We start from the raw sequence: 288,358 nt of genomic DNA on the forward strand, positions 1-288,358 counted from the left end.
CTAATGAGCATGAGTCTGATCTTCGTTTTGAAAAGAGTCACATCTTCATTCCTCAAGCCTTTCCGAGTTAATCCAGCCTCCAGTAGTAGAAACAAAGGGATTTGGATCCAGCGTGGGTTTGTTGGATAAAATGGAACAAGGTTCCAAGTTTAATGAAAAAATTTTTTTGTTCGGTTAAAAATGAAGAGAGACACCAGGAAACACAAAGGGAATTGTGAAAAAATGTGCAATCCTGGTAGTGTAGGAGAAGATATCCGTATTGGAGTGAAGCCTACGCGTTTCAAACGCTACACGCGTCCTTAGTCATGGCTGATTCACAATTCCCTTTGTGTTTCCTGGTGTCTCTCTTCATTTTTAACCGAACAAAAAAATTTTGTTTACTTATCGTGTGCCGACACGAGGATCCGTGCCGGATGACTTACATCTGCTATATAAGGTGAGCTGGAGGTCTCTATTTTCTATTTTTGCTTAATCCAGCCTCGTTACTTTTGATTGACCGATCCTCCCCTCCCCCTAGCACACACGAAATCCCGCACTTGCGCATCAATGTCCTGGTGGTGCGCACAACGGGACATCATAGCGGCGTATGCGCGGAACTAGATTTGAGGCTTGGACGAAGCAGGGAAGTGTGTTGGACCATACATGACAGGCGCATGCACGCTAGCTCAGACGAGATTTGGGCATTCTGGGCGGACCAGTTTTCGGCGGTGGCCGGGCATGAGAAGCAGAATGAACGAGACTGTCGGATTATTACCATAAAAGGCGCAAAATGTTGCAGACCGTTATTTACGGTTGGAGGAGGAGTTTAGGAGAGGGGATAACGGCAATGAACTTTTGACAGCAGCGACCAGCGAGGGGGTTAGTAGAATTCAATAGTTGAAATGCTGGTGACCAGTTCCCTTTAACCCGTTAGTGACCAGCCCATAGTGTTTCTACGTCGGTCACTAACGGGCCTTATTCCGATGCCATAGACTTTTTACATCGGAATAAGTAAACAGAGAGCTGGGGGCGTCCCTGCTCTAATGTGTGAGATCGATATTAGTATCGATCTCACCCGTTTAACCCCTCAGATGCGGTGCTCAATAGCGTGCACCGCATCTGAGTGGTTTTGGAGAGAGGGAGGGAGCTCACTCTCATCCCACTGACACCTGGGGATAAAATCTAATAAAGGCCCCCAGGTCTGCCTGTAGCGAATGCCTGCTTGGTCATGCCGGAGGCATGTCCTAGCAGATGCCTGTACGTTTTAAACAGACAGGCAGTAATACACTGCAATACAAAAGTATTGCAGTGTATTATAATAGCGATCGGAGAATCGCATATTAAAGTCCCCTAGTGGGACTAGTAAAAAAGTAAAAAAAAAGTTTAATACAGTTAATGAAAAAAAAAGTGAAAAAAAAATGAAAAACCCACATTTCCCCTTGCAAACTGCTTTACTATTAAAAAACCAAAATAAAGTAAAAAAGTTACGCATGTTTGGTATCGCCGTGTCCGTAACGACCCCGACTATAAATCTATTACATTATTTAACCCGCACGGTGACTTAAAAAAAATTTGTTATTTATACCACACGGTAAACGGCGTAGATTTAGGACGCGAAAAAGAGTGGCAAAGTTTCAGTGTTTTTTCTATCCCCCCCAAATAAAAGTTACTAAAAGTTAATCAATAAATAATATGTACCTCAAAATGGTGCTATTAAAAAATACAACTTGTAACGCAAAAAACAAGACCTTACACAGCTATGTCGACGCAAAAATAAAAAAGTTATAGCTCTTGGAATGCGACGATGGAAAAACGTAAAAAATGGCTTGGTCATTAAGGTTTAAAATAGGCCGGTCATTAAGGGGTTAAAAAAATAATTTGAAGAATTTTGATTATACATTTGTATAAAACTTATATATATACTAGTCTTTCTCAATGAATTAGAATATCCTCAAAAAGTTAATTTATTTCAGTAATTCAATTCATAAAGTGAAACTCATATTATATAGATTCATTACACACAGAGTGATCTATGTCCAGCATTTTTTCTTCTAATGTTGGAGATTATGGTAACAGTTAATGAAAACCCAATTGTCCAGTGTCTGCCCACAATGTGGTGCGGTTTTACGGATGGAATGTGCCGCGGGTTCCATGTAGCATACTGTACCGTGTATCCGACCTGTGGGAACCCTGCCTTAGAAATATTGGGTTTTGTTTCTCTATTAGCACCCGCTGTGTTACAAAAGAATAAAATAAAATAAAACAAACATTTTTTTACCTTCTCTTTGCTTTAAGGGTATGTTCACACACCCTATTTACGGACGTAATTCGGGTGTTTTAACCTAGAATTACGTCCGAAAATACGACACAAAAGCGTCGGCACACATCTGCCCATTCATTTGAATGGGCTTTACGATGTTCTGTGCAGACGGTAATTTTTTTACGCGCCGCTGTCAAAAGACGGCACGTAAAAAAGACGCCCGCGTCAAAGAAGTGCCTGTCACTTCTTGAGACGTAAATGGAGCCGTTTTCCATTGACACCATGGAAAAACAGCTCCAATTACGTCCGTAATGGACGCAGCGAAAGACGCCTGCACATGCCATTACGTCTGAAATTGCGGAGCTGTTTTCTCCTGAAAATAGCTCCGTGATTTCAGTCGTAACGGAGGCTGCCGTGTGAACATACCCTAAATCCTGTGAAACACCTAAATGATTAACAAATTTACTGAATTCTGTTTTGAGGGGTGTGGTTTTTAAAATGGGTTAATTTATGTGGTGTTTCTAATTTATAGGCACTTCCAAACCACTTCAGAGCTGAATTTGTGCTAAAAATTATGTTTTGGAAATTTGAAAAATTGCTACTAAACTAAGATAAGCGTTAGGATATGTTCACACAGGTTGGATAGGCTGCATAAAAGTACACAGGGTAATCGACCTAGAATCTGCTGAGAATTTTGGCCGAAAAACCGCACCAAATTGCGGTGCAGATGTTTGGCCGGAATTGCCGCTGCGGAGATAAGAGCAGGAAGCAAAAGCCAATACTTACCTACACTGGCTTTGCTATAGCGACGTGTCCCTTTGGTCTCCGTGCAGCCCGGCCTCCTGTGATGGAGCAGGTTTAAAAACGCACTGCAGGTCAATTTATAAGTGTTTGCTCAGCTGATTTTTTTTCCGCAGCATGTGGATGAAATTTCATCCAGTTTGCTACTACTGTAACACGCTGCGAATTTTCCGCAATTAAATCTGTTGTGGAAAATCCGCTGTTAATCCGCTCAGTGTGAACAAACCCTTAGAGCTTCCTAAAAAAAATGTCTACATAATGAAATCATGGTAAATGTTATTTATTTTGTCCTTTTGGTATTATTATTTTTATAAACAGAGAAATTCAAATTTTAAAGCCGTCAAATTTTACCAAATATTTGGAATGTTAAATACTTTTGTGTCAAAAAAGACAAAAGTATAGCAGGTATGTTACCTTTATTGGCTAACCATAACAATTATAAATGCAAGCTTTCAGAGCACAAAGGCCCCTTCTTCAGGAAAGTTTACAAATGAATGACTTAGAAAAAATTTGGTACATTTTTGAGTTTTCTTCATAGTTAAACACAAAGTCTCAACTAAAATTTCTCACCAAAGTACAATGTGTCACAAAATAATAATTTCAGAATCACTTGGATGATTAAAAGCATTGCAAATCTATTCCCACGTAAAATGACACCTGCCAGATTTAAAAATTGGGGCTACGTCCTCAATGCCAAAACTGGCTGCGTTCTTAATGGGTTAAACCGTGCCAGAGCCTCACTGTATAATTAAGAATAGAACCGACTCCATTATGCAAATGTATCTGATTCCATATTTTCTCATTTCACTTCCTTGGTTGCACCACATATGTCAAGTTCTGTTATATAGTGTTATTTGAGTATTTACTTCGCCATCAGCAGACACAAAATTGACTCAGTAACACTATATTATACTCGCTCCAATAAAAAACGCAATTTCCTTGTTCCCAGACAGACCTGCTGTGAACGCTTACAACGCTAAATATTGCTCATATTATGGAAGAACAGGTGAGCTGATCTACTTGTATATAGACAGGCTATTATATTAAAACATTATAGAGAGGAGTCTTGTACAGGACTGGTGAGGTCAGCATATTTATAAGAATATACAGATCTCACCATTTTTAGACAATGTGGTTGTGAAAGAGGATGGATGTTTCGAGCTTTGCACACAGCTTGTTTTGACATTGTGTAAAACTGGGTGTGCAGAGGAAGTTCTGCAAATCACAAGAGATGAAACTGATAGCGTTTATTTGGCGGGCCTTAACGGGACCTTAGAGCTAGCTTGGCGTGGTTATTTCTTTGAGACGATTTATGTGTATGGGACTGCAGACTAGAATATAAAGGGCATGTATATATATTCTAGGCAATAACGGTCCTGTGTGTAGATTATATTTGAGTGACTCGGTTCTAGTCATCTGTCAGGTGAGTAGTGAAATTTTGTTATTCTTGCTGTATTTAATATTAATTTATAGTGGTGATATGATCATAACTGAGTAAGGCTGAGATTCATCAGGGGATTTTTATTGTGTTTTTACTGTAGTTTTAAAGCGATTTTCATCTGCTTGTTGTTTGTTGTAAAAACCGCATGCATTTTACCGCAAATTGCCACAGTTTTGCGATGCAATTTTTGACTCCGCGGTCATTATGTGAAGCACATGGTTTCAATGTGCTTCACCTGAAATAAACGCACAGGCAAAAACTGCCGCGATTTGCGGTAAAACGCAGGGTTTTATGAGGGTTTTACAGCAATTAAGAAGCACATGAAATCGCTTCAAATCTGCGGTAAAAACAAAACACGATCAAAATGTCCTGCGGGATCTCAGCCTAAGGTCATTGCGCACATTATGTACATATCAACACTGCATTGATCAATTCATCTATTTCTGGAATACTGAGCCTAAATTATATCATCCATCTATTTGCCGTGCATTTAAATACAATCTATTGCCTGTTTCAGATGTAAATAGATTATTTATTTTCCGAACTTATTGTATTTTTACTGTTTTGTTATTTTTAATAAAATTGTTTATTTCTAAATGTATTATATATTTAGAGAGGAACATATTATGTAATTAAAGGTGTTTGTTATGTTTGAACATTATGTGCTATCATCTCTAAAAAAGGGGGAAAAAGCTCAAAAACATGTTGGATTGTCTTATTTTACTTGATTTTATACGATTAATTATCATTGTATATAACAATGGACCAACAGTGACGTTGATGTGCTTTTTTGAAGGGCATGGGTGAACAAAATGTGTTTACCGTTTGTGAGTTGTATTCGAAGAACCACGTCATTACTTTTTATTATTATTATCATTATCCTTATTCTTCTTCACTAGGGGCACTCTCCTTTGTTTGTTTTCTTTCGTGTTCGTAATATTGTATCTATCTTATATCTCAAGTTCTGATAACCTGGACTAGGACAATCAACAACTGCACGGACATAAACGAGCAATGCAAAACCGCATCCTTTTGTGTTCTTTGGCCACGGAGCGGGCGCACCTTGGTCAAACCACATACACTTAAATTTAAAATGAGGTGCCCGAGATCAGGTGCAAATTATAAGAACATTATTAGGCTGGGATTCCACAGGGCGCTTTTTTGATGTGTTTTATGTTGCTCTATGTGGTTTTCTGAGGGTATGTTTACACGCAAACGTAAAATACGTTTGAAATTATGGAGCTGTTTTCAGGCGAAAACCGCTCCTGCATTTCAGACGTTTTTGCAAGTGCAGGTGTTTTTCGCGGCGTCCATTACGGACGTAATTGGAGCTGTTTTTCAATGGAGTCAATGAAAAACGGATCCAATTACGTCCCAAGAAGTGACATGCACTTCTTTGAGGCGGCCGTCTTTTTATGTTCTGTGTTTTGACAGCGGCGCTCAAAAAAAAGCCTGTCTGCAAAGAACACCGTAAGACCCATTGAATTCAATGGGCAGATGTTTGCCGACGGTTTGGAGCTGTTTTTTTGGCCGTAATTCCTGGAGAAAAACGGCTGAATTACGTCCGTACCATTAGGCTGGGTTCACACATATTTCGTCTGCGATGTGTTAACGTAGTCCAAATGTTTTCATTTTTGCACAGTCTATAAGACAACCAGTACCATAATTGGTTGAGTGCCGTGCAGAGTTCATGTTGTTGTTCCCCCCTGGCTATTTTGCCTTTGCTGGGCATATAGTTTCTAATGTTGTGTGCAGGTGTTTAATGCTGAAACACCTCTAAAAAACACAATGTTTACGAACACAATTGAAAAACCGCATGCATTTTTTAAAAACCACACACGCCTTGTAGAGATTCTTGGAAGCCCCGGTCTTCTAAACGCTGTGTTTACATGCTGTGGCAGAGTTCTGTCAACAAAACTGCACAAGTTTTACTGAGAAGTGCCGAGGTTTTGCAATGCGGTTATTGGCTGCACAGTTTTTAGAAGTGAAACGATGTGTCAAACTGTTATGCAGTGTTCCCACAGGTCAGATACACTGCGTAACCGTCCTAGAACCCGCACAGAATTCCGCCACAAAAACGATTTTTGGGCGGAAACACGGTTATAAAAATATAGCTAATAACTAACTACCCCCGGGCATTGTCATAGTGGCACGTCTATCTGATCTGAGTGCACCCCGGCCTCCTGGGATGATGCTGCAGCCCATGTAACTGATGCAGCCTGTGATTAGCTGCCACTTCAGATGAAACGTCATACCAGGAATTCAAGATCAAAAAGGGGCAACAGCACCAGAATAGGTGAAAAATATAGGAGGGCATGCCCAACATGACTGGATCCAACTGTCCCCAACAAATTCAAGAAAGGAGAATCACGCAGCACTTGAGCATGCTCAAGAAAGAAAGGCTCTGAGGATCTGAAATGTCGCATGGGTGAATAAAAAGTTCCATATTTTTGGATGTGCTGCCTGATTCTCCTTTCTTGCATCCAAGGAGGCCAGAGGAACGTATTGCTGTGACAACGCCCGGGGGAAACGGTGTTTTTTTTTTTTTCAGATTTGCGTTTTTTTTGTGGCGGAAGCGCGGTGTTTTCTGCTGCAAAAGTCTCAACATATGCTGCCATTGAATTCAATCAAGAAAACCCGCAATAAAAGAGCGATGTTTCAACATCAAAATCCGCACTGCAGGTCAATTTATGAACATCTTCAAATCTCATCCACTTTGCTGCTACTGTAAATGCTGCGGAATTTCCCCACAAAATTCTGCTGCGGAAATTCTGCAGCGTTTATGCTACGTGGAAACTCGGCCTTAGACCGTTCTAAGGTACGTCTGCTGGAGATGCATTTATTTTCCCCAGGAGGTTTTTGTTTGCTCGCAGAAAAAAAAGCGTGCCCTAATTTTGTGCAGTTTTTATGCAGTTTTTACATTTGCTAAATGAAAACCCCTCAAAAAACGCGAGTTTTTAAAACCTTGATGGACTAGGACATCCAAAGGCCCTTTTACACTGGCCGACACTCGGCCGATGCAGCGAGCGCCGATCAACGAGACATCGTTGATCGGCTCTTGATTGCTCCTGTCACACGGAGCTATCGATGGGGATGAGTGGTCGTTACTCCGATCGCTCGTCCCCATACATTATCATCATGTCGGCAGCGCGTCTCCCTGTTTACACAGTGGGATGTGCTGCCGACAACGATAATCTTTTAAATTTTTTTAAAACTATACGACCAGCAGATGACCGAGCTCGTTCATCTGCTGATCGTTCCCCTGTTTACACAGGGCAATTATCGTCAACGAGCGTTATATGAATTCTAGTCTGCCCAATAATCTTCCTGTGTAAAACCCCCTTTAGACTTCATTCACATCTGCGTCAGGGCTCGATTGACTGTATGTGGGCTACACAAAGCAAACTAATATTAAAATATCACAGTAATACATACATTGCGCACATATCTGTGAATTTTTACTGTAATATTGTGTTAGTTATACATACATCTGCGTATAGGATACCCTTTATAGGACGTATAAGTTAATCAAAAACACAGGGTACAAAAGTTTAGGTTATACAGCCAACAGAGTATTCAAAAATGTGGAAAGAGGTTTACATATCCACAGAAGAGAAGGGCACAGAAAGTGTCACTGCAAGTGCAGTTTCTAACAGGGCAAATGTCAGCATGTATGCCAAACCGCAAAATGCTGAATCCACTACCACTGTCCAAAGCCCTAAAAGCCGCATATCTAAAGACAGGTCCAGTATAGGTACCCTAGACATAGTGTCTTACCCATTGGTGAAGCATGGTCTGTGTGTCCAAATTAGCGCCTGGATGTGTGTTTTGCGTAGATAGCTTTTTAAAGGGGTACTAGCAATATGTTCGTGTCCTAGTTTAAATAGCACGATGTATGGTGCTATATCTGCCCCAATATAGGTTTATACAAATAAATGAACAAAAATTTCTGCACTAGTTTAGCTGACAACTAATATGGTGGCCGGTATCTATTTCTGGTTATCCGGTTGTTTACAGGCAGGGGATGTTTCACTTTATCACTTTATATTTAGAGCTAGGTGATATGTGCTCACCACTGCTGGTGGCGTATAAACCAGCGTAGATAGTGCCCTTTTAGATGGTGCTCCACACTGCTCCCTGTTGATAGCGCCACACACAACCCCTCCCTGTAGATAGCGCCATTGGGGGTCCCTCCGGGATTGAAATCCACAGCCAGAGCGTCGGCAACACTCTGGCCGGGGATCCCGCTCCAGGAGCAGACTCTGACGTCTCTGTCCATGTATCGACAGGGACGTCAGGGGCTCCCTCTATGTGCGGAATCCCTGGCCCAAGTGTCGACAACGCTCTGGCTGTGGATTCCGCTCAAGGATGAGTGAGTGGCACAGCAGGGAGCGTATAGTTTCCTGCTCTGCCAAAGTATTAAATTGTATCTGTGTCCTGAGGATGCAGATACAATAGAATATGGCAGTTGCCGGGACATGTCCGGGACTAATTTTCCAGGACTGTCTGGCAACTATGATCTCAGATGTAGCATGATCGAGTCTATGGGATGTAGCAGGCCTGAGTCGGTGTTCTGGATAGGATTAGATACAGTTCTTAGGTACAGCGGCTCAGCAGACAGTATCACACATGATAGGCTTAGATACAGTTCGTTCCCTGCACCCCGTGTGACCCGAGCCCCATGCTTGCCGCCGCTGCCATCACTATATACTTACCCTTCCCGCTCCCCTATGATGGATACATTTTTTATTTTATTTATTTTTTTCAATTCAATTCTCCTCGTTTGGCTGTTATGTAAACTAAGGGACTCATTTGGGTTCTTTATTAAAACTGTGCAATAGAAAAACTAGCCTTGTTGCTCATAGCAACGATTCAAAACACAGGTTTCATTTTTGGCCTGGAAACATGTAAAGCTGTGATTGGTTGCTATGGACAACAAGACCAGTTTTTCTGTCAAAGTTTTGATAAATAAGGCCCAAAGATTAAAAACAACTTGAAATCCTAAACACATTTCTAACACTTTTCACACTGCACTTTTTATTGATGATAAATATAAATATGTTTGCATCTGTGCACACACAGGAAGTCTTTGCTGGGATTCACAAGGGATGGAAATGCTGTGGATTTTCCGCAGCATTCTCGCAGTGTTTTTGACGCAAAATCTGCTCGTGTTAGGTGCGAAATTTGATGCAGAATTCACCCATTCTTCATTGAAAAGAGTGAAATCTGCTGTGAACATCCAGGACAGAAGGATCTTGCTGCGAATTTGAAAATCCACAGCATTCTGTTTTTTACTTGCCTACTGGGACAGTAATTGCAGCACTTCCATCCTATGTGAATCCAGACTTAGGCTTCCTTCACGCACTTTGTGTGGCTTTTTAATTTAATTTTTTTAACAAAAACACTATCTTAAAAAACAAGGGGGTTTTTTTTTAATATATTTTTTTTATTTGGCATTTTTTTATGGCATTTATTTCTAATAATGTGTTTTACTACCTGTGTTTTTTTTAGGTGGTGTTTTTCACGTTGAAAATCATGTGATTAAAAGATCATGTGTTGCAAAGATTCCTCTTTGCAGCACATAATTTTTTTTCCAAAAACAAAACACCGCACATATTGACATGTGTGTTTTTTCTTTTTTCGAAGAGACAAAAAAAAAAAAAAGACTATAGAGGTCTAGGGAAGAAAAACGTCTCTAAATGCTGGAAACAAAACGCCCAACCCAGGATTCCTGTGATTTTTTTAAAAATCTGCTGAGCCAAAATACGCAAGACTACTTAAAGACCCCTAAAAAACCAAATGATTGCAGTGGGCTTAATAATGCCCTATTGACTTCAAGCTAACATCTGGACTCAGCGTTTTTTTTTCCCTGCAAAAAAAAACACCAAACCATCCTTACAGTATAGAAAGTCTTATAGTAGCGCGTTTCTATCTGACTTTTATTAATGACTGTCAACGTATTTGTTTCCTGAAGAATCTGAAGGTCATTCTATCCCTATGTTGAATTCATAACAAAGTAAAAATTTCACTATTAGTTTCGGCATGCTTACCAACATTTAAATCCAAAATCGCTGGACATCTATTGTCACTTTTTGTAAAATGGTCACCGCATCAAAACCGCAAAATACCAATATTTTTGTATGTAGATAAAATGTAATTACCCAATTTTGTCTACTGATCTAACTTCTGATGTACTAATATATTGTCAATTGGGTCACCCAACCCCTGTTTAGCCTGGTGAGCGCGTGGCTCTCTCCTTTATGTTCTGTGAGACTCGCATGCTCAGCTGTTTTAGTAACTCCCTTAGAACATAATGGAGAGAGCATAGTCCGCAGCAAGCAGCGACCGCCTCACCAGGCGAACCGGGGGTCGAGTGACCCCTGTTCTCAATATAGGTGCCGATCCCAGAGCTGGGATCCGCATCTATCAGACATTTATGGGACGGCCTGTGAATATGTCAAAGATGTTTGAATTGGGAATAACTCTTTAAAGTTTAAGGAGCAGTAATAATTTATTTAAACCAAAGAGGTAATCCCTGTTATTACAATCCAGAGTGTACTACGTTTTCCATGGTCATTGCATGTGATTCATTGTGCTGTTCAGGAACACTCAGCAAGTATCATGTTCGCAAGGTTTTCCAGGTACTGACAACAAACACCACCACCATTGTCTGTCTATAAGCAAATCTCAAAATCTAAACCTACTTTTGGGATAGTCCGGTAACATTTGCATATTGTAAAGTTATATTGCTGTATGTAAACATTCCTTATATGCATATAGCTTCTGTTTTGGTTATAATGAATACTGTAAATAAGACTGACCATGTTAGTCAGGACTCCGTTCAGGCGTTCCATCAGAGCTTTCCGTCAGGGGAACCCATGAAACAAACAGAAACCATAGGTTTCCGTTTGCATCACCATTGATATCAATTGTGACGGATCCGGTGCAAATGGTTTCCGTTTGTCTCCATTGTGCAAGGATTCTGTCGTTTTGACGGAATCAATAGCGTAGTCGACTGACAGAAAGCTCAGATGGAATGCCTGAACGGAGCACTGACGCAGGTATAAACGAAGCCTTATATATACTGCAGAAAACAACAGTCTGATTGTTGTCATCGTTACTCTCACAGTATATGACAATCTCTCAAGTACATTTTGGTAAAATGGACTGTTAACTAATTTCCATTAGTTAAAAATTAGAATTCTGTTCTTTCATAAACATATATATTTTTCTGCTTGAATTCTTCTTTGCAAATGTGTTGGCCAAGTTATGTATCCATCTATGGTCGTACTTAGTCATCCATCATGCTGACATATTTATTATATTGATTTTAATGCACTATGTTAAAAAATTACTGTTATGTTGTCAAATCCATGCCATTACCACCTTCCTCATCATATGTGTGATCTCCCCTCAGAACTACATTTCACTGCAGAGGCACGATTTTGCTGTGACATCACTATGTTTAATATTGCTGTTTTGTGACATCACTTTCTGTATTATGCCTGTACAGCGTCCTCAGTATGCAGTTTTTATGTACTGTGTAGTCACTGTATGCATGATCTTTGTCCTATGACTTCCCTGTGTGAATTATCCCCGTGCTTATTTTTTCATTAATAATGTGCAGTGACACTGTGTGCGTTATTATTCTTTAGCTTTGAGCATTATCCCTATATTATGACATCAAAATGTGCAGTATCTCTTAGCTGTGATATCATTTTATGCATTATCCCTAGAACTGCATTGGAAGAAATTCACTCTGCAGCTTTCTTAGAGGCCTATTATGTGTGGAATGTATTATTAGCGGATATCCGTTATCTGCAACCTGTGTTTCGCCAACTTGGATTTATAGCATCAGAACAGCTGGAGAGCCACAGGTTGCAGACAACTTGCGTATGTGACGGTTACAATATTAATGTGCCAGTATCTATGGCAGAGGTGGCAAAGCCGTCAACTTAATGCCTACTGGTCAAGTGTACATCGGATTTTAATTTGTTACATTAAATTCAAAAAACAAATGTTTGTTGGAGAATCAGGACAAGAATCAAAAGTAGAATATTGTCTGATGTGTACAAGTAGTAAAGATTGCAAGTATTATATGTTGCATCTACTATCATGTGTCACGATCTGTGGGTGTGTGGACGCACTGGGCCATACCACCGTAGCAGGATGGCAGCTGTCCAAACGAAAGTGTACCGAGATAATATATATAGTCCAAGCACAAGGGTACCTGTGATAGTCCAGACAGTAGCAACGGCCAGGCACAGATAGGATCTTGACGGTAGGTGATGCAGACAAGACAGATGACACCAGACGTGGTGTAACACAGCAGACACAGGAACTCTACTGGAACACAACACTATAGCGGGCACAGGAACAACTACAACACGGGATACAGGTAGCAGGGAACGGGAACAGGATAACACTAAGTGACCATTTGCAAGACTAACAGAGGAATACGAACAACGCTCATGCAATGAGCAAAAGGGCAGGGCCCTACTTAAGTCCAGGGTTATCATGGGCTAATTAGTGATGTTAAACATGTGCGTGCACCCTACGGGACACAGCAGAGTGGAGCGGAAGTGAGCGGTGGCAGCTCCTGGGGAGGAGATGCAGACCAGCGCTCACTTGTACTATCAATATCAATAGCTACAGGCTGAGAAATACTTCTCTCCTTTATGCTGATTATAGTCAACTTACTTTGTGTATTAAGATAGGTACACTGTTACATTCAATGTACTTTTTCAAACAAAATTAAAAAACTTGCTGGAATCCCCCACTTTTTCACTATTTTAGGACACGGAAAGTATTGCATAATCTCTAGCTTCCTACGCATAAAAAAATATGTATGTGAGTACATGAATCTCATATTTGCAGGTTGTATGCAGATGTTCTTACTTCCTGCATTATTCAATATTCTACGGACCTTCATAGTCCTACAGTGTGTAACGGTGGTTGCTACCTCTGGTTGGTTAGATTTTGCTCAGAAACCACTTCCTCTGGGCTGTGACTAAAAATTATTTATCCTACAGCAGCTCTTTTTTACATCTAGAAGTAACTAAATAAAGTTAGTGCTCTTTTAGTAAAGACAGTCAGAATGTAATAAAGTATTAGCCACAGCATCCAAGTGGTTTAGTTGCATTAAAAATCTTTATAATGTGCAATGTGTTGGTTTTTCCAGATGCTACGTCTCCTTCTTTGTTTAATACATTTGTGTAGAGTCTGTCCACCTCTTTGTTATTTTTTCCTTAATATGAGGCATTTAACTGATTGACCTCCTGAGTGCACTGTCAGAAGATGTCAGAGGAGCACTGACCAGTTCAGACAGTAATTTACTTCTGAACCGCATCATTTCCATGAGTAGGGAAGAGGGTCTATGGGCCCCCATAGCTAGCAGGCACTTTGCCGTTGCCAGATTGTAATGCTGGCAGCGGGTGCCGCTCATGCCTATGCCGCCAGCAGACTGGTTCTTCTGCTGTGTGTGGCCACCGTCGTCTTTGTCCTAATTTGGTGCAGAGGGGTGATTAGTTGAGCAAATTCTTCTCATTCCTTTTCTAGAAGAATAATATAAAAATAAAAGAACTCCATATATAAGTGTTCTCTCTGAATAATATGGTAAGGTGATAACATCGACAAAATCTTGTTGTCACGAAGAGTCTGTGGACCCACTGGGCCGTACCGCCTTGGCGGTAAGGCAGCTAGCCAACAGGGTGCAGGACAATGTCTATAGTTCGTATAGGGTACCTGTGGCAGCTCAGACAGTAGCAAGGCAGACTCGGCTAGGACTAGGCAGCAGGTAGACGTCAGGCGAGGTGAAGCAGGTCAGACGTGGAACAGCACGACACAACTTTGGCACAACACAGTGCTAGACAGGGTGATATGGAAATGCAAGGAACAGGAACTGGAACACACTAGGAGGCCATCACATAGACAAACTATAGGGCTGGACCCCTCTTATAGTCCAGAGTACTCACGGGTCAAGGGTCATCAGAATGTCCGGTGCGCGCGCACGCTCGTGCCCTACAGGATCCGACTCAGGTGATTGGACGCGAGCGCTGGCGTCTCCTGAGGAGGAGCCTGGGGCCAGCGCTTGCCGACTCGTGGCTGCGGCTGTCAGGGGGAGGTTGAAGCTGATAGCCCGCAGCCACGAACATTACACTTGTTATCCCTTCCACTGGGGTCATCTTAAGCTTTATTGGGACAGGACCTCCTCTCCCTGCACACTGCCAGCAGATTCCCAGCTGGCTGTCCCACTGCTCTTAATATGGGCTGAAGTGAGAGCTACAAGTAAATGCAGCTCCCACTTCAACCTTCTCTAGGTTTTTTGTTTTTTTTAGTCCTACATGTCAACCTGAAGCTATGATCAGTTGATAGCATATATAAGGCTATATACGTAATACTTCCAAATAGTGGAACTGGAACAGTGGAACTTGTGAAATAAGCTGTGTTACCCACCGCCCCTGACATCCATTTTATTTGGACTGTACAAATCTTTGGTTCAGGCGGGCTGGTTATTATAGGCAGTACTATACAGCCCCTCCACAAAATGCACAGTCCAAATAAAACAGATTAGTCTTATATACATACATGATTTTTTTTTCTTTATCTCCATTAGAAATTTATGTGCAGCAGTGTCAGGTGGGTTTTGCACAGATCCCATTCCAGTCAATCTGGGTTCACACATTGCAGTAAAAATTCAATTTTTTTCCTTGAACCATGGCAACTTTTAAAAAATTGCGGCAAAATTATGAATTTTTGCCCGGTTCGTGGCAAAAAAAAAATCACATTTTCACCGTGACCAGTAAACCCAGATAAGAACACATCAGCAAATGACCCTGAAGGATCAAACTCTTGTACCATACACATGGGCACATAAACATATGGGCAGGGGGGAAGGGGATAAATGAGGAAGAGGCAATGGAACAGGGGCGTAACTAGGAAAGACTGGGCCCCATAGCAAACTTTTGACTGGGCCCCCCCTCCCCTGGGTGTCACACAACCCCCCCCCCCTTGTAGATAGTGCCTTTTTTACAGCCCCCCCCTGGAGATAACGCCATCCATACACAGCCCCCCCTCTGTAGACAGCGCCATACATCCCCCTGTAGAGTACGCCATACAGCCCCCCTGTAGATAACGCCATACAGCCCCCCTGTAGATAACGCCATACAGCCCCCCTGCAGAGAACGCCATACAGCCCCCCCCTGTAGAGAACGCCATACAGCCCCCCCTGTAGAGAACGCCATACAGCTCCCCCCCCCCTGTAGGGAACACCATACAGCCACCCCCCCTGTAGGGAACGCCATACAGCGTCCCCCCTCCCAAAAAAATGCGACCTACAGTGTGTCCTACAAAATACTTGTATCCCCTCTCCACATGATCTCCACAGGATATGGGATACATGTGTAATCGCTGGCAGCGATAGGGAGAACGGGGGACTGAAAGTCCCCTGAACTTCTCCATGACAAACCTCTGACTTCCGGCGTCTGCGCAGCTCAATAAAAATGAAAGGAGCGCTTGTCACGCACGCGCACAAGCACGACCGGCGCTCCATTCATTTCTACGGAGCTGCCGACACAGACCCCGGAAGTCCGAGGTTTGTGATGGAGAACTTCAGGGGACTTTCAGTCCCCCGTTCTCCCTATCAATGCCAGCGATCACACATGTATCCCCTGTCCTGTGGATAGGGGATACGTGTCTTTTGCTCTATTTTGCGCCTTTAGGACCAGACACCGTTTAGCCATTTTTAGCACGTGTTAGTTAAATGGCTATAACTTTTTTATTTGTTGGGCTAACGACGTGATTTTACACAATGCAGGTTTCATTTTGTATCGTTTTTATACACACCTTTTTTGCTATTTTAGAATTTGTATTCATAAAGTTTGAAAATAATAGTAAAAAAATAAGCTTTTTTACATTTCAGCTATTTTTTTTTTGGTAATAACATAGTTTTACCCTAAAATAGACCTTTTATTTGTGATCGTCATTGTCTACCGTAAATTTTTATATATTACATGTCTATATTAGGGTAATTGGGTCAGCGCTAGCGTTACAACAATGATTGGCGGGGGGGAACGTTTTTTTTGGGGTGGGTATTTTATGTGTATTTATTATTTACATTTTTTTTGCACTTTACTTTATTATTTTTTTATTACTATTGTCTGTCCCCCAAAGGTCAAAGAAGACCTTTGGGGAACTTTATATATTTTTTTTCTTTCTTTTACACCATGTTTTTCCACTGTAACTGGAGCTGCACAGCAGCCCCAGTTACAGGGGAAATCAGCCCTCTCATAGTGACGATTGTCACTAATAGGGCTGTGCTGGGTCTAGTAAGACCCAGCAACAGTCTGCCACTAACGGCACCCGGCGATCATGTGACCAGTCACATGATCACCAGGAGGAAAAGAGACAGCGACGCTGCTGCTGTCTCTATTCCTGTACACAACGCGCATACAAGTGATCAGAGAAGACAGAAGCAGCGAAAGCTGCTTCTATCCTCTCCTCAGGGTCCCCGGCAGTCACTGACAGCGGGAGACCCGACATTCAGCTGCCCGATAGCGCGGGCAGCAAGTTAAAACCCGAGCCGTAGAAAGTCTATGGCTCGGGTTTTAAGGACCCTGACCGCTGGCCGTAAAAATACAGCCAGCGGTCGGGAACCAGTTAATGGCAGAGCGGGGAGATACCTCCCTGCTCTGCCGTAGTGTTCAGTGGCGTCCCGCTGTAGCAGCCATAGTGGCTGCTAGCGGAGCCTCCGGCCATGGTGGGGGCCCGTGCCGGCGGGCGACACGGGCCCCCTCATGCCGCGGGCCCCGTAGCAGCCACTACTGCTGCTACGGCGGTAGTTACGCCACTGCAATGGAAGACTCTCCGCCACCAACCACACATGCCCTGCCGCTACTTACGACAACTAACACAATGCTTAGTTATGAATCCTTAAAGAGGCTCTGTCACCAGATTTTGCAACCCCTATCTGCTATTGCAGCAGATCGGCGCTGCAATGTAGATTACAGTAACGTTTTTATTTTTAAAAAACGAGCATTTTTGGCCAAGTTATGACCATTTTTGTATTTATGCAAATGAGGCTTGCAAAAGTACAACTGGGCGTGTTGAAAAGTAAAAGTACAACTGGGCGTGTATTATGTGCGTACATCGGGCGTTTTTACTTCTTTTACTAGCTGGGCGTTCTGACGAGAAGTATCATCCACTTCTCTTCAGAACGCCCAGCTTCTGGCAGATCACGCTGTGACGTCACTTCCCTAGGTCTTGCATCGTGTCGGCCACATTGGCACCAGAGGCTACAGTTGATTCTGCAGCAGCATCAGCGTTTGCAGGTAAGTAGCTACATCGACTTACCTGCAAACGCCGATGCTGCTGCAGAATCATCTGTAGCCTCTGGTGCCGATGTGTCCTCGCTCGTCCGACACGATGCAGGGGACCTGTGGCAGGAAGTGAGTGACGTCACAGTGTGATCTCTCGAGAACACGCTGTGTGTCTGTGCACTGCCAGAAGCTGGGCGTTCTGAAGAGAAGTGGATGATACTTCTCATCAGAACGCCCAGCTAGTAAAAGTAGTAAACACGCCCCGATGTACGCACATAATACACGCCCAGTTGTACTTTTACTTTTCAACACGCCCAGTTGTACTTTTGCAAGCCTCATTTGCATAAATACAAAAATGGTCATAACTTGGCCAAAAATGCTCGTTTTTAAAAAATAAAAACGTTACTGTAATCTACATTGCAGCGCCGATCTGCTGCAATAGCAGATAGGGGTTGCAAAATCTGGTGACAGAGCCTCTTTAAATTATAAATAGCTGAAATAGCAATTTGTAAGTAAAATGTTGGTACAGGAAATAACAATAACGTCCTATGAGTGAATTACTATTTCAGCAATTCTGAAAGTGCCTTACAAAAAGAGGAACTACTTTTTGTAGTGTACCTCAATTTTTATTTTTATTTTTTTATGGTCATGCTGTTTTATGTAGCACAAGTCTCGGTTAATGGTCTTGATTTCTAAAGAGCTCATCACAATTAAAATATATGAATTGTGTGTATCTCGAAATATTCACATAGGTGCAAACAGGACATACTGTATGGGTATGGTTGACATGTTTGAGTATTTATCCTTGTTCATTATAGCCATGTCAAGTGTTAAGAAATAATATTTGTAGACTTAGATTCCTAGTATGGAGGATTTTGGCCTCTTGTGTTGCCGTACAGGCTTCGTTGGGTGTCGTATGTACGGAGCTATTCTCCCCTAGAAGTATTGCTCCTCTGTACATAGAACATTTGATTGAGCATTTCACCATTTTTTTTTTCTTTTGTATTTATTCGGAACCCAACAGAACCCAACAGAAAAAAAACCTGTGTGTGAAACTAGAATCCTACACAGGTACAGAAGAGGCCACATGCATATTTTTTGGAGACCTTGTATGGCTGCATACGGGGGTGTAAGGGATTGAAAAGGCAATGAGGTGCTTAAAGGGGTTATCCGAAGATTTAAAAATTCTAAGAAATTATTTATATTATTTGAAAGGAAGTCAATTTCAAATATATTATAATTTTTAAATGTATGCGCTGCAGTTTTCTCTAACATGATGCACCGGCACTGCCCTACATGACTGAGGGCTGCCTCCCTCTCCCGTTCGTGTCGGGGCATCATCAAGCACGTGACTGCAAAGGGCTTGCGCTGTGACTGCTCTGTTCTTGTAACTGCAGTTACTGAGGCAGGGGGTGGGCAGGGAATCATTTGCTGAGAGAAGAAAAGGGGATGCTGGGACTTATAGTTTTTCAGCATGCAATAAAAACTACAAGTCCCTCCCAAAAAGTGAAAATTGAAGACTTGTGGGTTAGGTAAATGACCCTAAAAGAAGGTTTTCTGATTGGAAATTAAGTTTTATGATGAGGAAACCTTTTTTTAAGTGTTTTGAAGGATTTTCTTTTTGTTTCGTTTTTTTGAGATGCCAGACCATCCCTGGCATTGTGACTGGAGTGGGAGCTGCCACTCCAAAGGCTCTGGCTCCTTCATAAAAACAGCTAGAGCCACAATTTTGGTCTTGCTTTAAAGCAAGAATCTTGCCCGAGCTATGGCAGCTTCAAGTGGGGGCTGCATATACTGTATTTGCATCTCTCACTTCAGCCTGTGTGAACAGCAGAGGGTCAATCCATGAACAGACAGGCTGGCAGTGTTCAGGGGGAGTAGGAGGATCTATGATCCTTCTCCTGTCACTATATAGCTCCAGATGACTCCAGGAGGAGTGGTAACATGGACTTTTGTTAATATCATCACCCTTTCTGTTTCAATCAGATAGGATACTCTCAATGTCTGGGGTCTTTTTTTTTTTTACTCAACAACCCAGCTGTTTAACGCCTCAGATACCTCGGTTAATGCTGCATCTAAGTGGTTTTACAGAGAAAAGGATTATTAAATACTAATTTCCCCTTACACAATTTCCCCTAACACCGATTTCATAATGAGCGTCAAACAAGGAATGCTGAATTTACTGACTGGGATGGGTCCGTCAGTCCTCTTGCTGTTACTTGCAGAATCAGAATGCTGACTCCTAATGTTTCCTCTATGCCTTTGTAGCTAGTAAGAGGGGCAGCTAGGGACCTGGTCACTATTTGCTCTAAGCAGGGTTATCCAAAACCGCATCAAATAAATGTTGCTGTATAGTGTCAAATGTTTAGCCATACTGGCCAGATAGGCAGTACAACATAGTGTCCAGGTAAATAGTTATATACGGTATCCAGATAAATAGTTTTATAGTGTCTGGGTGATATTCGTTTTTCTGGTGGTCTAGGAGCTTGGAAATGTTAATGCTTATTTTCCCCAATGGATAAGTGTAGTGAAGGGGTTTAATGCCAACTTATCTGGTGGTCTCAAGTGGTAGATGAATTCATGCCAATATCCCTGGTGGTCTAGGCTAGTTTAGGGGTTTATTCTTTATTACTTGGTGGTCTCTAGTATTGTAGGGTTTAATTAAAAAATCCATGGTGGTCTAGTGTATTAAAGGGGGTCAATACCAACATCTCTGGGGGTCTAGGTTACTGAAAGGTTTAATACCCAAATACTTAGTGGTCTGGGTTAGTTAAAAGGTTTTCCCCAAAATCCTGGGGATAGATGATGATGATTTATGATTGTGGGAAAACCCTTTTAAGGGGTTAATGCCCACTCCCTTGGTGATCTTTGGTACTGTAGAGGATAATCCCAAAATCCCTGGTGGTAGTATAGGGTGTTGAAGGGGTTTAGGTAACATCCCTGATGGTCTATGGCAGTTAATGGGTTATTGTCTGTTGCATTCCTTGTGGTAAAGTGTAGTAGAGGGGTCGTCTAATTTTAGAAAAGGCAGTCTGCTTTTTTTATTTTGCCTCCCAAACTGTGCCACTCTTGGTTATGGGCTGTGATTGATACTGCAATTTAACTCTTTTACAGTGAACAGGGCTGTGCTGCAATACCAGGCACAGTCCATGGACAAGATTGGCACGTTTCAGGGGGGAAAAAAATCATTATTTTTTCCCCCTTAATCCTGGAAAACTCCTATCCTGTATCTCTAGTGATCTAGTACAGTGAATGGGGTTAATAGCTGCATCCCCTGTGGTCTAGGACAGTAAAGGGGTTGAAGTTTGCATACCTGGAGATCTGGAGTAGTGAAAGGGTTAATGTCTGTATTCCTGGTGGTGTAGAGTAGTGATGGTGCTAAAGGGGTTTTCCAGGGACCAAAAATTGCATTTCAATAATAGATTTATGTGAAACGAAGTAAATTACTAAAACACTTGAATTTAAAATTCTGTACTAAATGGTGCAGTTCAAATCTTGTCAATTGTTCCTGGAAGTGCTGGAGCTTTTCTAATAATGATGACGCTCCAAAAGGGCCCCACGGGACTGAGGGCTTGCTTCATGTGCTGTTCGTTTACATGACCGCAAGGGGGTGTCACATTGCCTATTGCTTGAGTCCCAAGCTGAGCATCAGCTACCGCTTTGCTCAGGACTCCAGCACTGCTCCCGACGTCCATATGTGGTCAATTTAGGGGTTTCCTATCGCTAGAGTTCCCGAACAGAGCATCAGCTGTTGCTCTGCCTGGGGACTACAGAACTTCTGCTCATGTCGCTGTCACTGTCCATATAAGGATAGTGACATCGGCAGCAGTACTGCAGTCCCCGAGCAGAGCATCAGCTACGAGGTTTGAACTGCACCATTTAGTACAGAATTTTAAATTCAAGTATATTAGTAAGTTACTTATTTTCACATAAATATATTATTGCAATGCAATTTTTGGTACCCGGATAACCCCTTTAATCCCCATTGGCCCAGGGCATAGTAGGGTTTTCCAAGAAACAACATCTATCACCTATCAGCAGAATAGGTAATATATGTTAGATAGCTGAAAGCCCCAACGTTAGGACCTTCACTGATCACTTAGCATGGGGTCCACGGTGAGAATGTCAAGCATGCATACTGCCACTTTATACAAGTCTATGGGAGTTACGGAAACAGTCAAGCACACTCAATTGGCTGTATATATATCTCCAATAGAGAGCACATGCTTAACCACCATTAGCTGTCCCCCACCCCCCAAAAAAAACCACAAAAACTTAATCAATGAGTTTGAGGCTGGGTTCACACGACCACATTAACGTCCGTAATGGACGGACGTATTTCGGCCGGAAGTCCCGGACCGAACTCAGTGCAGGGAGCCGGGCTCCTAGCATCATAGTTATGTACGACGCTAGGAGTCCCTGCCTCTCCGTGGAGCTACTGTCCTGTACTGAAAACATGATTACAGTACGGGACAGTTGTCCTGCAGCGAGGCAGGGACTCCTAGCATCATACATATGGACGTCGGGAGCAGTGCTGGAGTGCTGCGCAAAATTCACGCATTGTCTGCACTGCCACATAGAGTAATATAGGTGCGTACGACACGCGTGAAAAGCACGCGCGTCGCACGCGCGTATATTACGCTCGTGTAAATGAGGCCTTAAGGGTAGGTATACGTAGCAGAACATCTGCAACCAAATTGACATGCTAGACTTGAAGATTTGAAAAAAAAACATTGTGCATTTTCGGTGTGGATTCCGCACTGGTAATCTCCATTTGAATTTACCCATGAAATGCTACAAAAAGGGTAATTTTTCGCCGTCTTGCATTCAGAATATTCTAGTGCATCTCCACATTTGAGATCACTTAGGGTATGTTCACACGAGGTTATTACGTCCGTAAAGGACGGACGTATTTCGGCCGCAAGTACCGGACCGAACACACTGCAGGGAGCCTGGCTCCTAGCATCATAGTTATGTACGACGCTAGGAGTCCCTGCCTCGCTGCCGGACAACTGTCCCGTACTGTAATCATGTTTTCAGTACGGGACAGTTGTCTGGCAGCGAGGCAGAGACTCCTAGCGTCTTACATAAGTATGATGCTAGGAGCCCGGCTCCCTGCACTGAGTTCGGTCCGGGACTTGCGGCCGAAATACGTCCGTCCATTACGGACGTTAATGTGGTCGTGTGAACCCAGCCTTATATGTAGCCCAAAATGATGCAATTAAAAAATACAACTCATCCACCAAAAAAACAAACCCATACGGCTACAGCGACAGAAAAATTTAATAGTTACGGCTCTCGGGATGTGGTACTGGAAAATGGAAAATAATTGCTGCATCCTGAATTCCAAAATAAGCCTCTAAGGGCAGTATATTCGGGTGACCGATCCGTTTTAATGTGCTGCAGATACAGATTGACATAAAACTCATTAGCAACTAAGTTTTTAGAAAATACTGGCTGCCATAAACAATGATGGGTATTGCAAGGATGCAGACCTACAGTTTCTTATTCGGTCACTGCCACTTGACTACAATAATATTTCAGAGATTTTATCTTTATGCAGTCACCTAATTAAATATTTAAATTGAAACCAAGCCAAGACTGGTGTCCTGCTGCTGGAAGGGCCCGAGATCATCTGATATTATCTGAGAAACCGAGGTGTTGCAGCAGCTCCATTGCAGGGAAAAAAATAAGGATTGCATGGACGTCTATTATATTCTTTGAAGGCATCAGGGTTGTCTAAAGCAGATAACTAATATTCATGGGCAAAACATAAAATACAATTATTTGTATTCTAATTGGTAAAATAATTACACTTGGTATATTTTCTTAACATCTTTGTTTTAGTTCTGTTGTCAAATGTACACAAATCAATTCACGCCAAGGCAAAACTGAACAAGATCCGGCTGTTTCAAGATTAAACTAGCATCTGTATCATCCCCAACAACAATGTAACCTGGTGATGTAGACATAAGATGACTGTATACACAAACCAATGCAGGTCATTCGTGGTCATATGGTCTAATTGTATTTACCAGTGAGTCTTTCAATGAATGGATTGGCTTCTATTGGCATATTGTTAAACATTATTGTTTCAGGACCAAACACTGTGATAAAGGTGTTCTGTAAATGTTATATTCTGTAATTTTTCAATTCAAATCCATAGTATAAAATCACCTCTGCCATTTGTAAATATGAAGGAAGAGCTTGGGGTCCAGAATACATAGAATACATATCATGTTGAGAAGATTGTAGGGGATTTAATTGCGATGGTGTTTTATTTGGGATGATCTCCATAGTTGTTCCTAAGGCTACAGTCACAAGAACGTAGCCAACCTCGGACGTGAGATGCTGCAGTTTTTTTCACGTCCGAGGTACACCCGTTGGGGATGCGTTATCACGCATCCCCCATAGACTAGAGTCTATGGAGGGATGCGTGAAGCGCAAAAAAATGGGACATGTACAATTTTTTCACGGACCCTTAACACGCTCCGTTAAAACAACGGTCGTGTCAACAGCCCCATTGAAATACTTGAGTCCGTGTGACGGCCGTTGTTTTAACAGCCGTCACATGGACGTAATACACGTTCGTCTGAATGAACCCTAAGTGACCTAAAACAGATCTAAAACTGCATTGTCCAGTACAAATGTCAAAGGGCCACTGCAGGTTAATACCACACCAAAATATTCTACAGACCGTAAACGAAATAAAAGGCGTGTGCTTACCAATCATAAGCTAGTAACACAAGTTTGAACATTTTCACCTAATTATCAGAAATGACGACCACCTTTTTTTTTTTTTTTTTTCAGAACTTCGAATAGTTTAGAAAATGTGCCATGTTTGGTGTACACATCCAAAGATTTAGTATTCGGGTAGTATGGCTTTATAGATTTATTAATTCAACATACCAACCTAAGGAAATAAAGTTTAAAAATGCACTCTCGTTGAGATCCTTTCCATGTTTGGGACCTGCTTGTGACCACTGTCTATAATCTAGAGCAATGCACCATGTAATACCACGTTTTCCTGTATCGACACTAGTAACAACTGTTGATAGCTGAGGTTTCAGAAGCTACAGAGGTGGTCTTTAACCCTTCCCTTCGCACCCATTTTTCATTTTCCGCCGTTTTCTTCCCACCTTTCAAAAGCCATAACTTCTTTATTTTCTGTCAATATAGCCGTATTTGGGCTTGTTTTTTTCCGAGACGAGTTGTCGTCTTTCACGGCACCATTTATTGTACCATATATGGTAAAAAACTGTTTTGTGTCATCATAATTTGAGAGCCATAACTTTTTGAATTTTCTGGTTTGAATTTTATGTAATTTTTTTTTAACTACCCTCAAGCACGGTGGCTCAGTGGTTAGCACTGTTGCCTTGCAGCGCTCGGGTCCTGGGTTCAAATCCAACCAAGGACGACATCTGCATGGGTTTCCTCTGGGTACTACAGTTTCCTCCCACACCCCGAAAACATACCAATAGGGAATTTAGATTGTGAGCCCCAACAGGGACAGTAAAAGAGGACCTCTGTACAGCGCTGCGTAATATGTTGGCGCTATATAAGTGACTGAAATAAATAAGCTGCCTCGCGCTGATTGGTCAGCAGGAAAGCTAGCTCCACCCCATTTGCTACAGCAAATTAGCATATAGGGAGTCAACACAACAGTGGGCCATATCTCGGGAACCTGGAAAAATAGAAAAACAGCGGTGGAATCAGGGAGGCAGCACTGTTCAGATCAGCTAACCAGTTCAACTTATCTAGTGACAGGTTCTCTTTAATGACCAGCTAAATGTTTTTAGTTTGCGCCTCTACCTTTTCATTGATGTGATGTGCTATATGAGACATTGTTTAATGTGGGAGAACTAGTTTTTTTTTTTCTTTTGGAGTTTGGGAGTAGAGATGTAGTTTATTTTCGGCATGGTTTCTCTTTCTTTATTTTTGATCCCATTCATGTTTCACGTTACATAATCTGTTAAATAAATTCTTTGGGTTATTATGGTCGTGTAGATACCTAATATGTGGTTTTTTTCTTTGTTTAATGTATGAGCAATAAAATATATGCTAAATAGAGTTTTTTTTTTCATTGGACATTTATTTTTGTTTTCTTGCTTTTTGTTACGGGTTTTTTTTTTATCCCATGTAGGGATAACTTTTTAACAACATTATTTTTTACTTATGTATTAGCATACTCCTCTATTCTAATACTATATACTGTGTCACTATGAAACAGGTTGCTGTTAGGGCAACACATAGTGTGCCCTAACAGCAGGCTTATAGAACAGACACCCCTGGGGTTTTTTCTTTGTCCCCAGGTCTGACAGGCAGAGTGTTCCCCCAGTCTCTGATCGAAGAGGGGAGTCCCCTTTGATCATGCCACGCTTATGCTCCTGCTTAGACAATAAACGCTCACTGGAGTACTCATAAGCCTTTTCTACAGTGACGCCAAAGGTCGTTGCTGTAGGTTCTGAACCTGCACCGTCCGCCGTCAAAAGGCAGTGGCCTGTGGGGAAGGGGTATATACAGTGAAGGAAATAAGTATTTGATCCCTTGCTGATTTTGTAAGTTTGCCCACTGTCAAAGACATGAACAGTCTAGAATTTTTAGGCTAGGTTAATTTTATCAGTGAGAGATAGATTATATTTAAAAAAAACCTGAAAATCACATTGTCAAAATTATATATATTTATTTGCATTGTGCACAGAGAAATAAGTATTTGATCCCTTTGGCAAACAAGACTTAATACTTGGTGGCAAAACCCTTGTTAGCAAGCACAGCAGTCAGACATTTTTTGTAGTTGATGATGAGGTTTGCACACATGTTAGATGGAATTTTGGCCCACTCCTCTTTGCAGATCATCTGTAAATCATTAAGATTTCGAGGCTGTCGCTTGGCAACTCGGATCTTCCGCTCCCTCCATAAGTTTTCGATGGGATTAAGGTCTGGAGACTGGCTAGGCCACTCCATTACCTTAATGTGCTTCTTTTTTAGCCACTCCTTTGTTGCCTTGGCTGTATGTTTCGGGTCATTGTCGTGCTGGAAGACCCAGCCACGAGCATTTTTAATGTCCTGGTGGAGGGAAGGAGGTTGTCACTCAGGATTTGACGGTACATGGCTCCATCCATTCTCCCATTGATGCGGTGAAGTAGTCCTGTGCCCTTAGTAGAGAAACACCCCCAAAACATAATGTTTCCACCTCCATGCTTGACAGTGGGGACGGTGTTCTATGGGTCATAGGCAGCATTTCTCTTCCTCCAAACACGGCGAGTTGAGTTAATGCCAAAGAGCTCAATTTTAGTCTCATCTGACCACAGCACCTTCTCACAATCACTCTCAGAATCATCCAGATGTTCATTTGCAAACTTCAGACCGGCCTGTACATGTGCCTTCTTGAGCAGGGGGACCTTGCGGGCACTGCAGGATTTTAATCCATTACGGCGTAATGTGTTACCAATGGTTTTCTTGGTGACTGTGGTCCCAGCTGCCTTGAGATCATTAACAAGTTCCCCCGTGTAGTTTTCGGCTGAGCTCTCACCTTCCTGAGGATCAAGGATACCCCACGAGGTGAGATTTTGCATGGAGCCCCAGATCGATGTCGATTGACAGTCATTATGTATGTCTTCCATTTTCTTACTATTGCACCAACAGTTGTCTCCTTCTCACCCAGCGTCTTACTTATGGTTTTGTAGCCCATTCCAGCCTTGTGCAGGTCTATGATCTTGTCCCTGACATCCTTAGAAAGCTCTTTGGTCTTGCCCATGTTGTAGAGGTTAGAGTCAGACTGATTAATTGAGTCTGTGGACAGGAGTCTTTTATACAGGTGACCATTTAAGACAGCTGTCTTTAATGCAGGCACCAAGTTGATTTGGAGCGTGTAACTGGTCTGGAGGAGGCTGAACTCGGTTGGTAGGGGATCACATACTTATTTCTCTGTGCACAATGCAAATAAATATATATAATTTTGACTATGTGATTTTCTTTTTTTTTTTTATATAATCTATCTCTCACTGGTAAAATTAACCTAGCCTAAAAATTCTAGACTGTTCATGTCTTTGACAGTGGGTAAACTTACAAAATCAGCAAGGGATCAAATACTTATTTCCTTCACTGTAGATCCCTTATACATGATAAAACTGGTGTACTTACTTTGAAAATCTGTGTAGGAATGGCTGTATAATACTTTCTTCTTTCCTGCCTGATATTAAAATAAGCAGTCTAAGTATATGCATGATGTGATCTCAAACTCCTCCCACCTAGACTTGACCGCTCCTATCAGTGTTCCTCCTCCCCCCACATGATGCTAAAATCTCACACATATTCAGTACAAACTGCAGTCTCCCTGACTTTGCAGCAATAGAAAGCAGCAGATGGAGTTAGAAGCTGTAATTCTACACTAAGGCCTCATGCACACGACCGTAGTGTTTTACTGGTCCGCAAATTCCAGGACCGTGTTCCGTAAAATGTCCTCCGCAGTTCATCCATATGTAATCCGCAGTTCATCCGTATGTAATCCGCAAAATGCGGATAAAAAAAAGAAGCCTAGGTAAAACAGGATGACGACAGAACTCATTCCCGGTCGTCGCCTAGCAACACTTCCGCAAATTGCGGTTGACACACGGAGGTGTACCCGCATTTTCCACGAGCCAATTGACTTCTATGGGCATGTCCGCATCGAATTTGCGGGCCGTAATAAGACATGTCCTGAGTTTGTGCGGCACGGATTTGCGGACATGCGGGGACCCGTGAAAACACGGATAGTGTGTATGGGCCCATAGAAATGAATGGGTCCGCAATTCTACCGTGGATTTTCGGGGGAATTGCAGACGCAAAAACACGTTCGTGTGCATGGGGCCTAAAACTGCTGCTGTGAGACAGGCGCACTCACTACTGAACAAGGAGGACTGCAGCTTGTACTAAGCATGTGTGAGATTTCCGCATGGTGTGGGGGAGAAGGAACACTGATGGGAGCTTTTCAGCTTTAAGTGGGAGGAGATTAAGACTACATCATGCATGTACTTGGACTCATAAAATGCTCATGTTAATATCTGAATTATACAGCCTATTTGGCATGTGTTTTCAAGGTAAGTACATCAGTTTCATCAGGTCTAAGAGCTCTTTTTAATAATGTATGCAGTTTGTATTGTGAAGTCTGATGACAGATCCTCTTTAATGCAGGCCTGTGACAGATGACATACAGTGGCATCCGTCACCCATAAGCTCCCATGTTAAAACATGAGATACTTTTTCTTTTACTGGATTCCATTGTATGGACTATCCTAGTCTACTATGCTATTCTATACCTTGTTTTTAGCTACTGTATACCGGTCTAACGGACACTAATTTTGCCACCGTCAGGTAAATGGAGCCCTATAGATACGCTTAGCACGTACGTTGATCACTATCCTGGTGTACGCAAATGTGATGTAAACAGGTCCTAAGAGGCATGTTGTGTGGAGTCTTGTACCTCACGCAAGCAGGCGATAAACACCAGGAGCATTTACAGAGACATTTCAGCTACAGACAGTACAATAGTAAGGGTATGTTCACACGTAGTCAACAAAAACGTCTGAAAATCCAGAGCTGTTTTCAAGGGAAAACAGACCCTGCTTTTCAGACGTTTTTTTACCAACTCGCATTTTTCGCTGCGTTTTCACGCCGTTTTCGCGGCGTTTTTTACGTCCGTTTTTGGAGCTGTTTTCATTGGAGTCTATGAGAAAACAGCTCCAAAAACGTCCAAAGAAGTGTCCTGCACTTCTTTTTACGAGGCGTAATTTTACGCGTCGTAATTGCCGTACGACGCGTAAAATTACGCGTCGTGTGGACAATACAGCGTTCTACCCATAGAAAGTAATGGGCAGATGTTTGACGACGTATTTGAGACGTATTTCCAGACCTAAAACGAGGCACCTCGTATACGTCTGAAATTTGGCCGTGTGAACATACCCTAAGTGGCTATTTTTACTGCAGTTAAACCATTTGGACACAATTTTTAAGTTTGAAGTGCTCATTGGCAAACACTTTCGTAAATTTTGATGTGTGCAGCAGAGGAAAAAAGTATCTGTCTTTTAGTAGATGGCAATATCCAAAAACCTAGTTTGTTTTACTAATTTAGGTAACACATTTTACCACTTAATTATCAAAGAAATCTTCGCAATACGTACTCTTATTGGACAGTGATAATAAAGAATACCTTCCGAAATGTCATTTGGCACTGGAACATCTGTCTTGCTATTTATCTCCACTTGTTCCACTTACTGTCTTATCTGCTGTGGTCATCTTGTACCAACACAGACGCACACAAAAATGTTCAGTTATTCTCTCCTGTATTAATCCTGCAAAATCTTTGTTTGGTTCTCGCAGGGCTTTAAAACGAGACAAAAGTTCATGTTCCAAGAATTACTAGCGAGGTTCACAGATCTGTGCGTATTGTAACGCTCTCTACATTCTAATGTGGTAAATAGAAATACATCACATCTACAGTTGCTGTGGGTTTACTTACTGTGCCATTATGTATGCATAAGGGGGGATTCACACGAGCGTGTATTCGGTCCGTGCGGGCCGCGTGGTTTTCACGTGGCACGCATGGACCAATACAAGTCTATGGGGCAGTACAGACAGTCCGTGCTTTTTGCGCAGCGTTTGTCTGCTGCGCAAAAAGCGCGACAGGTTCAATAACTCTGCGTATTTCGCCCATCACGCACCCATTGAAGTCAATGGGTGCGTGAAAATCACGCGCACCACACGGAAGCACTTTTGTGGGACGAGCGTGATTCGCGTAACAGCAGTGAAAAGGATGAATGAAAACAGAAAAGCACCACGTGCTTTTCTGTTTCCGAACATCCAAACGGAGTGTCTTTGCGATGAGCGAAGCCGGACAAGCGTACCGAACTTCACCCGGTTCGGCCAAACTCGTTTTGGCCGATCCCGGCAAAAAAATTATCGGTACGCGACGTCAGGAGATAGTCACTGTCCATGGTGCTGAAAGAGTTAAACTGTTTCAGCACCATGGACCGTGACTTCCGATCCCAAAATACATGAACCTGTAGAAAAAAAAACGAAGTTCTGACTTACCGCTAACTCCCGGCTTCTTCCTCCAGTCTGACCTCCCGGGATGACAATTAAGTCCAAGTGACAGCTCCAGCCAATCACAGGCCAAGCACAGGCTGCAGCGGTCACATGGACTGGCGCGTCATCCAGGGAGGTGGGGCCCGATGTCAAGAGAGGCGCGTCACCAAGGACGCGTCACCAAGGCAACGGCCGGGAATTTCTCGGTAAGTACGAACTTTTTCTTTTTTTTCTACAGGTTTTGCAATATTGTGTTCGGCATTCACTGTCGAGGGTGCTGAAAAGTTAGCTCTTTCAGCACCTTGGACAGTGACGGCCGTCGACTAGCCTCATCTCTATGATGGCGGCTGCGCGAAAATCACGCAGCCGCGCATCAGACACGGATGACACACGCTGCTGTCAAATGGTTTTTGCGCGCGCAAAACGCCGCATTGTTTGCGCGCGCAAAAACGCAACGCTCGTGTGAATCTGCCCTTACATTGCTCTGGGATCAAGCATTTGTTTCATGGTTATCTCATTCACAGACCACAGGAAGCAGTTGAAGGTGTTGCTTAAAAGGCATTTTCCTAGTATAAGGCTAGCATGTAGAATTTGGAATGTAGGCTAAGTTCACAAGCGGCAGATTTGTTTCTGTGACTGTTCCATATATCTGAATCGGACTTGCAAAAAAAAATATATATATTTTTTTTTATAATAAAGTTTTTAGCATTGCTTTCTTGCATTCTGTCAGGCATACCTGTGTTGTTTTTTTTAATATAAGGCTATGTAGCTATTTTAGGCCTTTGTTTTTTGCAGGATAAGTATGCAGTGTACGTGACCCTTCTACACATTACGGGGAATTTATTAACTTTTCTACATCAGTTTTCTGACATAAAAAAGGCGCAAATGACACAAAAGTCGCCATTTGTAGTAAAAATTTTGAATTGTGTGCCCATTCTACCGCTTACGGCACTTTTCTTAAAAGTGAGCAGAGCTTACCGTATGGGGCAGGGCCACTTGCTACCTATTAAATTTAACATAATTTGTGAGAAAAACTGGTGTAAATTAAGACCTCAAACTACGCCAGCTCGTGATTGGCGCAGATTTCACATTCACTGATGTACAGATGGCCAGTAATGCGCCTAAGTTATTAGGAGGCATGCGCCTCTTAATAAATTAGGGGCATTTTACGCAAACTATTTAAAGAGGCTCTGTCACCACATTATAAGTGGCCTATCTTGTACATAATGTGATTGGCGCTGTAATCTAGATTACAGCAGTGTTTTTTATTTAGAAAAACTATAATTTTTGAGTTATGACCTATATTAGCTTTATGCTAATGAGTTTCTTAATGGACAACTGGGCATGTTTTACTTTTTGGCCAAGTGGGTGTTGTGGAGAGAAGTATATGACGCTGACCAATCAGTGACCAATCAGCGTCATACACTTCTCCCCATTCATTTACACAGCACATAGCGATATAGCTATATCGCTATGCTCAGCCACATAAACACACTATAACGTTACTGCAGTGTCCTGACAATGAATATACATTACCTCCAGCCAGGACGTAATGTCTATTAAGAATCCTGACACTTCTGTGTGAGTTACAGCACAGCAGGCGTAATCTTGTTTTAAATTACAGTTTACAGCGTAATCTCGCGAGATTACGCTTGCCTTGCTGTAAATATCACAGAAACGTTAGCGAAGTGTCAGGATTCTGAATATACATGGAGGTAATGTATATTCATTGTCAGGACACTGCAGTAACGTTAGTGTTTGTGTAAGTGGCTGCACATAGCGATATAGCTATATCGCTATGTGCTGTGTAAATGAATGGAGAGAAGTGTATGACTCTGATTGGTCACTGATTGGTCAGCGTCATACACTCCTCTCCACAACGCCCACTTGCCAAAAAGTAAAACACGCCCAGTTGTCCATTAAGAAACTCATTAGCATAAAGCTAATATAGGTCATAATTCTGTCAACAATTATCATTTTTCTAAATAAAAAACACTGCTGTAATCTACGTTACAGCGCCGATCACATCATGTACAAGATAGGGCACTTATAATGTGGAGATAGAGCCTCTTTAAATTAGGACTGGCATATGAAACGCACCAGCATGAGCAGGTCTCCGGGAATGTTGGATATATTTTGGGAAGGACGTTCGGGCATCTATACCACCTAGATAATATTTTAAAAAAAATAATTATCTTGCGCCTGATACACCACATTCATCTTATGGGTCAGGAGGAATATATTTTGCCTGTCTTTATCTGTCAATCGGCTGCCAATCTTTTTATTCAATTTGTTAATGTGGGCAAAAGGTGGACCTGCTGAGTCCTCCAAGGAAATCGAGTATAATAGGGAAAGAATATGAGAGGGTGGTGTACTCTGCAGAAGCATTTAAGGTCTGCTTTTAAGATTGTTTGGGGTAGGAATGCACGATGCATCGAAACTTCGATACTGTTTCGATACTGTGCACCCCAAAACAGTTCGATACCGTTATTTCATGTATTTCAATACTTAGCTGTGCGGCCGCACAGCTCAGTATTGTAACACATGAATGTATAAGAGCGGGACAGCGGCTGTGTAATACAGCCATTGCCCCGCGCCTGAGTCCTGACAAGTGTGCGGGGTCAGGATGATGCGATGCGGCCGGCGCTGCACTAATGAGAGCGCGGCACTGAAGTCAGAACAGGGCGGGCGCACTGCAAAACACTCCCATGTTCTGTCTTCAGTGCCTCAACCGCCGCTCATTAGTGCAGTGCCGGCCGCATCACCTCATGCTGACCGTGCGCGCATTTAATGTCAGGAGCGGGGCAATGGCCCTATAATCAGGGAAACCTCATCTCCGCCAATATTCTCCTGAATGCTGCGATTAAAGGTGACCGCAGCATTCAGAGGTAAATGAGAAAGGGGGATGCCCCTTTAGATCGCGTCACAGGTAATTCCTGTGACACGATCGAGGGTCATACCATATATGGGCAGACAGCCCAGGGTCCATTGAAGGACCCATGGGCTGTCTGACCATATTTCCTGTTGTTAGGGCATACTTAGGTATGTCCTAACAACTGCCTGTGTACTATCCGTACACAGGCTAATGTACTGGCATATAGATATATACCAGTACATTAAAGTTTAAAAATAAAGTAAACACTTAAAGTAATATTACATTTCACAAAAATACATACACCTTTTTTACAATAAACATTAAAATAAGTCTCAATACATAAAATATACACATTCGGTATTGGCACGGCCGTAATAACCTGCACAACAATTTTTTTTGTGTAAGCCGTAAAAAAACAAACAAAAAAAACTGCTTTCTTTCACTTATTGAGGTATTATGAATTTAACCTCCATGTGCCTCACATTAATAGTAATTAACCCCATCATGTACCTTACACATTAACCCGTTATGACTGAGAAACATGATGGGGTTAATTACTATTAATGTGAGGCACATGGAGGTTAAAGAGGCTCTGTCACCAGATTTTGCAACCCCTATCTGCTATTGCAGCAGATAGGCGCTGCAATGTAGATTACAGTAACGTTTTTATTTTTAAAAAACGAGCATTTTTGGCCAAGTTATGACCATTTTTGTAGTTATGCAAATGAGGCTTGCAAAAGTCCAAGTGGGTGTGTTTAAAAGTAAAAGTCCAAGTGGGCGTGTATTATGTGCGTACATCGGGGCGTTTTTAATACTTTCACTAGCTGGGCGCTCTGATGAGAAGTAACATCCTCTTCTCTTCAGAACGCCCAGCTTGTGACAGTGCAGATCTGTGACGTCACTCACAGGTCCTGCATCGTGACGGCCACATCGGCACCAGAGGCTACAGTTGATTCTGCAGCAGCAACAGCGTTTGCAGGTAAGTCGATCTTACCTGCAAACGCTGATGCTGCTGCAGAATCAACTGTAGCCTCTGGTGCCGATGTGGCCGACACGATGCAGGACCTGTGAGTGACGTCACAGATCTGCACTGTCAGAAGCTGGGCGTTCTGAAGAGAAGAGGATGTTACTTCTCTTCACAGCGCCCAGCTAGTAAAAGTATTAAAAACGCCTCGATGTACGCACATAATACACGCCCACTTGGACTTTTACTTTTAAACACACCCACTTGGACTTTTGCAAGCCTCATTTGCATAATTACAAAAATGGTCATAACTTGGCCAAAAATGCTCGTTTTTTAAAAATAAAAACGTTACTGTAATCTACATTGCAGCGCCTATCTGCTGCAATAGCAGATAGGGGTTGCAAAATCTGGTGACAGAGCCTCTTTAAATTCATCACACCATGTGCCTCACATCAGAAAATAGAAGTTTTTTTTATTACTGTTGGCAAAGTATCGTTTTGGTATCGAAATTACAATACTACACAAAGTATAGGTATCGAAGTCCAAATTCTGGTATTGTGACATCCCTAGTTTGGGGCTCAAAAGAGCTCAGAAGAGATCTCAGTTGAGTATAATTTTGCCATGATAGGGAAATCCTCGGGAATGCTTCGAACATAGTATCATAAGGCTTAAGTTTTAGTGTGTCAGTAAACAGTAAAGACCTAGCCAACCCTTATTGCCTCCAAGGCTGGCCAAATCAAAAAAGTATCTTGCCGGACTGCAGAGGGAAAGGCCTGGTTGTCTAATAGGGGAGAAATTAAAGAGGCTCTGTCACCAGATTTTGCAACCCCTATCTGCTATTGCAGCAGATAGGCGCTGCAATGTAGATTACAGTAACGTTTTTATTTTTAAAAAATGAGCATTTTTGGCCAAGTTATGACCATTTTTGTAGTTATGCAAATGAGGCTTGCAAAAGTCCAAGTGAGTGTGTTTAAAAGTAAAAGTCCAAGTGGGCGTGTATTATGTGCGTACATCGGGGCGTTTTTACTACTTTTACTAGCTGGGCGTTCTGATGAGAAGTATCATCCACTTCTCTTCAGAACGCCCAGCTTCTGGCAGTGCAGACACAGCGTGTTCTCGAGAGATCACGCTGTGTCGTCACTCACAGGTCCTGCATCGTGTCAGACGAGCGAGGACACATCGGCACCAGAGGCTACAGTTGATTCTGCAGCAGCATCGGCATTTGCAGGTAAGTCGATGTAGCTACTTACCTGCAAACGCTGATGCTGCTGCAGAATCAACTGTAGCCTCTGGTGCCGATGTGGCCGACACGATGCAGGACCTGTGAGTGACGTCACAGATCTGCACTGCCAGAAGCTGGGCGTTCTGAAGAGAAGTGGATGATACTTCTATACACAACGCCCAGCTAGTAAAAGAAGGGCTGAATAATCTCAACATCCTAAACAGATGCAGCAGAAACTGTACCATACAGGTGTGGAAACACACAGCTTCCAGGGATGTCGTATGAAAAATCCTCAGTGCAACAACTGTAGAAATATGGGACTTTTGATAAAATGTTTGAGTAATAAATCTGATACATGATGAGCCTGAAATTATGATTAAAGAGGCTTTGTCACCATATTTTGCAACCCCTATCTCCTATTGCAGCAGATCGGCGCTGCAATGTAGATAACAGTAACGTTTTGTTTTTAAAAACGAGCATTTTTGGCCAAGTTATAACCATTTTTATATTTATGTAAATGAGGCTTTCTAAAGTACAACTGGGCGTGTTTAATACTTTTACTAGCTGGGCGTTCTGACGAGAAGTATCATCCACTTCTCTACACAACGCCCAGCTTCTGGCAGTGCAGACACACAGCGTGTTCTCGAGAGATCACGCTGTGACGTCACTCACTTCCTGCCCCAGGTCCTGCATCGTGTCGGACACATCGGCACCAGAGGCTACAGTTGATTCTGCAGCAGCATCAGCGTTTGCAGGTAAGTAGCTACATCGACTTACCTGCAAACGCCGATGCTGTTGCAGAATCAACTGAAGCCTCTGGTGCCGATGTGTCCTCGCTCGTCCGACACGATGCAGGACCTGGGGCAGGAAGTGACGTCACAGCGTGATCTCTCGAGAACACGCTGTGTGTCTGTGCACTGCCAGAAGCTGGGCGTTGTGGAGAGAAGTGGATGATACTTCTATACACAACGCCCAGCTAGTAAAAGAAGTAAAAACGCCCTGATGTACGCACATAATACACGCCCAGTTGTACTTTTACTTTAAACACGCCCAGTTGTACTTTAGAAAGCTTCATTTACATAAATATAAAAACGGTCATAACTTGGCCAAAAATGCTCGTTTTTAAAAAAACAAAACGTTACTCTTATCTCCATTGCAGCACCGATCTGCTGCAATAGGAGATAGGGGTTGCAAAATCTGGTGACAGAGCCTCTTTAAGTGTGGAAAATGAACATACAAACATTGCTGATAAAATAATCACAGCTTCCATCCTGCCTGAATCGGTTTACTTGCTGAATTTTGCTACTTAGAGGGGTTTTCCGGGACTTTTATACTGATAGCCTATCCTTAGGATAGGTCATTAATATCAGAAAAGTGAGGGTCCTACTCCCGACACCTCAACCGATCAGATGACTGAAGGGCACGCGGCAATGAACGCCGCGGACTCTATATAGTTTACCAGGCACCGAGCTGTACACATCTGTAGTGACTGTGCATGGGATTGCAGTGCCATTCAATGGATAAGCCATAAATATAAGGCCCTTTTCACACGGCGGATTTTGTGTGGCGGGTCCAGCCACAAAATCTGCCGCAGAATTATTCCTGCCATCGGTAGGAAGATTTCTCCTCCCATTGACTACAAAGGGAGGCTCGGGTGGAATCCACCCAAAGATCGAGCAAGACTCTTCTTTTTCTGGCTAGCTTAAAAAATCTGCTGTGTGAGCAGGGCCTAAGAAAAACCCCTTTGAGAAATAAAATTCCTTTACATGGTTGCTTACAAGCAAAGGTCACAAATAACTTGTATTCTGTACCTGCTGAATTTTATATTACACATAACGTTACAGCTATCTTAAGCAGAGACTTACTTGCTGCATTACACATACAAGTAATATTACTACAGATGCCAATGGCAGTGAGAGAAAATGTCTCACAGGAGTTACAGAAACTTTGACAAGACATTGAACATATTGATTCTTCTAAACGGGTTTCATCCATTGCTGTTACAACTAAGAAAAATGGTGGAATCTGTCTTGGTGTGGACCCCGAGGAGCCTAACAAATCTGTTGTGATTAACAGTCACCCACTACCACACACAGAAGAGGTGTTTGGTGGATTGAGGGAGGCAACACAAGGTATTATAACCTAAAGATACTAGGGACCTTAATACATTTATTACACAACAGGGACTGTTTCGTTTCAAACAAGTGCCATATAGACTCTCCTTAGCACCCAGCTTTTTCCAACATGTGATGTGTTTTATAAAACAAAAATCAGTCATATGCTATCTATATGATGTGATCAGTTTTGAAAATACTCCAGAGGCACATGTTGCACATCTCAAAGTTGTACTACACCGGATTGGCAAAAACTAAACTTATCTCAATGAGCTGTCATTTCTAAGACCTGAGGGACTAAAGGCTCATTCACACAAATGTAAATCTCATCCGTGTGACGGCTGTTAAAACAACGGCCGTCACACTGACCCATGTATTTCAATGGGGCCGTTCACACGACTGTTATTTCAACGGAGCGTGTGAATGGTCCGTTGAAAAATAGGACATGTCCTATTTTCCTGTGTGTCACGCATCCCTCCATAGACTCTAGTCGGGGGGGGGAGGGGTCCGTGACCACGTGTCCTGCACGGGTCTACCTTGGACGTGGAAAACGTCAGTTATTCACGTCCAAGGTGGGCTACGTTCGTGTGAATGTAGCCTTAAAGTGACTAAAACCGGATTGCTTTAACAAGGTGTTCTCTTGATGGCACCAGCTGTGCATGGAATTGCAGCCATGCACAGTATGTGGGCGGGAATGCAGCTGTGCAAGGAAAAAACTTAAAGGGGACGCAGCGCTAAACCAGCCCTATGGCCCCTTAATTTTCTGGATGATTGGCACTCCACCGATCAGAACATGATTTCATATCTTCGCAAAATGCCATCACATTATGAGGAGGTAATATCCTTTTAAAGGGAACCTGCCAGCAGTTTTAAGACCTCAAAACTGCTGACCTGGTGATATAGGGAAGGGGGAGGTTATGCAAGTTGTATTATCGAAAAACGGATGTTTGAATCCCCCGGCGCGGTGGTCGCTAGTGACACTCTCTGCTCTGAGTGACGGCTCTAGCAACCAATCACTCAAAACAGAGGAGTGGAGCTTGCAGAAGAACTGTAGATGGCGATGTACCAGGAAGTAATGTGCTTTAAGTTTTTAAAAGGGTTATCCAAGATGTAAAAATGTATGGCCTTTCCATAGGATAGGAGAGGACTCTGCACCCCCGCCGATCAATTGTTTGATGGGGCTGCAGCGCTCAGAGTTGCATGATACCCATGGAGCGGTTTCTTTTGGCCGAAGCAACATATCACAAAGTCGTGCAAAGTTTTTTAAGCCCTTATTTGTGGGGTTCATATTTGGTAACTTAAAGAGGCTCTGTCACCAGATTTTGCAGCCCCTATCTGCTATTGCAGCAGATCGGCGCTGCAATGTAGATTACAGTAACGTTTTTATTTTTAAAAAACAAGCATTTTTGGCCAAGTTATGACCATTTTCGTATTTATGCAAATGAGGCTTGCAAAAGTACAACTGGGCGTGTTGAAAAGTAAAAGTACAACTGGGCGTGTATTATGTGCGTACATCGGGGCGTGTTTACTACTTTTACTAGCTGGGCGTTGTGTATAGAAGTATCATCCACTTCTCTTCACAACGCCCAGCTTCTGGCAGTGCAGACACAGCCGTGTTCTCCAGAGATCACGCTGTGTCGTCACTCACAGGTCCTGCATCGTGTCAGACGAGCGAGGACACATCGGCACCAGAGGCTACAGATGATTCTGCAGCAGCATCGGCGTTTGCAGGTAAGTCGATGTAGCTACTTACCTACAAATGCTGATGCTGCTGCAGAATCAACTGTAGCCTCTGGTGCCGATGTGGCCGACACGATGCAGGACCTGTGAGTGACGTCACAGATCTGCACTGCCAGAAGCTGGGCGTTCTGAAGAGAAGTGGATGATACTTCTCATCAGAATGCCCAGCTAGTAAAAGAAGTAAACACGCCCAGATGTAAGACACATAATACACGCCCAGTTGTACTTTTGCAAGCCTCATTTGCATAAATACGAAAATGGTCATAACTTGGCCAAAAATGCTCGTTTTTTAAAAATAAAAACGTTACTGTAATCTACATTGCAGCGCCGATCTGCTGCAATAGCAGATAGGGGTTGCAAAATCTGGTGACAGAGTCTCTTTAAGTATATATTATTTTTTTTTGTCTCAAACTGTATTTATTGGTTTATAAACAAACCGATAGCAAGCATAGACAATAACTTGAGCCCCAGGCAGGGGGATGTACATCAAATATACATCAACAATAATATAATAATGAAAAAAAAGAAACAAAGGGAAAAGAAAAGGGACAGAATAAGGACAGTAGAATTCTCCACAATTGAAATCATAAAATCGGCAGTACGAGTTCACGTTAATATCACATTATTATAAGCAGGGCAACGTACCCGCACGAGTGTGAGACCAAAGTACCAAAAAAAGCAGACTGCCATTTGAACTTTAATCGTACCGCCCTCCTCACTAGTAGAGAATAATAGGACAGAATTGATTAAGACTTCACACTTTCAAGATCGGCTCCATAGACCATAATAAGGCCGACCAGGAATTCGGTGCAAAGAGCTAGGACTTCATCTGAAACTGTAGGCATTGCAGTAGAATTAGGAACCTGGTCTCCCTAGAATATATTTAATAAAATTGGGAACAGATGAATAAAAACATTTACATAATGGTAGAATGCATACGTTTGTTTTTTATTTCCACCGTTGCTGTATGTTGTATTAAAGAAATGTACTGATAAATATTTAAAACTCTTAAAATTAGTGATGTTTCCATTGTAGTGTTTCACTTCCATGTTCTCCCTTCCATATTTTTTTCTGGATGAACAGGTCTATGAGTACATTTTTTACTTGTTTTACGGTATCATATTTCCTTGTATAAATTTATCAGTTAACATATTGTTAAACTAAATGTGAATTATTATTTTTTTTTATACCCAGATCCTGGATACAAGTTGTTAATCCCATATAGTATGTGCCTGCTCTTCCTGATGCTGTTAATCATTACTGGACAACTAAAATAACACTTTTCTCTACTGGAAAGAAAAGAAATGGCGCTAGTAAATATAATTGCGTGTAAAGAACAGATAATAGGTTTTTATTTTCTATCCCAATTATTTTTGTTTTACAGATTAATCAAGCATTTCTCTTTTTCATGTGGCTTTCACAGGAGTATAATATCTGACTTTATAAACATTATACAAAAATGTCAGATTGGTTTAACGTGGATATTGAGTGCACTTATTTACATAGGTTAACCCCTTAATGACTGCCCATACGCCTTTTCATGGCGGTCATTGAGGGTACTTATGTTAAAACACCGCCTTTTAATGGCGCTTTGTCATAAGCCTGACATAGACCAGGCGTCTGGCAGTTTATAGACAGCCAGGCACCTGCTATAACAGTCAGGATCAAAGTTGCCTCCGATCCTGCCCGTTTAACCCCTTAGATGCCATGGTCAATATCGCCAGCATCATCTAAGTAGTTTCAGAGGGAGGGGGCTCCCTCTGTCACCCCATGAGTACCTCTGCGACACAATCGCTGGGTGCCCCGATGGTTTGGATTTCAGCTTGGGGCCTAAAAAGGGCCCCCAGGCCTGCCATCAGTGTATGCCTATTAGGCCCTCCTAGAGGCATGGCTTAATAGAATACCTATCAGTTTTACACTGACAGCATAATACACTGCAATAAAGAAGTCTGCATCACAGAATCTGCATCACAAAGCTGGAACATAATTGCATGTGTGATCCTGGCTAAATGTAAACAATACCTCTTCTGTGTTTTGGACCCACTCCTGGTTTTGGCAAGACCCCTAACTCTAAGTATATCACCAAAAAATGGGACATACTAATATACAAAAAAAACACAAAGTCTACAGAACCTATTTTAATATTTGAATGCTGAGAGACGAGAAGATAATGAAAAATACAAAAATACTTTATTAACATGAAATAAGTCATACAATGATAAAAAATCCATAGACCAACAGTAAAAACACGGAAGCTCAACTGGGAATTACCCAAATATACACAAATAATAAATAGGAAATGTGTGGATCCCCTAGTAGAAATGGTATATGTAATATATACAATAATATAAAATATAGTCAGCTTGAATAAGCAAATCCAACATATGCGAGTGTAGCCCAACAGCACAAAATGAACATAATATGTGCACGAATAATAGCCCAAAAATTCAACCAGTAATAATATTTGAATCGGGGTACAAACAAAAATGCTGGACATCACACATATACTGTGCATGCAGGAGAACTAGACATGCATAGAAGAAGATAAAAGAGGTATGTTACACAAGTAAATGGAACATAATGTGGAAGTCTAACATACCCATGGTGGAAAACGGGAAGAGCCAACAGCTGAGATCCACCCCAACGTGCGTTTCGGCGCAAATGCCTTCGTCTGGGGGTGATTTGTACAAGGTAAAAGGGATTTTGAATAAGGAAGGCTATCACTCCATTTTGCAACGCCATGCCATACCCTGTGGAGAGCGCTTGATTGGAGCCAATTTCATCCTACAACAGGACAATGACCCAAAGCACACCTCCAAATTATGCAAGAACTATTTAGGGAAGAAGCAGGCAGCTGGTATTCTATCTGTAATGGAGTGGCCAGCGCAGTCACCAGATCTCAACCCCATAGAGCTGTTGTGGGAGCAGCTTGACCATATGGTACACAAGAAGTGCCCATCAAGCCAATCCAACTTGTGGGATGGGCTTCTGGAAGCATGGGGTGAAATTTCTCCCGATTACCTCAGCAAATTAACAGCTAGAATGCCAAAGGTCTGCAATGCTGTAATTGCTGAAAATGGAGCATTCTTTGACGAAAGCAAAGTTTGAAGTAGAAAATTATTATTTCAAATAAAAATCATTATTTCTAACCTTGTCAATGTCTTGACTATATTTGGTGACCCCAAACTTTGGAACGGTAGTGTATATGTACCCATATGTTGTGATGTTGATGCTCCGCTGGAGAAAGGAGCGCATGAAACACATCTGGCAGATCGGGCAAAAATGTTGCCGAGGCTTTTGGAGTTGTACAGTTTCCTTAGCAACTGGACAGCTAGCTCTCCCATATGCGTCTTCGGCTTTCACTTTTAAAGTTCTGGTGGAAAAGAAGGCATATACTATAACTGGAGGTTTTACTTTAAGTGATGTTTACATCCAACAGGGCTTTCTGTAGTAATGGATGGGTGTCTCTATTCTAATTAAACCCAATTATCAATAACATTGACATTAACATTCTGATTCATAGAGGGGGTCTATACCGTCCATATGCCGGAGTGTGCCCTCATGTGGACCTGCATAAATATAGCTTTCGGTATGAACAGCAGTCCTAAACTGGTGTTATTCCAGTAAGAATATCTACCACTACTTGAGTACCAGACCAGTCAGATAATATAAAGAAAAATGATTGTAGGGGATAAGAATAAATAGGTCTCAAGTCTGACAAAATGCGGCCGCCAATACAAGAGGGTCTTTTTGATAACCGTGGATCTCAATAGCGGAACCTATACGGCTAAAGGAGTTTCCCTCAAAAATGGAATACTGACTTCAGCTGGAGATGATGTAGTCCGATCTAGATATGGAGACGAACAAAAACACAGCGCCACATAGTGCAGATAACCAGATGGATAAAAAATGAGAACATATATAGTAGTACTCTCACTTGGGTAGAATCAAACCAGGCTTGAAAGAACTGCTTTCAATGTGTGCTGCTGCCAAGACCCTAAACCGGTAAACCGTCCGGTCACCGTAAAAATGATAAAGGAAGCAGGAAAAGACGGATCTTTTTAGAAGGCGCTGCTACACTTCAAAGGGGATAAAGGACGTGAAAATGATAATCACGTAACAAATAAAATTGTAAAAAGATTTAATGAAGACAGTGGCAAGAGTTAAAAGTCACGTGTACAACCAAAAGTCTATTCGTGATGAAGTTACGAGCTGCTATTAAGTAACAATTTTATTAGTTACGTGATTATCATTTTCACGTCCTTTATCCCCTTTGAAGTGTAGCAGTGCCTTCTAAAAAGATCCGTCTCTTCCTCCTTCCTTTATCATAGATGATTGTAGACTGTTTCCTCATCTTTTGAATCCATTTTTATGTAAATGTTTTAGTGCCCCTTCTAAAAAAAAACATGTTCTGTTCATCTCTTTAGTTTGAACAAACATAAATAAAACATATTTCTGCAAATTGTAATGCATCATTAGTGTTTATTTACTGAATATAACAGGGAAAAGTAAAACAGCCCAGCGAAAGCCACGTCTGGGCAGACGCTACAACTGCAGCAACTGCTGCAGGTAAAATGTAGCACTACATGGCAACCATTCAAAGAGTTGCTCTCCGTTTTGACTCGTAGAGGGTGATCCCAAGCGGGGGATCCCCTCCATAATAGGGCATACAGACAAGGGTTGTCCTTCATGAGTGACCATTTTGACACTTCTGTTTCCTGACTTTGCCTTGGAATCGTTGCTTGCCATGACCTGTATCTGTCTTATCGTGTTGCATGCACTCTGTCAGCCCTGACCTCGGATTTGTACTTCTGTGTATCGACTTTGTTTTTTTGCTTCAGAAATGCTGCAGGCATCAGCAGTTGTTATTGGATAATATCCTAGTACTATGACCCAGGGATTCCCTGCGCATAGGCCTTTCCCCAATGAGGGATAATTAAAGGTGAAGATTACAAAATCTCTCGGGCTCCTCCCCTTGTTAAGCCATCCCAAATCGAATAGTGACAGTCTGTCCAGGCTCCTGTCCCAAGGCCCGGCCATGACCCTCTTAGGCTCATCACGTTTGTCCTAAGTTTAATGTTTACACCTGTAAAAGCTGTCGACATATACGGCAAAAGTAGGCTGTGAAAAATGCCTTAACAATGGTATCTGTCACCATAGAGCGTATTGATATGCGTTAAATGTATATGTTAAAAACTCATGACCCTGTTCATGATGTATATGTTAAACAAATACCAATTTATTCTTTGTGAGGGATGCCTCTATTTAACGTGTACGTCCCCCCTAATCGTATCTATTTAACGTATATATGTCATGAAAGTGTATTTAACAGCCCATTACGTGTATGTTAAATGTATACCTGTAATGTATGCCATATAGTAGCATAAGTTACCCTTAGACTTCTAAGTTAAAAAAACGAAACTGTGCAGTATTGGTTTGTTTTACGGGATCCCTTGAATTAGAAAAGTGTAGTCTACTACGCTATTCCATCTGCAAAAAAAAAAGGTATACACACGTATACCAGACCAACAGAGGCCAAACTTACTTTATTTAAATTTTTTTACCTTCCTCTGGATAATGGAGCCCTAAGGACGTAGGGCAAAAACAGAGCCTAAATCCATGTGAGGTGTAGACAGCTCCTGAACTAATACATTGTGACCCTCAAGGTTAAGTTCAGAACTGGAAGTTTGATTGTGTTTTTTGCAATTTTTTATACAAATATTTTGCGTAAAGAAAATAAATACCATGCACCATTAACCCTTTCCCCCTGCTTGCATTCTGGGCCCTAATGACCAAGCCATTTTTTACGTTTTTCCATCGTCACATTCGAAGAGCTATAAATATTTTATTGTTCCGCCGATGCAGTTGTATGAGGGCTTGTTTTTTGCGGGACGACTTGTAGTTTTTATTGGTACCATTTGAGAGTAGATGCGACTTTTTGATCACTTTTTATCACATTTTTTTAAAGTCAGGATTAACAGAAAACAGCAATTTTTCCATTGTTTTTTATTTTATTTTTTACAGCGTTCACCGTGCGGGTTAAATAATGTAACAGCTTTATAGTCGGGGTCGTTACGGACGCGGCGATACCAAATATGCGTAACCTTTTTGCTTTATTGTGTTTTTTTAATAATAAAGGTGTTTGTAAGGGGAAAAAGTGGGTTTTTCATTTTTTTTCACTTTTTTTAAATTAACTTTATTCAACTTTTTTTTTTTACTTGTCCTACTAGGGGACTTTCATATGCGATCATCCAATCACATTTATAATACACTGCAATACTTTTGTATTGCAGTGTATTACTGCCTGTCCGTTTGAAACGGACAGGCATCTGCTAGGTCATGCCTCCGGCATGACCTAGCAGGCATTCATTACAGACAGACCTGGGGGCCTTTATTAGGCCCCCGGCTGCCATCGCAGACACAGACACTCGGCGATCTTATCGCCGGGTGTCGGTGGGAGAGAGCGGGAGCTCCCTCCCTCTCTCCAAAACCACTCAGATGCGGTGCACGCTATTGTGCACCGCATCTGAGGGGTTAAACGGGTGAGATCGATACGAATATCGATCTCACACGGCAGAGCAGGGACGCCCCCAGCCCTCAGCTGCCTCTAGCAGCTGAGAGCAGGGAGATTTCACGGCTCCCTGCTCTGTTTACTTTATTCTAATGCAGCGCCATGGAATAGCGGCGCTGTAGAATAAAGCCCATTAATGACCGCCGTGAAAAGGCTAATCGGCGGTCATTAAGGGGTTAAACCTCTCCAAAATCATATTGCAAATGTGCCACGCAATATTGGCAGAGGCATTTTGGAATCAAGAACTGTGATCCAGTGAAACAAATATTTCACAAAATATTTAAATATTAAAGCGTTTAAGACTATGTACACATTCGAAAGTGATATATATATATATATATATATATATATGTATATATATGTGTGTATATATAAATGCGTATCGGCGTGTTTGGTGCAACCTTCTAATTACATTTTATTAAAAATAATTGTAACTTTGAGATACAGCTGCTTCGTATCCTGTAACTAGAGCAGCTGTATCTAGTGCTGAATACTGTATCTGTGAAAAGAGGCCAGATATTACAACAAGACCACAGTCCAAAACAAACTGAAAAGCAATGTCAAACTACTATAAAAATAAATAAAAGCGAGCGTGTGTATGTGTATATATATATATATATATATATATATATATAAGATGTGTGTGTGTATAGGGTTTTGGAATTGCATTGACAGCCCTCAGACTTGATTATAATTGAAGCTCATTTTGCCAAAACTACTCTTTCCATAGCCGTGTGCAGTCCATGCAGATGTGAATATCCGCTTCCGTCAGTAGCTGATGCTCTCTATAGTACAGTATATTTCAGCTAACACTGAATGACCACAAGTAGAATTTGCATGCACTGCCTTTTTTTCTGGCTCATGTTATGGAATTGTATAGAAATGTTTATAAAAATTCCTGTTTCCCAGAAAGTGACAGTAAGCCAATCTGGTCAAGGCATGAGTACATTTATTTAAGAAGATAACAGACATCTTATTATACAAGATATTTGTATTACAGCTGCTACAGATTGAGCTATTAATTAAACTACATTCTAGTTGTTGACAAAGTTTGCGGTATTAATCAAAATGGAAACATTCTCGTTTGGACATATTCTTGATAAGACATCACTTAGAAAGTGGCAGCTCCTATCTCTCCTTTCCTCGTCCTGTGCATACAACATGTTTGACCACTGGCTCCGTCTTCTGAGCTGTGATCCAAGTTCTTGAGTTGTTTCATTTGTTTAATGATGTGTCAAGTGATCATTGCAAACTGGGTGCAATGCGACTTTGATCCATAACCAGGCTCGTTTTTTGTTCAAGGATGTAACACTTTATGGACCTGACCTCATCTTCTCACAGCTATAGTTTGTCTCTTCAAATCTAAACATCCTGATTTGGAACATTATACCAAAGAATAGAAAATGTTTAAATATGAATTAGGTATTATATTCAGAGGCATAACTTGAAGCTCCCAGGCCCCAATGCAAAATCTGTATCAGGACCCCCACCCAACTATCATGTGCCATTTATAATAATGGTGTCTTCTCATGTACCAGGGCTGGAAGTGACTGTTATCTCTGCACTTATTTAGAATTACGCCCCTGATTATATTATTTGGTGTAATACAAGACTAAACGATCTATTATTTCATGTCTACTGGGTTTACAATGCTAATTGATAGACCGTAACTGAGGGGTTATTTGCAGCCACTAGAGTTTTGCATTTTCTTTAGGATACTTTGGTAGAGAATGAGTTAATTGCCATGTCCTCAGCAGTGCTTTGTGATCTGAATAGCCTGGTTACCATGGAGGGAGGGAAAGCAGCTTAGGAAAAGGGGCAGCCAGTTCCTTTGTTCAAAACCCTTCTACTCCCCTTCTGTGTACACTCTTCCCCTCCACATGTTGTCATTCTGTTCACACTCCAAATTTCTCTTCAAAACTTCCGTAATGTTGACTTTTCAGGTTTAATGTCATCCATCATTAGTTGAAATTACACGATGACCCACTTAACTTTCTTTACAAGTTTTCTAGCTGCATTGAATTGGTTTGGAGAATGCTTATAAGAAAAAGGTAGATCTCCTGTGACTTATTTATCAAGCACTTGCAACTCGCTAACGGAAATGCACATACATTAAGGTAGCCCCATATTTAAGGTACATAACGTGCACTGAGGAAAACCAACATCTAACACTTTGTGTGGCGGTTGCCAGATAATCTTTTTTCTCAATGGCTATTTAATTACTTGTGTTTATAATTATTCTATCTTCGCTGGACATATTCTCATACTCCATAGCAGAGGCGTAGCTATAGGGGATGCAGAGGTAGCAGTCACTCCCAGGCCCTGGTGCTTGAGGCCCTAAGGCCCCTCTGCCATTTAACAAGACATTGCTATTATAAATGAGACGTTGTAGGTGGGGGGCCCCGTTACAGATTTTTGCATTGGGTCCAAGGGGCTTCAAGTTACGCCTCCGCTCAGCAGCCAGTCTGGGGCCAAAACAAACTAAAAATAAACATTTTTCACACTGAGTTTTTTGGAGCCGATTTTGACGTGGAAATGTCTGATAGCGCTGGTACCTGCATATATATCGAAAACCTGGTGTCTGATTCCAGGTGGGGACTAGTGGAGAGAGAGTTGCGTGCTGTCTCCATTCTGTTCAATGGGAGTTACAGAAACAGCCGAGCAAGTGCTGCTGGGACCCACATCTATGGGCATATCCTGTGGATATGCCATAAGTGTCTAATTGGGAATACCCATTTACATGCCATAGAAGAATTAATTGTATTTTGGTGGATAGAGAATGTATGTACTACATTCTAGCTTTAAAATGTTCTTCCTTACATCAACTTTTTTTTTTTTTTCTAGAAGTTGAGATTTCAACCGTAATAACTTTTTAAATATTGTCAGCTTTGGTTTAGTTGGCATGATCTATACTAAACTTACTACAGTTACTACTGTGCATAGACTGAGAGAATGCATACAGAATTATCATGAACATGCTATTGAGAATCCTAAAGCAGAAGATTTTCCAAACTGGAGGAACATACTTATCTATGCAATTTTATGTTTTTACTACGATACCCCAAGAGCTTGGAGGATTCTAAGGATATGATGCAATTCGTATAAATTATAGAAATGTTACATAAGTGCAGACAAAAAAGGTGTGAGGTGTCTGACTCATGGCTTTTACGTCTCTAATGACGTAATGTCCTAGTTTCTGCAACTCCACCTTTCCCTGTCCACTCATCATCCTCTCAGATCTCAATTCCCTTTCAAGAGCCACCTGCGGACTCACTTGTTCAATGAGCTGTCATGAACACTATGATGCCCTTTTGTGTACACAGGACATGCAATCCAGCTTTTTAATGTACTAACACCTAACAATTACACGATTAGCTTCTAGAGGTTTCTGCTTTGTTCTTTTCTTTTGTAAATTTCAATTATTTAAAGTTATTTGTTAACTTTTTTCTTTTGTTTTACATACATGCATTCATTTGAGAAGGTTCGATGACTAAAGTGGTAAAGAATTTAACTCTAAAAATGCATTTCTCCATTTTTTTCACAGAATACAAAGAGGGTCACTAAGGATCGAAGCATGAGATGGTGTGTGGCAAGTCACTGCAGTAGCCCGACAGGATATCATCTAGGCACAGCAATGCCTGCTTACAACCCACGATAAGCTGCACATGTTTTTGGGAGGAGGGAGCTGGTTTTCTTACCTTGCCCCAGCTGTAGACTTCTCACGGCGGATGCAGGCTCACAATGTGAATCAGACAGACGCGCCACAGAAGCCTGGGGAGACGAAAAGCTTTGGTCTGACTTTTGTGCTGTGAAATCTTGGAATTAAAGGGAAAGCAAGGAGACTGTATTAAAATGCCATCCAAAGGGAAGTATCTAATAAAGGACAACGAGGACTGGATGATTACACATTCACTTTACGAAAAGTACCAGTGCATAAGCCAGCACTATCCGCTGCTACTTATTTTACTGTTTGTGGTGGGGACCGCTTGTGTGACTTTGATTGTCATCTTCTTCACGACTAATGATGTGAGTAAACTTTCTTTCTGTTCCCTTAGTTGTATGAAAATGAACCTGAAACACTTAAAGGAGCACTAAACCTAAAGTACAAAGTTTATAAAAGTTTAGCTTATAAAAAGAGCTGCTAATATCGTTCACTTGTATGTATGTAATGGGGTTCTAAGCATTCTTGTATAATTTTACTATATATGTTAATGTTTAGCTTGGACCAACCTTGTAGCATTATTATGGGGACAGAGGAATTGGTGTGTGTAAACCTAGCCCCTAGACTTACTTATTTGGTGCAGACGCTTTTTGCTAGTTTTTCCTCAGCAGATCCACTATAGATAAGATAAGTGTAGTTCTATCTCAAGAGCATATGGCTTGTGAGATAGGCGTTTGTTATAGGTCAAAATAAAACTTTGATGCAGCTTGTGTGTCGCTCCTGGATGGATAATGTTACTAAAAAACACTGGTGTGTAAGAATTGGGCTCTTTGGTGGAACTTTTACATTGCCAAGTGATATACACATTCAAAGATGTTGTATTTTAACCCGGTCAGGATGCAGCCTGTTTTGACCTTATGGACCAGGCCAATTTCTTCAAAACTGACGCGTCAGTTTATGTGGTAATAATTTTGGAATGCTTTTATTTATCCAAGTAATTCTGAGACTGCTTTTTCATGCTACTTTGTACTTTATGTGAGTGGTAAAATTTGTTTGATATATTCAGTATATATTTGTGAAAAACACATACGTTTAGAGAAAATGTGGAAAAATTTCCATTTTTCTAAGTTTAAATGTATCTGTTTGTAAGTCCGATAATAATGAAACACAAAATTGCTACTAGTTCACATTTCCCATATGTCTACTTTATGTTGCCAACGTTTTTTTGAACATTCTTTTATTTTCTAGGACGTTACAAGGCTTCGAACTTCTCACATTTTTAAGAAGATTTCAAAAGCCTTTTTTTTAGGTACCAGTTAAGTTCGGAAGTGGCTTTGAGGGGCCCACATATTAGAAGCCCCCATAAATCATCCCATTTTAAAAACTGCACCTCTCAACGTATTCAAAACAGCATTTAGAAAGTTTCTTAACCCTTTAGGCATTTCACAGGAATTAAAGCAAAGTTGAGCTGAAATTTACAAATTAATTTATTTTTAAGAAACTCAATATTAATCCATTTTTTTTCTGTAACACAGAAGATTTTACAAGAGAAATACAACCTAATATTTATTTCCCAGATTCTGCAGTTTTTAGAAATATGCCACATGTGGCCCTAGTATGCTACTGGACTGAAACACAGGCCTCAGAAGCAAAGGCGCACCTAGTGGATTTTGGGGCCTCCTTTTTATTAGAATATATTTTAGGCACCATGTCAGGTTAGAAGAGGTCTTGTGGGGTCCAAACTGTGGAATCACCCCCGAAAAGACACCATTTGCTAAATTACAACCCACAAGGAATTAATCTAAAGGTGCAGTGAGCATTTTAACCCCACAGTTTTTTTGCAGAATTTCTTGGAATTAGGCCGTAAACATTAAAGTCTAAATTTTTTCACACAAAAAGTAGGTTTAGCTCAGATTTTTTTCATTTTCACAAACAATAAAGGAGAAAAAGCACCCCAATATTTGTAATGCAATTTCTCCGGAGTACGATAATACCCCATATGTGGTCATAAACTGCTGTTTTGATACACCACAGGGCTCAGAAGGGAAGGAGCTTCGTTTGGCTTTTGGAGCTCAAATTTTGCTAGAATGGTTTTTGGGTGCTGTTGCATTTGCAAAGCCCTGATGGACCAAAACAGTGGAAAACCCCCCAAAAGTGACTCCATTAGGCAAACTACACCCCTTAAGGACTCTTAACTAGGAGTATAGTGAGCATTTAAACCCCACAGGTGTTTTGCAAAATGTATTGAAATTTGGTCGTGAAACTAAAAATACAGATTTTTCCCACTTAATGTAGAATTGTTTCATCTTCAAAAGTGTTAAAAGGGAAAAAGAACCCCAACATTTGTAAAGCAACTTCTCCCGAGTACGGCAATACCCCATATGTGGTCAGAAACTGCTGTTTGGACACACAGCAGGGCTCAGAATGGCACGAGCGCTGTTAGGCATGCAGATTTTGCTGGATTGGTTTTTGGGTGCCATGTCGCTTTTGCAGAGCCCCTGAGGTACCAGTACAGGGGAAACCCCTGAGAAGTGGCCCCATTTTTTTGAAACTACACCCCTGAGGGTATTTATTTAGTGGGCTTGTAAACAGGACCCCACAGGTGTTTTATAGATTTTATTAGGAATAGGTAGTGAAAATGAAAAAAGTAATTTATTCCAAAATGATGTTGTATTCGCTCCAAATTTTTCACTTTTACAAGGGGTAACAGGAGAAAAAATACCAAACAATTTGTTACTCCATTTCTCCCGAGTACGGCAATACCTCATGTGTGGTCCTAAACTGCTGTTTGGGCACAAGGCAGGGAGCAGAAGGGAAGGAGTGCCATTTGGCTTTTGGAGCGCAGATTTTGCTGGATTGGTGTTCGGGCGCCATGTTGTATTTGCAAAGACCCTGAAGTACTAGAGTACAGTGGTAAAGCCTGAGAAGTGACCCCCTTTTGTAAACTACATTCCTCAAGGCATATATCATTCGCCTGAACATATGGCAAGGCTCAGGAGGGAAAGAGCGCCATGCACATTTGAGGTCTAATTGGTGATTTTCACAGCATTAGCCTACGATTGCAGGGCTCTGAGGTCAAATCGTAAAACAAACCTCCAAGAAGTTACCCCCATTTTGGAAACGATACTCCTTAGGGCATTTATTAGAGGGTGCAGTAAGTATTTTTACTAAATACTATTTTACTAGAAAATAATGTGCAGTGGATTTTCCACTGATATGCCATTTTAGTGCACAATATGTTGTGCCCAGTTTGTGCCACTGAAGACAAATGTCAAATAACCTGTTAAGCGGGTTCTCCCGGGTATGGCGATGCCATATACGTGGACGTAAACTGCTGTTTGGGCACACTGCAGGGCTCAGAAGGGAGGGAGTGCCATTTGGCTTTTGGAGTGGAGATTTAGCTTGGTGGTAGATATGTTTGGGTTTTTACTGGTATTTCAGTTTATAATGTGGGGGCATAGGTAAGCTGTGCGGAGTACATCAGGGTATAATAAGAGGGTATAATGGGGTAAATAAATAATAATCCACAGATAAAGTGGCCGGTGTCGCACTGATAAATGGTGCCCAATCTTATAAATCTTATCCCCCTTTTGGAACCATCTGCACATTTTGTGTCGCAATATTCTTAGAGCCAGAACTTTCTTTTTTTTTGGCGATGAAGCTGTGTGAGTGCTTATTTTTTGCGGGACAATCTGTAATTTTTATTGGTGCCATTTTGGGGTACATGCATGTTTTTGATCACTTTTTACTCTGTTTTATTTAGAGGCATGGTGAGCAAAAAAACAGCAATTCTACTATTGTTTTTTATTGTTTGTTTTTTTACAGCATTCACCGTGCTCTATGAATTACTTAGTTAATTTATTCTGTGGGTCAATGCGATTTTTTTAGGTTTTATAGTGTTTGCACAATTCTAATCACTTTAAAAAAAAAAAAAAATATTTCCATTTTGTGTCGCCATATTCTAAAAGCCATAACTTTTTTTTATTTTCATCAAGAAAGCTGTGTGAGGGCGTGTTTTTTGCGTAACGAACTATAGTACTTTCTTGTACCATTTTTGGGTACATGCAACTTTTGATCCCTATTTATTCTATTTTGGTATTCTTTTTTTATTTTATTTTTTCACGGCGTTCACCGCGCGGGATAAATAACATTATATTTTTTATAGCTCAGGCCGTTATGGACGAAGTGATACCAAGTATGCATAGTTTATTTAAATTTTTTCTTTTTTTTAAATAATAAAGGACTTGATAAGGGAATATGGGCGATTTTTTTTCTATTTTATTACTTGAAAATGCTACACTTTCTTATTTTTGTACAGCATTTTTTTAAAACTTTTTTTGTTATTTAGTCCCACTAGGGACTTGAAGGTCCAATTGTCCGATCGTTGGTATAATACACTGCAATATTTATGTATTGCAGGGTATTATACCTGCCAGTTTCACACTAAAAGGACCTAATCGTCTTCTGTAGATGGCAGACCCGGAGGCCTTTGTTAGGCCTCCGGTTGCCATAGCAACCATCGGCACCCCTCAATCGCATTGCCGGGGTGCCGATGGTGTTGTAAACCCTTAGATGCGGCGGTCATCTTCAGCTTTCTAGAGAAGGCCTGCAGGTTTTGTGCCAATATTGCCTGATATTTGGAACTGTTCATAATTCCCTCCACCTTGACTAAAGCCCTAGTACCAGCTGGAGAAAAACAGCCCCAAAGCATAATGCTGCCTCCACCATGCTTCACAGTGGGTATGGTGTTCTTTTGGTGATGTGCAGTATTGGCTTTACGCCAAACATACCTTTTGGAATTATGCCCAAAAAGTTCAACCTTGGTCTCATCAGACCATAACACGTTTTCCCACATGCTTTTGGCAGACTTGATGTAGGTCTTTGCAAAACATAGCCGGGCTTCCGTCTTGCCGCCCTACCCCACAGCCCAGACATATGAAGAATACGGGAGGTTGTTGTCACATGCACTACACAACCAGTACCTGCCAGAAAGTCCTGCAGCTTCTTTAATGTTGCTGTAGGCCTCTTGGTAGCCTCCCTGACCAATTTTTGTCTTGTCTTTTCATCAAGTTTTGAGGGATGTCCAGTTCTTTGTAATGTCAGTGTTGTGCCAAATGTAATCCACTCCTTGATTACCATCTTCACTGTGTTCCATGGTATATCTAATGCCTTGGAAATTCTTTGGTACCCTTCTCCTGACTGATGCCTTTCAACAATCAGATCCCTTTGACGTGTTGTAAGCTCTTTACGGACCATGACTTTTGCTGTAACATGTAACAAAGAAAATATCAGTAAAATCCTAATAGAACATCTTAACTTTATATGGGGTTACTCAGAATCACTTTAATAATGGCAGCTGTGTACAGACTACTATTTAACATGAGTTTAAATGTGATTGGCTAATTCTGAATACAACCACTTCCCCAATTATAAGAGGGTGTTCACACTTATGCAACCACATTATTTTTGGTTTTTATTTTTTCCCTTTAAATGATTTCAGTTTGTTTTTCAATGGAATTGTACAGATTATGGGTCGCATTAAAGGTGGAAAAAGTTCTGAAATTATTAATCTTGGACTGAGTTTGTAACATGAAAAAACCCCCTGTCATTTTAACAGGGGTATGTAGACTTTTAATATCCACTGCGTGTGTGTGTGTGTGTGTGTGTGTGTGTGTGTGTGTGTGTGTGTGTGTGTATATATATTAGTCCGTCTCAATTAATTAGATATATCATCAAAAAGTTTATTAATTTCAGTACACTTCAAAAAGTGAAACGCATATATTATATTGATTCATTACACACAGAGTGATCTATTTCCATATTTTTTTCCTTTTAATGTTGAAGATTATGGCTTAGGGTATGTGCACATGCTATCTGTCATTTACTGCTGAAATGACAGACTGTTTTCAGAAGAAAACAGCTGCGTCGTTTCAGCCGTAAATGCTCCTCTTCGTAATATACGAGGCGTCCGTGACGCTCGTATATCTTGAGCTGCTCTTCATTGAGTTCAATGAAGAACAGCTCAAATTACGTTGCAAAGAAGTGCCCTGCACTTCTTTGCCGAGGCAGTCAATTTACGCGTTGTCGTTTGACAGCTGTCAAACGACGACGCGTAAATTACAGGTCGTCGGCACAGTACGTCGGCAAACCCATTCAAATGAATGGGCAGATGTTTGCCGACGTATTGTAGCCCTATTTTCAGACGTAAAACGAGGCATAATACGCCTTGTTTACTTCTGAAAATAGGTCGTGTGAACCCAGCCTAACAGTTCATGAAAATCCACAATTTAGTGTCTCCGAAAATTAGAAATAAAAATTATTTTTAATACTGTAATGTTGGCCGACTGAAAAGTATGTACAGTATATGCACTCAATACTTGGTCGGGGCTCCTTTTGCATGAATTACTGCATCAATGCGGCGTGGCATGGAGGCGATCAGCCTGTGGCACTGCTGAGGTGTTATGGAAGCCCAGCTTGCTTTGATAGCAGTCTTCAGCTCGTCTGCATTGTTGGGTCTGGTGTCCCTCATCTTCCTCTTGACAATGCCCCATAGATTCTCTATGGGGTTTAGGTCAGGCGAGTTTGCAGGCCAATCAAGCACAGTGTTACTGTGGTTATTAAACCAGGTAATGGTACTTTTGGCAGTGTGGGCAGGTGCCAAGTCCTGCTGGAAAATGAAATCAACATCTCCATAAAGCTTGTCAGCAGAGGGAAGCATGAAGTCCCCTAAAATTTCCTGGTAGATGCTGCGCTGACTCTGGACTTGATATTACCGCTGTGGACCAACACCAGCAGATGACATGGCCCCCAAACCATCACTGACTGTAGAAACTTCACACTGGACTGCAAGCAACTTGGATTGATGCCTCTCCACTCCTCCTCCAGACTCTGGGACCTGGATTTCCAAATGAAATGCAAAATTTACTTTCATCTTAAAACAGCAACAGTGTTGGTCCACTGTGTTATATCAAGTCCAGAGTCAATGCAGCCGTCTAGCAGGAAATTTTAGAGCACTTCATGCTTCCCTCTGCTGACAAGCTTTATGGAGATGCTGATTTCATTCTCCAGCAGTGTAAACATGCAGCGATTGCACTATGAGTGAGAGAGTCTTGTTTGTCGTTCATCAAATCTTTACTGATGGCCTCAAAATTATTGGTTCTCAAATCTGCTGACAGATTCCCTTTAAAGTGTACCTCAACTTGTGATCTCTTGTCCAACCTGACATTGATGTGGAGAGACATGACCTGCCTAAGTAGAGTCGTGTGTTAACCTTAGACCATACTATCCCACCACCCCCACTTTAGTAAAGACACATGACACCGAGGTTGGATGTGAAATGGCCACAGCAGCCGTTTATTAATTTCACAGTTTTATAAAAACAATTTAAATCCGAAACATTCGGATAACTAGTTAGGAATCCACCAGAGAATTCCTCCTAATAATTCACATGACCCAACATGGGTCAGAATCGTAAATAACAATTTAACGTTAACATTAACCCGAGCAGAGGAAGTCCTTGAAGCCCCTTCAGATATTCCTTTTTAAAGAACACACCGAATTAGCCATCTGCAAACCACCAATTACCTCCAGCCGTAAACCAGCTCGGAAGCACCGTTCACCTCTGCAGATGGCTCCAACCACTAGAAGTCCACTTCAAGGGGATAACACCCGATGAAGCCCTCAAGTGATATACCGACCACTAGAAGTCCACTTCAAAGGGATAACACCCGATGAAGCCTTCAAGTGATATACCTTCTACCAGAAGACCACTTCAAAGGGATAACACCCGATGAAGTCTTCAACCATGTACCTTTTTTGGGGGACGCATACCCCCGATGCGACCCCCCCACCATTTTGTACTGACTGGCCTCAAGGACTCCCCCCCGCACAGCGAAACAGGCCTTGACCACCTTAAGCCTGTGAGTTCCTCCACACCACCACCGCCCTTTCTATGCCTTCTGCTATCGCCAAGCTCCAAAGATCAATGCCAACCTCGGTCAGATGAACCCCGTCACTCCTCCAGAAATTCCCCACTCCTGACTCCAAATCCCTATGCCTCACGCAAATGCCCCCGTTTCTTGCCACAAAACGGGACACCGCCCGGTTAACTTTAATGCGAGCCTTATTGACTCTCTCCACAGATCTAGCTAACCGCCAATGCTTTCTTGGGACTATGTCCGACCACACTATCACCAACTTGGGATAAGATACCCACAAACACAACATATCATGTTTGATATCCCGCACCAACTCACGAAAGGGGCGGACTCCTAAGTCATTCCCACCCACGTGCAACACTAAGACCTCCGGAACCCTATCAAGCCGCGCATATGTCTGGAATTCCGCCAACACCCTGCTCCATGACATACCTCTAAAACCCAGCCAATGCACAACCGCGTCCTGTCGCGGAATGCGCAACTGGCGACCATCCGGGCGGACGTCCGCCCTCAAAGCCCCCCAGTGCACGTACGAATGACCCATCAACCACACCAAACACGGAGGCGAATCTGAAACGGAAAACACAGTTAGGCACCACCATATAACATTTGTAAAGCGTAAACAACAAAATTATAACATATGGGGGCGGACATAGGACTTAAACCTTTTAGACTCCCAACGACCAATACGCCTCACCCCCTCATCATCCAACCCCCAGCGCCCCGCTTCCGTTGCTGCGCCAATCCTGAAGGAATGAGATGAATATGAGCCTGCCGCAACACCAACCGCCGTCAAACATTTTTTAAATACAGCTCCAAACTGAAACCTGGACAAAAACGACCCGTCCACATGACGTAACAAAGGCAAATCTGGAGACCCCCTGTTTTTCGTAAAATCCCGCATGCACTCGACTGGGCACATGACCGACCCCGGGAGAGCGAACAAAACTATCAGTTTACCCTTCCCTACTTGGTCAGTTTTAGATCGACGCAACCATACCTCCAGCCGATCTGCAAAAAGGCACACCTCCCCAGATCTCAGCCCCCCTGCCTGTTTAGTACTTGGCGACACCAACTCCCCTATTCTAAATGCTCCAAAGAACGCTAACGAAAAAGCCAACCGAAACAAATCCATTTCATCTGAAGAACGACACACCGATGCTAATGAACCGCCCAACGAGCTAAGCAAAGCAAACGACACCGGCCTTCTACTATCCGCCTCAACCCTACCTCGGCGCAACCCCTTCAAAGCCTGCGATACCAGAAATTCCTTCGATACATCCCGAAAGCCCCGCAACTTAAACCCAAACGCCACCGCAGATATGAACCGGTTCACCTTCGCTACTGAAAACCCCGCCTCCCAGGCGTCCCCTAACCAGTACAAAAGTGCCACCAACCTGTCTCTATCCGTATTGACGTCACCCAACTCTCTTACCCACTCCTCCCACTGCCTCCAACAAGCAGCATAAGCACTCCACGTCGTGCGCGCCAAAGACCTTTGTAACAGCTGCTCTACGGGACCGATACCAGATCCCAAAGATGCTCCGGACAAGCCAAACCGAGACGTTCCGCTCCCGGTGCCAATTGCCGAAACCGATCCCACTGCGAGCGAGAAAGAGCATCAGCGATACAATTCCGTACACCCGGGACATGCACCGCCACCACCCACGCGTTCAACGACAAACACACCAACACTAAATGTCGCAACAATTGAACTACCGGAGGAGAGGACGCCGTGATGTTATTAATGGCAAGCACCACCCCCATGTTGTCGCAGTAAAAACGGACCTTCTTATCCCTGAGCCTGTCCCCCCAAATGGTAGCCGCCACCACGATGGGAAACAGCTCGAGCAGGGCCAGATTCCGCGTGAGTCCACTGGACACCCAGCTAGCCGGCCAATGACCCGCGCACCACGGACCTCCCCCGTAAGCTCCAAAACCACCCGCCCCAGCCGCATCCGTAAAAATATTCAAATCACTCGTATCCTGCGCTGGGGCCATCCATAGCGAGCGACCATTGTACTGGCCCAAGAAGTCATCCCAAACCTGAAGATCAGCTCGGTGCTCCTCCTTGACCCGCACAAAATGATGCGGCGCACGCACTCCCGCCGTTGCCGCCGCCAACCTCCTACCGAACACCCTCCCCATCGGCATAATCCGGCAGGCGAAATTCAACTTCCCCAGCAGCGACTGAAGCTCCCTCAGCGTCATTTTCTTCATTCTACAAGCCCGTCGAACCTCCAGCCTCAAAGCACCCAACTTATCCGCCGGGAGACGACACTCCATTGCCACCGAGTCTATTTCGATTCCCAAGAAACAAATCGTCGCAACCGGGCCCTCCGTTTTTTCCGGCGCCAAAGGAATCCCAAAATCCCTCGCCACCTTCTGTAGTGCATGAAGCAAATTACCGCAAACCGGCGAACCCCCCGGGCCAACGCACAAAAAATCATCTAAGTAATGGATCAACGAGTCGACCCCGGATACTCCCCTCGTTACCCACTCCACAAAGCTACTAAACGCCTCGAAGTATGCACAAGAAAGGGAACACCCCATCGGAAGGCACCGATCCACGTAAAAAGCCCCATCCCAAAAACAACCCAACAGCCGTTGACTTTCTGGATGGACCGGCAACAACCTGAACGCAGCCTCGATGTTGGTTTTTGCTAGCAGCGCCCCCGGACCCGCAGCCCGCACTAACCCCACCGCCTTATCGAATGAGGTATACACTACGGAGCACAACTCGTGATCAATCCCGTCATTTACCGACGAACCCTTGGGATACGATAAATGTTGAATCAAACGAAATTTTCCGGGCTCGCGTTTAGGGACAATACCCAACGGGGACACAACTAAATCTTTTACCGGCGACTCAACAAACGGCCCCGACATGCGGCCCAACGAAACTTCTTTTAACAACTTTTCCGACACGACTTTCGCATGCAAGTAAGCCGATTTTAAATTCCTGCGCGTAACCGGAACCTCATAAGGAGGCGGAGGAATAACAAAACCAACACGAAACCCTTCATAAAGCAACTTAGCCGCCGCCCTATCCGGATACTCATTTAGATAAGGGGCCATCCTTTCCACCCTCACCGGCGACACCCCCTTGACCAGCCGCGTGCTGGTTCCCTGACCTCTTTTTTCGCAGACATTTTGCCGCCCCGTGTGATGCACCATTACACTCGGAACACACATGCTTGAACTTGCACGTGGCCCCGAACTTGCACTGACCTTCATTAAATTGCCAGCAAAACCCCGCCTTTCCCCCGCCGCTTTGTCCAACCTGACTAGACTGGCCTCCCTGGCCGGCGCTCCCGGGAAAAGACTGCCTAACCGGAGCCGTAACCCGTAACCAGAGAGCAATATCCTTCTGGTCCCACCGAATCGCCGGCCGAACCGCCTTCCGCTGACGGAATTGCTCATCGTATCGCAGCCACGCCTGACCCCCATACGCCCTATGAGCCTCCGCAATGGCATCAAAATAACAAAACAACGCCGAACAATTTTCCGGCGCCTTTTCCCCTATCACACTGGCCAATATGGCGAACGCCTGCGACCAATTAACGAACGTCTGCGGGATAAGCCTATACCGCCGCCGTTCCTCCTCGTCCTTTTTACTCTCATCCCGCTTGCTCTTATCCAAATTAAATTTAGCCAGCGGCAAGAGAGAAAAAATTTCAACATATTCGTCCTTCCAGATCCGATCACGCACCTCCTGCTTTAAATGCGCCCCCAACGGACCCTCAAAACAAACGTACACCTCCCCCCGAGCACGATCATCCATACGCACTCGATCGCCATCCTTTTGTGCCTCGGTCTGTACCGACACCGCGACCGCCTCTCTAACCGCCATCACGGGACGCGCCTGTAACGATCCCACGTCCCTGGGGCCTTCCCAAACTACCGCAGGGGACACTTCCGTTACTACCGGCGCCGCGGCCCTGTCTAGGCGCCCCACCAGCTCCCGTAAGCAACCCACTAAGTCTGCCAAACCCGCTCCGTCGCGTCCGCCCGCGCCACTACCGGCCCCCGATGCAATGCTAGCAGCCCCCCCGCCGACACCCGACATAAAAATCGCTGGATAAGACAATGATGGAGTTATACACTCACCGGGCTGCACAGGCGCTGTGTTCCCGTCAGCCGGACCATCCTGACCTCGACGATACACGTCCAGTTCACCTTCCTCCAGCTCTTCTCTCGCCGACGACTGTCCTTCCCAACGACATCTGTGGAACGGGGATGAGGACGCGCTGACCGATGGGCCGGCAACCTGCCGCCCGACCGCCGGGACCCAGACTTCCGACCGGACCTGTTGCCTCGACGTCGCTGCAGATCTAGGCGTCCGTCTAGACGATCCTGACGAAGCCTGCCCCCTGGCCGGAACATCACCAGGCGGGGCGGCCGTACCTTGTCCTCCAAATCTTCCATCTGATGGGGGAGGGGTGACAGGGAGCCCAGCCTGCGACTCCCTGCTTACCGCCGGACCCCGTCGCGGCCTGGGATTCCTGCCAGGACGCAGGGCCTGAGAAGGGGCGGTCCTCCCAGCTGCCTGGCCTGCAGCGTCCGGGATCGGGCTCCCTCTGCGACGCCGTGTCCGCGGGACTGCCTCCGGACTGAGGCGCTCTGGAGGTCGGGACCGCCGAGAGGGACGGGTCGACCCGGCCTGCGTCGCCGTCACCCCCGGCAATGCTCTCTGCCTGCTCTGCGCAGGAGCGGTTGTTGCCGACTCCCCCCCCGCCGCCATAGCCATGCTTGTAAGGGGGCCGGGGGAGGGGAGCCTGTCCTGTGCAACAGACCCCGAACGCCGGGCCCGACGTGGCGAAACGGCGTCCGGGATCTTAGTTATTGCAGCCACGGTCTCCTCTAGCCATCCGGGACCGTGGTGCACAGCAGCGGCACGCAGCCGCTCTAACATTAAAGACTCTGCCATCCTGAGAAGCACGGGCAACGGGGAGCTTACTGTTTCCGTGTTACTCCTCCCGCTGCTTCCGGCTCAATGCCGAGAAACAGCGGGAAGCTCAGTAACGGCCCCCCGTCCCCCTTAACTCCTCCCCGTCCTCCCTCCAACTCTCCCTCACCTAATTAACCCTTTCCCTACCAGGACGGTCATGTCGGCTTCCCTTAATCCCTGCAGGCTGCGTCCTGCCTCTTCTTTCCCTCCCGCTAGGCGATACATTTGCTGTGGCAACCGTATGGCGCACGGAGAGTTTCGTGCACAGGTCCTTTTAATTACAATTGGACCCCTGAATGATGCCTTTCGGGTGTCATACGGTTGACGCGGTACACTTTAACCCCTTGAAGCACCAGGATGTCCCCGTACGTCCTGGTGCGGTGGTTGAAGTATGGAGCAGATTCACGTGCTGAGTCCTCTCCATACGCTGCGGGTGTCAAATGTAATATAACAATACAGTGCCCATACAGTGGTCACATACCAGTTCCACAATGGCACTTTACAGAGTATTACAGTGCAATAAATACATTATATCCAGTGATTCACAGGGGACATCTCCCTGTTTATTACTCATTCTTTTTTCTTTTTCTCTACATCCAACCTAGACTGCCATGACAACTTCTCCCGGTCACGACTCGTCTCTGCAGAGTTTGCTACTCAGATGTCTTTAAAGCTCTATGCTTTTCATCCCTCCCCTTCCTAGTAGTAAAGTCCCCCCCATACCCCAGTCGTAGTGACAGCAGGTCCCCTATAATCCCCTAGTAGTAGTAGTAGCAAACACCCCCTTTCCCCCATTAATAGTGACAGCAGAAACTCCTCCTCCTCCCCTTTCTCCCAAGTAGAAGTAGTAGCAGGGCCCTCCTTTCCCCCAATAGTAGTGATTGCAGAGAATATACTCACCTCCCACCCACGCCCACAATTCGCCTACTGTAGGCTGGAAGCTGCATGCAGCAGTCTATTCCCGTAGAGCCCTATTACTGCATTGATCTCTGTTTTCAGGAGGTCACAGCTCTCTCCCCTTGGCAGGAAAGCTGAAGCTGGATAACAGCTGATTATGTGTTTGTTTTTTTTTTTTGCATTGACTGTCTTGAGGGCATTTCCCCCTAAGACTCAGATCGCATACATTTGTGCTCTGTGTTCGGTGTATACGCCAGGAAAGCCCTCGGTGCATATGCTGAATGTTTCAATAAGGCCCCATTGACCAGGCGCATGCTATATGAAAAGTCAGCATACATCTTTTTAACCTGTATTAAATAGTCTAACTAACAACACAATTCAATACAGTTGCAGCATGCAAAAAAGTGTTCTGTGCTGTTTCCATTAGTCAGTTTTATTGCCATTTTTGTTAAAAATTAACACACATGTTCTCTAATTGTTCTGGACTAATATGTTAACTGTTATTTTCTTTTCTGATTACACTATTTAAAGGCAAACATTGTATTCACTTATTTCAGCAAAAACAGAAGTCCTCTTTATTGCTTTATATTCTACACTAAACTGTTTATTGTATTGTATAGGTGATTAGGTGGCATTGTGGTTGGAGTGTGATAACAGCCTTCATTTTATTCCAGTACATTTTTTTAAATTTTATTTGTTCAGTATATATCTAGTTCCTTCCTATATCACTTGTAGTGTTAAAGATAACCTGCCAGGAAGAAGTAAGGTAGCCACCCTCCCCGCACACATGCCACTTACAGGCTGCACACATGCCGCACACGTGCCACTCACACTGGACTCTGATTATAAAAAAAATATCTTGACAGAACTAATGCCTTTTTTTTTCATATAAAAATACATAACAAAAACGTAAGCCAAGCCTTGTACTGAACCTTTAGATTAATCAAAGATTATGTGTAACAATTACTTGCACTGTGTGTGCTTTTGCATGTACATGGAAGCCAATCTGGATAAGCAGAGCTGCAGTGTGAGGGCTCATTCAGACTAGCGTGTTGCTCGTCCGTTGAAATAACGGACAGCACACGGACCCATGCATTTCAATGTGGCTATTCAAATGTGCGTGAGTTTTCACACAGCGAGTATCGATTGTGTGAAAATCACTGCATGTCCTATATTGGTCTGTTTTAGCGGATTCTGTCCCCCATTCAAGTCTATGGGTGTGTGAAAACCACGGACAGCACATGGACAGTATCCGTGTGCAGTCCGTATTTCACGCATCAGTTGGTAAAGAAATGCAGAGAATTAAATAGAAAAGAAAAAAAGTAAGTGCTTGCAGAGGGTAACCACGGACGTGAAAAAAGCATGCCACACGCAAAAAACACTGATGGCACACGGACATGACATGCAGGACCGTTTTTTGCACACTCAAATCTGCCACTATTGTGTAAATGTAGCCTAAGGGTGCGTATACCTACTCTGAGGAAAACTTCACAATACATGTCTATGGGAAAAATATTCCGCAAAGCAAGAACTGGAGAAATCTGTCTGAGTTGCAGAATATTTTTCTTATTGGCGTATATTGTAGTTTCCAATGCAAGTATGCCACGTGTGAGCGCACCCTAAAAGCATTGAGGATTTTACATGAATAAAAAATGGCCTAAGAGCTAGTGAGTTACATATAACCTGTTACGACTGCGGCCACGGATCACTGCTGCTCACCTTCGGTGAACGGCCGTGACCACAGCCTCCTGACTATCTGCCAGCGTCTCCTGCCCCGGAGACACCAGCTGGTGCGGTCTTTCCGTCCTGGACTGTCTTGTAGGGTGTGCACTCTCGTCCCTGGCCTTAAAGGGCCAGCGTGTGCAATCTAAAGTTTCCCTAACCTATCCCCAAATCACCCTGGACTATAAAAACGGCTCTGCCCTTCATCTCCTTTCCTGAGTGTAGCTATAGTTTTCGCATGTTCGTATTTCAAATGGTCCCTTAGTGTTATCCTGCTCCCAGCTTTCCCGTGCTCTGCTACCTGTATCCCGTGCTCTGTTTAGTTCTTGAGCCTGTCTAGTGTTGGAGTCGTGCTGTGTCACCTGCTGGTATACACTGCGTCTGGTGTCATCTGCCACTCCTGGCACAACCTGCCACATCAGCCCCATCCGTGCCAGAGCCTCTGCCATTGTCTGGACTATCTGAAGTACCCTTGTGCTACGAACTCTCTGTATAAGGCCTTATTCACACAAACGTGTCCGTTTTCTGTGTACGGTGCGCGTCTGTGGGTTTTATGCGCGTATGTCACGCGTTTTTTACGTCCGCAAAAAAAACTGAAGGTGTTTTATTTTTTCCTCATTTATTTAGCAACTGGTGCGTGAAAAAAACGGACAGCACACGGATGACGTCCATGTCCTGTCCATTTTTTTCATGCACCCATTGACTTCAATGGGTGCGTGATGCGCAAAAAGCGCACAAGAATAGGACATGCAGTGAGTTTCACACAGTGGACACACTGCGTGAAAAACACAATGTCTGAATGGCCCCATTAAATTGCATAAGTCCGTGTGATGTCTGTTGTTTTAACGCGCGTAACACGGACGTGAAATACGCTCGTGTGAATAAGGCCTAAGACTTTGCATAGACTGTGACTTGGCCAGCTGCTTCTCCGCTACGGCGGAGCGGCCTAGTGAGTCCACATACCCCTAGATCGTGACATAACCACAAACTCACATCAGCAACTTCTCAGAAGTGCAGTGCATAATATATTGCTATGCAAGGAAAATACTCTGGTTTTACCTTTTATGTATGCGTTGCTATGAAACTGATTTATATTTATTGTAAAAAAAATTGAATGCCCCAGGAAATTACGTGGAATTAAAACGTACCTCCTCATAGGAAGCTTTAGTTTGGCCATTTACCCTCTTGGACTCCTTGACATGCGTTTATATTATGTATAAAGATTTAATTGTAGTTTTGTAGCAACTGTAATTGTGTTTTGGCAACCCTGCAATTGTATTCACTACCTGAGCAGGCTCAGGTGAGGGGCAGGGCCCTTACCTGGATTACATCTACTTGTCACAGGAGCTGTTAGTTATGCTCAGTCACAGAGTATTTAACATATATTACATATCGCTGCATATTAATAGTTGGCAAGTCATGGCATGGTGCATGGTATAGCATAAATTGCAGGCATCTTCTGTACGGTGAATTTAACAACATAAACGTACTGTCATCTGGCTTCATGCCACAGTTTGTGTGATCTGAAAACAAAGCCGTGTTCTGTAATATCAAATAGTAATATGATGGAAAGTGATAAGCTCTTTATTGAGGATGTAAATGACCTCTGCTCAGTGTGTCGTGTGCATATTAAATATTGTTCTCTTCTATGACTTGTTATAAAGCAGATATCCTTCTTGTCTATATGGGCAAGAATGCAGATTCTGAAGTCCGACATCTCATGTCCTGTTGTGTTGTGCACCGTACGTCGTTTGCTCGATGAGTTTATGGCCTTGGAAAAACTGTGTTCATAAATTATAGAATAAATAGTTAAGGTGGTTTTACACAAGCAAATATCGCCCGTGTTTACCGCTAAAAACAAGCGCCGTATATATATGGCGCTGTCCGGAAGGGGTTCCCGCAAACCGCAGTACATTTATGTATGTATCATAGTGCGGGATCAGAAGTAGAGCCCGCACAATCACCGCCGTGTGTCAGCTGTATGTTATAGCTGACACACTCCCGTAACGGCCAGAACCGGAGCTAGTCTCCGATCCAGCCGATTAAGCCCTCAGATGCCGCTCTCATTAGAGAGCGCAGCATCTGAGGGGGTTTTACCCGACCGGCACCCCAGCGACGTAATCGCTGGGGTGCCGATGGTTGGTATGTCACCGGCGGGTCCTCATAAGCTTTCTGTCAGTGAATACCTGACAGCTCTAATACACTGCACTACGTATGTAGTGCAGTGATTTGGAATAGCGATCAATGTTACAGGCCTTCAAGTCCCCTAGTGGGACAAATAAAAAAAAGTTACCTTTTTTTCCCATGTTAAGTATTTTATTATTGGAAAAAACGTAAAAAATAAAAAAACTCTACATAATTGACATCGCCGCGTCCGTAATGACCCAAACTATAAAACTGTTATGTCATTTATCCCGCACGGTGAACGCCGTAAAAAATAAATATGAAAAACAAATCGAGAATCGCTGTTTTTAGGTCACATCTCTTCCCACAAAATAGTACCTATAGAAACGACAGCCCATCCCGCAAAAATTTTTTTCTGACACCGATTTGTCCATGTAAAAATAAAAAAATTGTTTTTGGTAATTTCCTCTTCCAAAAAAATGAAATAAAAAGTGGTCAAAAAGTCGTATGTGTCCCAAAATGGTACCAATAAAATCTACAGCGTGTCTCACAAAAAACAATCCCTCACACTGCTCCATCAACGAAAAATAAAAAAGTTATAGCACTAGTAATGTGGTGATGAAAAAACATCACGATGTGCAGGCCGGAGGGGAACATTCCTTCAGTTTCAGGGCCTTAGTATTTAGGAACTAGAATGGGAAGGGACATAGCACATGCTCTGGAAGCGAGGGCGCCCGTATTATACCAGGGCAGCACTTTCCCAGAACAGTTTCCCAAATTACAAAGGAGGAAAATTCCCCAAAATGTGCAGTGTTACAAAAGGGGATCAGAATGGACACCGTTTATCAGTGCGACACCAGCCTGTGCATAACGGATTGCTTCACAGCTTAACACACATCTATGGATAGTTTTATTTTTTATCCCATTATTATACCCTGTTATTATGTCCTGATGTACTCAGCACAGATTACATATACCCCCACATTATAAACTGAAATACCAGTAATACTCAAACAAAACTACTACTAATCAAAATCCACGCTCCAAATGGCGCTCCTTTCCTTCTACGCTCTACAGTGTGCCCAAACATCAGTTTACATCCACATATATGGCATTGTCATACCCGGGAGAACCTTGGTATTTACAGGGTAAGTTTCTCCAGTGGCACAAGCTGGGCATAACATATTGAGCAGTGAAATGGCAGATCAGTGGAAAAATTGCAATTTTTCACTTTGCATCATACACTGTGTATTAATTTCTGAAAAAACACATGTGGGGTCTAAATGCTGACTACACCCCTTGATAAATGCCTATAGGGGTGTAGTTTCTAAAATGGGGTCACTTTTTCCTTTTGGTACATTAGGAGTTTTGCAAATGCAACATGGCGGCTGCATGCCATTAATGCAAAATCTACGTTCAAAGTCAAATGCCACTCCTTTCCTTCTGATCCCTCCGATATGTTCAAACAGCAGTTTCTAACCACATATGGGGTATTGCCATACTCGGGAGACATTGCTTTATAAATGTTGGGGTGCTTTTTCTTCTTTATTCCTTGTGAAAATGAAAAATGGTGATCTAAAACGACATCTTATTGTAAAAAAAAAAAAATTTTTTCATTTTAACGGCTTAATTCTAAATAATTTAGCAAATAACCTTTGGCCTCAAAATTCTTACTATACCCCTAGATGATTCCTCCAGGGGTGTAGTTACCTAAATGGAGTCACTTTTGGGGTGTTTTCACTGTACAATACTACTGGGGCTCAGCAACTGCGACTTGGTGCCCAGAAACTATACCAAAAACCAAATGGCGCTCCTTCCCTTCTGAGCCCTGTCGTGTGTCCAAACAGCCGTTTATAAACACATATGGGGTATTTCCATACTCGAGATAAATGGCTTTACAAATGTTGGGGTGCTTTTACTTCTTTAGTTCTTGTGGAAATTAAAACAAAAATAGTTAAACCTACATTTTATTGGAAAAAATTTAGATTTTCAATTTCACAGCCTACTTCCAATAATTTCTGCAAAAAAACTGTGGGGACAAAATGCTCAATATACCCCAGATAAATTCTTCGAGGTGGTAGTTTCTCAAATGGGGCATCCTTGTGGGGGGGGGGGGGTTCCACTGTTTTGGCCCTTTTAGGGGCTTAGCAAATGCGACATTACCTCCACAAAACGTTCCAGCAAAATTTGAGCTCCAAAAGCCAAATGGTGCTCCTTCCCATACGAGCCCTGCCATGTGTCTAAACAGCCATTTATAAACACATATGGTGTATTGCTGTACTTGGGAGAAATTGTTTTACAAATGTATGGGTGCTATTTCTCCTTTAGTCCTTGTGGAAATGAAAACATTCTATGTTTTATTGGAAAAAAAAAAATCCAATTTTTATTTTCACAGTCCAATTGTAATAAAATCTATGAAACACCTGTTGGGTCAAAATGCTCACTACACACCTAGATAAATTCCTTGTGGGGTGTAGTTTCCAAAATGGGGTATTTTTTGGGTTGTTTTGTTTTTGGTACCATAAGACCTCTTCAAACCTTACATGGTGCTTTAAATATAATCCAATAAAAAGAAGGCCCCAGAATCCACTAGGTACTCCTTTGCTTTTGAGGCCTATGCTTTAGTCCATTAGCACACTAGGGCCACATGTGGGATATTTATAAAATCTGCAGAATCTAGGTAATAAATTTTTGTTGTATTTCTCTGGTAAAACCTTCTGTGTTACAGATTTTTTTTTTATTAAATATGAATTTTTGAAAAAAAATTACATTTGTAAATTTCACATTCACAGTAATTAAAGCAAGTGGAACACCTAAAGGGTTAAGAAACTGTCTAAATGCTGTTTTGTATACTTTGAGGGGTGCAGTTTTTAAAATGGGGTGATTTATGAGGGTTTGTAAAGTATGGGCCCCTCAAAGCCACTTCAGAACTCAACTGATCCCTGAAGTAATAGCCTTTTGGAATTTTCTTGAAAATGTGAGAAATTGCTGCTAAAGTTATAAGCCTTGTATCGTCCTAGAAAAGTAAAAGGATGTTCAAAAAATGATGCCAATCTAAAGTAGACATATAGTAAATGTTAATTAGCAACTATTTTGTGTGGTATGACTATCTGTCTTACAGGCAGATATATTTATATTGATAAAAATGCAAATTTTTGAAATTTTTGCTACATTTTGGTGTTTTTCACAATTAAATACTAAATGTAATGACCAAATTTTACCAATAACATAAAGTCCAATGTGTCACGAGAAAACAATTTCAGAATCGCTTGGATAGGTAAAAGCATTCCAAAGTTATTACCACATAAACAGACGCATGTCAGATTTGAAAAATTAGGCTCTGTCAGGAAGTTCAAAACTGGCCGCAGCGGGAAGGGGTTATATTCTCTGTCATTGACCTGTGAATCCATTAATAACAATATTCTGTCTTGGCTAACATACTGTACTGACAAAGCAGGTATAGGATTTAGAATACACCACGTCTTCCCTGCAAAATGATCAGCACTAAATTTAAAGGGAAGGATTCTGGGAGCAACACTATATTAGGGAAATGCTAATTTAACAACAATTTCAAAAACTTGCTTTTTCCAAAGCTAAATCATTGTTACTATTTGTGGTTTTCTGATGCCATCCTCTTCTCTTTTTGTCCTCTCTTCTACAGGATCCCTCTAAGCATCTTGCCTTTATAATCGCTTTATTTGTGGCCTTGGTGATATTCTGCACTCTCTACGTTTTGGTATACACCGAATCATTTGAACGAAAGTGGCTTCAAGTCTTTTCCTTGGTTATCTACACTTGCCTTCTAACCATCGGATATGTATTAATTTATGATCCAAACAATGTCCAAACATGGGACCAGGTAATGTAAACGTATTTACTATGGATTCTATGTATACTGTCATGATAAGATGTAGGAACTAATGATCGAGGTTTCAATATATATTTTGCTCCAGATCTGCATTTTTAGAATCTTAATTTCCTAAAAAATTAATACTGTATGTAAATTGAATGCCACTGTGGATAATTGAGATTACACCATAAAAATTTCCTATGAGATATTTGCATTGCAATGTGCATTGTGGAACATGTGTGCAGAGCTCTATTATAGAGCTCCAGTGCGGCCCTTCCAGTCTACAGAGTGTCAGAAAAATGTATTTGTGAACAAGCCCTTTGTCTTTTCTTATTTGAAACTTCCTTGCCTCAACACAGCGAAGGAAGAACAGGTGAAAATCCACTGGCAGTGGCCTTATTAATATAGGGTCATTCTCAAAAGTCTTAGCTGTCGTTTCAAATATTTCTGACATAAGATCTTCGATTTACAAATGTTGTTAGTAAAAATGGATAAAGCTAAATTGTATTCCATTATATTCTGTTATATTCCTTATTCATTTTTGATGAATGTTTTAATTAAATGCTCTATATTTCTTTACAACGTTATACTGTTCCTTATGTCATTATGCAGGTTTTGTGGGCCTTTTTGTGTTTAGCTTGCAAACCAGTAAATAGCATTTTAAGAGCTATGCCCACCTTAGACAATTACGGCATATCCGCTGGCTCGGCTGTTTCTGTAACACCCATAGGAATCAATAGAGAGTGCCGGACCAGTACAGCTACCTCTCCATTCATTTTCTGCCTGCCAGCGGCGGCCTTACCAGAGCTGGGTCCCATATCTATCTATCTATCTATCTATCTATCTATCTATCTATCTATCTATCTATCTATCTATCTATCTATCTATCTATCTATCTATCTATCTATCTATCTATCTATCTGTGTCAATGCACACAATGCATATTACGCGTGGTTTTGCCGCACGGATCTGCGTGCGGCAAATCCACAGCGTAATACAGTAACAGCAAAGTCAATGAGATTCCAGGAAATTTCATGTACATGCTGCGTTATTTTCCGGGACTGAAATTGACCTGTGGTGCGTTTTTTCGAATCTGCAGCATGTCAATTTATCTTGCGAATTCTATCTGCCCAGTGCAGAAGAAAATTGCACCAAAATCCGCAGCATAAAAACGTGCCGAAAAACGCATCAAAACAGAAAAAAATGCATCAAAAATCGCAACGTGTGCATGTAGCCTCAAGGGGTTTCCCGAGTTATTTAAAAAATTGGCCACGGTAGGAGGGATGCAAAAAAAAAAAAAGAGCCATTCCTCAACTCACGGATCCTGTCGTTCCAGCGCCCCCACTCCATCCCTTCTCGCCGCTGTGTTTTGATATAGCTGCATTGATGAAGTGCCCGTCTACCCACGTAATTGCTGCAGCCACTCACTGGTCTCAGCGTTCCTGTGCCGTATATCCACTGAGACCAGTGATTGGCTGCAGCGATCGCATGGGTAGATGGGCACGCCATCTTTGCAGCTTTGTCAAAACACAGCAACGTGAAGGAATGGAGCGGCGGCGCTGTAACGACGGCGACTTTTTTTTTTTTTTGCATCCGTCCTACCGTGGCCAATTTTTTAAATAACTCGGAAAACCCCTTTAATGTCCAAGATGGGAATACCCCTTTAAATATATGGTTAATGAAAATAATATGGTTATATTATGTAATAATGTTGTCATTTAAAAAAAAGAATTCAGAATTGTGTAGGAAAAAAAATTGTGAATCCAGTGCTCTGTAGTGTCTCCATAATGCTCTTTGTGAACACAAAGAGGCGTTGTCAGCAGGGAGGGAGATGAATAGCTCAGGTGTTCTGTCTGAGAACAAAGATGGTGCAGCTGCATCCACATATACAAGAGGACGTAGTGTGCAAAGATAGCAAAATGTAATTGTGAGAAAGAAAATTGATGTGTTCTCTTTTGCAACATTTTTTTTTATTTTTATTGCTCCAGTGCATCTAAAATAGAAAGTGAAACAACTTTGCCTCTTATGTTTTGTGTACACATCACCTATGCAAATACTGTGTTTAGTCTAAACCTGCTTTCATTTGTTACTCCCCATTTTTTTTGGTAACCTACAGTTATTAGAAGATGGAGCAGGAGGGTGGAATAAGACTTCAGCATTTGTTTGTAGTCTGTAATCATGGAGACACACAGGTCTGCATAGGAGCTGTATACACAAAACAGTGGAAGAGTTTCGTTGCAGTTAACTCTTTACTTGAAAGAATGCAGCAAACAAAGTGGAACAGTGCTTCAGTATGCATATTATTAGCTTAAAAAAATGCTGCTTTAGGCCTCATTTACACGAGCGTGTGCGTTTTGCGCACGCAAAAAAACAGCAGCGTTTTGCGTGCGCAAAAGGCACTTGACAGCTCCGTGTGTCATCAGTGTATGATGCGCGGCTGCGTGATTTTCGCGCAGCCGCCATCATAGAGATGAGGCTAGTCGACGTCAGTCACTGTCCAGGGTGCTGAAAGAGTTAACTGATCGGCAGTAACTCTTTCAGCACCCTCGACAGTGAATTCCGATCACCATATCGAGTAACCTGTTTAAAAAAAAAGAGGTTCGTACTTACCGAGAACTTCCCGGCCGTTGCCTTGGTGACGCGTCCTGGGTGACGCGTCCTTGGTGACGCGCCTCTCTTGACATCTGGCCCCACCTCCCTGGATGACGCGGCAGTCCATGTGACCGCTGCAGCCTGTGCTTGGCTTGTGATTGGCTGCAGCTGTCACTTGGACTGAATTGTCATCCCGGGAGGTCAGACTGGAGGAAGAAGTCGGGAGTTATCGGTAAGTCAGAACTTTTTTTACACGTTCACGTATATTGGGATCGGAAGTCACTGTCTAGGGTGCTGAAACAGTTTAACTCTTTCAGCACCCTGGACTGCGACTGTCTCCTGCCGGGTTCGGTCAAAACGAGTTCGGCCGAACCCGGTGAAGTTCGGTTCGCTCATCTCTAAGACACTCCGTTCAGATGTTTGTAAACAGAAAAGCACGTGGTGCTTTTCTGTTTACATTCAGTTTGACAGCTCTTGCGCGAATCACGCAGTTCGCACGGAAGTGCTTCCATGCGACCTTTGTGGTTTTCACGCACCCATTGACTTCAATGGGTGCGTGATGCGCGAAAAACGCAGAATTTTAGAACATGTCGTGAGTTTTTTTCAGCGCACTCACGCTGATCAAAACTCACGGACTGTCTGCATGCCCCATAGACTTGTATAGGTCCGTGCGACCCGCGTGAAAAGCACGCGAGTTGCACGGACGTATATCACGTTCGTGTAAATGAGGCCTCAAGGTACCAGGATAGGTGATAATTGTCTGATTGCTGGGGCCACACAGCTGGGACACCCACTGATTGCGAGAATGGGTGCCCCAATCCTTCTAACTGCACCCCACACAGTGGGGAGGAGTTTGAATGGAGGTATTGTTGTTTCTGGAAATACCCCTTTAAGCAGTCTGATACTGTGTAGGGGCACTATGGGGGTATGATACTGTGCGGGGGCAGGATACTGTGCGGGGGCACTATGGGGGCATGATACTGTGTGGAGACACTCTGGGACATACTTTGTGGGTGCACTAAGGGGCATAATACTGTGTGGGGGCACTAAGGGGCATGATACTGTGTGAGGGGTACTAAGGGGGCACCTTTTCTGTGAGGGGGCACTAAGGAGGTATCCGCACTGTGTGATGACACTATTTCTATGTGCCATACAAAGAGGGCATTATGAAAGTGTGTGGGGCACAAAGGAGCACTATTAGGGTATGTGCACACGACCTCTTTTCAGACGTAATGGAGGCAAACATCTGCCCATTGCTTGCAATGGGTGTTACGATGTCCTGTGCAGACGAGCTGTCATTTTACGCGTCGCTGTCAAAATACGGCGCGTAAAATGGCGGCTCGTCAAAAGAAGTGCAGGACACTTCTTGGGATGTTTTTGGAGCCGTTTTCTCATAGACTCTATTGAAAACAGCTCCAAAAACGGCCGTAAAAAAACGCAGCGAAAAATGCAAGTTGCTCCAAAAACTTCTGAAAATCAGGAGCTGTTTTCTCTTGAAAACAGCTCCGTATTTTCAGACGTATTTTGTTAATCGTGTGAACATACCCTTATTGTTTGTTACCCAAAGGAGGGCATTATTACTTTGTGGGCGACAAAGGAAACTGCTTCTGTATGGACAGGGATTGGGCGGGGTTTAGAGGCAGGGTTTAACATTCGAAAAAAAGCGTCCCCATTTGGGTTGAGCCACTTTACCATTGTTAAAACTTTGGAGGTATTCCACTGAAGTCATTTCTACCTCTGTGATGCAGCTTTTGTGTCAGGCCATCTCCCTCTTTGTAAAGCAGTTCGTACAAACGTGCCTGAACGGGAACCCCTCTGCACATCTCCTTCCTGGCCCCCTTTGCAGTATGATACAGGTTCATAGTTAGATGCTGAAGCAGCGCTTTTGTGCGTTACAAAGACAATTAGCTAAGTTGCTTAATTTTTTTTATATTCGATGAATGCTTTGGTAATGCTATGTATGTAAATGTGAACTTTTGAAAAATAATTTTTTTTATTGCTCCAATGCATTGGTCAGAAAGTGGCCCCTAAACAGAACCCTGCTTCCATCATTTCATCAATCAGTCTAGTTTGGAATTGCATTTTGGTGCTACATAATCACCACGAGTAGATACAGATGTGCAGTATTATAATAGCTCTGTTGCCTATTTTGAACTATAGAGCATGCTTCTTCTAGGTCCAAGTAGCCATTTTGGCAGTTATAATTTTCACTTACACATCGTTTCCAAGGCTGTCTAAAGCTTTCAATATACATAAAATGCTCATTCGGGCAACAGCTATCTCCCCTGACCTCCCCATAAACATGCATGCTTGGCTGAGCTTACATGTTTATTCAGTAGTGGAGACAGGGGCGTAGCTAAAGTCTCATGGGCCCCGATGCAAAAATTCTTACTGGGCCCCCCCCCCTGCAAACTTCTCATGGCCGACGGTCCGCAGCTTTCAGCTGCATCGCTGGGTCTCCTAAGTGACCCAACAATGCAGCACTAGCAGCCGCGGCGTCACTAAGGCTGGGTTAACACACCCTATTTACGGACGTAATTCGGGCATTTTAGCATTGAATTACGTCCGAAAATGCGGCTCAAAAGCGTTGGCAAACATCTGCCCATTCATTTGAATGGGTCTTACGATGTTCTGTGCCGACGGTCATTTTTTTTACGCCCCGCTGTCAAAAGGCGGGGCGTAAAAAAGACGGCCGCGTCAAAGAAGTGCCTGTCACTTCTTCAGACGTAAATGGAGCCGTTTTCCATGGACTCCATAGAAAAACAGCTCCAATTAGGTCCGTAATGGACGCAGCGAAAGACGCCTGCACATGCCATTACGGCTTAAATTACGGTGCTGTTTTCTCCTGAAAACAGCACCGTAATTTCAGGCGTAACGGACGCTGCCGTGTGAACATACATACCCTCAGGGCTTAAAATGTAAGGGGAAATAGCCCCAATACATGTGTCCGCCCCCAAAAAATGTGTGTATAGGAGACAGCATAGCATATCTATAGCACTACGACCCTATAAACTATGGATAGGATTAGATACAGTGGCTCAGCAGACAGTATCACACATGATAGGATTAGATACAGTGGCTCAGAAGGCAGTATCACACATGATAGGATTAGATACAGTGGCTCAGCAGACAATATCACACATGATAGGATTAGATACAGTGGCTCAGCAGACAGTACCACACATGATAGGATTAGATACAGTGGCTCAGCAGACAGTACCACACATGATAGGATTAGATACAGTGGCTCAGCAGACAATATCACACATGATAGGATTAGATACAGTGGCTCAGCAGACAGTACCACACATGATAGGATTAGATACAGTGGCTCAGCAGACAGTACCACACATGATAGGATTAGATACAGTGGCTCAGGAGGCAGTATCACACATGATAGGATTAGATACAGTGGCTCAGCAGACAGTATCACATATGATCGGATTAGATATAGGGCCCAGCAGACAGTATCACACATGATAGGCTTAGATACACATCTCAGCAGACTGTATCACACAAGATACGATTAGATACAGGGCCCAGCAGACAGTATCACACAAGATTGGATTAGATACACAGCTCAGCAGACAGTATCACACATGATTGGATTAGATACAGGGCCCAGCTCGCTGACATTGCGTCTCCAGCGCTGGACCCAGGATAGGTAAGAATAATAATTTTGCTTCTTTGTGTTACTGATTATTTTTGTGTGTTTGTGTTTTTTTACAAGTTCGGTTGTTGGACTTTTTATTCTCAATAAAATGGTTAATGAGGGTTGTTTTTTTATTTCAATAAAATATTTCTTCTATGTGCTTGTATCTTTTTAAACTTTATTATCACCGCCTTATTAATGGCCGCTGGCTGATTGACAACCTCCATTACTAAGGCAGGGCTTAATGTTAGCAGGTGCAGAGGCTACACTAACCCCCATTATTACCCCGGTACCCACCGCCACCAGGAGTACTGGGAAGAGCCGGGTACGAACCAGTACCCGACCATCTGTAGTGACGGGCAGGCACCGGGGTGGCCGCAGGCTGGTAGTATTAGGCTGGGGAAGGCCAAAAACAGTGGCCCTTCCCACCCTTGTAATGCTGCCTGCTGCTGTGTTGTATCTGGCTGGTTATAAAAATTGGGGGGGACCCCACATCGTTCTTTCCAATTATTTTTATTTTTTATTTTTTTAAATGACGTGGGGTCCCCCGCATTTTTCATAACCAGCCAGATACAATAAAGCAGCAGCAGGCAGCATCACCAGGGTGGGTAGGGCCACTGTTTTTGGCCTTTCCCCTCCTGATAATACCAGCCTGCGGCCGCCCCATTGCCCGACCATCACTACAGATGGTCAGGTACTGGATCGTACCCGGCTCTTCCCAGCACCCCTGGTGGCGGTGTGTACCGGGGTAATAATGGGGGTTAGTGTTAGCCTCTGCACCGGCTAACACTAAGCCCCGCCTTAGCAATGGATGCTGTCAATCAGCCGGCGGCCATTACTAAGGCGGTAGTAATATAGTTTAAAAAAAAACCACAAAGACATAGAAAAAATATTTTATTGAAATAAAAAAAAAACCCACACAGCCCTCATTAACCATTTTATTGATAATAGAAAAAAAGCCGTCATCGAAGTAGTCCTGGAATCCAACGTAGTCCAACGACCGAACCGGTAAGAAAACACACAAGAAAAACGATTAATAACATGTGTGTTAGGCTTAGATACAGGGCCCATGTGTGATACTGTCTGTGGGACCCTGTATCTAAGCCTACCACAACTTAGGCTTAGATACAGGGACCAGCAGACAGTAATCTTATACAGTATAAGATTACTGTGTGCTGGGGCTGTATCAAAACCTACAGTGTTGTAGGCTTATATACAGGGCCCATCAGACAGGATCACACATGGGCCATGTATCTAAGCCTACCATGTGATTGGCTTAGATACAGGGCCCAGCAGACAGGATCATGCATGGGCCATGTATCTAAGCCTACCATGTGATTGGCTTAGATACAGGGCCCAGCAGACAGGATCACGCATGGGCCATGTATCTAAGCCTACCATGTGATTGGCTTAGATACAGGGCCCAGCAGACAGGATCACGCATGGGCCATGTATCTAAGCCTACCATGTGATTGGCTTAGATACAGGGCCCAGCAGACAGGATCACACAATCTGTGATCCTGTCTCATGGGCCCCCTAAGCCTGCTACATCGTAGGCTTAGGGGTTGTACAGTCCCTAAACATTGATGGCCTATCCTCAGGATAGGCCATCAATAGCTGATGTGTCTCTCGGGACCCGCAAATCAGCTGTTTTGAAGGGGCCGCAGCACTCGTACGAGAGCTGCTTCCCCTTCATTTCACTACTCGCCCACACTGTGAATCGCTGACACGGATTCACAGTGTGACCGGAATGAAGTGACAGGAATGAAGGGGAGTAGCTCTCGTACGAATGCTGCGGCCCCTTCAAAACAGCTTATTGGCGGGTCCCGGGAGTCGGACCCCACCAGTCAGGGCTAACCTTACCTTCCTCTTCGGCCGCGGCGGGAGTTCTGTCGTCTCGATGCTGTGCGCGGCGCATAGCGCTGTGACGTCATGCGCTGCGCACAGCGCTTGACGTCAGGACCTCCGCTGCGATCCGTAACCAGGAAGGTAAGTAAAGTATGTTACTATAGTAACAGGGGCCCGCGGCCCGAGTTACCATAGTAACTTTTTATTAATGTGGTGCGGGGGGCCGTGGGCCCCCCTGGCTTCGGGGCCCGGTCGCAATTGCGACCGCTGCGACCCCTATAGCTACGCCAGGGAGTGGAGAGTTAGGGAAACTGCTACCAGACATGCCGATCCTGGTTTCCCCCTGACCTCTGCAGTTATAAGACAGTTGGGAGGACAACATATACACGTTAAATTGTTTGTGTCACCTGCTGAAGTTGACAGGATCTGTCAGCATTAATCTAAGAAGCTTAACAGAGTGAATCGTAAAACAGAAATACTACACATTGTCCACCTAGGATATGAACGGTCTCAAATAAAATACCCCAAAATATTTTATTAAGAGTATTCGCAGGCAAAGTAATTATAGATGGACATAATTAGCATCCATTTATTTAATTCCTGTTGCTTATATAGTGCCAACATATTCGGCATCGTTTTACTAAGATTGGCACCAGTCACATCAATTCAGATATTAATACAGCTTACAGGTGAGCTGTATTAATATCTGAATTGATGTGACTGGTGCCAATCTTAGTAAAACGATGCCGAATATGTTGGCACTATATAAGCAACAGGAATTAAATAAATGGATGCTAATTATGTCCATCTATAATTACTTTGCCTGCGAATACTCATTAAAGTCGAGCTCTACCTTTTGTGTAGCTTCGAAAGGATATGGTTAAAAGGCTGTATTCATATTGCCGGAAGAAGCTCCTTTTGGACCCTCCATAACCTACTCCAGCGAATTGGATGGGGAGAATAGTGCTGCATGCAGTGCTTTAATTCCCGTCAAATCAACAGAAACCATACTGGAATTCAACTAATCCCATTGTAAGCCAATGGGGTCCATCAGGCGCCTCTGGTATCCATCATACGATGGATACGGCAGAATTCTGTGGCTTCTGTTTCAAACATATGCAGCAGCGCAAATGTGAACATAGCCTAAATTGTTCCAATAAGCTATTTTCTAGACGGCCACATAAGAACGTCTGCCATGATCTGTTAATGAGCCTATCTTCACCGCAAACAAAAAGTTAAACTGAAAAATTAAAACCAGCTTTAATTGTCAATGTCATCAGATATATATTATTTTGTGGTGGTTGTGTGCATTACAGATTTTTGAAGAGAGGGAAAAACAGGACGGTATATAGGCCGATCAAAAGGGGCAATTGCTTTAAGGACCTCCATTTTCCAGTTCCCTCCAGCACTTCGCAGACATTCCCAGAAGCATGATGTAGGAGCATGAAAAGTTTTTTTTAGGCTACCTCCAACAATACAAATATTTGAATAAGTCTGGGAGAGGGAAATAAGTCTGGCACGTACATCAAGCTCCACTTATTTCTTATCGTGTCCTAATAGCAGCCAATTTGGCTACCTCCATGCACATTAGATTGTCAGCTGATCCTGTCGACAATTATCTACTTTGTATAGTCCCCTTAACTTGGCCATGCATCTTCTGACAACGTCAGGCCTCATGCACACAACCGTATCCTTACTGCAAAAACGGACAAGTTATTTTACGGTCCGGATTTGCGGACTAACCAATACTGGTGAATTGTTGTGGATCCGTGTGTCATCGGGACTCACGGATCCACAACAATTCACCAGTATTGGTTAATCCGCAAATCCGGACCGTGAACAACAAGGGTTTTTGCAGTCCAGCAGACCCATGGTTATGTGGCCCACAAAAGTAATATGGTCGTGTGTATGATGCCTTACTGGGGGAAGCCTCTGCAGTCAGCCCTGGAGACCTGCAGTCAGAGAGGACCCCTGGCTTGTCTGTTCTGTAAGCCTGCTGTTAGGGCACACCATGTATTGCCCTAATAGCAGCTTGTGTCATAGTGATGCAGTATAATGTAATAACCTACAGGATTATGCTAGTACATTATAAGTATAAAATAAAGTTGTTAAAAACGTATCCCTTCATGAGATTACCTAAATTAACGAAAAAAAATAATAAAGAAATGTCCCAAACTTTTTTGGGCATAAAATATATATTATTGAGCATACATAACAAAAAAAACACAATACATATTAGGTACGCTATCTACACAACCGTAATAACCCAAAGAATAAATGTTAACGGGTTATTTAGTGTGAAATGGGATAAAAAAATAAACAAAAAATAATAAGGTCGCTTTTCTCTATATTCATTGGGCATAAATAAATGACATAACTGACACAGTACATTTTTTGTGCCCCACAAGCTGCGCAGGGAAAAAAATACTATTTCTCCCGCATAAAACAAGGCCTCATATAGACGCGTCAATAAAAAAAATGCTAAAATTATGGCTTTTGAAAGGAAACGAAAAGGTTTAGCTGGCCTTTAAGGGGTTAATGAACTTTTTTATTTTCTTTAACGCAACATGTTCACAAAAGCTGATGTGCATCAGCACAATTCATTCTTGGTAATGTATAGATCGTCTTACATGTGTGTCATGACTTCCGTTTAAAACGGAGCCACAACCATTGTAACGGATTCGTTTTCTGAGAGATATAAATGGAATCTGATGGATCCCATGGATATTAACCCCTTAACGATATACCACGTACTAGTACGTTGTAGCCATTAAGGGGAAATGTAGAGCGGGCTCACGGGCTGAGCTCGCTCATACTCAGCGGGTGACGGCTGTGTTATACAGCCGACACCTCTGCAACGGGCGGAATCAAACATCACTTTGATTACGCCTGTTTAACACCTTAAATGCTGTGGTCAATCGTGACCGCAGCATTTAAATAGTTAGAATCAGGGGGACACCCCCTCGAACACGGCATTGCGCCCCCCGCAACGGGATCGGCCGATGACTATGGTTGTTATGGCAGCCTGGGGGCCTAATGAGGGCCCCCAGGTCTGCCATCTTTGTACTTCTTTGAAGCCCTGCCTCTGGCAGGGCTTCAAAGGAGACTGTCAGAATCATCACGATATATTGCAATACGTTAGTATCGCAGTATATCATGCAAGTGATAAAAAAAAAAGTAAAAAAAACCACCTTTTCCCATTTTTTTCCCTAAAGCAATGTTAAAAAAAAAAAAAAGTTAACATAACTGGTATCGCGGCGTCTGTAAAAGTTCGTACTATCACAATATAGCGTTGCTTAACCCGCTCGGTGAACGCCATAAATTTTTTTTATTTAAGTCCCCACACCTCTAAATTGATGGAAAAATAAAAAAGTTATGGCTCTCAGAACATGTCGACACAAAATATATATATTTTTTAAAAAAAGTGGTAAAACATAAAACAAAACATATAAATTTGCTATCGCCGTAATCATATTAACCTGTAGAATAAGGTGAATATGTCGTTTTTACCACCTGATGGACGCCGTAAAAACAAAACCCCCCCAAAAAATGGTGTAATTGCTGTTTTTTGCCCATTTCACCCCACAAATAATTTTTTTGTTAGATTCCCAGTACATTAGGCGGTACAATAAATGGCGCCATGAAAAACTACAATTTGTCCCGCAGAAAACAAGCTATCATATGGCTATGTCAACAAAGAAATAGAAAAGTTATGGCTTTTGGAAGGCGGGGAGGAAAAAACTCAAATTGGCCTGGTCTTTAAGGGGTTAAATTGGTCTGTTTATACTGGCGAACCCCATTATAAGTCAATGGAATCCATTTAAATACTGATCCGTCATAGCTGTCATGACTCCAAAGAGTACAAAAGCCATATTGCTAATATCAGCTCAGCCCTGCAGGCATCTGCTCTCACTCGCAAATCTGTTGCAGGAGAGGGAACAAAGGTAAAAAAAATACCCCTATTAAAGTCTGCCTGATTTTAATTTCTCAAAAGAAAAATGACACTAAAAAGGAGTATAAGGGTCAGTTCACACATTGCGTAAATATTGCAGATTTCAGATACGAATTCCGTTGCGGAAAATCTGCAACATAATATAGTAGCAGTAAAGTGGATGAGCGAGAACAAATCTCTTCCACACGCTGCCTAAATACTGAGCGGAAAAACCACTCAGAAGTTGACACACGGTGCAGAGTTTTATTCCGCAGCATGTCAATTGTATTTGCGTAAACGCTGCTTATTTGTTGCGGGTTTTCCCCATTGAATTAAATGGGGAGGTAAAACCCGCAACAAATAGTAGTTGTTAGCTTTTTTTTTTTGAAAAAACGCAACTCAGAAAATGTTTTCAATCTTGCCCAGAAGTCTGTGTTTCCTCCTCCAGGCTGGCCTCCTGGGATGACGCGTCATCCCATGTGAATGCTGCAGCTAATCACAGGCTGTAGCGGCCGTCTCATGGGATAAAATGTCATTCCAGAAGGATGACATGAGGGCCGGCCCCCTGGGATGACGTTTCATCCCATGTGACCGCCGCTGCAGCCATTCACAGGCTGCAGCAGTCTCCTGGGATGAATGCTACAGCTTTCCGCAGCGGACATTCCGGGGAAAAAACTGTACCACGGTTTGGTGCGGTTTTTCACTCGCAATTCCCTGCGGCCTCCGGGGCGGATATGCAGTGTAAATTTATGCAGCGTATCCACCCCGTGAGCCTAAGGGTATATTCAGACACCGGGTTTATTTAGTGTGGTCAAGTTGCATATTCCCTTAACACGACTGCAGTGAAAAAGGCAACTTGACCGCACCGCCTGAATATACCTCTAGTGTCCGCTCACACGTGGCGTACTTGCAATGTATTTCCGCAGCAAAAAAACATATGTTGTGGAAAACTCTACAATGCATCTCTATGGGAAAAATATTTTTCCCATAGGCACACAATGCTATTACGTCACGTGTGAGCGCACCCTTAGGCCCTGTTCACACAGAGTTTTTTGCAGGCAGAAAATTCTGCCTCAAAATTCCGTTTGCCGTGTTTTTCCCTGCGTTTTTCGCTCGCGTCCATTGAGCGCCACGGGCAAAAACACCGCAAAATACACTTTCTCTCCCTCCTATTGATGTCAATGGGAGGTCAGAGACATAAACGCCTGAAGATAGGGCATGTTGATTTTTCCCAGTGAAATAAATGAGGCATTTTCAGACTTTTTTGGCGTGGTTTCCGATGCGGTTTCTACGTCAAAAAACGTGTAAAAAAAACTCTATGTGAACTGAGCCTAATACTCCTCTTTAGTGTATTTTCTTCCCTTGGGAACATAAAATCAGGCACACTTTAACAGGGGAATCATCTGGAAAATTGGTTTCTTTCTAACTGAATTGTTGGCTGACCAGCACAGGCCATTGTTCACTTTCAGACCGACTCCACGCTGGACTGTATTACTTGCCAAAATGTCTTGTTCCCCACAGACTCAATAAATATTTAATAGGTATCAGAATAACAAGTAGCTGGCATCATTCCCTGTCCCTATGAACTTCAGACTTCACTTGTAGATTTGGAATACGTCCATTTTTTATAAAGTCTTTACAATAAGATTTTGAGCTCAGTTGCTTAACCCCTTATTGACATCCGCCAAGCCCGAGCCATACACTGCGGGTACTGCCTATTTCATACAGCTGACAACTGCCTGCAACACCCAGTATCGGAGATCACTCCGACCGCAGCCATTTAACCCCTCAGATTAAGTGGACAATAGCGACCTCTGCATCTGAGATGTTAGTCAGAGGGAAAGGACTGCCACTGTTCTCATATCCCCCTCGCGACAAAATCGTGAGGTGCCGGTTTGTTGCCATGGCAGCCGAAGGGCCTATTGAAAGCCCCTAGGTTGTATGTACCCTAAAATGGTAATAATAAAAACTACAACTTGTCCACGCCACAAAAATCAAGCACTCACATAGAAGTTATGGGTCTCTAAATATAGCGACACTAAACAAGTTTTTAAACAAATTGTTATTTAAAATGAAAAGTTTGAAAAGTTTTTTTGTACGTGTAAAGATGTAGTTTTTATTAATACCATTGGGAGGAATGTCTGGCATTATGATCACTTTTTATAAAAAAAATTTTTGTGGGAGTTGAAGTGGCAATAAACTTTGATTCGGCCATTTTGACCTTTTTTCCTGCTATGGCGTTCACCGTATTGGATAAATATTTTATCAACTTTTTTTTACATTTTTTTTTAAAAACTTTTATTTAGCCACCCTAGTGGGCTTGAACCTGCGATCATTAGATGGCTTATGCTATAGACTGCAATATCACAATATTACAGTCTATGGCAAATTTAGTGCATTGCTATTTAGACCTGACACAGGCAGGTTTTAATAGCACTCTTCCTATAGCAGGGCTGGGAGCGTTTATAAGGCTCCCAGCTGCTATAGGAGTACACTGGCTACCGCGATCTCGCTGTGCGGGAGCCGGTGACCGGCCCCAAAGCGAAAGGGTCAGTGAAAACAACTGAGATGCCGGTGGTCACATCTGACACCAGCATCTGAGGGGTTAAAAGCTTACGATCAGAAATTTTTCTGATCACAAGTATTGCCGCTGGGTCCCTGCTGTGTAACACAGCAGGGACCCGGGCACCATCTTTAAATAACCTTTCCTGACGTAAATAGGCATATTAGCAACGGGAAAGGGTTAACATTATTTATCCCACACGGTTAAAGCTGTAACCCCCACCCCCCACCCCCTTCTCGAAGAAAAAAAAAATGCCAGAATTGTTTTTTTGGTCGTCTTACCTCCCAATTAAAATGAAATAACAAGTGATCAAAAAGTTGTATACATTCCAAAATGGTACTAAAAAACAGTGTAAAAATTGTTCTGGAATGTTTTGAGGAACATGACAGAGAGTTTGTGTTGATTTGGCTTACAAATTCCCAAGTTCTAAAGCCAATCGAGCATCTGTGGGATGTGTTGAAAAAAACAAGTCCAATTTATGGAGGCCCCACCTCATAACCTACTTAAAGAATGTCTGGGTGCCAGACGAAGTGTAGTCCGTGCCTCGATAAGTCAGAGCTGTTTTGGCAGCATGACGGGGACCTACACAATATTAGGCAGTTGGTTTTGTATCTGTGGCTGATCGGTGTATGACCACGCTACGATAGGTGGGGGCTGCAGTGGCAGCATCCTGTACATCTGTGTGAATAGTTTATTTGTACTTTAAAGGGAACCTTTCAACAAGATTGTGCTGCCCTAAATGAGGACAGAGTCAAAGTTAGTAAGTCTGGCAATTCTAATCCGCTATGGTTAACTCTGCCGTTCTTTAAGGGACCCGTCACACTATGATTTACAGGTCTCTCTCTAAGAGTCAGAAACAATGGTGCAAATTACGGCTCATGGCATAAAAAATTTGGCAAAATTTGCTAGGTATGTTATATCTTTTTTTATTCCTCACTCCAACTTCATGGCCAATGTGCTTGTACAACAATCCTTTTGTGGGGAAAAAGGGAACTTCTCTTTTATAAAATTAGCAGATTTCCTTCAATTATTACCTATATACCTCACGCCCAAGGATAAGAAAAGAATAGATTTTCGGTTCCGTAATTTCATCTGTGCTAGGAAGAGACTGAGGATAGCTTATCATATTTTAAATCAACCCCCAACTGAACGGTGGTTTAAACTTCCCTAACATCAGAACATGCAATATATCTGACATGTATTTCTAGAGATTGGTAACATCTCATCAGTGTACACAGACATTGCTATAGATAGATATTTTAACCCATGCTGACTCTCTCAGAACTTCAGGGGGCATTCCCTGACCATTCCTTTCCCTTTTTCCCCTATTTACAAGCAAAGAGTTAAATATCTAAAATAATTCCCCTCATGCCGGACAGGGAATAGAACGTATACATACGAAATTGGTACAAAGGTTCTAATGCTGCTTCTAACCAAATCTCCAACAATTACACATTTTTACACATTCACTTAGATTATTCTAACTCCCTCTCCCTGGGACGGTGGAAGGAGGATACACCCTTAGCTACACCCTCTCTTATACTTCAAACTATCGCACCGTCTCACCGACTCCTGCCCTGTGCATGCGTTTTGAAAATGACCATACAAATTCGCCACAAGACCTACTTGACTAACTTTGTGATGTGAAATCAAAATGTATGTCTTACTCTGATTCTCCTACTCACCTGATAATCTCTAAGTTTATGTTTGAAAATGTCACTAAACACATTTTGAAAAAAATAAAAAATAAAAATTTGCGAATTTTGCAGCTTTCACAACTCATTTTCTAGACTCTTTTGAAAACTGTTCAGTTAGGTGTAAAAAATTTCTAAAACACATAATAAATTTGATGTTTGCGTTGTAATCCATTTTCTTGGCACAATTTTTGACAGAATTTTGTTGTATTTTGCCAGTAACTCGCCCCTATCTGTCTCTGAGTAAGTGTGTACTCTCTGCTTGTAATCATTAAAGGGAATCTGTCACGTCACACATCCAGTCTGATCTGCAGGCAACATGTTCTAGAGCAGGAGGAGCTGAGCAGATCTATGTATAGTTTTCTGCAAAAAGATACAGCACAACCATTAGTTACTTTTTTAAAGCGTGCCTAACTTTTCAGGTGACATTTCAGAATAAACTGTCATATGTGTGTACATGAGTAATAACACTATTTCTGCCCATTAGATGACTTGTATTCTGCATTTTTAGCAGTTTTCTCCTCTTCAGGCTTTATGTCTAATTCTCCGTTTTCTCCGTGCTATTGGGAGGAGCCTAATGACTATCATGTCTTCTATACACAGCACACATAGAGGATAATCCTGCTCTCCTATCTCTATCTTGATCACATATAAAGAAGCTGCAGCAGAATGGGGGACATTATACAATAGTAATGAATAGTGTAGCTGAGAATCCAGTACTGGGGTGACATAACACTTACCAAAAGCTGCAGCACGTCTGTCTGTGTCTTTTTCACTCTGCTCCTTCTGCCCCTCCCCTTTCTATAGGCTTCTGTGGGCATTGTGTCTGTGTCTCCTCTCGCTGAGCCTGCTCCCTCCTTCTGCTTCCCCTCCTCTCCATTGACTTCTATAAGCAGGCTGTCAAGAGACACACACACACTTCCTGCAGTCCATCTCCTCTGCTCTGTAACTAGTGATGTATTTTACTTGACAACAACGGGTAGACAGCAGATTACAGGAAGGGAGGCAACTAGTGGCAGTAACTTCACACAGAATTTGTATGGCTATAACCATTACATTTTAACAGTAAGTAAATTACAAAGGTTATATAGTTCAGGTACACTATTGGAGTAGCATAAGCTGTTTGTACTTTAGTGTTCATTTAAATCCTTGCTAACGCTAGGATTAGGAGTCCAGTAGGTGGTACTAGTCAGTGATCGGCAGCTATTTCTGTATTCACACTTATACAGGGAAGGCTGTCAATCAATGGTTGACACCGCCCACTGGACTTTTTTAGCCCATAGTGAACAGGGATTTAAATGAATAAATTTTTCAAAATGGCCCAGATTGCCGTTTTTCCCATTGAAATCAATGGGCAGATGTTTACGGCCCGAAAAACGGTAGAAAATAGGCCGTGTGAACATACCCTAACAGCCGGGAAAACAGTCCAGCTAGTAGTCGGCGGGGTGGTAATGCAGGTAAGGCAAGACAATTAGTAGTTGTAGGGGATTCTATAATCAGGAAGACGGATAGAATAATTTGTCGCCAAGACCGCCTCAACCGAATGGTTTGCTGCCTCTCTGGTGCCAGGGTTTGGCATGTGGTGGAACAGGTGGATAGATTACTGGGAGGGGCTGGCGATGATGCGGCTGTCGTGGTCCATGTGGGTACCAATGATAGAATACATGGTAGGTGGAGGAGCCTTAAGAATAATTTTAAAGAACTAGGCTACAAGCTGAAGGGAAGGACCTCCAAAGTAGTATTCTCGGGAATACTGCCTGTGCCATGCGCATCACAGGAAAGACCGCGGGAGCTCAGGGAGGTAAATTCATGGCTTAAGTCTTGGTGTAGAGGAGAACGCTTTGGGTTCCTAGATCACTGGGCTCACTTCTCATTGGGGTACAAACTGTATTCTGCAGATGATTTGCACCTAAATGGAAGGGGGTCCGCTATGCTGGGGGAGAGAATTCTAGCTGGGGTGGCGGAGTATTTAACCCGTTAGTGATCGGCCCATACTGTTTCTACGTCGGTCACTAACGGGCCTTATTCCGATGCAATAGACTTTTTACGTCGCTGCATCGGAATAAGTAAACAGAGCAGGGAGCTGTCAAATCTCCCTGGGGGCGTCCCTGCTCTAACGTGTGAGATCGATATTAGTATCGATCTCATCCGTTTAACCCCTCAGATGCGGTGCTCAATATCGTGCACCGCATCTGAGTGCTTTTGGAGAGAGGGAGGGAGCTCCCTCTCATCCCACTGACAACCGGCGATAAGATCGCCGGGTGTCTGTGTCTCCGATGGCAGCCGGGGGCCTAATAAAGGCCCCCAGGTCTGCCTGTAGCGAATGCCTGCTCGGTCATGCCGGAGGCATGACCTAGCAGATGCCTGTCCGTTTTAAACGGACAGGCAGTAATACACTGCAATACAAAAGTATTGCAGTGTATTATAATAGTGATCGGAGAATCGCATATTAAAGTCCCCTAGTGGGACTAGTAAAAAAGTAAAAAAAAAGTTTAATAAAGTTAATTAAAAAAAAGTGAAAAAAAAAAATTAAAAACCCACTTTTCCCCTTACAAACTGCTTTACTATTAAAAAACCAAAATAAAGTAAAAAGTTACACATATTTGGTGTCGCCGCTTCCGTAATGACCCCGACTATAAATCTATTACATTATTTAATCCGCACGGTGAACGCCGTGAAAAATTAAATAAAAAACTATGGAAAAATTGCTGTTTTCTGTGAATCCTGACTTTAAAAAAATGTGATAAAAAGTGATCAAAAAGTCGCATCTACTCCAAACTGTTACCAATAAAAACTACAAGTCTTCCTGCAAAAATAAAGCCCTCATACAACTGCATCGGCGGAACAATAAAAAAAAGTTATGGCTCTTCAAATATGGAGACACAAAAACAAATAATTTTGGAAAAAAAAGCGTTTTTACTGTGTAAAAGTAGTAAAACATACAAAAACTATACAAATTTGGTATCGTTGTAATCGTAACAAACTGCTGAATAAAGTTATTGTGTTATTTATACCACACGGTAAACGGCGTAGATTTAGGACGCGAAAAAGAGTGGCGAAATGTCAGGTTTTTTTCTATTCCCCCCAAAAAAAAGTTAATAAAACTTAATCAATAAATAATATGTACCTCAAAATGTTGCTATTAAAAAATACAACTTGTCCCGTAAAAAACAAGACCTTATACAGCTATGTCGACGCAAAAATAAAAAAGTTATAGCTCTTGGAATGCGACGATGGAAAAATTAAAAAATTGGCTTGGTCATTAAGGTTTAAAATAGGCCGGTCAGTAAGGGGTTAAACTAGGGCTGAGGAGGGAGGTCAATGTAGAAAATAAAGGGGTAGTCGGGTTAGAGAGGGGTCAGTATAAATTTGTGGGGGGAGAAATAGACTATGGGGAGAGGACTAGACAACAGGATAAGGAGATCTTTTTGTTACAAAACACCAATGAAAATGACCAAATAATGTCAAATAATCACATTTCTGATACTGAAAGTGAAAAATTGAAAGTTTAAGTGTATGTTCACAAATGCCAGAAGTCTAGCAATCAAAATGGGGGAGCTGGAGGCCTTGATACTGGAGGAACATATAGATATAGTTGGTGTTGCTGAAACCTGGCTAGACTTCACATAACTGGGCTGTAAAGCTACAGGGTTTTACACTGTTTCAGAAAGACAGAACAAATAGGAAAGGCAGCGGTCTATGTCTATATGTGAGAAGTGATATGAAGGAGAGTGTGAAAGAGACATTAGAGGGTGAAGATTGTGAGGAGGTTGAAACCTTGTGGGTGGAATTACAAAGGGAAACATAGAAAAAAATACTTTTGGTGTAATCTATAGCCCCCCCCCCCCCCAATATAGAGGAGATAGAAGGTCAAATATATAAACATATGGAGCGGACACCACAGGGAGGTACTGTAGTGATAATGGGAGGTTTTAATTACCGGGATATTAATTGGTGTCATGGTTCGGCTTCAACTGCAAAGGGGAGACATTTCCTCAACCTGTTGCAGGAAAATGTTATGGGCCAGTTTGTGGAAGACCTGACTAGAGGTGAAGCTGTGTTGGATGGGGTCATTTCTAATAATGCAGAGCTTGTTGGGAATGTCCATGTTCGTGAAAACCTTGGTAACAGTGATCACAATTTAATTATATTTTACCTATACTGTAAAAAGCAAACACAGGTTGGGAGGGCAAAAACACTTAATTTTAAGAAGGTAAATTTCCCCAGGATGAGGGCTGCAATTCAGGACATAGACTGGGAGCAACTAATGTCAAATAATGGTTCAAATTATAAATGGGAGATTTTAAAATCTACTTTGGGTAATTATAGTGCAAAATTTATTCCTATAGGTAACAAGTATAAACGACTAAAATTAACCCCACATGGCTTACACCTTCTGTAAAAAGGGCAATATATGACAAAAAAAAGGTAATTTGATAAATACAAATCTGAGGGTACGGCTATAGCCTTTGTAAATTATAAAGATAAAATAAAATCTGTAAAAAGTTAATAAAATCAGCAAAATTACAAAATGAAATGCAGGCGGCCAATGATAGTAAAACAAATCCCCAAAAATTCTTCAAGTATGTAAATGGCAAAAAGCCAATTTCTGAACATGTAGGACCCCTAAATAGTGGTAATGGGTGTCACGGTCTGTGGGTATGTGGACCCACTAGGCCGCACCACCGTGCTAATTGATGATGGTGATTCCATGTGCGTGTACTGGCCCATTAAGGCAGGGCATGCTCGTGCACACTACGGGACACAGTGGAGCGGAAGTGAGCGCTGGAGTCTCCTGGGAAGGAGATGCGAGCCAGTGCTCACAGATCCATGGCTGCGGCCGCCGAGGGGTGAGTAAACCCAACGGTCCGCGGCCATGGACGTTAAAATGGGGAGTTGGTCACAGGTGATCAAGAGAAGGCAGAGTTACTAAATGGGTTCTTTGGCTCTGTATATACAACAGAAGAAAAAGCAGCTGATGTAGCCGATGCCAGTCCAATTCAATATATCAGTTGATATACTGAATTGGCTGAATGTAGATATGGTCCAAGCTAAGTTAAATAAAATAAATGTGCACAAGGCCCCGGGACTAGATGGGTTACACCCTAGAGTTCTTAAAGAGCTTAGTTCAGTTATTTCTGTCCTCCTCTTCATAATATTTAGAGATTCTCTAGTGACTGGTATAGTGCCATGGGACTGGTGCAGGGAAAATATGGTGCCTATTTTCAAAAAGGGTTCTAGGTCTTCCCCAGGTAATTATAGACCAGTAAGCTTAACATCCATAGTGAAGAAAATATTTGAGGGACTATATACAGGATTATGTGACATAACATATAATATTATAAGTGACAGCCAGCACGGTTTTACTAAGGACAGAAGTTGTCAAACTAACCTGATTTGTTTTTATGAAGAGGTGAGTAGAAGCCTAGACAGAGGGGCCGCTGTGGATATAGTGTTTTTGGACTTTGCAAAGGCATTTGACACTGTCCCTCATAGACGTCTAATGGGTAAATTAAGGACTATAGGTTTAGAAAGTATAGTTTGTAATTGGATTGAGAATTGTCTTAAGGTCCGTATCCAGAGAGTTGTGGTCAATGATTCCTACTCTGAATGGTCCCCGGTTATAAGTGGTGACCCCAGGGTTCAGTGCTGGGACCACTATTATTCAACTTATTTATTAATGATATAGAGGATGGGATTAATAGCACTATTTCTATTTTTGCAGATGACACCAAGCTATGTAATATAGTTCAGTCTATGGAAGATGTTCGTGAATTGCAAGCTGATTTGAAAACACAAAGTGTTTGGGCATCCAGTTGGCAAATTAAGTTTAATGTAGATAAATGTAAAGTTATGCATCTGGCTACCAACAACCTGCATGCATCATATGTACTAGGGGGAGCTATAGTGGGGGAGTCACTTTTAAGAAGGATCTGGAAGTACTTGTGCCGATCTGGTGTACTTGTGTGTTCTGGTGCCGATGTGTCCTCGCTCGTCCGACACGATGCAGGACCTGGGGCAGGAAGTGACGTCACAGCGTGATCTCTCAAGAACACGCTGTGTGTCTGTGCACTGCCAGAAGCTGGGTGGTAACGAAGAGAAGTGGATGATGCTGATTCGTCAGCATCATACACTTCTATTCACAACGCCCAGCTAGTTAAACAAGTAAAAACGCCCAGATGTACACACATAATACACGCCCACTTGGACTTAACTTTAAACACTCCCAGTTGTACTTAAGAAAGGCTCATTTGCATAAATATAAAAATGCTCATAACTTGGCCAAAAATGCTAGTTTTTGAAAAAAACACGTTACTGTTCTCTACATTGCAGCGCCGATCTGCTGCAATACGAGATAGGGGTTTGAAAATCTGGTGACAGAGCCTCTTTAAATCCTCCTTGGATAACAGCAGTTCACCTACTATCTACTGGGCAGTTTTGAATCTAGACAAATAAGTAACAGTGATATAAACATGTACACCTGTATATTTTGATATTTTGTATAACCTTAATACATTTCTTAATAGATATGTAACCTTTTATCTATTTTTTTTTTTTTAGGTGCCCTTCTTCCTGTTTATAACTTTCTCTGTGTACACCATGCTGCCCTTGGGGATGCGAGCCTGCCTGATTATCAGTATAATCTCCGGAATGTCCCACATCGTTGTCATTAGTATCACAGTCATGATGTACTCAAACACCCGTGATACCATTGCATTCGAGGTAATCTCATTAACCATGGCCAAAAAGAAAAAGGTGATGAATTTCAGATATCTCAGGTTTTTTTTAAGCCCCAAACTTTAGAATAGAAAAAACCTTTTCACTTATCTGTTGTTAAGTGGTCTACTGGGACTAGATCAGGGGTCTCAAACTCGGCCGGGTAAATGGGCCGCACATAGATAAAATGTGAAGTTAACGGGCCGCATTACTTTCAAATTTGATACAATACAAAATTATTGTTAATTAATTAGTTATTTGAACTACTATAACAATACTACATTACTATAATAATACTGTTCGGTTTAAACTTAACGGAAATTTGTGAATTTACTCCACGTGTATTTTAACAATCCAGTTTTCTAGTTTAAGCATCGCTAAATGCAGTCTGGCGGCTCAGTTGGCATCGTTTGGCAGACACAAGAATGTCAAGATTGGGCAGCCCCTTCTTAGATAGTTCCCCAGTGCTCTCTGTAGATAATGCCACACCCCCCTAGATAATGCCACAGTGCCCTCTGTAGATAATGCCACACACACCCCTTTGTAGTTAGTGCCACACACAAACCCCCTATAGATAGTGTCACCCCCCACTATAGATAGTGTCACCCCCCCTGTAGATAGCTCCATTGGGGCTCCCTCTAGGAGTGGAATCCCCAGCCAGAGCATTGCGACGCTTTGGCCGGGGATTCCTCTGCTGGAGGAGCCCCTGACGTCACTGTCCATAGACTGTGACATCAGGGGATCCTCCTGGACAGGAATATGATGTCAGGGGCTAGCACTCTGTCTGGTACTCCATCTCTGCTCTTGACATCACTGTCCATATGTGAACAGTGATGTCAGCGGAAACCCCAGAGCAGAGCGCTACTATAGGCTGAAAACACATCAATATTGCCAAAGGCAAAAAGATTAGCCCTTGTTTCCCAGGTACCTCTTGAATGCTTACTAATATTAAAACGTATAACTTTATTATAAATCACTATTAAGCATACAAATGAAGATTAAAAGCACAATGTGAACTGAATGTCCCTATATAGTAATGTTAATATTGCTTAGTAGTCTGTACTATCTGAGTGCAGAGTCAAACCAACATCTCTGATGACCGCACTGCCCGTATGAAACGACTATAGTTAGCGGTTGCAGTCCGCTTGGAAGAGGACTTAGAATTGTCAGAACACATTGAATTTTAAAAGAAGAAAAGCCCCCCCCGACATGATTCACCACCGTAGTGACGTCCTCAGGGGAAAATGGGGCTAATGTCCCCTGAGGACACCATTTCTCTAAAGCTCTGTTTACACTTATTCTTTTCCATCAGGTAGACAAGAGACGCAGTGGCTTTCCTAGCACCACTGCCACTTCATTCTAGCGATCATCACAGTGGTTGGACCCCTCTCTGATTGGATAGAGAGATAGAGATATCATCAATGTCTATGATGGGGGCAACCTTTTTACAATTGGACTATTTTATTTTGCACTTTGCTGGAGAGTAGTCTGCACAGCTCTTCTGCGGGAAATGTAGTATGACATAGTGCCCAACATGGCCGTGCCGAGTTCTCCAGGGGGAGCTGCTCTTTCCCATTTGGCTTCCTGTGAAATTATCGTGTGTACAGTATGGGTGGTCTTACATGGCCTGACATGGGCCGTGTAAATGAGCGCCGATCAACGTGACAGCTCGTTGTTTGGCGCTCGTTTTCTCCTTTCACAAGGAGCTAGTATGTGGACGAGCGCCAGTTATTACGATTGCTCGTCCCCATACTTTTCTATCATGTTGGCAGCGCATCTCCCTGTTTACACACCAAGATGTTCTGCTGACAACGATAATATTTTCGCCACTTAATACGATACAATCAGCCTATGAATTTGCTCGTTCAGCGGCTGATCGTTGCCCTGTTTACACAGGGCAATGATCGGTAATGAGCGTTCTTAGAACGCTCGTTTGCCTGATAATAGGCCCGTGTAAAAAGGCCTTAAGTGTGTTTGAAGTTAGGAGATGAGATTGTGAACCCAGTAGGAAACCAATATGATAAATTCCATCTGCAGCACTGTGCAATATATTGGTGCCATATTGAGTTCAGGAGAGGATGCAATAGAGAGAAGTATTAGGCTTTGGCTACATGGCCAGCTTGGTCACTCAATTTAAGCTTCTCTAGAATAGACACAATTTGTTCGACTCTTCTGCAACTTCTTATGGCACCAAAGTAGCAGTTTGGAGATCACGCGCACTTTTGAAACAAAAAAAAAAGGCGAAGTCAGAAGTTGCATTATAACCCTAGACGAAAAAACCAGTCTACACTGTTGTTGAACCTGGGACTAATAAAAATATCCAGAGTATCATACTGCTTCATTTTATTGAGCATCATTGCTGCTTTGTTTAACAGGTGTCTGCTTGGAAAGCTGTTGAGGCATAATATTGGAGAATGTGTCCATGCATGCTTGGAATTATTTTTATTGTGCGTCTATAATTTCTGATCAATGCAAAGTTCTACTTCCCGTATAATGAATTTAGATTGCAGCATTATTCATTATAAAGAGCAGTTAAAAATGTTTTTATCTTTGTTCAGTGCCTGTCATAAAAATATTCTATTTTCCATGAGTTCATTAGCTTTGCATTGATTAATACTGTTCATCTGGTAATAGTTTTCTTTTTATTATATCCGATCATACTGATGTTCAAGTTTACACCAAACGCCAATCAACGATGCGTGAACTTTTACATGACCACCTTTTCAGATGCCACGGAGCTGCTATACCAGTGCCAGCCACAGCTTCAGTGCCCCTAGAACTGTACTAGGCACAGTACTACCCCCAGGCTTTTATAACAGTACCAGCCATATAGTTGCCTTCCTCAGTGTCCTTCTCTTACATAAACTTGCATGTGTGGCTGTCCACATATGCCAGAGATTGGTAAAAGTAGTAGCAGTGTCAGGACAGAAGTATGGCATTCTGAAACAGGGTCTGGCATTTCAAGACTGTCCTGCTGAATATAAAATGTTTAATAAGAATATGAAAGTATAGAACGGGTGGCTGTCAACTGTGGGTACGGAATAGTCCTTCAACCAGCGTCCCAATCCATTGCACTACATATTTTTTACAACATTTGTGGACTGATAGGGGTTTGTTATGTCTCCAAATATAATGGAAGAAGCAGAAAATCAACTAATACATCAAATAGATGAGGTAGCAAATCATAATTAAGTCATTATTATGGGGGACTTTAACTACCCCAATATTAAACTTGGGGGCAGAAACCTGCAGGTCCTACAAAGGAAACCGGTTTTGACAACAATTAAAGACAACTACCTTTCACAACTGGTGCATAACCCAACAAGAGGGGAGGCACTTCTATACCTAACTTTAACCAACAGGCCAGATCTGGTATTAAAATTACAGGTTGGGTGTCATTTATTATGTTGTGGTCACGATTACCTAAGTTTTCATGCAACCTTTAATAAGATGTTTGGTAGAGTACCTATAAAAACACTAAACTTCAGAGAGGCCAATTTTCATGGTCTAAGGGATGACCTTAACCCCTTAATGACCAGGCCATTTTGCACGTTAATGACCAAGGATTATTTTTTGTTTTTTCACGGTCGCATTCCAAGAGTCGTAACTTTTTTTTTATTCCGTCGACATAGCCGTATAAGGGCTTGTTTTTTGCGGGACGAGTTGTATTTTGTAATTGTACCATTTTTAGATTAACTTTTATTAAATTTATTTTAGGAGAGAATTGAAAATAAGCAGCTATTCCAGCATTGATTTTCACGTTATAAATTTACGCCGTTTACTATGCAGCGTAAATAACATGTTAACTTTATTCTATGGGTCGGCACGATTACGGGGATACCAAATATGTAAAGGTTTTATATGTTTTCCTACGTTTGCACAATAAAAAGCCTTTTAGAAAAAAATTACTTGTTGTTGCATCGCCGCATTCCAAGAGCCGTAATTTTTTTATTTTTCCAATAATGTCAATGTGGCCGTACGTGGGCTTGATTTTTGCGGGCCAATGTGTAGTTTTCATTAGTACTATTTTGGGGTACATAGAATTTATAGATTAATTTTTATTTAATTTTTTATGGGGGGAATGGGAGAAAAGAGAGAATTTTGCCGTTGCGGCACTACCTAGGAGGGGGGCTGTTTGGCACTACCTGGGAGGGAGGCTGTGTGGCACTATCTACAGAGGGCACTTAATTTATGGGGGTACAAAATGGGGGCCTAATTTCTAAATGGGGCATAAACCGGGCCTAACGTCTATATGGGGGCACAAAGGGACGTTTTCTGCCATTTTACTGCCGCCGTGAGTTCCCCCGCAAAGGGGCCTACTAAGACTGTGTCGCCCAAGGGCCCACATAAACCTGAAGCTGGCACTGTCCAAACCCTTATAAGATCCTTCACTATTTGTGACCTATTTTTCATACAATGGCCATATCAATTCATTGATTCCATACAGTAGACAGTGTAATGATTCATAAGTCATAATGTGACATATACCCTACGGACACGGCCTAGGAGCTGTGATATCAGTTGTCTGGATGCCAGTGAGCAAAATGTAATACATTACCTGTAAAAACTGCAGAATTAGGCTGGATTCACACGAGGGTGTGTGTTTTGCGCGCGCAAAAGGCACTTGTGTCATCACCATATAATGCGTGGCTGCGTGATTTTCGCGCAGCCGCCATCATTATGCCACTCTGTTTGCAAACAGAAAAACACGTGGTGCTTTTCTGTTTTCAATCATACTTTTGACTGCTGTTGCGCGAAATGACTTTAATGGGTGCGTGATGCGCGAGAAGCGCAGAAATATATAACATGTCGTGAGTTTTACGCAGCCGACACCCGCTGCGTAAAAATCACGGACTGTCTGCACGACCCCATAGACTAATATAGGTCCGTGCGAGGCGCGTGAAAATCACGCGCGTTGCACGGACGTATATCACGTTCGTCTGAATAAGCCCTTACAATGATTAATTATCAGCACACTGACAGTATGATTAGTAATAGAAACATTTCCATGGTTAAGTGGTGCAATATAAAGTACACTAATAATTCCATACAAACATTACAATACCAACCTTCAGTATAAGAAAATATGGATAGGCCAGCAATAAATGACCCCCATATGTATATATACAGTGATGTTATTATCAGGTTAATGGAGTGGATTATTCAAAGGTGAGACTACAGAAATTTCTAAACTGAAGTTCCCCAATGACTACATTGCAGAGATGACCACTGAATTCCATTTTGTTAACCTCATTAGCTGCCATACCTGCCTGCACTGTATTGTTTTCCCATAGGTTACACAGCAGTCTGGCAACCACGGTGTTAAACTGATCAGCTAGAATTGTGACTCAGGCTGCAAAATTTGTCTACAAGGCAATGCTCCATGATCTCATATCCTCTGCAGACAAGCTCCTGGTATGGCCATGAGGTCAGTGTTATAATCACCAGACAACTACACCTATTGTATTGTCAGGCCCACCTTGTGCAACCAGGGTGGTTAAGAGAATGTGGAGTGGAGTTTTTTAATATAAATAATTTAGGGCTTGTGAACTCTCAGTTAATTTGCTGACTTAAAAAAATATATATATATCCAATTATTCATTATTTAAACTGTTTAATTTGAGGTAAGGCTCCACTGTAGTGGCATTCCCTAGTATCATAGTATCGTGATGCGTTACAATTTAGGCATCATATCCTATAAGGAGAGGACATATTTTAAATGCCGTTTTTACTTTTATTATTTTACTTGGAAAAGTTGAAACCGCTCCCAGAAGGAAAAGAGGGATACAAGAGAGCTTCATTCTTATTTCGGGGATCATGAGAACCACGTGATAGATGCAGTGTGTGAACCCATCCTATAGAAACTGCACTAGAGTATAGGCCATGAGAGTTTTCATTCATTAGTATCAATGTATCCTCTGTCAGAGGAGCAGAACAAGGGCATGCCGGATTCCACGGTTCTGTGGCAACATGGACACCACTGGATCTGCGCGGAGGCCCCTAATGGAGCCTCCAACGCAAATGTGAATAGGCCCTAACACGCTGTGGTTTTGGAGATCATGTGGGTCATTTCACTGGCAAATGAGGAAACTACAAAAAATATATATATTTTTAAATTTGCCCTGTCGTTCCGAAACAATGTAAAACCCTGAAGATTTACAACCCAATCATGTGAAGGGTCTAGCCATGATTCAGCAACACCAACTACATCGATATGCTCCTTATATTGAAATAAAGAGTTGTCTCACTAAAGATATAGATGGCATATGGCTAGGATATTTTCTCTTTGGGAGACAGCCACCTAGCAACAGCTGATGGGTACAGGCGTCCAGCATTCTAAATTGCATCTGAAAAGTAATTTAATGCAGGGCGTAACCCGACGCGACCGAAAACCACGTTGGCGCTGTTGTCAAATTGCTTGTTAATGGTCGCGTGGTGTTATGGGGAAAACACCTTCAGCTATGACTCAACCTGTACGTTTCTGACCGTTTTTGTGAGAGAAAATATTTAATTATTTTATTTTTTTGCAATGAAAACAAAATGTATTTGGCAGTGTCCGGGCTACATAGTACCCAATTTATACACCATCTGAAGCTGTGCCCCTGTTATTTATTTTATTCTGGATATATGTTGGGTGCTTGTAGCAGAATGATGTTGTCTTTGATTTAGAACTGTAAAGTGAAGGTGTACGTGTATTATTTTGGTTCATTCCATGACTAAGGGCCTGTTCACATCAGCGTTCATGGGTTCTGCTAGACCTTTCCGGTCTGACGGAAGCCATGAAGGGAAGGGTGACGCTGATGTGAATACACCCTAATGCTGTAACGCGACGTTTTGCGTGCACAAAATGCACTTAACAGCTCCGTGTGGCCTCCGCATATGGCGCGCGCTATCATTATGACACTCCATTTGGATGTTTGTAAACGGAAAAGCACGTGGTGCTTTTCTGTTTTCATTCATCCTTTTCACAGCTGTTGCGCGAATCACGCAGTTCGCACGGAAGTGCTTCCGTGTGGCATGCGTGGTTTTCACGCACCCTTTGACTTCAATGGGTGCGTGATGCGTGAAAAACGCCCAAAGAACGGACATGTCGTTGCACGGACGTATATCCCGATCGTCTGAATAAGCCCTTCGTGTCAGTTCACACAAAGCAGATTTGTTGAGGAGAAACAACCCCATTCAAAAGCATGGAACTTATTTTCAGTCGCTAAAAGTTTTGCAACAAATCTGCCGAGTGTGAACTTATCCTTAAGGTGGAGTCATAGCGGATTATGTTGCAGAAATTTTTATGACTAATAATCAGTACCATTCATCTGAATATGGTTGTTTCTGCAGCATGCGCATGGAATTCTGCAAGTTCTCATCATATGAATGGAGCTGATTTTCAATCACAGATATTTCTGTAGAAAAATCTGCTGTGTGTGACTTAACCCTAAGGGTCAGTTCACTCCCGGGAACCGATGAAGTGACAGAAAAAGCCCTCTCCGTCTGTAGCCACTGAAATGCCGCGGTCACTATTGACCGCAGCATCTAAGTGGTTAAACGGCCAGGATCAGCGGTAGCTCGGATCCTAGCTATTGCAGCAGGATGTTGGCTGTATATCACCCACTGCAGATGGCACTGGCACAGCTCATGTGCCATCCGTTACATTATATAGCGTTCAATAGACTCTAGTAATGATATTCCCATTTGCGCAAAGGGTTAAGGGTGGTTTCACATGCAGCAGATTTTGATGAAATTTCTGCGACTGAAAATCAATTCCATTTATCTAAATTAAACTTGAAGAAATCCATGTGCATGCTGCAGAAACAACCCCATTAATATGAATGGAGCAGATTTTCAGTCACAAAATCTGCTGCATGTGAAGCCACCCTAAGGCCAGGTTCCCACGTAGCGTAAACGCTGCGGAATCTCTGCAACGGAATTCTATGCAGAAATTCCGCAGCATTTACACTAGCAGCAAAGTAGATGAGATTTTGAAAATCTAATGCCCACGCTGTGGAAAAAAATATAATTTTATGAATTAAATGGTACCATATACTGTAATGTACAACTGGTTCCACACAAAAGACAAGCCCTCAAATAAATGCAGTACATAGCCATAAAAAATAAAATAAAAAATGATGGCTGACGGAATGCATGGAGGCAAAAACTATGAGTGCAGTCTGATAAAACAACACAGGGCTGCGGGGAGCTACAGGTTCCTTGATGTTGCCAGGCTAATCTGTTCACAAAATACTGACTGCTGGTTACTGACATCCAGAAGAGGCTGGACGCAGCTGCAGGCTTAAGGGAAGCCGACATGACCGTCCTGGTAGGGAAAGGGTTAATGTTATGAGGTGAGGGAAAGTTGAAGGAGCTGAAGGAGGGACGGGGAGGAGTTAAGGGGGACGGGGGGGCCGTTACTGCGCTTCCCGCTGTTTCTCGGCATTGAGCCGGAAGCAGCGGGAGGAGTAACACACACTAAGCAAAGCTCCCCGTTGCCCGGTTTTTTAGTAATGGCAGAGGCCCTGATTTTAGAGCGGCTGCGTGCCGCTACTGTGCACCACGGTCCCGGATGGCTGGAGGAGACCGTGGCTGCATTAACGCGGATCCCGGACGCCGTTTCGCCACGCCGGGCACGGCGTTCGGGGTCTGTTGTAAGGGACAGGCTCCCCTCCCCCGGCCCCCTTACGAGCATGGCTATGGCGGCGGGGGGGGAGTCGGCAACAACCGCTCCTGCGCTGGGCAGGCAGAGAGCGGTGCCAGGGGTGACGGCGATGCAGGCTGTGTCGACCCGTCCCTCTCGGCGGTCCCGACCTCCAGAGCGCCTTAGTCCGGAGGTAGTCCCGCGGACACGGCGTCGCAGAGGGAGCCCGATCCCGGACGCTGCAGGCCAGGCAGCTGGGAGGACCGCCCCTTCCCAGGCCCTGCGTCCTGGCAGGAATCCCAGGCCGCGACGGGGTCCGGCGGTAAGCAGGGAGTCGCAGGCTGGGCTCCCTGTCACCCCTCCCCCATCAGATGGAAGATGTCGAGAGCAAGGTACGGCCGCCCCGCATGGTGATGTTCCGGCCAGGGGGCAGGCTTCGTCAGGATCGTCTAGACGGGCGACTAGATCTGCAGCGACGTCGAGGCAACAGGTCCGGTCGGAAGTCTGGGTCCCGGCGGTCGGGCGGCAGGTTGCCGGCCCATCGGTCAGCGCGTCCTCATCCCCTTTCCGAAGATGTCGTTGGGAGGGACAGTCGTCGGCGAGAGAAGAATTGGAGGAAGGTGAACTGGACGTGTATCGTCGAGGTCAGGATGGTCCGGCTGACGGGAACACAGCGCCTGTGCAGCCCGGTGAGTGTATAACTCCATTATTGTCTTATCCAGCGATTTTTATGTCGGGTGTCGGCGGGGGGGCTGCTAGCATAGCATCGGGGGCCGGTAGTGGCGCGGGCGGACGCGACGGAGCGGGTTTGGCAGATTTAGTGGGTTGCTTACGGGAGCTGGTGGGGCGCCTGGATAGGGCCGCGGCGCCGGTAGTAACGGAAGTGTCCCCTGCGGTAGTTTGGGAAGGCCCCAGGGACGTGGGATCGTTGCAGGCGCGTCCTGTGGTGGCGGTTAGAGAGGCGGTCGCGGTGTCGGTACAGACTGAGGCACAGAAGGACGGCGATCGAGTGCGCATGGATGATCGTGCTCGGGGGGAGGTGTATGTTTGTTTTGAGGGTCCGTTGGGGGCGCATTTAAAGCAGGAGGTGCGTGATCGGATCTGGAAAGATGAATATGTTGAAATTTTTTCTCTCTTGCCGCTGGCTAAATTTAATTTGGATAAGAGCAAGCAGGATGAGAGTAAAAAGGACGAGGAGGAACGGCGGCGGTATAGGCTTATCCCGCAGACGTTCGTTAATTGGTCGCAGGCGTTCGCCATATTGGCTAGTGTGATAGGGGAAAAGGCGCCGGAAAATTGTTCGGCGTTATTTTGTTATTTTGATGCTATTGGGGAGGCTCATAGGGCGTATGGGGGTCAGGCGTGGCTGCGATATGATGAGCAATTCCGTCAGCGGAAGGCGGTTCGGCCGGCGATTCGGTGGGACCAGAAGGATATTGCTCTCTGGTTACGGGTTACGGCTCCGGTTAGGCAGCCCTTTCCCGGGAGCGGTGGCCAGGGAGGCCAGTCTAGTCAGAGTGGACAAAGCGGCGGGGGAAAGGCGGGGTTTTGCTGGCAATTCAATGAAGGCCAGTGCAAGTTCGGGGCCACGTGCAAGTTCAAGCACGTGTGCTCCGAGTGTAATGGTGCATCACACGGGGCGGCAAAATGTCTGCGAAAAAAGAGGTCAGGGAACCAGCACGGGGCTGGTCAAGGGGGTGTCGCCGGTGAGGGTGGAAAGGATGGCCCCTTATCTAAGTGAGTATCCGGATAGGGCGGCAGCTAAGTTGCTTTATGAAGGGTTTAGTGTTGGTTTTGTTATTCCTCCGCCTCCTTATGAGGTTCCGGTTACGCGGAGAAATTTAAAATCGGCTTACTTGCAGGCGGAAGTCGTGTCGGAAAAGTTGTTAAAAGAAGTTTCGTTGGGGCGCATGTCGGGGCCATTTGGGGAGGCGCCGGTGAAAGATTTAGTTGTGTCCCCTTTGGGTATTGTCCCTAAACGCGAGCCCGGAAAGTTTCGTTTGATTCAACATTTATCGTATCCCAAAGGTTCGTCGGTAAATGACGGGATTGATCACGAGTTGTGTTCCGTAGTTTATACCTCATTCGATAAGGCGGTGGGGTTAGTGCGGGCTGCGGGTCCGGGGGCGCTGCTAGCAAAAACCGACATCGAGGCGGCGTTCAGGTTGTTGCCGGTCCATCCAGAAAGCCAACGGCTGTTGGGTTGTTTTTGGAATGGGGCCTTTTACGTGGATCGGTGCCTTCCGATGGGGTGTTCTCTTTCTTGTGCATACTTCGAGGCGTTTAGTAGCTTCGTGGAGTGGGTAACGAGGGGAGTATCCGGGGTCGATTCGTTGATCCATTACTTAGATGATTTTTTGTGCGTTGGCCCGGGGGGTTCGCCGGTTTGCGGTAACTTGCTTCATGCCCTGCAGAAGGTGGCGAGGGATTTTGGGATCCCTTTGGCGCCGGAAAAAACGGAGGGCCCGGTAGCGACGATTTGTTTCTTGGGAATCGAAATTGACTCGGTGGCAATGGAGTGTCGGCTCCCGGCGGATAAGTTGGGTGCTTTGAGGCTGGAGGTGCGACGGGCTTGTAGAAGGAAGAAAATGTCGCTGCGGGAGCTTCAGTCGCTGCTGGGGAAGTTGAATTTCGCATGCCGGATTATGCCGATGGGGAGGGTGTTTGGTAGAAGGTTGGCGGCGGCAACGGCGGGAGTGCGGGCGCCGCATCATTTTGTGCGGCTCAAGGAGGAGCACCGAGCTGATCTTCAGGTTTGGGATGACTTCTTGGGCCAGTACAATGGTCGCTCGCTATGGATGGCCCCAGCGCAGGATACGAGTGATCTGAATATTTTCACGGATGCGGCTGGGGCGGGTGGCTTTGGAGCTTACGGGGGAGGTCCGTGGTGCGCAGGTCAATGGCCGGCTAGCTGGGTGTCCAGTGGATTGACGCGGAATCTGGCCCTGCTCGAGCTGTTTCCCATCGTGGTGGCGGCTACCATTTGGGGGGACAGGCTCAGGGATAAGAAGGTCCGTTTTTACTGCGACAACATGGGGGTGGTGCTTGCCATTAATAACATCACGGCGTCCTCTCCTCCGGTAGTTCAATTGTTGCGACATTTAGTGTTGGTGTGTTTGTCGTTGAACGCGTGGGTGGTGGCGGTGCATGTCCCGGGTGTACGGAATTGTGTTGCTGATGCTCTTTCTCGCTCGCAGTGGGACCGGTTTCGGCAATTGGCCCCGGGAGCGGAACGTCTCGGTTTGGCTTGTCCGGATCATCTATGGGATCTGGTATCGGTCCCGTAGAGCAGCTGTTACAAAGGTCTTTGGCGCGCACGACGTGGAGTGCTTATGCTGCTTGTTGGAGGCAGTGGGAGGAGTGGGTAAGAGAGTTGGGTGATGTCAATACGGATAGAGACAGGTTGGTGGCACTTTTGTATTGGTTAGGGCGGTTCATTAGCATCGGTATGTCGTTCTTCAGATGAAAGGGATTTGTTTCGGTTGGCTTTTTCGTTGGCGTTCTTCGGAGCATTTAGAATAGGTGAGTTGGTGTCGCCAAGTACTAAACAGGCAGGGGGGCTGAGATCTGGGGAGGTGAGCCTTTTTGCAGATCGGCTGGAGGTATGGTTGCGTAGATCAAAAACTGACCAATTAGGGAAGGGAAAACTGATAGTTTTGTTCGCTCTCCCGGGGTCGGTCATGTGCCCAGTAGAGTGCATGCGGGGTTTTTACAAAAAACAGGGGGTCTCCAGATTTGCCTTTGTTACGTCATGTGGACGGGTCGTTCTTGTCCAGGTTTCAGTTTGGAGCTGTTTTTAAAAAAATGTTGACGGCGGTGGGGGTTGCGGCAGGCTCATATTCATCTCATTCCTTCCGGATTGGCGCAGCAACGGAAGCAGGGCGCTGGGGGTTGGATGATGAGGGGGTGAGGCGTATTGGTCGTTGGGAGTCTAAAAGGTTTAAGTCCTATGTCCGCCCCCATATGTTGTAATTTTGTTGTTTATGCTTGCGAATGTTATATGGTGGTGCCTAACTGTGTTTTCCGTTTCAGATTCGCCTCCTTGTCTGGTGTGGTTGATGGGTCATTCGTACGTGCACTGGGGGGCTTTGAGGGCGGACGTCCGCCCGGATGGTCGCCAGTTGCGCATTCCGCGACAGGATGCGGTTGTGCATTGGCTGGGGTTTAGAGGTATGTCGTGGAACAGGGTGTTGGCGGAATTCCAGACATGTGTGCGGCTTGATAGGGTTCCGGAGGTTTTAGTGTTGCACGTGGGTGGGAATGACTTAGGAGTCCGCCCTTTTCGTGAGTTGGTGCGGGATATCAAACATGATTTGTTGTGTTTGTGGGTATCTTATCCCAAGTTGGTGGTAGTGTGGTCGGACATAGTCCCAAGGAAGCATTGGCGGTTAGCTAGATCGGTGGAGAGAGTCAATAAGGCTCGGATAAAAGTTAACCGGGCGGTGTCCCGTTTTGTGGCGAAGAACGGGGGCATTTGCGTGAGGCATAGGGATTTGGAGTCAGGATTGGGGAATTTCTGGAGAAGTGACGGGGTTCATCTGACCGAGGTTGGCATTGATATTTGGAGCTTGGCTATAGCAGAAGGCATAGAAAGGGCGGTGGTGGTGTGGAGGAACTCACAGGCTTAAGGTGGTCAAGGCCTGTTTCGCGGTGGCGGGGGGAGTCCTTGAGGCCAGTCAGTACAAAATGGTGGGGGGGTCGCATCGGGGGTATGCGTCCCCCAAAAAAGGTACATGGTTGAAGACTTCATCGGGTGTTATCCCTTTGAAGTGGTCTTCTGGTAGAAGGTATGTCACTTGAAGGCTTCATCGGGTGTTATCCCTTTGAAGTGGACTTCTAGTGGTCGGTATATCACTTGAGGGCTTCATCGGGTGTTATCCCCTTGAAGTGGACTTCTAGTGGTTGGAGCCATCTGCAGAGGTGAACGGTGCTTCCGAGCTGGTTTACGGCTGGAGGTAATTAGTGGTTTGCAGATGGCTAATTCGGTGTGTTCTTGAAAGGAACATCTGAAGGGGCTTCAAGGACTTCCTCTGCTCGGGTTAATGTTAACGTTTAATTGTTATTTATGATTCTGACCCATGTTGGGTCATGTGAATTATTAGAAGGAATTCTCTGGTGGATTCCTAACTAGTTATCCGAATGTTTCGGATTTAAATTGTTTTTATAAAACTGTGAAATTAATAAACGGCTGCTGTGGCCATTTCACATCCAACCTCGGTGTCATGTGTCGTTACTAAATGGGGGTGGGGGATAGTATGGTCTAAGGTTAACACACGACTCTACCTAGGCAGGTCAAGAAGAGGCTGGACGCAGCTGCAGGCTTAAGGGAAGCCGACATGACCGTCCTGGTAGGGAAAGGGTTAATGTTATGAGGTGAGGGAAAGTTGAAGGAGCTGAAGGAGGGACGGGGAGGAGTTAAGGGGGACGGGGGGGCCGTTACTGCGCTTCCCGCTGTTTCTCGGCATTGAGCCGGAAGCAGCGGGAGGAGTAACACACACTAAGCAAAGCTCCCACCCTCCCACCCTTGTTTTGTTACTCCTTAGGTCTTATGTACGTCCGTCTATGAGCGTTGTGTGTTATTTTGTGTGCTTATTTAACATGTTTTTCTTTTTTCCGGAGTAGGTTCTGTTGTCATGGCAGCTGGCGGGGGGAGTCCTTGAGGCCAGTCAGTACAAAATGGTGGGGGGGTCGCATCGGGGGTATGCGTCCCCCAAAAAAGGTACATGGTTGAAGACTTCATCGGGTGTTATCCCTTTGAAGTGGTCTTCTGGTAGAAGGTATGTCACTTGAAGGCTTCATCGGGTGTTATCCCTTTGAAGTGGACTTCTAGTGGTCGGTATATCACTTGAGGGCTTCATCGGGTGTTATCCCCTTGAAGTGGACTTCTAGTGGTTGGAGCCATCTGCAGAGGTGAACGGTGCTTCCGAGCTGGTTTACGGCTGGAGGTAATTAGTGGTTTGCAGATGGCTAATTCGGTGTGTTCTTGAAAGGAACATCTGAAGGGGCTTCAAGGACTTCCTCTGCTCGGGTTAATGTTAACGTTTAATTGTTATTTATGATTCTGACCCATGTTGGGTCATGTGAATTATTAGAAGGAATTCTCTGGTGGATTCCTAACTAGTTATCCGAATGTTTCGGATTTAAATTGTTTTTATAAAACTGTGAAATTAATAAACGGCTGCTGTGGCCATTTCACATCCAACCTCGGTGTCATGTGTCGTTACTAAATGGGGGTGGGGGATAGTATGGTCTAAGGTTAACACACGACTCTACCTAGGCAGGTCATGTACTCTGTAAATAGGTCACAGTCTATTGGTTTTCTTAAATAACTTGTAGACTCCTTCATTATCTTAACCCTCCCGCTGCTAAATGGAGTGAGTTTGATAATAACCGTATAATAACAGTAGTAAGGGAGTTGGTAGGTGATTGCACAGGGAGATATGGTGACCAGTATTTTTAATCGTGAAATGTAACCTTTACATACCTATTATACAATAAAACCGACCAAGTAGTCAATGTGTGCTAAACATCTGCACTCAAGATTATATATGTCCGTTTACGATAAATTGGACAGAGTTCGCGTCATTTCAGGGACAGCAGTAGTCACTTCTGTGCAAATGCTCTGTCCATTTGGTTGTGGGAAATTCCCTGTCCCTTTGCCCACATTGTGGCCCCCCAAAGTTGCAGTTTTGTCCCTATAATGTCCCTGCAGTTTCTTATGTGTGCTCACATAACCTCTGGTAGGTAAACCTATGGTTTGACTGTGTTCTTGCATTTGCTGCTATGTGTTTAATGTCTGCACTGTTTTTGGATCTTCCAGTCTATAGTTTATATTTAATCTACATGGCAAGGCATAGAGGAAAGATCATTGATTACGCCTTTCATCATCAGTGAGATTTACTTCCTTGCTCTAGTCTAATGTGTGTCTTTATGTTATTATTTTGCCAGCTACACTCCCCATGTGTGGAATGTAGCGTTAACAAAATGAATTTCGGACTTCCAATATTTCAGTAATGAAATGCAGCATTTTATATTGTTTTGCTTTTGAAGTGATTTATATACCTATGTCAATTGCAAATGGGGTGATGAGGGCAGAGTCAGCATTTTTACATTTCACTAACCACACACTAGGATCAAGCATTAAATGGTAATTGGAACCGAGGTTGTTGGACAAGCTCTATCTTCTGCACATAAACTACACAGGATTCACACTGGGACTGAAAAGCAGCCATACCATCTCACACTTTTTTTTTTTTTTTTGTTCCACTGCATTATGCAGCAATGTTATCTGCCCTCCTTTATAGAATCTCTTTAGGATCGAGCTGTACGTTTCCTATAAAAGAGGTGGGGGTGGTGGTATTGAGGTAGCGCCGGGGTATGTGGGGTTGTGGCTGCTTATTGTATGGATGGTGTTTTGTTCATAGTGGCTTGTCTGTAGGGGGTTGTGAGAATTGTGGTTGTATATTGTCTGTGGTGAGAAGGATTAAGTGGTGTTTTTCCTGCAGGAGAGTATACCAGACTTGTGTTTACAATAAATTTTTCAGATGTATGCCTCATTCTAAATCCACCACTTGTTATTCAGGCCACACCTCAAAAAGTAGAAGGCTCTAGACACCTTAGCTCTGTTTTTTTTTGTGTATTTGCTTCAGTGGCGGATTAAGTAGACCATGGGCCCTGGGCTGTTAACCAAACTTGGGCCCCCCTTCCTCACCGCCGCCCTGCCGCGCCGTAACTATTTTTGACACTACTTTTTTGGGCAAGCATTAACAGTGTTACGATTTCCCTTGTCACAGGGCTGTGTCCCTACATACTGACAGTATCACACTGTGCAGGGACACAACCTCCTGACAAGGGGAATTGTCTATCAGTCCTGGACTGCAGAAAGACTTTTTGTGAAATACAAGGATTCCTATAATAAACATGTCAGGAGAGGTGACAGATTCTCTATAAATCTAGTGACTCACAGGTGACGACGTCTCAGATTCTAGTAGTTTTTTTCCTCTTTTCTTCACCATCCGGTCCAGCGCTCATGACGACTTCTCCTGGCCATGACTCATTTCTGCAGAATTTGCCACTCAGACGTCTCCTCACTTTTCCAACATTTCCACACCTATAAACGAAAATAAAGTTATCATGGTGCCACATACTGTACCCCTAAATATAATAGCACCAAACACTGCGCGCCTGAATATAATACCACACACTGTAAAACACCATACACACAGCCCCTGTAGATATTACACACCCCCATAGATATCGCCATACACAGCCCCCTCTATATATCACACATCCTCCCCGTAGAGAGCGTTACACACAGCCCCATATAGATAAACTTTATGAATAAAAATTGTAAAATAGCAAAAAAGGTGTGTATAAAAACGATAAAAAACGAACCCTGCATTGTCTACGGAAAAAACGTCGCAAAAATCACGTCGTTTTTATTTATTTTTTATAAAAATGTGTGTTTGGTGCAACTTTGTAATTACGTTTTATTAAAAAATATTTTCACTTTTTGAGATACAGCTGCTTTGTATCCTGTATCCGTCAGGTCAGCAGGACTGACAGGATCAGTGACACGCAGGATCCACCTCAAATCTATCACATCGAAGATTATAATTTAGCGCAGGGCCCGTTTCACTGATCCCGTCAGTCCTGCTGACCTGATGGATACAGGATACAAAGCAGCTGTATCTCAAAAAGTGAAAATATTTTTTAATAAAACGTAATTACAAAGTTGCACCAAACACACATTTTTATAAAAAAGAAATAAAAACGACGTGATTTTTGCGACGTTTTTTCCGTAGACAATGCAGGTTTCTTTTTTTTTAGCGTTTTTATACACACCTTTTTTGCTATTTTAGAATTTTTATTCATAAAGTTTAAAAATAATAGTAAAAAAATAAGCTTTTTTACGTTTCAGCTATTTTTTTGGGTAATAACATAGTTTTACCCTAAAATAGACCTTTTATTTGTAATCGTCATTGTTTACCGTAAATGTTAATATATTACATGTCTATATTAGGGTAATTGGGTCAGCGCTTGCGTTACAACAATGATTGGCGGGGGGGACGGACGGTTTTTATTGGGGTGGGTATTTTATGTGTATTTATTATTTCATTTTTTTTGCACTTTACTTTCCTATTTTTTTATTACTGTGGTCTGTTCCTCAAAGGTCAAAAAAGACCTTTGGGGAACTTTATATATATTTTTTCTTTCTTTTACACCATGTTTTTCCCCTGTAACTGGAGCTGCACAGCAGCCCCAGTTACAGGGGAAATCAGCCCTCTCATAGTGACGATTGTCACTAATAGGGCTGTGCTGGGTCTAGTTAGACCCAGCAGCAGCCTGCCACTAACGGCACCCGGCGATCATGTGAACAGTCACATGATCACCGGGAGGAATAGAGACAGCGCCGCTGCTGCTGTCTCTATTCCTATACACAGCGTTCATTGAACGCTGTGTAAGAAGACATCGGAGAAGACAGAAGCAGCGAAAGCTGCTTCTGTCTTTTCCTCAGGGTCCCCGGCAGTCACTGACAGCCGGAGACCCGATCGCGCGGGCAGCAAGTTAAAACCCGAGCCGTAGAAAGTCTATGGCTCGGGTTTTAAGGACCCGTCCCTGACCGCTGGCCGTAAAAATACAGCCAGCGGTCGGGAACCAGTTGGGAAGGAGGATAAGCCTGCTGTACTGACCTCAGCGCCGGTGACCGACCGTCTTGCAGATTCGGAGTAACAGAACAGCCGTCCCTCGCTGTTCTGTTACTCAATGGCGGCGGCCCGCACTTGTCAGGGAGGCGTGTCCTACCCCTTTCCCGGCCAATTCCCTGCTCCTCCCCTCATCTTCGTTAGTTAGCAGCGCTAGCGCGCTGAATAAGTAACTTTGCAAGATGATGTGCGGTTCGGGCTGCCATGGGCCCCCTGGGAGCCTCGGGCCCCGGGCGGCCGCCCGAATCGCCCATATGATAATCCGCCACTGATTTGCTTCCTAAATTAAAAATTTACGGGGGTTGTCCCACTATAGACATTTATCCCCTACTCACAGGATTGGGTGATAAATGCCTGATCGCTGGAGGGCCCACCATTTGGACTTTCATTAAACACTAGAACAGGGATCCCGAGAAACCTCACTGCACCACCCGCAATGGGGAGTAGATTAAATAGAGCGGCAGTAGAGCATGCGCCTTGCTGCTTAATTCAATGTCTATGGTTCTGATGGAAACAGCCGAGTGATCTACTCTGTTGTCATTGCTAGTCCCATAAACTTTGAATGGTCTGGCAACGCGCATGCACTACCACCACTCCATTTAAAGTTCTTTTCATTGAAGTCTTGCAGTGGGTCCCAGCGGTGGGGCCCCCCAGCAATTCGACATTTATTACCTATACTGTGAATAGGCAATAAATGACTATTGTGGGGATACCCTTTTAAGAATTCTTCATTAAAAATGTCCTACAATTTTGCTGCTGTGAAGTCTGTGTAACTCCTGTACATAGCTGGCTGACATAGATCAGACAGCACACTGCTCACATCCAGCATGTATCACTGGGAGGAAGATACCCACATGAAAAAAGTCTGCAAATGGTATATCAGGGGTTCTGAAAATCAATGCAGATTACAGCCTGAATCTAAATGCAACAAGAATTTAAAGGTGAATAAAAATTATTTACTTAGTAATTAATGTTATATAATTTGGTTGTGCTTTACACTAGTGACAGATGACCGTCGTTCACAGCCTACATGATGTTATTTTTGTATTTTCAGCTTATTGCAAATGCCATTATATTCCTCTGTGGAAATCTCATGGGAGCCTTTCACAAATACCATATGCAGGATGCCTCCAGGGACCTGTACAGCTACACAGTGAAATGCATTCGGGTAAAGATGAAACTGGAGATGCAAAAGAGGCAGCAGGTGAGAAATCATTGTTAATGAGATGTCATTTATTATAAACATATAGTGTGACAACTACTTTTATGACCAAAACCAACTTAAGGGGTTAGTCTGACAAGGACAGCCCCTGCCCATGTACGCTACTAGGGCATAGAGGAGGGGTCCCCGCTTGAAACCCGCCTCCTATGAGCAAGAGTGGAGAGACGCTGTTAAAGAGCAGATCTCGCTCTGGCGGACTGAGCCCTCCATCCTATTACATGGTTGGCCATTCATCTCAATGGCCACACATAATACTATATTTCCAATGCTGCTTCTCCTGACAATAACAGCTGATTCTATTTTAAAAAAAGTTGTCATTGCGAGACAATCTTTTTAACCAGTAACATATACGTATTTTTAGGAGGTGGAAGACACTATATATATATATATATATATATATATATATATATATTCTCAATCGTCCATTTTATACATTTTTCTAATAACTCCTAAAGTCAAGTCGTTCCAAAGTTGCGACATGTTCCCTTGTAATGAAAATGTTGACCTGTAGTTCTAAAAGAAAGGTGGAAAATTGTGATCATTGTGCATGTTTTTTTATTTATTGATAACCAATGCATGCAATAATAAACCTATAAATCTATACTGTAAATTTACCATTGGTGATTTATGTAAGTAAAATACTGGTTTCTTGGTCTTAAATTGGATCCTAAATCCAGGACCATGATTCAGTGTAAAAAAAGAAGTGTCATATTTTATCTAGCTAAGAGCTCCACTGGCCTCTGTGTGGGAACAGTTTGATTACTACCCTTGTAGGTGGGTAAAATCGCTACTTTTTAGCTCATGGGGTTTAATAATAGGGCAAAACTTACAATGTTAAGAATCTGCCACAGGTCACTGAATTACTGAAAGAGCTGCACTTAAGTACAGTTCTCGGTTGGATTGCACTTTCACAAGTAGAAAAGTACACATGGACTCTAATGACAGAAAAAAAAAGTATTAACTGGTTGAGGACCGCCCACTGTATGTATATAGCGGGCAGTCTAGGTCTTTTAAGCTTGCGTAATAGTACGGCGTAGATTTAGTTTTGCTGCCTCAGCGATCGGGCAACTGAATGTCCAGTTCCCGTAAGTTAGGCACTACTGGTGACCCTGGAGAAAAGACCGAAGATTAAAAAAAATAAAAGTAAAAAAACAAATTAAATAAAAATTGCAAATAAAATACCCTCCGATGCATTTCTGCAATTCCAGGCTTTCATTGATACTATCGATTTGCTTCTGCAGCCGCAGGATTTTTTTATGCTATTGGTAAGACTACATGACGACATTGGCCGCGACACAGGTCGAACAACCAAAGATCGCTGTCTGCCCTTTTGTGCATTGCACGTAATCAAAGTGCATGTGACCGTGTTGCGACCCGCAGGTTGCCGAGACTGATACCCGACAGTCGCAAGAAATCCAAACCAACTGGATTTGTCGCAACTGTTGGGTCGTAGCAAATATTATGGACACTTACAAATATGCTCATCTAAAACAGGTCAAAGATTTGACCTAGCATTCGAAAGTGGAGAGGGAGAAAGGAGATGCCAGACACTTACAGTGGGTTACCTCCCAGCAGAACACAGGAAATCTGCCCGTTAAAAGACATTTAGGAAACCCGCATACACATTAAACTGTTGATGGATTCTGCCAAAATTGTCAGGATCAGCCAACAGCAAATATGTAGGGTGAGAAAAAAACACATATTGTCAGCCCTCAAGAGTTATGTTCTGCATTTTGGTTATAAACTTTATATAGTAGAAATTGCTCTATCCTATCTTTCTCTAATTCTTATTCTTTTATCTTTTCTACTCCCTCTTCTTTTTTCACTTCTTTTACCATTCTTTCTTAGTCTTTCATACTATAAGTTCAGCATTACTCAATATAACTCCCATACCTGGCACCCTTACCAGGAGAGCCTACTGTTGTCCGTACTGCCTGTCTATATTTCAATGGAGATGAAGCTGGCTATTCAGGACAGACTAAAGGAAACGAACGACAATCGCCAACCAGACAAAAACTTCCATAGCTTATATGTAAAGCGGCACCAAAATGTCAGGTGAGTGGAACTTTAAGGTCTTCTTGACTGTGTGTAAAAAAAAAAATCATCCTCTTCTTTGCATTATAAAACAGAAATAACCTTATATTGACTAATTTTGTTTCTCTTCACTTTCTGCAGTATTCTGTATGCAGATATTGTGGGCTTCACTCGACTTGCCAGTGAATGCTCCCCAAAGGAACTTGTGGTCATGCTGAATGAGCTGTTTGGGAAGTTTGACCAGATAGCTAAGGTGAGGATTTAGATTATGTGGGGGGAGGGGGGGGGGTTCTAAGGACATTATGATTTATTAAATAGTCAATAGAAATATCTTCTTGATAGAAAATAATGGCAACACACTTGGCAGAGCATGGCAATTTTAATATTTTGTATACAAAGTAATATATATATATTTCAGTAGTCATAAACCTACCACGCTATGAGTGCCTCAAATGCGTCCTTTGACCACCAATCAAGAGCCTAACATTGCATTAAATATCTTATGTCTCTGTTTGCTTCTAAAAGGTGGTCACAAGTGTGAAGTCCGTCTCTAGCTGAGGTTTTTTCCCCCATATAACACCTTTTATTATAATAGGGAATGACACTAGATGACTGGATTGAATATTGCTGAATGTTAGACTATGGGCTTGACTATATGGTAGAGTTGTTTCCCTAATCTGTTGCCCACATCTGCAGCCTGAGGACAGGAGGGTGTGGGTAAGAAAGCAGGAGTGGTAGATATTGTTTTTTTTTTTTTAAATAAAGTGGAAAGTTGTAAATAAACTGTTGAAACCTAAAGTTGACCATAGATATTCGGTATTATAGGTCTAATCTGTTGGTATCTAGTATCTGTGAGGGCTTCAAGAGCCTTTCCTGAGGTCTGATGTTTGGGCTGGAAAATAGATTAGGCAGGTTTACACTGCTTTTATTTTCGAGTCAATACTTTTTCATGCTCAAGTATATGTCATGAACACGTATACTGATTTCCTGTAGCTTTGATGACTAACAACCCAATAAACCATGTCCTATTGTGTCTTTGCCCACTGTTGCCTGAAAGACCCTCTGGCAATGCGTTTGAAGACACATTCATTATCGTAGAAAAGTACGTGTTATGGGTTTACACAGATCTGTTTTAGCTTTAATCCGATAGACCTATGGAAAACCCATACACTTATGTGCAGAGATATTTTGATGGGATTCCACTCTTTAACATTTACATTCTAATATCGTAGTTTGGAAAGTTGGTTAGGTAAGATGTGTCAGATTTGAATACTATGAAAATGTACATTGGCTGGATCATAGCAAAATTGCTACTTCTAAACCCTAATATTTTCTTCTGCAAAAAAATGAAAAATATTGTGAACTCCAGAGACATCAATTATCAGTGAAAGTATACATTAGCTATTAGTTGGCTGTAGGGAGCAGGGTAGACTGCCTAAGATAACCTTATACCTTTGAGGAAAAATTTTCCTTTGAGGAAAAATTTTCCTTTGACAAATTTAGAGGAACTACTCTAAAATAGTCTCCCCCCTAAATGGAAGAGCCAAGTTCGCATTTAACCAGTAGATAAAGCACTGGATCTTCAGGGAGCACCACAACCTCAAAATAAAGCAGATCGCATCTTAGGTAAATTTAAGGATGGTGGTAATGGCCAACAGGATGGTATCTAAATGGCATTCGGTTTAACTGGGTCCCTCGCCTATATGTAATCCTCTACAAGTATGCAAGACCAGCAGGTGATCAAGGGCGTACTCCACACCAGCATCCACAGTAATCTGTGGCGTGACCACAAAACCAATTTATAGGCGGCAAGAGACATGGACATGTCTTCTCCTCAATCGTATTAAAATGACAGACTCCGGCACACCCACAGAGTTAATTTTGCTTTTAATGAGGCCTCAAGGAAATGCTAGTCCTCTTTATTAGTTATGAACATGGTCCAAAAACTGACTTCAAGGCATTCAGCTTCTATAATAATACCAGCTGGTGATGTCATTTAGTTTATACAAGAGACCTAGTAGAAATACTTAATAGCATTATTTCCCTTACTGCCGTTGTCTAATTATGAGATATTGAGTTTCAAGATTATATATTGACATATAGATAAAATAGGTCTGTATAATTTTACTAAACCAAAAATATGCCACATAAGCAGATGCAGACTAGTGACTTAAACTCGCAGTCCAAAATATCACTTATAAAGAATATCTGAGTGTTTTCCCATATAAAAACACAACTTTATTATAAAATTGTTAAAAAGTATACAAGATATTAAATAACACTCAATGGAACAACCCAGAACAAAAACCGGCGTCAGCTGATCACATTTTTAACGACGACTATAGATGTGACTTATACAATATCATCCATAGCATGTAGAGGAAAAAAGGGGAAATAATTCTAACCAAATGACTGCGTCGTCTGGAACTACTATGCTATCCCAATGGAACACCGTATCAGTCTATGGTAACCTCATGAATACCAGTGCTCTGGGAATGTGGATACAGAACTATCCTCCACAGAAAGTGTTTCTGGTATAAATAAACGCCAATTGTAATGAAAGGGACCAGGTAGTTTTACCTACAGTAGTGGAATGTGTCTGCTGCACTGCCCCCTGTATAACTTTACTGTTGGGTTTATTGTTTTCCTAGGAAAATGAATGTATGAGGATTAAGATTTTAGGTGATTGCTATTACTGCGTCTCTGGACTGCCTGTGTCTTTACCCAACAATGCAAAGAACTGTGTCAAAATGGGGCTGGATATGTGTGAAGCAATAAAGTAAGTACCGTATGTATATATGGACTTGTTTTGTTTGGTTTAGAAATCCCTTTATCAAATATTCTACTAGGGATTCAGCGTTAATAGAGGGGGTTCTCTGTTCTCATTCCCCCATCCATTATCCAGAGCTGAAAAAGCCTACAAAGAGTGTATTTTACTTCGGACCTGGCTCATATGTGCTTTATTTGTAGCCCAATGATTTTAATAGACTTTGTGTCATACCTAATTTCTCTTGTGGTGGCGCTGAAGGGGCATTAAGCAGTGGGACTCTATGCGATTTTCTTTTCATCAACCCCTTCCTGATGTATGACATATACTTACGTCATAGCTGGGTAGGGGAAGTGTGGAGCGGGCTTACGGGCTGAGCCCGCTTCTTACAATGCGGGTGTCGGATGTATGTTACAGCCGACACTTTACTGTAACGAGCGACATCCCACTTGAGCCCGTTCCTGCTCGTTTCACTCCTTCCATCAGTAGCAACCGCGGCATTAGGCGTTAGAAAGAGGGGTAACCCCCTCTGACAGCCCGTCGCCCCACGTGGGGTGCTGATGGCTGCCATGGCAGTCTGGGGGCCTAATGAAGGCACCCAGGTCTGCCTCTTTGTACTCCTATTAAGTCCTGCCTCCGGCGGGGCTTAATGGGAGTCTGTCAGAGACACGATATATATCGTAACATGTGATAAACTATTTTATGGGCTAAATGTATTGCAGTATATTATTAATTTGGATATTCTATTTCTGAAGACAGGTAAGAGAAGCCACAGGGGCTGACATCAACATGCGGGTTGGAGTACATTCTGGCAATGTTCTCTGCGGGGTCATTGGACTGCGAAAGTGGCAATTTGACGTTTGGTCACATGATGTCTCTTTAGCCAATCGCATGGAATCTGCAGGAGTACCAGGGTAAGCCAGTGCTTGATGCGTTCATACTCTTATACTCATACTTTTTTATCATTAAAACTTCGGACGTGTGTGCCAGTGATAAATACCCTGATCAACGCCTTTATTACATATATATTAGAAATTAGAATCGAATGATTGCATGCATACTCCGCAACCTGTCAATCACCAGCCTAAAGAGCAGGGGTAGTGCTTCACTCATGAATACAGCGGACTCCTAACTATAAGTGTACTGTATTCTTTCAGTGATCCTATTAGCTAAATGGCACCATTTTTTTTGTGCTGAGGTCTGATTAGGATTCTGCGTGATACAAATAAGTTTGCCAGTTTTGTTGATTTGCTAGTCCATAGAATACAATGGGAGAATAGATTCCCCTATTCTTCTCATGGATTTACAAAAAAGCAAATCTCACATCAGGTGAATTAATTCCCCAATCCATCGTAATGGGTGATGAATCAGCAAAACGCAAAATGTCCTCACCTTTAGCTAGGAGCCTGAACTTCATACAGAATACTGCTCTTTATCAGCCATGGAATAAGATTGCAGCCCAGCTAGAGGAGGTAGATACGACTGCTTCTAAAGGGTTAATCTGCAAGACGATGAGGAGGCAGCTGTGACAGGATTTACCTCTTCTTCTTCTAGCCTTCTCCTGCTCCATAATACATAGGAATCCATCTCTGGCTGTGTTCACACATTACAGATTTGCCTATGGCAAATCCAACGTGTATTTGCAAGAGATCCGCGGCAGAGATCTTAGACTAAGGGTATGTTCACACGGAGTGTTTTTAGCTGTTTTTCGGGCCGTAAACGTCCCAAAAAACGGCTGAAAAGTCGGAAGCAGAACGCCTCCAAACATCTGCCCATTGACTTCAATGGGAAAAACGGCGTTCTGTTCCGACGGGCCATTTTTAAAAAGGCTCTATAGAAAAACAGCTTAAAAAACGGCCGAGAAAAACGGCACGAAAAATGTGAGTGGCTTAAAAAACGTCTGAAAATCAGGAGCTGTTTTCCCTTGAAAACGGCTCCGTATTTTGAGACGTTTTTTATTTTGTGTGTGCACATACCCTTACACTCAGATTTCTGCCGCAGATGTGCAGTTGATGTGCCGTGAATCCGCACGAGGATTAGTCCCATTTTCAATGGGGCTAATCTGTGCCGTTTTCTGTATGGAATCATGCTTTTTCTTCTTGCGGATTATGTTTTTCACCTGCACGGACAAGAATCTGCATGGATTTTTTTCCTCTGCATGTAAATCGGGTTTAAAATACCCCATTCACTTGCATTGGCTACAAAATTTAGGTGGATTTGATGCATCTGAACATAGCCTAACATTGCTACTAAAATAACGACCTCCAGCATGAAGTAAGATAGCAGCAGAAATCTCCAATTGTGTTTACATGCTGCACACTATATATATATATATGTGTGTGTATATGAGAGAGGTTTTACAGTCTGGTCTTCTATTACTTCATTAGGTTTCCCAGGAAGTGATAGGTCCTCTTTATTCTTTGGTTACAGAACAGTCTCATGTTTTGTTTTTTTTTCCTATTTCATTTCTTCCTGTTATTTTTGTAATATTTAACGTTTCTGTTTTGACATTACTTAGGCGAGTTCACATCTCAGAAGCAACATTGAAGCACTTGAATGGAGCCTACGGTGTGGAAGACGGAAACGGAGAACTCCGGGACCCATACTTGAAAGAAATTAATATTAAAACTTACCTTATCATTGATCCACGAGTGAGTGTGATGTTTATAGTTGAAGTGAATATGATTTTATTTATTTTTATGTATAATATAATGTGTGCAGGGCTAGCTGTATACTGTCAAGAACAATTGTGCCTATTGTTCTGCTACTAGTTCATCAGGAAGAAATCAACCTCTAAAATTAAAATTGGGTTAATTTTCACACAACTAAAGGGAAGCTATCAGCCGTTTTGAGCTTCCAAAACTGTTGACAGCACTATATAGGAGAGAGCGAGGACATTGTAGTAGCATGACCGAGAAATCAACATTTAATTACCCCGGCTCCGTGGTGGCAAGTACCACCGAGATGCCCCTTTTGATGTGAAAGTGCTTCTGGCTTCTCCTTAGAGAATGCCGCCAGCCCTGCCCCTCTACTCTGAGTGACGGCTCTACCTATATCCTGATTGGACACTAGAGCCGTCACTCAGAGCAGAGAGTGGCACTTGCAAATAAAGCTCCAGGAGAATTAGACATCAGCTTCACGTTCATGCAACTTTGATGAATGAGACAACAGGTTTTGTTACAATTCCCCCCCCCCCCCCCATTTAGCGCGGTCAGCAGTATATGAGGCCTCAAAACTGCTGACAGATGCAACACAAGAGAGCGACCTTTATTTTTAAACAGCTTGAAAGTGATGGTCAACTTTGTGGAACTTTACTAGTTCACTGCATCCTGCTCTTATGAGCTACTGTATGTATGGTAATATCATTACACAGACATGGATGCATAAGAAATTATATGAATAGGGAACTCCACTAAAACTGTACTGTTCTACATGTCCCAGGGCGTGTCATGAGATAGAACAAGAAATATGCTGAAAAATTTTCATTTTCTGCATAGAATAAAAACATGAATACACCTTTGATAAAATAACATTAATGAGGACTTATTCATACAAAAAAAACAACTCTTGACAATTGGCATATCAATGTCACATATAACATGGAAGCTGTCATCATCATCATATTCATCATCATCATATTTATCATCATCATCATCATCATCATCATTCTTTATTTATATAGATCCGACAAGCTGTGTAACACTTTACAATGCTAAAATTCTTTCACATACATCCCTGCTCTCCTGTGCAGCAATCCGTATAATTAGGCTGGATTCACACGAGGTCATTATGTCTGTAATTGACGGACGTATTTCGGCCGCAAGTCCCGGACCAAACACAGTGCAGGGAGCCGGGCTCCTAGCATCATAGTTATGTACGATGCTAGGAGTCCCTGCCTCGCTGCCGGACAACTGTCCCGTACTGTAATTATGTTTTCAGTACGGGACAGTTGTCCCGCAGCGAGGCAGGGACTCCTAGCGTCGTACATAACTATGATGCTAGGAGCCCGGCTCCCTGCACTGTGTTCGGTCCGGGACTTGCGGCCGAAATACGTCCGTCCATTACGGACGTAATGACCTCGTGTGAATCCAGCCTTAGATGGTCATTTTGGTGAATCCAGGTAAAGGACCTGTCGCCACTCCTGACATGCCTATTTTAGTAAATACTTTTATTCCTCACGAAATAACAATTCTGGAAGATCTTTTCTTAGAACATTGCATTGTGCCGTTCCTCTGTTATTTCTACTAGAAATGTATGAATAACTGTGTGTAACCATTCCCCTTGTCAAAGAGGTGCGTCGCTACATATGGTGGTACTGTCAGCAGTGATTGGATATGGTCAGTCTGTGTAGGGACACCCCCAACGGGTAACACCCAGTTTTCAATGTATTCATAAATTTCTAGGAGGAATAATAGAGGAACGGCACAACGCATAGTTATAGATGCTCCAGAATCTTTATTTCATGGGGAATGCAAGTATTTCCTAAAAACAGATATTACCGGAGAGGTTACAGGTCCTCTTTAACTTATTAGTATATTTTTGCATTGTGGGAGAACTCATGAAAACATGGGACTAATAATCAAACTCTTTAGGGGTTTAAAACCATTGCTCCTAGGCCGACCGCTGTGCTATGGATGCAAAACTCTCGGATCAATTCACTTTTCTGTAGTAAATAGATTATTATTATTGTTATGCCTTAATGGAACATTAAGCGTAAAAAATACACAAAATGTTTTAATAAATCCCCGCAATTCTTCCCTTTAATATCCTTTAGAGTGGCGTAACTACTGCTGTAGCAGCCGTAGCGGCTGCTACGGGGCCCGCGGCATGAGGGGGCCCGTGTCGCCTGCCGGCACGGGCCCCCACCATGGCCGGAGGCTCCGCTAGCTGCCGCTATGGCTACTACAGCGCGACGCCACTAAACACTATGGCAGAGCAGGGAGGTATCTCCCCGCTCTCCCATTAAACAAAAGACATGTATCCCCTATCCACAGGATAGGGGATATATGTGTGATCGCTTGCAGCGATAGGGAGAACGGGGGACTGAAAGTCCCCTGAAGTTCTCCATCACAAACCTCGGACTTCCGGGGTCTGTGTCGGCAGCTCCGTAGAAATGAATGGAGCGTTGGTCGCGCTTGTGCGCATGCGTGACCAGCGCTCCTTTCATTTTTATTGAGCTGCGTAGACGCCGGAAGTCAGAGGTTAGTCATGGAGAACTTAGGGGGACTTTCGGTCCCCCGTTCTCCCTATCGCTGCCAGCGATCACACATGTATCCCCTATCCTGTGGATAGGGGATACATGTCTTTTGTAGGACACACTATAGGTCTGATTTTTTTGGGGGGGTTGGGGCTGTATGGTCCTATCTACAGGGGAGGGCTGTATGGTCCTATCTACAGGGGAGGGCTGTATGGCCCTATCTACAGGGGAGGGCTGTATGGCCCTATCTACAGGGGAGGGCTGTATGGCCCTATCTACAGGGGAGGGCTGTATGGCCCTATCTACAGGGGAGGGCTGTATGGCCCTATCTACAGGGGAGGGCTGTATGGCCCTATCTACAGGGGAGGGCTGTATGGCCCTATCTACAGGGGAGGGCTGTATGGCCCTATCTACAGGGGAGGGCTGTATGGCCCTATCTACAGGGGAGGGCTGTATGGCCCTATCTACAGGGGAGGGCTGTATGGCCCTATCTACAGGGGAGGGCTGTATGGCCCTATCTACAGGGGAGGGCTGTATGGCCCTATCTACAGGGGAGGGCTGTATGGCCCTATCTACAGGGGAGGGCTGTATGGCCCTATCTACAGGGGAGGGCTGTATGGCCCTATCTACAGGGGAGGGCTGTATGGCCCTATCTACAGGGGAGGGCTGTATGGCCCTATCTACAGGGGAGGGCTGTATGGCCCTATCTACAGGGGAGGGCTGTATGGCCCTATCTACAGGGGAGGGCTGTATGGCCCTATCTACAGGGGAGGGCTGTATGGCCCTATCTACAGGGGGGGGGCTGTATGGCCCTATCTACAGGGGGGGGGGCTGTATGGCCCTATCTACAGGGGGGGGGCTGTATGGCCCTATCTACAGGGGGGGGGGGCTGCATGGCCCTATCTACAGGGGGGGGGCTGCATGGCCCTATCTACAGGGGGGGGGGCTGCATGGCCCTATCTACAGGGGGGGGGGGGCTGCATGGCCCTATCTACAGGGGGGGGGGGGCTGCATGGCCCTATCTACAGGGGGGGGGGCTGCATGGCCCTATCTACAGGGGGGGGGGGCTGCATGGCCCTATCTACAGGGGGGGCCGTATGGCGCTATCTACAGGGGGGCCGTATGGCGTTATCTACAGGGGGGGCTGTAAAAAAGGCACTATCTTCAAGGGGGGGGGGGTTGTGTGACACTCAGGGGAGGGGGGCCCCAGTCAAAAGTTTGTTATGGGGCCCAGTCTTTCCTAGTTACGCCCCTGATACTTTGCCTTTATTATGTCTCAAAAGGCAATAAAAACTGAGATAAACATGAAGAATTCTCCTATGTGTCCCAGAAGATTAGCCATTTCCCCCTCCTCCATCTCACAATCCTGTGTCTGGCTGTAATGTTACCGGCTGCAGGAGTCTTCCCTGCTCTTGCTGTGATACGATACAAAGAACACCAGCCTTGCCCAATGTGCACCCCCACCCCCTAAGTTGTCTGCCCCACATAAATTGAAGAGAACAGAAGGAAATGAACCCGTGTTCTCTGATTTATACAATACTGTTTGTCAGTCTGCTGGATTTTCTGCACTCCTCCGAGGGCAAAGTTTATCTTGTGTTAACCTTTATTATTCATTTTAAGGTTTAGTGCACCTTCAAATTTGCCTTGTACTGTGGAATTAGTGGGTGTGTTTTATTTGAATATATATATATATATGGTCTCTCATTATTTCTAGTCAAAGGAACGCCATATCCAGAACCGCCACATTCCTAGGGCTCGAGTAAACGATGGTCTCAAGGTCCGACCATCAGTCAGGATGACAAGATATCTGGAATCATGGGGGGCTGCAAGACCTTTCTCTCATCTTGACTCAAGTGAGCCCTCAACTACTGTGACACCAGTGGCAAATGGAAAGCCAAAACAGGTTAGTTAGTGCCTTTCTGTAATATTGTTCTGTTTACAAGCATTTTGTTAATATTTCTCTTTGAACAAATTATACGTTTTGATGCATCTATAAGGCTTGGTTCACATCTGCATTGAAGGCTCCTTTAGGGGTCTCCGCGGCAGATCCGGCCGAAAATACCGGAAACAATAGCGCAGCATGCAGATTGGACTGTGTGTACCACACGACAGGTTCCCTTTAATACCACCTCTGAAAATGAGTGTGTTTTTGTCAGCATGTTCTATATATAACAAAGTGAGCTTACGATTAATTGCTGAGAAGTTAATTTAAAGTGCACAAAAAATAAAATATTTGATAAACTCGTGTAATATTTTTTTTGTAGGAAATCGCTCTGCAAAGTATGGGGCGCCAGGTTAATACAGAAAGGTATGGAGAATCGCTACTTTTTAGTTCTGTTTAAAAGCGAGACTAGAAAAGGAATGCCAATCAAGAACATCATTTTCTAACCTTGTGGTCACAGAGTTAAGGGGGTTTTACACAGGACGATTATCGGGCAGACGAGTGTTCATATAACGTTCATATAACGCTCGTTGCCGATTATTGCCCTGTGTAAACAGGGGAACGATCAGCAGATGAACGAGCAAACGCTTGGTCGCATAGTTTTAAAAAAGTGAAATATTATTGTTGTCAGCAGCACATCTCTCTGTGTAAACGGGGAGACATGCTGCCAACATGATGATAATGTATGGGGACGAGCGATCGGAGTAATGACCAATCGTCCCCATCCATAGCTCCATGTGACAGGAGCAAACGAGCACCGGCCGCTTATTGGCCGGTGTAAAAGGGCCTTAAGGCTTTGTTCAAACAGTGCAGATGAGCTGCAGATTTTGTTTGCATTATTTAAGCCAAAACCAGAATTGGATTTCAGGAGAGGAGACACTTTAAGGCCTTCCTTTCTATATATTTCTTCTGTTTAGGTTCCTTTTCTGCTTTTGACTTAAAAAATACATGCAAAATCTGCAGAAAATCTGAACTGTGTAAATCCAGCCATAGAGAAACAATGTTTAGTTTCAGTCATTGAAAATACATCTCGTGTGTATCAGCCAGAGGCTGGGGTAAACTCTAGATGTGATGTGATCTCACATGAAGGACCTGTATCTCCTGGGGTAGTCCGGAACACCTACTAAACAAACAAAATTCATACTACTATCGACAAGAGTCGGCCGGTTCTTGCCTGAGCTGGCAACGTATAGCATATGAATAAATTGTATAATTTTAGGTAGATCATTAAACAGATTAGAAAACCTAGACTTTGTACGGCAACCGGGCCCCTTTGTGGGTTTCCCTCCACACTTGTCATAGGAAAATAAATAGTTTGGCTAGATATATACAGTAGATACATAGATAGATATTATATCAGTGAATTGAGTATTGTCATGAGGTGACTAGAACAAATATTTGTATATGATAACGCTTGACTGTTCTTAAATTAGGACTGTTTCACAAAAACGGAACCAGGAGGAAGAACTTCATGACAGAATGCTGAACACAATTGATGGACTCAGTTCAGTTAAGTAAGTTCCTAAAAAAAAAAAAAACATGCCCTGCCCTAACTTAAGCCAGTTCCTTTATGGAATTTAAACTATAACTTGTGAATATATATATATTCACAATTAGATTATTAGATTATTTTCTAATAGAATATATTAGATTTTTTTCCCTGAAAGAAGACTGCAAAGGGGATTACCAATACCTCTGTGAAACATTACTATCACATATAAGCCTGATATATAATATTCAATGGGTGGGGTAAGGAATTTGGGATTCCCAACAATTTTGAGAATGGGGGGTTCATGTTGTTCCTGATCCTCAGTGGAGGGGCAGCCACAAGTGCGTGGAGCCAGTTCATCTAGGAGTTTTGCAGGTTTCCCAGATACATGTTTTTAATTCAATGGTTCCTTGTGTCAAACATTGCCATACTTGAATGTGGGAGTCTCGGATGTTTTCCCTCAAATAATATACATTTTATCTAAGTGTCAATCATGAAATGTTCTGCGTTATTGGACTTTGTAGTAATCTTTTCTATTTGGAATTTTGTGAAAGCCTCTGTCTCATGACTATCTGGGAGGCTTGAGATACTGAGATGCATTAGGAGACTTGCCAGGTTGATTATTCTAGGGAGTTCAGAGAGCAGCACATTTTATTCTTCGAACAGGTGAAGACAAGGTCACTGTTTTCTTTCTTTCAGACCCTGGTTTGGGAAATCTGATGACTTTTATGCATGCCTGCTTTTTTTCACCGCTGACGGTCTGGAGAGAGAGGTAGGGAACAATTTTTGTTTAACCTAAATTCTTTCTTACAGGTACATTGCAGATAGGAGAAAAAACTTCTAATTTCTACCCTAATCTTAAACTCAAACGTTATTGGTAACTGACAGCTCTATACTGTATATACTAAAGCACCTATCAGGCCTAGTTCAAATGGAGGAATTTGCCTCAATATTCCTTCAGGAATATTATTGCACTTTCTTGCCGCAGTCTTTGTGGCTTGTTTCGCCTGTGGCCATTGAGGGCAAAAAAACGCTGTGAAGATCGCTTTCCCTCCCACTAATTTCAATGGGAGGTCAGAGGCGGAACCGCGGCAAGACAGAACATGCCGCTTTTTTTCTCACGAGCGGCTAAAAGCCACCGCTGAAAAAAAAGCACCTCCGCCTCCCATTGAAATCCATGGGAGGTGGTTTTGGCCGTTTTTTTGGCGCTGATTCTGACGCGGTTTGCACGTCAAAAAATTCAGTGTGAACAGGCCCTCGGAGTGTCTATCATATATCTCCTCTTTATTCTCCTCCTGTTTCCTGAAAATTCGACATGGAGAAACACCGAATACATCATCTTTCCACCATCCTGTCTTAGAATAACCTTAGACTCCATCCTGTTCCTCAGACCGCATTTCCAAGCAAAGCCAGCTGCCACCTCTACCTCAAGAACATGCCCAGTTAATCGACTTCTCTCCTTGTTCCTCTACCACCTCTACTCTCTGCCAGTCCCTTCACTGGCTTCCCAGCAAATAGTTTAAACTGACAATGGCGTGCACTTCACAACTTGCCTCCTCCGTACATCTTTGCCCTAATTTCCCAATTTCTTCCCTCACGTAATCTCTGGACCTACTTCTCTACTTCTCACACATTATCGTCTCTAAATCATAAGACTCTCTCACGTCATCCAAACTTTCTAAAGCAACCTGATACCCATCTCTTCAGAAAAGAATACAACCTGCAATGACCCTGCCATCACTACAGAATGTATAACCAGCTTCTAGCTTCCCATTTTGTCTCTCTATATTGTGGACAGGGCCCTTCTTTACCAGTCTGTCACTTCTGTATTTCTTATGTACAGTGCCCTTCAACTTTGTTTCTGGATTTAAAGGTAGCTAGAGAGTACACTCCAAACCACAATCTATAGTTGACCACCTACACGTACCCGTAGTGTCCGAGTAAAGGAGAGCCATGCAGGGGATGTTATAGGAGACCATGGTTTGGAGTGTCTCTGTAGCCGCCTTTGAATCCAAGTGCCCTTTATTTCCACTGACCATAATGTTTCTGATCAGCAATAGGACTTTGGTGTGATATTTTACAGTTTTCCAAAGAATGCTTCACTTTCATTGGTCTAATCTAAGAGTAGTATGTGGGCATGCTTACGGTCTTCTAGAAAAACTACTGGGGCACACTGGTACAAACCCTGGCTTCTTTTTGTGCTAGCAATCAGTATGGGTGCTCTGAAGTTGAATTATTAAATCTAATTTTTAGGCTGCGATCACGTGTTTAGGCTTTTGTTGTTCTGCTTCTTCATAGGAGAAGAACAACAAAAATACCCGAATCGCCGGATCCGTCACATGATGGACAGCAATGGTGCCTAATGCGCTGGGCTATTTTGTGTGGAATTTTTTACCAGAACTGTGATAGAGGCTTTTAAGGCCTAATACACAAGGCCATCTTCGGTTCGAACACAGTTTAGAGAGCCGCTCTCCTAGCATCAAAGTCATCCATGTCGCAGTGCGTTACTGCATTCCCGGGGACTACCGTCCTGTATTAAAAACGTGATTACAGTACAGGACAGTATTCCCGTGGGGTGGCAGTGACTACTCGCTTAGTACTACGGCTCCCTGGACTGTGTTCGGTCCGGGAAATACGGCCAACATATGGTTCATATCTCAAGGACCAAACACGGCTGTGTGAATAAGGCCAAACTGAGGCTCCGACTTAGATGTAAACACAGCCTTAGATTTAAAATGGTTAATGGATGGTAAATCAGCATTTAGGTATCTGCATTTGTTTTTGTTTTGTCTTTTTCTTGATAAGTCCCTTATTTTTGTACCATTTTTAAATAAAACTTTTTTTTGTGAATTGTGTGAAAATATCACAATTAGCATGCAATTGCACGAAATTAAAGTAAAATTTTTTATTTCATTTTCATTACAGACATGACAAATAAAGCTTATTTGGCTGCACATTTCTCATGCAGAATTTAACTATATATATATATATATATATATATATATATATATATGTCACGTGCCATCAGATAGAGGCTTCACACACCCACCGATCGGAGGACTAGGGTCTGTTTGTTGGGTGCTAACAAACAGATGCCCTACCAAACTCACAGATTTCCAAACAAACAGGGCCATTGGTAATAAATTTGTTGGGTGGTCTAAAAATGGTTAATGACCTTTTAATTTTGATATGCAGCATATTGTGTTTTGTTTTCAGTTTGAATTTGATACTTTCAGTGTCATGTATATAATGCTAATATTTTCTTTATTTCCAGTATCGCACCATCAGAATTCCAAGGATCCGAAATTATTTCCTGTGTGCCTGTATTGTGTTCATCTGCATATTCTTAGTTCAAATTTTAGTTATGCCCAGGTCAGTGCACTCGATATTCTTATTGCCTGTATAACTTCGTTGTCTAGTTGGGACTAAGTAAACCACCCTAGCGATCACCTGCTTAAATTGCGCAATTCACACAGGTCAAGTGTGATCTTGTTTTCGGAGGGATTTTCAACCTTGTTGAAGTGATACTTTTTTTCCTATATTTTAACAAATTCTAGGTACATGGTTAGCTGTAAAGAAAATATATTGTCAAAAAATCAGCTATTGTTACATTTTTTTATTCTTTTAAAATGTCTTTTGTATACTTTTATTTTTGAGGACATTGTCCCAGTTTATGCCCTTAACCCCTCGACTTCCCCCACATATATAAGGCAGAGGGACAGTATGGAGCAGGCTCATGGTCTGAGCTCGCTCCATAAATTGCATGTGTTGGCGGTATGATACAGCCGACACTTCACTGCAATGAGTGGGATACCGCTACTGCGAAAAAAATTTAGATTTTATTTTTAGGCCTTATCGCCCAGCTCTACATCTCAAGTTATGTCAGATTTAGAGAAAAAGTAAGGGAGGACACATCTGTATTTCATACCTCCTTCAAAAAGCTGTTGTAAAATTTCCAAATTTACATCTGTGCTAAAATGGTTGTGACTGTCATTGTTTTTTATTTATCCCTAGAGAGTATCTGTATAGATCACTGATATCATTCATGTTCTCTCCACAGGAGTATAAAGCTGGGTGTCTCTTTTGCCGTGGTGTTCTTTCTAATCCTTTGTGTACTACTTATCTGTTATGCAGACAAGGTTGTGGTAAGTTTATATGTTATGGAAATATGAAGATCTGATTACTTATGGCTCCGTTATAGTAATCACAGTTTGTATTCACCAGCGTTTCTGTGGAGAGAGTTCACCAATGTCACACGTCCTATGTTCAATAGCTGAAAATGTTGAGACCAAACCCCTCGTGCGAGTTTCTTTGGTTGCGCTCACCATTGGAGCTCTGCTGGTAATTGCCATTCTTAATCTGGTAAGTCATCTAAATGGAATCTGTAATTCTGCACTTTTATCCTTGTACTATGTCTATACAGCTGACGGTCTTCTGTTTCCAGCCTCTAGATGGCACTCTACAGAACTGCAATGGGTCGAGCCCAGAAACAGACAATTGTCAAAGTATCCCTGTGAGTTCAGTCATTTAGAACTGTGCGCATGTATTTTATATCTTTATTTTAGTGCTTGTGTCATTACGGAATTTGTATTAGCCAAATGATTCTTTTATGTATATGTTTATGTGTAGAATATATATGATACAAAATATGTATGCCACTAAGTACAAATCTTGGCTTTTTGTTTTTCAGTATTTTATATACTGCTGTATTTTGGGGTTCATCGCATGTTCTGTGTTCCTGCGAATGTGCTTTGAGTTAAAGATGCTCTTTTTATCGGTTGCCTTCATCGTGTACAATGTGATCATCTTCCACACTCATAAAGACTTATTTAGGGGTGCCTTCCCAACCAACAGGTATGTTGCTTCCTTGGTGGACTACTAAGTCCTGGTGAGACATTGCGTGCGTGCCTGCTTGCTTGTGTTTCCTTAGACAACATAGATAAATTCTTGATTCAAGAGGACAATGAATTATTCATGGATTCATTTTGTTAAAAAAGCACTCCGGCAAATTTTGTTTGTGCACATATCATGCTAACTCCTCAGTAGTATTCTAACAGTTTCATTTATTTATTCACAGCTCAGTTGCATCTATACATTTTTAACCCCTTAATTATAGGCAGCTGTCATGTGATCTCAGTCTGACCACCAGGATAGACCATGCCCTCATGTGTAGACAGGAGGTCACTTTCCCCTGTGTGGAGGACTTCCTGTGAACTACAGGATTACATCATCACCTATCAAACCCCTCCTGGCAGCTCGAAGACCCTCCCCCCCACCCAGCTCCACCCTCCTCGTTTCTCTGTATGTGCCCTATTCATATAGTGCTCCTGAAGATATTATTTCTGCCCTATCTAAGGAGCAGGAGTGCAGTGTTATAACAGGTGACTCCAAACCATGATGATCTGCAGAGTTATAAAACTCCCGTGACTCACACGGTCTATACATCTGTGAGTCCTGTGTGCAGAGTCCAGTGTATTCTTATGAGATCCATCTTCTCACTGCTCTCCCTGCATCCTGCTTGAAAGAAGAAATCTATGACAGAGTTTACAAGGCTTTATTATCAGGCAGAATAGATTTTGAATTGCCAGCGTTTTTTACGTTTTATTTGGACGTTTTCTTGACACAGTTTTTTTTTTTAGCCGTTGAATCTAATGCAAAAACTGCCACACAAAAAATGCTCAAAACAAGCACTGCAAGTTTTTTCTGACTCCCACTGATTTCAATGGGAGGTCAGAGGCCAAAACCACTCAAAGAAAGAGCATGCCACTTTTTTTTTCCCCACTAACAGCAAAAAGCTGCTCAGGGAAGAAAAGCCTCTGCCTCCCATTGAAATAGTTTTTTGGTGCTGATTCTGAAGCGGTTTGCACATCAAAATCTGCGCCAAAAACCGCTGTGTGAACTACCACTATAACAAGGAGGTAGGGGGAGACCGGCTACACTGGGACTCTGCAGTGTGAGTACAGAAGCTCTTTGTCACTTAGGACTCATTCAGGAGAGAGTGCAGCTATTGAACACCAGCTTGAGGGGCTGCACACAGGAGAGAGAGCTGCCAGAGATTTCCTTAGGCCAGAAGCTTTGACACCATGGCATTGATTTTAAACTTTTTGTGTCTTTTTCAGATACACCTGTGAGTTTGATGGCATTTAAAACAATAGCACATAAAAAAAGGACTATTTCAGCCTCTTTAGCAAACGTTTTGGCCAGCTACTGAACTCAGCGCTGAACACCAGGAGATAGAGCAGTCTGCATTTTGCACACTCTGAGCGCACAACACAACACAGCGATGTCCAGTGTTCATTAACGACAAACACACAATGCAGCATCGCTCTGTATCCGGTGTTCAGCTCTGCCAAGCAAAATGCAGCGCTCCTCCCTCTTCCCTATGTTCAGTGCCGCCAAGCGCACAATGGCGTTGGAAATCGGGAGAGGGATGCGTGCCCAAAAAAACCATGCCCTACGTGCCAGCTGTGGCAAGAATGCCACAGATTGTTAACCCCTGCTGCAGGCTATATTGTTTGCTTTACTTGTGAACAGTATTTCTAGAGGTCCTCTACATAAGAGCTCATTATGTTGAATTTCATGTATCATCACATATTTGTTTGTATGGGGTTTTCGCTTGTTCCCCCCCCCCCCCCCTGACTTCACGCATCCTACCTTTACATTGTGATTTCAGTACGTCAGGGATCTTGAAAGACCTGCAGAGGATGTCCTGCTTTTACCTTTCGTTATTCTACTTGACACTAGTCTTGCTGGCAAGACAGGTAAGAAAACGATGAGAATATGTTCCTGTAGGTCTGTGATAAAGCAGTATCTGACCCATTAAAGTGGATCAATCAGGTCTCGGACACTTCCTATTTATGGGCAGCTTAGAGGGGGAGACGTTGAGCTCAGGGATATGTCGTTTTCTATAAATGGACTTTTTAATGTAAAAATCTGTTTAAATGCTGCCTGGATACTTTAGAAAAAGCATGTGAGTTCTGCACCCCCTCATAGTTATTTACAGCTCTTCCAGCACACACACCTATACAGTAAGGCTGTCAATCACTCTCTGTGGGCGGGGCAAAGCAGGACTCACATGCTTTCGCTATAGGTCCTGTTGGCATTCAAACAGCTTTTTAAATTAGGAGTCTGTAAAAGGGCTGGTATAACAGTGGGGTTCACTGGGCTAGTGTCACCCACTCTTATACCACATTTATACTAGGGTCACTAGGGTTATGCCTAGTTCCCCTGCCTTTTTCCTTGTATTAACACTATCGGCTTTGCCCCTAAGTGTGTGTTTACGCAGTGTTTCACGACACATTATAATAAAAGCAATATTTATTATACAAATCACACTTCATGAAACACAGAACACCGTAAGTATTCACAGTTTAGTATCATTATACCCCAATACACATAACTAGTTAATATTTATTGAGCATACTCACACTATACGTGGCACAGTATAAGAATTCAACAGTACTATATTACACCACCACCCACTTATCTAAACATAATTTACGATCTAGTATTCGCACACCTCTATACATAGTAAATATTACGTTATTATAAGTATACTAATACTACAAGTGGCACAGTTGTTTACGGTAATGTTAATTTGTCCAATTACTTTTGAGCCCCTGAAATGAGGAGGCTGTGTAGATAAATGGTTGAACAAAAATATCCTGTGAAACGTTTAGGAATTGCAACCCCCTAAATTAAACCTGAAAGTCTACACTTCAATTGCATCTCAGTTGTTTCATTTCAAATCCAACGTGGTGGCAGCAGAGCCAAAATCATGGAGATTGTGTCACTGTCCAAATAGTTCTTGAAATAACTGTGTGTGTATATATATATATATATATATATATGTATATATAAATTTTAAAACAGGCAGCACTCCAGAAGTTATAGCAAAAGTAGAAAAGGTGCTTTATTCCATCAATCCAAATAGCAACGTTTCAGCTCTTCAATAGAGCCTTTCTCAAGCTAGTGAACGCATACTCCAACCGCATATATATAGGGGAAATACAATTAGGTGGGAGGTGCTTGCATTAAATGGTAATTTACCATAAAAACCACAAATATAATAAATAGCAAATAAGCAGTCATAAAAATAAATGATAAAAGACACAAGTAATATTGTGACTTGCATATATGCAGGTTTCGATTCATAAGCAGCACAGTGATATTCAGTGAATCTTCATGATTATACATAATTAGTTACAGACATCACCTGTGAAAACAGTACATGATAACATAAGGAAAGCATTCACCATGATGATACCGGCCATAATGCTGCCGCGCTAATCATTGCACCCCTCGTGCGCTACTGTGCATGTCCGGGAAGTAAAATATGTCAGAAGTGTATGATCCCAATGCGCATGTCTGCGCATGCGCGGTCGCACTGACTTTGTCAGAATCGCCATATTAGGTGTGGGAAACAGGAGATAGCCATCCATATCATTAGATATCAGACTGTGCGGTTGACATTTTCTTGTGTGTGTGTATATATGTGTGTGTGTGTGTGTATGTATGTATGTATGTATGTATGTATATATATATATATATATATATATATACACACACACATACACACACACTTCCCCTTACAAAGCCAATAAAATCTAACAAAACTATATGTCCCCGAGGTCAGCATCTCCCTTCGATCGACTCCGGGCGATGTCCTGTTGTCCAGGGCGGCCGGTGTAATATCCTGGTGTCAACTGTATCGTCGTCCTCAGGACGCAGATACAGTTGAATCAAGGAACCGTCAGCTCCCAGCTTCAGCATTCACTCTCCACTCATTGAGGACTCCCCGGGCACAGCACTACTTTAAGCGCTGAAACGGGAAGCCCTTGACGTCACTGTCCATATATGGGCAGTGATGTCAAGCTTTCAACTATGGAGTACCCGGCCAGATCAATTCAACCTCTCTGATCGGGTACTCCTGTCATGGGAAAGCCCTTGATGTCACTGTTCATATATGTTATTCCGTTCCCAGATGGGTGCCCCTGGCGTCACAATCCATATATGGACAGTGATGTCAGGGGCTACTCATGGAGTGGTATCCCCAGCCAGAGCGTTGACGCACTGGCCGGGAATTCTGCTTCTGGAGGAGCTCCTCGCGACACTATCCAGATATGTACAGAGATGTCAGGGGCTCCTCTTTGAGCGGAATCACTGGCCAGAGCTTTGCTGACACTGTGGCGCTATCTAAATGGGCACGGTGTGTGGCAATATCTACATGGTCACTGTGGCATTAAGTGGGCACTGGCACTTTATGGGGGCATTATACTGTATGGGGCAGCTATGGGGGCACTACACCGTATGGGGCATCTGTGTGGGCATTATACTGTATGGGAGCATGTGTGTGGGAATTATACTGTATTGGAGCATGTGTGTGGGAATTATACTGTATTGGAGCAGCTATGGGGCATTATACTGTATGGGGGCATCATACTGTGTGGGGGAAGCGATTTGACTTTCTAATGTGTGTGGGGCAGCTATTGAGGCATTATACTGTGGGGAGGCACTAGGGGAGCATGATACTGTGCGGGCTGAACCGGGTGTGTATAGGCAGGGTTTGAGTTGTGGCTTAAAACGGAAAACATTTGCCACGCTACGTTCGCCGCAATGGTTGTCCCTCTTTGCGGTACTTTAAAGTTGGGAGGTATGCATACTCTAGTGACAGATGATAAAAATTTCTTTAACAGGATATAACAATTCTACTCTCGATAGATTTTCGAATGGATATAGTGTGAATGTTTAGACACATCTCAATAAAATAGGTCAGTAAGTACTTCAACTGTTACTGTTGCTTAGTCGTAGAGGGAAATCTGGATAGGTTGATGTATGGGAAAATGTGGGTATAAGCCTGTCCAGAGGAAATTATTGTATATGAATACATGCTATATGCATACATCATCACACAGAAAGACCCTTCTACACAAGCCTATGAATGTTTGTATGAACGCTCGTTCACGATCATTGCCGTGTGTAAACGGCAGCGACCAGTCTGTGAAAAAGCAAACGTTGGCAGATCGGTTCCTTAATGCGGCTAGAAAATTGGTCGCTGTTCAGCAGTACATCTCCCTGTGTAAACAATGTATGTGCCGCCACCAAGATGCAAGATGTATGGGTGCAAACATTCATATTTACAATAATTCAATCCCATAGTCATAATTGTTGCTCCGTTTGAATAGAGCAAATGAGCGCCGATTGACATGCTGTACGGTCGATCGGCTCACGTTTACGGGCAGAATATCTGTCTTTGTAAAAGACAAGTCAGTCTTTGTCCAAATGATACATTATTCAGCAGATAACATAACCGCATTGTCTCTATTTGCAGGTTGACTATTACTCTAGGCTAGATTGCTTGTGGAAAAATAAATTCAGGAAGGAAGATGAGGAGATTGAAACTATGGAGAATCTGAATCGGCTTCTTCTAGAAAACGTACTTCCTGCACACGTGGCTGCATATTTCATAGTCGACAACAAATTGAATGAGGTAAAGACTTTGAAGTTACTGCAGTGTAAAAAATGGCCATATAATAGCAAATCAGAAGCTAGAGCCACTGCCCAAGTTTGGAGATGTTTCAGCATGTTAGGCTATGTTCACATCTGTGTCATTTCTGTTTTGCAGACGCAACCCATTAAATGTGATAGATTCCTTTAGGTTTTTGTAATTTTCCTGGACAAACTAAAGCTGCATGCGGCACTATTTTGTCCGGGTTTTTTTTTTGTAAAAAGCCTCCAACGTAGACGTGGATGAACAGAAAAATATATATTGTGTTAAAATAAAACAAATGTTGTGACGCTAATCTGCAGGTGATTCAGCTTTACTTATCATTTTGATGTGTGAAATAGATGTCTGTGTTTGACCATCCCAATGCTTATGTTGATGCTTTACCTTCAGGACCTGTACCACCAGTCATATGACTGTGTCTGTGTGATGTTCGCCTCGGTGCCAGAGTTTAAGGTCTTCTACACAGAGTGTGATGTCAATAAGGAAGGCCTAGAATGTCTGCGGCTTTTAAATGAGATTATAGCTGATTTTGATGAGGTATTTTTTTGCTTTTTATTGCTATTATTCTTGCACAAATGTACATCAATAGATCTATATTAATTGTGATTTGTTTTTCACCAGCTTCTAATGAAACCAAAATTCAGCGGTGTGGAGAAAATTAAGACAATCGGAAGTACTTACATGGCAGCAACAGGTCTCACTGTAACCCCTGGTCAAGAAAATAATCAGGTATACTATGCACACCTTTGGATAATTATATTTTTTTTTGTTAATTTGCGATCTTAATGCAAAATTAAGCAAATAGTCTCCATGAAATTTTCCTACCATTTTGCTGCTGTGTAGCTCCACAACATAGCTGGCTGTTCTGCTGTTTCTGACATAGATCGAACACCACACGGCTCCTGACTGTGTCGGCTCCTTCTGCTCTCCCTATCCCTTCTCTCAATGGTAGGTCTTGCTGCACAGCTTTTTTTGCAATCTGATTTCAATGCTTTTTCAGTGTCGAAATCAGCTTGGAAAACGTCTCTATTTTGTCTCCCATTGTTTTCAATAGAAATCAGCACCGTAGTTCATGCGGTGCTGATTTTACAGCGAGCTGAATCTAAATCAGTGGTGCTGAAAAAGAAAAGGTCTCCTGACCTATCTAGGTGCTGCATCTACCTGAAGAAAGAAACAAAAACCTGTGCCAAATGCCTATAGCGCTGTTTTGCACGCTAAAAAGCACCAAAAACAGCTTAGTGTTTTAAAGGTTCAAAGTCAAAGACGTACTGAAAGAGTGTCAAAATGAGTTTGCATTTTAAAATTGGTGTCTAAAAACAGTCTAGAAAACTTTGGCTGATTTTGGAGGCAGATTCAGTGTCTGATATTTCAGCCTTAACTTAAGGCATCATTTACACGAGCGTAATATACGCGTGTGCTTTTCACACGTGTCGTACGCACCTATATTACTCTATGGGGCAGTGCAGACAGTCCGTGGGTTTTGCGCAGCGTGAGTGCGCTGCGTAAAACTCACGACATGTTCGATATTTCTGCGTTTTTCGCGCATCTTGCACCCATTGCGTGATTCGCGCAACAGCTGTCAAACTCTGAATGTAAACAGAAAAGCACCACGTGCTTTTCTGTTTACAAACATCCAAACGGAGTGTCATAATGATGGCGGCTGCGCGAAAATCACGCAGCCGCACATCATACACTGATGACACACGCAGCTGTTAAGTGCATTTTGCGCACGCAAAACGCCACGTTTTTTGCGTGCGCAAAATGCACACGCTCGTGTAAATCAGGCCTAATACTGTGTGAACATAGCCTTATAGATGGCAGTAGCCAGTGTGAGGAGGTTGTACAAGGCAGATCAGAGTGTGAAGAAGGAGGAAAGTACCCAAGTCTTCAGGGAGGGCAGATCATACAGAATGTTAGTATCTGAATGAAGATAGAAAAGAAAGCACACACACAGCAGTCTGCAGGGGGAGGAGGGGAGTGAACACACTTCTCTCTTGTGCTGACAGACACTGATGCTTAGAAGAGAATTCTCATGTGCTGTAGAAAAAGAAATCAGTACAGGAATGAAGCTGTGCTGATACATGAGAACTAGTGAAGGCAGCAGAATCCTGGACACACACAGAAATCACATCCAGCATGTATTACTGGGGGGAGATAAACCCACATGAGTAAATTCTGAAACTAGGAGCAGGTTGCAAACTGAATATCAAGGGGTCTCAAAATGAATGAAGGAATGCGATTGTAGCCAGATACTTTTATTAACTCAAGGTAACCACTTAGGCTAGGCGTACATTAGGTTATTGCAACCTGTTGAAAGGTTTTGTTTTATGTTTTGGTCAAATTCACCTTTAAAACAGGATGCAACTGGTCTGTCCTGCTGAAGAACAAGATCCAGACTGATCCTGTCTTTGTACAATAGAAGTAAATAGCAACAAGGTAGGCGTCCAGTTGCATCCTGGTTTTAAAGGCACCTTTTTTTTAGCCTGGGGAAGAAAAAAAAAATCAGGACGTTTCAACAGGATGCAAAAAACCTGGTGTGAACCTAGCCTAACATATGTAAAAATCATTTTTTTCCTTTTCAAAAGGATTCCATAGCTTTTAACAGGCTAATGGCAAAGGGACCGTGCCATCAGCCTGGTAATTTACATGGGGCAGGCGGAAAGGTGCTAACTGCCTGGGTGCGTTTATGAATTAGACCTAATTTAATGCTTAGGAATGGCCGTCAATGTAAAATCCCATAACACCACTTTGGCGGTAAGTTCACACAATGTCATTATATTGTGGTTTTCATCATGATTTTCACAAAAACGCGTCAAAAAGCTGCCGGTTTGCAAGAGTTGCAGGAATACATTCATACTCCCTCACTGCGTGAATATAACTGAATTCTTTGTTTCTCTCTGATTAACCTCTTGATACCATTAGATATAAGATATTCACTCTTTCCAACTCTGTATTAGAGGACTTCATATCAGGGGGTCCTCAATATTGGGTAGCTAATTGGCAGCTTTCTCCCTATGCACAGTATCTGCGGGAGTAAAAGTGATTTTTTGCAGAAAATACTGCTCGCTGATGAGAATCATTGCGTTTGAATTTGGTTTTCTGGCACTACTGTATATACAAATAGGGCAGCATTAGAGCTGATTCAGACGTGCCTGGCGTTTTTGCGCACGCAAAACACGTGGCGTTTTGCCTGCGCAAAAGCCACTTACCTGCTCCGTGAGACAGCATCATATCATTATGACAGCATCATATCATTATGACAGCATCAGATCATTATGACACGCCATTCGGATGTTTGTAAACAGAAAAGCACATGGTGCTTTTCTGTTTACATTCATCCTTTTGACAGCTGGTGCGCGAAACAGGCAGTTGGTACGTGGTGCGAAATACGCCGAGATATTGAATGTGCCGCGCTTTTTACGCAGCGGACAAACGCTGCGCAAAAAGCACGGACTGTCTGTACTGGCCCATAGACTTCTATTGGTCTCTGCGTGGCACGTGAAAACCACGCGGCCCGCACGGACGCAATACACGTTCGTGTGAATCCAGCCTAAACCTGATGACAGGTTCACTTTAAATAGTGATTTTTTAAAAATGTATTTTTTGCCGGTACTACTTCCTATTTGCGCCTCTCTAAGTGAATTATGTCCCTATGTTCCCTATTGGCCTTGTATGCATTTTTTGTTTTTACAACCTGAAGAAACCCAATTCTTTTTCTAACCTCTCCTTGTAAGGCTAGGATCACGCACGTGGTTTGATGAGGTTTTTAGTGCAGTTAAGCCAAATCCAGAAGTGGATCCAAAAGGAAGGAACGGTATATAGAAAAAAACACATGCATTGGTTTTCTTTTATGTCCACTCCAGTGTTTTGGTTAAAAAAAAATACTAAGCCAAAAACTACATGTTTGGTCCTGGCCTAAAGGAATTCGGAGAAGTCCTCCCATTCCATATATTACCCTAGATGCATAGCTTTGACCCCTCTCCAGCTCTTCCTATATCTTCTTATTGAAGGTTTGTCTTGTAACTGTTACTTTTCTCATAGGACCAGGAAAAACAAAATGCACAAATCGGAATCACTGTTGAATATGCCATGGCGCTCATGCAGAAGCTGGATGGAATCAATCGACATTCTTTCAATAACTTTCGCCTGCGTGTTGGTGAGTTGTTGAATCCTCAGTATGGAAAAAAATAACGTGACTTATAAAGCTACGGTGGTGTTACCAATGTCCACACTTACGTGTTAATAACGTTTCAGTAATATCAATGTTACTTATGCAAAGTAATTATACACCTGGGTGGATGTAAACAGATGTTCTTGTGATCACACGGCAGCTTTTAGAGGTTGCCGCAGTGGACAATTTCTGGTTCAGAATTTATTTTTTGGGTAATAAAAATAGTGAATTTAATAAAAGAACGGAAGAGTACAGGTTAAATGTTAAATGCGAAGTTTACAACATGTCAGGTAGTACTTAACAGTTTGTCGTTGTAGTGTGCGCTTACTGATTTCAATGATGTATCGCAAAGGGGGACATGAACAGAACTTTAGGTGGGGTCTGTATGAAATGGGGGCTGGTACGCCAGTGGGTGATGACATAATGCCTGCTTAGGGTTACTACAGGATCAAAGGAAAATAAAGTCAGGAATTAGGGTCGGAAGAACACGTGCAATATTTGAGATAAAGCCAGGACTTGGTCCAAAAGGAATGGATCCACATCTGGCTTTGGCTTAAAAACTGCATGCGTGATTCCAGCCTAAGGCTGGTTTCCCACTGGTCGGATACGCTGTGTAAAAACTGTGCAGCGTGTCCAACCTGGAACCCACAGCACCTTCCGTTTCTAATGTCATTTCCGCTGCGGAAATGACGCACCATTTATGCTACATGGGAACCCGCCCTAGAAGTGCACACAGAGTGGACATGCTGTGCATTTTACCTGCAGATTTCAGAAGGTAAAACTCACAGCAGATTCCAGGAGCAGTAAAGCGCATGAGATTTTATAAATGTCAACCATATTCTGCTGAATTTTTCCACACAAAATTTGACCTGCGGTGCAGATCTTAGAATCGGCAGCATGTCCATTTCTGTTTCGGAAAGAGCACAGACTTTCCTCATTGAATGTTGTGGACTTGTCTGATTTTCTGCGGATTTATCTGCAGAAAATCCACCCAGTGTGGATATGGCCTAAGAGTTCCTTGGCCTCTGGGACGAGAGATATACCTAGTTCTAATAAGCAGGGTTATGTAGTCTTGAAGACAATGTCATAAGCTCATGCCTCTGGATGGTTAGGAAAAACCCTAAAAGATCCAACTTATGGATGTTATAGTACGCCTGCACACCACCTAAAGGCTGTTTGAAAGAGTCTGACAGTGTGAACAGTAAAAGTGGGGGAATGACATTCGATGGCCTTATGTATTATTATATTTTTTTTAATTCAGTTCTCAATTTGGCACAAACTGGATTGATAATATATGTTGCCTTCATTTGGCATTGCTGACAATAATGGGTAATATAATCTTTTAGGGATAAACCATGGGCCTGTCATTGCTGGAGTGATTGGAGCTAGAAAACCACAGTACGACATCTGGGGCAATACTGTGAATGTGGCCAGTAGGATGGAGAGCACAGGAGAACTTGGAAAAATCCAGGTAATTTCTCTACCCTGCTAGTATTTAAGTTGATAATGATTTGGGTTTGCTACACAGCAGTTACGTCAACATGTACAGTTGCAAGAAAACGTATGTAAATCCTTTGACATTGCCTGGATTTCTACACAGATAACAATCCGACCACATTCTAGTAATCAAAGTCACAATTATAGACAAACACAATAACACACAAATATTTGTACTATTTTTGTCTTGTATAAAGCGCATTAAGCAAACATCCACAGTGCAGGGAGAAAAAGAAAGTAAACCTCTGTGTTCATGACTCCAAGAGCTAAATGGCAAAAATGTTTCAATAGAGGAGATTTGGAAGTGTGGGTTTCACAGGTACTTTACCCATTAAATAAAGGCACACAAAGCCTGGTTACTAAAAAAAATTATCTGTTCTTAAGAAAGATTAGTTAGTGTAAACCATGCCTCGAGGCAAACAAATTTCAGAAGACGTGTTATTGAGACATAATTAAGTTGGAAACCGGCTACAAAGGCATTGCTAAAGATCTGGGTGTACACTACAGTATTTCGCTACTCCCCCTAGGAGTGGAAGGACATCACGCCCCCTTGCCATTTAGTTAAATAGAAACGCCCCATTGACCGTTCAGGGGCATATAATAGCACCGATATGTAAATAACGGAGGACGTTAGAAAAATTATTTCAAGTGAGACAGTGTTTGTAAAGCCCGGCCTATTACACGCTGCTCTCAGATTTAGATGTATGGGCAGATGAAAGGTTCTCTTTAAGATCACTACAAGAGCACAACGCGCAATCCTGAAAGGTGAGAAAGACACGAGAATACCAGCAAAGAGACATACTGAAGACTCTACAAACTACAAAAACCTCTGTTCATGTTTCCACCGTTACTGAACAAGAAATGGTGTTCATGGAAGGAAAAAAACACAACATTGCTACTCATCTCAAATTTGCGCAAGACCACCTGGATGTTCCACAATACTTCTGGGAAAATGTTCCATGGACAGATGAGACACAAGTGGAACTTTTTTTTAGCACAAATGCACAATGCTTCGTTTGGAGGAAAAAACATCACTGCACACCAACACCAAAACCTCATCCCACCTGTGTATCATGGTGGAGGGAGCATCATGGTTTGGGGCTGCTTTGCTGCCTCAGGGCCTGGACGACTTGCGATCATTGAGGGAACAATGAATTCAAAAGGTGTATCAAGATATTTTACAGGAGACTGTAAGGACATCAATCCATGACCTCAATCTGAAGAAACGCTGGATGGTGCAACAAGACAATGCCCAAAGCAACGAGTAAATCAACTAAAGAATGGTTTAAAAAAAGAAGATTTTTGTTTTGGAATGGCCCTGACCTGAACCCTATCGAGATGCTGCGACATGATCTGAGGAGGATTTAATTAAACAATTCACTTCCTTTTTCTCCCAGCACTGTGGATGTTTACTCAATGTGCGCAATAAAAGACATGAATGGTACAGCGGTCTGCGTTATTGGCTTACTTATATTATTTGTCTGTAATAGTCGGACCGAATTTTATTCGTAATGAATGAAAAATCCAGATAATTTCGAAAGCTTCACTTACTTTTTCTTGCAACTGTATGTGATTTGATTTTATCCATAAGGAAAACTTACAGATTTATATAACTGGAGCAATTAATTCTAATTTCCTGGTTAAGTTTACTCGAGAAGATGGATACAATTTGAACTGATTGGGCCTTGTTTTATCTGGTCTTGTTCCATAAGAAGATTCCTGATACTTTGCTTTCTGCCCCACCCAGTTTCAAAATTCTCTTATGTGGTGGGGAGAACAGTCCAGGCAATGTCTGCGAGGGGCTGAATGTCCAGTGTTAGTAATCCTTAATGGTCAGTGCACACAGTGCCAGCATAGTCCATGAGATTCCAGGTAATCTCAAGTCCACGGTGCAGTATTTTTCGGGACTTAAATTGACCCGCGATGCGTATTTTCAAAACCGCAGCATGTCAATTTATCTCACGATTCCTCTTGCAAATTCTATCCCTGTAGTTCTACAGAAATACGAAGCAAAACCTGCAAGATGAAAATGGCACAATTTACGCAACAAAACGTAAAAAATGCAAAAAAAAAAGCACCTTCTGGTGCGGTTTTTTTTCCTGCGAATTTCTTGCCGTTTCCTGCGGTTTTGCTGTATATTTTCCGCAGCAAAATACGTAACGTGTGCATGTAGCCTAACACTGCTAACGGTAGGACCCTTAGGTACAGATGTAGCAAACTTTAACTTGGCATTTAACAAATTACATACACGAAAAAGACAAGATGCGGGGATCGGTAAGTATTTTTTGCGCACAGCACCCCACTAAAACACCAATGTACAAATGGAGGGTGCATGAAAAAAATAAAGCGGAGTGCTTCTTTAACTATTTTCTTCCTTCTATGTAACCATTATTACACCTATGACAATTTTAAAGCAAAGTAAAATGAATGATTCTTACTCTCCAGTGCTATACCTGTGTCCTTTCTTCCCAGGTGACAGAAGAGACATGCCGTATTTTGGAAGGATTGGGTTATTCCTGCGAGTGCCGAGGACTGATCAATGTTAAAGGGAAGGGAGACCTCAGGACGTACTTTGTTTGTACAGACATGGCCAAATCCCAGAGCATTGGCATGAATTGACTTTGCTCCTGACTTTACCCTGCAGATAATACAGGGGGAGGAAACCTCCAGCTCACCAGCTCGCCTCCTGACAGTCCTGCTTCGCCCGGATCTCCGCAACGGTCCACGGTAGGTAATAGTACAGAAAGGAAGGATTTGATCCAGCGCTGCAGTGATGTTCTTTAAAAAGGAACGTATTCCCACTTTTATTGGTATCAAAAAAAGACTTGTTAAAATGTCAAATAACAGGCTTGGCGTCAAGGCAGTATTCAGTAGGTGTAATGGGCCTACGCGTTTCAAGCACGGCTGGTGCTCTTAGTCATGGCATTCATTCACTCACTGGGACACAATAGTATGGGTTTATATAGTTGATTTTAGATGGGTGGAGTTTACCAGGTGGTTAATCAGAGACACCCTATGTATGTGTTTTGGTGGTTAGATATAACAATTAACCCTTCCAGGTATATAAATGAACACTGTGCAAGGAACCTCAGGGTCACTGCAATACTTATGTTTTTATTGTCTATTTTGCCGTTTTTAATTCTTTTTTGGGATTTTGTATGATGTTTATACATCTGAATCCCTAATTTGAGTAATTTATTAACTTACGGCTTGTTGTAATATAGAACATGAAAAATCGCAGTCGGAAAACGGATCGTAAACAACCGCATCCTGAACGGGACCCTGGCAACTCAACACGCCCATGTAAGGTGTGTAATTATACTAAAGTCATCAGAAAGTTCGAAGACTCCAGCGGCCAAAACAGTTATCCCATAAAGTCATACATCAATTGCAATAGTGATCACGTAATATACATAATAGAATGCACGAGTTGCAATTTGAAGTATGTGGGGAGCACTACCAGAAGGTTTAAAATAAGAATTTTGGAGCATCTTAGTTATATTAGGAATCCGGCAATTATTAACATATCCAATGCCGCACGACATTTTATCACCTGTCATAATCGTAATATAACCTATTTGAAAACTTATGCTATAGAAAAAATAAGGAACAATATTCGCGGGGGTGATTTGAAAAAAACACTTCTGACACGTGAAGCGTTCTGGATATTCAATCTAAAAACAAGATTCCCGCATGGTCTGAATTTGAGGAAGGAATTGATGTTTCTATATTGAATCGGCCAGGATAACTAAATCCCTTCATTGTTTCTATTTGATCCGCTTTGGACTTCATAACAGTTATATGTAGTTGGTTTTATTGAAAAAATTGATATTCTATGTGCATATTAATTCTGACATATAGAATATAGTATATAAATAATCATCTCTATATCAACTACAATTAATCTTTTATGACAAAATGGAAGTTTATAAATTACATTTCATCTTCTCAAATAGAAGTTAACATAAACCATTTTTTACCTGCACGACCCTATTTAGGTCACGCAATGGTCACACCCTTAACTATATTTTCTATAGCAGTCAAGGTGACATCTTTATTAATATCAACATGAATGTCATCTAAATAATAATTCTTATACAGGGGACAAATAACGGTTTTTGTATTTGCTCACATTAATTGAATCGTTAACATGAAGGTAATATATCACAACTATTGGTTTAGACATTCCAATCGGAATCACCAATTTTTTCGATATTATTGCATTTATGTCCAAACTCATAAAAATAACAAAAGCATTAGCCAATGTTCTGTGCGTTAATAGAGTGACAGCCGACATAAAGCTTATATAGTAATTTTCAAAGTCATAAGTATATATGAATATCTGGGTAGTTATAATAAAATATTAAACCCCTAAATACAATATTATGACATGACTACATCTCAAATTAACTTATACAACTATAAGTTTCCACTATATATATTTTATTCACTTGTTTATGGAAGAATTTCCGAAAAAATCCAGTGTAAAACTCAGTTGATTATATCTCTAGGTTTACAGGAGTGTTAGGAGAAATTCATTTCTATTACATATGTATAAACCTAATCAACTGTGTTTTTTGTTTATGATGTATTTCAATTTTAAAATTTTCTTTCTTTCTTCTGAATGTCCGTTTTTATGTTTTTCTTATGTTGAAACTGGTTGCAACTTTGGTATGTAATTGGGAATCATTCACACACAAGGACATGAGGTTAACAAAAGTTTGTACATACTCACATTCGTGTTGAGTTGCCAGGGTCCCGTTCAGGATGCGGTTGTTTACGATCCGTTTTCCGACTGCGATTTTTCATGTTCTATATTACAACAAGCCGTAAGTTAATAAATTACTCAAATTAGGGATTCAGATGTATAAACATCATACAAAATCCCAAAAAAGAATTAAAAACGGCAAAATAGACAATAAAAACATAAGTATTGCAGTGACCCTGAGGTTCCTTGCACAGTGTTCATTTATATACCTGGAAGGGTTAATTGTTATATCTAACCACCAAAACACATACATAGGGTGTCTCTGATTAACCACCTGGTAAACTCCACCCATCTAAAATCAACTATATAAACCCATACTATTGTGTCCCAGTGAGTGAATGAATGCCATGACTAAGAGCACCAGCCGTGCTTGAAACGCGTAGGCCCATTACACCTACTGAATACTGCCTTGACGCCAAGCCTGTTATTTGACATTTTAACAAGTCTTTTTTTGATACCAATAAAAGTGGGAATACGTTCCTTTTTAAAGAACATCACTGCAGCGCTGGATCAAATCCTTCCTTTCTGTACTTTTACCCTGCAGATTTATAGAGTATGGAGGAAAGTTTTACATGCTGCCTAACTCTATATGAAGACTCTGCCAAGTAAAGCGCACATTCCTTCAAGCTAAACATTGGAAGAGATGGCCCTTTACTGGACTGTTGCCATGTCTCTAATGTCTGGCATTACAAGTGCCAGGAGAATATTACAGACAGTTTTGTACGCATACAGTATTTCCTCATTGGAGGTTTAGGTGTGCCAGATGAAAGGATGGTTTATACCTCAAGGTTGTTACTTACCAGAACCGTGTATTTTAGGATTTTTTTTTTTTTTTTAGGTTATTCCTGCATGACGGCAATTGCTTCCTTTTGGAAATTACTTCAAAAGAGTAATGATGAAAGGGTCTGAATAGCTAGAACGCATATCAATGAGCCTTGCTTGCCAAATCTAAACCTCCCGTTGTGGGATGGTAGCAAAAACGAAAGTAAGAAAAAAAACCAGTGAACGTACAAAAATGTCAACCATTGCCTCAAAGCAGATGACTGGATGTCACTGTCAGATAAATCAAACATGGTAAAGTGAAATCTGACAACAGAATAGTCACAGTGGCGGTTTTCTAGACTTCAGAATATCTGGCAAATAGTCTGTTGCCATTAGAAAGAAGGGTTCCCCCTCAGATGTGTAGGAGTAGACTTCCAGTGGTATATTTCATGTTATTGTGACAATTCCCAGACTATGGCTTTGATAACTGTGGGGCAAAAGAACAGGACATAGAGGATATTTGTGTGAGAGATCTCATGGCGGCAGGATCGTTTTACTTGAAGAGTAACTGTTGTTTCATAAAACTTTTGACATGTCATAAGTTTTGATTGGTGGGGTCCAGGTGCTGAGAACCCCACTTATCACTGAAACGAAGGGGCAAAAGTGCTGAGCTGACCACAGTGCCCTTTGGGCTGTGATGGGGTCACTTTGGCTCTCTTCGGGGAGGTGGGGTTATCTAAAGGATGTTTTCAAGAGGAAAAGGATCAGCACTCCTTGTGGAATATAAAAGTTTTCTTTATTGAAATATCCAGCCGGTAAGAACAGGCAAAGTGGAGAAATTACTTTAAAGCGTCCGTCCCCTCTGACATGTTTCTAGCTCTCGAGCCATTACTCATGGACGGGCTTATAGAGGTCCATGAGCCGGTCTTCAGCAATCCTTGTTTCTCTGAAAAGAGCAACGTGATCCCATCACAGCCGAAGAGGCACTGTGCTCGGCTGAGTGATTCTACCCCTTTGCATCAGTGATAGCTGGAGGTCTGAACACCCAGACCACCACCACCAATCAAAATTGTTGTCGCTATGACATGTCAAAAGTTTGAGAAGACAGTTAATTATTTTTTTTTCATTGTAAGCGTCACTGATTTGACCTCTAGTCACTAAAATCTGTTAGGGTATCGTAGACTCTTATGTGCCAGTTGTATACAGTTAGGCGTTCTGTGCACAGCCATATTATGGATCCATAATACGAAGCCAATAACCTGTCGTCATTGGCCTATACTGTGCACAAGACTGGTAAAAGAGCCAAAGGGAAAGATGAGGGGCAGCGCATTGCAGCCAGCAAGAACAAGGCAGTTACGTTCACTGTCAGTCAGCAAAGCATAGGAAAATCCACGGTAACAATACGTGAGGCTCTTTTTTTTTAAAAAAATACAAAAGCAAAGCTTTTTTTTTTATTTTTCCATTGCACCTTAAGTTTTAGGGTTTAGTCCAAAAATGGGTTGTGTTTTTTTAAATTAAAACATGCAGGCGCAGAGCAATCACAAAATAGCTATAAAATGGATGGATATTATCAAATACATTTCTTTCCATTCACTGCCAGGGAGTAAAAAATAAATGTGAAGAAATTGTAGAGCGATAATGCAGCAGCTGCGAGGAGGAATTGTCCTAACAGACAGGAGAAATGTTTTCACAGTTTGTGGTTATATTAATCAGAACTACTGTGGCTTAGTAATGTTAGTCTATAGGTCTTGTGTATATACGGTCATGTACTGCTCTCGCTTCTTGTGTAAGTAACGTTCAGCCATGCGCTATGTGGGCTTCCAGTAGTAACCAGTGTCATGGATTGGATGAAGTAAATGTAAAGATAGTCATGTTCAGAAAATATCAGTAGATAACTTTGGAAGGATCTCCACTATTTTATTCACCAACTAAAGGTGCTGTGGGCCCCGGAGGGAGTCAAAACCCTTATGAACTGAAGGGTACCTCTAGTGAGGCTGGCGTTCTTGTCTCCTGCTGCAGCTTGGCAACAGTACCACCCTAAGAAACCATACGACCCATGAAGCCTCTCCTGCAAAGGGCCTAAACTTCTAGGAGACAACAACGTCCGCAATCAAATCATTGAGTAGGAGCGTAGAAGCTCCCGGACGCCCAGTCAAGGTCATCTTCTGAAGGAGATACAATCCAAGTGAATTTCACCTTCACCCCAGAAGCATGAAGTCTCATTAGACTGTACACCTCGTCTAGTCTTCAGTAACTGGATAGACCAAAAATTAGTCCGATCTTGTTTTACATCTTTGTTTGTCATGACTGGGGGAACAAACAACCATAACCGGACAGTTCGGCTTACATCAGTCTTCTAGAAAGCCATAAGATATGACACATGGAGCATTCCCACAATCTGATCACAGTAATGAGCGGTGTGACAAGATCTCCTCTTTTTATGCTAGAAATTAGGAAGGATATTTGTATATAGTGTTGTAACCTTTTTGGTTAAATTACAGTATTTTAGAAGGTTTAGCTTAGAACTGCCTTTTCAGGATGATTACTGCCTGGAGTAAGAAGACTTTGGCAATGGAGGTTATTTCTCAAAGTGGAAATCTGCAAAACCATCCTATTCGTCAAATGTTTTTCTGACTCATGAGATTTCAATGTGCACCTAATGTTAAAGGGTGGCAGGTCTACGCGAACGTGGAAAGTGTCCACATCAGATTTTACGATCCTGCCCAGTCCGTTTGTTTTCCCAAATCCTGATTGGTTTAGCGTACTACAGTATTTCAAACTCTGTTTTACCATCTGTATTAGATCTTTTTAAATATTTTATATTGTTGGGTTTTCCGAGCTAGAGTCTGCGGTCAACTTTTTTACAGTTTTCCCTTTTAAATTGTGCCATTGAATGTATAGAATAAGGCCCCATGCACACGACCGTGTTCGGTCCGTGATATACGGTCCGCATGTCGGCTGCATGTCCCGGACCGAACACAGTGCAGGGAGTCGGGCTCCTAGCATCACACTTATCTATGACGATAGGGGTCACTGCCTGTCCGCGGAACTACTGTCCCGTACTGTAATCATGTTTTAGTGTGTGACAGTAGTTACGTGGATAGGCAGTGACACCTAGCGTCATAGATAAGTATGATGCTAGGAGCCCGGCTCCCTGTACTTTGTACGGTCCGGGACAAGCGGCCGACATGCGGACCGTATATCACGGACCGAACACGGTCGTGTGCATGAGGCCTAACGCTTTAGTTCTTGCAGAGTATTTTAAATGAATTGTGACTAAGGCCTCATGCCCACTTCAGTCATTATCTTCAGTGTGCTATACGTTTTGTTTTTTAACCGGTAGCACACTGACCCATTCATTTCTATGGGGCCATGCACACTTCTGTTATTTTTGTGGATCCGTTTGTCCGTTCCACAAATTATAGAACAGGTCTTATTCCTGTCCGTTTTTGAGGATCAGTTTTGGCCATTCTATTTTTTGGCTGTTAAAACTACGGACCACACATGGAAGCCATCTGTGTGCGGTCTGATTTGCGGCCATATAAAGGGCCACAGATTTGTGCTTGAGGCCTTAAACTACTTCATTATTGTGTTCACGATTTCCAGCAATAGACATTTCTCAGTGGGGGGTTTAAATTCAGAGGCCTTAACAACGTAAAATGTTTCACCCTTGGTACCCCACCACCACTTACCAGCAAAATGAAAAGGCTAAGCTTTAACCCCTTCCTGACATTTGACGTATCCATAGGCCAAAGTCGGGTAGGGGAAGTATGGAACGGGCTCACGCAGTGAGCTTGCTTCATAAGATGACGGCTGTATGTTACAGCCGACACTTCAGAGTAACTAGCGGCATCGCGCTCGAGCACGATCCCGCTCGTTTAACTCGTTAAATGCTGCGGTCAATACTGACTGCAGTATTTAAATAGTCAGAAAGAGGGGGGCGACCCCCTCTAACAGCTGATCGCGTCCCCCGCAACGCAATTGCGCGCGGGGGGGGGGGGGGGGGGGGGGGGGCGATGGTTGCTATAGCTACCTGGGGGCTTAATGAACGCCCCCAGGTCCGCCATCTTTATACCCCTATTAAGCCCTGCCTCTGCCTATTAAGCCCTGCCTCTTTTTGGTGTAAAAAAAAATTAAAAAAAATTAAAAGTTCAAAAAACCCCTTTTCCCATTTTCCCCCTAGAGCATAGTAAAAATAAAAAAAATACACATAATTGGTATCGCCGCGTCCGCAAAAGTCTGAACTATTACAATAGATAATTATTTAACCTGCACGGTGAACGCTGTAAAAAAATAAATAAATTGTAAACGCCAAAATCTCACTTCATTTCCCACAAAAAATGAAATAAAAAGTGATCAAACCGTCGCATGTACACCAAAATGGTATTAAAAACTACAGCTTATGCCGCAAAAAATAAGCCCTTATACCACTTAATCGACGGAAAAATAAAAAAGTGTTGGCTCTCGGAATTTGGCGACACAGAATACATTTTCTTTTTTACACTTAGGTTTTTACTTGTAAAAGTAGTAAAATATAGAAAATAACTATATATATTTGGTATCGCCGTAATCTTATTGAGCCACAGTGAATTCCGTAAAAACGGCACGCAAAAAACCATGGAGGAATCGTTTTTTTTCATATTCTACCCCACAAATAATTTTTTTCCCGTTTCCTAGTACATTATACGGAAAAATAAATGGTGCTACGAAAAACTACTACTCGTCCCGCAAAAATCAAGCCCTCATAGTACTATATCGACGGAAAAATAAAGACGCTATGGCTTCTGGAATGTGGAGAGGAAAAAACGAAAATCGGAAAGTTGTTTACGACAGGAAGGGGTTAATGCAAGGCTCAGCGTCACTCTTATATACGATGCTGCACCTTCTTGTTAATGAATGTAAGGGGGAGTTCACACAGAGTTTTCAATGGGAGGCAGAGGTGTTTTTTTCCCCGCGAGCGGAAAAACCGGCTCGCGGGAAAAAGAAGGGACATGCCCTATCTTCGGGCGTTTACGCCTCTGACCTCCCATTGATGTCAATGGGAGGCAGAGAAAGCGTATTTCGCTGCGTTTTATGCCCGCGGCGCTCAATGGCCGCGGGCGAAAATCAGCGTGCAGGCAGAGGAAAATCTGTCTCAAAATTCCAACCGGAATTTGAGCCGATTTTCCTCCTGCAAAAAACTGTGTGAATCCAGCCTAAGGCTATGTTCACACGGGGTATTTTGCCGAGTTTTTGGACGCGGAAACCGCGTCGCAAAACTCGGCAGAAACGGCCCGAGAACGCCTCCCATTGATTTCAATGGGAGGCGTCGGCGTCTGCGTCTTTTTCCCGCGAGCAGTAAAACTGCCTCGCGGGAAAAAGAAGCGACATGCCCTATCTTCGGGCGCTTCCGCCTCTGACCTCCCATTGACTTCAATGGGAGGCAGGAGAAAGCGTATCTCTCGCTGTTTTATGCCCGCGGCGCTCAATGGCCGCGGGCGAAAAACGGCGCGATAATTGCCGCGAAAATCGGCGTGCAGGGATAGGAATATCTGCCTCAAAGTTCCAAACGGAATTTTGAGGCAGATATTCCTCCCCCAAAATACTCCGTGTGAACATAGCCTAAAGGTCCTCTTATGCGGTCCAACATAGGCAGTGTAAACGAGCGCTGATCAACAAGACAGCACATTGATCCTTTCACAAGGCGCTAGTATGGGGACAAGCGCTTGTTACTACGATCGCTCGTCGCCATACATTTCTATCAGTCGGCAGCACATCTTCCTGTTTACACAGGGAAACATGCTGCCGACTATGATAATATTTTCAGCATTTAAAACTATTCAATCAGCCAATGAACGAGTATTTTCTCAATTATCGGCTGATAATTTTCCTGTACAAACAGGGAAACTAACGGGAACGAGTGTTCTGTGGATGCTTGTTTGCCCAATAATTAGTCCCTTAAGGGACCCCAACCAATTATACATTGATGCCATTTATAGATACCGGCAGCATAACGCAGGGTTCACACGTTGCAACGAAACACACATTTTGACCACAATATAAAAACAGTCGAAATGATTTGGAGCATTTTCCGAATATATTGGATACGGCTCTTACAGATCACCATTTCTCTGTTGCACCACACTCATACCTCAGCTGCTTATTTTCATAACTAGGTGGCAGAGATAACTTGAAGCTCTTAGGCCCCAATGCAAAATCTTTAACAGCAACCTGCCCCCATGACATTTATAATACTGGTGTCTTCCTATATAGCAGAGGCCTTCTGGGCATCCAGCAACAGGGTGCAACTGCTACCTTTGCACCCCTTAGGCCTTGTTCCCATATTGCACATTTTTCATGTATTAAGACAAAACCAGGAACAGAGCCTAAACAGAAGAAATATATAAAGGAAGGCCTAAAAATAAATGGAAAATCCACATCAAATCTGTACTGTGGGAGCATACCCTTAGGCCGGATTCACACGAGCGTGTTCGGTCCCGTATGTCGGCTGCATTTCCTGGACACACTGCAGGGAGCCGGGCTCCTAGCGTCAGTTATGTACAATGCTAGGTGTCACTGCCTCGCTGCCGGAAAACTGTCCCGTGCTGTAATCATGTTTTCAGCACGGGACAGAAGTTCCGTGGAGAAGTAGGGACACCCAGCGTCATAGATAACTATGATGCTAGGAGCCCGGCTCCCTGCAGTGTGTTCGGTGCGGCCGACATACGGGCCAAACACGCTCGTGTGAATCCGGCCTTAGGCTGGGTTTCCGGGGGTCGCATCTTTGCTCTTCTGTTCATTAAATTCACTAATTTAAAGGGGTTCTCCAGAGTTACAACTTTAACTAAACATGTACTGCTGGCAAACTTGTACACATCTATTCAAAACCTCATGCATAGTCTCCCTGGTATCTTTCCATTCAGAATTCCTTATCACAGATCCAGTCAAGAAATGGATGAGAACAGTGATCATGTGATACCTAAACTTCCCACTCACCCTCTTCTGCTCCTAGCTAGTGCATTGATGGGTATGTGCATATGAAGTCTGCCTATAGGCAAACATGGGTCTTAGTATGTATGTGTGCTGCCTTATTTTCAATTGCTATTTTTATATCTAGTATAGAAGTCCAGACACGGGAATATAGTAGTTAGTGTGTAGCCTTGGGGTATATGTTTACACGTACAAAAAGAAGTGGCTACAAATAACGGAGCTGATTTCGAGGTGTTTTTTGAAGCTGAAAATGATTATTTATTTTTTTTTTTTTTATTTGAAGCTTCTTTTGAGGTGTTTTTCATAGTGTCAAAGGAAAAATCAGCTCCAAAATGACATGCTACTTCTTTTTAGCGTTTTTTTCCATGCGTATTTCAAGGTGTTTACGTGCAGAAATACGCCTGAAAAAGCTACATGTCAACATACCCTTAGGGATATGGCTGTTTGTAAACCTGTTTATTCTGGACAGAAGTGTCTGTGGAGTTTGCTTGCCACTCAAACTCCGCTATTGAGTTCAGGAAGTGGTTACCTTATAGGGGTAGTTCACGCTGCATTTTTTTTGGCACTAATTCAGATGCGGAAACCACGTCAAAAGCAGCACCAAGAAACGCCCCAAATGGCCCCATTGACAATGGGAGGTAGAGGCTTTTTTTTTCTCCGAGCGGCTTTTGGCTGCCCATGGGGAAAAAAAAAAAGCAGCATGCTCTTTGTTTAAGCCTTTGGTCACCTCTAACCTATTAAAATCAATGGGAGGCAGAAAAAAAACAGTGCCAATTTTTGCATTAGATTCAACGTATAGTTACATAGTACGGTTGAAAAAAAAACAAACATGTCCATCAAGTATATAAAAAAAAAAAGTGAAAACAGAAGCATAAAAAAAATAAAACAAAAAAAAAACCACAACACTGGCAATTCAAATTCTGCCTCAAAAGATTTTTTTTTCTGCCTGACAAAACATTGTGAACTCCCCCTTAGGATAAAACACTGTTGTGTTACTATATTATAGGTGTTACAATTCATCTTACTGGTGTGTAAACATAGTTAGATTTACAGCCTAAAGGTCCTCTTACATGTAAACGAGCGCCGATCAATGAGACAGCTTGTTGATCGGTGCTCGTTTGCTCCTTTCACAAAGAACTAGTATGGGATCGAGCGCTCATTATTACAATCGCTCGTCCCCATACGTTATGTCAGCAGCACATGTCTCTGTTTACACAGGGAGACGCGCAGCCGACAACGGTAATTTCATTTTTAAAACTATACGATCAGCAGATGAACGAGCTTTTGCTAATTTATCGGCTGATCACTGCCCTGTTTACACAGGGCAATTACCGGAAACGAGCATTTGCCCGATAATTGGCCCACGTAAAAGGGCCTTAAAGCCCGATTTCTGCAAGATTTACTTACACACCCTGTAGGGACAAGCCACCATGTTGTGAGAAAGGGCCCGGCCTGTAACATTGTGATCTGTGCCTGTATGTCTACAGTATTAGAAAGCAGATCGTTATACTGCACAGATCATAGTACAATATAAGGGCGTGTGATCACTCCATCTATTTCTTCACTGGATTTGTACATAAGGGGCTTTAAAAGGATGTAACCGAGGACAACAATCAGGAGGCTGTGTCTATGGCCCCACAGTATGCGGCTGAAGGGAATCTGTGTGGTACCGCATGATGCCTTAATATGGTACAAAGATGTTCTCCCCTCAAATCATTGTAGCTTCTAGGGGAGCATGACTTATAACACAGCATCCGACCAGAAATACCATTGTATGCCATTGGAGGAACAGCATAGACTTCAAAAACTAACAAGGCAGGAAGAGCTACAAAACCATGGTATTTCCTGTAAGAAGTGTCTTAGACTTCATGCACACGGCCGTGCCCTTAATCTCAGCCCGCGACGGGAGCACGGATCGTAAAAAGAAAGAGATAGGACACGTCCTATCTTCTACGGTACACTTCTACAGCCCGGACACCTTCTGTAAATAAATGGGAAGGTGTCCGTGGACAATAGAAGTATATGCGGCCGCAATTACGGATGATTTTTACGGTCGTGTGCACGGGGCCTTAGGCTGGGCATCCAAAGGGCGTTTTTATTGCAGTTTTGAGGAGCTTTCTAATAGCTTTGAAAAATGCATTTTAATAAACCACAAGCGTTTTGCTGCGACTTTGCAGTGCGGTGTTCGGCTGTGTGATTATTACAGGTGAAGCAGATTTTATAGGTGCAACAAAAATGCCCGGCGGAAACCCAGCCTTAATGTTGTGTGCCCAACTTGCTTGTCACGTGAAATGGGAGAACCTTCGAGGGCCAAGTTTTTAGCTTTGTTTGAGTATTGTAGGAATTGCTCACGACATAAAAGTATATTGTGGATACATTTTTCACTTGTAGTCACTTGCTGGATGTTTATTTATGTGGTAGTGTTTACCATGTTGTGTTTTACCTTCTGTGAAACTTCAGATGTAGGATATTGTATGTTTGTTAATCATATTGTAAACCCTGTGAGTGAATGGTTTTGATATTTATTGACATTTGTAATGCAGACTCCTCGTTATGTGCCCTGTATGACCAATTACTATGTAATTTATTTGCCTTAATGTCATTGTTTTGAATGTGGCAACTATCCCTCAATTTTATTCGGCTGTGGATTAAAACATATCCTGTTGGTCAAATGTGACTTTGTGATCTTCAAACATCGTCTTGTAAAACTCAATTATTAATACAGAAAAAATAGTTTACTTTTGAGAACAGTTGGCAGCTGCATAATAAACTTATTATAGGTGAGGTTGTTAAATAAGCTTTAGAGAAACGGGATATTCACACTATACCTGTACCTCTATCTTTTCCTAAAATCCAAACTATTTTAGAAACCCTTACTGATGGTAGTGTCCCTTTAAAACTAATATTTACGGAGGAAACGGTCAACCTTTCTATGCCTCCTGGGATGACGTTTCATCCCACGTGACCACCGCTACAGCCTGTGATTGGCTCCAGTGGTCACATGGGATGAAACGTCATCCCAGGGGGCCACGCTGGAGGGAGGAACACAGAATTCTGGGTACGTATGAGTTTTTTTTGTTTTTTCTCGGAGTTGCATTTTTTTGTGGCAGAATCGTTGTGAACCCGCCGTAACAAAAACCTGCAACAGCTGCTATTTGTTTCGGGTTTCACCTCCCCATTGAATTCAATGGGTACAACCCACAACAAATAAGCAGCGTTTACGCAAATGCAATTAACATGCTGCGAAATACAATTCCACACTGCAGGTCAATTTGAGCGCTTTTTCCGCTCACTACTTACGCAGCGTGTGGATGAGATTTGTCTTCTCATCCACTGTTGTGGAAAATCTGCAGCAAATTCAGTTGTGGAAAAACCGCAGTATTTATGCAACATGTGAACTGACCCTTACAGAAAAAGACAAGTTTTTTAAAAAAAATAAATGTATTTCTATAAGTAGCGATTTTCATAATCACAGCAAAACCACCATTTTTGTGAAAACTGCAAGAACCGCAATAATAAAATTACTCCAGTAAATACACCCTCAGTCACAAGTGCGCAGCTCTCTCCATTATAGTCAGACTCTCCCTATGTGATTGTCATATATGGCTTAGAACTGAAAAAAATATTTGTATTTGCCGCAATAAAGTCAAAAGGAAACAGACATTTTGTACATAGAAATCATAAGTCATACATAGATATAATCTTCGATTTATGAATAATGATGTATGTTGCAAAAAAGAAATTGGTGACCAGAATCGCATCTTATTTATTAAAAAGCACACGCCTCTTTAAAAATCTGGTGCATTTGGTATTGAGATAGTTGTACATTTGTGCCGCTAATTTGCACCTTTGGCCTTTGATAAATTAATCTAAAAGTAAATTTACAACTTGATCATGGCCACTTTTCTCCCCCTTTCTTTTCAGGAGTCAAAAAACAAACGCATCTAAAATAAAAATTTGCAATTACTTTTTAGCCTCTATTTTTGAGAAAAACGTGGGCCTGTGTGTTTCGGTTATGGCAGTTGGGCCACAGCAAGCCATTTACATGGCCCCAGGATAAAACTATATGCCAGGAAAAAGCTCCACACATATGTTAAATATCGGCTGTAACGGAACATTGGCATCGGTCACCCATAGAATTTAGAATATTTGTATAAAATATATGCGTCGTGAACTCTCATGACCCCTTTTTATGACCTATCTGTTAAAACGGATACCATTATAGCCTATGGGTGATGGATGCCATCCGAGGGACACAATGGTATCGGTTTAATGTATAGGTCATCAAAAGCTCATCACATATAAGTTGAACGGAGGCTTGTGAAGGATGCCATATAACAGAGCCCTATGGACACGTCCAGTGTGTATGTCAGGAGCTTTCCAAAGGTACACGCTAAACTTAGAGCCAAAACGTAATGTGAACAGACCCTTACCTTTTTAGCCAGAGAGATACCAACAAGACAAGAGACTTTATCAAAACCATGGTCCTGTTTTTATTGGAATAAAAATATTTAGCTACATATTCATTTACAAGTTCCTCCACCTTTATGTCCCCATCTGTGGACACTCGTTTCCATTGCTACAAAACACTTTGCTGTCTTGAGTGCCTGCAGGGAAAAACAGGATGATCCAATATTTTAGATAGAATTATTGGAATGGGTAGTTTTACATACTGATCATATCTGTTGTTGCTCTACCTGCTGTAAGATTCACCACCGTCTCTTCTGCGCTCACATAAGGAGAAACAATTCCCATTGCCCTCCGGATGCCACGAACACTAACAACGTCCCCTGGATGCACCTGTTGGGCTAATTCCTTCAGGTTTTCATGAACTTTTTCCGCTGTAAGGAAAAAAAAACAAAAAAAAGTTTTCATTTATTATTTCATACCCTTGCAAGCTTTCCTAGATCACGTCAGCCCTATGTGGTACTATAATGCACACAGTGAAAGCTATTCAAAGAAAAGACGACGAGTCTCAAGACGGAGCAGGGTTTTTTTCTTCCACAAAAATAAAAAGTTCACAAGGTCAGTTTTTTAGTTGTGTTTTTTTAGTTCTACAGTTGTGGTATCCATAAACGATCGTGTTATATGTACATTTCTTTGCATAAATCAGTAGTATATGGTAATACGTGAAACGCTGTCATTTTTTTTCTTAGGGAAATATGGCATCTTCCCCGCTCTTTAGCAGCCTGAAGTACCCGGTTATCTGCCAAATGTGAACAGATCTGTAAAATTTCTGCAGAAAAAATAATAATTTAATTGGGGTTTGCAAAAATCTCGTGCACATGTTGCAACAATACACCATTGACATGTATGGAATGGATTTCTGGAGTAGAAACAAATCGGTCACTTGTGAACACTCACTAAACTTTTGAAAATCAGTCACCAAAAAAAATCCATCTGTGATAATACAGTAAAAAGTAGCGAGGGATGCGGATGGGGGTTGCAGCTTCTCAATTTCTATTTAACTGCATGTTGAGAGGCAAAACAGAAGTGTGGAAGCATCTTATTATCTCAGAGAGATGTGGAAAACTACACTGAAAGCCTGAAAAAGCATGCACAAAAATAAAAATAGGCAGCTGTAGAATTATTAGGTCTAATTTGCATAATGAGGCATTGTGTTTTCTGCTATTAGAGAGGACATGTTAATTATGTTGACGTGTTTTTGTAAATACTTGTATTCCCCAGAATAGGATTTTGTACTCACCGTAAATCTTTTTCTCGTTTAGATCAGTGATTGACACAGCACCATAGGTATAGGCCCTTGTCACTAGGCTGACACTAGCTAATAAAGTCTTGGCAGGCCGGCCATACCCTTCCCACAGACACTGGCTAAATCCGTATAGAAACAGCAGCAGAAGACAAAAAAAACATGTCCACAATCCCAGGAGAAAAACCAAAACAGCCAGAACAACTGGTCACGGTCCTAGAACAAACCAAAGAAAGAGGGCGGCATCTATGCCTCTCAATGAATACAACGAGAAAAAGATTTTACCAGGAGCACAGAAATCCTATTTTCTCATTTATTTCATTGGGGGACATAGCCCCATGGGACATCCCTGAAGCAGTTCCGAGTGCGGGAAGAAAATGAAAAGAAAAATTTCACCCAGTCGACGCGCTTAAACGTACATCTGCCTGCAGCCCCTTGCGACCCAGACTGGCATCATAGGAGACCAAAGAGTGAATCTGGTAAAATTTTGTGAAGGAGTACACCATAGCCTAGTTAGCAGCCGTGCACACGTGAGCAACTGAAGGTTGATGCCCGAGCACCCAGGAGGCACCAACCATCCTAGTAGAATTGGCAGTGACCTGAATGGGAGGAACCTTACCCGTGGACAGATATGCTTGTGAAACCACAGACCAGATCCAAGGCGCAATGGCGGTATTGGATGATGCCAATCCCTTGCGTGACCCTTCAGGAATGACAAAAATAGAATTGGAGTGCCGAAACGACTGCTCTTAAAACGTCAACGCAATGCAAAGTCAGCTCCCTCGAATGAGATGGGGAGGGACAGAAGGAAGGGAAAACAATCTCTTCATTGATATGGAAGGCAGAGACGACCTCCGGAAGAAAGGATGGGACAGGCCAAAACACCACTTTATTCCTATGGATGACCAAAAAGAGGAACTTGCCGGACAGGGCAGCCAGTACCAAAAACCGCCTAATGGAGGTGACGGCTACCAGCAAAACAACCTTCCAGGAAAGGAGACTAAGTGAAATGTCTCTTAAGGGTTCAAAAGGAGCCACCTGAAGAGCATTCAGAAACAAAAATTAAGATCCCAAGGTTCAGTGGGATACCTGAAGGGAGGGACCACATGAGCCACCACCTGCAGAAAAGTCTTCACTTGATAATGAAAGGCCAAAGTTTGCTGAAAAAGTATGGACAGCGCAAGTACGTGACCCTAAGTGAAGACAATCCAAGTCCTAATTGAAGGAAGAACAGGATCCTAGGTGTGCAACATAACATTGGGTGGAACCTACGCTGATCACACCGGGAGAAAAAAAGCCTTCCACATACTGCGGTACACCTTGGCTGATGGAGGTTTCCTGGCCTTCAACATAGTCTGGATGACTGACTTAGCGAAACCCTCAGCTCTCAGAACCTTGGCTCCAACAGCATCTGATATACAGTGGGGTGGAATAGCAGACCTCAGTAAAGGGCAGCTGGGTCAAGTTGGAAGACGGCAGGGTGTGTCTGTGAGCAGGTTGACTAGGTCGACGTGCAAGGCCGGCAAGACCAGTCCAGCTCCCCCAGGATTGTGGGAACGCCTTCCCTCTTGGGTACTCTAGGCGAGAGTGCAGGAGGAAGAACTTGTCCCACAGAGTGACCAGGGCATTATTTGCGATGACCTTGGGATGCTTCGCTTGGCATACCCCACTCTGCCACGTAGGTTAGAACCTTGAGGTTGAAACGCAAGGTTGAAGAGACCTCTCTCCCAGATCTTTCCCAACTCGATTGTCCACTCCTGGTATGTAAACCGCTGACAGCGCGGGTATGTGACACTGTGGGAGTTCTCTCGGATTCTTCTATAGGCAGAGTTGTCCGAAATCTGGTGCCGCTTTGGTGGTTCAAATAGTCATCCGCAGTGCAGTTGTCGGTCCGGATCTTGACCGGGTAACCCTGGAGAAGGAGAGTCCAACGGGAGAGGGCTAGGTAGATCAAGATAAATTCCAGAAAGTTGACCTGCAAGCATGACTCTTTCTGCGTCCAAAAGCCCTGGATCCTGTGGAGGCCAAAGTCTGCACTCAACATGAGCAGATTGGCATCCATTGAGATGACTTGCCCATGTAGGGGGAAAAAAGGACCATCCCAGCGTGATGACCGTTGAGGTCTCCCACCAGCAGAACCCAAGACAAATCAGAGAGGGCAAGAGAATTATCATGCCCAGAGAAGTCAGAAACTTGCCCCATCGTGAAAAGCATGGAGGGGCATGAAATAGAATTGCACATATGGAACTGCCTTGAAGATTGGCACCATCCTGTTACCGTTACTTTTCATTGTGACTCATGAGCAGTCTGGTCCAGTCCAGAAACGTGCTGTCGATATGCCAATAAAATTACGTTGGATACACAAAAAGATTTATGCGATTGATGAGCCAGGCGCCCAGATCCAATACTGTAACTTTTTACCCTTCTATAAATGTTGAGAACCTATCGCAAAACAAAGGAAGCGCTGGTGGGTCCATGTGATAGGGGTGTGGAGGTATGCATCGCAGATGTCGATGGACGAGAGGAACTCTCCATGTTCCCACTATGTGACCACGAACCATAAGGGTTCTATGTGAAACCTCTGAATGAGAGCAAAGCAGTTCAACTTAATCAGATCCAGGATTGGAAGGACTGTTCTGTCCTTTGTGTATTGTGAGATTGGAGTAGAACCCCTAAAACTGTTCCCACTGATGGACTGGGACAATAAGGGTATGTGCACACACACTAATTACGTCCGTAATTGACGGACGTATTTCGGCCGCAAGTCCCGGACCGAACACACTGCAGGGAGCCGGGCTCCTAGCATCATACTTATGTACGATGCTAGGAGTCCCTGCCTGTCCGTGGAACTACTGTCCCGTACTGAAAACATGATTACAGTCGGGACAGTTGTCCTGCAGAGAGGCAGGGACTCCTAGCATCGTATATAACTATGATGCTAGGAGCCCAGCTCCCTGCACTGTGTTCGGTCCGGTACTTGCGGCCGAAATACGTCCGTCAATTACGGGACGTAATTAGTGTGTGCGCACATACCCTAACCCCCTGATAAAGAAGGTAAAAGACAGTCTAGGAAAAAGCAGAAGCGTGACCTGGTGCGCAAGGTGGAGTCGACAGAAAAAGAAAGATCTTCCTGGAGGAAAGACAAGAACTCTGTCAACACAAACTACCAAACCCAGGCATCAACCACACGAGCGAGCCATGTCTCCTGAAAGAAAAACATACTCGGACAGCCTTCACGAGTGGGGAGATAACTACAACTTCAGGCTGAAGAGGTCTTGGTAAAGGAGGAATTCTGGGTCTTGGGGCTCTGTTGCCAAGGGGGTCTGGGCTTGAAAGAAAGGGTCTGGGCACTGAGAAGAGAACGACTAAAACCTCTGAGTACAGAGAGAGGACTGCAGGGCGATTCGGAGGCAGCAGAGAACTCTTACCACCAGTAGTGTCAGAAATAATCTCGTCTAGACTTTTACCAAAGAGTGTGCCACCAAAGGGAAGGCTAACTAGGGCTTTTTTGTTAGTATGGTTGGCTGCCCAAATAAAACGCCAGATAGCAATCAAATTAGTTGCTGCACGAGGCATTGAAGCAGGCTGATTCACAGGAAGCCTAACAAGAGCTTTTTAGCGTGGATCACCTGAGACTCGAGATCAGCCAGATCCTGCTGCGGCACTCCTTCCATGATACCGCGGTACAGCGGTTTATTCCAAACCGACCAAGCTAGAATGCAAAGGCTGGGCGCAGAACAGAACTTGCAGCCACGAATGAAGACTTGGTTTGGGAATCCAACATTTTGTCAAGAGAAACCATGACTGATGCTGCCTCCGACAGTAGAACGATGGTGCTCTTAGACAGCTGCAAGATACTCAGATCCACACAATTAAAATGAGACCATTTAGATATCAAGTCCTCCTGAAAAAGAAACATAGTATTAATGTGTTTTGAAACAGCCAGACGCCTTTCAGGATGCTTCTATTCTTTGCATAATATCTCCTCAAACTCGCTATGGTTTGGCCCGGAGCCCGCCATGCGTCCATTGGCAGGATACAGAACAGCTGGCAGAGCCGCCGAGATCAAGTGTTTGTCAGGGGGTGTGGCGTAAGCGGCAGAGATTGTGGCCTGTAGTAGAAAGACCCAGCCTGCAGCGCTGATGGGCCGAACAACACAGTTTCAAAAATGGTGCATCATGGCACTTGTTCTACTGCTGAACAGGGCGCAGAGAGCATGAAAAAAAGGCAAGATGACCGCGCCAGAACATAGAAAAAGGCCCCATGGGAGATATAGGTCACTGTGCAGCATATACCCCCAGGTATGTCCCCATATAGGGTTCTACTTTTTCAATAAAAAAAAAAATCCCCCCCCCTAGTTAGGAAATGCAAACAGAATCCCACTAGGGAATACCCTTTTTAGGGTGTTAGTTGGAATGAGTGATCCCTTCGGGGGACATTTTCATAATCACCCTCCGTAGTCTTTGGGTGTGCGCAGAGTCACCTCTTCAGTAACCTACACATATAGTGGAGTTACTGCAACTCCACCTGCAGAAAATAAGAGGTGACCAGAGGTAAGGAAAATTCAGTGTAGAGGTTTTGTAGCACCTGTAGGGGGTTGACTTGGCTGGAGACCAGGCTGCCAACAGACCTGCATTCAAGGGGTAGAAAATAGAAATAAATAAAACAACAAACTAGCAGAAAACGTGAGAATCGGGTTATATCTGCCTCCTATGGACAATAGGCCAAAAATGAATTTAGTCAGTGTCTGTGGGAAGGGTGTGGCCTGCTTGGGAGGAGCCAAGACTTTTCCTACCCAGTGTCCACCTCCTAGTGGAAAGGGTCCATACCCATGTTGCGGTGTTCCCCAATGATATAAATAAGAAAAACACATTCTGTAGCATCTTTTCTTAGAACTCTGCATTTTGATATTCCTCTGTTGTTCCTCCTGGAAATGTAATGATAAATTAATGACTATGTTCTTATTCCATTTGTAAATGGTGTGTCCCTACTCACTAAGACACTGCCCAATCAGTGGTGAAAGTCTCAGACAGTGCAGGGACATGCCCTATTGACAAAATTAACAATATCTAGTTGTCAATTTAATAATTTCAAAGAGGCATAACAGAGGAACGACAATGCAACGTTCTAAGAAAATATGCTCCAGAATTGTTATTTTATGGGAATGCAAGTATTAACTAAAATAGACATGTCCGTAGATATTACATGTCTTATTTAACTATAGGTATTCTTTGTAATTCTTGTTTTTCTTTTTTGCTTCAAAAGAAAATAAAAATATAGTTTTAATAAAATAAATATCTCAGGCCACATTCACTGGCGATTCAGTCTTACCAGCCTGGAGTTCCTTAGCGGATGGTGCTAGCAGACAGACCATGTTAAGAGGTGGCTTTGTACTCAGACGATCATTCTGCGCCTCTTGCAGCTCTCGCAACAAGACCGTGGTTTCATCCAGTTTCTTCTGGAACTTCTCGGCTTCTGTAAATATATTTCAGTATCAATACTAAAGTTTAGCCAGTTGTAGCTTCTTATGTTAAACCAGAAACTCAATACAGTGAAGCAGCGGCGCTCATCATTTATAATGGGCTTCTCTAGTTCTGCTCATGTTATCCCCAGTGACGATATATGATCTTCTATACAACATTGACCTGTAGAATTGCCATATTTCAGCTGTCAATATTTCTGACAGATTCTGTAAGAATGTGAGGGAAATAAAAGGTAACATTCTCCATCACGTGCCATATTACAGAGGTCATCTCCCCTAGAAGCAAACACATGGAGCAGGAAAGCGGCAGTAACTACAACCTGGACCTGTAGGGACTATAGGGACTGTCTCCGTGCAGGGTCTCGTGCTTTGCTTGGTGTAAGAGTCTTACTCCAAACACTTTTTTTTTTTTTTTTTTTAACTCAACCATTTAACCAACTATGTAGCCTTTTAATCTGCAATAGGGGTTGTAGTACAGATGCACTTAGGGTTGTAGAAGTAATGCCTCGAGTTGAAAATACCGCTGTAATTTGGCACGCCATGATTTTATTTTTCGACAAAGTCTCCGTATGAAATCGGAGGCATCTAGAGGTACAGTATGGGCCTATAGAATTGTATGCGTGTTGTACAGATCTGTACAAGACGGATCCATAATAAGGTATTTTATATGAGCCCTCAAAGATAATTTATATAAAGGCAATATTATATTTGAATAATAACTCGGTTTTATGTCACATTCTATGGAGCCTAAACATTTTGTTGTGGTGCTGCTTAGCTTACTATAATCCCGTATGGAGAGAGAAAAACAAAAGTTGGATCCAGCTCTGATTTGAATGTAAAAGAGGAAACTTCTTCCAAGTTTTATTGTAAATTTTAAAAGTAGAAACAGCAGGATATTTTCCTCCGTACAAAGGGTGATCAAAAAATCATGCCTACGCGTTTCAGACGCTTCCTGCGTCCTTACTCACGGCTGGTAATCCCGTATACTCGTCCCTGGATGTGTTCCCTTGAACGTATACCCAACCATACTGTGGCCAAGGTGCATAAATGTATATATAGCCCAATTACATTTCATCATACATCTCTGTAATATTTCTCAAGCCCGCGTTTTACAGATACTACATTATTTTATGTCAGGAGTATAAACTTCACACCTTCCATAGAACATACAATGCGAGTGATGACAACCACCTGGTATATTGATGAGCAGGTTCTCCGACCAGTTCTCCTTCATTAGTGTCTTAGAGAGCGAGGTGTAGAAGATCCTTTCCCACATTTCCCCTCGCCCTTTTTTTCCCCCCGAGCCTCCATAACTGCAGCTGTTTGTCCCCACCATGACAGTTTGTAATAGTAAACATATCGCTAAACCAGCTCTTCGTAATATTGGAGTAAACCCCCTGGAATAGCCTGACCAGAGATAAAAACTACACACAGGAACAATGCAGTCTGCAATCCCAACATTCACAGCGTTACGCTTTACATATAAATCGGCACGGCCTTGTTTACATGCGTAAAAACCAAAAAAGAAAGAAAACACTTCATTCACATCAACGAACACAAATTTTCACTGCGATATTCCGGCACAGTATGACAGAAATGTAGTAACCCTTCCAGAACAGTTTACCTGCAGAGTCGAAGGTTTCATCAAATATCCCAAACACAGACTTCAAACTTGCAAACTGTTCGGAGCTATTGATGCCGTCCGGCTTTGTTGGAGTCGCCTAAAAAACAACGATGATGAACAAGATAAAACCTATGAAGCATCAGGACGTCGTCTTCTCGTGTCCTCAACATTCAGCTGACTAAACAGATTACAGAAGGGGTGCACAAGCTTTTCTGTTCCAAGGGCCACGTCAGTTTGTATCACTCTCTTATAACATTTTTAAAGGGGTATAGGCCATAAACGTCTGTGGGGGTGGGTTTCAAAATTCGACACATTTTGGTGCAATTTACCACAAGGTGTAGACACAAATCACATTAGTAAATCTGCTCCATGGTTTTAGGAATAGCGCAGGGACTAAGCCCTATTCACACGACAGGGTTTCCCGGCCGGGTGACGGCCGTTCATAAAACGGCCGTCACCCGGCTGCAGTAGGAACAATAGACCCCTAATGGGGCTATTCACACGACCGATTTTTTTTGACCGCCCGGGAAACCTGGCCGTCAAAAAATGGGACATGTCCTATTTTCAGCTGTTTACCCGGCCGCCCGGCTCCCATAGAAGTCTATGGGGCCGGGTAATAAACGGCCATCACCGTAATGTGTCCCGAGTGACGGCCATGTATTCCGTCGCTCGCTCCCTCCTCACAGCGCAGAGTGCATGTGAGGAGGAGTTTATGCCATTCGGACGAATGGCTGTACGCTGGAGGTAAGTTTATACACTGTGTGGCAGGGCCGGGGTGTTCAGCAGGTAGAAGGGACCACTGCACTGGCTCCCTTCCCCTGCTTGTTTTAAAAGCGCCCTGGCCCGGCGACACCTTCCATGGCCGATGGCGCCGCTAGCAGCTACTGCTACTACTGTAGCGACGCCACTATAGCAGAGCAGGGACGCTGTGCTATGTGCTAGCCCCACTTTAGCTCCCTGAAGGAGCGGAATCCCCGTGTGTTCGGGGATTCCGCTCCTGGACAGAGCGCTTGATGTCTCTGTCCATATCTGGGCAGTGACATCAGGGGAAACTCCTGAAGCGGAATCCCCGAACACTCTGTGGCTGGTGATTCCACTTCAGGAAGAGTCCCTGTCGTCTGTGTACATTTATGGACACTGAACGTTACTGGCTACGCCTGGTGTGGAATCCCCGGTCACAGAGTGTTCGCGGATTCCGCTTCAGGAGTTTCCCCTGATGTCACTGCCCAGATATGGACAGAGACATCAAGCGCTCTGTCCAGGAGCGGAATCCCCGAACACACGGGGATTCCGCTCCTTCAAGGAGCTAAAGTGGGGCTAGCACATAGCAGAGCGTCCCTGCTCTGCTATAGTGGCGTCGCTACAGTAGTAGCAGCCGCAGTAGCTGCTAGCGGCGCCATCGGCCATGGAAGGTGTCGCCGGGCCAGGGCGCTTTTAAAACAAGCAGGGGAAGGGAGCCAGCGCAGTGCTCCCTTCCACCTGCTGAACACCCCGGCCCTGCCACACAGTGTATAAACTTACCTCCAGCGTAGTGCCATTCGTCCGAATGGAATTAACTCCTCCTCCTCACATGCACTCTGCGCTGTGAGGAGGGAGCGAGCGACGGAATACATGGCCATCACTCAGGACACATTCCGGTGATGGCCGTGTATTACCCGGCCCCATAGACTTCTATGGGGGCCGGGTAAACGGCTGAAAATAGGACATGTCCCATTTTTTGACGGCCAGGTTTCCCGGGCCGTCCAAAAAAATCGGTTGTGTGAATAGCCCCATTAGGGGTCTATTGTTCCTACTGCAGCCGGGTGACGGCCGTTTTATGAACGGCCGTCACCCAGCCGGGAAACCCTGTCGTGTGAATAAGGGCCAATGCAAACTGGCCGGGAAAAACGGCCGATTTTATCGGCCGGCACTCGGGCGGGACCCTGTCGTGTGAATAAGGCATAAGAAGGTGGTGTAAATAACAAAGATTCAGACAGCACCGAAGAAAGAATATCACCATCACCATCAGGCCTGCACTAGACATAACAGTAACAGTCCTGCCTGAATTGCTATGTTAAGTTGTTCAAAACACAACGAATACAGTACCACAACATCCCACACAACAGTGCCCCCCTTAGCGGTCCCTGCTCCTATGCTGTTCTCCAACGTTCCTCTTCTTCGTGACTTGGACCCGGATATGGATGAGCAACCACCAAATGGCCCTCACGTGTATCTTCTAAAACCTGCACCGATATCTATGATCAGTGCATGGATGAAAAAAACAAAACACACAGAGCTCCATTTTATGACGGCACCCCGTTCTCTGCATCAAAAGTGGTCCTATCCAAGCCATATCCTTTTGAACTCGGGACACAGACCAGCATAGAACGGCAAAGTTCCACCCTGGGAATAAATAAATTCATTATAGTAAATGTACTCACTATATTCTGTTCTCGTTCTGTTCTGGAATACTCCCCACCACTGAAAGCATCAAGAATACAGTCCGCCATTCCATAAGGTTGGTATTTTGAATTCTCCAAGAATTCTTGTATGCTAAAAATGGAAGAATTCAGTCTATATTAATGTCATTCTATGTGCAATTGTGATCTTATAAATTATACTTAAGTCCGTACGTACGGCTGATGCTTATCTGCTATCTGAGTATTGGATGCTGGTCAGCTTTTTAGCTAGGTTAGGGCGCCACTATGACCTGTAACTGCTGTTTAGTTGCATTGCCTATTATTGGGACTCTCTCCCTCATGCTTTACAGTGCAACCCTGCTTGTTTACATTACCTGCTGTATATAAAAACAACATACTCACCATGAAGTGCACGGAGAGACGATTTCCAAAACAGCGAGAACGGAAGAATTATACTCTACAAGCAACCAAATCACCAGTAAGAAAAAGTAGAGTGATGAGGGGGGCTTTGAGATCAACTTTTGACTTCCATAATGGACATGGATCAGGCAACAAGTCAAAAGGTTCTATTAAAATGTTTAAACACACGCACGCCTGACAGATGGGTATCCCCTGACTGTTCTGCAGTTCAAGGCACCCATTGGTGGAAAGCCTGCTTGGCCGTTACCGCAAATCCCATAACACGCGCAGCCACTTTTTCTCTCCTCTTGAATGTGACCGCCTCTGGCTTGCAGATCAGAGGTCATAGGACCATCATTTTTCAAATAGGTTAATGTAATAGAGGTTGGACCAATTTTTCAGTCTGCAGCATTTTACAACTATTGCAAAATTTGGCAAAAAAAGGGGCCTTAGTTTGCGCAACAGAAAGCTTTGACTAAAGCAGCCCAGTCAGTGGCAAATTAGCCTCAGCGTCCCCCTCCCCCTCTCTTCACATATTGCCATGCTCTGGCACAGAGGGGAAGACAATGGATGCTTGGGGGACGTCTAAAAATCAACACAATTTTTGATAAGATTCAACGGCCTTTTAGTGGCCATGATTGTGTTACGGGTTCCCGGATATCCCTAGAAGGTATTCTCCTTATCCTTGTTTAAAAGGGCAGGTCTACCTTTGCATTGCATCTAAAATTAAAAACGAAGCAACTTTGCTAATAGGAAACTTTTCGGTTAAGACGATCGCATTGTGTCTACAAATCCTACGCAGACCTATTTGTTTCCATGTTAATAGACTGCAATCTGTGTAGCCAGACCTGCAGTCATATTGCCACCTTGCTGTCCCCTATTTCACGTTAATCCACTAAAATGTACGTTAGTAAGAATTGGAGGACAGATAGACGGGAGTAGAACCGCAGTATCAGACCACAGGGAGCCTATTTGAAGTCTGTTACCATGGAAACAAAGATCTTTACAACAGCTGTAGACACAACGCGATAGGAGATATTCATTGAAGAATATTCGCAAAGTTTCTTCATGATTAATTTTATATCGCATCAAAAATGGTTGCATCCTCTGCTGATTTTTTGGGAGAAATTTCTATCCTCCGCTAAGGCCTCATGCACACGACCGTAAAAACACCCGTTATTGCGGGTCGTTATTACGACCCGCAATAACGGGCTCATAGGCTTCTGTTAGCCACGGGTACCTTCCCGTTTGCTCACGGGAAGGTACCCGTGCCGTTAAAAAAGATAGAACATGCCCTATTTCATGCCGTAATAACGGCACGGGCATCCCATAGAAGTCTATGGGGCTCCCGTAATCATGGGTGGCTGCGTGTGTTCACCCGTGATTACGGGAGCGTTGCGAGGTGAGGCGAGGTCAGGGGACTACCCGGTCTGCAGGCCACAGCCCAGTGGCGTAACTACCGCCGGGACTACAATGAAAACTATGGCAGAGCGGGGAGGTATCTCCCCGCTCTGCCATAAACAAAAGACATGTATCCCCTATCCTGTAAAAAATAAAAATAAAAGACGTTCATACTTACCGACAACTTCCTGCTTCCTCCAGTCCGGTCTCCCGCCCGTTGCCTTGGTGACGCGTCCCTCTCGACATCCGGGCCGACGTCCTGGATGACGTTTCAGGCCATGTGACCGCTGCAGCCAATCACAGGCTGCAGCGGTCACATGGACTGCCGCGTCATCCAGGGATGTCGGGCTGGATGTGAAGAGAGGGACGCGTCACCAAGACAACGGCCGGGTAAGTATGAATTTCTTTAACTTTTATTACAGAAAAGGCTGTCCCTTCTCTCTATCCTGCACTGATAGAGAGAAGGGGCTGCCGATTAGTGCAGTGCTATTTTGCTGCCAAAAACGTGCTCGTAAATACGGGTGGAATACGGGTGACACCGGACCCATATTTACGAGCACGGGTTCGTAAATACTGGTGCAAAACGGGTGGAATACGTGTGACACCGGACCCGTATTTACGCCAGTATTTACGGGTGTGAAAAAATACGGTCGTGTGCATGAGGCCTAAGAGAACGTCAATTATTACTATATCTATCCACATAAGACGTTTAAAAAAAAATAATTATGTACTGTACCTTAAAGTGCCCTGGAGATTGGGTTCTTCTCCATATGTTGTGTAAATAAGATCAGAGTCGTCCTTACTGACGTTTGCAAATGTCGAGTCGTATGAAGGAGCATAGGAGGTGAATGGCCCGTAGTTCAAGTATAAAACTAAAGATAAATCACACAATGTTCTTCGATTACAGATTTACAATTTATTTATTTCAGTCCTGCAAATCATGTCGATAACCTTTTGAAAGCAAGGACCTGCGAATTGTACCATAACTGTGCCGAGTTTTTATATAGGATGGGTGGGTAGTAGGATGGGGAGGGGGGTTCAATGGCTAATTTTAGGGCAAGTTCACACATGGAGTTTTTATACATTTTTGCATCTCTGTTTTTCCAAAAATGGATAGTAAAAATTACAGGAAAGTATTTTTTTTTTTTTTAAGAACAGCACAAAAAACCCCCCCAAAAAACGCCCTGAACTTTCCCGTAGGACCTTATTCTCCCAGTTCTAGTTAATGTTTTAGTCCAGTTAATCATTCTGAGGTAGACTTGTGGATTACACGACTATTCAGTAATACTTAAGTTAGGGTTGTCAAAAGAAGGGGAGTGGTAGTAATAAGTGGGGGAAAAAAAATAAAGAATGGTAGAGCGATTACTAGACTATAATGTGTATTCAGCTCATGGAAACTTTTGTATTAGCATAAGTGAAGTGAAGAAGAATAACCACATAAAATGGGAATTGCAGATCTTGGTTGAGTTCCTAGTTACCTGGCGTGACTTTGTTGCGTTTGTCTTCCTTGAAACCTTGCAGCGAGTTAACCCCTGACTGCAGTCTACCAGCTGTTGACCCAAGAATGGCAGTGCCATGACCGGATTCTAAAGAGAAAAAAAGAAAAAGATATTGAATAACTAATAAAGATTTCCATATATGACGCATTATTATGCAATAAATCTGCACTGGAATTTCAGCTTCAAAGAGCCATTACTCAAATGCTTCAAACCCCGTTTTCAGCAGAATTCTACCAAAACATACAAGTCTGGATCTATATAAACTTGCACTCGGTCATTGAATTGAAAAATAACGTACACGGACTTAGGCCAGATTCACACTAACGTGGGGAAACTGACGTGAAACACGCAACCTTTTTCACGTCCGAGATTCCCCCCTGCAGGTTCCGTTTTCACGGATCCCTCCATAGACTTGAGTCTATGAAGGGATCCGTGGAAATTGAAGAATAGAACGTGTCCTATTATGTTCCATGGAAACGAAGGGCGTGTGAACGCCTCCATTGAAATACATGCATCCGTGTGACGCCCGTTGTTTAAACGGCCGTCACATGAACGTACTCTACGTTAGTCTGAATTCGGCCTTCGAGTAAGCACGGCCATTAACCCTTTTGTTGCCACATCGGTTTTCCAATTTTCACCTTTGGTGACCAAGGCATCTTCCAGCTGGAATTAACAATTACCAATAAAGTTGTTATAGCTGCAGGGAAGGTGATATTTTGATCACTGAATTCAATGTGAGAGTCGGGTTGCTTTGATATCCATTTGGTATAATCTTTGATATTGGGTTTTCTATGTATGGATGCCTACTGCACTAAATCCATTAAAAGACGGCTGGAGAGGTTTCTTTTACTCAACTGATCAATCTAAAAGCATCAAAAATGTAGAAAACGATTTTATTTCACGATGGCCAAATGCCACATTAGCTGCTACTTTCTAATAAAATGGCCATAAAATGTACTTACCTAGTGCAGTTTCTCCAGGACTGAGCAGGGCCAGAGTTGTGGTGCCATCGGCTTTCCTTCTTTCAAAATCAAACTATAAAAAGGATCGGACACTTCAGTTTTTTTTTTACGCAGTGACACGGTGACGTACATTATGACTGTCAAACACTGAAGAACTGTTGCCGGCTTATTTTACACTTGACTAATGCAGAAAAATGCACAAAACGTTTCATGAATGTGAAGATAAAAAAGTACAATTATTTATATGTTCCACTTTGTTTAGTGAGATTACGGACAAAATTTAGGTAAATCGTAAGCCCATGAACAAAGCATTGTGTTATACTCAAAAGTTCTGCAGTATTAATAACTAAAGCATTGTTAGACAATGTACATTTTGTTTTTTTACTTGAAATCTTTGGGCCTCCTGCAAACGTAGCAGATTTGTTGAAAATTATTCGTCCAGACGTAGTGAGTGAAAATCCTGCAGCGGAAGACTGTTGCAGGCAAGTGGATGAGATCTAAAAAACCCAATCGATCTCATCCACACGCTGCTGATCGTTTACTGCACGGAAATCAGAGCACGCTGCGGATTTTCAAATCTACAACGTGCTCAGTCTCTTCTGTATGTTCCCTGTGGATTTTACTGTATTCCGTGTAGTAGACGCTGCAGAACATCAGCTACGTGTGTGGATCCGTAAAGTAAATGAATCAGTTTTATGTGTACCACGGAATGGGTTATGTTCAAAAATATGACTTATCCTGCAAAACACAAGCCCACATACAGCTATATTTTTTTTTTAAACTCGTTTTATTGAAAACATATAGTACAAATGCATTTACACCATACATTGTATGTAAAAAGGAATGCAGAGATGTGCACATTACAAAGCGTCTCAATTTAACAGGTCAAGAAGAATACATACACATTAACATACAAACAATATACATCTCCCGTATCACATGCTGAACCAAGCACGGTACCGGAGGCTATAATGATTCATTACCCTTTAATTTAGCGAAGTGTCAGCGATCTACGGATGTCATGATATCTGTGCGGGGTATATTGAGTCACTGCTGATTCACACCATGCTTCCCATATTTTATAGAATTTATCAAGGCATCCTCTTTGTTTATACATTATCCGTTCGTAAGGGATGATCGAATTCACAAGTGATTTCCACTTATTCACCTTGGGAGGACGCGGGTCCATCCATCTAAGAGCAATAGCCTTCCTTGCCATAAACAGTATTTCCCTAAGAAATATTTTCATGTAATGCGGCCAACATTCGTCTTGGAGAACACCGAACAAGCAAATCTGTGGAGTTGCCGGGACAGGAATATGCAGAATTCCAGCTGCTACCCCAACTACCTCATCCCAGAAAGAGGAAACAAATGGACACGCCCATATCATGTGCCAGAAGTCGGCCCTAGGAAACCGACACCTGTGACATTCCCTGCTCGGATATCTACCCATTTTTTGTAGCCTAACAGGAGTAAGGTAGCTCTGATGTATCATGGATAGTTGTATCATCCTGTTATTGGCCGCTGGGGACACATAGAGTGGGGAAGAGAGAATCTCCTCCCATTCCTCCTCAGTGAGGTTGGGTATCTGTGTTCTCCATTTGTCCTTTACCGGTAGTGGTATGCTAACCTTGGCCGTTATGAGAGATGTGTAGATGGCTGATATTAACCCTCTGGGTCCTTGGGATCGAAATACTCCAATCAATGGAAATTGTGAGAATGCCGTATCTGGGGCAGGGAACTGGGCCCTGAGATCATGGCGCAATTGCAAGTACCTGTAAAAGGCAGTCCTGGGCAGTGTAAATTCCGACTGCAGCTGTGTAAAGGATTTAAGGCTGTTTCCCTCATATACATCCCCTATATTGTGTATCCCATGCTAAATCCAGAATATTGGGGCCAGGTCCTCTGATACCTGTGTGAGGAGTGAGTTTGACCATAATGGCATGTCTGTTTGCACGTCAGTGTACCCGTAAATGCCCTTTGCAGCTGACCACACCTGGGAAGCCACCCTATGAACAGGCAGTACATTCTTGAGTGCATTCATGGGACCTTCCAATACTGGCCAAAGGGTAGGTATTTGCAGGTAGACCGCCAGGTGCTGTTCCCTATTTGTCAGCATCGTGTAATTTACCCATGCTTTTAAATATCGTAATTGCCCCGCTAGATAGTACAGAAAGAGATCTGGCAAGGCAGCTCCCCCCTGTGTTTTGGGTCGCTGCAGAGTAGTGAGGCTGAGTTTTGACCTATTTGCACCCCAGATGAATGTTGGGAATAAGGCATGTATCTGCTTGAAGAAGCTTTTGTACACCGGTGTCGCTGCATGTTCTAGGATATATAGGCATTTGGGGAGAATGACCATTTTAATTAAGTTAATCCTACCAGTTACAGCCAGGGGGAGAGTACTCCAGATCCTGAACTTGCCCCTTACATAATCCAGCAATGGTAAGATATTAGTATCATGATCATTTCTATGGTCCCGATTTATAATGATACCAAGGTATTTAAATGACGAGACTACCCGTAGACCCTGTATGATGTCTGGCCATCCCATTCCCTGCAGGGGCATAAAAAACGACTTGGTCCAATTAATGTGAAGTCCCGAGAACTTCCCAAATGATTCTAAAGCAGTGATCGCAACGGGTAGCGTCTCCCTGGGTTGAGACATAAGAAGGACCATATCGTCTGCATACAAGCCAATTCTTTCCTCCTTTCCCCCCAGCCCTATCCCTTTGTACTCAGGGTGCTGCCGGATTCGTAGGGCTAGTGGTTCAATAGCGAGGGCAAACAGTAGGGGAGAGAGGGGACAGCCCTGTCTAGTGCCCCTCTGTAAACTAAAATGCGGGGATAACACCCCATTCACCAGAATTTGTGCCCGTGGTTCCTTATATAGGAGAGATCCACCTAAGGAATTGAGGCCCAAATCCAAATCTGTCTAGAGTCTCCAACAAGTATGCCCATTCAATAGAATCAAAGGCTTTAGCGGCATCTAACGATGCCATTGCCCAGTCTGCCTTCATAGCGTCTCCTATCTGTGCAAGTATCTGTACCCTACGGATGTTGTCGGATGTAGATTACCCTGGCATAAAGCCAGTTTGGTCCTCGTGAATTACTTGGGAGATGACTTTATTAAGCCTATTTGCTAAGATTTTGGTAAGTATCTTGTAATCGCTGTTTAATAGAGATATCGGACGATAGGAGCCACAATCCATCGGATCCTTATCAGGTTTTAACAGGACTATTATAGTTGCGTCGTATATACGATCAGGCAGCCGCCCCTTATCTAGTGCATAAGAGAACATAGCGCGTAGGGAAGGGATGAGAAGTTCCGAGTATTTGTGATACACCTCTATAGGAATCCCATCTGGGCCCGACGCCTTCCCTTTTGACATGTCCCCCATGGCCTCCTGAATCTCCTCCTCCGTCACATCGGCCTCTAAGGCAATTCTGCCTTCTGTGCTCAGTGTAGGGAACGTTATACCATCCATATAGGTTTTAAACTCTGACACATCGTATCTAGAATGGGAGGTGTATAACTCTTTGTAAAATTGTACATATGTCTCGGCTATACCTAGGGAGTCCGTCAAGCTCTCCCCCGATCCCCCCTGTATCTTGAGGATGGCTGGACTTTTAGAGTTCTGGTGGATTAAGTGTGCCAGTAGCTTACTAGACTGGTTGCCCAATTCAAAGTACGATTGCCGGTTAAAAAATATTTTCCTGTTTCCCTTTTCCTGAAGCAGCATGAGGTATTTCCGCCCTGTTTGCAGCCAGAGATCCCTGTTCGTGTCTGTAGGGTCATCTATGAATTTACCCTCTAAAAGTTTGCATTGCTGCTCTAGCTCTAATTCAATCCTGGTAGTCTTTTTTTATATATGAAATCGTGGACCTAAGACACCCTCTAAGGTAAGCTTTCAAGGTGTCCCATGCAATACTGGAATTCTCAAATGTACTATGGTCCATGTTAAACACCTCCAATTGATCTGGGATTCTATCTTGAGGGCCTATCAGGGTCAGCCAAAAGGGGTGTATTTTCCACGCCCCAGGCCTAGTAGGGCCGGGGAGGCTAAGGCTGGCCACCATAGGGGAATGATCCGACGCCGCTCTGGACCTATAGGAGATAGAGTCAACCATGGGCACAACAAGAGCATTACCCACCATATAGTCAATGCGTGATAGGGAGTGCCTGCCTAGTGAGTGACATGAATATACTTTAGCAGTCGGATGTTTATATCGATAAAGATCCATCCACCCCATCTCATCCAACCATAAGCCCAATACAGACGTGTCGGGTGCCGCCCTATCCCCCTCAGAGGAAGTGTTAAGTCTGTCGAGGTTGGAGTTCACTACCATATTGAAATCACCCATTCCCAGTACTTTAGCAGTCGGATAAGTTGCGGCAAAGGCAGCAGCCATATGTAAAATATGCATAGATGCGGGCGGTGGGATGTACATGCCCAGTATTACATAGGGAACATTTTCTATGAGGGCATACACAAACACATATCTGCCTTCACTATCAACTTTGGTATGGATGGCCTCCCACCTCACGGATTTGTGCACCAGGATTGAAACCCCTCTTGAGTATGAAGTATGACACGCGTGGCTAGACCACTGAACCCACGGTCGAGTCACCGTTCTCGTTTTGGCGGGTATTAAGTGAGTCTCCTGGAGGCACAATATATGAGGGTTAACTCTACGGATGTGGCTATACAGTATAACTCGCTTCTGCAGATTACCCATACCCCTCACGTTCCAGGACATTACCGTTAAAGAAGACATCTATACATTGCGATCTCCATTTGCAGGAGTAAGCCATATTCCCTGATATACAGTAACATTCTCGTCTGGTGCAGAGGTGGGTATAAATGAATCAGTACATCTCTTGCACGGTTGCATCTGTACCTTAGTAGTATTAAATCTATCCGCATCTGCGGCACATTCCAACTTATAACCAAGATAAACCAGTTGTAAACATTATAACAATACCGACAATGCAAGAAGATGCATATTAGATTGCCGTTGCATGCCCAGAAACGTGGCATTTAAGTAATCGGGGGTAATCCCCGCGCCAAACAGCAACTATTCAAGCTTCTAGCTTTAAGGATACGTGCGGCAGTCTCCTCAGGAGTGTCGTCTCACATATTTAGCTGGCATAGAAAGGTACCTTGGCCAACAGATCTCCATCCGGCCCCATCCGCATCACCATCAGGATTAGACATACCGAGAGTCCTTACAAACTGTCCCACGGTTCCGGTGATACAGATTGGGTCAATAGCATCAGTCCGCCTTGTATGAGTCGTCGACTGCGTTGATCAATAATATTAATTTCGGCGTGCCGGCCGTTTACTTCGCACCCATTCGTCAGCTTCTTGCGGGGAGTTGAAAAATATGGATCTTTCCCCATCCAAAATACGTAGTCGGGCTGGATAGGACATGGAGTAGGGGATGCCCAGATCTCTCAGGCGCCTCTTGACGGCCAAAAACGTCGCCCTCCGCTTTTGCAGGTCTGCAGAGAAATCAGGAAATATAGACACCTTTGCCCCATTATAGGTGATCTCCGGTAATCGACGTGTCAGGCATAGAATCATAGTCAGAAAAGGAATGCCTGCAGGCAAACAAAACCCAATTTCCTGACCACCCAATAAATAATGAGGATAAAGTTAGAATTTACAACCTTTATTAAGCTACGTGTAGCAAGAACAAACTATACATAAATTTTAAAACTTTCACTGCCACAGACCGAAGTCAATTTAACAGCTGTAGAAACCTAGCAAGGTATCCAAAGTTTGCAGTGTGTGCCGAGTGTCGGCAGACAGTTAGTGCAGGGGCATCAGTGCCACTATTAACATGCAGACGAAGATCCAGCTGAGGCAGGAATTAAAAATTAACAGAGCCCCCCCGACATGTTTCGCTAACTAGTAGCGTCCTCAGGGGTACATGGGGCTAATGGCGGCGCCGCGAGAAAACTACTCCTCTTATGGGAGTGTGGAATGACGAGAGGTGGGTGTGTGGACGACAACCAATCCGGCGAGGCCAACCATCGGGAGCAACAGGGGAAAGTGAGCGTCCAATAGGAGGCCAGATAACGGGCGGCCCATAGCAGCCCGTGAACTGCCAGTAATACAGACAAGTGCCGAGAAAGTTAAAAGACGGCACGCCTGCGCAGTGAGGCGGCTGAGGGACTCAGAGCGGAGCCGAACAAGGCGGCTTGGCTCAAAGTGTAACAGAGCACAGGGGATCGGCGCGTGCGCCGTAAAGACAAAAACGGACTTTGTGCAAGGGACAACTGACAGCCACCATGACTCACACATACAGAGTGTAGGGCCGGAAATAAATCTCACTTAACTGTGATCTGTATATGCACAGGTCTATACAAGGACCCAGTGCAATACTACATAAAAGGCAAAGTGCCCAAGTGTCCCTCACAGTCCATGTACATAGTGCATCACATACTCCCTTTGAAAGGGCCAACCGGTAGCAGCCGCTCGTCCACACCACCACCTCTAAAGTGATCCTAAAATTCAATAATGAATAATATAAGATGACAAAGAGCATGAGGGCACTAAAATGCATCCTCATTCATACATCACAATAGAACAGAAAAGAGGGGAGAGAAGAGAGAGGAGAGAGAAGGGGCCGCCAAGCGCATAAAATGCATAGTAAGGTCAGATAAGAACAGTGAATCAAAATAAAGCATATTTATAAATATATTCACATATAATCATATAGCCCCCTTGTCAGGAGGCCACAATAAGAAGATGTTGCCGGCAAAGTAGCCGAGAAACCAAGACAGTAAAAACGAATAGAGTACAATATAGACAAATCCATACAGAAGCGTGAGTCGCAGAGAAACTCACAAAAATGCACTAAACGTAAAGCCCTCATTAAGTCCCTGAGGGGTCATGGAACCGAGACGGTGAATCCATCTTGCCTCTTCCTGTAGAAGCCTACGATCCAGATTACCTGCCCTGGGTCCCAACTTAAGCTGTGCAATGCCCCAAAATTGGAGCAACTTCGGATTATCAGGGTGATACCTATGCATATGTCTGGCAAGAGTGGTGTCTTCCTTAAGGTTGATGGTACTGAGATGTCTGGACACCCTTCTCCTCAATTCCTGCAGAGTTTTACCCACATAAAGTTTTGGGCAGGGACATTTGGCCAGATAAACAACTCCAACACTCTGACAGTTAAGAAATTGTTTGATGTCATAGGACCTGCCGTCAAGAGGATTAATAAAACTCTTGACTCTAGGCATCAATGGGCAAAAAGAACACCTGCCACAGGGATGAAAACCCGTGACAGGTGACTTCAGCCAGGTGGATGGTGCCCGTAAGGAGGTTGAGGAAAAATGGCTATGTACTAAAAAATCACGTAGATTTTTTCCCCTACGGTAGGTAATGGTGGGGTTGGCAGGGATTGCCTCTTTTAGATCAGGGTCGGCAGTGAGAATAGACCAATGCTTCTTCAATACTCTAACGACTTGGGAGGAGCAGACATCGAACGTGCCAATACAACGGATGGTACCAGAAGTCGCTGACGATGCAGACCCAGCACCACCAACAGAAAGTAGGTCAGATCTAAGAGACGCCCTAGCCCTGGCATAAGCCCTATGTAACCACTTTTTCGGGTAACCTCTTGCCAAAAATTTTTGGTAGAGACCAACACACTCCCTCTGAAAGGATAGCTCATCAGAGCAGTTGCGTCTGGCCCGCAGGTACTGGCCAATAGGTATCCCTCTTTTGAGGGCAGGAGGATGATAACTGTCCCAATGCAGAAAGCTATTAGTAGCTGTAGCCTTACGGAATATATCGGTTTGGATACCACCACCAGGGTCCAGAGAGATCTTCAGATCAAGAAAATTGATCGTATGATCGTTAATTTCATAAGTAAATCTCATGCCAATAAAATTGTTGTTGAGCATAGACATGAAGTCGACAAATGTGTTGACATCCCCATCCCATAGGATGAGGATGTCATCAATATATCTACCCCAAAAGGAGATATGTGACGTGAAAAAAAGTAGATCATCTGAAAAAACAATAGTGTCCTCCCACCAACCCAGGAAAAGGTTGGCGTAGGTAGGTGCACAAACAGTGCCCATTGCTGTGCCTTTTATCTGATGATAATATTTGGCATCAAAGGTGAAGAAATTATGTGTGAGAAGAAAACGTAATAGTGATAAAACAAAATCATTGTGTCGCTGAAATTGGGTACCCTTAGTGCTCAGAAAGTATTTGACTGCAGTGAGGCCCAGATCGTGTTGAATATTGGTATAAAGCGACTCCACGTCTATGCTCGCCAACATGGTAGTAGAGGTGACAGTGATCTCCTGGATCCTGGTGACGGTATCCTTAGTGTCCCTAAGATGGGACGACAGAGCAGAAACAAAAGGGGACAGGATCTCATCCACATAGAGGCTGATACCCTGCGTCAAGTTATCATTACCCGAAACTATGGGCCTACCAGGGATAGGGCGTTTGTTCTTATGAACCTTTGGTAAGGCATAAAAAGTTGCCAGAGTGGGTGTAGGGTTATATAGACGCTTAAATTCGTCCAAAGTAATAAGATTATCACTTTTAGCATTAGTGAGCAGATCGTACAGTTCCGACAGATAACCAGTAGTGGGGTTGCTTTTTAAGGTGACGTAGGTGGTTTTGTCATCTAATAATCTGTGGACCATGCCTGTGTAATCAGCACAGTCCATAATCACGATATTGCCCCCTTTATCGGAAGGTTTAAGTACTAGATCTGCATTACCACATAGCTCATCCAGTGCCAGTTTTTCATCGCTGTTAAGATTACCAAAGGGCATAGATCTGTCATTCCTAAGTTTCTTAAGGTCATTACAGACTATATACCAATATTCAACACGATCTGGGCCTCACTGCAGTCAAATACTTTCTGAGCACTAAGGGTACCCAATTTCAGCGACACAATGATTTTGTTTTATCACTATTACGTTTTCTTCTCACACATAATTTCTTCACCTTTGATGCCAAATATTATCATCAGATAAAAGGCACAGCAATGGGCACTGTTTGTGCACCTACCTACGCCAACCTTTTCCTGGGTTGGTGGGAGGACACTATTGTTTTTTCAGATGATCTACTTTTTTTCACGTCACATATCTCCTTTTGGGGTAGATATATTGATGACATCCTCATCCTATGGGATGGGGATGTCAACACATTTGTCGACTTCATGTCTATGCTCAACAACAATTTTATTGGCATGAGATTTACTTATGAAATTAACGATCATACGATCAATTTTCTTGATCTGAAGATCTCTCTGGACCCTGGTGGTGGTATCCAAACCGATATATTCCGTAAGGCTACAGCTACTAATAGCTTTCTGCATTGGGACAGTTATCATCCTCCTGCCCTCAAAAGAGGGATACCTATTGGCCAGTACCTGCGGGCCAGACGCAACTGCTCTGATGAGCTATCCTTTCAGAGGGAGTGTGTTGGTCTCTACCAAAAATTTTTGGCAAGAGGTTACCCGAAAAAGTGGTTACATAGGGCTTATGCCAGGGCTAGGGCGTCTCTTAGATCTGACCTACTTTCTGTTGGTGGTGCTGGGTCTGCATCGTCAGCGACTTCTGGTACCATCCGTTGTATTGGCACGTTCGATGTCTGCTCCTCCCAAGTCGTTAGAGTATTGAAGAAGCATTGGTCTATTCTCACTGCCGACCCTGATCTAAAAGAGGCAATCCCTGCCAACCCCGCCATTACCTACCGTAGGGGAAAAAATCTACGTGATTTTTTAGTACATAGCCATTTTTCCTCAACCTCCTTACGGGCACCATCCACCTGGCTGAAGTCACCTGTCACGGGTTTTCATCCCTGTGGCAGGTGTTCTTTTTGCCCATTGATGCCTAGAGTCAAGAGTTTTATTAATCCTCTTGACGGCAGGTCCTATGACATCAAACAATTTCTTAACTGTCAGAGTGTTGGAGTTGTTTATCTGGCCAAATGTCCCTGCCCAAAACTTTATGTGGGTAAAACTCTGCAGGAATTGAGGAGAAGGGTGTCCAGACATCTCAGTACCATCAACCTTAAGGAAGACACCACTCTTGCCAGACATATGCATAGGTATCACCCTGATAATCCGAAGTTGCTCCAATTTTGGGGCATTGCACAGCTTAAGTTGGGACCCAGGGCAGGTAATCTGGATCGTAGGCTTCTACAGGAAGAGGCAAGATGGATTCACCGTCTCGGTTCCATGACCCCTCAGGGACTTAATGAGGGCTTTACGTTTAGTGCATTTTTGTGAGTTTCTCTGCGACTCACGCTTCTGTATGGATTTGTCTATATTGTACTCTATTCGTTTTTACTGTCTTGGTTTCTCGGCTACTTTGCCGGCAACATCTTCTTATTGTGGCCTCCTGACAAGGGGGCTATATGATTATATGTGAATATATTTATAAATATGCTTTATTTTGATTCACTGTTCTTATCTGACCTTACTATGCATTTTATGCGCTTGGCGGCCCCTTCTCTCTCCTCTCTCTTCTCTCCCCTCTTTTCTGTTCTATTGTGATGTATGAATGAGGATGCATTTTAGTGCCCTCATGCTCTTTGTCATCTTATATTATTCATTATTGAATTTTAGGATCACTTTAGAGGTGGTGGTGTGGACGAGCGGCTGCTACCGGTTGGCCCTTTCAAAGGGAGTATGTGATGCACTATGTACATGGACTGTGAGGGACACTTGGGCACTTTGCCTTTTATGTAGTATTGCACTGGGTCCTTGTATAGACCTGTGCATATACAGATCACAGTTAAGTGAGATTTATTTCCGGCCCTACACTCTGTATGTGTGAGTCATGGTGGCTGTCAGTTGTCCCTTGCACAAAGTCCGTTTTTGTCTTTACGGCGCACGCGCCGATCCCCTGTGCTCTGTTACACTTTGAGCCAAGCCGCCTTGTTCGGCTCCGCTCTGAGTCCCTCAGCCGCCTCACTGCGCAGGCGTGCCGTCTTTTAACTTTCTCGGCACTTGTCTGTATTACTGGCAGTTCACGGGCTGCTATGGGCCGCCCGTTATCTGGCCTCCTATTGGACGCTCACTTTCCCCTGTTGCTCCCGATGGTTGGCCTCGCCGGATTGGTTGTCGTCCACACACCCACCTCTCGTCATTCCACACTCCCATAAGAGGAGTAGTTTTCTCGCGGCGCCGCCATTAGCCCCATGTACCCCTGAGGACGCTACTAGTTAGCGAAACATGTCGGGGGGGCTCTGTTAATTTTTAATTCCTGCCTCAGCTGGATCTTCGTCTGCATGTTAATAGTGGCACTGATGCCCCTGCACTAACTGTCTGCCGACACTCGGCACACACTGCAAACTTTGGATACCTTGCTAGGTTTCTACAGCTGTTAAATTGACTTCGGTCTGTGGCAGTGAAAGTTTTAAAATTTATGTATAGTTTGTTCTTGCTACACGTAGCTTAATAAAGGTTGTAAATTCTAACTTTATCCTCATTATTTATTGGGTGGTCAGGAAATTGGGTTTTGTTTGCCTGCAGGCATTCCTTTTCTGACTATATATTGCACCCGCTGACTACCCAGGGTCAAATCTGTGTTTTTAGGCATAGAATCATGTCCCGGTCATTGCAGTTGAGAAGTCGTGCCAACAGCGGTCTAGGGTGTGCTCCTGGGGGTGGTGGTCTCCCCGGCACTCTGTGGGCTCTTTCAACCGCCAAGGCCTGCGAAAATGGCGCGTCTGGGAGCAGGTCTTTAAGCCATTGCAATACAAATTCACCCGGATTCTGACCTTCTATTCGTTCAGGCATGCCAATTATCCTGATATTGTTGCGTCTTAGCTTGTTTTCCATGTCGTCTGATTTTTGTCTCCACAATTCTGCTGCCGATTCCAGATCAGCGATTGCCCCAGGCAAGGATGCCGTTCTATCTTCCAGCCCAGATACCCTTTCTTCCGCATGCGTTATGCGCTCCCTCATGGCTTGCATGTCTTGCCTCATTAGCCCTATGTCAATCTTTACCTCTTCCAGCTTTCCGGTGAGTGAGGTTTTACAGGCCGCGATCGCTGTCAGCAGCTGGGTCGTCATCTCAGACAGTGTGGGCTCTGGGGCTTCCTCTGTAGTTGTGTCCTGACTGCCTGAGGTTGCTCCTCCACCTCCTCCCTTAGAGCTTTGGGGAAGAGGAGTGCGGCCGCCATCTTGCCCTTCACCTCTTGCAAAGCCTTGCAACTTTTCCGCGGCCGACTGACCTCTTGTTGGGCTCATTTTTGCTCCGGTAGTCGCCTTCAACCGCCTGGATCGTTTGGACGGTATGTTTATAACTTTTAGAAGCTGTAGGATTACTTGCAGGATAACTTTGGCGCGGGTTCACGGCGGAGCTCTCAGTTCATGCGACCGCTCCTGCTGCGCGCTAAGCCACGCCCCACATACAGCTATATTAACGGGTAAATTAAGGCCCCCTGCACACGATGCAGATTTTGTTGCAGCAATTAGTGTGACTAAAAATCTGTTTCATTCACCTGAATATGATCGTTTCTGCAGCAAGCACAAAATCTGAAAGAAAATCTGCAGCGCCTGGAAGGGGCCTTCATTTACCAGTCGATATACCTGTATGTGGGTGTTTTGTTTTTGCAAGACAAGTCATTTTTTAACAGAACCATTCCATGGTACATAGAACACGGATTAAACTTAAAATTCTACTTTTTTGGGGGGGGGAACCCCATTTCATAATAAAAGCATGAAAAAAAAAAAGGCAACGGACTAATAGACAAGTAGCCATAACAGGCCTTCGGGTCTGTGTGTGGTCCCCGGCTGCCATGGCAACGCTTCGGGGTGTCACGGACCTCCGATGGGATGGTTATGCATTTACCGATTATCAGATCTAGATTCCTTTACATGAGAGTTTTGATTGAAGCAAATGTCCACCTGATCACATTAATCTACATACAGGTGGAGTCACTGATCGGGAGTTACAGCCTATATTATAGTCCGCAGATGCATTCACAATTGTGTCTGTATGAAAAATAAAATCTCCCAGCATTCATTGCTGTCTCGGTGTCGGCTGTACAGTACTCTAATATAGCAAAAACTAACTGATACACTCCGTTATTGGGGCTCAGCTGGGCTGTTAGGAGTGTCTGCTGACTAGTCTCACACTATGGAGCCTTCCATCAAGGAAAACTCCATAGCAGGTCAAAATGTCGCGCGTTCACACATGGTCAATAAAAGAGCAAGTGTCTGTGTGCGGTTGCCTTCCTGCTTTACTTTGATTGTTTGAGCGTTCCCTCCCTGTGGTAAAGTTCATTACAGCCCCTACTATTGAGGAGAGATTATTATGACCGCCAGCTAATATCCAGAGTAACCGCCGTGTGCAGCACGGACAGCAGCTAGACGATCAATAAGGTGCTGGTAGGTTGTCTCAGGTATCTGGAGCCGTGCTGACTGCAGTGCATCCCACATTTGCTGGAGGGTGCGTGGGGGAGGATCCACAGAGCAAACAAGACGATCGAGGTCCCACAGATGCTCAATTGGGCACAAGTCTGGTGAATTAGGGGACCAGGGAAGGACTTGGAAGTCTTGGTCGTGCTCTACCAACCACTGTCGGACATTTCTATCCGTGTGACGTGTCGCATTGTCTTGCTGGAAGATTCAAATCGGCCCCAGGGAAGACAAACAGCATGTAACGATGGCCTTCCACATGGACGAGTGGCCCAGAGAATGGCATGAAAAAATTCCCGACCATAATGCTGCCACCACCAACACCCATCTGTTTGTTGAAGCAGAAAACGTCTCATCGATGAAGACAACCCTTTGCCAATCATCGGTGGTCCAAATCCAATACTGCCGTGCAAATTGAAGCCTTTTTCCTGATGCACCTTTGTTAGCATAGGAGCAGTGACCATCCGTCTGCTTCGGAGTCCCATACGCAGTAGGGTTCACTGAACTGTTGTTTTAGAAACAGGTCTGGTAGCCCCCTGGTTGATTTTCACGGTGAGCTGCTACAGCGTAGCGCGTCGTTCGGTCCTCGCGTACCTTCGTAGCCGACATTCACCTCTCACATCAATGGCACGTGGTGCTCCGCAATTTTCACGTCTTTTTCCCAATGTTGCCATTTGTCCACTCACGATACACTTTCACCACAGCAGCACGTAAACAGTTCACAAACCGCGCTTTTGAGAAGTACTGCCACCCTTGGCCCGAAAGCCAATAATCATTCCTTTTTGCAACTCTGATCAATCGCCCCTCTCACCCATGGCAAAAACGATATGTGATCAGACAGCCTATCGCACACCTTCTATACCCACCAAGCCCGCGACACATCACTTTCTTCATGGGCTACGAGCTGCCGACATCGAAAGTTGGAGGTGGTCTAACCAAGTGACTGTAAAATGTGTTTAAAAGGGTAAGTCTATGCATAGTCCTTTATCCTCACCTGACTCGAGATAACTCTCTTTGACAATTTCCCTAATGAGTCCTTAATGATTTGGTCAATCTGCTGCTGTTCCTTTTCTGCGTTTGCGTCATTTTGTTTGTCCTCCTGCTGTTCTTTATCTTTTCTATAAAGGGATGGGAAATAAAACCAGTTATTAATAACAAAAAACACCAACCAAAACGGCAGATTTTGTTTCACGATGCAAGTCTTGATGAGTTTTTATTATTTCCTCTCCAATGCTATCTGAACATAGAAGGATATAGTAGGGTTGATGGAGGCAGGCAGGCAGTGTTTTGTATGGCACCTTCAGAAGTTCCTCATTACTACATAGACATCAATAATACAAAGATTAAAAAATAATCTGCCCCCCCCCCTTCATATTCCTATTTTTCAAATACACTAGCCCCTTGCCCACAATTCCACTCTGAATGAACACTGCTTTTTAAACACGTCACGTCCCAAGAAATGTCACTCTACTGCCAAACCTGTTCCGTTTATTTCAGGTTTGTAGGCATCTCGTTTCCTCTGCAATCCCCTCCATTTCCCATTCATTCAGCCCGTTCATGTCGGCAGTGGCTAAACGAATTTATGAATAAATTGACAACTTGCCCAGTTGTCAATGGGGCGTGAACCTAAGGCGCTCGGACAGAGATTAGTTGGACAATAGCCGTTAACAATATTTTCTACAATTCAATATCAATCTTTTACATGAATGTGGAGACATTTTTTCCTGATCTTCATTGTAGACCTGCTTTAATTTAGACAAATTGTATTTTTATAACTTTTGAAACATAATTTAATATCAGGCTTTCACATCACATTAAATATTCAACTAATTATATAATGGACCTTAAAGGGGTATTCCATAAAGGTCTCATAGGTGGGGATCCGACCTCTTGGACCCTCACCAATCTGGAAAATGGACGTCATCTCATCAGTTACACTATTTAAAGAGGCTCTGTCACCACATTATAAGTGGCCTATCTTGTACATGATGTGATCGGCGCTGTAATGGAGATTACAGCAGTGTTTTTTATTCAGAAAAACAATCATTTTTGACGGAGTTATGACCTATTTTAGATTTATGCTAATGAGTTTCTTAACTGGGCGTGTTTTACTTTTTGATCAAGTGGGCGTTGTACAGAGGAGTGTATGACGCTGACCAATCAGAGACCAATCAGTGACCAATCAGTGTCATACACTTCTCCCCATTCATTTACACAGCACATAGCGATATAGCTATATCGCTATGTGCAGCCACATAAACACACTATAATGTTACTGCAGTGTCCTGACAGTGAATATACATTACCTCCAGCCAGGACGTGATGTCTATTCACAATCCTGACCACTTCTGTATCGTCTGTGATATTTACAGCAAGGCAAGCGCAATCTAACGAGATTACGATGTATCCTGTCATTTTAAACGAGATTACGCTTGCCTTGCTGTAAATATCACACAGACGCTACAGAAATGTCAGGAGAATGAATACACATCCCGTCCTGGCTGGAGGTAATGTATACTCATTGTCAGGACACTGCAGTAATGTTATAGTGTGTTTATGTGGCTGCACATAGCGATATAGCTATATCGCTATGTGCTGTGTAAATGAATGGGGAGAAGTGTATGATGCCGATTGGTCAGCGTCATACACTCCTCTGTACAACGCCCAGTTGGTCATATAGTAACACACGCCCACTTGTTCATTAAGAAACTCATTAGCATAAAGCTAATATAGGTCATAACTCCGTCAAAAATGATCGTTTTTCTAAATAAAAAACTGCTGTAATCTCCATTACAGCGCCGATCACATCATGTACAATATAGGCCACTTATGTGGTGACAGAGCCTATAACTTGGCTGCAAGAGCTGAAGTAGCAAGTATGAAGGTGTCTCTCCATTACAGTCTATTGGATATAGGGATACAGGACAGCCAGCGCGTTTAGCTGTTTATTTAACTCCTTGCCAATAGCAATTAGTGTTGAAATGACCCAAAAGTGGTTATGTGTTTACTTTGTCTAACATTACATTTTGTTTGGCTTGTCCTCTGACCTTTCTGTATTATGTATGTAATATAATAATAATATATACCAACTGAAACATTCTTAGTTCGTAAGATAGTTATGACCTTAAGTCGCTAATTGGCGATAGAGAAGACCGTAACTTGTTGACCGTTCTTTTGATTGTACACGCTAAAAACCAAATGGGAAATGTATCAGAACAATGCTATTATACACATAAGCTGTTACAAAGTAATGAACAAAGTAATCCCATTAACATATGAGCATTTTATCCATTGTTGTTACTGGCACAGGTTTATTTTGCGGTGTGTGTCATACTCACCTCTTGAGGTCTTTGGAAGGACTTCTCAAAGTCTTTAGATCACCGGTGTCCATCGATTCCTCCTTCAGCTCTTCTGACATCTCCGAATTTCCCTGCGAGTCTCCCTTGTCTTTGTCCTTCCCGCTGCTCTGGAGATCTGCCATGAATTCTATGCTCTGCTTCAGACTCTGTATTCTCTCCTGTATCAGCCACGGCAGTGAAATGGTTATATTCACTGGAAACGTATCAGCAGTCTCTCTTTTGTATAAATGTCACAACTATTTAAGTCTGAGCACTGTAATAGTAGATCAAAGTCTTACCTGACTGAGGATTTTCATTCCTGAATTCAGCAATTTTTTGGAAGCCTTGTAGTAAATGGTTCCAGGCTTGTTGTAAATCATTGCATTGTGGCATATCTGCTTGAAATTTTCCTAAGAGAAGAATATATGGTTAATAATGTAAAATGCCAGATGATGTAGTAGTAGTATCTATGAACAGCAGCAACATCCACATTAAGTACAGTTAAAGGCATTGTCTGAGTTTAGCAAAAACATGTCTGCTTTCATCTAGAAACAGCGCCACTCTGTTGAAATACCAGACACAGCCTATTTACCACTGTCCCATTTGAGTGAATGGGACGGAGCTGTAATACCAGACAGCACCATTAGAGAATAGTGTGGTTTCTGGACGAAATCCACCACGTTTTTGTAACATCAGACTGCGCCTTTAACCTTTATCTATCCTGCGCCGTAATAGTACCTTGCGGCCCCAGGTCTGTCGAGCCAAAGGCATGGCAGGGTTTGTACTGATACACAATACATTGCAATACAGAAATATTGCAATGTATTATAAGAGCGATTAGAAGTTTAAAGGAAGGGTGTCGCGGGAAAAAAAAAATTTGGGGATAAATTTGCTTTTAGTGTTTTATAAAAATAAAAAAAGTTTATTTATTTGTGCGTTTGTGTTTTACTTTTTTTTTTCAAACTTCTTCTCTATGGGGGCTGGCATTTTTTTTTTCATCTCTGTATGTGTCGATTAACGACACATACAGAGATGGAATACGGCACATACAGCCCCATAGAGAATGCGAACGGGAGCCGTTCCATTCACTATGCTGTACGCAGTCTGTGTGGGAACGGCGCATGCGCCGCTCCCACACAGTCCAAATGGAAGGTCTTCGGCCGAGTGACATCCGGCGCCATTTTCTTGTGGACCGGAAGCTGCGGCCGGACAGTAAGATGACTACTTCCGGTTGCGGCTTCCGGGTGTTCAGAAGCAAGCGGAGGGAGCAGACGGACCGGAGGGAGAGGCGGGAGCAGGTAAGTCATGTTTATGTATGTTTTGTGTGATTACCACTGTATGTAAGCCTACTACACTGTGTATTTGCTCAAAAAATGGCGGCGCACAGTGTAGGAGGCTTGAACATTCAATCCCCTCCTTTCTCCTGGCACTAGCCAGGATAAGGGAGGGGGGATTCTGCGAGCTCACTAGAGCGTGTTTACACCAAATTTGCAGCATAAAGCAATGTGGTTGCTTTACCACATGCCAATGCTGCAATTTTGGGAATTGCTCCCTCTAGTGACCAGCACAGGGAAATGTTATAAATTAGAATCTAATTTATAATATTTCCTGACTTGTGAAAAAACGTAAAAAAATTATAACAATGTCTAATCATGTATACACTAACTGTTTAACTGAAAAAAATATAAAAAAAAAAATTCTAGCGACACATTCCCTTTAAATGATCAAGTCCCAAAGTGGGACAAAAAAAATAAATGTTTAGGGGGAGATTAAATTATACACAGTCAAGTCACATTATTATGACCACCAGCTAATATCCAGAGTAACCGCCGTGTGCAGCACAGACAGCAGCTAGAGGGGCTGGGAGTGACTCAATAAGTTGGTGGTCGGTGGTGTCATGTATCTGGCGCATCCCACATTTGCTGGAGTGCGCGTGTGGAGGTTCCAAAGAAAGAACAAGACGATCGAGGTGATCCCACAGATGCTCAATTGGGTTCAAGTCTGGCGAATTAGGGGACCAGGGAAATACTTGGAAGTCTTGGTCGTGCTCTTCCAACCACTGTCGGACATTTCTAGCTGTGTTACATGTCGCTATGTCTTGCTGGAAGATTCCACCTGCCCCAGAGTAGACAAATAGCAGGTAAGGGTAGACGTGATCTGCAACGATGGATTCATACACAAATCAGTTCAAAGTGTCCTCCACATGGATGAGTGGCCCAGAGAATGCCATGAAAAAATTCCCCAGACCATAACGCTGCTGCCCCCAGCTTGTGGTTTTCCAGCAATGGTTGCAGGGAGTTTGTTCTCTGATGTTTCTCGCCTGACACACCAACGTCAATCCGTTCGAGGAAACAGAAAACGTGACTCAGAGATGGCAACCCTTTGCCAATCATCGGTGGTCCAAATCCTATACTGCCGTGCAAATTGAAGCCTTTTTTTTCCGATGTACCTGTGTTAGCATAGGAGCAGCGACCATTCGTCTGCTCCGGAGCCCCATACGCAGTAGGGTTCATTGAATGGTTATTTTAGACACACGTCTGGTAGCCCCCTGGTTAATTTTCATGGAGAGCTGCTCCACTGTAGCGTGTTGTTCGGCTCATCAATGGCACGTGGTGCTCTGCAGTTATTCCCAATGGCGCCATCTGTCCACTCACGATACACTTTCACCACAGCAGCACGCGAACCGTTCACAAACTGCGCTTTTGAGAAATACTGCCACCCTTGGCCCGAAAGCCAATAATCATTGCTTTTTGCAACTCTGATCAATTGCCCCTTTTACCCATGGCAACAACAAGTGATAGGTGTTCAGACAGCCTATTGCATACCTTATATACACACCAAGCCCACGATACATCAATTCCTTCATGGGCTACGCGCTGCCAACGTCAGAAGTAGGAGGTGGTCATAATAACGTGACTCGACTGTGTATATATGTATAGCCCCCCCCCCCATATAAAGCCCTTTATTTTGGAATAAAATTTAAAAACTAAAGAAACATACATATTTGGTATTGCCGCATTTGTAATAGCCGGAACACTAAAATTAAACACATTATTTATCCTACACGGTCAAAGCCTTAAAAAAATTAATAAATTTAAAAAAAAAGGTCTAAAAAAAGAAATGCCAAAATCCTGAATTAAACATGATAGAAAAAAAAACCAGTACCAATGTAAACGGCAACTCGTCCTTAATAAAATAAAAATAAAAAAAAGCACTCAGAGCGCTGTTGATTGAAAATTGCAATGTAAGGGTTTTGAAGTAAAAAAAGAACATAAAACCATATGCATTTGGGATCGCCGTAATCATAATAACCCACAGATTAAACTTAGGTAATTTCTAACCTACAATGAACTCAATAAAAACAAAACCCTAAAAACAATTGCGGAATTGCTGCTTTTTTCCTACCTACCCCTCAAAAAGCGAATAAAAAAAAAGTTATATAATACAATATACGCTACCGTTCAAAAGTTTGGGGTCACCCAGACAATTTTGTGTTTTCCATGAAAACTCACACTTATATTTATCAAACGAGTTGCAAATGGAAAATATAGTCAAGACATTGACAAGGTTAGAAATAATGATTTTTATTTGAAATAATAATTTTCTCCTTCAAACTTTGCTTTCGTCAAAGAATGCTCCATTTGCAGCAATTACAGCATTGCAGACCTTTGGCATTCTAGCTGTTAATTTGCTGAGGTAATCGGGAGATATTTCACCCCATGCTTCCAGAAGCCCCTCCCACAATTTGGATTGGCTTGATTGGCACTTCTTGCGTACCATACGGTCAAGCTGCTCCCACAACAGCTCTATGGGGTTAAGATCTGGTGACTGCGCTGGCCACTCCATTACAGATAGAATACCAGCTGCCTGCTTCTTCCCTAAATAGTTCTTGCATAATTTGGAGGTGTCCTTTGGGTCATTGTCTTGTTGTGGGATGAAATTGGCTCCAATCAAGCGCTGTCCACAGGGTATGGCATGGCGTTGCAAAATGGAGTGATGGCCTTCCTTATTCAAAATCCCTTTTACCTTGTACAAATCTCCCACTTTACCAGCACCAAAGCAACCCCAGACCATCACCTTACCTCCACCATGCTTGACAGATGGCGTCAGGCACTCTTCCAGCATCTTTTCAGTTGTTCTGCGTCTCACAAATGTTCTTCTGTGTGATCCAAACACCTCAAACTTTGATTCGTCTGTCCATAACACTTTTTTCCAATCTTCCTCTGTCCAATGTCTGTGTGCTTTTGCCCATATTAATCTTTTCCTTTTATTAGCCAGTCTCAGATATGGCTTTTTCTTTGCCACTCTGCCCTGAAGGCCAGCATCCCGGAGTCGCCTCTTCACTGTAGACGTTGACACTGGCGTTTTGCGGGTACTATTTAATGAAGCTGCCAGTTGAGGACCTGTGAGGCGTCTATTTCTCAAACTAGAGACTCTAATGTACTGGTCTTGTTGCTCAGTTGTGCAGCGGGGCCTCCCACTCCTCTTTCTACTCTGGTTAGAGCCTGTTTGTGCTGTCCTCTGAAGGGAGTAGTACACACCGTTGTAGGAAATCTTCAGTTTCTCGCATGGAATAGCCTTCATTTCTAAGAACAGGAATAGACTGTCGAGTTTCACATGAAAGCTCTCTTTTTCTAGCCATTTTGAGAGTTTAATCGAACCCACAAATGTAATGCTCCAGATTCTCAACTAGCTCAAAGGAAGGTCAGTTTTATAGCTCCTCTAAACAGCAAAACTGTTTACAGCGGTGCTAACATAATTGCACAAGGGTTTTCAAGTGTTTTCTAATCATCCATTAGCCTTCTAACACAGTTAGCAAACACAATGTACCATTAGAACACTGGAGTGATGGTTTCTGGAAATGGGCCTCTATACACCTATGTAGATATTGCATTAAAAACCGTTTGCAGCTAGAATAGTCATTTAGCACATTAACAATGTATAGAGTGTATTTCTGATTAATTTAATGTTATCTTCATTGAAAAAAACTGTGCTTTTCTTTAAAAAATAAGGAAATTTCTAAGTGACCCTAAACTTTTGAACGGTAGTGTATGTACTCTAAAATGCTGCAGTTTAAAAATACATCTTATCCAGCCAGAAAGAAGTTATATGGCAACTTTAACGGAAAAAGAAAAAAGCTTATGCTTTCTGAACGCAGAGATGAAAAACCTAAAAAAACAACAATGTCCAATCAGAGCAGACAGCCTCACAGTGATGCTGAAGACCCGCTCTGATTGGACAGCCTCTCAGTGATGCAGAAGGCAACACCTACCGGGGAGAGATGAGGTCTCCTCCTCTGTACCTTTACACAAAATTAGCATATTAGGCGCCAATGGAGCAGGGTCAGTAGCGGGACAACGGGAGGGCCAAAAAAAATTACAGCGGTGGATTCGAGAGGACACCAAAAATAAAGGGAGGCATAGGCTCCAACGTTTAAAAAAACCAAACAAAAACACTTATAGGCCTCATTCACACAGTTTTTTGGCACGGTTTTTGACGTGGAAACCATGCCAAAACACGCCTCACATTGATTTCAATGGGAGGTGGTTTGTCGCGAGCGAAAAAAAAACCACTAGCAGGAAAAAGAAGCGTCATGCTCTTCAGACGTTTCCATCTCTGACCTCCCATTGACATCAATAGGAGGCAGAGAAAGCGGTTTTCGCTGCGTTTTTTGCCCGCTACACTCAATGGCTGCAGCCGAAAAACGCAGCGAGAAACGGCGAAAAAAACGCGGCAAAAAGAGTGCAGGCAGTTCTCTTTCTGCTTCCCATTGATTCAATGGGGAGGTCAGAGGTGTAAACCACAGCAAGAAAGGAAATGCCGCTTTTTTTCCTCCGTGTGCGGCCAAAAGCCGCCTGGGAAAACAAAAAAAATAATGCCTCTCCTTCCCATTTAAATTAATGGGAGGGGCGATTTCGGACGTTTTTTTTACGCGGATTCCGAAGCAGGTTCCGAAGCAAGAACAGCACCAAAAAACGGTGTGTGAACGGACCCTAAAATAAAATGTTTTGCCACATCTTGGTTAATGAAATGATTAGAACAATCAGTGTTATTGATATGAAAAGTACGTGAACTCGTAATAACCATTGGAATCTCTTTTATTGGCAGTAAGGCCCTGTTGACACGACAGGGTTTCCCAGCCGTGTGACAGCCGTTCAAAAAACGTCTGTCACACGGCCGCAGTAGGAACAATAGACCCCAAATGGGGCTATTCACACGACCGATTTTTTAAAACCGGGCCGTCAAAAAATGAGACATGCCCTATTTTCGGCCGTTCTCCCGGCTCCCATAGAAGTCTATGGGGCCGGGTAATACACGGCCATCACTTGAATGTGCTTCAAGCGACGGCTGTGTATTCCATCGCTCGCTCGCTCTCCTTCTCCTCCTCACAGTGCGAAGTGAATGTGAGGAGGAGGAGGGTATTTTTTTGCTCCCTGTAGGAGCGGAATCCCCAAGCTTCAGCAACGCTCTGGCTGGGGATTGGGGATTCCGCTCCAGGAGAAGTCCCTGACTTCACTGTCCATATATGGACACAGTGACTTCTGAAGTGGAATCCCCACCGCTGTGGCCGGGGATTCCGATCCAGGAAAAGTGCCTCACTTCACTGTCCAAAACGCCAATGAGGCAACTGCCAAAGAAGGGGAAAAATTCCTTCCCGAATTCCAAACAGGACATTCAGAATAAATCCCTGGATCAACGTCCGATCTCCAGCAATCTAGTAAATATAACACATAATATTAGAGATTTTAAAAAAAGGCATCCCGTATCAGGCCTCAATTTCTTGAGCTTTCAATCCTAAACAGAAGCAGTGCCACTTTTTTGCAGAATTTCCTGGTCCGTCAACAAAAGCAAGTTATCCAGGACCGGAGACTGCGAAGCACACCCAAACCAATAAATATCCCCACTGTGGATCAAAGATCATGAGCTTCATATTCATTAGATTTTTTTCTTCAAACAATCACCAAATAGCTAAACACATTTTATCAAGTGCAGAACATCCATAGAGGTAGCCCTGTGGTGATCCAAGTGATCGCTGCCACTGTAGAAAGCCCATTTCTACAGTATAAGGCTGGAATCACACATGCAGTTTTTGAGGCAATTCCTAACGCGTCTTTTGTTTTTAGCCAAACACAGGAATAGATACAAAATAGAGGAGACATATCAATGCTTCCTTTACACTTTTCCTATATACTCCTGTGTTCAGCTCAAAAAACTGCCACAAAAACGGTGTGAGTTTCCAGCCTAATTTTTGTAAATGAATCGCCCAGACTTGGAACAGATGGCCTGCGAAGTCTTTACAGAGTGGAATCCTTTCCAAACTTTTAAGCAGCAACAAAACTTTATTTGGGGGTCCTGTTTCGATTGGGCCATATTGTAAATGTCTGTTGTGAAGGGCAAGTGACCCCAACTGTCAGGGCAGGACAGACCGACACATGGATTGTCTGAAACACGACTTTTCGCCTTTCTTTTGAAGAGTTAGGGTATGTTCACACGCAGTGACCAAAAATTTCTGAAAATACAGAGCGGTTTCCAGGCGAAAACAGCTCCTGATTTTCAGACGTTTTTGTAGCAACTTGCGTTTTTTACGGCCGTTTTTGGAGCTGTTTTTCAATGGAGTCAATGAAAAACGCCTCCAAAAACGTCCTGCACTTCTTTTGACGAGCCGTCATTTTACGCGCCGTATTTTGACAGCGGCGCGTAAAATAAAGGCTCGTGGGAACAGAACATCGTAAATCCCATTGCAAGCAGTGGGCAGATGTTTGTAGGCGTATTAGGGGCGTTTTTTTTTTTCAGGCGTAATTCGCCGACATACATTTAAAAATTTACAAAAACGTATGCATTTGGAACATACGCTTACATTTTTTGGGGTATACGTCATATACGTTTTTATACATTTGTGTCCGTTCTTACTTCTAAAAACAGGTTAGTTTTTTTGTTCTTGAGCCAAATCAATAAAAATTAGTAAGTTAAAATATAAAGGAAGAAGTAGGGAGTGGCTGCAGTGTTTTCAGGCGCCAGTTCGGAGAGGCTTGGCAGGGGGAGGGAGTGTTTTGTCTCATAATCTGTGTGATTTCCCATATAGAACGTTTTACGTATGCAAACATAAGGCTTCAATTTGCATACATCATCCATATGTTGCCACTGACTTGCATACAAATAAAAACGTATACGTATGGCATACATTCTGAAAGAGTACTGAAAAGAATAGCAGACTACACCTTTCAGGACTTTGAAAAAAAAAAAAATCACATGTAAACACACAAAACATATGCACAAACTACACTATTAGGGCGTCCGTCATGTCCATATAAATCAATGTGCACGCTGTGGCACACGATTTGACACAGTTTTTTTTGCTATGTCAAAACGCACACGTCAGACGTACAGTAAAAACGAGATGTGAACGGAGCCTAACCAGGAGACATCAAAATACTTCTTTCGACTTTTCAACATTGTAGAGAATTCCTATGCATGTAAATAGAAAGTTCAATGGTAAATAGATGCCTAAGGTTGACCTTGACCATACCTTAAGTTCTTCTATGGATTCATATTCTCCATTCTTAATCTTCTCCTTTATTGTACTGAAGTCCATTGGGTTCTTAATGATCATTGAATAACCGGGAGCAATGAAGTCTGTGACCGGAAATGCAAAGAAAGAACTGGGGTCCTTTCTGTGGAGGTACAAAAAAAACGAACAATTGTACAAAAAAACAATGTAATAAATGGTTATATAAGTCTCACCCATAAACGGATCACAAGAAGTCGTACCCATATTACTGTATAAATGAAAGTATTTCTGATTATATCTTAGCAAAATAGAAACATTTATGAAATATTGAGACCTTCTGATTACTGAAAGGTAATTCTGATTAGTGCAGAAAACGAAATAAACCGGAATATAGTATCCCCATACATTACAGCAAATATGGTCTGTCACCACGGAAAATAATAAATCCCCAAAAGCTAAAAGTGTCATTAGGCTTAAATGCACACGGGACAGGAGATTTGCTGTGGAAAATGTTGGGCTGTTTTTTCTCTTTTATTCCCTGTAAAATGTAAACGTTTTGAGCGAATACATCGGATTGTAAAAAATGTCATTTATCATTTTCACAGCCCAGCAAAAAAAAACTGTGGGGTCAAAATGCTCACTATAAGGGCCGATTCACACAAACATGAATTGCGTCCGTGCAGGCCGCGTGGTTTTCACGCGGCTCGCATGGACCAATAGAAGTCTATGGGGTAGTACAGACAGTCCGTGCTTTTTGCGCAGCGTTTGTCCGCTGTGTAAAAAGCGCAACATGTTCAATATCTCAGCGTTTTTCGCGCATCACGCACCCATTGAAGTCAATGGGTACGTGAAAACCACGCAGGTCTCACGGAAGCACTTCCGTGCGAACTGGCTGTTTCGCGCAACAGCTGTCAAAAGGATGAATGTAAACAGAAAAGCACCACGTGCTTTTCTGTTTACAAACATCCAAATGGCGTGTCATAATGATGGCGGCTGCGCGAAAACCACGCAGCCGCGCATCATATGCTGCTGCCACATGGAGCTGTTAAGTGCCTTTTGCGCAGGCAAAACGCTGCGTGTTTTGCGTGCGCAAAAACGCCACGTTCGTCTGAATCAGGCCTAACCCAAATGACTTTTCAAGGGGTGTAGTTCCCAAATTAAATCACTTCTCCGGGGTTTCCCCTGTACTGGTACGTCAGGGGCTCTGCAAATGCGACATAAAGCCCAGAAACCAATCCAACAAAATCTTCATGCGAAAAAGCGCTCCTGCCTTTCTGAGCTCTGCCGTGTGTTCAAACAGCAGTTTATGACCACATGTGGGGTATTGCTGTACTCAGGAGAAATTGATTTTCAAATCTTGGGGGGGCCTTTTATTCTTTATTCCTTGTAAAAAACAAATACATATTATTGGCAAAAAAAATGTTTGCCCATTTTCATGGCCCAATTCTAATAAAATATATAAAACACCTGTGGGGTCAAAAGGCTAGATCAATTCCTTGGCGGTGTAGTTTCCAAAATGGGGTCTTTTGGGTGGTGTTTCTTATCTTTTAGCACCTCAAGGCCTCTGCAAAGGTGCTTTTTCATTTCCGAGGCCTGTGTTTCACTCAAGTAGCACACTAGGGTCACATGTGGGGTATTTCTAAAATAAGGGTAATAAATATGGAGTTGCGTTTCTCTGTTAACACTTGCGGTGTTACAGAAAAAAAAGGGTTGAATATCTGCAAGAAATATATATATATTTTTTTAAATTTCACCTTCACTTTGCCTCTATTCCTCTGAAACGCCTAAAGGGTTAAAGAGGCTCTGTCACCAGATTATAAGTGCCCTATCTCCTACATAATCTGATTGGCGCTGTAATGTAGACAACAGTGGTTTTTATTGTGAAAAACGATAATTTTTTATCAAGTTATAAACAATTTTAGATTTATGCTAAATAGTTTCTTAATAGACAACTGGGTGTTATTTAACTTTTTACCAACTGGGCGTTGTGCAGAGGAGTGTATGACGCTGACCAATCAGTGAACAATCAGCGTCATCATCATCTTCTTTTCTTTACGGTTTAGCTGTGCTGTCACATACTCCCACAGTAACTTTACTGAAGTGTCTTGAGAGTGACTAGACATTGCCTCCAGCCAGGATGTGATGCCTATTCACACTCCTGACACTTCGGTAAAGTTTCTGTGAGACCTACTTACAGCACAGCGTGATCTCCCGAGATCACGCTGTGCAGTGAAAGAAGCTGGGCTGGAACAATGAGAAGTGTATGACGCTGATTGGTCACTGATTGGTCAGCGTCATACACTCCTCTGTACAACGCCCAGTTGGTAAAAAGTAAAAAAAATGCCCCGTTGTCTATTAAGAAACTAATTAACAAATCTAAAATGGTTTATAACTTGCTCATAAACGATCGTTTTTCAAAATAAAAACCACTGTTATCTACATTACAGCGCCGATCACATTATGTAGGAGATAGGACACTTATACCTGGTGACAGAGCCTCTTTAACCCCTTAAGGACGCAGCCTAGTTTGGGCCTTAAGGCTCAGAGCCCATTTTTCAAATCTGACATATTTCACTTTATGTGGTAATAACGTCGGAATGCTTAAACCTATCCAAGCGATTCTGAGATTGTTTTCTCGTGACACTTTGGGCTTCATGTTCGTGGTAAAATTTGGTCGATATATTCAGTCTTTATTTGTGAAAAATTGCAAAATTTAGAGAAAATTTACAAAAAATAGCATTTTTCAGAATTTAAATGCATCTGCTTGTAAAACAGACGGTTATACCACCCAAAATAGTTACTAGTTCACATTTCCCATATGTCTACTTTAGATTGGCATCGTTTTTTGAACATTATTTTATTTTTCTTGGACGTTACAAGGCTTAGAACATAAACAGCAATTTCTCATATTCTTAAGAAAATTGCAAAAGCCTTTTTTTGAAGGTGCCAGTTCAGTTCTGAAGTGGATTTGAGGGGCCTATGTATTAGAAACCCCCATAAAACACCCCATTTTAAAAACTAGACTCCTCAAAGTATTCAAAACAGCATATAGAAAGTTTTTTAACCCTTCAGGCATTTCACAGGAATTAAAGCAAAGTGGAAATGAAATTTGCAAATTTCATTTTTTCTGCTGAATTTCAATTTTATTCAATTTTTTTTTAGTAACAGAGAAGGTTTTACCAGAGAAACACTACTAAATATGTATTGTCCAGATTCTGCAGTTTTTAGAAATGTCCCACATGTGGCCCTACTGCGCTCGTGGACTAAAACACAAGCCCTAGAAGCAAAGAAGCACCTAGTGCATTTTGAGGCCTCTTTTTTATTAGAATATATTTTAGGCAGCATGCCAGGTTTGAAGAGGCGTTGAGGTATCAAAACAATGGAAACCCACCAGAAGTGACCCCATTTTGGAAATTACACCCCTCAAGGAATTCATTTATGGTTTTTGTTATCATTTTGACCGCACAGTTTTTTCACAGCACCTATTTGAATTGGGCTGTGAAATGAAAAAAATGATATTTTTTCCAATAAAATGTCATTTTTGATCAAATTTTCTTATTTTCACAGGGAACAACATACCCCATTTTGTTGCCCAATTTGTCCTTAGTGCGGCAATACCCCATTTGTGGTGATAAACTGCCGTTTGGGCCCATGGGAGGGCTCAGACGGAAAGGAGCACCATTTGGCCTACTGGAGCTTTTCTGGTGCTAAGTCATGTGTGCAGAAGCCCCTGAGGTACCAGTACAGTTGAAACCCCCGAGAAGTGACCCCATTTTAAAAACTACACCCCTTAAGACATTCATCTAGAGGTGTAGTGAGCATTTTGACCCCACAGGTACTGTGTAAAAGATAATGCGCAGCAGATGGTGCAGTGTGAGATTTGCAATTTTATATATGTATATGCCATTTCAGTGTCCAATATAGTGTGCCCAGCATGCGCCACCAGAGATATACACCCCTTAAATTGTAATGTGGGTTCTCCTGGGTACGACAATACCCTACATGTGGCTGTTATCAGCTGCCTGGGCATACGGCAGGGCTCAGAAGGGAAAGATGAGGGGGGTAAGCTGTGCGGAGTGCATCAGGGTAAATTAAAAATCAAGGGATGTATGATACATTTTAAAACAATCTTTTATACAGAGCCCTGGTTTTTCGGGACACGTGTCACATTGGTATATTGTGTTCTTCCTTATCCCCCTCTTATAGCAGACTCTGCACCTCTTTTGACTCTTTCCCTTTCCACCGGTTTGGGGACCTTCTCCTGGAAAGTGTTGCCCTGGTACGATGCGTGTGGCCTCGCTTCCAGAAGTACTGGGTGCCCCCCCTTCCTGGTCCCTAAAGATTAGATCTTGAAATTCCAGGAAAGTTCCCCTCTGGCCTGCACATCGATGTAGCACGTACGCATTGTACAAAGCCATCTGTATGATGTGCCCGGCCAGCTTCTTATACCACACCGCATGGCGCTGTAGGGCTTCAGGACTTGATTTGACAAGTCCATCCCTCCCATGTACCTATTGTAGTCCAGGATGCAGTCTGGTTTGGGGGTGGCCTTTCCTTCATATATCCTAAACCTGTAGGTATACCCTGATGCACTCTCGCACAGCTTATACATCTTCACGCCATACCTTGCCCTCTTACCTGGCAGGTACTGGCGGAATTGAACCCTCCCTTTAAAATGTACCAGGGACTCATCAATAGAAAAACACTTCTCGGGGGTGTATGCTTGGGAAAACCGGGCACTGAAACGGTCTAATAGGGGTCTCCGTTTATACAAACGGTCAAAACTGGGGTCATCTCGGAGTGGGCACGGCTCATTATCAGTATAATGTAAGAAGCGAAGTATTACCTCATTTATTTATTTTTTTAGGTTCCAGTTCAGTTCTGAAGTTGCTTTGAGGGGCCCATATATTAGAAACCCCTATCAAACACCCCATTTTAGAAACTAGACCCCTCAAAGTATTCACAACAGCATTTAGAAAGTTTATGAACCCTTTAGGTGTTTCACAGAAATTTAGAGCAAAGTAGAGGTGAAATTTACTCTTTTTATACCATTTTTTTTATAACACAAAAGGATTTATCAGAGAAACGCAACTTAATACGTATTGCCCAGATTCTGCAGTTTAGAGAAATATCCCACATGTGGCCCTAGTGCGGTAATGGACTGAAGCACCGGCCTCCGAAGCAAAGGAGCACCTAGCGGATTTTGAGCCCTCTTTTTTATTAGGCACCATGTCCGGTTTGAAGAGGTCTTGTGGTGCCAAAACATTGGAAACCCCCCAAAAGTGACCCCAATTTGGAAACTAGACCCCTTGAGGAATCCATTGTAGTTTTCATGGGGTGCATGCGGCTTTTTGATCAGTTTTTATTCCATTTTTAGGTGGCGTGGTGACTAATAAACAGCAATTCTACTATTGTTTTTGTATACTTTTTTTTTTACAGCGTTCACCGTGCGCTATAAATGACATATTCTCTTTATTCTGCGGGGCGATACGATCACGGCGATACCAGATGTTTATAGTTTTTTTTTATGTCTTATGGCGTTTGCACAATAAAATACGTTTTGTAAACAATCATTCACTTTTTGTGTTACCTTATTCTAAGAGCCATAAAGTTTTTATTTTTCAATCAATAAAGCCGTGCGAGGACTTATTTTTTGCGTAACGAACTGTATTTTCCATCAGGACCATTTTTAGGTACATGCGACTTTTTGATCTCTTTTTATTCCATTTTTTGGGAGGTGAAGTGACCAAACAATTGTGATTGTGGTACGGTTTATTAATATTTTTTTTTACGGCGTTCACCGTGCGGGATAAATAACAAAATAATTTTGTAGTTCAGGCCGTTACGGACGCGGCGATACCAATTATGTATAGTTTATTTGTTTGTTTATATATTTTTATTAATAATAAAGGACTTATAAGGGAAAAAGTGGGACTTTTACTTTTATTACTTTTAAAACTTTTATTTTCTTATTTTTACACATCTTTTTTTAACTTTTTTTTTACTTTATTACTTTGTCCCACTAGGGGACTTGAGGGCAGGAGGCCCTGATCGCTATTCTAATACACTGCACTACATGCGTAGTGCAGTGTATTAGAACTGTCAGCTACTCACTGACAGCAAGCATAGTGGGTCCTGACGTTGTCAGGACCCACTAGGCTTCCGTCTATGGCATAGCCGGACGCCATTGTTTGGTGTCCGGTTGCCATAGTCACCATCGCCGGCCGCTATCGCGTAGCAGGCTGGCGATGGCAGCTTAACCCCTAAAAAGCCGCGATCTCTATAGAACGCGGCTTTTAAGGGGTTAATCAGCGGGGACACAGCGATCGGTCCCCGCTGTAGGAGCTGTGACAGCTGCTGAACAAGACAGCAGCGTCACAGCTCCTGTATGTGTCGGGAGGACGGCCGAAACGGCCGTTACTCCCGTGACGTACTATTACGTCATGGAGCGCGAACGATACAGCTGCCATGACGTAATAGTACGTCAAGGAGCGGGAAGGGGTTAAGAGACTTCCAAAATGCCATTTTGAGAGGTGCAGTTTTTCTTAAAAGGGGTGATTTTTAGGGGGTCGGCCAAACCTAATTGGAAGGGGGGCCCGGCAAACTGCCGCGACTTGCCTTTGGTAGAAAAAAAACAGGCCCCTGCAATGGGGCCCGTTTTTTTCACCAAAAGAATGTCATGAGCTGCGGGCCCCCCTTTCAATTAGGTTTGGCCGGGCCTCTCACATCAGTACCCCTAATACCCCCCCTGATAGCGGCCCTGGGTAGCATGGGGGTCATCATGGGGGTCGTCAAACACCGCCGCCCGTGCGACCGATCGCGCGCACCCGCAAACTCCCGTGCATGCGCACCGGCGACCGCCTGGAACCGCGCACCGAATTTTGAGGCAGATTTTGACCTACCCACACTATCTTGCCGCGTTTTTTGCCCGCGGCGATTGAGGACAGCAGACAAAGAACGCAGCGAAAAATGCATTTTCTGCCTCCCATTGATTTCGATGGGAGGTCAGAGGCAGAACCGCGGCAAGAAAGGACGTGCTGCTTTTTCTTTTTTCCGCGACTGGCTCCCATTGATTTCAGATTAAATCAATGGGAGGCGGTTTTGGAAGTTTTTTGGTGCCGATTCTGACGCAGTGTCCGAGTCAATATCAAGGCCCAAAAACTCTGTGAACTGGGCCTTATTGTTAGGCCTTATTCAGACGAACGTGTAATACGTCCGTGCAACGTGCGTGATTTTCACGCGCCTCGCACGGACCTATGTTACTCTATGGGGCCGTGCAGACTGTCCGTGATTTTCACGCAGCGTGTGTCCGTGTGTCCGCTGCGTAAAACTCACGACATGTCCTATATTTGTGCGTTGTTCGCGCATCACGCACCCATTGAAGTCAATGGGTGCGTGAAAATCACGCCCAGCACTTCCGCAGCAGTATAAACTATGAATGAAAACAGAAAAGTACCACGTGCTACAAACATACAAACAGTGTCATAATGATGGCGGCTGCGCGAAAATCACGCAGCCGCGCATCATACGCTGCTGACACACGGAGCTGTTATGGACCTTTTGCATGCGCAAAACGCCACGTTTTTGCACGCGCAAAAAGCACACGCTCGTGTGAATCCGGCCTTAGGGTAGGAACACACTAGGCATGAACACTGCGGATTTTATGCAACACATTTTATTGTGGAAAATCCGCAGCGTATCACAGTCACAGCCGAGTGGATGAGATATGAACAAATCTCATTCACACGCTGCAAAAATAATGGACCTGCAGTGTGGCTTTTGGCTTTCAAAGCCGCAGCGTGTCAATGTATTCTGTGGAATCGCCGCTCCTCTGTTGCGGAAATGCTGCGGTTCTGCCGCAAAAATCACAAATGAGAAGAAAAAAAAAGTCACTTTTTTAAATTTATAAAAAAGTCTAGACTTGCCCCGGCCGTAGTCCTGGTGACGCGATCCTCTATTCTTAGCGCAGCCCCGCCTCCTGTCATGACGTTTCATCCCATGTGACTGCTGCAGCGGTCACATGGTCTACAGCGTCATCCCAGGAGGCGGGGCTACGTTCAGAAGAGAGAGACGTGTCGCCCTAAACTACGGCCGGGGCAAGTCTAGACTTTTTTTTCCCTGCGGGATTCCCGCAGCGGACACGCCTCACCAAACCTGCGCCACTATTTGGTGCGGTTTTGCTGGCAGAATTCCCTGCGGCTACCGGGGCGGATAAGCTGTGTAGTTTTACTCAGCATATCCGCCTAGTGTGTCCCTTACGATGTCGCTCCTGGAGCTGCTGCCGGTCTCTAAATAGGCAGTTGGTTCAGTAGAATTTGGAATTATTTTTTTTTGTGAACCAGCTTAAAAAAATACAAAACTTTTGTGTTAGGGCCTGTTCACATCACCGTTCGCTTCCGCTCCGGGGTTCTGTCTGAGGTTTCTGTCGGGTGAACCCCGCAACAGAAAGTGAAAGTGACAGTGCACAGCTAAAGTATGGGAGCACGGCCCGTAAAATGCAAAAGAACAGACATGTTTCATAGTTTTCTGAACATTTCCGCGGCTAATAGAACTGAATGGGTCCATAATTGCGGACCGTGTTACGGTCGGCAATTACGGCCAAGTTTTACGGTCGGGTGCACGGGGCCTCAAAGCACTACAAAGTTATAACCACATAAAGCGACACGTCAGATTTGAAAAACGAGGCCGCCAGTAGGGTTAAAACTGGCTGCAGCAGCAAGGGGTTAATAACCGCATGTATATGCTCCACCTACATCCGTGGTACGTCACATAGAACAGTCATGACCAGAGGAATGAAACCGTACAATACAAGTCACCGACCAGCAGAACAACATTTCTATACACCATTCCAATTTTGGGAAAAAATACAAAATAAATAAATAACGAGATGGAAACGGCTTTGGAAATGGACCAATTTTAACCCTTTCGGGACGCAGACCTTTTTTGGATTTTCATTTTTCCTCCCCACCTCCAAAAAGCCATAACTTTTTTATTTTTACGTCTATAAAGCTATAGGAGGGCTTGTTTTTTGCGGGACGAGTTGTAGTTTTTCACAACACAACGTAATGTACCATATAATGTATTGGGAAACTGAAAAAAAATTCTGCAGGGTGGAATAGGAAAAAAAAAACTGATTCCTCATTCTTTTGAGGGGTTTCGTTTTTTCACAGTATGGTAAAGATGGCATGTTAACGTCATTGTACTGGTCAATATGATTAGATACCACATTAATGTAGGTTGTTTTTTTGTTTTACTACTTTTACAAGGAAGAAATTATTTGTTAAAAATAAGATTTGTGTTTTGCCACATTCTGAGAGCCATAACTGTTTTATTTTTCCGTCGATTGAGCGGTATGAGGGCTTATTTTTTGCTGGACGAGAGGTTTCTATTGGTACCATTTTGAGGTACATGAGACTTTTTGATCACTTTTTATTTAATTTTTTGTGGGATCTATAGTGACCAAAAATCAGCGATTCTGGCGGTTTATATTTATTTCTTTTTACGCTGTTCACCGTGCGCGTTAAATAATGGTATATTGTAATATAGAATTTTACGGACACAGCAATACCAATTTTGTTGCCAGAGGCAGAGCTTAATAGTAGTTGAAGAAAGGCAGCCCTGGGGGACTTCATTAGGCCCCTGGGCTGCCATGTCAATCATTGGCGACCCTCGAGCGCGTGGTGGTGGTAGGGGGGGGTATGCGACTAACTGTCATAGGGGGACATCCCCATCTTTCTAACGTCTTAGATGCTGCGATCCTGCTTGATTGCAGCATCTAAGGGGTTAAGTGGCCAGGAACAGCGAAATTGCTGTTAATCCAGGGTGTCAGCTGTAAAACACAGCTGACACCCGCAGCGTAGGAGGTGGGCTTAGCGGGTGAGCTCGCTCCAAACATCATCCCCCCACACCACAACAGTACGTTGTGGTCCACAAAGAGGTTAAAAAGCAGACTTTTCTCTTGCAGCTCTCACCTTTGTAGTTGTCTCACAAGCTGATTCAATGCCTCTTGTAGTGGGGTCTGTTGTTCTACATGTAAAAATACAAAGAATATTTATTAATAAAAACCAAAGCTTTACATTCAAAATATTTTTTTCCTTCTTAATTGAAAAGGGAACATACTGTATATAGTACCATACAGCTTTAATAAAAACGTTAAGAAAAACAGTACAAAATAACAACATGTATAGTAAAACGCAGGGTTTATGTATAAGGTGATTTCTAGCTTTTGACAGGCCCATTTTGTTATGACTGGTCCCCTGACAAGAAGCTGATCACAGGATGCCCGCTGCAATCAGCTGTAATATGCTGGATAATCAAGCAGCAAATGTTCAATGTACCCACAGATCCACCTTACAGGAAATTAAAGGGGTTTTCCAGTCCCTAAAAATTGATGGCCTATCCTCAGGGTAGACAAAATAGACAGCACTTCCAACATATGTCAGCTTTTTAATCACCTGTGCAACGTTTCAGTCCAACAGGACCTTTCTCAAGCATGTCCTGTTGGACTAAAACGTCGCACGGGTGATTAAAAAGCTGACATATGTTGGAAGTGCTGTCTCCTCGTCTATCTGATATCGGGGACCGTGGATCCGGTCCTATTGAGGAGTGCACCCACTTGTGGTCCAGTGCTGTGGTAATTTTCTGCTTTGGATATATCCTCAGGATAGGCCATTAATAACTGATCGGTCGGGGTCCGACCCCCTCCGAACAGCTGTTTTGAAGGGGGTGCAGCGTTTGTACGAGCGCTGCTTCCCTTTCTTTTGTACTTCTCCCATTGAAGTGAATGAGAGAAGGCTGCAAAACCTGTGAATCGCCGCTAAATGCACGTCGACGATTCAGTGAGCAAGAAGAAATGAAGGGCAGGCAGGGCTCGTACGAGTGCTACACCCCCTTCAAAACAGCTGATCGGCAGGGGTCTTGGGAGTTGGACCACAACCGATCAGCTATTGATGGCCTATTCAGAGGATAGGCAATCAATTTTTAGGGACTGGAAAACCCCTTTAAGCATTAGGCCTGTTTCACACGGCCGTGAGAGAAGGACCGTATATTGAACATATTTCCCAGACCAAACACAGTTCAGGGAGCCAGACTCCTAGCATCACAGTCATCCACAACGCCGGGAGCCACTGCCTCACCATGGGACTACTGTCCCGTACTGAAAACACGATTATAGAACGACTCACAGCTTCATGGATAACTATAAAGCTAAGAGTCCAGCTACTTGAACATTGTTCGGTCCAGAAAATACGTGCCTTATCTCATGGACCGAACACGACCGTGTAAAGAAGGTCTTACCAAGTTTTCACTTTAAAAAATAGGCAGTCAAGGTAGTACAGTGGAGCGTCACTGCTCTGGGCAGCCCCTCTGACTGATAGAAGAGACTCCTGAACACAGGACCCTCTACATTAAAGCGAAGGTGTCACAAAATCATTAAAATAAATTTTATTTATCTGTGTTCTTGTTTCTTACTTTTACTTCTCTATCGGTGCTGCCATTTTTTTTTTCATCTCTGTATGTGTTGATTAACGACCCATACAGAGATGGAATACGGCACATACATCCCCATAGAGAATGCGAATGGGAGCCGTTCCATTCACTATAGAGTACACCGGCTGTGTGGGAACAGCGCTGCTCCCACACAGACCAAAAGGAAGGTCTTTGGTAGAGCGCCACCCGGCGCCATTTTCATGTGGATCGGAAGCCGCGGCCGGACAGTAAGATGACGACTTCCGGTCGCGGCTTCCGGCCATATGTTGAAGGCAGCGCAGACGCAAGGACTAGGAGCGGAAGCTGCAGGAGCAGGTAAGTTAAGTTTGTGTATGTGATGTGTGTGTATGTTCGTGTTATACTGTCTGATTACCACTGTATCTAATCCTCCTACACTTAGCATTCGCTCAGAAAATGGCAGCACACAGTGTAGGAGGTTTGAAGATTCAACCCCCTCCTTTCTCCTGGAATTAGCCAGGATAAGGGAGGGGGGATTGTGTGAAGACACTAGAGCGAGTGTGTCTACCCCAAATTTGCAGCATAAAGCAATGAGGTTGCTCTACCACATGCCAATGCTGCAATTTTGGCAATTGCTCCCTCTAGTGACCAGCACATGGAAATGTTATAAATTAGAATCTCATTTATAATATTTCCTGAAATTTCTAGCGACACATTCCATTTAAGTCAGAACTCACTAACAGGGCATTTATAATTGAGGTTTACATAAAGTGAACAACATTTTTAGACATTCCATTCACACGCCATATAAAAAAGATGATGATTTTTATACAGGTAACAAAGGGAGATCCCAGAATCAAAAGTAAAGTAATTCTGTTTTTTGGCCCCAGCGTGGATCATGATGAATGCAGTTTCCATACTTGGGTCTTGGTTTAAGCGATTCAGCTTGACCAATAAATAGAGCGGTATGTTTAATTATGTAGTGAACCAAGTTTAAGTTAGGACTAAATACAGCTTTACCGTAGTGTGGATAGACTATAGAGGGTTTTCTTACCTTCTGGTTTTGCCAAGGAAGATTCTGGAACAGGTACTGCTGGTATATCAGCTCCAAGTGCTGAATGAAGAGTGCGTTCCTTAACCAGATCACTTTCACGAGAAGATTTATCCTTTTTCTTTTTATCATCCTGAAAAGAAGAAAAAGGGAAACTATTTTCTCCAACAGTCAACGTAATTGTAACAAGTCAAAAAGTCCACAACATTTTTTGAAGAATTTCACTATAAGCAGAAGCACAGGTCTGCCTCCCAAAGCGTCATTACACCCACATTGGGTTATTGAACATAGATTTCTGTAAAAATAGGGCAGACAGGTTCTGTTCAAATGACAATACCAGATACAGGAGAGGATTTATACTGCTGGGACGCTAACCACGCATGCAATGGAGCCGGCACGATGGGAACATGTCCTGTCACATTAAAGTGACCCTTGTGCATGCATTCTATGGGCCCCTTCAGAACCTCCGCGTGAATCAGATTTTCCCCCTAAAATCCTTTTGCTTTTTTTTTTAAAATGTAGATAGATTTAGCATTTTTAGCCCAGAAAACTGTTAGAATATAAAATCCAGAAAATATGAAGAGCTTTAAAATTAGGGCTCATGCACACAGCCGTAGTGTTTTTCTGGTCCGCAAATTCCAGGACCGTGTTCCATAAAATGCCCTCCGCAGTTCATCCGTATGTAATCCGCAGTTCATCCGTATGTCATCCGCAAAATGCGGATAAAAAAAAAAAAGCCTAGGTAAAACAGGATGACGACAGAACTCATTCCCGGTCGTCGCCTAGCAACACTTCCGCAAATCCGCATTGACACACGGAGGTGTACCCTCATTTTCCACGGGCCCATTGACTTCTATGGGAATGTCTGCATCGAATTTGCGGGCCGTAATAAGACATGTCCTGAGTTTGTGCGGCACGGATTTGCGGACATGCGGGAACCCGTGAAATCACGGATAGTGTGTATGGGCCCATAGAAATGAATGGGTCCGCAATTCTCCCGTGGATTTTCGGGGGAATTGCGGATGCAAAAACACGTTCGTGTGCATGGGGCCTTAATCTGATTTTCAGCCGTTTTTTAAGCATCAAACTTTTTTTGTGGCCATCTTGCAGCTGCAAAAACGGCTCAAGAAGTGAAATGCACTTTTTTTTAAGGCGCTGCTTTTCCAAACGGCCACGTAAAAAGACGCCCCATTGGAACGAAACGCCGCTTTTCCCATTGCAATCAATGGGCAGATGTTTGGAGGCGTTCAGCTTCAGTTTATTCAGCCGTTTCTCGGGGCGTTTACGGCCGAAAATAAGCCGTGTGAACATACCCCAAGTGTTGAAATCTACAAAGGCCACAGCAAACAAAGATAGAATTGCACCTTTTACGGCAAATCCAGCTTATTGTGTAATGAGAAATTAGCCAATTTTCTATATACTTTGTGTATCAATTGTTTGGGGCTTTCAAGATCTCTGCTTGTAGTCATGAAATGGAAATACTCATTGTTTATTTCCAGTTATCTGATGCTCAAATTGGTGCTGGGCTACAGTACAGTCATCTTTCCCAGCACCTGTGTGATCATCACATGGCCATGACACTTATTGTAAACCATGAAAGGTTTCAATTCATGACTACAAGCAGAGATCTTGAAAACCACGAGGCATCAATACTGAAAGTTTACTAGAAAATTGCTGTAACTTTTTCTTATACAATAACTACATTTTATTGGCTGAATCCTGCTGTGAGCTTTTAGTAAGTTTACCATGTGATAATGGAAGATAATGTTATGTTTGGCACAATCTCTCCGATGTGCGATCGTGTGGACACAAAACATAACTCACCTTTTTCTTCTTCTTTTCTTCACCGGGAGCTGCTACTTTTTCAGTTTTCTTTTTTTTCTTCTTCTTCTTGTCTTTGTGCTTATCATGGTCGGACTTGTCTTCATGGAAGCCTTGCGGAAGGGCAGCCGCTCGGGCGGTGGAAAGCTCCTTTACTTCTCCAGTACCAACTTTCAAGACCAGTTTTAATGGTTTTTCTACATATTCTGACAGAAAATTCAGCCAAAATGGAAAAAAAAACAAAAACAAAATAAAAAAAATAATTATAATAATATTATATATATCAGCAGTAAGAAAACTCTGCAGTAATACTCTATAAATGCTAAAAGTTCACACTAGCGTCATGACTGATATATTTTTGAAAGGATACCACTGAGGCTGCGACCGGAGTCTCCATTGCAGATTTCATCAGATCTGACAAAAAAAAACATGCCATGCACGACTATTTTTCACATGGAAACGACAGAAAACTTGGAGGAACCCGTCGGATCCTATTGTAAGACAATGGGGTCCTCGGTCTCCGGTGTTATCTGTCGTGTGACGGATCTGGCTAGGGGTTATAGCAGGGGTGGGCAAACTTTTTGACTCGCGGGCCACAATGGGTTCTAAAATTTGACAGAGGGGCCGGGCCAGGAGCATTTGGAGGGAGTGTTTGGGCCGGATATACTAAAGCATTAAATGTAGTGTGTGCAAACCTCATAGCACAGTAAGAACACTACAACCCAATTTATTAACTGTCTTTCAAATGTGAAAAATAGCCCTTATCAGTTAATAAATTTGTCTCAAGGAATATGCAAGATATGGCATTTACATACTATTTCGCAGATACTGGGAGGAGGAAATGTAAATAGATTAAAATAACATACGCACTGTGATTTATCAAGAAAAAAGTTCTGTTGACTCTGTAAATTAGCTGCCAACCTCTGAGCAGTAGCCGCCCGTTCTTGTGTTGACTGCTTGCTAGCATAGTTTGCATGCTTCGTGGCAAAGTGACGGCTGATATTGTACTCTTTGAAAACCGAAGGGCTTAATGGTGACGTGAAACGAAGTGAAAATTAAAGTGAAATAAAGAGAAATACGCGCCACATTAACCCCTTAATGACCGGGCCATTTTGCACGTTAATGACCAAGGATTATTTTTTGTTTTTCCACGGTCGCATTCCAAGAGTCGTAACTTTTTTTTTATTACGTCGACATAGCCGTATAAGGGCTTGTTTTTTGCGGGACGAGTTGTATTTTGTAATTGTACCATTTTTAGATGCTTACAATATATTGATTAACTTTTATTAACTTTATTTTAGGAGAGAATTGAAAATAAGCAGCTATTCCAGCATTAATTTTCACGTTCTAAATTTATGCCCTTTACTATGCAGCATAAATAACATGTTAACTTTATTCTGTGGGTCGGCACGATTACGACGATACCAAATATGTAAAGGTTTTATATGTTTTCCTATGTTTGCACAATAAAAACCCTTTTAGAAAAAAATTACTTGTTTTTGCATCGCCGCGTTCCAAGAGCCGTCATTTTTTTATTTTTCCGTCGATGTGACCGTATGTGGGCTTGATTTTTGCGGGCCAATGCGTAGTTTTCATTAGTACTATTTTGGGGTACATAGGACTTATAGATTAACTTTTATTTTATTTTTCAGACCTGGGGGTCTTTGTTAGACCCCCGGCTGTCATGGAAACCCGACGGCGACCCGCGATTTGTTTGCGGGGGCGCCGATCGGGTGACAGAGGGAGCTCCCTCCCTCTGTCAAACACATTAGATGCCGCTGTCACTATTGACAGCGGCATTTAATGGGTTAAACTGCCGGAATCGGAGCGCGCTTCGATTCCGGCAGTTGCAGCAGGAGCCAGGCTGTGTATAACAGCCGTGCTCCTGCCGCTGATCGCGTGGGTACACTGGCAGTACCCGCGCCATCACAGGACGGATATATCCGTCCTCCTGCGCGAACTAGCAGCTGCTGAGGACGGATATATCCGTCCTTCGGCGTTAAGGAGTTAACAACGGTCAATGTGTTTTGAGTGCGCCATCTATTGGGAAAACGTGGGCATTGCAGGGAAAGGGGAAAAAAAAGGAGGTTTTTACTATGATTTGGACAAGTTCGGCGGGCCGGATTAAAAAGCCTAACGGGCCGTATGTGGCCCGCGGGCCATAGTTTGCCCATGTCTGGGTTATAGGCATAAACCACGACACAAGTGTGAACGAAGCCTTAGGGCCTGTTCACATCTGTATTGGAGGCTTCGTTAGGGGCCTGCGACACAGAATCCGCCAAAAATATCAGAAATAGCGCAGCAAGCTGCGCTCGTTTCCGGTAAATTCACAGACACCCTGACGGAAACCCGACAAAACCAATGGCGTGAGGAGGCGGCGGAGGGGCTGGCGTGAGGAGGCAGTGGAGGGGCCGGCGTGAGGCTGCGGAGGGGCCGGCGTGAGGAGGCGGCGGAGGGGCCGGCGTGAGGAGGCGGCGGAGGGGCCGGCGTGAGGAGGCGGCGGAGGGGCCGGCGTGAGGAGGCGGCGGAGGGGCCGGCGTGAGGAGGCGGCGGAGGGGCCGGCGTGAGGGGACGGAGGGGCCGGCGTGAGGGGACGGAGGGGCCGGCGTGAGGCTGCGGAGGGGCCGGCGTGAAGCGGTCGAAGGGGCCGGCGTGAGGAGGCGGCGGAGGGGACGGCGTGAGGAGGCGGCGGAGGGGCCGGCGTGAGGACGCGGCGGAGCGGCCGGCGTGAGGAGGCGGCGGAGCGAGGCGGCGGGCCGGTTTTAGGGAACTAATGTGGGGTGGGAATAAAAGGGGGAGGAGTTAAATGAAGGAATGAATGGAAGGAGAATGAATGAATGAATGTAGGATCACTGCGATCAGCAGCACACATGACTGTGGTAACACGCAGCCCTCAGTCGTTCTCCGTGGCATGTCCTCCGGGATAGGAGTCGTCTCACACATACAGACAACATAGAGGAGCCCGAACACTCACGGTTCTCAGGAGCAGTCGCAGCGCGCACCTCCGCCTTCCCTTCATGTCCGTGCTTCTCGCCTTTGTGTTTCTTATGCTTCTTGCCCATATCACCCGCCGAACCCTTTAGGATCTTCCTTCGTATCCCGCTGATGACGTCACGTCGCCGAACCGACAACTCTCTTTGTTGTTTTGGTTGATGTTGTTTCGGTGCGGCGGAGGAAACCATAGAGACGTTCATTGATGCCGGAAAACGTGCCAGGCTGCTTATTGCTTAGGTAAACGTATAAAGCTAGAGCTCCCCCTGCCGACCACAAAAGCGAATTACGTGAATGAAAAAAATTGAAATTATTTATGTGGATTATTTCTCAAAGAGAGACTAACTATGGGGTGACAAGGAAAATCAAGGGGAATGACATGAAATAACCCAGAGTCTGACGTAGTTTCTTATAATTAGAAGTAAAAACAAGAATTTATTTTTACATTCTTTAGAGGTGACATTTCTTCCCCATTTACTAATATCTTTACTGTGCCACGATGCCACCTACAGGCAGATATTATAATTACATCCTCTATTATAAAGTGCAATAAATAAATATCATCATCATCATCATCATCATCATCATCATCATCATCATCATCATCATCATCATCATATAAAGCTCTGTTCACCTATGAGAGAGTGCGACATCCATTCTGCCTATAAGCATTGGTGTGGTATGCATTACTGCATGCGATGCATACTCTCATTTTTTCTCACAGTTTCGCACAGAATCTGGTTAAATCTGGCTATTTGGAATATTGATTTTTGAATACAGTAATGGAAAAAGCCAATGCAACCACTCCTGTTAGGATGACTGAAAGACACTGCTCTTTATATGTAAATTAGTGAGTCTCTCTTAGGTGATTGGCCAAGAGGGATCATGTGACGGCATTCACGGCACCCTTGCAAAAATAGTGCCATGGATTTGGCCACGTTTACCCTTTAAGCTAATTTGAAAGGGACTACTCTACATATAGTACATGGGAGAAGGGGAACAATTCAGAGTAGGGTCGTAGCTAATGGCTCATGGGCCCCGATCCAAAAGTTCTTCTTGAGGGCCCCCCCCAACTTCTTCTCATGGCTGATGGACCGCAGCTTTCAGCTGCATCGCTGGATCTCCAAAGTGACTCAACTATGCAGCACTAGCAGCCGGGGCGTCACTAAGGTCTTAAAACGTCAGGGGATACAGCATATCTATAGCACTACTACCCTATAGCTACGGTTAGGATTATTAAGGCACAATAAAATTTCATCAGCACTTTCCAACAAAATGAAACAAAATGTGTATACAGGTGCAAGGAAGCCTAAGACTGCAAAACAATACAATATCCAAAAACGGCAACATCACTCTGCAAACACTAATGCCACCTAAATACTATAAATAAATAAATATGTATTGCTGCTGAATCTACTTACAATAGTGAGGTTCTTGATCAAATTGTGTGAGCCCACCTGCCATGACAAGGCCTCTATAAGGTGGGTCCCTGCACTGCTCATACCCCCAGAACTGGGACTAAGCCTACATATACCTGTGGATGGTAGGAACCAAGTTTTTTCTAAACTTTATTACTACCGCCTTACTAATGGCTGCTGGCTGATTGACAGCGTCCATTACTAAGGCGGGGCTTAATGTCAGCCGGTGAAAAGGCTAGCACTAACCCCCATTATTACCCCGATACCCACTGCCACCAGGGGTGCCAGGAAGAGCCAGGTGTGATCCAGTACCCGACCATCTGTAGTGATGGTCGGGCACTTGGGCGGCCGCAGACTGTTATTATTACACTGGGAAAGGCCAGAAACCTTGGCCCTTCACTTCCTGGTAATGCTAGGCTGCTGCTGCTATGTTGTATCTGGCTGGTTCTGAAAAATGGGGCGGGGCCCACATTGTTTTTTCCAATTATTTTTTAATAAATAATACGCCTGGTTTACGTCTGAAAATAGGTTGTGTGAACCCAGCCTAACACTGACACCAATGTAAGTTATCTCAACACAAAAAATTGTTTTAATACATTCACGTTGCTCTCCGTTGATGAGAAATATTTTCAGTGGGATAACTGTTTTGGATTGCAATACATATTTTACCAGATGGTGGCAATATTTCCATGTAAATATTCTTTTGGTCAACAAGTTGAAGCTCTTGAGTATAAATGTCATATTACAATATTTTGCATGCAAATGTGGCATATTGCGCTACATGTCTAGCAGATCACTGCTCTCTTCAAGGAAAACCAACACAATTGTGGTAATCAGCAAAGCTTCATATGGTTTTGGATGTATGCACTGTATGTTGTATACAAAGAAAATAAAATATAAGTAGAGACCTGATAAAAGGTATCCTAAAGTCTACTACCTGATGCTAAATTAACTGTTTGGGACTACACCTTCCAGAGTGCAGCCTCTGAACAGCTTCAGATTTCATGTATATTATATAGAGATTTTTTTATATATAATTAAAACTGCCCCATCTCATATTAATAGAACAACCAAATAATAAAAGCTGCATAACCTTCTGGAACTACCATGACAAATATCACGACATGTTAATCTCCTCTGCCGTTACCAACAGCCACCTGAGCGCCACCTGTCATCCCGACCATGCTACTGTCAGATTTTCTCTAGCAGTCATGGCAGTAAAGACCAACATCAAAAGTCTATTTTTTTCCCTATAATATTGAAAATATATTGTAGTATAGGTAGAGAAAAGTACAGCACATGTAGTACAGGTAGATAGCAGTACAGTACATGTAGTACAGATAGAGACCAGTACAGTACATGTAGTACAGATAGCAGTACAGTGCATGTCATACAGATAGAAAGCAGTGCAGTACATGTAGTACAGGTAGAGAGCAGTACAGAACATGTAGTACAGGTAGAGAGCAGTACAGTACATGTAGTACATGTAGAGGGCAGTACAGTACATGTAGTGCAGATAGCAGTACAGTGCATGTCATACAGATAGAAAGCAGTGCAGTACATGTAGTACAGGTAGAGAGCAGTACAGTACATGTATAACAGGTAGACAGCAGTATTGTACATGTAATACAGGTAGGAAGCAGTACAGGAAATGTAGTACAGCTAGAAAGCAGTATAGTACATGTAATACAGATAGAAAGAAGTATAGTACATGTAGTACAGGTAAAGAGCAGTACAGTACAGGTAGTAAGGTAGATAGCAGTACAGTACATGTAATACAGGTAGAGAGCAGTACAGTACACATAGTCCAGGTAGAAGGCAGTACAGTACATGCAGAACAGATAGAGAGCAGTAAAATACATGTATTACATGTAGATAGCAGTACAGTACATGTAGTAGAGGTAGAGAGCAGTACAGTACGTGTAGTACAGGTAGATAGTAGTATATTACATGCAGTACAGATAGAGAGCAGTACAGTACATATAGTAGTGGTAGAGAGCAGTACACTAAATGTAGTACAGCTAGAGAACAGTACAGTACATGTAGTACAGGTAGAGAGCAGTATAGTACATGTAGTACAGGTAGAGAGGAGTACAGTACATGTAGTACACGTAGCTTACAGTACACTAAATGTAGTACAGGTAGAGAGCAGTACAGTACATGTAGTAGAGGTAGATACAGTACAGTACAGTACATGAAAGACAGGTAGAGAGCAGTATAGTACATGTAGTACAGGTAGAGGGCAGTACAGTGCATGTAGAACAGGTAGAAAGCAGTACAGTGCATTAAGTACAGGTAGAGAACAGTACAGGACATGAAGTACAGGTAGAGCGTAGTAAAGTATATGTAGTACAGATAGAGAGCAGTACAGTACATGTAGTACAGGTAGAGAGCAGAACAGTACATGTAGCAAAGGTAGAAAGTGGTACAGTACAGTACATGTAGTACAGGTAGAAAGCAGCACAGTATATGCAGTACAGGTAGAGAGCAGTAAGGTATATATAGTACAGACAGGGAGCAGTATAGTACCTGTAGTATAGATAGAGAGCAGTACAGTACATGTAGTACAGGTAGAGAACAGTACAGCACATGGTAATACAAATAGAGAACAGTATAGTACATGCAGTACAGATAGAGCAGTATATTACATGTAGTACAGATAGAGAGCAGTTCAGTACATGTAGTACAGATAGAGAGCAGTATAATACATGTAGTACAGATAGAGAGCAGTACAGTGCATGTAGTACAAGTAGAAAGCAGTATAGTACATGTAGTACAGATAGAAAGCATGACAGTGCATGTAGTACAGGTAGAGAGCAGTACTGTACATGTAGTACAGGTAGAGAGCGGTACAGTACATGTAGCAAAGGTAGAAGGTAGTACAGAACATGTAGTACAGGAAGCAAGTAGTACAGAACATGTAGTACAGGTGGAGAGCAGTACAGTACATGTAGTACAGGTAGAGAGCAGTACAATACATGTAGTACAGGTACAGAGCAGGACAGTGCATGTAGTACAGGTAGAAAGCAGTACAGTGCATGTAGTACAGGTAGAGAACAGTACAGAAAACGAAGTACAGGTAGATAGCAGTACAGTACATGTAGTACAGGTAGAGAGCGGTAAAGTATATATAGTACAGATAGAGAGCAGTATAGTACATGTAGTACAGATAGAGAGCAGTATAGTACATGTAGTACAAGAAGAGAGCAGTAAAGCATATATAATACAGACGGAGAGCAGTATAGTACACATAGTACAGATATAGAGCAGTACAGTACATGTAGCACAGGAAGAGAGCAGCACAGTACATGTAGAATAGGTAGAAATTAGTACAGCACATCTAGCACAGGTAGAAAGCAGTACAGTACATGTAGTACAGGCAGAGAGCAGTACAGCATATGTAGTACAGAAAGAGAGCCGTATAGTACATGTAGTACAGATAGAGAGCAGTATAACACATGCAGTACAGCGCATATAGTACAGGTAGAGAGCAGTACAGTACATGTAGTACAGATAGAGAGCAGTACAGTACATGTAGTACAGATAGAGAGCAATACAGTGCATGTAGTACAGGTAGAGAGCAGTACAGTACATGTAGTACAGGTAGAGAGCAGTAAAGTACATGTAGTACAGGTAGAGAGAAGTACATTACATGTATTACAGGTGGAGAGCAGTACAGTTTATGTAGTACAGGTAGAAAGCAGTATAGTACATGTAGTACAGGTAGAGAACAGTACAGGACATGTAGTACAGGTAGAGTGCAGTATGGGACATCTAGTACAGAAAGATAGTAGTACGGGACATGGAGAACAGGTAGAGTGCAGTATAGTACATATAGCACAGGAAGAAAACTGTATAGTACATGTAGTACAGATAGAGAGCACAACAGTACATGTAGTACAAGTACAGAGCAGTATAGTACATGTAGCACAGGTAGAGAAGAGTACAGTACATGTAGTACAGTTAGAGAGCAGTACAGTACATGTAGTACAAGTAGAGAGCAGTATAGTACATGTAGCACAGGTAGAGAATAGTACAGTACATGTAGTATAGATAGAGCAGTACAGTACATGTAGTTCAGATAGAGAGCAGTATAATATATGTAGTATAGATAGAGAGCAGTACAGTGCATGTACTACAGGTAGAGAGCAGTATAGTACATGTTGTACCGGTAGAGAACAGTACAGTACATGCAGTACAGATAAAGAGCAGTATAATACATGTAGTACAGATAGGGAGCAGTACAGTGCATGTAGTACAGGCAGAGAGCAGTATAGTACAAGTAGTACAGGTAGAGAACAGTATAATACAAGTAGTACAGTACAAGTAGTACAGGTAGAAAGCAGTACAGTATAGCACATGAAGTACAGTTAGAGAACAGTATAGTACATGTAGTACAGGTAGAAAGCAGTATAATACATGTAGTACAGATAGAGAGCAGTACAATATATACATGTAGTAGAGGTAGAGAGCAGTACAGTACATGTAGTACAGGTAGAGAGCAGTATAATACATGTAGTACAGATAGAGAGCCGTACAGTGTATGTAGTACAGGTAGAGAGCAGTACAGTACATGTAGTACAGGTAAAGAGCAGCACAGTACATGTAGCAAAGGTAGAAATTAGTACAGCACATCTAGTACAGGTAGAAAGCAGTACAGTACATGTAGTACAGGCAAAGAGCAGTACAGTATATGTAGTACAGATAGAGAGCAGTATAGTACATGTAGTACAGATAGAGAGCAGTATAATACATGTAGTACAGATAGAGAGCAGTACAGCGCATGTAGTACAGGTAGAGAGCAGTACAGTACATGTAGTACAGATAGAGGGCAATACAGTGCATGTAGTACAGGTAGAGAGCAGTATAGTACATGTAGTACAGGTAGAGAGCAGTACGGGACATGTAGTACAGAAAGAGAGCAGCACGGGCCATGGAGGACAGGTAGAGAGCAGTATATTACATGTAGCACAGGTAAAGAACCGTACAGTACATGTAGTACAGATAGAGAGTAGTACTGTACATGTAATACAGGTAGAGAGCATTACAGTACATGTAGTACAAGTAGAGAGCAGTAAAGTACATGTAGCACAGGTAGAGAATAGTACAGTACATGTAGTATAGATAGAGAGCAGTACAGTACATGTAGTACAGATATAGATCAGTACAATACATGTAGTACAGATAGAGAGCAGTATAATATATGTAGTATAGATAAAGAGCAGTACAGTGCATGTACTACAGGTAGAGAGCAGTATAGTACATGTAGTACAGGTAGAGAACAGTACAGTACATGTAGTACAGATAAAGAGCAGTATAATGTAGTACAGAGAGAGAGAGCGAGAGCAGTATAGTACATGTAGTACAGGTAGAGAACTGTACAGATAGAGAGAAGTACAGTGCATGCAGTCCAGGTAGAGAGCAGTACAGTACATGTAGTACAGATAGGGAGCAGTATAATACATGCAGTACAGATAGAGAGTAGTACAATACATGTAGTACAGGTAGAGAGCAGTAAAGTTTATATAGTACAGATAAAGAGCAGTATAGTACAGGAAAGTAGATATAGAGAGCAGTACAGTACATGTAGTACAGGTAGAGAGCAGTACAGTACATGTTGTACAGATAGAGAGCAGTATAATACAGGTAGAGAGCAGCAAAGCATATATAGTACAGACAGGGAGCAGTATAGTACAGATAGAGAGCAATACAGTACATGTAGTACAAGTAGAGAGCAGTACATGTTGCAAAGGTAGAAATTAGTACAGTACATGTAGTACAGGTAGAGAGCAGTACAGTCTATGTCGTACAGGTAGAGAGCAGTACAGTACATGTAGTACAGGTAGAGAGCGGTAAAGTATATATAGTACAGATAGAGAGCAGTATAGTACATGTAGTACAGATAGAGAGCAGTATAGTACATGTAGTACAAGTAGAGAGCAGTAAAGCATATATAATACAGACAGAGAGCAGTATAGTACATGTAGTACAGATATAGAGCAGTACAGTACATGTAGCACAGGAAGAGAGCAGCACAGTACATGTAGAATAGGTAGAAATTAGTACAGCACATCTAGCACAGGTAGAAAGCAGTACAGTACATGTAGTACAGGCAGAGAGCAGTACAGCATATGTAGTACAGAAAGAGAGCCGTATAGTACATGTAGTACAGATAGAGAGCAGTATAATACATGCAGTACAGCGCATATAGTACAGGTAGAGAGCAGTACAGTACATGTAGTACAGATAGAGAGCAGTACAGTACATGTAGTACAGATAGAGAGCAATACAGTGCATGTAGTACAGGTAGAGAGCAGTACAGTACATGTAGTACAGGTAGAGAGCAGTAAAGTACACGTAGTACAGGTAGAGAGAGGTACAGTACATGTATTACAGGTGGAGAGCAGTACAGTTTATGTAGTACAGGTAGAAAGCAGTATAGTACATGTAGTACAGGTAGAGAACAGTACAGGACATGTAGTACAGGTAGAGTGCAGTATAGTACATGTAATACAGGTAGGGAGCAGTACGGGACATGTAGTACAGAAAGATAGTAGTACGGGACATGGAGAACAGGTAGAGTGCAGTATAGTACATATAGCACAGGAAGAAAACTGTATAGTACATGTAGTACAGATAGAGAGCACAACAGTACATGTAGTACAGGTCGAGTGCAGTAGAGTACATGTAGTACAAGTACAGATCAGTATAGTACATGTAGCACAGGTAGAGAAGAGTACAGTACATGTAGTACAGTTAGAGAGCAGTACAGTACATGTAGTACAAGTAGAGAGCAGTATAGTACATGTAGCACAGGTAGAGAATAGTACAGTACATGTAGTATAGATAGAGCAGTACAGTACATGTAGTTCAGATAGAGAGCAGTATAATATATGTAGTATAGATAAAGAGCAGTACAGTGCATGTACTACAGGTAGAGAGCAGTATAGTACATGTAGTACCGGTAGAGAACAGTACAGTACATGCAGTACAGATAAAGAGCAGTATAATACATGTAGTACAGATAGGGAGCAGTACAGTGCATGTAGTACAGGTAGAGAGCAGTATAGTACAAGTGGTACAGGTAGAGAACAGTATAATACAAGTAGTACAGTACATGTAGTACAGGTAGAAAGCAGTACAGTATAGCAAATGAAGTACAGTTACAGAACAGTATAGTACATGTAGTACAGGTAGAGAGCAGTATAATACATGTAGTACAGATAGAGAGCAGTACAATACATGTAGTAGAGGTAGAGAGCAGTACAGTACATGTAGTACAGGTAGAGAGCAGTATAATACATGTAGTACAGATAGAGAGCCGTACAGTGTATCTAGTACAGGTAGAGAGCAGTACAGTACATGTAGTACAGGTATAGAGCAGCACAGTACATGTAGCAAAGGTAGAAATTAGTACAGCACATCTAGCACAGGTAGAAAGCAGTACAGTACATGTAGTACAGGCAGAGAGCAGTACAGTATATGTAGTACAGATAGAGAGCAGTATAGTACATGTAGTACAGATAGAGAGCAGTATAATACATGTAGTACAGATAGAGAGCAGTACAGCGCATGTAGTACAGGTAGAGAGCAGTACAGTACATGTAGCATGTAGTAAAGATAGAGGGCAATACAGTGCATGTAGTACAGGTAGAGAGCAGTATAGTACATGTAGTACAGGTAGAGAGCAGTACGGGACATGTAGTACAGAAAGAGAGCAGTACGGGCCATGGAGGACAGGTAGAGAGCAGTATAGTACATTTAGAACAGGTAGAGTGCAGCATAGTACATGTAGTACAAGTACAGAGCAGTATATTACATGTAGCACAGGTAGAGAACCGTACAGTACATGTAGTACAGAGAGAGAGTAGTACTGTACATGTAATACAGGTAGACAGCATTACAGTACATGTAGTACAAGTAGAGAGCAGTAAAGTACATGTAGCACAGGTAGAGAATAGTACAGTACATGTAGTATAGATAGAGAGCAGTACAGTACATGTAGTACAGATATAGATCAGTACAATAGATGTAGTACAGATAGAGAGCAGTATAATATATGTAGTATAGATAGAGAGCAGTACAGTGCATGTACTACAGGTAGAGAGCAGTATAGTACATGTAGTACCCGTAGAGAACAGTACAGTACATGTAGTACAGATAAAGAGCAGTATAATGTAGTACAGAGAGAGAGAGAGCAGTATAGTACATGTAGTACAGGTAGAGAACTGTATAGTACATGTAGTACAGGTAGATAGCAGTACGGGACATGTATTGGAGGTAGGGAGCAGTACTGTGCATGTACTACAGGTAGAGAGCAGTATAGTACATGTAGTACAAGTAGAGGGCAGTATAGTATATGTAGAGAGCAGTACATGAAGTACAGGCAGAGAGCAGTAGTACAGGTAGAGAACAGTACAGTACATGTAGTACAGGTAGAGAACAGTACAGTACATGTAGTAGAGATAGAGATCAGTACCGTACATGTAGTACAGGTAGAGAGCAGTATAGTACATGTAGTACAGATAGAGAGCAGTATAATACATGCAGTACAGATAGAGAGCAGTACAGTACATGTAGTACAGGTAGAGAGCAGTATAGTACATGTAGTACAGATAGAGAGCAGTATAGTACATGCAGTACAGATAGAGAGCTTTACAGTACATGTAGTACAGATAGAGAGCAGTATAGTACATATAGTACAGATAGAGAGCAGTATAGTATATATAGTACAGATAGAGAGCAGTATAATACATGTAGTACAGATAGAGAGCAGTACAATGCATGTAGTATAGGTAGAGAGAAGTACAGTGCATGTAGTACAGGTAGAGAGCAGTACAGTACATGTAGTACAGATAGGGAGCAGTATAATACATGCAGTACAGATAGAGAGTAGTACAATACATGTATTACAGGTAGAGAGCAGTAAAGTTTATATAGTACAGATAAAGAGCAGTATAGTACATGAAAGTAGTTATAGAGAGCAGTACAGTACATATAGTACAAGTACAGAGCAGTATAGTACATGTAGCACAGGTACAGAACAGTAAAGTACATGTAGTAGTACAGATAGCAGTACAGTGCATGTCATACAGATAGAAAGCAGTGCAGTACATGTAGTACAGGTATAGAGCAGTACAGTACATGTAGTAGAGGTAGATATCAGTACAGTACATGTAGTACAGGTAGAGAGCAGTATAGTACATGTAGTACAGGTAGATATCAGTACAGTAAATGTAGTACAGGTAGAGAACGGTATAGTACATGTAGTACAGGTAGATAGCAGTATGGGACATGTAGTAGAGGTAGGGAGCGGTACTGTGCATGTACTACAGGCAGAGAGCCGTATAGTTCATGTAGTACAAGTAGAGGGCAGTATAGTATATGTAAAGAGCAGTATAGTACATGTAGTACAGGCAAAGAGCAGTAGTACAGGTAGAGAACAGTACAGTACATGTAGTACAGGTAGAGAACAGTACAGTACATGTAGTACAGGTAGAGAGCAGTACCGTACATGTAGTACAGGTATAGAGCAGCACAGTACATGTAGCAAAGGTAGAAATTAGTACAGCACATCTAGTACAGGTAGAAAGTAGTACAGTACATGTAGTACAGGCAGAGAGCAGTACAGTATATGTAGTACAGATAGAGAGCAGTATAGTACATGTAGTACAGATAGAGAGCAGTATAATACATGTAGTACAGATAGAGAGCAGTACAGCACATGTAGTACAGGTAGAGAGCAGTACAGTACATGTAGTACAGATAGAGGGCAATACAGTGCATGTAGTACAGGTAGAGAGCAGTATAGTACATGTAGTACAGGTAGAGAGCAGTACGGGACATGTAGTACAGAAAGAGAGCAGTACGGGCCATGGAGGACAGGTAGAGAGCAGTATAGTACATTTAGAACAGGTAGAGTGCAGCATAGTACATGTAGTACAAGTACAGAACAGTATATTACATGTAGCACAGGTACAGAACAGTAAAGTACATGTAGTAGTACAGATAGCAGTACAGTGCATGTCATACAGATAGAAAGCAGTGCAGAACATGTAGTACAGGTATAGAGCAGTACAGTACATGTAGTAGAGGTAGATATCAGTACAGTACATGTAGTACAGGTAGAGAGCAGTATAGTACATGTAGTACAGGTAGATATCAGTACAGTAAATGTAGTACAGGTAGAGAACGGTATAGTACATGTAGTACAGGTAGATAGCAGTATGGGACATGTAGTAGAGGTAGGGAGCGGTACTGTGCATGTACTACAGGCAGAGAGCCGTATAGTTCATGTAGTACAAGTAGAGGGCAGTATAGTATATGTAAAGAGCAGTATAGTACATGTAGTACAGGCAAAGAGCAGTAGTACAGGTAGAGAACAGTACAGTACATGTAGTACAGGTAGAGAACAGTACAGTACATGTAGTACAGGTAGAGAGCAGTACCGTACATGTAGTACAGGTATAGAGCAGCACAGTACATGTAGCAAAGGTAGAAATTAGTACAGCACATCTAGTACAGGTAGAAAGTAGTACAGTACATGTAGTACAGGCAGAGAGCAGTACAGTATATGTAGTACAGATAGAGAGCAGTATAGTACATGTAGTACAGATAGAGAGCAGTATAATACATGTAGTACAGATAGAGAGCAGTACAGCACATGTAGTACAGGTAGAGAGCAGTACAGTACATGTAGTACAGATAGAGGGCAATACAGTGCATGTAGTACAGGTAGAGAGCAGTATAGTACATGTAGTACAGGTAGAGAGCAGTACGGGACATGTAGTACAGAAAGAGAGCAGTACGGGCCATGGAGGACAGGTAGAGAGCAGTATAGTACATTTAGAACAGGTAGAGTGCAGCATAGTACATGTAGTACAAGTACAGAACAGTATATTACATGTAGCACAGGTAGAGAACCGTACAGTACATGTAGTACAGATAGAGAGTAGTACTGTACATGTAATACAGGTAGAGAGCATTACAGTACATGTAGTACAAGTAGAGAGCAGTAAAGTACATGTAGCACAGGTAGAGAATAGTACAGTACATGTAGTATAGATAGAGAGCAGTACAGTACATGTAGTACAGATATAGATCAGTACAATACATGTAGTACAGATAGAGAGCAGTATAATATATGTAGTATAGATAGAGAGCAGTACAGTGCATGTACTACAGGTAGAGAGCAGTACAGTACATGTAGTACAGGTAGAGAACAGTACAGTACATGTAGTACAGATAAAGAGCAGTATAATGTAGTACAGAGAGAGAGAGAGCAGTATAGTACATGTAGTACAGGTAGAGAACTGTATAGTACATGTAGTACAGGTAGATAGCAGTACGGGACATGTATTAGAGGTAGGGAGCAGTACTGTGCATGTACTACAGGTAGAGAGCAGTATAGTACATGTAGTACAAGTAGAGGGCAGTATAGTATATGTAGAGAGCAGTATAGTACATGTAGTACAGGCAGAGAGCAGTAGTACAGGTAGAGAACAGTACAGTACATGTAGTACAGGTAGAGAACAGTACAGTACATGTAGTAGAGATAGAGAGCAGTACAGTACATGTAGTACAGGTAGAGAGCAGTATAGTACATGTAGTACAGATAGAGAGCAGTATAATACATGTAGTACAGATAGGGAGCAGTACAGTGCATGTAGTACAGGTAGAGAGCAGTATAGTACAAGTAGTACAGGTAGAGAACAGTATAATACAAGTAGTACAGTACATGTAGTACAGGTAGAAAGCAGTACAGTATAGCACATGAAGTACAGTTAGAGAACAGTATAGTACATGTAGTACAGGTAGAGAGCAGTATAATACATGTAGTACAGATAGAGAGCAGTACAATACATGTAGTAGAGGTAGAGAGCAGTACAGTACATGTAGTACAGGTAGAGAGCAGTATAATACATGTAGCACAGGTAGAGAACCGTACAGTACATGTAGTACAGATAGAGAGTAGTACTGTACATGTAATACAGGTAGAGAGCATTACAGTACATGTAGTACAAGTAGAGAGCAGTAAAGTACATGTAGCACAGGTAGAGAATAGTACAGTACATGTAGTATAGATAGAGAGCAGTACAGTACATGTAGTACAGATATAGATCAGTACAGTACATGTAGTACAGATAGAGAGCAGTATAATATATGTAGTATAGATAGAGAGCAGTACAGTGCATGTACTACAGGTAGAGAGCAGTATAGTACATGTAGTACAGGTAGAGAACAGTACAGTACATGTAGTACAGATAAAGAGCAGTATAATGTAGTACAGAGAGAGAGAGAGCAGTATAGTACATGTAGTACAGGTTTAGAACTGTATAGTACATGTAGTACAGGTAGATAGCAGTACGGGACATGTATTAGAGGTAGGGAGCAGTACTGTGCATGTACTACAGGTAGAGAGCAGTATAGTACATGTAGTACAAGTAGAGGGCAGTATAGTATATGTAGAGAGCAGTATAGTACATGTAGTACAGGCAGAGAGCAGTAGTACAGGTAGAGAACAGTACAGTACATGTAGTACAGGTAGAGAACAGTACAGTACATGTAGTAGAGATAGAGAGCAGTACCGTACATGTAGTACAGGTAGAGAGCAGTATAGTACATGTAGTACAGATAGAGAGCAGTATAATACATGCAGTACAGATAGAGAGCAGTACAGTACATGTAGTACAGGTAGAGAGCAGTATAGTACATGTAGTACAGATAGAGAGCAGTATAGTACATGCAGTACAGATAGAGAGCTTTACAGTACATGTAGTACAGATAGAGAGCAGTATAGTACATATAGTACAGATAGAGAGCAGTATAGTATATATAGTACAGAAAGAGAGCAGTATAATACATGTAGTACAGATAGAGAGCAGTACAATGCATGTAGTATAGGTAGAGAGAAGTACAGTGCATGTAGTACAGGTAGAGAGCAGTACAGTACATGTAGTACAGATATGGAGCAGTATAATACATGCAGTACAGATAGAGAGTAGTACAATACATGTAGTACAGGTAGAGAGCAGTAACGTTTATATAGTACAGATAAAGAGCAGTATAGTACATGAAAGTAGATATAGAGACTGCAGTACAGTACATATAGTACAAGTACAGAGCAGTATAGTACATGTAGCACAGGTACAAAACAGTAAAGTACATGTAGTAGTACAGATAGCAGTACAGTGCATGTCATACAGATAGAAAGCAGTGCAGTACATGTAGTACAGGTAGAGAGCAGTACAGTACATGTAATATAGGTAGAGAGCAGTATTGTACATATAATGCAGGTAGAAAGTAGTATAGGACATGTAGTACAGATAGAGAGCAGTATAGTTCATATAGTACAGGTACAGAGCAGTACAAGACATGTAGTACAGGTAGAGAGCAGGACAGTATATGTAGTACAGGTAGAGAGCAGTATAATACATGTAGTAGAGGTAGATATCAGTACAGTACATGTAGTACAGGTAGAGAGCAGTATAGTACATGTAGTACAGGTAGATATCAGTACAGTAAATGTAGTACAGGTAGAGAACGGTATAGTACATGTAGTACAGGTAGATAGCAGTATGGGACATGTAGTAGAGGTAGGGAGCGGTACTGTGCATGTACTACAGGCAGAGAGCCGTATAGTTCATGTAGTACAAGTAGAGGGCAGTATAGTATATGTAAAGAGCAGTATAGTTCATGTAGTACAGATAGAGAGCAGTATAGTACATGTAGTACAGGCAAAGAGCAGTAGTACAGGTAGAGAACAGTACAGTACATGTAGTACAGGTAGAGAACAGTACAGTACATGTAGTACAGGTAGAGAGCAGTACCGTACATGTAGAACAGGTAGAGAGCAGTATAGTACATGTAGTACAGATAGAGAGCAGTATATTACATGCAGTACAGATAGAGAGCTGTACAGTACATGTAGTACAGGTAGAGAGCAGTATATTACATATAGTACAGATAGAGAGCAGTATAGTACATATAGTACAGATAGAGAGCAGTATAATACATGTAGTACAGATAGAGAGCAGTACAGTGCATGTAGTATAGGTAGAGAGCAGTATAGTACATGTAGTACAGATAGAGAGCAGTACAGTACATGTAGTACAGATAGAGAGCAGTACAGTACATGTAGTACAGATAGAGAGCAGTATAGTACATGTAGTACAGATAGAGAGAAGTACAGTGCATGTAGTACAGTTAGAGAGCAGTACAGTACATGTAGTACAGATAGGGAACAGTATAATACATGCAGTACAGATGGAGAGTAGTACAATACATGCAGTACAGGTAGAAAGCAGTAAAGTTTATATAGTACAGATAAAGAGCAGTATAGTACAGGAAAGTAGATATAGAGAGCAGTACAGTACATGTAGTACAGGTAGTGAGCAGTACAGTACATGTTGTACAGATAGAGAGCAGTATAGTACAGGTAGAGAGCAGCAAAGAATATATAGTACAGACAGAGAGTAGTATAGTACGTGTAGTACAGATAGAGAGCAGTACAGTACATGTAGTACAGGTTGAGAGCAGTACATGTAGCAAAGGTAGAAATTAGTACAGTACATGTAGTACAGGTAGAGAGCAGTACAGTCTATGTCGTACAGGTAGAGAGCAGTATAGTACATGTACTATACTGTTATCTGCCTGTACTACATGTAGTACAGGTAGAGAACAGTACAGGACATGTAGTACAGGTAGAGAGCAGTATAGTACATGTAGTAGAGCTAGAGAGCGGTATAGTACATGTAGTACATGTAGAGAGCAGTGTAGTACATGTAGTACATGTACAGAGCAGTACAGTCTATGTAGTACAGGTAGAAAGCAGTATAGTACATGTAGTACAGGTAGAGAGTGGTACAGTGCATGTAGTACAGGGAGAGAGTGATACAGTGTATGCAGTACAGGTAGAGAGCAGTGCAGTACATGTAGTACAGGTAGGGAGCGGTACAGTGCATGTAGTACAGGTAGAGAGCGGTACAGTGCGTGTAATACAGGTAGAGAGCGGTACAGTGCATGTAGTACAGGTAGAGAGCGGTACAGTACATGTAATACAGGTAGAGAGCGGTGCAGTACATGTAGTACAGGTAGAGAGCGGTACAGTGCATGTAGTACAGGTAGAGAGCAGTACAGTTCATGTAATACAGGTAGAGAGTGGTACAGTGCATGTAGTACAGTTAGAGAGCGGTACACTGCATGTAATACAGGTAGAGAGCAGTACAGTACATGTAGTACAAGTAGAGAGCGGTACAGTACATGTAGTACAGGTAGAGAGCAGTACAGTAAATGTAGTACAGGCGGAGAGTGGTACAGTACATGTAGTACAAGTAGAGAGCGGTACAGTGCATGTAGTACAGATAGAGAGCAGTATAGTACATGTAGTACAGATAGAGAGCAGTATAATACATGTAGTACAGATAGAGAGAAGTACAGTGCATGTAGTACAGGTAGAGAGCAGTACAGTACATGTAGTACAGATAGGGAGCAGTATAATACATGCAGTACAGATAGAGAGTAGTACAATACATGTAGTACAGGTAGAGAGCATTAAAGTTTATATAGTACAGATAAAGAGCAGTATAGTACATGAAAGTAGATATAGAGAGCAGTACAGTACATGTAGTACAGGTAAAGAATAGTACAGTGCATGTAGTACCAGTACAGAGCAGTATAGTGCATGTAGCACAGGTACAGAACAGTAAAGTACATGTAGTAGTACAGATAGCAGTACAGTGCATGTCATACAGATAGAAAGCAGTGCAGTACATGTAGTACAGGTAGAGAGCAGTACAAGACATGTAGTACAGGTAGAGAACAGTACAGTACATGTAATATAGGTAGAGAGCAGTATTGTACATATAATGCAGGTAGAAAGTAGTATAGGACATGTAGAACAGATAGAGAGCAGTATAGTACATGTAGTACAGGTACAGAGCAGTACAAGACATGTAGTACATGTAGAGAGCAGGACAGTTTATGTAGTACAGGTAGAGAGCAGTATAATACATGTAGTAGAGGTAGATATCAGTACAGTACATGTAGTACAGGTAGAGAGCAGTATAGTACATGTAGTACAGGTAGATATCAGTACAGTAAATGTAGTACAGGTAGAGAACTGTATAGTACATGTAGTACAGGTAGATAGCAGTATGGGACATGTAGTACAGATAGAGAGCAGTATATGACATGCAGTACAGATAGAGAACTGTACAGTACATGTAGTACAGGTAGAGAGCAGTATAGTACATGTAATACAGACAGAGAACAGTATAATACATGTAGTACAGATAGAGAGCAGTACAGTAAATGTAGTACAGATAGAGAGCAGTATATTACATATAGTACAGATAGAGAGTTTGTATAGTACATATAGTACAGATAGAGAGCAGTATAATACATGTAGTACAGATAGAGAGCAGTACAGTGCATGTAGTATAGGTAGAGAGCAGTATAGTACATGTAATTCAGATAGAGAGCAGTACAGTACATGTAGTACAGGTAGAGAGCAGTACAGTACATGTAGTACAGATAGAGAGCAGTATAGTACATGTAGTACAGATAGAGAGAAGTACGGTGCATGTAGTCCAGGTAGAGAGCAGCACAGTACATGTAGTACAGATAGGGAGCAGTATAATACATGCAGTACAGATAGAGAGCAGTACAATACATGTAGTACAGGTAGAGAGCAGTAAAGTACATGTAGTACAGATAAAGAGCAGTATAGTACAGGAAAGTAGATATAGAGAGCAGTACAGTACATGTAGTACAGGTAGAGAGCAGTACAGTACATGTTGTACAGATAGAGAGCAGTATCGTACAGGTAGAGAGCAGCAAAGCATATATAGTACAAACAGAGAGCAGTATAGTACAGATAGAGAGCAATACAGTACATGTAGTACAGGTAGAGAGCAGTAAATGTTGCAAAGGTAGAAATTAGTACAGTACATGTAGTACAGGTAGAGAGCAGTACAGTCTATGTCGTACTGGTAGAGAGCAGTATAGTACATGTAGTACAGGTAGAGAGCAGTATAGTACATGTAGTACAGATAGAGAGTGGTATAGTACATGTAGTACATGTAGAGAGCAGTATAGTACATGTAGAGAGCAGTACAGTGTATGTAGTACAGGTAGAAAGCAGTATAGTACATGTAGTGCAGGTAGAGAGTGGTACAGTGCATGTAGTACAGGTAGAGAGTGATACAGTGTATGCATTACAGGTAGAGAGCAGTACAGTACATGTAGTACAGGTAGACAGCGGTACAGTGCATGTAGTACAGGTAGAGAACGGTACAGTGCATGTAGTACAGGTAGAGAACGGTATAGTGCATGTAATACAGGTAGAGAATGGTACAGTGCATGTAGTACAGGTAGAGAGCGGTACAGTACATGTAATACAGGTAGAGAGCGGTACAGTACATGTAGTACAGGTAGAGAGCGGTACAGTGCATGTAGTACAGGTAGAGAGCAGTACAGTACATGTTATACAGGTAGAGAGCAGTACAGTGCATGTAATACAGTTAGAGAGCGGTACAGTACATGTAATACAGGTAGAGAGCAGTACAGTACATGTAGTACAAGTAGAGAGCGGTACAGTGCATGTAGTACAGGTAGAGAGCAGTACAGTACATGTTATACAGGTAGAGAGCAGTACAGTGCATGTAATACAGTTAGAGAGCGGTACAGTACATGTAATACAGGTAGAGAGCAGTACAGTACATGTAGTACAAGTAGAGAGCGGTACAGTGCATGTAGTACAGGTAGAGAGCAGTACAGTAAATGTAGTACAGGCGGAGAGTGGTACAGTACATGTAGTACAAGTAGAGAGCGGTACAATGCATGTAGTACAGATAGAGAGCAGTATAGTACATGTAGTACAGATAGAGAGCAGTACAGTACATGTAGCACAGGTAGAGAGCGATACAGTGCATGTAGTACAGATAGGGAGCACAACATTTTTATGACTGCTATGGTCACTGTGGTTTGGCTAGTAAATTGTTATTGGAAATGTGAGGTGGGCATAGTGTTATGGGCTGTTCCATTTGGATGTTATTAAGGTGGCACAATTGTTTAGGTACTATGATGCCCTGTGTGGAGACAGTTAGTAGAGGCAAGAACAATTTAGGGACATTATTGGTGTATTTAGGCCTGAGATCTAGGTGATTATTACAAGGGGGAATTTTGGAGGTGTGGACCGAGTAATGAGGGGTGGAACCAGGCTGGAACTTTCTGCAGTGAGCCCTTCTAGATTTCCATGATTGAGGCTCCCACAAGGCAGTTAGATATATATAACTTGCACTGCATTAAACCAGAACATGAATATATGCAATCAAAGGCATTACAAGTAAACATGGGCCCCCACAGCCAACTCCATCATGTCCGCCTTCAGCAGCAAGACAGTTTAGATCATGAAAACCTGTAATAATTACTTTTATCATTATTATTATTATTATTATTTTGTTTTCCGTTCTGTTTTTTTGTGCCCCTTTACTAAGTGGTAGAAAAAGTAGTGGATTAGCCCTATTGAATTACAATGGGACTAATCCACATGCAGATTCGCTGGTATAGCCACAGCAGAAATCTTTCAGTCTTGGATTCTGCTGCGGCTACTTAAAAAAAATTCACTGCAGATTTGCCTATGGCAAACCAGACACATGTGAACATAGCCTATAGATTTGACTTATATATTTACCACTTTTTTTTTAACTTAAAAAGTATTATTATTTTATAATTATGAGCCCCTATAATAAAAAATACCCATAACGGGAATACAATTAAGAATGGTAATTATTACATGTATGGAGGTGCATCTGCATATCTTGCGGCTTGATAAAAGGCTGAAAAAGATTCGTGAAGACTGTAATCCATAAGTAATATAGATAAAACACATTTAAGTTGAAAGCCAGAACAAAGAAAGTCTCCTGGTGAGAGAAGACCAGAAGATCATGAATATAAAATGAGAAAAAAAGACTAGAGAATGCTCCTAGCTACTTAAATTACCTAAAGTGTGTGGAAGCCGTGTCTTGCACATAAATCATTTTCTGAAGGCACATGCTTTCTTTAACCACAAGATGTTACAGAGATTCACAATGATTCTTATTTTCTCTTTCAATAAAATGTATCAATTTAGGCGCATATAACGTACGGGATCTCTAGACCGTAATGTAGTATGAAAATTGTTAGCAAGCTACCAGATATAGATAATGTAACATTGGAATTTCATCTAAGCAACGCCAAACACATGCACTACAAGGCAAGGCGTAGCTACGGGGGCTGCAGAGGTAGTAGTAGCGCCCGGGTATTGGAGCCTAAGAGGTCCCAAAGGCCACTCTGCCGCAGAAGAGGACACATAATATTACAAATGGCACGTGGTAGATGGGAGGGTGGGGGGGGCATGTCATGGATTTTGCATTGGGGCCCAGGAGCTTCAACTTAAATCTCTGCTGCAGCATGGATAGTTTTAATTTTACATTACATTAAGGCCTCATTTACACGAGCGTGTGCGTTTTGCGCATGCAAAAAACCGCAGCGTTTTGCGTGCGCAAAAGGCACTTTACAGCTCCGTGTGTTATCAGTGTATGATGCGCGGCTGCGTGATTTTCGCGCAGCCGCCATCATAGAGATGAGGCTAGTCGACGTCAGTCACTGTCCAGGGTGCTGAAAGAGTTAACTGATCGGCAGTAACTCTTTCAGCACCCTCGACAGTGAATTCCGATCACAATATACAGCAACCTGTGAATAAAAAAAAGACGTTCATACTTACCAAGAACTTCCTGCTTCCTCCAGTCCGGTCTCCCGGCCGTTGCCTTGGTGACGCGTCCCTCTCTTGACATCCGGCCCCACCTCCCTGGATGACGCGGCAGTCCATGTGACCGCTGCAGCCTGTGATTGGCTGCAGCCTGTGCTTGGCCTGTGATTGGCTGCAGCTGTCACTTGGACTGAATCGTCATCCCGGGAGGTCAGACTGGAGGAAGAAGCCGGGAGTTATCGGTAAGTCAGAACTTCTTTTTTTTTTTACACTTTCATGTATATTGTGATCGGAAGTCACTGTCCAGGGTGCTGAACCAGTTTAACTCTTTCAGCACCCTGGACAGTGACTGTCTCCTGACGTCGCGTGCCGGAACATTTTTTGCCGGGTTCGGTCAAAACGAGTTCGGCCGAACCCGGTGATGTTCGGTTCGGTTCGGATGGTTCGCTCATCTCTAAGACACTCCGTTTGGATGTTAGTAAACAGAAAAGCACGTGGTGCTTTTCTGTTTACATTCAGAGTTTGACAGCTCTTGCGCGAATCACGCAGTTCGCACGGAAGTGCTTCCGTGCGACCTGCGTGGTTTTCACGCACCCATTGACTTCAATGGGTGCGTGATGCGCGAAAAACGCAGAAATTTAGAACATGTCGTGAGTTTTTTTCAGCGCACTCACGCTGAGCAAAACTCACGGACTGTCTGCATGCCCCCATAGACTTGTATAGGTCCGTGCGACCCGCGTGAAAAGCACGCGAGTCGCACGTACATATATCACATTCGTGTAAATGAGGCCTAAGTTGTATTTAAAATGGAAACTTTCAACATGTTGGCTGGGTAGGGTAGCATATGTTATAGGAACACACACTAATATGTAATAGTTATAATGATGAGATGAATCTAATATTAAATTGTATTCCTGGGGATGGGGAAACATTTATATTTACTTTGCCTACGTTACCTTGGAATCGGCAATAGCTGCTCACATTGGCAGATGGGACATCTTCTCTAAGAAACAGAAGAAAGCTGTTCATTGCAGGACACTAGAAGGATATGCTGCCTTAGCATGACAATGACTGTCCTCTGCTCTTGATATTGTTAATCTCTTCGAAAGTTGGAATTGAGAAAATCGGAAATATACTGCCTATAGCCTGACTTGGCATTAACTTGGCACTGACTGGAACTGACTTTTCCAAAGCTAAAGAAGCATCACATATACCGCAGTATATGCGCTCTTCCGTACGTCTTTTATGGAGTTAGCAGCTATCATAACTGTGGGGTAAAAGATCTATTGGACAATAAATATTTTATAATATTGGCAACTATAGACTATCTGGTCTCATACACTGGTTTAATAACCAGTCCATGCCTGAAGCCATTTAAAAGCAAATATTAATTAGAATGGTTAGCATTGAAAACATGATGATAGTATTTGCCCTGATCTGCTGGTGCTTCAGCAATTGCTCATTTTTTCGACTCAGGCTAAGTAGTAATAAAGGGGGTTTTACACTGAGCAATTCTCAGGAAAATGCTCGTTCATCTGCTGATCGTATCATTTTAAAAAAGTTAAATATTATCGTTGTCTGCAGCTCATCTCCCTGTGTAAACAGGAGACGCGCTGCCAACAAGATAGAATGTATGGGGAAGAGCGATTGGAGTAAAGAGCGTTCATCCCGATACATACCGTATTTTTCGGACTATAAGATGCAGTTTTTAGCAAGAATAAATCTTGCTAAAAAGTCCCTGCGTCTTATAGTTGTCAGTGAGGGGACCCGGCAGTGCCAGACCCCTGACCGCTCCATACTTAACTGCTTCCCGCCCCGTGATGTGCCGGCACATCATGGAGCGGGGAGGGGATGATGTATGGAGCGGGCTCACGCGCTAAGCCTGCTCTATACACTGCAGGTGTCAGCTTCTGACATGCTGCACTAACGACTAGGAACAGCGATGGTGCTGTTCCTGGCCGTTTAACTAGTTAAATGCCGCGGTCAATAGCGGCCGCGGCATTTATGGTGGTTTTCCCATGAAGGACATTTATGATATATCCACAGGATATGTAATAAATGTCAGATAGAGGCTGGTCCCAACTCTGGGACCCGCATCTATCTCTAGAACGGGGGCCCCCTAAACCCAGTTCTATCTTACCCGACTCCGCTGTCTTCCGGCCACTTCCTGCTTACATGGTCGATTTACGTAAACAGCGTAACTCGCTGAGCTAGAACTGGATAGTAGTTACGGAAATGCGTAGCATACTACGCTGTTTCTGTAACTGCCATTCACTACTATGGGAGTTACGGAAATAGCAATGCTCAGCGAGTTATGACGCTGACCAATCAGTGACCAATCAGCATCATACACTTCTCATTGTTCCCGCCCAGCTTCTTTCACTGCACAATAACACTGTAACAATGGGCTGGAACAATGAGAAGTGTAGGACACTGATTGGTCACTGATTGGTCAGCCTCATACACTCCTCTGTACAACGCCCAGTTTGTAAAAAGTAAAAACACGCCCAGTTGTCTATTAAGAAACTAATTAGCATAATTCTAAAATTGCTTATAACTTGTTCAAAATAAAAACCACTGTTCTCTACATTACAGCGCTGATCAGATTATGTAGGGGATAGGCCACTTATAACGTGGTGACAGAGCCTCTTTAAAGGTTAGCTTCAATCATAGGTCTTCCAAATACTAACCCGGTTTCTGAGATTAGACAAAAGGACTGTTTTGTTTTTTATCCAAAAACAGCGCCACTTTTGCCCATGTTCAGTATCTTGTATTGCCGCTCAGCCCCATTGTCTTGCCCTATACTGTAGTGCATGGGCAACCTATGCAGTTGCATAGGGTTCTTAATAGAAAGGGAGTCCACTGCCACCTATATGTTTATTAGACATCAAGCAAATGGCTTGCTATCGACAAAATCCCCATGTTTGAAACGTTGGCATAACCATGTAAGGGATAGGTTGAGGCAACAAACTAACACCACTTTTTTCCCTGTAAATCCGTTTACCACATACTGTTATAGCTAAGGGGCCCTCGGCTGTCTGTGTCTGCCTTTGGTTCATACCAAAAGTGAATTTTAATCATAACATTATTTTTTTATGAAATAAAGCATGCAATTTTTATCAATAACCAGTGTTGGATTTGTAGTTGTAATGTATCCCTGAGCTGCGATTTTATCAAAGGAAAAGCAACACTCAAAAGATATACACAAAACAATGCAGCAGGAGGCCCCAACTGCTATAATTGTATAGGAACACAACGTTTTTAGAGCTGTATATGCCAAAAGTAGGGTGGATTCCATAACTCTCCTTTCTGTACGCCTTTGTTGTCATATATAAAGGAAAACCTATCCGCAAACATCGCCTCTTTTGTACTATTTTTATTTAATGTTTTCTTTTAGTATTGATAGTACCTTATGTTACCACTAGATGGTGCTGCTCTGTTGGTCTAACTTTTTTTATTTTTTTTACTTCTTTTGAGCAAAGAACCTAATTATAGGGGTATTCCCAACTCACACTTTTATGGCATATTCATAGGAGTGGGCTGGGATACCTTTTTTTTAATCACAGAAAGGTTCCAATGTTATTTATTTTCCTGTGTTATTTTTCAGCCTTCAATATGATTAAGTTGTAATTACTTAAAACTAGTCCTTCCCGATCACTACAAAGGTGTTTACATAGAAATATAAATATTCATCAAACTTTATATTGATCAAATAATCCTCCATTGGTAAGAGTTTAGCTTTTGTAGCTCTTCCTAGAGGTGTGACTGGCTTGTTAGACCTAGTTCACATGGAGCTTTTGGCTTGGTTTCTTGAGGCACATTTTACTGCCTGCAAAAAACTCTGTGTAAATATACCCTTAGGGTATTTGCACACGACCAATTTTCAGACGTAATGGAGGCGTTTTACGCCTCGAATTACGCCTGAAAAGACGGCTCCAATACGTCGGCAAACATCTGCCCATTGCTTGCAATGGGTCTTACGATGTTCTGTGCAGACGAGGTGTAATTTTACGTGTCGCTGTCAAAAGACGGCGCGCAAAATTAGGCTGGATTCACACGAGCGTCGTACATAACTATGATGCTAGGAGCCCGGCTCCCTGCAGTGTGTTCGGTCCGGGACTTGCGGCCGAAATACGTTCCGTCCATTACGGACGTAATGTGCTCGTGTGAATCCAGCCTTACGCCCGCGTCAAAGAAGTGCAGGACACTTCTTGGGACGTAATTGGAGCCGTTTTTCATTGACTCCATTGAAAAACAGCTCCAATTACGTCCGTGATGGACGGCGCGAAAAACGCGTGCACTTGTAAAAACTTCTGAAATTCAGGAGCTGTTTTCTTGAGACGTATTTTGCGCTGTCGTGTGGACATACCCTTAGACATTTGCCCCTGACCTTACAGCCCATAAAATCTCAATAGTGTTCAGATCTGGTGTGTGTACTGCTCAGTCCATCAAAGACTCTGACCCCATGTTTCACCAAATAGTTTTTGCATAGGTCAGAAGTATTCTTCAGAACATCGTCTTGTTCTTTGAATTACATCAATCCGGCGCTGACCACAGAGTACAACTTGCTGTAAAATAGAGGGGTAACATTTTTGGTTAATTAATATTTGTAATTCTCCCACCTTACCAGCACCAAAACCATGCCACATCATTACATGTGCTCTGCCATGCCATGTCAGGAGGCATCAAGCGCTCCTCACAATCTTTTTATTTGCTCTTCACATCCTCTTCTTTGATCCAAAAACCTAAAATTTGGACTCCATCCATAATACTCTTTAGGCCCTGTTCACACAGAGTTTTTTTATGCAGGCAGAAAACGTGGCTTTTTTTCCAGTCTCCCATTGATTTCAATGGAGTTTTTGAGGCGGAAAACATCTCAAGATAGGGCATGTCGCTTCTTTTCCCACGAGCGTTTTTTTTTCCGGCTCCACCTCCCATTGAAATCAATGGGAGGCAATTTTGGAAGTTTTTTGCCGCGGCTTCTTTCGTGATTTCTGCGGCAAAAAACACATAAAAAAACTCTTACAGGGCCTTACAGTTATCCAGCATCTTTTTGGCAGCATCAAAAAAATTGCCACTCTGCAGGTAAGATCAGCATGCCGGAGTTTACTTTTGAGGGTATATTCACATGCAAAATCAAAAATGTCTGAAAATGCCGGAACTGTTTTCAAGGGAAAACAGCTTCTTATTTTCAGCCGTTTTTGTAGCCGAAAACGTTTTTGAGGTGTTTTTTGGAACTGGTTTTGGAGCTGATTTTCTATTGACGCAAGGAAAAACGGCTCCAAAAACGGCTCAAGAAGTGACATGCACTTCCTTTTACGGGGTGTTTTTCAAACGGCCGTGTAAAAAAACGCCCCGTCTGAATGACATGCCGTTTTTCCCATTGAAATCAATGGGCAGATGTTTGGAGGCGTTAAGCTTCCGCTTTTCCAGGCGTTTTTCCATGCGTTTACACCCCGAAATACGCCTGAAAACACAGCATGTGAAGATGCCCTCACTGTTGCCAATGAAACTGGTATTTGGTGCCAATTTCGGACTTGTAAAATTAATAAGTTTACACGCAGCAGAAAAAAACCAGCTGCTAAACTAGTCTGTGTGGTCCCTTTCACATCACGTTATTGCACTTTGTTTGACGTGAACGCTGGGAAAAGCTCCCAACATATACTTTAAATGTAGGCCGTGACAGATGCCCTAATAGTTGCATCCGTCACCTCAGACTATAATGGTAGCTGTTAAACGGATACGTCATGAACTGGGGTCATAAGAGTTCGTAACGTATCTGTTAAATGGATACCACTATAGTCTATGGGTGACGGATGGCACTATTAGGCATCCGTTTAATGCATCCGTCACCTATAGACTATAATGGCATCAGTTTAAATAACCCATGATGTATACGTTAAATGCATGCCTGTGACGTGTGCCATACAGTGGCATTATCATCCATGGGCTCCCATGTTAAAAAACCTATACTGCATATGTTTTTTGCAGGATTCCGTTGTCTGGAAGAGCATAGTCTACAACGATATTCCATACCTGAAATTTTTTTATACTGATGTATACCAGCCTGACGGAGGCCAAAAGAGAGTCTAAGGGAGCCCTGGGTACATGTTTAGCGTGTATGCCAGGAGCTTTCCCAACGTATACACTAAACGTGGGGGCGTAAATCTGTACTAAAATCCACTGTAAAATCTGGATGTGTTACACGCAGATTTTCCCATGGATTTAACCATTTACACTGCAATGATGAAATCCCTTGAAAAATTCAGCAACAGGTAGGGCATGCTTTAAAAAGTCACAGCATGCCTACAATCCACTGCAGATTTTTTCCACTGCATGTGAATGGGATTAACTTGCACTGTGTGTGTACTTGTGATAATTTAGCTTCTGTTAACAGGTTTGGAACAAATCTACATACAAATGTTTCTCTGATATTAATTAGAGCTAATTAGTATTTCAAATAATTAATGAAAGCAGACCTATTATTATACTATATTTTGCATAAATCAGTATATACTTCAAATTTTGTAAAATACTGTAAAATATATTAGGAGATTGGCATCTTTCTCACCTTCCAGATGCCTGTAGCGAACCTTTTCACTGCCTGCAGGCTCGCTGTAAAGGTTTAGAAACCTCCTTAGTCACCAATAAATCTGTCTAGTGTAAAAAAGTAAATAGAAGATGGAGAGGAGGGGACTGTAGCTGCAGTTTCTCTCCTTCAGGGTGCATGCTGTGAGAAGGGAGGGGGGATCAGGAAGGGAAAAACATCTGGTTGGCTCAGAGCACACAGCACAGCTCTGACATCACACCAGGAATAGCCCACCCACTCAGAAAACATAGCGACAGAGAATTTATATCATTTTCAGAAACCAGAAGGACTTGAAAAACACCCAAAATATGTCGGTTACACACAATTTCTGGCAACAATACATCTATTATACATCTACAGCTGCAATTGGGATTTGTTTTGTTGAAACAATAGTTCCATGTTAAAGAGAACCTTTCACCTGCCCATACATGTGCAGCTTGTAATGGGGAGGGCTGCACCAACCCTGGGGCACTTTATATTGTTTTCCTATCCTCCTCCGTTATTTATATATCGGTTTCATTATATTTGGCGCCTGATATTTAAATAACCCCCTGAACTGTCAATGGGGCGTGTAATTGCCAAGGGGGCGTGTAACATCGCTATGACACTGTCCAATCAGCTACGGACAGTGTCACGACAAGAGCTGGAGAGAGGAGAGCGTGTGAGCACGCACGCGCAGCTAGGAGCTGTTCGAGCATGCGTGCGCACGCTCTCACTCACTCTTCAGCTCTCGGCAGACACGACTGTGTGATCTCTCGCGAGAGATCACACAGTCTTGTCGTCCTTGTCTGCCGAGAGCTGAAGAGTGAGAGCCTGCGCGCGCACACATTCTCCTCTCTCCAGCTCTTGTCGTGATACTGTCCGTAGCTGATTGGACAGTGTCACAGAAATGTTACGCACCCCCTTGCCAATTACACGCCCCATTGACAGTTCAGGGGGATATTTAAGTATCGGGCGCCAAATATAACGGCACCGATATCTATATAACGGAGGGGGATAGGAAAAAATGTTAAAGTGCCCCAGGGTTTGGGCAGCTCTGCCCATTACATGCTACACTCAGCTGCACGGGCAGGTGAAGGGTTCTCCTTTAAGGATATTTTAAGTCAGCTTGCCAGGAAAATGGGGCATTGCAATCATATGTAGATCAATATGTGACCTCTCATTGTCGGACATAGACTAGGCAACCACTCTGTGAATTTGGTATCTCTTTGGTCAGTAGGGGACTGGTTTCAACTGTGTAAACAGATTACTTAATACCCGACAGAATTGCTAAGCGCAACATTTTGTATCTAAAGATTAAATAATAATAAAAAAAAGTTGCTAACATTTTTTTGATAAAATAAAATTTATTATCATAATAGAGTATAATTTTGCAGATTTGAAGACCATAATTAATAGGAATTAATTGCATATTTAGAAGTCGTTCTTCAAAAACAACATCAAATGTAGTGGATGGAGGGGAGGGGGATGTTGAAAGAATGTCTAAAGATGAAATGAATCAGATGTTCATAAAAAAGAAATCTTTAGAAAATAAAATGGAAAGAGGTTTTGCAGGAAGACGTCGTAATGATAAAAAGATGCCGCTTGCTGTTCAACTACACTTTTAACTGAATCTTTTTTGAAATAATGATTATCATTTCCACTTTCATCTTAAGTTTAATAGCATATGGCTTTTCCTGATTAACACCCCCTCCTGTTATTAATCAGTATCTTTCTATCATGCCTCTAATGTCGGCTGCAGTTGCCCTGCTGGTACACTAAGCTTTTTCAGCATCTGAGCCTATGGATCTGTGCTGGAGGGAGAAAAGACTTGGCTTCTGTGTGCACTAGTAATAGGGAGATTTTTTTTAAGGTGCCCTTAGTGTGAACTTTATGCAGACTTTTATTCTGAATTTAATATTTGTTTATAATGAAACTTAAAAGACCCCCTGATTTTGTACCAGATTTCACACAATTCTTTTTATTAAAATGCTTCATGGCTTATTGAAAAGAGTTTTGGATGTAAAGCATTGTATTAAAGCCTACATTATGTACCATCGCAATGCTTAAACTGTCAAGAACATTTGTCTGGGTGATTTAACGGGTGCTCCGGTTTTGTATAATGTTTATTCTAATGAGAAATTTATGGGCTTAAACTTAATAATGTGCCTCCTGTTGTAGATAAAATCTTGGGGGACATGATTATTAAAACTATTAAACAGCACTGTTAGCAATAGTGTTTATAGGGTCTTAAAAGATCAGGGGCACAAGTCCCAAAACATATGTTTGCGACTCCAAAAAATAATCTATCTAGGAGACAGCATATTTATAAGACTATGACCCCTATAGTTATACCACTGGATAAAAATAGATACATTGTCTCAGCAGACAGTATCAGACATGATAGGATTAGACAATGCGACTCACATGTGATAGGCTTAGATACATGGCCCCAGCAGACAGTATCACTCATGATAGGCTTACATACAGGGCACCAGCAATCAGTATCACAAATGACAGGCTTAGATACAGAGTCCCAGCAGTCAATATCCTTGGCATTTCTGGGGCTCCAAGCAAAGTTATGCCTGGTGGCCCCAATAAAAGACACCTGTAGAGAGTGCCCCACACAGTGCCCCCTGTAGATAGTGTCATACCCCCCTGTACCACTCACAGTTCCCTTTATAGATAGTGTAACACATGGTGCCCCCTAGATAGTGCCACACTGCCCTGTAGATAGTGTCACACACAGCGCCTCCTGTAGATAGTGTCACACACAGTGCCCCCTGTAGATAGTGCTACACACAGTGCCCAGGTAGAAAGTGCCAGACATAGTGCCACTGTAGATAGTGCCACACACAATGCCCCTGTAGATAGTGCCACTCAACCCCCTGTAGATGGTGCTACACCCCCCTGTAGATAGTGCCACATCCAACCTGTAGATAGTGCCACACACCTCCTGTAGAGAGTGACACCCCTTCAGATAGTGCCACACACCTCCTGTAGATAGTGCCACACGCAGTGCCCACTGTAAATAGTGCCATACCCCCTTGTAGATAGTGCCACATACTTCATATAGAGTCACACACTCCATGTAGATAGTGTCACACACTCCCTGTAGATAGCGTTACATACCCCTTGTAGATGGTGTCACACACCCCCTGTAGATGGTGCCACAAACCCCCTGTAGATGGTGCCACAAAGCCCCTTTAGATAGTGCCACAATGCCCCCTGTAGATAGTGCCACACCCTCCCTTGTAGATAGTGCCACACCCTCCCTTGTAGATAGTGCCACACCCCCCCTGTAAATATTCCCACACACCCCTCCTGTAGATAGTGCCATACCCCCTGTAGGATGTGCCATACACACCTCCTGTAGATAGTGCCCCTATTAAGAAATAGTGCCCCTCAGGCAAATAAAAAAAACCTTGTACTCATCTAGCAACGTTCCCACAATGAACGGAGATGCACAGCAGGCCATCTCAGCAACATTAGGCCTGCATCCTATGAGACGCTGAGACAGGACCCTTGCGTAGGCAGGTGCGATGCAGGGACGTCATTGCGCCGGCCTGCGCACGGATCCTGTCCAAGTGTTTCATAGGCTGCAGGCCTAATGTGGCTGAGGAGGTTCTCTCAGTGCCCAGACGTCATGCCACTAATGATGCCCTTGAACTATTCCAAATTGTAACCCTCACAGTCCTCTCAGCAGAACATTTCCAAACCTGTTTCTATGAAGTAACTACAACTGGTTCCGCCTTGCAAATATTCCACATTTCAATGCCCATACCGCAGTATATGTCAAATTATAATACCAACACAGTAATAACATATACACAGAAATGCCCATACCTTTGTGCCAAACGAAAAGATCCATGATTTAGCTCTTCCATTGGAGCGGGAGGGGGTGTTCTGGGACAATGCCAGGAATCTGAGACTGTCACACTGAATTTTAGACACTGGTTTGTTGTGGAGTTGGGGAGTCAGATGATGCAGAAAAGAGGTACCTGAACCACACTGTGACAACCCTGTGTATGTAGGAACATAGGAATCAATTAATATGCCAAATGCTGAACGTGCTGTATGTGTGTATTTCCTATCCATATACTGTTTAAATGGGCTAGACATATGGCCAAAAATTTATTGGAATCTTCCTGATGTCACTTAGTTGGTAAGAATGGATATGGATAGTTATCTGTTTAGTGATATTGCTTGTAACAGGGGCACTGGTCGCGGGTTCCTGGGTGCAGGGGTCTTTGCATAGGGAGAAACATGGCCCACTGCAACGGATCCCAGGCCTCACACCATGGAGTGGTAGATTAAAATAGTATTGATAGTCCACCACAGGAAGAAACAGGAAGACGCTTGCTACTCCTTTTATATAGAAGTTATTATCACTCGACACGATGGAGATGGCAAATACAATCATTACTGTAGATTAACACTCTTGGCGAGGTGGAATTCTTAAACGTTACAAAGGCAATAACACAGTCTCTTAATAAAGGCAATTTTGTACAATGCTTGTCGGTAATCATGACTTTCCCCATATTGAAATCTGTCCACCTAGTAGGCCTGTTCTCAGAGGGTCCTGCCCCACCTGCTAATCTAGAAGGCTTTTGTAGCTTCTGCCCTGCTTGGCAATCAACAGCTCCCACCCTGTCTGGCATATGACAGCTCACGTCCGGATTGGCATGCGACCGCTTTTGCCCTGTCTAGCAATCCAGCTATTTATAGCCTGCGGCGGCTCCCACCCCACCTGGCACTGCACACACCTTTTAGTCAGTAAATCCTGCGTGACTGTCTATTGTGGTCACTCAACCCATGTCGTCAGGAAAACAGGCCTTAGTTGGCTTTGAAGAGGACAAGTCTTTACTTCTTACCGATGCAAACGCCTATCAACCAGGCGCCAATACACAGCACTTTTTATACTCTTGTGAGGCTCCATCCCTCCTTTACCCGAGAAGTGCTATGACGTGGTCATACTTGCACATCTCGGAGGTACCAGCACTAGAGTAGTATGTACCTCCATTAAAATGTCCCAACCCCCTTTTTATCCCCATGATCACACGTTCATGTTGTCCCAGGCTGGCTATTCTATCAGGAATTACCTTGCACTAAAACTCTCTACCACTGGGGAAGACATTGCCACCATTAAACAGCAAGCACACACAATTAAAGGTACAAAATTTAACAATAGTGGTTATCTCTCTTACATGCTTCTAATCTACCAAAAATTTTAATATCATTCATGTGGACTACCTGGGTTGGACAGTGTGGTACACAATTGTTTATCATATCAAGTTAAATAAATAAGTAATGGGTAAATTGGCAGCCCAGAGGTCTTTTCACACTGGTAAAAATAATTATGGCTTCCATATGTTATATCTTGGCTCACAACTGTTTCTGTTTGTGCCAAAATGATTTATTATCTCTTTTGTCCTAATGCAGATGGCAGATAAAGATATCCTTGTGCTCTAGGCAATCCTCTAGCAACAGGCACCTGCTACTTTAATTTTATTCTTGATCATCCAGTGAGTTATATGCCATGCGCCAAAGTTATTATGTGTTTAGACCCTTTTTACGCCACACTAGACAGTTTGGAAAAGTGTCTTGAAAGGGGGTTTGGACAAGAAGAGTTGTAAAATGTACAAAATTTATTAATGGCGTGTGACTTGTAGGCCACAGGCCGCTGTAGGCCCATGGCCTATCAGATGTCGGGACTACGCTTAGGACATCAGGGGGATCAGCACAGGCTGCGTGATGACATCCCTGCATCGCTCCACCTGTGACCGCTTGCTGCCAGCATAGACTGGAAGAGTCCCAGACGCTCGGTGTAGAAACCGGGTTAGGTGAGTCTAAATATTATTATTTTGGGGGCACAAAAGCGGCACTATTTATGTGGAGAAGCCACAAAAGGGAACATAACTACTGTGTGGGGGCACAAAGGGGGAAATAACTACAAAAGGGGGCTTTGGTACTCCATAGGGGGGCAGTATTACAGTGTGGGGCCTAAAGGGGGTACTATTACCGTTTGAAGGACACTGTCACTGTGTGGTAACAAAAAAAGAAAACAGGGGCGCTTCATAGAAAAAGCATCCGTATCTTAGATATAAATATAAATGTGAGGACCCTTCATCAAAATAAAACATGAAACTCTCACCTTCTTAGGTTGTGTACTACAGACACAACACTATGATATAGTAGTGGCCAGAATAGTTTGATTCAGATATTTCACACTAGTGCAGCTCTTACTCGGACACACTGTCCCAATGAAATGGGTCATATGAATATAGTATAGGGAAAAAGAGGAAAAAAACAAGGCGCGCTCCTAGCATAATATGGACAATACTATTGATATTATGATCAGGTAAGTATGACCCCCTACCTTATAGTATTGATGTTTAATTTATCATGCTGATCTGAGGAAGCGGTGAGTGTACACTCCGAAACACTTTATCTTTTTATTGACAATAAAGAAACAATTCACACTACGGACATTGGTGAGTGAAATGTTGTTATACGTGTTGTACCATTAGTGCAACTCTATAAGGTGAGGTTCATACTTACCTAATCAGAAATATAAATTGTCTCGTCAATATTATACTAGGAGCGCTCATAGATCATTTTCTCTTTTCCCCTATACAATATAGCTTTGTGGGGCAACAAGGGGGCAATATTACCGTAGGGGACACTATTACTGTCTGCGGCACAATGGATGAGGAGTTTGTGGAGAATGTAGGGAAAACGTGGGGAGGGTCCTGAAAAAACGAGCAGTCAAAAATGTCTGGAAGGCGAACTCTACAGAGACAAGTTGGGGCTGGAAGAAATCTTCATGATGGTCTGGACCAGAGAGAGAAGAAAAGGGAAAGTACATTTTTACAATCAGAAAAGATGTCTCATGTAAGTCATTGGTTTTGACTGTAATGTATTGACTGCACAGTGCTTGTGTAGGACTATATTGTCACTGTGTGGTGAAAATATTGGTATTTTCTTTATTCAGTTATAGATTGGTGGTATTTTTCAGTGAGTGTAGTGGTAATATGTGGTCATGGTGTGGCAATATATTTGTAATATTAATCTTTGTATAGTGGGTTTTGTTTAGAAACAGCATGGTGGTAATATTTAATCATTGTATGGTGGTAATAGTTGGTCTTTGTATGGTTGTAATGTTTTGTCCTTGTATGGCAATAGTATTTGGTAACAGTATTTTTGTGTTATTTAAAGGTGTACTATCATAAATAAATCAATACTTTCGAAAAGGCTAATTATTTATTGGCAATGCATCTTTGGTTACAGGTACGAGGCCCCATAGCACTGATTATAAATATCCAAGAACAGTGTACTGCTAAAATTGTGTATTTAAGCCTGTCATATTTTATAAAAATGTACTTATATCTATGATGATGCTATATACCTTGGGCTCATGCCCCTGATCTTTTAAGATCAATGACTCTTTAACAGCAATGACCCTAGAATCCCTCTAGGGTGAGTTCACACAACTGATTTTGCGATGCGTGTCCCGCTGCAAAATCTGCTGCGGAATTATTCCTGCTGTCAGCAGTAAGATTCCTCCTCCCATTGACTTCAATGGGAGGTTCGGCGGAATCCGAACAGGACGAGCGGTTCGAGCAGGACGCTTCTTTTTCACGCTAGCTGGAAAAATCAGCTAGCAGGAAGAGAAGTGTCCGAGTCCCATTAAAATGAATGAAAGGCGGAATTTTGTGGTGGAATCCGCTGCAAAAATTCCTCCATGTGAGCAGGGCCTAAGGGTCAGTTCACATGGAGGTTTTTGTCAAGCAGAAAAAAATCAGCCTCAAAATTTCTTCAGGATTTTTGAGGCAGATTTTGAAATACCAGCGTTTTTTGGCGCTTTTTTGTGCCATTTTTTGTTAGGCTTTTTTTTAAATGAATCAAATACAAAAACCGCGCCATAAAATGGCTCAAACGAGCGCCACGTTTTTTCCGCCTCCCATTGAGTTCAATTGAATGTCAGAGGCAGAAACTGCTTCAAGAAATAGCATGCTGCTTTTTTTTTTTTTTTTTACTGTGAGCGGTCAAAAGCTTCCCGGGAAAAAAAAAAGCCTTTGCCTTCCATTTATATCAATGGGGGAAAATGGGGCATTTTTTGGTGTTATTTCTGACATGGTTTTTTTGCGTCAAAATCTATGCATATAACAAAGTGACGTTTTTATAAGTATATACTTACTTTCATTGATCATAAGGATTAGAGGATTATTGACTTATATCTGTATTTAAAGAGGCTGTTCAGGTCCAGTATATTTTGTTTCAAATTTGCACAGTATTTTCACTCTGGGGCTGCTTAAAGTAGTAGTCTTATCACAGACATCTCCTTTGAGAAATCAGCTGATCGCCGTGGGTCTGACTCCCGGCGCAAGGCAAATAGAAGAATGGACATCCATATAATACACGGACAGCTCGAGTCCGCCTGAATAGAAGATGCTCCTAGAGTGGATTTCGATTCTGGCTCATAGAAAATCCTGAGTGGGGGACCCCCTCTATAATGTCCATATACTCTTTAGGAAGCTATAAACGAAAAAAAATTAATGTCTGATAGGGAGATGTCAATGTGCACAGAAGGCAGGCATCATCCTATTGGCTTTCTAGCTGGAATATTGCCGCACAGCCGGCACAACAGTGTAATATATTAACTTCATGCATATACTGTATATACTGTTACTTTGTGTGCAAATATTGTATTTCATGTGTTCAGTGTTCTCACCGCACATGACTATGCACTAAAACTTTAGACCAGAGCTGTCAATCACACTGCAGCGGCCCCATCCATATTCAGGTCTCTATGTTGTAAACATTACAAATAATACAGAAGTGGCTAGTACGGAATAAGTATTTTATTAATATTGTATTGCATTACATACAATCATTGGTGTAACTACAGTCATAGCAACTGCTTCAGCGCCCAAAGGCTGAGGGGACCCACTCAGGTTTAGATATGTTGTTCCTTTCTGCGAAGAAAAAAACATGGTGTTGACTTTCTGTTGTCTAGGCCATAATGTGGGTTCTCATTTGTGCAGAAGATATATGTGCAAAAGTTTTAGGCAGTTGTGGAAAAATGAGTGAGAATGCTTCAAAAGTGGAGGTGTTAATAGTTTTCTTTATCAATTAACAAAATGCAAAGTGAGTGAACAGAAGATAAATCTAAATCAAATCAATATTTGGTGTGACCACCCTTTGCCTTCAAAACAGCATAAATTCTTCTAGGTACACTTGCACACAGTTTTTGAAGGAACTCAGCAGGGAAGTTGTTCCAAACTTCTTGGAGAACTAACCACAGGTCTTCTGTCGATTTAGGCTTCCTCAAATCCTTCTTTCTCTTCATGTAATCCCAGACAGACTCGATGATCTTGAGATCAGAGCCCATATCATCACTTTCATGGCCTCTTGTTCTTCTTTATGCTGACGATAGTTCTCAATAACATTTGCTGCATATTTGGGGTCGTTGTCCTGCTGCAGAATAAATTTGCAGCCAATCAGACCCCTCGCTGATGGTATTGCATGATGGATAAGTATCTTCCTGTATTTCTCAGCATTGAGGACACTATTAATCATAACCTAATCCCCAATACCATTACCATTTGCTAAAATATAGCCCCAAACTTGCAAGAAACCTCCACCATGCTTCACTGTTGCCTGCAGACACATTATTGTACCGCTCTCCAGCCCTTTGGCAAACATACTGCCTTCTATTACAGCCAAATATTTAACATTTTGGCTCATCAGTCCAGAGCACCTGCTGCCATTTTTCTGCACCCCAGTTCCTATGTTTTCGTACATAGTTGAGTCGTTTAGTCTTGTTTCCACATTGAAGGTATGGCTTTTTGGCCGCAATTCTTCCATGAAGACCACATCTGGCCAGACTTTTCCGAACAGTAAATGGGTGTACCTGTGTTCCACTGGTTTCTGGCAGTTCTGAGCTGGTGGCACTGCTGGACATCTTCCGATTTCGAAGCGAAATAAGCATGATGTGTCATTGATCTGATGAACTAAGTTTCCTTAGCCGACCACTGTGTCTATGGTCCTCAACACTGCCCATTTCTTTGTGCTTCTTCTAAATAGCTTAAACAGCACATCTTGAACCCCAGTCTGCTTTGGAATCTTTGCTTGGTATCGACCTTGCTGATGCAGTATAACTACATTGTGTCTTGTTGCTGTGCCCAGTCTTGCCATGGTGGACTTCTGACATGAAACTATCTTCCATAACCTCTCTTTTGTAGCAGAGTTTGGCTGTTTCTCACCCAGTTTTAAGCCTCCTACACAGCTGCTTCTGTTACAGTTAATCACTGTGTTCGAAACTTGGCATAATTGGTTAATCATACACCTGACTATAATCCTACTAAATCCATGACTTGTGCAAGTGTACATATCAGGCTGGGTTCACACGAGCACATTAACGTCCGTGTGACAGTACGGGACAGTAGTTCCACGGAGAGGCAGGGACTCCTAGCGTCGTACATAACTATGATGCTAGGAGACCGGCTCCCTGCACTGAGTTCGGTCCGGGACTTCCGGCCGAAATTCGTCCGTCCATTACGGACGTTAATGTGCTCGTGTGAACCCAGCCTTAGAATTGATGCTATTTTGAAGGCAAAGGGTGGTCACAACAAATATTGAATTGATTTAAACTTCTCTACTGTTCATTAATTTTGTATTTTGTTAAGCGATAAAAAAAAACAAAACGATTAACACTTCCACTTTTGAAAGCATTCTTATTTTGCAGCATTTTTCCAAAACTGCCTAAAACTTCTCTATATTTTGATGATTGGGCACAATATCAGTAGGCCCTGTGAAAACTAAAAATTGAGCATATGACTGAATAATATTATAGGCCTACAATAATGTATGATCTTCAATGATTATTCTTATGTAATATAGATGTGAGTCATCTCCTACTTAGAAGATCAGCATATTGAAGACATATTTCTTAATTTAAGAAGATGGCTGGATAGACTGGCCTCAACAATTCTCTGCCATATACCCACTGAGAGCAGTGATTGACTGCAGCGATCATGTGGTTATACAAGCACATCATCGCTGCAGCTATGTCAATACACAGCGGCAAGGAGGAACGGAAGCGGCGGCGCTGGAACGATGGAGATCCGTGAGTTGGGCAATAGCTCTTTTTATTTTTTGCATCCCTCCTACTGTTATGATTATGACTAAAATAACTTTTCCACTGCTTTTTTGCACTCATACATATATAAAGGTTGGGTTGTCTGAGGGCATCAGAAAGAAGTGACGGACATGCTGTGTTGAGCATGCTGTCATAAATTTGTTAATGTTAAAGGGGTTTTCCCATGACGGACATTTATGACATATCCACAGGATATGTCATAAATGTAAGATATATGTGGGTCCCACCTCTGGGACCAGCACCTATTTCTAGAACGGGGCCCCCTAAACCCCGTTCTTACTTTTTGTTCTCATGCTGCCTCCCGGCCACTTCCTGATTCCATGGTCATGAGTTACGGAAACAGCGTAATTAGCTGAGCTACGCTGTTTCTTTAACTCCCATAGTAGTGAATGGCAGTTACGAAAGCAGTGTAGCATGCCAGCTATGCTGTTTCCGTAATTACCATTCAGTTCTAGGGGGCTTATGGAAACAGCGTAGCTCAGCGAGCTATGCTGTTTTCTCCATCATGGTCGGAAAGCAACCGGAACACAAAGAGGTAGAACGGGGTTTAGGGGTCCCGTTCAAGAGATAGGTGCGGGTCCCAAAGGTGGGACCCGCATCTATCTGACATTTATGACATATTCTCGGGATATGTCATAAATGTCCCTTGTGGGAAAACCCTTTAAAAGTAGTTGATGCGTATTTAGAACTTCTAAGTCCAAGTATATTCACGCTCCCTCGGCCTCCCTCCTACGCCCTCCAACCACTGATTGACACTTTTCTCCCTATGCACAGTTAGGCCAGGATCACACATAATTTTTCTGCAGTTTTTGGAGCAGTTTTTAATTTTTTCAGCCAAAATCAGAAGTGGATCCAAATGAAAGAAAATGTATTAATAAAAAACTGATGCATCTCCTTTCTTTTGTGTCCACTTCTGGTTTTGGCTAATAAAAATGAGTATTTTTTTTAACCAAAAACGGTATAATCCTTAACGACATATGTATGTGGCAGCCGTTAAGGGGAAGTATGGAGCGTGCTCACAGGCTGAGCGCGCACCATAATCAGTGGGTGTCAACCGGTGTCAACTGCAATGGGTGGAGTCAAAGATCAGTTTGATCCCGCAAGTTTAACACCTTAAATTCCATGGCCAATCGTGACCGCAGCATTTAAATTGTTAGAATCAGGGGGTGACCCCCTCCGAGCTGCCATCGGCCCCCCACAATGCAATCTCAGGGAGCCAATAGTCGTCGTGGCAGCCTGGGGCCTAATGAGGGCCCCCAGATCTGCCATCTTTGTACTCCTTTGAAGCCCTGCTTCTGGGCTTCTAAGGAGACTGTCAGTATAGCGATATACTTCAATACATTAGTATTGCAGTATATCATGCAAGCGATTCAAACGATCTCTGGTTCAAGTCTCCTAGAGGGACTAATAAAAAAGTAAAAAACAGTTAAATAAAGGTTTTTTTAATGTTTAATGTTTCCCATTTTTTCCTTAACCCCTGAAGGACGCAGCCTAGTTTTGGCCTTAAGGCTCAGAGCCCATTTTTCAAATCTGACATATTTCACATTATGTGGTAATAACATCGGAATGCTTAAACCTATCCAAGCGATTCTGAGATTATTTTCTCGTGACACATTGGGCTTCATGTTCGTGGTAAAATTTGGTCGATATATTCAGTGTTTATTGGTGAAAAATTGCAAAATTTAGAGAAAATTTATAAAAAATTGCATTTTTCAAAATTGAAATGCATCTGCTTGTAAAACAGACGGTTATACCACCAAAAATAGTTACTAGTTCACATTTCCCATATGTCTACTTTAGATTGGCATCGTTTTTTGAACATTATTTTATTTTTCTTAGACGTTACAAGGCTTAGAACATAAACAGCAATTTCTCATATTTTTAAGAAAATTTCAAAAGCCTTTTTTTTAAGGTACCTCTTGAGTTCTGAAGTGGCTTTGTGGGGCCTATGTATTAGAAACCCCCATAAAACACCACATTTTAAAAACTAGACCCCTCAAAGTATTCAAAACAGCATTTAGAAAGTTTTTTAACCCTTCAGGCATTTCACAGGAATTAAAGCAAAGTGGAGGTGAAATTTGCAAATTTCATTTTTCTTCCTGAATTTCAATTTTATTCTTTTTTTTTTCTGTAACACAGAAGGTTTTACCAGAGAAACACTAATAAATATGTATTGGCCAGATTCTGCAGTTTTTAGAAATGTCCCACATGTGGCCCTACTGCGCTCGTGGACTAAAACACAAGTCCAAGAAGCAAAGAAGCACCTAGTGTATTTTGAGTCCTCTTTTTTATTAGAATATATTTTAGGCAGCATGCCAGGTTTGAAGAGGTGTTGAGGTGCCAAAACAGTAGGAATCCCCCAATAGTGACCCCATTTTGGAAACTACACCCCTCAAGGAATTAATTTATGGTTGTTGTTACCATTTTGACCGCACAGTTTTTTCACAGCACATATTTGAATTGGGCTGTGAAATGAAAAAAATGTCATTTTTTCCAATAAAATGTCATTTGTGATCAAAATGTCTTATTTTCACAGGGAACAAAATACCCCATTTTGTTGCCCAATTTGTCCTTAGTGTGGCAATACCCCATTTGTGGTGATAAACTGCCGTTTGGGCCCATGGGAGGGCTCAGAAGGAAAGGAGCGCTATATGTTTGTTGGAGTCCAGATTTTGCTGGATTGGTTTTCGGGTGCTATGTCGCATTTGCAGAGCCTCAGAGGTATCAAAGCAATGGAAACCCACCAAAAGTGACCCCATTTTGGAAACTACACCCCTCAAGGAATTCATTTATGGTTGTTGTTAGCATTTTGACCACACAGCTTTTGCACAGCACCTATTTCAATTGGGCTGTGACATTAAAAAAATGAAATATTTTCCAATAAGATGTAATTTTTTATCAAAATTTCTTATTTTCAAAGGGAACAAAATACTCAATTTTGTTGCCCAATTTCTCCTTAGTGCAGCAATACCCCATTTGTGGCAATAAACTGCCGTTTGGGCCCATGGGAGGGCTCAGAAGGAAAGGAGCGCTGTGTGTTCTTTGGAGTCCGGATTTTGCTGGATTGGTTTTCGGGTGCCATGTCGCATTTGCAGAGCCCCAGAGGTATCAAAGCAATAGAAACCAACCACAAATTACCCCATTTTGGAAACTACACCCCTCAAGGAATTCATTTATGGGTGTTGTGACCATTTTGACCCCATAGTTTTTTCACAGAACTTATTTGAATTGGGCTGGGAATGAAAACAAAATTATTTTTTTCAAATAATATGTAGTTTTGGCTGAAAATTTCTTATTTTCACAAGAAACAAAATACCCCATTCTGTTGCGCAATTTGTTCTGAGTGCCGCAATACCCCATTTGTTGTGATAAACTGCCGTTTGGGCCCATGGGAGGGCTCAGAAGGAAAGGACCACCATTTGGCCTACTGGGGATTTTCTAGTGCGAAGTCATGTATGCAGAAGCACCTGAGGTACCAGTACAGTTGAAACCCGCAAGAAGTGACCCCGTTTTAATAACTACACCCTTAAGGCATTCATCTAGAAGTGTAGTGAGCATTTTGACCAGAGACCTACACCCCATAAACTGTAATGTGGGTTCTCCCGGGTATGGCAATACCCTACATGTGGCTGTTATCAGCTGCCTGGGCACACAGCAGGGCTCAGAGGGGAAAGACGAGGGGGGATAAGCTGTGCGGAGTGCATCAGGGTAAGTAAAATTGGGGTAAATTATAAACCAAGGGATGTATGATAAATTTTAAAACTGACTTTCATACAGAGCTCTGGTTATTCGGGACACGTGTCACATTGATATATTGTGTCATCCCTTATCGCCCTCTTATAGCAGACTTTGCACCTCTTTTGACTTTTTCCCTTCTTGCCAGTTTGGGGAACTTCTCCTGGAAAGTGTTGCCGCCCTGGTACGATGCGTGTGGCCTCGCTTCCAGAAGTACTGGGTGCCCCCCATTCTTGGTCCCTAAAGATTAGGTTCTTGATAATCACCTCTTGAAATTCCAGGAAAGTTCCCCTCTGGCCTGCACATCGATGTAGCACGTACACATTGTACAATGCCATCTGTATGATGTGCCCGGCCAGCTTCTTATACCACACCGCATGGCGCTGTAGGGCTTCAGGATTTGATCTTACAAGTCCATCCCTCCCATGTACCTATTGTAGTCCAGGATGCAGTCTGGTTTGGGGTGGCCTTTCCTTCATATAGCCTAAACCTGTAGGTATACCCTAATGCACTCTCACATAGCTTATACATCTTCACGCCATACCTTGCCCTCTTACCCGGCAGGTACTCGCGGAATTGAACCCTCCCTTTAAAATGTACCAGGGACTCATCAATAGAAATACACTTCTCGGGGGTGAATGCTTGGGAAAACCGGGCACTGGAACGGTCTAATAGGGGTCTCCGTTTATACAAACGGTCAAAACTGGGGTAATCTCGGGGTGGGCACGGCTCATTATCAGTATAATGTAAGAAGCGAAGTATTACCTCATTTATTTATTTTTTTAGCTTCCAGTTCAGTTCTGAAGTTGCTTTGAGGGGCCCATATATTAGAAACCCCTATCAAATACCCCATTTTAGAAACTAGACCCCTCAAAGTATTCACAACAGCATTTAGAAAGTTTATGAACCCTTTAGGTGTTTCACGGGAATTTAGAGCAAAGTAGAGGTGAAATTTACATTTTTTTTTGTCAGAAAATCCTCTTTATACCATTTTTTTTATAACACAAAAGGATTTATCAGAGAAACGCAACTTAATATGTATTGCCCAGATTCTGCAGTTTTGAGAAATATCCCACATGTGGCCCTAGTGCGGTAATGGACTGAAGCGCCGGCCTCCGAAGCAAAGGAGCACCTAGTGGATTTTGAGGCCTCCTTTTTATTAGGCACCATGTCCGGTTTGAAGAGGTCTTGTGGTGCCAAAACATTGGGAACCCCCCAAAAGTGACCCCAATTTGGAAACTAGACCCCTTGAGGAATCCATTGTAGTTTTCTTGGGGTGCATGCGGCTTTTTGATCAGTTTTTATTCTATTTTTAGGTGGCGTGGTGACTAATAAACAGCAATTCTACTATTGTTTTTTTATTCTTTTTTTTTTACTGCGTGCACCGTGCGCTATAAATGACATATTCACTTTATTCTGCGAGGCGATACGATTACGGCGATACCAGATGTTTATAGTTTTTTTTTATGTCTTATGGTGTTTGCACAATAAAATACGTTTTGTAAACAATCATTCATGTTTTGTGTTACCTTATTCTAAGAGCCAGAACGTTTTTATTTTTCAATCAATAAAGCCGTGTGAGGACTTATTTTTTGCGTAACGAACTGTAGTTTCGATCAGTACCATTTTTAGGTACATGCGACTTTTTGATCTCTTTTTATTCCATTTTTTGGGAGGTGAAGTGACCAAACAATTGTGATTCTGGTTCGGTTTATTATTATTTTCTTTTACGGCGTTCACCGTGCGGGATAAATAACAAAATAATTTTGTAGTTCAGGCCGTTACGGACGTGGCGATACCAATTATGTATAGTTTATTTGTTTGTTTATATATTTTTATTAATAATAAATGACTGATAAGGGAAAAAGGGGGATTTTTACTTTTAATAGTTTTAAAACTTTTATTTTCTTATTTGTACACATCTTTTTTTAACTTTTTTTTTACTGTATTACTTTGTCCCACTAGGGGACTTGAGGGCAGGAGGCCCTGATCGCTATTCTAATACACTGCACTACATGCGTAGTGCAGTGTATTAGAACTGTCAGCTACTCACTGACAGCAAGCATAGTGGGTCCTGACGTTGTCAGGACCCACTAGGCTTCCGTCTATGGCATAGCCGGACGCCATTGTTTGGTGTCTGGTTGCCATAGTCACCATCGCCGGCCGCTATCCCGTAGCAGGCCGGCGATGGCAGCTTAACCCCTAAAAAGCCGCGATCTCTATAGAACGCGGCTTTTAAGGGGTTAATCAGCAGGGACACAGCGATCGGTCCCCGCTGTAGGAGCTGTGACAGCTGCTGAACAAGACCGCAGCTGTCACAGCTCCTGTATGTGTCGGGAGGACGGCCGAAACGGCCGTTACTCCCGAGACGCACTATTAGGTCATGGAGCGCGAACGATACAGCTGCCATGACGTAATAGTACGTCCAGGAGCGGGAAGGGGTTAAAGCAATGTTAAGAAAAAGAAAAGTTAACATAACTTGCATCGCTGTGTCCCTATCACAATATAGCGCTGTTTAACCCAATTAGTGAACGCCCTAAAAAAATATATATAAGACACGCAAATTGTCACATTAGCTCTCCAAAAAGTAATCAAAAAGTCGCATGTACCTCAAAATGGTATTGGTAAAAGCTACAGTTCGCCCCACAAAAAAAAATAAGACCTCACATTGCTCAATTGACAGAAAAATAAAAAAGTTATGAATCTCAGAATATGGCAACACAACACATTTATTTGTTCAGCAAATTGCTTTATTCTTCTAAAAATTATAAATTATTTAAAAAAAAAACATAAATTTGGTATTGCCGTAATCGTATCAACCCATAGAATAAGGTGAACATGTAGTTTTTACCTCGTGATGGATGCGGTAAAAACAAAACCCCCCAAAAAATGGCGTTATCGTTGTTTTTTGCCCATTTCACCCTACAAATAATTTTTTTCGCTTCCCAGTGCATTAAGCGGTACAATATATGGTGCCATGAAAAACTACAACTTGTCCTGCAAAAAACAAGCCCTCATACGGCAATTTTGTTTTTAAATAAAAAGGTGTATCAGTGTATTTTGTATAACTTTGTAAACTCTATTTATTAAATAATATTTGTACTTTTTTAGATACAGCTACTCTGTATTCTCTATACAGAGCAGCTGTATCGAGCGCGTTTCACTGAATCCGTTAGTCCCATTTTAGTTCATAACTTAGATGTGATCGATTACAGGTGGATCGGATCCGCCGACACTGAGCCCCTCAGGTCCGCAGGACTGACAGATTCAGAGAATAGCGCTAGATACAGCTGCTCTGTATAGAGAATACAAAGCAGCTGTATCTAAAAAAGTAAAAACATTTTTTTAGAAAAAGTATTTACCAAGTTACACAAAACACACTGATACACCTTTTTATTTTAAAAAATGTTGCCTTTCAAAGGCTTACATAGCCTTTAAGGGGTTACAATTGTGTGTGTGATCTTGGCCTAATAGGGAGAAAAGTGTCAATCAGCGGCTGGAGGGTGGGGGGAACGTGAATATATGAATATATGTGGACTCATACTCGCGCGCTGGCTGCAAATTCTAAATTCTCATAAAATACTTAACATTATCTTAAAAGTGACAGCACACTGCAATCAGACCGGCAGCATAAATATCTGACAGATCCGCTTTAATTTCAGCAAAGTGAATTAAACTGATTTTCCCATGCAGCATCAGAATTTAACATCCTAGAGAAGTAAAGGGGTTCCTGTTGTCAATTTGCCATGATCATAATACTGTAATAACACAATCTAGGTTTTCCTAGCTAAAGGGCTAATCCATAAAGATACAATCTTTGATTTTATTTTTTTTCCGGTTTGCTATCCCTATGAACCTACATCCAGACAGATACCTGCTGTGGCTACACATTTAAATGCATTCAAAGTCAAAATAAAATATATAGGTTGAATATTACTCTACCGGCTGCTATATGATCATAAGGGTAACAACCCAAATACATTCATTAATTTTATGTATAAACAGGTGATGATAGATAGATAGATAGATAGATAGATAGATAGATAGATAGATAGATAGATAGATAGATAGATAGATAGATAGATAGATAGATAGATAGATAGATAGATAGATAGATAGATAGATAGACACACAGATATATGATAGAAGATAGATAGATAGATGATAGATAGGTAGATAGATAGATAGATAGATAGATAGATAGATAGATAGATAGATAGATAGATAGATAGATAGATAGATAGATAGACACACAGATATATGATAGAAGATAGATAGATGATAGATAGATAGATAGATAGATAGATAGATAGATAGATAGATAGATAGATAGATAGATAGATAGATAGATAGATAGATAGATAGACACACGGATATATGATAGATAGATAGATAGATAGATAGATAGATAGATAGATAGATAGATAGATAGATAGATAGATAGATAGATCGATAGATAGATAGATAGATAGATAGATAGATAGATAGATAGATAGATAGATAGATGATAAATTACATTATAATGTGTTATACTTTTACACTTACTAATTTAATCTTTTTTCCTAATCACTCAGACCTGGTCTAAGTTTCAGTTTGAGGTTTGGAAACGTGTCCTCCAGCTGAGATTTCTCTTTTAGATATGCAAACTTCCATGTAGGACATTCGTTATCAAGGCTCCTGTTTGCCTTTTATGTAGCAACTCCGCGTTAGTGTTCAGCATAAACTACACGGACGCCCGCTAGATTGACATTTCTTCATTCATGCTCTACCTTAAACAGCATGCGAGGACTTCAAAGCAGAGCAGATGGCTTTGATGTAACAAAATGAAAAACGCCTTATGATTTGTAGAGACTGAGAGAACTTTGAATCTGCTAGGTTTTCCGCTCTTAAAGGGACACTCTTACCTTCCCAGCGGACAATAGGAGAAAAAGGGTAAAAAGCAAAAGAAAAAATAATTTTGTGCTTAGCTTTTATCCAACATAATGTGTTACAAACCCTTTTATACATATAATGAAAAATTCTGATTGAAGAACTGAAGCGTTGACCCTGTTAAAGCGCAATTCATCTCCTGAAAAAATCTAAGATGTAACAGGGTTTTTATGGATTGTATAACAGTAATAGATATTTGCTCCATATGATTGATATTATAAACATAATAAGAGTTCACTGTGGAGGATTATAGAATACAAACTTTGAACTAAAGACTAAAAATCATCTCTTAGTCAATTAACTGGCTTATATAGCAATTTGCAGTCTTTTATGGGAATATTTATTTAATTCTAATTGTATCTATGTTGTTAGCAAATGCTCTTGTCCAGAGTCGGATGAAATACGTGTATGCGTCATTTCATCCCTTATAACAATCCTTGACAATTCTGAGTTGTCATTTGCCAACTATTTATAAAGGACCACTATTTTTTTTAAATGTATTTTATTCATTTACAGTGAATTCGGAAACTCTTCAGACACTTTACATTTTTTCTCATTTTGTTATGTTGAGGCCTTATGCTAAAATAAAAAAAAATTCTAGTTTTCCCTCATCATTCTGCACCCCATACCCCATAATGACAAAGTGAATACAGAATGTTAGTAATCTTTGCTAATTTATTGATAAGGAAAAACTAGAATATTGCATTGACATAAGTATTCAGACCCTTTACTCAGTACTTCGCTGAAGCACCTTTGGCAGCGATAACAACCTCAAGTCTTCTTGGGTATGATGCCAGAAGGTTTACACACCTGTATTTGAAATGTTCTGCCATTCTTCTCTGCAGATCCTCTCAAGTTCCCTCAGCTTTGATGGGGACCATCGGGGACAGCAATTTTCAGGTCTCTCCAGAGATGTTCAAGTCAGGGCTCTCACTGGGCCACTCAAGGACAGTCACAGAGTTTTCCCTAAGCAACTCCTGTGTTGTCTTGACTGTGTACTTATGGTCATTGTATTGTTGGAATGTGAACCTGCGGCCCAGTCTGAGGTCCAAAGCATCCTGTATCAGAGTTTCATTAAGAATATCTCTGTACTTTGCTCCATTTATCTATCCCTCAACCCTGACCAGTCTCCCTGTCCAAACCCCTGAATAACACCCTTCACTGCTTTACATGCTTCACTGTAGGGATGGTATTGGGCAGATGATGAGCAGTGACTGGTTTCCTCCAGACATGACATTAAGAATTGAGGTAAAAAAGTTCAATCTTGGTTTCATGAGACCACAGAATCTTGTTTCTCACAGTCTGAGAGTCCTCCAGGTGGGCTTTCATATGTCTTTACTGAGGAGAGGCTTCTTTCTGACCACTCTGCCATAAAGCCCAAACTGGTGGAGTGCTGCAGTGATGGTTTGGAGCTCAGTCAGTGACCATTGGGTTCCTGGTCACCTCTCTTACCAAGTCCCTTCTCCCCGATTACTTGGTTTGGTGGGGCAGCCAGCCCTAGGATGAGTCCTGGTTGTTCTAAACTTCTTCCATTTAAGAATTATGGAGGACACTTGGGAACTTTCAGTGCAGAAGAAATTTTTGTGTACCGTTCCCCAGATCTTTACCTCCATACATTCCTGTCTCTGAGCTCTACAGGCAGTTCTTTGACATTGACAGTTCAGGGGCTTATTTACATACGCCAAATATAACGGCACCGATATGTAAATAATGGAGGGAGTTCGAAAAATTATTTTACGTGGGACTGTGTTTGTGAAGCCTTTCCTATAACATGCTGCACTCAGTTGCACATGTTTGGGAAGGTGAAAGGTTCTCTTTAATATGGGAGAGTTCGATTTATGTCCCGTCAGAATAAATGTTAAAATTCAATATGATCAATCCTCATTTGCTTCGACGTCTGGTATCAAGGATCAGTCGGGAGGCCTACATAGGTTGCCGGTAGACAAAATCTGCTTGAATCCTTAATGTAAAATATGAAAGAATTATCATTGTAATTACCCTTTCCAAAGTTGTCTGCTATCAGTCCCACCCCATCACCTTAAAGAGGCAAAAGACTCTCAAGGATAAAAATTAAAAGTGCCCGTAAAAAGTATTCACCCCTTTGCCTTTTTCATGTTTTATTGTTTAACATTATTGAATAGTGGATTCTATAAAGATTTTTGGACGTTGCTTAACAGAAAAGAGACCTTTAAATGCTTTACCTATATATTGAAATAATCATACACGTTTGGCCAATCCGAGCATGCATCTTTATGGGGGAGTCAGAGAACATAGCTGATAACACATCACGTTTTTCCGCTATGGGGATGTGACCTATACTTGTCAATGGGGTTTACATAGAAAAAAAATTTATGCAGCGTGCTAAGCTCAAAAAAAAAAAAAAAAAAAGGACTAAAATACATAGGATATACAGCAATTTTAAATGCATCAAAGAAAAATATAGACTAGACCAGAGGATGGTGTTTAGGGAGGTTTCACTGTATATAGATAAACCAATAACAAAAATTGCAATAAATAATCCCAGGGATGTTTACCTTTCTTATTTGAAAATCCACCAGTAAATGTATGGGGTAGGAATGCATGGTGAGGATTTTTTTTTAATTATTTTATTTTGCAGGGTCCTTATTCCTCTTGTTTGAATTGTAAATTAGTTTTGTCACTATGCGATGTCTGATATTGTCTGTGCAAGTTCCCTCTGTATTGTAAAGTGTACAGAACATGTTGGCGCTATATAAATAAAGATTATTATTATTATTTTGCAATAATACGTACCTAGCCTTTAAGACTAGGGTTCATATTCTCTATTCAAGGATCCAATAGGTCTACACATTTGTGGAACGGTCCTCCTATCAAATACATTATTCTATCCAAATGTATTGGTTTGTTAATGGCCTTCTTCCAGCTATATACCTCAGGGGCTAAGTGAATAATCCAATTCCGCAGTATTTTTCTTGCTAGATACAATGCTCTCGCTATCGCGCTCTTATATATTTTGTATATCTTTAGCGCCTTAATTACTTCAAAGATGCATACAACTGGATCATTTGGCATCTTTACTGCATTACTATTTCATGTATCCAGCACCTCTTCCCATATTTGCGCAATTTAGGACAGTTCCATAGATAATGTAGAAACTCACTTCGTCCCTTTACAAATTTTGGGCAATCTTCTAAATATCTCATTCCCATTCTTTATAGCCTAGAGGGAATATAAATATGTACAATATATAATTGAGAGATCCATTGAGATGGATTGGGGGAGGGGACGACCTCAAGAATTGTTCCAAATATCTTAATCCATAATTCCTCATATATTATCCGTACCCAGATCTTTTTTCCATTTTTTAATAAATTTCAGGGTGAGGCAAGATGATATAGTGTCCTAGTCCCTTTCCTGACATAATTGTTTTTCAACATAAAATCCAACTGCTCTATAATGCTGAATTCGACTCTCCTACAAAGCCCCTGAGATCTAACTGAGAAGTTTTTTTTTTATAAATATGTATATATCCCACTACCCTCAAGATTATATTCCTGTACAAGAGTATCCCAAAATGTGTACTTGCCTTGTATAAGCATGTCTATGAGGTGCCTAAAACCTGTTAATTTAAAGGGGTTGTCCTATCCCTAAAAATTGATGGCTTATCCTCAGGATAGGCCATCAATAGCTGATCGCTCGGGGTCTGACTCCTGGGACCCCCGCCGATCAGCTATTTTGAAGGAGGTGCAGCACTCGTACGAGCGCTGCTTCCACTTCATTTCTACTTGCTCACTGTGAATATTCAACACGGATGGCGATTCACAGGTATTGCAGCCCTCTTTGCCCATTGAAGTGAATGGGAGAAGAAGGCTGCAATTCCTGCTACACGTGTGTTGACGATTCACAGAGAGCACTTTGAAATTAAGGGACAGAAGCGCTCATACGAGCACCTACTTCAAAACAGCTGATGGGCGGGGGTGCCGGGAGTCGCACCCCTACCTATCAGCTATTAATGGCCTATCCTGAGGATAGACCATCAATTTTTAGGGACTGGACAACCCCTTTAAAGGTATACTCCCATCCCTGACATTTATGGCATAGCCACAGAAATGCGCAAACAGTATAGCACAGCAAGCTCGAAGTTGTACACTGTTTCTGTAACTCCCATTCACTTTTACATACAGTAGTTACATAGTTAGATATGTTAAAAAAAACACAGGTCTATTAAGTATAACCTTTCTCAATCAATTACTTATCTTTCATTCCTAATTTAGTTACAGTCCACAATGGCATCCATCATTAAATAAATATCTTGCCTATTTTTTAAATGCTGGCAAAGTATCTGCCATTACTATATCTTGGGGTAGGGCATTCCATAGTTTGACTACTCTAACTGTAAAGAACCCTTTTGTATATTGATGTCTGAAACACATGCAGCCTTAGGACAGGTGGCACCCCGTGCTAAATTATCTTTCGGCGCCCCACCCGCATCATAAAAAAATGCCCCATAAGAAAAGTATAATGCCCTCGACAGTATAATGCCCTATATAGTGCCCCCACACCATATAATAATATTAATAATATTATATATTATAACCCCTTCAAGGACACAGTATTTTGTCCTCTAATTGTGCCCATATAGTATTATGCCCCCTAAGTGCCACACACAGTCTATTGCCCCTTTAGTACCCCTACACATTATAATGTCCGCTTAGTGGCCCCCACACAGTATTATTTCCCCCTCCCCTGGCTGTCACGCACAGCCCCCCTTGTAGATGGTGCCCCCCTGTAGATTGTGCCATACAGCCTCCCTGTTGACATGCCATAATCCCCTTGTAGATCGTGCCATCAGCCCCCCACCCCCCTTGTAGACAATGCCCCCAAACAAAAACAAAAATTGTACTCACCTAGGCCCCGTTCCGACGACGACCTGAGCTGCTCCACGACGGGATCCTGGCGTAAGCTGGCATGATCCTCTAGCTTAGTACAGAGTTTCCCAACCTTTTTAGACCCGCGGTACCACTGGAAAAATAAAATTTTCTCAGGGCACCTCCACCAAAAATTGTTTTAAGAAAGACAGAAAACGGCTAAAAACAAGCACTACACTCTTAGGATATGTTCACACAGCGTTTTTTGTAAGGCTAAAAAAATCTGCCTCAAAATTCCTTTGGGAATTTTGAAGCAGATTTTGAATTGATAGCGTTGTTTGACTTTTTTTTTTATTTTTGCGTTTTTTTTAGCCAGTTGAAACTAATGCGAAAGACGCAGGCAAAAAAGCACCAAACCAGTGCCACAGGTGTTTTCTGCCTCCTATTAATTTCAATTGGAGGTCAGAGGTGGAAACCACTTGAAGACCATCAGCTCCCCACTCACAGTAAAATGATCATCAGCCCCCCCACTCACAGTAAAATGACCATCAGCCCCCCACTCACAGTAAAATGACCATCAGCCCGCCAGTCACAGTACAATGACCATCAGCCCGCTACTCACAGTAAAATTACCTTCAGCCCCCACTCACAGTAAAATAACCATCAGCCCGCCAGTCACAGTAAAATGACCATCAGCCCCCCACTCACAGTAAAATAACCATCAGTAAAATGACTATCAGCCTCCCACTCACAGTAAGAGGACCATCAGCCCGCCACTCACAGTAAAATTACCATCAGCCCCCCCACTCACAGATTCCCCATGTAGATAGTGCCACACAGCCCCCTGTAGATAGTGCCACACAGCCCCTTGTAGATAGTGCCACACAGCCCCCTGTAGATAGTGCCACACAGTCCCCTGTAGGTAGTGCCACACAGCCCCCTTGTAGGTATTGCCACACAGCCCCCTTATAGGTAGTGCCACACAGCCCACAGCCCCCTTGTAGATAGCACCCCCTTCCTGTAGATGGCACAACTGTAGCTCCTTGAAGGAGTGGAATATCCCTGTGATCGGGAATTCCGCTACTGGAGTGCTTGGCTTGATGTCTCTGTCCATATATGGACAGTTATATCAGGGGCAACTTCTGAAGTGGAATCCACGTCCACAGCGTTGCCGACGCTGTGACCAGGGATTCCACTCCAGGAGAAGCCTCTGTCATCTGTGTCCATTTATGGACCGTGATGTCACTGGCTTCTCCTGGAGTGAAATCTCCGGTCACAGCATTGGGGATTTCACTCCAGGAGGAGCCCCTAACGTCTCTGTCCATTTATGGACAGTGACGTCAAGGGCTTATCCTGGAGTGGAATCTCCGGTCACAGAGTCGGCAACGCTGTGGACGGGGATTCCGCTTTAGGAGTTGACCCTAATGTCACTGTCCATATATGAACAGAGACATCAAGTGCTCTGTCCAGGAGCGGAATCCCCAGCCACACGTGGATTCCGCTCCTTCAGGGAGCTACAGTGGCGCTAGTAGATAGCAGAGCAGGAAGTTAGTAGATAGCAGCTAGTAGATAGCCAAGTGGTGGCACGGGCGCCCCCATGCCCGGTATCGCCGCTAGCAGCCGCTATGGCTGCTACAGCGGTAGCGATGCCACTGAGTGAAGCAGGGCCCGGGCGGAAACAAGCAGGGGAAGGGAGCCAGTGCAGCGCCCCCTTTCACCTGCTGAAGTGATGCACCCTGTGCAATGGCACAGGTTGCACACCCTTAAGGCCGGCCCTGCATGCAGTCAAAAAGAACAAATCATGTGGTAGTTCTTTGTATTGGCCACACATATACTTGAATATATTACAAGATATACAAAATCGCCTCTAAGGTGTCGATTTTCCAATTTCCACAGCCTTTTATTGTAAGTGACACCTCTGATCCCATTTAATAATCTAGTCTTTGAAACCTCTCCAGTTCTCCTATATCCTTTTTACAATTTGGAGCCCAAAGCTGAATCCCATAGTGGGGTAATATTACATTTAAATCACAAGTTTTTATCTCCCTCTTCATATATGGCCTAGACAGACGAAGGCAATGACAAGTGCAAAAATTTAAGAAGAAAAATTCTAGAATCAGGAACGTAGTGTATAAAGCTGCCCAGACACATGAAATAAAAGTCTGGCGAGATGGGCAATTTTTACCATTTGTTCGCGATGTGGAAAGTGTGTTTAGCCAGGTTGAAAGATTTCAACTATGTGAGGCTGAAACGACATGAGTATAGCATGACCGGTCATAATCGGAAGTCAGATTATTTTAAATTGACTCCCTGATCAGCGAGTTTAGTCTCTTCTGCTTCTATGGGGATTGTTCTTACCAACAATGCCACGTATGATTGATTGGCCGCATTGTGGTCGATCATTATCTTATGAGTCTGGCAGGCTTAAAGGAGCCAGAAAAAGACAAATCTAACAGTAGATGGACATAGTAGATGTTGTATAACATTTTTATTTTTTTAATTATATTTTTTCTGTATACCAATATAATAAACACATCACAGGACCAGTGGCATAACTACCGCTGTAGCAGCGGTAGCGACTGCTACAGGGCCCGCGGCATGAGGGGGCCCGTGTCGCCCGCCGGCACGGGCCCCCACCATGGCCGCAGGCTCCGCTAGCAGCCGCTATGGCTGCTACAGCGGGACGCCACTGAACACTATGGCAGAGCAGGGAGGTATCTCCCCGCTCTGCCATTAAACAAAAGACATGTATCCCCTATCCACAGGATAGGGGATACATGTGTGATCGCTGGCAGCGATAGGGAGAACGGGGGACTGAAAGTTCCCTGAAGTTCTCCATCACAAACCTCGGACTTCCGGGGTCTGTGTCGGCAGCTCCGGAGAAATGAATGGAGCGCCGCCGGTCGCGCTTGTGCGCATGCGTGACCAGTGCTCCTTTCATTTTTATTGAGCTGCCGACACAGACGCCGGAAGTCAGAGGTTAGTGATGGAGAACTTCAGGGGACTTTCAGTCCCCCGTTCTCCCTATCAATGCCAGCGATCACACATGTATCCCATGTCCTGTGGATAGGGGATGCATGTTATTTGTAGGACACACTATAGGTCGCATTTTTTTTGGGGGGGGGGGGGGGGGCTGTATGGCGTTCCCTACAGGGGGGGGGCTGAATGGCGTTCCCTACAGGGGGGTCTGTATGGCGTTCCCTACAGGGGGGGGGCTGTATGGCGTTCCCTACAGGGGGGGGGCTGTATGGCGTTCCCTACAGGTGGGGGCTGTATGGCGTTCCCTACAGGGGGGGCTGTATGGCGTTCCCTACAGGGGGGGGCTGTATGGCGTTCCCTACAGGGGGGGCTGCATGGTGTTCTCTACAGGGGGGCCATATGGCGTTCCCTACAGGGGGGGGGGGCTGTATGGCGTTCCCTACAGGGGGGGGCTGTATGGCGTTCCCTACAGGGGGGGGCTGTATGGCGTTCCCTACAGGGGGGGCTGTATGGCGTTCCCTACAGGGGGGGCTGCATGGTGTTCTCTACAGGGGGGCCGTATGGCGTTCTCTACAGTGGGGGCTGTATGGCGTTAGTGCCATACAGCCCCCTCTGTAGATAACGCCATACAGCCCCCTGTAGATAACGCCATACAGTCCCCCTGTAGATAACGCCATACAGTCCCCTGTAGATAATGCCATACAGTCCCCCCTGTAGATAACGCCACACAGCCCCCCCTGTAGGGAACGCCATACAGCCCCCACTGTAGGGAATGCCATACAGTCCCCCCTGTAGATAACGCCATACAGACCCCCCCTGTAGATAACGCCATACAGCCCCCTCTGTAGATAACGGCATACAGCCCCCTCTGTAGATAGCGCCATACAGCCCCCTCTGTAGATAACGCCATACAAACCCCCTGTAGATAACGCCACACAGTCTGCCCTGTAGATAACGCCACACAGTCCCCCCTGTAGATAACGCCACACAGCCCCCCCCCTGTAGGGAACGCCATACAGTCCCCCTCTGTAGATAACGCCATACAGCCCCCTGTAGATAACGCCATACAGCCCCCCCTGTAGATAACGTCATACAGTCCCCCTCTGTAGATAACGCCATACAGTCTACAGGGGGGCTGTATGGCGTTATCTACAGGGGGCGCTGTATGGCGTTATCTACAGGGGGGACTGTATGGCGTTATCTACAGGGGGGGGCTGTAAAAAAGGCACTATCTACAAGGGGGGGGGGGTTGTGTGACACCCAGGGGAGGGGGGGCCCCAGTCAAAAGTTTGCTATGGGGCCCAGTCTTTCCTAGTTACGCCCCTGCACAGGACTGTGACCCCCTTCGTAGATTCCATCACATTTCATGGAAAAAAATAGTGCTACTACGGCATCAGCTCTATATGCTTCCCAACACTAAATTCAATAAATTTGCAGCACATTTTAGATAGTTATAATTAAAATGATTCAATGGTCTTGAATGACAGTAGATAAATGTGCACTTTGAGTGGTATTAGATGCTTTCATCAGATATTGAATTGACTTTCACCAGATCAATCTGTTCATTAAAGGGTTTATCCCACCATTAAATATCATATTCATTGTATAGATCATAAAAAATTAACAATGTTTGCCATTTCTTGCTATTAAAAAAAACCAATCCATTGCAGATCTCGGCTTTTTTCACATCAGCGTTGGATGCTCCGTCAGCAGCCTTTGTCATAGATTCTGCCAAAACAGCACTACACACTACACTATCTTTTTGTAAAATGACAAACATCATCATGGAAACCTGACGAAACCCAATAAAGTCAATGGTGTCCAATGGGCACAGTTGGTGACAGATCCATCACTGCCATTTTTTCCATTTTTATATTTTTCGACAGAACAGAGAAATAGAAATAAGAGCGCAGATGTGAACTCAGCCTTATGACATTTCCTCACATGTTATGGCACCACCTGGACTTCAAAGTGTATGGCAACATGCATGTAAACCTTATGAGCTGAGTGCTCAGTTATTCTCCCCACTACCAGTTCTCTGCATAGTGATTTTCAATTCACAGCAGAGCAATCAGCCGTTAGAAATAGCTTTCTGCCCTGCTTGTCAGGAAAGGAGCAGAGACTCTGTGGTAGCATGGCAGTATAGCTGAGGAGATTTCTTCTCAGCTTGTTAGAACTGTAAAGCCCTGCATCCCGACAGCATGCCCATTCAATGTTTATTGTTTTATTTCATTGGTTTGTAAGGAAGTGCATGCTGAGGATGTCACACAGTTCATATCTTTATTACTTTGGATCTCATGTTATCTATCTGCAGGGAAATTAAAAAGGGACTATATTGTCAGCTGCCAGAGGGGGGAGGAGACTGATTCTGAACAGAGCCCAACCCCAACAGCACAGATTAGCAGCAGCACCAAAACAAAAAACATACAATAGGTATTTTTATTTGCTAGAAACAGTGAAAATTACTTAACAGCATTTCTGGTCTTTTGGTATGAAAATGATTCATGGGATAACCCTACTCTTGTATACCCCGTCACCTTCTGTTAAAGATATATATTTTACCCATCAATCCCTGATGCCGACGGGCGTAAAACTCGGACTGATGTTTTCATTAGAAGTACAATTTGCTGAGAGGAGAGATAAATATATTATGTACAGAAAGTCCAACCAAAGTTCTAGCAAAAAAAAAGGAAAAGGATACACATTTCATGAAAAAAAATCAATTTTTGTAACATTCTTTTGCACGGCACATTAAAGGCTGTTGCATCAATTAGGCCTAATTCCTCTTTTTTCAGAACCTCTTTGTAGAAAAATCTTATATTTCAGCAATTTGCATTATCCACAAAATCTGCTTTGAAGTTCTAAGTTATGGCAAGAGAAGGATCCACTTATCAGCACATAAAAATGTTCAAAGCTTATAATTCCCTGAAACAGATGTACATTATCATAGGATTTTCTTGTGTGTCTTTTGGGCTGCATGGGTAATATTGTATCCTATCCCCATTCACACCCCCTCCCCCCTTTACAATCTTCTCTTTACTGAAAGATTTAGCCTGCTGTGCCAATCCACACTTCAAAGATTTCTGCCTATCTATTAGAGACAAAGCACAAAGTGAGAACATATGGCCCTTTTTAAATTTCCCACATTTAAGTCAATATCATTTCTTTTCTTCTTCAGCAAAGAGAAACAGACATAAAAAGGTTTATCTCCTCCTACCCTAAAACTAGTATCTATATCTAATGTCCGTACAGCAATCGCTTCATTCAAGCACATCACAAATGAAAACCAGTGGAGATACTAAATATTTATTGTGTAACCCATGAGCGATTTATAGGTTACTGCTATTTTACCCAGTGATCGTGTTTTACGTGTTGTATTGGTTCCACTGCTGACCTCACAGTCCTATAATAAAACATAGTTATATGACTCTTTTCATACAGTTCTGGCCTTTTTTATTATTAAAAATTGGAAGGGAAATTATGGTTAAGGTATTTCTATAAAATGTGGTTTATTTTCTATATGTTCTTTTGTGTTTTAAATTTTTTCTTTTTTTACGGATTCTCAAAAAGTGCAGCATGCTGTATTTCTGGTCCAATTTGGCCTAACAGTCACTTTTTGCCCACAGTGATCTTTATTGAAGTGGATGGGAAATGGATAGTGCTGAGATTAAAGTGTGTATATGGTCATTTAAAATGTATTTAAAGTTCACTCGAGGATGAGATCCAATAACAGGGCAGATCAGCAGACACTGAATGTGCTATAACAGCTTGAATCTGCTGCTTTATAAACAGGCTTGTAAGGCTGCTGAACCCCTCTCAGAACATACTGTTTTCTGAAACAGATGGCGGGTTAGGTGCTGTATGTCCCCCAGGTGCACGTATATGGCATGCATGAAGGTGGTGGGTAAGTGATGGCCTTCTTTGCCCTTGTCCTGTGTCTTTTGTTTTTTGTTGGAAAAGAATGGTAATTTTACTGGAAGCACTAATTCCCTCCACAATTGTGACATTTCACCAAAATGAGCCACAGTGGGACTGCTCACCTGTTGGAGGACATAGGGCATCCAGCAGTCCCCATAGGTTGGCTGCCTGGAGGCTGGCTGGGCACAAGCTAGGTCCAGGTGGCTCAGTGTTGCACTTGTGGCATTCGTGCTTGGCTACAGAAGGAAACTGAGGGCAGGTATGTCCCAATTCACAGAACAAGGCCACATGCACACGATCGAGCCCGTAACCATGTTGTAATGACGGGGTAGGGAGACAGACAGGTGAGCCCTAATCTACCCGCCACTCAGTCCCTGCCTACTTGCACGGCCCGTCCTAGGCGATGGCGTACAACTGGGCGACGGTCCCTACGCTCAATATGTGCACGACAGACAAACAGACAAGGGTACACAGAAGCTAAGGGAAATGGGGCAGTGAAATGGAGTAGTGAACGAGCCGAGTCAAACCAGGAGTGTACGAGGTACCAAACGCAGAGCAGGAGAGTAGTCAGTAAAGCCAGGGTCAAAATGAAGCAAGGTCAATAATGATAGCAGGAGCAGCAGAGCAGGAAATTAAGGTATAAATAGACAGAGGGCGGGAGCTAGCTCCATCTGGCCAGGCTGTGATAGGCTCTCCCACTCCTCAGCCTCCCAGCCTGAGTGGTATCAGATCGAGTCACTCTATCAGACTTAGGAGCAGGTGCAGACTGATTAACAACGGGCGTTGACACAGAAGCTATGTCTGGCAGATCCTTTACACATGTTCCGTGATTACGGGCACGGCCGACCGTGGTCAGTCATCTGCATTTGCGGGCTGTGCTCTTATTATAAATTATGGAAGCATGGTCCATAAAATAAAAACATAGGACGTACTATTTTGTACGGAAACTTTCTATGACCCGGACACCTTCCCGTAAATATACAGGAATGTGTCCATCAGCCATAGAATTGAATGGGTCCGTAATTACGGATAAAATCTACGGTTGTGTGCATGGGGCCTGAGGCCACTTTCACATGGCAGTATTAAGGTCAGTATTTTGGGTCAGTATTTGTGAGCCAAAACTAGGTGTGGGTCCAATCACGGAAGAGATAAAAATCTTGCCATTCTACTTTTTCTTTGTGTAGGTTCCACTCCTGGTTTTGTCCGCTAAATAACGATGCAAAATACTGACTTAAATACTGCCGTGTGAAAGAGTCCTAAGGTGTTTCAATTGGCCATGCTCCGCAGTTGTATAGTTTTACTTTTAATGTTGGCTATTGCTACAAAGTTGCTACATGCACAATTGTCTGTGTATTTATTGGGGTCTGGGTGTAAGCATATTTTTCATCTTCTAGACTAAAAGAGTAATCAGGAAGTAGGTTAACACAATGATCTTCAAAGACGTCAAAGACATATGGGAAGATCACATTGTAGAATCTGTGATCTCCGTCCACCACCTATTACGCAAAATGAATTGAGTCCATAGGGCGCATAAAAACCTTTGGCACAACTTATATGTTTGTGTTACTAAAAATCGAATTGATATTATTTTCTGAGCAGTGATAAAGGCGTAAGCGCTGTATAGAGCCCTTTACTTATGGAAATCTGTAGTGGTCTCAGATCATAGACTTCACTGATCTTCTCACATGTACATATGACTTATCAGAAGGTAATTTTGGCTGGGTTCCCTTAGAGACATGTCAAATTTTGCAACTTTTGAATACTACATGACACTTATTTTTTTTTTTTTTAAAGTCTCTCAAATTGTTGAGTAGGAGGTATTTACGTTTCAATTCAATTCAACTCTGGACCAAAGTTTGGTGTGAGAAATTGATGCGTAGTATTATTGTTCTTATTGTCCTCCAGTGCGACGATCTTTGAGACAACTTTGAGAAGATTGAAACAACTGAAACAGCAACAGATAAGCAATAAACTTAACAATGCCAATTATAAAACCTTCTTTGAGTATTGACCTCTATGCTACATACAGCATACAGAGCCAGGAAACAGGACAGAATCACAGGCAAAGGAAGAGCAGGAAATGAAGGTATAAATAGACAGAGGGCGGGAGCTAGCTCCGTCTGGCCAGGCTGTGATAGGCTCTCCCACTCCTCAGCCTCCCAGCCTGAGTGGTAGCAGATCGAGTCACTCTATCAGACTTAGGAGCAGGTGCAGACTGATTAACCACGGGCGTCGACACAGAAGCTGTGTCTGGCAGATCCTTTACAGTACCCCCTCTTTTATGAGGGGCCACTGGACCCTTTCTAGGTGGACCTGGCTTATTGGGGAACCGAAGATGGAACCTCCTGAGCAATACCCCAGCGTGATCATCCCGGGCGGGTACCCAAGTCCTCTCCTCAGGCCCGTATCCTCTGCAATGGACCAGGTAAAGGAGGGAGCCTTGGACCATCTTGCTGTCCACAATCTTGGCCACCTCGAATTCTACCCCTTCAGGGGTGAGAACAGGGACCAGAGGTTTCCTTGAGGTAGCCAAGGACGGGGAGCAGCGTTTCAGGAGGGAAGCATGAAACACGTCGTGTATTCGAAAAGACGGGGGTAACTCCAGTCGGAAGGAGACAGGGTTAAGGACTTCAATGACCTTGTACGGACCTATATACCGGGGAGCAAATTTTTTGGACGGGACTTTAAGGCGCAAATTATTTGAAGACAGCCACACAAGATCCCCGACCACAAACAAGGGGTTAGCAGAACGTCTTCTATCTGCTTTTGTATGCTCTGGGACGCCTCTAGGTTCTTCTGAACCTGGGCCCAGACTGTGCACAGTTCCCGATGAACGTCATCTACCTCGGGATTGTTGGAACCACAAGGTGAAACGGAGGAGAACCGTGGATTAAACCGAAAATTACAGAAAAAGGGGGAGACCCCTGACGAGTTACTGACCCGGTTATTAAGGGAAAATTCGGCGAGGGAAATGAAGGAGACCCAATAATATTGACAGTCAGAGATAAAACACCTTAAATATTGTTCTAGAGACTGATTAGTCCTCTCAGTTTGGCCGTTAGTTTCAGGATGGAAGGCCGAGGAGAAGGACAGATCAATCTCCAACTTTTTACAGAAAGCTCTCCAAAACAATGAAACAAATTGTACCCCTCTGTCAGAAACAATATTGACAGGAACCCAATGGAGATGCAGGATATGTTTGAAGAACAAGGTAGCTAACGTCTTAACATTGGGTAGTTTCTTGAGGGGCACAAAGTGGCACATCTTACTGAAGCGGTCTACTACAACCCACACCACCGACTTGCCTTGAGATGGAGGCAGATCGGTGATAAAATCCATGGAGATATGGGTTCAAGGTCTCTGGGGAATGGGCAAAGAACATAGTAAGCCCGCTTGTCGGGACCTGGGAGTCTTGGACCTAGCACAAATTTCACAAGTGGCGACGTAGGCCTTAACGTCTTTAGGCAACCCAGGCCACCAATAGTTTCTGGCAATGAGGTGCTTGTTACCCAGGATGCCTGGATGACCAGATAGTGCAGAGTCATGATTTTCCCTGAGTACCCTTAGCCGGAATTGCAGGGGAACAAACAGCTTGTTCTCAGGAAGGTTCCCGGGAGCTGAACCTTGATCAGCAGCAATTTCGAAGACTAAGTCAGAATCAACAGAGGAAATGATTATACCTGGGGGCAAAACACAAGCAGGATCTTCCTCCGAAGGAGGGCTGGTCATGAAGCTACGTGACAGTGCATCAGCTTTAATATTTTTAGACCCAGACCTATAGGTGACCAAAAAGTTGAATCTAGTAAAAAAACAACGCCCATCGAGCTTGTCTCGGGTTTAGCCTCCGGGCAGATTCTAGGAAAACCAGATTCTTGTGGTCGGTAAGGACCGTTACCTGGTGCCTAGCCCCCTCCAGGAAGTGGCGCCACTCTTCAAATGCCCATTTAATGGCTAAGAGTTTGCGGTTGCCAATGTCATGGTTACTCTCAGAGGGCGAGAACTTCCAGGAGAAGTAGGCACAGGGACGGAGATGGGTGAGGGACCTGGTACCCTGGGACAATACAGCACCCACTCCCACCTCGGAGGCGTCAACCTCCACGATGAATGGCTCTATTTGGTTAGGCTGAATCAGCACAGGGGCCGAGATAAAGCACTTCTTAAGGACCTCAAAAGCCTGGACCGCCTCTGGAGGCCAGTGGAGGAGATCAGCACCTTTCCGAGTAAGATCCGTAAGAGGCTTAGCGATGACCAAGAAGTTAGCAATAAATCTCCTATAATAATTAGCAAACCCCAGGAAGCACTGTAACGCCTTCAGGGAGGCAGGTTGGACCCATTCAGCCACAGCCTGAACCTTGGCAGGGTCCATGCGGAATTCATGAGGGTTTGACCCAAAAATGGTATCTCCTGCACCCCAAACACACATTTTTCGGTTTTAGCAAACAGTTTGTTTTCCCGAAGGGCCTGGAGCACCTTCCTGACATGCTCAATGTGGGAGGACCAGTCCTTGGAAAACACAAGTATGTCATCAAGGTACACTACAAGAAATACCCCCAGGTAGTCTCTTAAAATCTCATTTATGAAATTCTGGAAGACTGCGGGAGCATTACACAACCCAAAGGGCATGACGAGGTATTCGAAATGACCTTCGGGCTTGTTAAACGCAGTCTTCCGCTCATCCCCCTCTCCGATGCGGATAAGGTTATAAGCCCCCCGTAGATCAAACTTAGAGAACCATTGGGCCCCCTGAACCTGATTGAAGAGATCAGGAATGAAAGGAAGGGGATACTGGTTCTTTACAGTGACCTTATTCAAGTTTCGGTAACCAATGCACGGCCTAAGACCACCATCCTTCTTCCCTACGAAGAAGAAGCCAGCACCTACCGGAGAAGTAGAGGGGCGAATGTAACCCTTGGCCAGGCATTCTTGGATATACTCTCTCATGGCTTCACGTTCGGGACAAGAGAGATTAAATATCCTACCCTTAGGGAGCTTAGCTCCTGGTACCAAATCGATAGCGCAATCGTATTCTCTATGAGGAGGTAACACTTCGGAGGCCTTTTTAGAAAAAACATCAGCGAAGTCCTGAATAAACTCAGGTAGTGTGTTCACCTCCTCAGGGAGAGCAATAAAATTAACAGAAAAACATGACGTCATGCATTCATTACCCCATTTGGTAAGATCCCCAGTATTCCAGTTAAACGTGGGATTATGCATCTGCAACCAGGGAAGGCCTAAAACCAAATCGGACAATAATCCCTGCATCACCAGTACAGAGCACTGCTCCAAATGCATGGAGCCAACAAGGAGTTCAAAAACAGGGGTATGCTGCGTAAAATAACCATTAGCAAGTGGAGTGGAGTCGATACCCACTACCGGGACAGGTTTAGGCAAATCAATCAATGGCATAGCTAGATCCCTACGCTGAATATGTGCATGACAGACAAACAGACAAGGGTACACAGAAGCTAAGGGAAATGGGGCAGTTGCCCACGGCAACACCGTGAGCAACAAGAGTAGTGAACGAGCCGAGTCAAACCAGGTGTGTATGAGGTACCAAACGCAGAGCAGGAGAGTAGTCAGTAAAGCCAGGGTCAAAATGAAGCAAGGTATAATGATAGCAGGAGCAGCAGAGCAGGAAATGAAGGTATAAATAGACAGAGGGCGGGAGCTAGCTCCATCTGGCCAGGCTGTGATAGGCTCTCCCACTCCTCAGCCTCCCAGCCTGAGTGGTATCAGATCGAGTCACTCTATCAGACTTAGGAGCAGGTGCAGACTGATTAACAACGGGCGTCGACACAGAAGCTATGTCTGGCAGATCCTTTACACATGTTCCGTGATTACGGGCACGGCCGACCGTGGTCAGTCATCTGCATTTGCGGGCTGTGCTCTTATTATAAATTATGGAAGCATGGTCCATAAAATAAAAACATAGGACGTACTATTTTGTACGGAAACTTTCTATGACCCGGACACCTTCCCGTAAATATACAGGAATGTGTCCATCAGCCATAGAATTGAATGGGTCCGTAATTACGGATAAAATCTACGGTTGTGTGCATGGGGCCTGAGGCCACTTTCACATGGCAGTATTAAGGTCAGTATTTTGGGTCAGTATTTGTGAGCCAAAACTAGGTGTGGGTCCAATCACGGAAGAGATAAAAATCTTGCCATTCTACTTTTTCTTTGTGTAGGTTCCACTCCTGGTTTTGGCCGCTAAATAACGATGCAAAATACTGACTTAAATACTGCCGTGTGAAAGAGTCCTAAGATGTTTCAATTGGCCATGCTCCGCAGTTGTATAGTTTTACTTTTAATGTTGGCTATTGCTACAAAGTTGCCACATGCACAATTGTCTGTGTATTTATTGGGGTCTGGGTGTAAGCATATTTTTCATCTTCTAGACTAAAAGAGTAATCAGGAAGTAGGTTAACAGAATGATCTTCAAAGACGTCAAAGTCATATGGGAAGATCACATTGTGGAATCTGTGATCTCCGTCCACCACCTATTACGCAAATGAATTGAGTCCATAGGGCGCATAAAAACCTTTGGCACAACTTATATGTTTGTGTTACTAAAAATCTAATTGATATTATTTTCTGAGCAGTGATAAAGGCGTAAGCGCTGTATAGAGCCCTTTACTTATGGAAATCTGTAGTGGTCTCAGATCATAGACTTCACTGATCTTCTCACATGTACATATGACTTATCAGAAGGTAATTTTGGCTGGGTTCCCTTAGAGACATGTCAAATTTTACAACTTTTGAATACTACATGACACTTATTTTTTATTTTTTTTAAAGAGGCTCTGTCATCAGATTTTGCAACCCCTATCTGCTATTGCAGCAGATAGGCGCTGCAATGTAGATTACAGTAACGTTTTTATTTTTAAAAAACGAGCATTTTTGGCCAAGTTATGACCATTTTTGTAGTTATGCAAATGAGGCTTGCAAAAGTCCAAGTGGGTGTGTTTAAAAGTAAAAGTCCAAGTGGGTGTGTATTATGTGCGTACATCGGGGCGTTTTTAATACTTTCACTAGCTGGGCGCTCTGAAGAGAAGTAACATCCTCTTCTCTTCAGAACGCCCAGCTTCTGACAGTGCAGATCTGTGACGTCACTCACAGGTCCTGCATCGTGACGGCCACATCGGCACCAGAGGCTACAGTTGATTCTGCAGCAGCATCAGCGTTTGCAGGTAAGATCGACTTACCTGCAAACGCTGATGCTGCTGCAGAATCAACTGTAGCCTCTGGTGCCGATGTGGCCGTCACGATGCAGGACCTGTGAGTGACGTCACAGATCTGCACTGTCAGAAGCTGGGCGTTCTGAAGAGAAGAGGATGTTACTTCTCTTCAGAGCGCCCAGCTAGTGAAAGTATTAAAAACGCCCCGATGTACGCACATAATACACACCCACTTGGACTTTTACTTTTAAACACACCCACTTGGACTTTTGCAAGCCTCATTTGCATAACTACAAAAATGGTCATAACTTGGCCAAAAATGCTCGTTTTTTAAAAATAAAAACGTTACTGTAATCTACATTGCAGCGCCTATCTGCTGCAATAGCAGATAGGGGTTGCAAAATCTGGTGACAGAGCCTCTTTAAAGTCTCTCAAATTGTTGAGTAGGAGTTATTTACGTTTCAATTCAATTCAACTCTGGACCAAAGTTTGGTGTGAGAAATTGATGCGTAGTATTATTGTTCTTATTGTCCTCCAGTGCGACGATCTTTGAGACAACTTTGAGAAGATTGAAACAACTGAAACAGCAACAGATAAGCAATAAACTTAACAATGCCAATTATAAAACCTTCTTTGAGTATTGACCTCTATGCTACATACAGCAACTCACAGACTGACAAGAGGACCTTCTATGTGAAGAGCCGCCAAATTTTGTTAACCATATCATCGTAACAGCAGTGTACTATATCAGATATGCAAAGCCAGTAGTCCTCTTCCTACTTCCCTGCCATGTGTGGACTGACTATCTGGAGTGATGTTACCTGAGCGTAAAAACTATCATGTTACTCCACTGACCTCTTGACCATACAACGATGTAGAGATGAGATTACTGCTGCAATGAACCCATTATTTCGTGGTATGGCTAAGGGGCCCTTTTACACAGGCAAATAATTGGGCAAATGAGTGTTCATATGATCAAACGCTCATTCATATGCTGATTGTATAGGCAAGAAATATTACTGCTGTCGGTAGCACATCTCTCTCTGTGTAAACCGGGAGATGTGCTGCCGACATGATAGAAATGTATGGGGATGAGCGATCCTAGAAATGATCGCTCATCCACATTACTGATCATTGCTCATATTGAAAGGAGCAAACGAGCGCTGATCAACGAGTTGCCTTGTTAATTGGCTCGCGTTTACATGGCCCATGTTAGGCCGTGTGGGAGGACCTTTAGACTCTGACTACCTGCAAGCACTTACAGATTGTACCACAGATTACTTTGATGTTCTCCAGTGCATTCATCGTTTTTTTTGTTGCACTTTTACCCTTTATGGTGATTTAGAGTCTATGAACAGTAGAATGATGCTACACAGATGACCAAAGATAATGGATGTTTCACCTATAGCAACAGATGGATGGCTTTGAAGTTTAACACTGGCATTTTATTATTTAGGACAGGACAAAATCCAAACTGTGCATCTTGTCCCTCTTTTAGTTGGTGTATTCAATTTCTGAGTATGCCTTTTTATAGCAACGTTAGAGCTGGATAAAGTAGGAAGTACTCTGAGCCTTAATTTGCCAACAACCAATATTTTAACTTTGACAAAGCCCGCATCCAGATTTTTCCGGCTCTTTTTATGCACACTTTATTTCATAGGACACCACTCACTGACTAAATACTTAGCATCAGTTTTGACTACATTGTACTTCCTTGAAATACTGCAGACTGCCAGTACTTTTGTTTTAACACAAGGTCTTTTTGTATTACCTAATGCACCTGCCATAGACTATAAATTACAAAAGAACAACTCTTATGAGTGCGTGATGCTAGAGTCAGCCACAGCTTTTTTTGAAGAAACTTATGACATGATCTGCTGGGATATCCTAGTAAAACAGAACAGAACAATTTAGTATGACTTTAATATGTTACTTTAAATGGACACTAACTTTTCAAACTTATGCTAATCTAATAGTATTCCTGATATATATAAACTTTATAATTTGTCAAGCAAAATCTGTCCCTAGTTACAGAGAGGAATTGACGTACTGCAGAAATTTAGGGATGTCTCTTCACTGCCTGCCAAAAGAAGTCTACGGAGAGGGTACGGGGAGCAGGAGGAGGGAGCAGGGAAAGAAAGAGACGTAGACATGCTGTCCATACATGTCTACAGAGAGGGGATGGTGGAGCAGAGTGAGATAGACACAGACAGATGCTGCTGCAGCTTTCTTGTAAGTGTTTTATTTCACCTTAGTGCTGCATACCTCCCAACATTGCCAACACTCTGGCTGGGGATTCCGCTCCTAGCGGAAACCTTTGACGTCACTGTCCATATATGGACAGCAACGTCAGGGGCTCCACCTGGAGCGGAATCCCTGGCCCCAGAGTGGCCGCTGTTCTGGTTGGGGATTCCACTCCTAGAGGGTGTACCAATGGCGCTATCTACAGGGGAGTAGTGCTATATACAAGGGGATGGCACTATCTACAGGGGGAATGGCACTATCTATATGGGCACTGTGGCACTATATAGTGGCACTATCTACAGGGGACACTGTGGCACTATCTACATGCGCACTATGACACTGTCTACATGGACACTAGCACTTTATACTTGGGCACTGGCACTAGGGTTAGCAAAGGGGGCATTATACTGTATGGGGCAGCTATAGGGGCATTATACTGTATGGGGAAGCTGTGCGGGCATTAACCTGTATGTGGCAGCTGTGGGGGCATTATACTGTATGGGGGCAGCTATAGGGGTATTATGCTGTATTGGGGAAGCTATGGGGGCATTATACTGTATTGGGCAGCTATGGGGCATTATATTGTATGGGAGCAACTATGGGGGCATTATACTGTATTGAGGCATCTGTGTGGGCATTATACTATATGGGGGCATATGTGTGGGCATTATATAGCATGGTGGCATCTGTGTGGTGATTATACGGTATGGGGAAGCCGTGGGGCCATTATACTGTATGGGGCAGCTATTTGGAATTATACTGTATGGGGGCAGCTATGGGGCATTATGCTGTATGGGGCAGCTAAGGGGGCATTATACTGTATGTGGCAGCCGTGGCGGCATTATACTGTATGGGGCAGCTATTGGGCATTATACTGTATGGGGCAGCTATGGGGCATTATGCTGTATGGGGCAGCTAAGGGGGCATTATACTGTATGGGGCAGCTGTGGGGGCATTATACTGTATGTGGGGCAGCTACAGGGGCATTATAATGTATGGGGCATCTATAGGGGCATTATACTGTAAGGGGGTGGCTATGGGGGAATTATACTGTATGGGGGAAGCTATGGGGAATTATGTTGTATGGGGCAGCTATGGGGCATTATACTGTATGGGGGCATCTGTGTGGGCATTATAATGTATGGGGAATCTGTGTGGGCATTATACTGTATGGGGCATCTGTGTGGGCATTATACTGTATGGGCAACTGTGCGGGCTTTATACTGTATGGGGGCAACTATGGGGACATTATGCTGTATGGGGGCATTATGCTGTATGGGGGCACCTGTGTTGGCTTTATACTGTATGGGTGCATCTATGGGGGCATTATACTGTATGGTGGCAGCTATTTGGCATTATACTGTGTGAAAGGCACTATGGTAACATGATACTGTGTGGGCTGAACCGGGTGTATATGGGCAGGGATTGGGCTGGGCTAG

At 42.9% G+C, this 288,358-nt stretch overlaps 2 protein-coding genes across 3 annotated transcripts; one reads left to right on the top strand and one right to left on the bottom strand.

Annotated features, from left to right (window-relative positions):
- The first annotated feature begins 49,914 nt into the window (after positions 1–49,914).
- On the top strand, positions 49,915–146,279 carry ADCY7 (adenylate cyclase 7). The gene is made up of 25 exons (XM_075837522.1): positions 49,915–50,371; positions 71,299–71,496; positions 94,329–94,490; positions 113,872–114,021; positions 115,949–116,094; positions 116,215–116,326; positions 118,725–118,852; positions 119,596–119,754; positions 121,359–121,491; positions 125,752–125,940; positions 126,302–126,345; positions 127,413–127,493; positions 128,168–128,240; positions 130,743–130,840; positions 131,529–131,613; positions 131,693–131,830; positions 131,913–131,981; positions 132,159–132,322; positions 134,142–134,229; positions 137,799–137,957; positions 138,366–138,512; positions 138,597–138,704; positions 142,017–142,131; positions 143,493–143,617; positions 146,116–146,279. The coding sequence occupies exons 1-25, from the start codon at positions 50,198–50,200 to the stop codon at positions 146,260–146,262; spliced, it is 3,192 nt and encodes a 1,063-aa protein (XP_075693637.1). The 5' UTR covers positions 49,915–50,197; the 3' UTR covers positions 146,263–146,279.
- A 14,332-nt stretch (positions 146,280–160,611) lies between these two features.
- BRD7 (bromodomain containing 7) lies at positions 160,612–218,425 on the bottom strand. 2 transcript variants are annotated; one of them, XM_075837521.1, is made up of 16 exons: positions 218,170–218,425; positions 215,199–215,392; positions 213,378–213,507; positions 210,850–210,904; positions 200,897–201,041; positions 192,669–192,779; positions 192,370–192,548; positions 190,026–190,149; positions 175,619–175,691; positions 174,636–174,743; positions 173,894–174,029; positions 171,379–171,490; positions 168,959–169,055; positions 167,184–167,327; positions 160,840–160,983; positions 160,612–160,749 (listed from the first exon to the last, which is right to left on the bottom strand). In XM_075837521.1, the coding sequence occupies exons 1-16, from the start codon at positions 218,387–218,389 to the stop codon at positions 160,688–160,690; spliced, it is 2,034 nt and encodes a 677-aa protein (XP_075693636.1). In that variant the 5' UTR covers positions 218,390–218,425; the 3' UTR covers positions 160,612–160,687. The 2 variants fall into 2 exon arrangements, with proteins under 2 accessions (XP_075693636.1, XP_075693635.1); XM_075837520.1 differs by having other exon boundaries at positions 215,199–215,401.
- Between the last annotated feature and the right edge of the window lie 69,933 nt (positions 218,426–288,358).

This window comes from Rhinoderma darwinii, chromosome 9 (genome assembly GCF_050947455.1).
Source record: "Rhinoderma darwinii isolate aRhiDar2 chromosome 9, aRhiDar2.hap1, whole genome shotgun sequence".
In the NCBI taxonomy this organism is placed as follows: domain Eukaryota; kingdom Metazoa; phylum Chordata; class Amphibia; order Anura; family Rhinodermatidae; genus Rhinoderma; species Rhinoderma darwinii.

Excerpts from the sequence above, each read along its gene's own strand:
- BRD7 (XM_075837520.1), bottom strand. The coding sequence starts at position 218,389 with ATGAACGTCTCTATGGTTTCCTCCGCCGCACCGAAACAACATCAACCA. Across the intron at positions 192,549-192,668 it reads GAATGAAAATCCTCAGTCAG|GAGAGAATACAGAGTCTGAA; the intron begins GTAAGACTTTGA and ends TGGCTGATACAG. Across the intron at positions 167,328-168,958 it reads TGAAACCTTCGACTCTGCAG|AAGCCGAGAAGTTCCAGAAG; the intron begins GTAAACTGTTCT and ends ATATATTTACAG.
- ADCY7 (XM_075837522.1), top strand. The coding sequence starts at position 50,198 with ATGCCATCCAAAGGGAAGTATCTAATAAAGGACAACGAGGACTGGATG. Across the intron at positions 94,491-113,871 it reads GTGATACCATTGCATTCGAG|CTTATTGCAAATGCCATTAT; the intron begins GTAATCTCATTA and ends TTGTATTTTCAG. Across the intron at positions 134,230-137,798 it reads TAGTCTTGCTGGCAAGACAG|GTTGACTATTACTCTAGGCT; the intron begins GTAAGAAAACGA and ends CTCTATTTGCAG.